The sequence below is a fragment of the Nipponia nippon genome, unplaced genomic scaffold (genome assembly GCF_047370975.1).
Source record: "Nipponia nippon isolate SJK-2023a ecotype South Korea unplaced genomic scaffold, ASM4737097v1 scaffold_34, whole genome shotgun sequence".
In the NCBI taxonomy this organism is placed as follows: Eukaryota; Metazoa; Chordata; class Aves; order Pelecaniformes; family Threskiornithidae; genus Nipponia; species Nipponia nippon.
This window is the reverse complement of record NW_028262352.1, coordinates 4979468-5225844: the sequence shown is the minus strand read 5'-3', so window position 1 is coordinate 5225844 and position 246377 is coordinate 4979468. Positions and strand designations below refer to the sequence as shown.

General features: G+C 40.4%; 2 protein-coding genes across 12 annotated transcripts; one reads left to right on the top strand and one right to left on the bottom strand.

Annotated features, from left to right (window-relative positions):
• Positions 1-57393: 57393 nt before the first annotated feature.
• On the bottom strand, positions 57394-241935 carry LOC148054125 (ADP-ribosylation factor-like protein 15). The gene is made up of 5 exons (XM_087770887.1): positions 241843-241935; positions 223506-223653; positions 220999-221058; positions 214767-214975; positions 57394-61333 (listed from the first exon to the last, which is right to left on the bottom strand). Exons 1-5 carry the CDS (start codon positions 241933-241935, stop codon positions 61181-61183), a joined length of 663 nt encoding a protein of 220 aa, XP_087627013.1. The 3' UTR covers positions 57394-61180.
• LOC148054126 (uncharacterized) lies at positions 74927-95145 on the top strand. Of its 11 annotated transcripts, none has more exons than XR_015707671.1 (10): positions 74927-76911; positions 76993-77113; positions 77565-85890; positions 86935-87032; positions 87197-87340; positions 87767-87864; positions 88913-89026; positions 89204-91729; positions 92177-92331; positions 93653-94891. XR_015707671.1 is itself a non-coding variant. In XM_087770903.1 (9 exons), exons 6-9 carry the CDS (start codon positions 87861-87863, stop codon positions 93680-93682), a joined length of 303 nt encoding a protein of 100 aa, XP_087627029.1. In that variant the 5' UTR covers positions 74927-76911; positions 76993-77113; positions 77565-85890; positions 86935-87032; positions 87197-87340; positions 87767-87860; the 3' UTR covers positions 93683-95145. The 11 variants fall into 11 exon arrangements, 1 of the variants encoding a protein (XP_087627029.1); XR_015707674.1 differs by having other exon boundaries at positions 91559-91729; positions 93653-94889; XR_015707680.1 differs by lacking the exon at positions 76993-77113.
• Positions 241936-246377: the final 4442 nt, after the last annotated feature.

Genomic DNA, 246377 nt, shown 5'->3' with positions numbered 1-246377 from the left:
ATATGAAGTTGCTGTATGTTAATCTATACTTCTTGTAACTAAAATCAGTTTCACATAGAGCACAGTTTGTTTTGTTTGTCCAGCTAAGATAATGGAAATATTCAAAGGAAAATTTGTTAAGTCCTATCCCTTCCCTTTCCTAAGAAAGCTTTTTTTTTCTTTAAATGTGTATGTTCATTATGATTCTGTAGCGTGCACCCCACCTTGAAGTCTTTAATTCATGTTTGAGCCCAGACCTTCTTTTCCTCCGACCACTTTCCTCAGACTTGGATTTTTTTTCTGCTGTTGGATGTAGAGCTTCTTGAGAATGAGCATGCTGACAGTGGAAGAGCTGATTATTGTCACTATAGTCTTCAAACCCTAGAAGTGAAATTGAGTGCAAGAGCTTGCAGAAGACAAAAGATCAGTGCCAATAGGAGTATATTTTAGAGATAAAATCTACTAGATATTAAACAGCATTCTCCTTACATTAACTTATCAGAATACTACAGCACTAGGCTTAAACTGAAATTGTGCAAGATGATCTGACCATCTTTAGTCAAGTTCCTTCAGAAGTGAATGCTTCATTGGTGAACTCCAGCTTTTATCTACACTACAGTGTGTTATGACAGGTAAAATTACTCCCAATTCTAAAATATGTCAAAACAAAAGACACAACAGATAAACTACCATAATTAGTTTTTTTAGTATCCTCAACCATTGATCTGAATATTGAAATCTAAAGTGATTTTTGAGGACTCAAGGTTAATATAAATGCTGAATGAGATTAGAGAGTCATCTTGGTGGTAGATGTAGCTGTGCTGCATCCAACTAATCAAAGCTTTTCCTGGCAGTAATATTTCAAACTTCTGAAAGTATCAAACTCCTTCATGGGGAAAAAATTTAAAGTTCTCAAACAAATAAAACATGTCATTTACCCAATGGGCTTTGCAAGCATCTGAGGTAGCTTATAACCTTATAAAATAATAACAAACAAAAGAGTAGAGTATTAAAGAATTAGAAGACAATTGCATGCCAGCACTGTAGAGCAGCCTTACATAGATATTATGGTTACATTCTCATATTGAGCTGTGTAGATTTGAGAGACTTTTCCTTGCAGTTCTGTAGCTTCCATTATCGTGGAAAGCCTTATGCAAAAAACTAACAGGGGCTGATCTGAAGTAGTTTACACTTGGACTTGTGTAATGTGTTGTGTGGAGTTCTGGAGGCAAAACTCTGCTACTTGACAAAGTCCTTTCCCAGTTTTAGCAAATTAGGCCATTGTATCACCAGTTTTCTGAAAAAGGCTTATTATCTGTCATTGCTGTCTCAGCAAGCAACATGTCACAATGACACCTGGATTATTCCTATCAAGTCTGGGTGAAAGTTCCTTCTTTTAAGAAAGTTTGGAATTCATTATTTTGTTTACATACACTGGTTGGACATGCACATTTGTGTAACTAGCCTGTCAGAGTAGCATGTGGCCTTACACGTGTTCGTATGTCTTATTTTGTGGGCATAGGGATACATGGAATTCCAGACTTCCCAAAGTTTTCCACATAATTCCTGGTGTCTGTCAGATAATCTCCACTGAACTGGAGCTGTCTGAGATATTAGTGGTCCCAAAGATATGTGTGGACACAAGCCAGCAATAATCTCTGAAGAAATTGAGCTATGTAGGAAGACATTATAATCTTTTTCCTCCCATACGCTACTACTTTTACTTCCATCAGCTCTACGAGGTATGTATCACTTTTTTTTTTTTGTGTCTCTTGACCATATGAAAATTTTGATACATGGGTTTTGGAAAGTTAGCCACTCTAGTACTATAATGTCTCTTTAAAAACAGGAATGTTTGGGTGAAATTTTTAACTTTACTGATAAACTCAATTTTTTTCTTTTACCCTGCATTTGCATTCCCCCCCTCTGCCACCGTTTCTCCAAGTTCCTTGCAATTAATTCTGTTCTGTTAAACATATGCCTGTTTACATCAATTCAGTGATGAGCCACAGAAAAACAAAACCAAAATCAACCCTGTTCAGCTGTCTTCTGAATGCTCAGAAGGGTCCTAATCTTTATATTTTATGGCATTTCTCTTACCTAAGCCAAATTGAAATGCTAGAAGTAAATGCTCCCCACCCTATTGCTTGACTACAAATAACAATATCTAATATACCCTTTGTAGTATTGGACTCCCTGCAAGATGTGGGTGCATACCTGCATATACTTTGATGTATGTTGCATAGTTCTGTGGTAATGAAATGTGCAAGATACTAAGTTATTTTGAAGATTGGTAGCATTCATAATTCCAACAAACAATTTTTTTATTATAACAAAGGCCCTGCAACTCTCAAAATCATGATGTTGTAATGGAACCTAAAGACTATCAGGAAGCTGAGTTTCAGATTTCTAGCAGTGTATTCCTTAACTGTGTAATTTGATGGATACTTTTAAACAAATCGGACTATTAAGTGATATTATGAAATTGAAAATTTAATTACCCTTATCTGCAAAGTTTTGTATAGTAAATTATGGTAGATCTGGTAAGGCAGCTTGCTTTGAAAAGTTCTTGTTCTTATTCTTACATTCTGAGAGGGATTTATTTTTAATTGGTACTTGATTAATGCTGGAGTATATCACCAACATCAGAAGATTTCCGAAATAAATGTGCCTACAGCAACTTAACACAACAACAACAACAACAAAGTAAATTATTTTGAAATTGTATTAAAATATGGATTTCAACTGGATTTAAAATACTGATTATTCACATCCATGTTAATCATGACGGATCATAGAAAGGTCACAGTCTTGAAAGCTTTCTGCACAGAAAATATGAATGAAAACCTTTTTGGACAAGTTGGTTAGAATATATATACACAAAGGCCAGACAGTAGTCTTGCAAAAGTCCTAAAGGAATTCAAATTTGAAATTGTGTAACTATTATCTGTGGCTTAATCATTTTGCTTAAAACTTTCTCTACCTGAATAACAGAAGGTGACAAACATAACGTCAGGTTTTTTGGGTTTGTGTTTTTTTTTTTTTTTTTTTTTGGGGGGTGTTGAAGTGTGAGTGTGTTTTGGTTTTGTTTTTTCAAAAGGTCTCTATAAATACTGCTGTGAACAGATAAGATGATACAAAAATGATGCATCAATTTGTCTATTTTAGAAGTAATTCACTTTACATATCTGTTCATGTTCTTCAGGGGAGTTGGTGAATATGGGGACAAGGTGGTTAAAGTAGTCCATTTGGATTTACAGAGGGCTTTCAAAAAGGTCCCTCATTAGGGTACAGAGAGACAGCATACTTGATAGACAGCATACTTAAAAGACATGAGTATCTTTTGTATGAGGAGCAAGTCTGTAGAGTAAAATTAGCTCTTTAGTCTGTAGAAGAGAGAACTGAGGATGAGTATGGTAGCGGCCTCTAAAAATCACAAGTGGTGCAGAGAATAGTGTATAATTATTCACTATTTTTCATACAGAGGCAGAGCAACAAACTAACGAGGATGCAGCTTCAAAATAAACAGGGAGTACATTTTCACATAGCAAATTTTGAAATTCATATTTTACTTTTCCTGTATTAGGTAGAGAAGATGAGAAAACTCCTTGCATGTTTATCAAGTAAAGCAGTTGTCTTTTAGCATGCCTTGGTTGCCTGTTACAGGAATAAGTATGCAAAGTCAGTCTATTGAGATGATTTTTCTAATCGAATGCAAGCTTGTCATTGTTGCCTTCTGCCTTAACCAGCTAAGGGAAGTAAAACATCAAACTGAGAAATACTATAAATTTAAAACCGGAACAAACCGCTTATTACAAGCGGTCCCTAATAAATTCTCTGCTTATTACAGCACCTTTTCTATTGGCTCTTGGATATTTCACCATTTTGGTTTACAGATGATCTGATATGTTGTTGCCAAATAGGTGTTTTGTCAAAATGACAAAGCTGCTCAGAAATGGAATTTATTTTTGCTTTCTTCCCCTTTGCCCCCACCTGACCACTTTTATTGCCTCATTTGGGATGTCTGCACAGTGCTTAAGAAAATGTTTTTGAGTGTTACACATGGCTGGGGAAAACACTGCAGTTAGAGTACCCTTTACATTACAGACTGTCTTATTCATCAATATATTGCATGACTCATGCAGTTTTTAGCTTTCTGATGGTGCATTTTTTCTCTGGCAAGATAGATTTCCAGTTTATTATCAGGGTACTGATAGCAAAGTTCCTTTACCAGTCCACATCCTAAAGTATAGCCTTTAAATATATAAAATGTCCAATAACTAGAAAATACATAAAATCTGATTTATAACAAATGAAGAAGCTTCACTGAAACACTGTAAAAGAAGCTACTAAATAATTTACCACTTCAACTAAATAAGTTTTCTTTAATTTCCACTTTCACAATCCTTAGTTTGCAACTGCTCTTTGCAGCTATACATAAAACAGAACTCAGGGGAGCAAAAGGTATGTTTGCCTCAACAGGGAGTACTGAGCCACAACACTGAAAACGTGCAATAACTAGTAACAAATTGCACTTGTGCAAGTATAATAACTATATAAGTAAAATGATTTAAACTTTAAACAAAATCACTTTAAATAACTAGGCTATAAAAAAGCAAAACCTGCCACTGTGAATATAATCCAAATTTTAAAAATAACAGTAAATTGGAAACAACTTTGCCGCAGCCTATCACTGTAACTTGGTGTAAAACTGCAAATACCAACATCTTACAGTATCTGCTTTAAAGTGATGTGAAAACTGTCCACAATGTGGATATCCACACTTAAACTGGATTCCTTTAACAGCTGATGGATTTTGATTCATTTAGCTAGTGTAGACATCTGAAGAGGTGAGATGCACCGAACGTTAGAAATACAGAGCTAGACAGCTGCCTACATTTTGCTCCCCATCAGAAACAGGACCTGGGCTAGATGGAGCTACTATAACTATCTTAATGTTCTTACAACCACTTATATAACTATAAACAGAGACTAGTTAGGCTGCTGCCATCTCCACTATGAACATCAAAAGTTCAGTCATCAATACTACTCTTCATGTCTAACATATGATTAATTTCTGATCAGTACAATATCATCATCTAACCAAGGGATGTTGAAACTGTTGAACTGATATCTCTAGATCTGAATCTCCATGCTTTGCACAGCTTAAAGTTTGAATTACAGACTACTTTTTTTTTGGTCATATTATCTCAAGTTCCTTCCAGGATTTTTTCTGCCTCCCTTAAAAAAAGATGGCTGAAGCAGCCATCTCTGCTACAAAGAATGGTTAAGAAATGCCTTTTATACTTTTTTTTCTCCAGACTAATAGTTTGGTGCAGTATGCACCAAGATCCTGCCTATGCTTCAAGATTCCATATGCTTTCTGAAGGAAGCAAAAAAACTACCACTGAGTATAATAGAGGAGTGGAGAGAATTAGGTATACTCACTTCTCTTGATGTGACCTCAAAAACAGCATCCTCACTTCCCATCAGTGCCTACCTTCAGATTTCAGAACGATTAAGCAGCACAGGAGAGAGAAATTGCAGAAACTGTATTTCAACTTAAGCCTTCATCTGAAGAAAGCCAAGAGAAGGCCATAGAAGACAACATAGGAATCCCATTTCAGGAAGAAGAGATAACTGACTATCTGAAATATTTTTAAAGAAAGAGCTGAGATAATTTTCAGTTCAGTTCAGTCCCGTCCTGTCCCATCCCAGCTGCTTTCTATCCACTGGAAGGCAGGTTATGAGGAAAAGCAGGTAACAATTAGCACTTTTTCTACTGACTTTTACATGTTAGAACAAGGTAGAAAATAATCAGCACCTGGCTCTGCCACTCACCAATCACAGAGTGCACCTGTTGTGGTTTAACCCAGCAGGCAGCTAAGCACCACACAGCCGTTCGCTCACTCCCCCCCCCAGTGGGATGGGGAGAGAATCGGAAAAAAGGTAACACTTGTGGGTTGAAATAAAGACAATTTAATAGGACAGAAAAGGAAGGGAAAATAATAATAATGATAAAAGAATATACAAAAAAAGTGATGCACAATGCAATTGCTCACCACTGATGCCCAGCCAGTTCCCAAGCAGCAGCTACACACCCCCCCAGCCAACTCCCCCTAGTTTTTTTGTTCAGCATAACGTCATATGGTATGGCATAGCCCTTTGGCCAGTCTGGGTCAGCTGTCCTGGCTGTGCCCCCTCCCAGCTTCTTGTGCACTGGGCAGAGCAGGGGAAGCTGAGAAGTCCTTGCCCAGTGTAAGCACTGCTCAGCAACAACTAACACATCAGTGTGTTCTCAACATTATTCTCATCCTAAATCCAAACCACAGCACTATGCCAGCTACTAGGAAGAAAAATCAACGCTATCCCAGCTGAAACCAGGACAATATCCACCCTTATTCCATACCATATATGTCATGCCCAGGTCTTACACTTTCCAATACATTCCAATTAGTCACCACCACCTTTCCTGTATTTTGATATATACACACAGATATCATTCCCTTAGTCTATGGGCCATCCCTCTAAAATGTCCATTGAGTTCATCCAGTCCATGACGTTGGGCTCCATCTGTCATAACAGTCCTTCAGGGCAGGAGAGATGGTGTGCGCTGTTGGATTGTTGCATGCTGAAGCCAGTCCTGGTTCCATCACCGCTGCACTTTGCTCGGTTTCATCAAAGTTCATTCTTTATTAATCTGGGTGATTCTTACTGTAATACCATTGATATGGCATATAGCCACCATAGAAGTGATGACATCCAGTATTATATAGCAATTAACATCATACCATTCAGTTCATTGGCTATTCTCACCCAAAATCAAACCCCCTTGAGGTACACATCAGACTTCCCCATCCTTTCGCATCACCCACCAAGTGCACCCAGGTCCTTGAGCAAAAGCAATCACACGAATGGGCTTGCCTTTGCCCGAGGCAGGAGTAACCCAGACCGTCTTCCCCAGCATATTTTTTACATGCACTACAGGGACTTTATCCCCCTCTACAGTACGTAAAAGCCCTGATGGGCCAGGGCCAGCTCGATTGGCAGATCCCCTAGTGTTGACTAACCAGGTGGCCTTTGCTAAATGTGTATCCCAGTGTTTGAATGTCCCACCACCCATTGCTCTCAGTGTAGTCTTTAACAGTCCATCGTATCGTGCGATTTTCCCGGAGGCTGGTGCATGATAGGGTGCTTGATTGCAGCGCACGTTTCGCGTTCATGGATAGCCTGTGCAATAGTGTGCATGGTCAAGTCCACCCCTCGATCACGAGCCCATCTGTATGTTGCATCTCTTCCTTGATGGCCTGAGGTGTCATGGGCCCACCAAGCTAGAAATAATCCACCCTTATGGTGCCAGTCCAGATCCACCTGAGCCACTTCAATCTTAGCAGCCTCATCCACCTGCTGATTGTTTTGATGTTCTTCAGTGGCCCCACTCTTGGGTACGTGAGCACCTACGTGATGTACTTTTACAGCCAGGTTCTCTATCCGGGCAGCAATATCTTGCCACAATGCAGCAGCCCAGATGGGTTTGCCTCTGCGCTGCCAGTTGCTCTGCTTCCATTGCTGCAACCACCCCCACAGGGCATTTGCCACCATCCATGAGTCAGTATAGAGATAGAGCACTGGCCACTTTTCTCGGTCAGCAATATCCAAAGCCAGCTGGATGGCTTTCACCTCTGCAAACTGACTTGATTCACCTTCTCCTTCAGCAGTTTCTGTGACTTGTCGTATAGGGCTCCATACAGCAGCTTTCCACCTCCGATGCTTCCCCACAAGACGACAGGACCCATCAGTGAACAGGGCATATTGCTTCTCATTTTCTGGCAGTTTATTATACGGTGGGGCCTCCTCAGCAGGCGTCACCTCCTCCTCTGGCGATATTCCGAAATCTTTGCCTTCTGGCCACTCCATGATCACTTCCAAGATTCCTGGGCGACTGGGGTTTCCTATTCGAGCCCGTTGTGTGATCAGTGCGACCCACTTACTCCACGTAGCATCAGTTGCATGATGTGTACAAGGGACCCTCCCTTTGAACATCCAGGCCAGCACCGGCAGTCACGGGAGGAGCTGTGCTTCAGTACCAACCACTTCCAAAGCGGCTTGAGACCCTTCATATGCTGCCAATAGCTCTTTCTCAGTGGGAGTATAGCAGGCCTCGGATCCTCTGTATCCCCGACTCCAAAACCCTAGGGGATGACCTTGAGTCTCCCCTGGTGCTTTCTGCCAGAGGCTCGAGGTAGGGCCGTTCTCCCTGGCTGTGAAGAAAATTAACTCTATCCCAGCCGAAACCAGGACAGCACCTTAGGAAATTGTCTCAATACCAGGTTTCACTTCTTGCCTCCTTTTCCTACATGGCATGATGGCTTATCTTCAAAGCATTCCCATTTCACTATCTTCAGACAATTCTGTTTTGCAGGTGGAAGGCAGCTGTTTGTTTTTCCTCCACTTTGATCATTACCATATATTCTTTCATATGTGCTCAGAGTCTCTTTCCAGGATCATGATTCATTTTTCTCTTCCCAGACAATTTTTCTGACCAGGTCTCTGTACAAAAAACCAACTGAAACACAAAGTGATGTGATTCTTAGGAGTATTTTGGATTCCAGACAGAAATAGTTGTATGGTGCCAGGGACATAGATCTGTGGCCTGGCCTGGGGATGAATGTTATCAGATATGAGGTCTTATCTCAGAGGAATGTTAACCTACGATGCAAATATCCGTAATAGAAAAAAAATAGTGTCACAGAAACAAAAATCCAGTTCTTACTTGGCACCTGTTTGGCCTTTTATTCTTTTCCATAGGCATTGCCTTAAAGACTCACAGTCAGTCCTTGAGTAATGTGGTTATGTGTGTTCCATCCTGGTGCTATGTTTTCTGGAGTTCGGAATTTCTTTTTTGGCCAATAGGCTCAGCATGCCACATCTGTGCACTTGAATGACCTTCACCATCTCCTGAGGGCATAAAATGTCAGAGTGTAGCCAACTGTCTCATCTGTGATTAGAATTGCTAGTTGTGTCTAGGTGCTTAAAATCTTTTTATCTGTGGCATATCATTAATCTAGTACTAGATTAGCTCAAAAAAGTTTTATTTTTAGGCTTCATTTTTGAATTATTTTTAACCTATTAGAGTCCTGCTGTTTGAGTTGTCAGCAACATAAAAAGTTCTCTGAATCTTGGCAGCTTGGAAAATATTCTATAAAAAATTAAGTAATATTGGGGAATGTTGATTTGTTGAAATCATTGTGATTTGTGGGAAAATTCTGGCTTAAGTAAACATTAGTTTTGAAATATTTTGCAGCCCAGGTATAACTTCAGATCAAAAATACTGAACTTGCATGAGACTAGCCAATAGCTGGAAAGTACAATATCTGGGATGGCACAGTCAAGGGACTGGCACTTGCTGCTGCTACATCCTGGGTGAATTCCCTAACTGTTAGGCTAAGGAATTCCTCTCCATTTTGCTGGCCCAACTAATACACAGCTATCTGCACAGAATAGGATTGCTCCAAATAAGTGACCGAAGCTGGCAATGACTCTAGATACTGTTAGGGTATTCGTCTTGTATGTGAATGAACCAGGCTCCAATGTCTGATTTGGAGCCAGCACTTCAGTCTATATCTCATGTCTCCTAGGTAGCTGCTGTGACTGTTATTTGCTCTAGTTTATTACTCTGTTGTTCTTTTTAATTTTTCTTTGCAAGGAACTTCAAAAGCTCCAGGTCTTATTTCCAGGAAAGATCCTCAGGGATAATATTTCCCCACCCACTTTAGTCAATTTAGAGTATCTTCTTTGCCAGATCACAGACAGAATATGCTGCCTTTCAAACTCTGCCAAATTTTGGTTTAGAATGAAAAAAGAAATATAATTTCCAATGCCATCCTGCAGAACAGAATTTGCAAACTCTGTATTTCAGAGCATCAATAGGAATCAGTAAAACTCACTTCAATTTTAGATAAATCCTGGGCAGTAATAAGCCTGGATCTAAGAATACTTAGTCATGTGCCATTAGGCTCCTCCATTTCTCTTGAAGCCAGATTTTGCCTTTGTTATATGCAAGAATTTCTGGCCTGACGTCCTGGTTCAGAGACTAAAACATTCTAGCACATCTGGTGCAAGGATCCTGTTAAAGTATATGTAAGGCTGTTCTCGCAACCTTCACCTGCAGTGATGCTAATAACAAAATTTGCAATCTTATGTTCATCCAAATAAGCTCTCCTCCTGTTTCCCTGAGACCTGGGGAGTCTAATCAAGTATCAACATTTCTTTGTATTTAACAGTGATCCATCCAGCTTCTTATAGTCTCAAAAAATTGCTGTGTGTGTACTCTACAGTTATTGAGCCCTTCCTTTCTAGCATCATAGGTGAAATGAATGGGGACTGTTTTACTCATTAATTTTGTTTCTTAAATTATCTTTGTGTGAATATAGGACGTTTTGTGAGCATTTTAATTTTGCTTCTTGAGAACCAATAGTAGTCCACCTTACCTTAATCCCCAAGCAAAATTTCTCCTTAAAATATTTGTAGCCTTCCATGTCAATCATTTAAATACTATTTAAAAAGTCTTCATATACTGTATATGTTAGAACACTTTTTGATGACTTACATCAGGAGGAAGGATGAGGAGAAGGCTGAGGTACTTAATGCCTTCTTTGCCTCAGTCTTTAATAGTCAGACTGGTCATCCTCGGGGTTTTCAGGCCCCTGAGCTGGGAGATGGAGATAGGATGCAGAATGAAGTCCCAGTTGTTGAAGAGGTGGCAGTCACCAACCTGCCTCTCCACCTGGATGCTCACAAGTCCATGGGGCCAGACGGGATCCACCCGAGGATACTGAGGGAGCTGGCAGAGGAGCTGGCCAAGCCACTCTCCATCATTTATCAGCAGTCCTGGTCAACCGGGGAGGTCCCAGATGACTGGAAGCTAGCAAATGTGACACCCCTCTACAAGAAGGTTCGGAAGGAGGATCCGGGGAACTACAGGCCTGTCAGCCTGACCTCGGTGCCGGGAAAGGTCATGGAGCAGATCATCTTGAGTACCATTACGCGGCACGTGCGGGACAACGGGGGGATCAGGCTCAGCCAGCATGGGTTTATGAAAGGGAGGTCCTGCTTCTCTAACCTGGTCTCCTTCTATGACAAGGTGACCCGCTTAGTGGATGAGGGGAAGGCTGTGGATGTTGTCTACTTGGACTTTAGGAAGGCCTTTGACACTGTCTCCCACAGCATTCTCCTGGAGAAGCTGGCTGCTCACGGCTTGGACGGGTGCACTCTGCGCTGGGTTAAAAACTGGCTGGACGGCCGAGCCCAGAGAGTGGTGGTGAATGGAGTCAAATCCAGTTGGCGGCCGGTCACGAGTGGTGTTCCCCAGGGCTCAGTGTTGGGGCCGGTCCTGTTCAACATCTTCATTGATGATCTGGATGAGGGGATTGAGTGCACCCTCAGTCAGTTTGCAGATGACACCAAGTTGGGTGGAAGTGTTGATCTGCTGGAGGGCAGGAAGGGACCCGGACAGGCTGGATCGATGGGCCGGGGCCAACTGTATGAGATTCAACAAGGCTCAGTGCTGGGTCCTGCACTTGGGGCACAACAACCCCAGGCAGCGCTACAGGCGTGGGGAGGAGTGGCTGGAGAGCTGCCCGACAGGAAAGGACCTGGGGGTGTTGGTTGACAGCCGCCTGAACATGAGCCAGCAGTGTGCCCAGGTGGCCAAGAAGGCCAATGGCATCCTGGCTTGTATCAGGAATAGTGTGGCCAGCAGGACCAGGGAGGTGATAGTGCCCCTGTACTCGGCATTGGTGAGGCCACACCTCGAGTACTGTGTTCAGTGTTGGGCCCCCACTCAAAGAAGGACATCGAGGTGCTGGAGCATGGCCAGAGAAGGGCAATGAAGTTGGTGAAGGGTCTGGAGCACAAGTCTTATGAGGAGCGGCTGAGGGAGCTGGGGTTGTTTAGTCTGGAGAAGAGGAGGCTGAGGGGAGACCTTATTGCTCTCTACAACTACCTGAAAGGAGGCTGTAGTGAGGTGGGGGTTGGTCTCTTCTCCCTTGTAACAAGCGATAGGACGAGAGGAAACAGCCTCAAGCTGCGCCAGGGGAGGTTTGGGTTGGATATTAGGAAAAACTTCTTCACCGAAAGGGTGGTCAAGCATTGGACCAGGCTGCCCAGGGAAGGGGTTGAGTCTCCATCCCTGGAGGTATTTAAAAGAAGGGTAGACGTGGTGCTTGAGGACATGGGTTAGTGGTGGACTTGGCAGTGATAGGTTAACGGTTGGACTTGATGATCTTAAGGGTCTTTTCCAACCTTAACAATTCTATGATTCTATGATCTTACTAAAACATTCACAAACTGATTGAAGTGACTGGCTTTGTTGAAAGAGTAAAAGAACAAGCCATTTTGCAAGCAATGCTGCACATTTTCTCCCAAAACTAATCCATATGGATTGCGAACTCAAATTCTCTACATTATCAAATAGCTAAATGAGAACCTTCTCCCCAGTCAGATAAAGATTTGCTCCATAAAAGCTTCTGCAGCTTCTTTTGGAAATACTCCCATCTTTGGAGTATGCGCTTTGCCACCTGTTTATGCATTTATGAAACACTGCTCCCTGTGGGACAAGTCTAGGATGTATGCTTATTTTGATAAAGTGGTACTTTAATCTGCAGTCAGACACTAAGTCATGTCCAAGAGTAAAATACATGATACCTTTTCTCTCTCCTTTGAATTATTTCCACAAATTAACTGTTCTTTGTATTGTATACAGTATCCTGCTATTATAAAGCTTTTAACAGATTTATAAGTGAAGGAAATACCTGGGACTCCAATGAAGAACAGCTCTGAATTAAGTATTCTGACTGTGCACCCAAAACATTCATTATAAAGACAAAAAATCATCAGGAAGGATAAAATGTGAGAGTAAAATAGGAATAATTAAATATGTCACCAATGTCCCAACCATGGCCTTAGCAATAGCAGGGCATTCGTTAAGAGAAAATGCCTAGGGAATCCTAGAAAGTAAGCACTGCCTGACACCAGATAGAAAGGCAGAAAACAGAAAAGACTCTGTCGACACACTGAATTTGGGGAGAGGAATCCACATTACTCCAAACCTGACAATCAGGGTCTTCCTAAACAATTGAGCAGGGCCAGGAAAGGTTTCTTTTCTTTTCAATATAACAAAAATACCAGTTAATTCTGCCCCAATATCCTGTCACTTTCTGTGGCCATTGTCTGATGCTTCAAAAGAAAGTAACCCTGCCTACTCTCATTCCCCAAAAGCCAAATTATACACTGAGGGCAAATGTAAATCTCTCTGGCCCCTGCAGGTAAACAGCTGGCAGGATTAAAGTATTTAATATACAGTGCAAAAAACATATATGGAAATGCAGTCTCCTTTCAGGCCTCTGTTATACAAATATAAGAAGTTAACCACCCAAAGATACAAATCACAAGTTTTAATTTTCAAGAGCAGGATGACTTCTATCACTTACACACTTGTGAGTTGCTAGCATGAAACATTATATTCCTTGTGGTCCTTATTGCATTTCAAAGACCAGTCCAGAATGGCTCATCGCTGAAATACTGATTTTTCTATTGCTATTTCCAGACTAGTTTTATTTATAACCAGTTCATACACCTTTCCACTTAGCCAAAATGTTACCCTCTCTGATAAGTGCTTTCTGAATTAAAATACTTAATCAGATTCCTTTTTAGCCTTTGATTACTAAACTAAACACATCAAATTTTGTTTAATCTCCTCTCATGCCATTGGTTTGCCATTTCCCAAATCATTTTAGTAGCCATTGCTGTGTTAAATTATTCTTTTTGTAAAATAAGTGGTAAGAACTGTACATATTCTGAACAAAGCGTTATCTTGCTTTGGATGCTGTTCACTTTCAGAGCACTAATAATCTCATAGCAGTGTATAGTTGTCTTCAATATTAATAAGACCAGCTAGTCTACTAGAGAGCAAGACAAGCACTGCCAAGTTGAGCATACACAATTTTAGCCACTGACATATTTTTCTTTTGACGAGCGTTTTCTCTATAGTTTTGTTTTCAGGCAATGTTAGAAGATAAATGTTTCTCTAAAGCATATTTTGGTTTGCCCGGCCATACATAAAGAATGAGCCAATGTACATTTCAGCATGAAGAGAAAAGGGAAGGCTTACCTGAAGGTTTCTATTCACCCAGTTTCCTTTCATCTGTAAATCCTGCCCAATGCACAGCCAAAAAGATTATTCAGAATGGGAGTAGAAATTGGTTTGTTGTCATTAGAGCTGATGATGCTCTGGAGATGGAAGAAACATGTTTCTGCCACAAAGTGCAGTTAAGCCAAACCAGTATTTTATAAGTATGAAACATCACAAACAAAGAATTTTCTCAGAAGTAGAAAATGTCTAAAAATTGACAGTGACTTACAAATCAGATTCTGAACTTGGGTTGTAAAGAATCTGGAATATCAGTCTGGTCAATCTATCAAATGGAGACACTGAAAATTTTCAGATAAGCACTGGGAAAAAGAAATTTCTGTTCTGATTTTTGTTGTTTTCAAGGAAATAACTTCTAACTCATTAACAAGTTGCAATCAAACATGGAATTGATTAAGCCACTAGTTTTTAACTGCCTTCAGATGGCACTGAAATACTTTGGTTTTATCAAATTTATTTCAATATGGGAGACATTTCCATGGACCTAGATTGGACTAACTACAAAAATAAGAAATTTATCTTAAAACAGAGAGAAATTTAGAGTATTAAAAGTACTGAGGATAGATCTCTGTTTTCAGTTTTTTTGTTGATTTGGTGTTTTTTTCCAAAGAAAACTTTATCATCAGTTGGCCTAAAAAAATGTTATCACCTCTCCCTACAAACTTTGTCTTATAAACTTTAAAACAACAAGAAATAAGTCAGTTGAATATAGTCAACAAATAACAAATGGGAGTTGTTTTCTTACTAGAACAATAGTGCCCATGGTGGTGATTGTTCTACTAGTATTTGCCTTCCATTTGCAACACAGCTTGCTAATCTGATGATTATTTGTGTGTAGTCACAAATAAGATGAAGGACAAAGGGAAGTTATTCATCAAGACTGCAGACGGCAATGTGACAGTGGTCAATGTATATCAAGATTGCAACTGTTGAAACAAATGCTGATTTGCTAAGCCCAAATTGTTTAGGAAAGGCAATGTGTCAAAATATTCCTTTGATAGCTTTACTATTCTGTTCCTTATTTAATGACTGAAGAAAGAAGTGTTTATTATAAAAAGTGCAAACTGTCATTGAAAGCATATTCCCTTAATCGTGCAGCTAAATAAAATATAACAACCTTAGAGCTAAAAAGAATATCATAGCTAAATTTGTAGGTTTGGATGAAATTAGTATTAACAACTCAGTTAAATCATCAAACTGCCCGTTTCCAGCAGATCAAGACTTTAGCTTCCTCCACAACAGTAATAACAACAGTTTCTTCTAAAAGAAGTAAATTTTCATCAAATTTTCATCAGAATTCAAGCAAAGTTCACTTTTGTCAGGGTGCCAAACAGAATATGAGCTTTAACTTGAAATTCCAAAGTTCTGTGGAAAAATTTATCCTTTGAACTTGCTGGTTCTCAGAAACTGACAACAGCAATATACTGAATAGCTTACTGTGTAGCAGATAGCTATTTTAATTAGACAGTTGCTTTACTGAAACAGCTTTCAGGAACAAGTCCTTTAAATACATTGCAGTGTAATAACTAGAGGTAGTTTTGTACAGAGGGTGATGCCAGATGAGATGTACACATATATATATTCTAGCTTGGATAAGGGAAGGGGAGAGGGAAGTGTGTGAAGAGCTGAAACTTGGCTATAGCCACAAGAAGTTCCATTCTGTTCTGGCATTAAAGTATTAGCAACACTTTTTTTTGTGTGTCCATGTTTTCAAAAAATTGTGTCCAAAAATTGATTGCTTATCACAGATGTAAAGTAGTAAACTTTGTTTCATGATACTGAAACTGAACACTCTGAAAAACAATGAAAAATAAATGCATGATGAAATATACATGTACACAAATCCGCCTTTTTTTTTTTTTTTACTGAAATGCAGTGGCTATTTTTTGCCACAATATGCTGTTTCTTAGGGTGTTCCAGTGAAGAGGAAACAACTGATCCTTGCACAGGAAGAGCTGTTGGAGGGAAATTAATATTCTGAGTTGTCAGAAGTAACAACCCTAGACTGTCATATAAAATAATAGCATGCAAACAATGGAAATAAAAATATAAGAATAAAGTATACTGTTGAAGCTAAACAATCCTCAAGGCTCTGCCAAAGTCACCATTGTCTTTAAGAGCAAGCTGAAGGATTCCAGAAGTGAGACAAAGTTTGTATAGATGAAATCACCAAAGTGGGCTGTGACTGGCTGGTTCATTGTTGAATGATGAAGTTGCTGCTGTATTTTTGAACATGCTATCTTGAAGACCATCCAGAACTGGTGGACTAGAAGGAGCAAGTTGTTGGTACTGTGAGCCCATGATAACTTCTCAGGAAGTTGGCTGTCCCAGAGCTTGCAGAGATGAGCATGCAGCAGTTTGCACTGCACATGGAAAGGGGCACACAGGAAAGAGTTACAAGATAATGGACATTTTTCCTATATTCCAATGTATAACAATAAATTATTCTCATCCTGTTAATATTATCTGTATAATGAATAATCTATACTATTCTTGTTTTGTAAAATATTGTTCTTTAAAACCTCCATTGCCTCACATACATACACACACTCTCTCTCTCTTACAAGTCTACTAGAAAATTTTCTGTTGAACTCCCTACCACTGCACAGCACCATTATAAGGAAGATCTTGTCACAGTTTCTGGTATTAAAATCCACTTTCTCAGTAATTAATCAACCTGCTGCTATAAAATTCTCCACAAATGCTCTTATTCTTTGGGCTGACTATATGTGAGTAACAATTAAAGCAGGCATGTGTGCTGATGAGGAAGGACAATGCCTAGAACACAAAATACCTTTGGGGAGGAGTCAGGCGCATTTCTTTGTCATACTCTGAAAAAAAAGTGATGTATAATTCAGGTCTACCATTTTAGTTACTATATTACTATGTTACTACTGTACTGTACATAAGTTATGATTTCTAAGTCAATTAGTCATTGAAACTTTTGCTATGTGTGCAGAATATGAATCCTGTGTGGATTCTTGAACACATCACATGTCCTCACTCTAGTGACATGGAGAATTCCACTTTACCAAGAGAGCAATGTCAATATACTCTTCTATTAGAAAATATGTGTAACATGAAAATTGAGGTTTTTGTCATAGCTCCTGGCTCCTGTAATGCAATATATAGCAGTTGCTCTGAAACCCCAGAGGCTGCAGCTTTGAGTTGTCTTTCTTTTATTACTTTGCACGAGCTCTCTTTTAGAACTGGGAGGGGAGGAGGGGTTAGAAATGTAAACATAAAACAAAGTGGTCAATGATACCTATATGGAAACATCCATTTTCAAACCCAGACTTCAGTTTTGTCTCCCAGAGTTAGACAGCTGCCAGACTCTGCTGATTTTTGTACATTCTGTGGTCCACAGTTCCTGTTTGCATCACTGTTCTAGTGGAATAACAGAAAATGTAACCATTTCTATATTGGCTAAGAAAGACTATTTTAAAACCTCTAAAATATAATTTAAAAAAAAGAATTACCAGCAATAAGTAGACTAGACCTAAGAACTCCAAACAGCCCATAGAAAAGTGTATGAAAAATAACAAATATTTTTAAAATCTAATAATAAAAGGTTGTTAAATTCCAGCTGAGTATAAGGTTGGAGAGATTTAGAAGTCTATTAGACATTCAACTACACTTTCTTACCTCTTTTGACTGCTTGTCTTCTTGGCCTTGAAACAACAGTCTTAATTCACTTTATAATCATCTATGTGAATTACAGGAAAACCATAAGGTTCATAAAGATAAAACAAACCACCCCCCCCCCCAAAAAAAGCCTCATTGGATATCAGAACAGTCTAATATTAAGTGCTTCGAAATGCTGAATCTGTTCGTAAATTGATCTACATTTTTCCAGCGAAATTACACTCACTTTCCCAGAGTTCATTCCTGACTTACTACCCAAGCAGAGGTAAAAGCTCCTCTAGAGTAGTTATTTAGTATGTTACTTTATGCCACACAGACAAAAAGTATCCTAATTTTTTTTCAACCTTTAAGCATTATAGGTGAGCTTTTCAGAGGAACAGACAGCACCTGAATAAATTTATTACTTGCTTAGGCAGACTCATGACTTCCATTTTTCTGTTTGATTTTGAGGTTGTAAAGTACGTTCAGATTCCCTTCCTTTACATTGTATGTGTATGAAAGTCAGGAATTAAACTTCCCTTGAGCTTTTCCATAAGAAATGAAATGTTCTTGGAACATGTTGCTCTAAGAATCATTGCAAGAACATAATGACCCCTGATAGAAATAAATATTAATGGTGTCGCAGTGCTCCTAAATATTTTCTTCTGCCAAAAGTTTACTTATGTTTTCCTGATAATGACAAGAGAAACATTGTTGAATTTAGTAGCTATATTAGATGTTAAACATACCATCATTTTCACTTATATTTATCTGTGAGTCGGTCTGGTCTAAGGACTGACTGCTGGCAATTATTTAGAACATCAATTATTTTAGTCATACACATTAGATAATAACTTCACATTATCAGGAAAACACATTTCTGAAACTGTTGATCCAGTGAAGGCTGATGATTGGAATTTATTTAAGAAAAACTAGAAAAGTAATCTAGTTCTTTCCAGGCCATTTTTGTGCTTCTGGAAAAAATAGTGCAGGTTTCAAAAGACCATTTTGGTAAAAGCAATGTCTTTTTCAGTTCACAGATTGCAGCTTTAGATTAAATATTTTTTTTTCTTTTTTTACGTACATGTGTCTGAAGTGTGCTGTAAAAAGAAAGATTAAAGAAGAAGGAAGTGAAAGAGGGGAAAAAAAGTAAAACAGAGGCAGGAATCTAATGAACTTTTTTTTCATGACCTTTGAAATTTCTAGTTGTTTTTCATTATGCAATGCTGAGCCCTATCCAGGATGATAAACTAGTGTAAATGGAACATATTACACTTGAAGGAAAGGAGCTGTTTCAAAGACAGCAACCACATGTGAGCACTAACACTTATGTGAAGATGATAGGGAAGAGAAAAGAGAAGAGAAGAGAAGAGAAGAGAAGAGAAGAGAAGAGAAGAGAAGAGAAGAGAAGAGAAGAGAGAAGAGGAGAGGAGAATTTCAGTTGGAAGGGACCTACAATGATCATCCAGTCCAACTGCCTGACCACTTCAGGGCTGACCAAAAGTTAAAGCATGTTATTAAGGACACTGTCCAAATGCCTCTTAAACACTGACAGGCTTGGGGCATTGACCACCTCTCTAGGAAGCCTCTTCCAGGGTTTGATCACCCTCTCAGTAAAGAAATGCTTCCTAATGTCCAGTCTAAACCTCCCCTGGCACAGCTTTGAACCATTCCCAGGTGTCCGGTCACTAGATACCAGGGAGAAGAGCTCAGCACCACCCTCTCCACTTCCCCTCCTCAGGAAGCGGTAGAGAGCAATGAGGTCACCCCGCAGCCTCCTTTTCTCCAAACTAGACAAGCCCAGAGTCCTCAGCCACTCCCCAGCTTTGTTGCCCTCCTCTGGATGCATTCAAGGACCTTCACATCCTTCTTAAATCACAGAATCATAGAATCATTAAGGTTGGAAAAGACCCTTAAGATCATCGAGTCCAACTGTTAACCTGTCACTGCCAAGTCCACCACTAAACCATGTCCTCAAGCACCACATCTACCCTTCTTTTAAATACCTCCAGGGATGGGGACTCAACCACTTCCCTGGGCAGCCTGTTCCAATGCCTGACTACCCTTTTGGTGAAGAAGTTTTTCCTAATATCCAACCTAAACCTCCCCTGGCACAGCTTGAGGCTGTTTCCTCTCGTCCTATCGCTTGTTACAAGGGAGAAGAGACCGACCCCCACCTCACTACAACCTCCTTTCAGGTAGTTGTAGAGAGCAATAAGGTCTCCCCTCAGCCTCCTCTTCTCCAGACTAAACAACCCCAGCTCCCTCAGCCGCTCCTCATAAGACTTGTGCTCCAGACCCTTCACCAGCTTCGTTGTGCTCCTCTGGACACACCCCAGCACCTCGATGTCCTTCTTTGAGTGGGGGCCCAACACTGAACACAGTACTCGAGGTGCGGCCTCATCAGTGCCGAGTACAGAGGCACTATCACCTCCCTGGTCCTGCTGGCCACACTATTCCTGATACAAGCCAGGATGCCATTGGCCTTCTTGGCCACCTGAGCACACTGCTGGCTCATGTTCAGCCAGCTGTCAACCAACACCCCCAGGTCCTTTCCTGTCGGGCAGCTCTCCAGCCACTCCTCCCCAAACCTGTAGCGCTGCCTGGGGTTGTTGTGCCCCAAGTGCAGGACCCAGCACTGAGCCTTGTTGAATCTCATACAGTTGGCCCCGGCCCATCGATCCAGCCTGGCCAGGGCCCTCTGCAGGGCCTTCCTGCCCTCCAGCAGATCAACACTTCCACCCAACTTGGTGTCATCTGCAAACTGACTGAGGGTGCACTCAATCCCCTCATCCAGATCATCAATGAAGATATTGAACAGGACCGGCCCCAACACTGAGCCCTGGGGAACACCACTCGTGACCGGCCGCCAACTGGATTTGACTCCATTCACCACCACTCTCTGGGCTCGGCCGTCCAGCCAGTTTTCAACCCAGCGCAGAGTGCACTTATCCAAGCCGTGAGCAGCCAGCTTCTCCAGGAGAATGCTGTGGGAGACAGTGTCAAAGGCCTTACTAAAGTCCAAGTAGACAACATCCACAGCCTTCCATTCATCCACTAAGCGGGTCACCTTGTCATAGAAGGAGACCAGGTTAGAGAAGCAGGACCTCCCTTTCATAAACCCATGCTGGCTGAGCCTGATCCCCCCGTTGTCCCGCACGTGCCGCGTAATGGTACTCAAGATGATCTGCTCCATGACCTTTCCCAGCACCGAGGTCAGGCTGACAGGCCTGTAGTTCCCTGGATCCTCCTTCCGAACCTTCTTGTAGAGGGGTGTCACATTTGCTAACCTCCAGTCATCTGGGACCTCCCCGGTTGACCAGGACTGCTGATAAATGATGGAGAGTGGCTTGGCCAGCTCCTCTGCCAGCTCCCTCAGTATCCTCGGGTGGATCCCATCTGGGCCCATGGACTTGTGAGCATCCAGGTGGAGAGGCAGGTCGGTGACTGCCACCTCTTCGACAACTGGGACTTCATTCTGCATCCTATCTCCATCTCCCAGCTCAGGGGCCTGAAAACCCCGAGGATGACCAGTCTGACTATTAAAGGCTGAGGCAAAGAAGGCATTAAGTACCTCAGCCTTCTCCTCATCCTTCGTGGCAAGGTTACCTTCTGTATCCAACAAAGGAGGGAGATTATCCCTGGCCCTCCTTTTGTCGATGATATATTTATAAAAACATTTTTTGTTATCTTTAACAGTGGTGGCCAGTTTAAGTTCTAGCTGGGCCTTCGCCTTTCTAATCTTCTCCCTGCATAACCTCACAACATCCTTGTAGTCCTCCTGAGTCACCTGCCCCTTCTTCCAAAGGTCATAAACTCTCTTTTTTTCCTGAGTTCCAGTCAAAGTTCTCTGTTCAGCCAGGCCGGTCTTCTCCCCTGCTGGCTCATCTTTCGGCACATGGGGACGGCCTGCTCCTGCGCCTTTGAGATTTCCTTCTTGAATAACATCCAGCCTTCCTGGACTCCTTTGCCCTTCAGGACTGCCTCCCAAGGGACTCTGTTAACCAGACTCCTAAACAATCCAAAGTCTGCCCTCCTAAATTTCAGGGTAGCGGTCTTGCTGACCCCCTTCCTTACTTCTCCAAGAATCAAAAACTCTATCATGTCATGGTCACTGAGCCCAAGACAGCCTCCGACCACCACATCGCCCACCAGGCCCTCTCTGTTCGTAAACAGCAGGTCCAGCGGGGCACCTCCCCTGGTTGGCTCGCTTACCAGCTGCGCCAGGAAGTTATCTATCTATCTCCCACACACTCCAGGAACCTCCGAGACTGCTTCCTCTCCGCTGTGTTGTATTTCCAGCAGATATCTGGTAAGTTGAAGTCTCCCACGAGAACAAGGCCTAGAGATTGTGAGACTTCAGCCAACCATTTGTAGAAAACTTCGTCTGTTTCCTCATCCTGGTTGGGTGGTCTATAACAGACTCCCACCAGGATATCTGCCTTCTTAGCCTTCCCTCTGATCTTTACCCATAAGCACTCAACCTTATCATTACCGTCGTTGAGTTCTAGACAGTCAAAACACTCTCTAACGTACAAGGCTACCCCACCACCTCTCCTTCCTCGCCTGTCCCTTCTAAAGAGCTTGTAGCCATCCATTGCAGCACTCCAGTTGTGTGAGTCATCCCACCATGTTTCCGTGATGGCGACCACATCATAGTTTTCCTGCCGCACAGTGGCTTCCAGCTCCTCCTGCTTATTGCCCATGCTGCGTGCATTGGTGTAAATGCACTTCAGTTGGGCTGTTGATCTCTTCTTCAACACAGGCATGCCACCCCTAGGCTCATCCCAAGCAAGCCAGGTTTTATCCCCTTCCCCCTTCACATCTAGTTTAAAGCTCTCTCAATGAGGCCTGCTAGCTCCTGAGCCAGAATCCTTTTCCCCCTTTGCGACAGGTGAACCCCGTCTGTCTCCAGCAGGCCTGGTGCCATGCAAACTGCCCCATGATTGAAAAACCCAAAATTCCACCGCTGGCACCAGCCTCTGAGCCACGTGTTAATGAGGTGGGTCTTCCTGTTCCTGTCCGTATGCCTCCCGGCTACTGAAGGGATGCAGGAAAACACTACCTGCGCTCCTGATCCTTCAAGTAATCGCCCCAGTTCTCTAAAGTCCCTTTTGATCATCTTTGTGCCTCTATCAGCTACCTCATCACTGCCAACCTGATGGGGCCCAGAAAATGGTGGGGCCCAGAACTGCACACTACTCCTGGTGAGGCCGCACCAACTGGGTTCCAAAATTAATTATATACTGCTCTCCCATAGGACTACCCAGAACTACCACTGAGGCTGCGAGTCAGGAAGGTCTTGTGGCCTTAACTAACATGGCCCAGCAGGCACAAACAAAATGTCCCAAACCCTGTGTTTAACTTATGCCTATAAAAAAAACATTAAGATGTGGAGAAATACAACTCAAATGACTGAAAGGAAAGGCATTAGAGCTTAAACCTCATGGCATATGATGAAAGGTCTGAATGGAAATGTAAATGAGAGCAGATTAGAGCAATTAGCAGTACAAAAGTAGTTATGACTATAGAAAGGTGCGTGGCATAGAGTGAGTATAGATGCTATAAGCGCTATAGAACAGATCAGTTATCCTTAACTGGGAACACAGAACCAGACAAGCAAAACAAGAAATAAATAGATACAGCAACAGGAGGGGGAAAAAAAAAAAGAGTAGGAAAAGGACATGAATAATGGAGGTAGAAAATGGAAAGAGGAAGGTGGAAGAACAATTTTGTTTTAGGAGAAAACTGATAACAGTTTATTTTTCAGTATGGGGTAGGGAGGCAGTTTGAAAGGGGGGGGAGTATGGTGGAGACTGTGCATGGGAAAAGAAACTGCAGAGAGATATTTAGGGAGACATTTTAAGGTCATTCATTTCTGTATATTGGCAGTAATCCATTGTGGAGAACAGACAGCTACTGTAGTTGTTAGTAAAGATAAATGTCATTGAATTATAGATGAACATAATGGGAAAACTTCATCTCTACCCATTGTGTAAAATTAGGAGTGGGACATACTGGCTGTGTGGGCCTGGTGAATGCCAGGTGCATGGGTGAGTAGTGAGCATTGGGAAAGGGTGTCCTATTCAAGTGGTCTATTCAGCTCTTACACCAGTACTGTAATGTCATTGTTTTTTCTTCTCTGACTTCTGAATATAAACCAAAGAATAGTAAACACTAAGTACATTGATGACTATCTCAGCATGTCCATATGTTTCTGCTTGCATGTTCAATGCAACAGCAGAGAGGAAAGGACTTACCTTTACTTTGATGGTCGTTCATAAAGGCCTCTGTGATCACACCACACCAGTTCACAATGCACAACAGGCTATCACAGCCCCAACCAGTCAGTCAGAGATTAAACCTGGTTAGATATTAAAGTCTTTATCTCTTCTGACATACAAAATTTTCATTACCAAAAATTTATTATTTTAATAGGTGAAAGTTTACTTGCCAGGTCATCACTCTGGAAGACTTCAGCCTTCCAGGTGGAAGTCTTAAGTCTCTAAGCCTGTCAGTGCTCTTAGATGTACAAAGCTCTCCATGTCTGCTTCTTTCCCTGGAATGACAGGTCTCCCTTTTGCTGTCATACTGAACAGTGGCATTTGGCTCTTGCAGCCAGCACAGTAGCTAAGGGATGTTTTATTGTTTTGTGAAGCATCTTTTCCTTTTACCCAGTGTAGTCTGAACAAAGTCACAGCGATGGTGTTGCTCCCACTATTCCCATGCTATACAGCTATTGCTTTCTAAGTATCTATTTTCTATCTTTTCTCAGCTTTGGCTGTTTTTTCCCTCCACTATTCTGTACATCATATACATTGTTTGTCCTTCTGCATACACATTGGATAATGACACAACTGCTTTTCCAATAACCTGCTTCCTCTGTCACAACCATCTTAATAGCCCATTTTCTGGAGATTGCACTGTCTGAATACAAAATTAACTGAGTTTATACAGACTACCATGCAGGTGGTGTTGTACAGTATTGAGAGAATGACCAATTACAGCCACTGGTATTCATTGGCCAGGAGACTGACAAACAGCAGGAGCAGAATGAACTACACACAGCTAGCCATTAAAGGCAACTTTCTAGAAAAATTATTAAGGCCTGTTATCTACAAGTATAGCCTAAGAAACCATATATATAGGAAACAGATTCACTAGTGGAATACTTAAGTAAAAAACTGAAGAATGTATTTTATAATGCAACTTCTGCATGTTTAAATAAAATACATCTGGTATGACGGTAGCTAGTAGGGAGAAACTAGGAGTGATCCAGATTGCATTAGTAAAAAACTCTTCTGAAATGCCTTTAAAAAAAAACAACAAACCAACCCTGCAAACTAAAACATATCCCTTTCCTTTTTCCTGGAGCAGCACAGAGAGAGAATAACAGAAGGTATTTGGGAGGTGGACATCTTATAGGTGAATCACTAAGAACACTGTCCCCTCTCTAACCTGCAGAGCAGATCTACCAGGTTAGGATGCAAGGAAACCTTCCTGGGGATTGACCATTGCCACCCTCTCCTGGTACTCAGTCACCCAGGGGCTAGAACAGTCACCTCAGGTGTTGGAGACTTGAGATCATTTTACTTTGCAGCCCCTGACCATTTCTGTTTGGCTTTGATTCTGCTTGAAAAGCAGTTACTGAATGCCTCCTCTGTGACAATTACATGATGTATCCTACACACTATTGGAACTACCCAGGGCAAGAATTATTTATATATCTGTGCTATGGTCAAATTCTGCTTCTTGCCTGATGCAGCCAACTCAACTATAAATGGCAAAAATTTAACCCTAAATGAAGGAAAGGGTAAATGCATCTCATTCTAATCTAGATTATGGAAAACACAGCTCACCCCCAAACCAGACCAACCAGGGAGAGAGTACCTCATTATATGGTCTATCTCTAGAAGATAAACGCACCTGTTATTTCCCTCCTTGTATAAGCATTCAAAACAGTTCCATCTTGGAAGAAATCCCTGCCCCCCCCCCCCCCCCCCCTTCAGCCACCTAAATATTGGCCTGCTGCTAAAACAAGGTCCACACTGGGCTTCATCCAGCTCTACATGCTGCCCCACCTACTGGGGATAACACAAAAGCTACTCCCAAAACGGAACCTGGCACGGCAGGGGTTAATGGGGGGCGATTGGGAGAGGAGGGTGAGATGAAAGAAAATAGCCCAACACTTTTCCCAGCTTGTTTGATGAAGATGCAACCTGGCAGCATTGAAATGCTTCAAGATTAATGGAGAAAAGGCGGAATCTGACAGCTTTTCTGCTGGTTTCACTCCTCCTGGGTGGGCCAATTGCTCTTGAATGTCACTTGCTACTTACTCTTGTGTGTCTGAAACAGACTGACCTGTTTGGGGAGCCCCACTTGCTCTGTATAGACATCAATTGGCAAGGCAGATAAAAGGAAACTGCATTGAATTACTCTCATGCCTTTTATAGAGCACTTTTTCTGACTACAAAATAATTAGTAACCCCATCCAATGAAATCTGTCGTGGTTAAGGTACTCTTTAAATACCAAAAGTGGAGAGAAGCAAGTATCCCTTACTCTCTTCCAGCTGCTTCCCAGAGCTACCATGAAACCAAGACATGTTTATACTCAGATGAAAACATCTCTAGATAATATTGTCCTTTAATATCACCTCACTGTCTGTGGGATGCTTGCATTGATTTTTGTTTTCTGAATGATTGATTTCTGTTTGCAAGATGAAGATTTGCTGTAGAGTTAACAATTTATGTGTTATATACTTTCCCTGCTGACCAGAAAAAACCCCTTATGTACTACTCCCTAAAAATGCAATGTCTCCCACTCAGTGAACATGATGCATTCACCCTTTCAGCATACAAAGGGGAGCATGGGAGACTAAAACTTAAGTTTTTGTTTTTTCTCCATTTGCAACAAAATCAGATGGTGACTGTCTTGCAAAAGACATCTGATTCTTTTTTTAAACCCAGAAGTTCAAGTCGAGTTCTTCCTTATCTTTCACCCATGTCATACCATTTACAGCAATCTAGAAATAGCAGCAAATAAAAATAGCAGTCCCCAATAGCTTGTGAAATTTGTTTCATATCCCAAACTGATTCTAGTGCTATAAATCTGAGTTTCTTCCTTTTTGTTAATAAAGATTAATTCGGAGTTATACTAGTGAATAGCAGACAGTTGATACAGCTGCTCAGTTTATAATCAGCAACACAAGCAAAACTCTGATAGTGTTTGAACTGGAGGTTAACATTTGAACTTTTGAAGCATCTGAAAATTTAGGTGTGCTTTGTTGCCAATTCACTTCTGCCTCATGTTAGACAATTGTCTAAAATAGTTTACACCGAGCCAATTTGACACAGGATGTATCTATCATAAAGTCTTCTAATTTTTTTCTTTTTCAAACAAAAAAAAAAAATCACAATTAATTTTGAAAAATTTAAGCTGTGTCACACCAGCTTTTAGTGAGGAAAAGCATCCCAGATTAAACACCAACACCATCACTGTGTTTCAACTGGCACCTAAAAACCAGCTAGTATGAGATGACTGCGCCTTCATCAATTATGTAGACCTATTCAGTTGGGAAAAAAAAATTGCTCTGTTCTGTGCATTTTTTTACGGCATTTTTCTTCAGATCTAAGTGGCACTTTATAGGAAGAAAATGTGATTTTACACAAAGACTTGTAACAAGCTAGGGGAATAGCAGCCACTTCACTGGGTTTTTTTCAGCCGACTAATTTCTATGCCCTTCGGAAGAAGACAGAAGATATAAACTGAATGATGAATCACTTCAGTGAAAGTGTCACAAAGCTCTGTTATTTTATTTATTTATTACTATTTTTAATAAGGAAATTCTCAGACACCTTACTGTTTTTAAATGAGCAGTTGTTATTTTCTGATTGTTTTTGTTTCAGCAAAGCTGCAGGGAAGTGCTAACATCTTAATCTCACTGTGAGTGTACAATTTCTGCCAATGTTTTTAAAAAATAATTTAAAGAATTAAAAAAATTAAAAGTTTCTTTAAAAATTTATAGTAGTAAAAACTTCATAAACTCCAACTGTTTAATTTTTATTTGTGTTGGGCTAAAGACTGTGTTTTAATAAATGAAGTGTAATTACATGTATCGACATCAAAATATATCAATATGAGTTTTCTTAAAGTTCAGATTGTTAATTCCCTCCTTGATCTTTAAGATTGTTTCATATATTTCTGTCCTGGTTTCAGCTGGGATAGAGTTGATTTTTTCTTCCTAGTAGCTGGCACAGTGCTGTGTTTTGGATTTAGGATGAGAATAATGTTGATAACACACTGATGGTTTAGTTGTTGCTAAGTAGTGCTTACACTGGGCAAGGACTTCTCAGCTTCCCAGGCTCTGCCCAGTGCACAAGAAGCTGGGAGGGGGCACAGCCAGGACGGCTGACCCAGACTGGCCAAAGGGCTATTCCATACCGTATGATGTCATGCCCAGTATATAAACTGGGGGAGTTGGCTGGGGGACGGTGATTGCTGCTCGGGGACGTGCTGGGCATCGGTCAGCAGGTAGTGAGCAATTGTATAGTGTATCACTTGCTTTGTATATTATTATTGTATTATTATTTATTATTATTATTATTACTACTATTCTATTTCATTTTACTTCAATTATTAAACTGTTCTTATCTCAACCCACGAGTTTTCTGACTTTCACCCTTCCAATTCTCTCCCCCATCCCACTGGGGTGGGGGGAGTGAGCGAGCGGCTGTGTGGTGCTTAGTTGCCAGCTGGGGTTAAACCACTACAATTTCTCAACATTAATCCTTTAACAAACTGCAGAGAAAGGTAAAGAGAGCAACCAAGCCTGGGTATGATGATTTATAGGAAATGGCTTCCTTTATCGAGTATATGTTCAGTTTATATGGATTCAGGAATGAACAAAGAAAGACTAACAAAAAGGAGGCTATTAGGACATTTTTTAAAATATTATGTATTATGAAAAACAAGCAGCACAACATCCAAAGGGTCCTCACATCATCTCCCTTCCCTCTCCCCCAGAAGGATGACATTTGCATTGTTAAAAAAATACATAGGGCTTTAAAGACATTTACTAAATTTTGTTGAAGACTCTCAAACAAAATTCTTTCTGTTGATGCAGTCCAGCCAAGTTTATATCATACTTGTCAGAATAGATCCTAATCTTTCTACATTTGGCTTTCTTTGCTAAACTTGCTTGAGGTTTTTAAGAGCAGTGGTCAAATTCTACATACATATTTAACTTCATCCATTAAGTTCCTGATACTTGGCAGAAATGAAGGTGAGCATGTGCACAACTGCTTACAGGACACAGACCTTACAAGTAAAACATCCTGAAACATGCTAGAGCTTCTATTCTTTTTAAGGATTAGGACTAGGCAATCTCTGTTAATTAAGTGCATATCCTTTCCCTGGTAAATTTATCATTCGTTAACATCATACCAGTGTTTTATCAAAGTAAGCGTAGGAGATGCAGCCAAACCTCAGGTAATTTATACAAAACAGCTCTACAGTTTGTTGTCACATTTGGCCACAAAAGGGAATTTCTTATCTGGGGATTCTTAGTGCAACATATTGCAACAACTCTGATTTGCGGTCTAGTTCAAAGTACTTGAAATCATGGGTCACTAACACAATACACCGCTATGTTCCCTGTGAGTCCTCTTTCCTGCTATTTAGGTGCAGCGTTTGTACCTACTTCCTAGCATGATCCAGGTGCAGTGTCTTGTAAGGAGGAGAGTCAATATCCAGATAATAGCCATTGATGTGTGCAAACATACACACAAACACATGTGCATAAAACAAAAACCAGAGGGAGTTTTGTTTTCCTTCATAGCGGGAAAGCTGCTTTTCCATATGAAGATGCAATCACAAACCAAGAATGCTTAGATGAACAACACTGGTGGTAAGTTATAAGGGCAGACAAAACAAAGTCTTATCTGTTCAGACTTTTATACTACTACAAAAAAACCCAAGAGCCTTTCAAGGTTGAGTTGGACTTCACAGCTACACAGCCAAAGGCAACAGAGTTGTTGACTGGAATTGCCATTGTCAAAGGGGAGGGAGCCTCTACGTGCACTTCACAGCCCCTGTGCAACCCCAGCCCACTGCCCAGAAGAGACATGACAATAGGGGTTTACTTACTGTAAAAAAAAAAAAATGTTCAGCCTCATAAGCCTATTAAGAAATTTATTTTGAAACCCATCTGTTAAAGCTGATTTCAGACTCCTAAAGGTTGATAAATCTAAAGGTAAAACTTGTACTACTGCAAACACCTTCTGCCATTATTCTGAGCTTGAAGCAGCAGAACTGAGATGACCCTCAGGATCCTGTCCTGTACCTTCAATTCCAATTTCATTATGTCACAGTGAAATGAGAAGGAGAGAAAGTGACTGTGGTGCAAGAACTATTTTTTTTTTCTGATATGAATGTGCAGTCATGAGCATAAAGGGCCTATTCATAGCATGGTGCTTCACAAAGCTAAGACAATGTAGCAGTCAATAATAATTTCTTTTTCAGAATTGCTTCATTGCAAGAATTCCACAAGAAAAAGCCTTCCCTTGGCAAAATGGGACTAAATTCCATTTTACGAAACTCCAGACATTTTTCATGACCCTGAAGTATTCTTTTTCCTCGTGCTCCATACTCACAAAAACTCACTAATATTTATATCAACTAAATAGTTTCAAACGTGCTAGTTTTTTTCAGGATTTCCAAAGCAGAATGCTGTTCCTTAATGTAAAAACAAAACTTAACATTACAAGACTAGGAGGAATGATGAAGCCACAGCTGAGGATGCGTGCTGGAGCCAAGACATGGCATCACATGGACCCAGGTGAGCAGCAGAGTTTCAGACAGGAGCTGAAGCTGAGGAAACCCCAAGCGGTGTCCTCTAGGGCTCCTCAGGTTCCCTGCCTGAGATAAGACAGCACGTTGCAAACACTGGAAGGGAACCAGTGGCTGTGGGAAAGTTTTTGGCACATTTGACCCCAGTTTAGTGGAAGAGAAGGTGACACTAATGCAACATCTCATATCTCCCAAGCAGGGGACTGACAGTCCTAGCGGGAGATCCAGCCTGCAGAAGTGGGACAGTCACACTGGAGGTGCTGGGGAGAACAGTTGCTGCAGCCCATTTTTGTAATCGTTAAGATGGAGGATGGGCAAGTGTGGGCCTGTCAGAGGAAAGAGAAGAAAATTGGAGGGGAGGGGGCTCAGGCAGAACTGGAGGCTGTGCATTACTAGGCAGCCCTTAAGTTTTTTGCAACACAAGCCAAAATATCATTTGGTTCCATAAACATGGGAGAGCTCTGAGACAATTAACAGGTTGCCACACACACAAATATCTATGTGGATATAAAAAAAAATAAAGAAACATGGAAAAAGACCCAAAGTAACTGTCCTAGAATAACATATTTTGTCAAGATTTGGGAGGAGGGGGAGGATGACCAGTGGTTTGTTTTAGGACTTGGCAACACTTGATTTTTTGCAAAACTGCACTCCCACCTCCATTACTCCCAAGGGTGGGATTTTTTTCTGTCATGTTTTTGAGGGCCCCAGCCTATACCCCAGGTCTCAGCTCCCATGGCATTGCCTTGGAAACCTAACTCAAACCTCCTTTCTCATGTGTGCCAGGGAAGCAGGGCTCTGCAGCCAGTTTCAGAATCCCTTGCCCAGCTCCCCACAGGTGCTCTGCTCCCTGTGAGGCCCAGCGTGTCATCCAATATGCTTGGCTCTCCACTCCCTGGCTGCAAGTTGGACTCTGACAACAGTTGCTTTCCAACCCCTGCTGCCTGGCTCCATGGAGGAGTGGAAGGAGCATGCGTTGTAATCCAATTGCCTCCTCCCCATGGGGAAAGCAGAGGAGGCAAGAAGCAGGTGAGGAGACAGAAAACAAAGGGTTGAGCAACTGCCTGCAGCAAAATAGGGAATTCCACGAGGGAATGCTGAATTTGGTGGCACCCTGATGAGATGCCAAATTATGTAGCCACTGCCTCGCTAAGCATAGGGGCCCTGAGCCTGGGGGACCAGGATTAAGATTAATTGGATCAGTTCACACAAGTTAGAGGTACTGTTTCAGATTCTCATTGGAGTCGAGCACATGACAGTGCAATGGATTACAACATGCATTTTTAAAGTTTTTCTTCAAAACTAAAAGGGTTGTTTGTTTGTTTACCCCTCTGAATGAAACTGTAAATTCCATTGCTATGAAATACATGGAGCTCTTTTAGCAAACTGTTGCTGCAGATAGATAAACTATTGCCACGCTTCTAATGGATTATTGATGATACAGTATAACACACTTAATTAGGCTGGCCACTTTACTGAGGCCATCTGCCAGTGAATCACATCTTGCCTAATTTTAAAATCCCTAACTCATTAACCTCTTTTTCTTCCTCTCTTTCTCTCTATCTAATATATATATATTTATTATGCCAGTGTATTTCTTTAGGATTAGATGAGCTTTGCTGGTAGATCATGCCACAGTCCAGCTGGAGCCAGCTGCAGTGCTTCTCATACTGGACCAGAAATGCCACACACTGCAAAGCTGTGATGCAGTGGAAACTCACTCTTCTGGGTCCAGTTTGTCTAAAAAGTGTTACTGTGTTAATGCTGTAACCACAGGCTTTGTGCCACATGCGGTATAGTCCCTTCTGCAGCCAGCGTGAACCCAGTGTGAGTTTCATATTGTGTGGCATGACTAATATGACAGAATGTTCTGATCCATATTGAATTAGGTGGATGAGCCAGGGATGACCCTGTTCTTACTTCAATGACTCCTGAGACAAACTGCTGCAACTGCTACGGGTTCTCAGATGCTCTGTGAGAAGTCACTTGTCTGTCTTATCCAGTGGAAAAAGAGCTTCCCACTGCTCAAGAGTACCTTCCCCAAGGTAGGAGGCAGCGTCATGTCAGAGGTTAGACTTCAGCGTCAGGTTGCAACTGGACAGCATGCTTTATAATGAGGCTCTTTTCAGTACTGTGAAAGCATGTGAGCTGCAGCCCTACCTGAGGGGAGATGTAGGGCAGAATGAACTTTATGAGTTTTATGCTTAATACCTGCTATTCAACACATCTGGAAGGATCAGTTCCCTAGTCTCACTTACAAACCTTGGTTGAAGAATCCTTAAGCTGAGGCAGGGAGAAGCCCATTGCTCAACTCTTTGCTATAGTAGTTTTGTGGTGTAATAAAAGGTATTGATTATTCTTTTCTCAATCCCTGAGTAATCCTAGAGCCACCTACCTGATGGAGGGCCTCTTTCCCTTTATCTCATTGCACAGTTTCCACAATCTGCTGTTAATTTTTCTTCATGGTTCATCTTCCAGGAGCAGAAGCAAGGCAGTTCTGGGATCCCCACTGATGAGACTGGTTCTTCTGGTAATCTGCCAAAGCCTGTGGTTATCAGATTTCAGAAGACAGCGAAAATGATGGTTGTTTATAGCAGCCTTTAATTAAATCTTACAGCAACCCCTAGAGTTTATTAATTTAAGGTAGCTGCCTAAGTTTGAGCCCTACTTTTATCGCTGTTCTAATTACTATTCAATATCTTAAAGGTGGTGTGAGATTACACTATTCCTCCTCTCATACCTACCCATCTTCCCCCACTAATGCTCACATTTTGTCCCTCCCAGCTTCCATTGTTTCAACAGCCCCACAATGACTTTTTAGTTTATAACTAGAGAAAATTTGCTACTCCCAGAACGTATGATTACAGCCAAGTTCTAAGTGCCTGAAAAGGTGCTCTGTAATGGCTTTGCTGGCAAAGGCATGACTCTAATTAGTGCTGACAAGATATTAAACCCCTATTACACTTACCTATTTTCAGGCTCAAGTATTTGGAATAACATCAGGTCATGCAGAATGCAATTTCTTTTCTTTCCCCTTTTCCCAAGTTTCTAGCACAGCCTGGAAAGGCAGCTGCGACTGCCTTGGTGTATTACAAGCACAGTGCTCAGCTGGCCATTCAGCAGGATTTGCTGGGCAAAGGCACTTAGGAGCAGTAGCATGGCACAGAAAGCATGGATGAGCACTGCGATAAAATAAGATAGAGACAGAATCTCATATGCTTGGAGTGTGCTGTTGGTATAAAGTATTCAAATATTCCTCCCTTTGTCCACTCATCTCCTGTTTCCTTGTTGATGTGCTTCCCCTGCTCTCACTGCCCTCCATCTTTCCTCTGCTGTCTTTCCTCCTCTTCTCTCCATTCCCTTTTCCTCTCTGTTCCACACCCTGTTCCCCCACCTGCATCCTCAGAGGATGTTTCAGACCCTATGTCCCTTTTCAACATCTCCTAGAGTTACCACATGTGGGGAGCAGCAAATGTTTGGATTTCACATGCCCCTCACCCCAAGCATCTGGTGCCATCACCATCCCGGTTCCAGGAAACAGAGCTAAAGCAAATGGTTGGTTAAAGAGCTAGGCTGGCTTTGGAGTGGTGAGTGCTAACAGACTACAAGGGTTAAGAGCTGCTGGATGTTTGATTGGGGCTTGTCAGCAGCACTTAGGACACCTCTGCCCTCCCCAGTCTACCACACCTTCCCCCTTTATTACTTCTGTCACATGGAGAGGTCAGGTTCTTACATTCCAGCCTGGGGACAGGCAGAGGTGCCAGCTTCTCTTCTCTTATGGGGCACCTTTGATTAATTGTTTGATAAAAAGCTATTTTGTCCAGATATTGTTGCCAATGTCTGCTCTTCAGACTGTTTATTCTTAATTAGCTTGAGATTCAGACAAATAAAATCAACAAACTGAAGTCTGACACACTGATTTATTTTCAGGAGCAAGGTCTCACTTTGTAATATCATTTGAGGAGACTGTATTCCTCAGTTTTATTTGCTGAGTTTCAGAAAGAGGTCATATAAAAATAGTCACGTATATTAAAAGATGCTTTTTCTTCAACCCATTATTCTTAATTACACACATCCTCGAATCATCCTTTTTCTCCTTAATATTTACACCAGTCTAATGTTTGTGCATTGTTATCATCTCTCTTAACAGTCTCCTAGCCCAGCTCCACATGACTAACTCCCCTAATCTTTGTGGCAGGGAGGAGTGGTGGAGATTGCAATTGTTGTGTATCCACTGGCAGCCTGACAGATGAAACAATCCCCACACAATGCTCCACTATCAGCCGGCTCCTCGCATTACCTGGCAGCAAACCGGCCGGCTCTGAGAGGTTGCTCAGGGTATGAGAAACTCTGCCATGGTAGCCCCAAATGGTCTCAGTCTGGATTGCTCTGCTCCCACCTTCCCTCCTGCTCCCAGTAAAGCAATTTTACAACTGTCTTGCACCGATTGCATGCATGCAATTGCAAACTGAGATGGGTCAGAGACCTCATCTGGCTGAAAACTAATGTGGAAAAAGGACACTGGTGCAAAGGTGGGAGAGGAAGGCAAAGTGCCTAGCAGCATAAGCTGGGGAGGAATGTGTGCTGGCCAGAGGGGCTCAGTCTTTGCTTAAAGCCGCCTGACGGCAGGCTGCCCTCCTCCTTCTGCGAGAAATGTTCCCCAGTGCCAGCCCATGTGGATGGGGCAGATTTCCCCATCCATTTAAGGAGTTTTAAAGTGGAAGGAGAATGGTGCTTCCACAGTAGGATATGTAATTACTTTTAAATTTCATGATAGACTTAACTCAGGTAAATACTGACTGTTTACTGTACAAGAACAGTTCTTTGAGACAAGGTCCACTCAGAAGCCAGATGCACAAGATCTCAGCTGCACCATTGGTCACATATGTCTGGCAGGACTGAATTTCTTCCACTGATCCATTCTTGCCATGTTCCCAAGTCCACTCGCATTGTGAGGAAAGAAAGGTCCAGCTTAGGTAAGAAGCAGCTCTTTTTTCCATGGAGCAACTATTCTGCATAGATCTTGGTCTATAGCAAGCAGCTATCTACTTGATTAGAGAGGGGATATTTAGGAGTTTCCATTCACTTATAGCAGGACAGACCTAGCAATCCAGCATCTGACCTGGATGTTCCTATCAAAATAATTGTCTTGAACAAAACACTGCATCACTGCTCTCCACATCTCAATAGGAGGGGGGCTTTCTTCACACATGAGATCTGTCTCAGTTTCGCCAGAATGGGTCTGTTGTGGCTGATAAGTAAAGAGGTCAAGTCCCCATTTCTCCAGCTTATATAATGACTACTAAAACCACTAACTTAATTTCTAATGGTTCAAAGTGAGCACGTATCGAGCCCATTAATAATACAAGGATGTCCAAGAAAAACTGGGAGAAAAGCATTAGGAAAAAACCCTACAAACTCCAAAGAAATCTAATCGTGATAGGGTGAGAAAAGAATGTGGCCGTGGATTGATGGATGTCCTGGTTTCAGCTGGGATAGAGTTAATTTTCGTCTTGGTAGCCGGTATGGGGCTGTGTTTTGGGTTTAGGATGAAAACAATGTCGATGATGCACTGATGCTTTGGCTCTTGCTAAGTAGCGCTAAGCTGTTGCTAAATAGGTGCTAAGTGGCGCTCACACTCGTCAAAGACTTTTCAGCTTCCCCTGCTCTGCCAGGGGCACAAGGAGCTGGGAGGGGGCACAGCCGGGGGGGTGCTGACCCAGACTGGCCCAAGGGCTATGCCAGACCATATGACGTCATGCTCAGTATATAAGCTGGGGGAAGAAGAAGGAAGGGGGGGGGGGAGGGGAGGGGGACGGGGACAGGGACAGGGACAGGGACAGGGACAGGGACGGGGACAGGGACAGGGACAGGGACATTGGGCGTGATGGCGTTTGTCTTCCCAAGTAACCGTTACGCGTGATGGAGCCCTGCTTTCCTGGAGATGGCTGAGCACCTGCCTGCCGATGGGAAGGAGTGAATGAATTCCTTGTTTTGCTTTGTTTGTGTGCACGGTTTTTGCTTTGCCTATTTAACTGTTCTAATTTATTTTACTTCAATTATTAAACTGTCTTTATCTCAACCCATGAGTTTTCTCCCTTTTACCCTTCTGATTCTCTCCCCCATCCCACTGGTGGGGAGTGAGCGAGCAGCTGTATGGTGCTTAGTTGCTGGCTGGGGTTAAACCACGACAATGGATGATGTGCAGATATTTTTTTTGTTAGAGACTTATGAAACAAGTAGAAAGTCCAGATGTTTCAGAGACACTAAATAGTTCAATATTTCTGAAATGGGTGTTGTCAAGGGAGCTAGTTAACACTGAGATGCTGAAATAGGATATGTCTTCCACTTGGCTTTATTAGTTGGTCTAGCTGAGGTTTTCTTCTATGAAGAAAAGCATTTTGAGCTTCAGCAGAACAACTCTTTTCAGTTCATTTCAACTAACTGCATCAGGTTGCCAGTTGTAACAAAATTGGATCTGAGTGTAGGACCTGATTGCTGTTCCACATGATTGGGGGAGTGGCGCAAACAGGGTGATTGCCTGTGTAATCTTCAGTTCGGTTTTATCCATACTGCAGAAACCTGGAGACTGGACATTTCACTCAAAGGCATTGAAATTGCTCTATATTCACACATTTCTAACTTAAAAGATCACTTTTTTTATTCCTCAGCTATTAGAGATTTGTACCTAGTCAATTCAGCTTGGAAGCTACAGATGTTCTGCACTTTTACCATCCTCATCTTTTGTTTTCCATTTTCAATAGCTCTGTTGCTCTTTCTATTGTTACACATCTTCAGCCTGGAAGAAGCTCTAAAAGATCACTCACCCTGTATCTACTTTAGGTACATCAGTGAGCTGCTTAAAAGACAAACTTAAAAAAATCCTTTAATTTGTGATTTTTTTCTGCTAACGCTTAAATCAATAACAGTTCAACACTGTGACAACGCCTAAGTCAGCCACAGCTTTGCAATAGATTTGCCTTGACATTTTATTTTGGTGAATTTTCAAAGGAAGATCAAATCTTGCTTCCAGGCTTTGTTCCAGTCAACCCAGTGGCTTTCCTAGTAGCAGCACACCTGGCAGAGTCTTCTGTAGTCTGCAGAAAGTTTTCTTCATCACCGCTGGAGCTTGGCTGCTGGTTTGCTGTTCCTCTCTGCAGGCTCTCCTTGAGCAGCGGTCTCACTGCTTGATGCCAGGATTTTCATCTGCAGTCTCTGGGCTGTCCTTCCACCAGCTCTGCAGGAATGGAGGAACAACGCTGCCTTCCAGAAAGTACTCTGTGTCCTTCACAGATGTTCATAAGGACATTTTTAAAACTTTCTATCACTTAATCCCTGGTGACTTCTTTTATTCTTGACCTAATGGGCATTGGGTATTTTCACCTTTTGTCCTTTCTGGAAGAAAGGTTTTCTGACCCAACAAACAATAATTACAAACTTTCATAACTGCATTAGTGAAAGCTCTCCCAGTGGCTTGGAAGATGCATTCCATATGTGTATATATATACTCCTTCCCTTGGGGAAAAAAAAAAAAAGTGAGAGCTGCTCATTCCTTCCTCCATCACTTTGCAGGCTTTGTGCTCTTACAGCTGGTGCTTTACTAGCGCCCACCTCTAGAGGCAGGCTAGTAAACCCCCAGTTTAACACAGCATTTTCCCTACCCACGTTGACATCCCAAAGAATCACAATTGCTTAAGGTAAAGACTTTGTATATTGCATGTCTGATGAGATACTACTTTCCCCCTAGTAACTGACTTTCTCCTAAGACTCAAGTTATTTATGAACAGAAAGCAACCCATTTTCACACCAGCTGAGGTAGATCAGCAGGTTTTGTTGCTTCTTGTCCTCTCTACAGGGAAAATATGCTCAGAAATATAACTTCATTTAAATTTTAGGATTTCTACCTATTTTACAAAATCTGATAACATTTCCTGATAGCAATTCTGAAAAAAATTGTATCATATAAAACATTTTCTTTGGACCCAAGGGGTGGTGTGTGCATATGTATAGGTGTGTGTGCATAAAGGCAGACACACACCTCTTTCTTTGTATATGGAAAATGTTTGTCCTCAGCACCTGAGTGCACCCAGAGCATTAGTAATATAGAGAGTAACAAAGAAAAATACATAGTTTCTAAGTGTGACCAGTGTATGCAAGATGTAATCATTGTTGGGACCACTAAAAATTGCATGACCAGCAATGATTTATTAGTAGTGCAGAATCCAGGGAAATACTCCCCTTTAAATTATTGTTTCTCTGACTCTAAGCATTCAATAAATTCCCAGCTTGAGCCAGGGAATGTATTTTCTCCTCTTCTCTATATTTGTCTGTGGTTTGCATTATCATTCACTAAATATATTTGGACATAGCGTTATTTTTCTTGATCTGCAGATTCAAAAGCTTTTGTGGATCCCTCTTTGACCCCTCCCTCCCTTTTAGGAATTTCACAAATACATCATTAACTAGCACTCAGATAATGAATTGCGCTCTTTTTTTTTTGATGTCATATAATAGCTATATACTTTTTAAATAAGAAGGGCAGAGTAACACAAATTGTCTTACTTAACTCATTAGGTTGAAAGGCTTGAAATGTGTTATTTAAATGTTTACACTGCACAATTTCTCCCTTTCTTTTAGAAAATATATAAAAGTATTATGGATAATTTGCCATCGTGGTACCTTAATGGTAGATCAGAAAAGCATCTTAAAAAAATAAATCTCTGGTTATTTGTCTGAAAAACCACCACACTCCTGCCACCGATTATTTTTATTAACAACTTAAATGCTTTATGGAAGTATCTTTTTGTATTATTTTCTGCAATTTTCAGGAAAAGGGAGGAGGAAGTATTTGTCGTCAGGTGCCAAAAAGAACAAGTAAAGTTACTTGGGTCTGAAATGAGCCAGACCAAAAAGTATCTCATGATCCCCAAGCAATAACTACACACTCAAGTTGATAAGCCATTGCTGCCAGGGTTAGTCAAAGTCAAGTTCATCTTGGCTGTGAATTTGCTGAAGATGTTACCAAATGCAGTGGGGGTTGGGGAATCTGCTGATTGCTATTTTGAAAAGAAAAGTGGACAGATTCAGCTTTCAGAGACTCAATCCACACAGGTAACCACTGGTGTTTCATGGTGGCCTTTGTGGAGTTTCTGCTAATTGAGATAAAGAGAGATGTGCCTCACTATTGCTGTAACACCAGTTAAGGAAGAGTAAATTTGTGTTTCACTGCTAAAGACAAAGAAGAAAGAAAAGCCACTGTATGCTGGGTCTAGAGATGGGTAGTTGTTGCTACCTAAGGAGGAAGAAGCAGAAAAGATCTGCCAGACTGCAGGTGGGATGGGCCATCTAAAACAACAAACAAAGATCATAGAATCATAGAATCGTCAAGGTTGGAAAAGACCCTTAAGATCATTGAGTCCAACCGTTAACCTAACACTGCCAAGTCCATCACTAAACCATGTCCTCAAGCACCACATCTATCTGTTCTTTAAATATCTCCAGGGATGGAGACTCAACCACTTCCCTGGGCATCCTATTCCAATGCTTGACCACCCTCTTGGTGAAGAAGTTTTTCCTAATATCCAACCTAAACCTCCCCTGGCGCAGCTTGAGGCAATTTCCTCTCGTCCTATCACTCGTTACTAGGGAGAAGAGACCGACCCCCACCTCGCTACAACCTCCTTTCAGGCAGTTGTAGAGAGCAATAAGGTCTCCCGTCAGCCTCCTCTTCTCCAGACTAAACAACCCCAGCTCCCTCAGCCGTTCCTCATAAGACTTGTGCTCTAGACCCTTCACCAACTTCATTGCCCTTCTCTGGACACGCTCCAGCACCTCCATGTCCTTCTTGGAGTGAGGGGCCCAACACTGAACACAGTACTCGAGGTGCGGCCTCACCAGTGCCCAGTACAGGGGCACTATCACCTCCCTGGTCCTGCTGGCCACACTATTCCTGATACAAGCCAGGATGCCATTGGCCCTCTTGGCCACCTGAGCACACTGCTGGCTCATGTTCAGCCAGCTGTCAACCAATACCCCCAGGTCCTTTCCCGCCGGGCAGCTCTCCAGCCACTCCTCCCCCAGCCTGTAGCGTTGCCTGGGGTTGTTGTGACCCAAGTGCAGGACCCGGCCCTGAGCCTTGTTGAACCTCATGCAGTTGGCCCCGGCCCATCGATCCAGCCTGGCCAGGGCCCTCTGCAGGGCCTTCCTGCCCTCCAGCAGATTGACACTTCCACCCAACTTGGTGTCATCTGCAAACTTACTGAGGGTGCACTCAATCCCCTCATCCAGATCATCAATGAAGATATTAAACAGGACCGGCCCCAACACTGAGCCCTGGGGAACACCACTCGTGACCGGCCGCCAACTGGATTTGACTCCATTCACCACCACTCTCTGGGCTCGGCCGTCCAGCCAGTTTTTAACCCAGCGCAGAGTGCACTTATCCAAGCCGTGTGCAGCCAGCTTCTCCAGGAGAATGCTGTGGGAGACAGTGTCAAAGGCCTTCCTAAAGTCCAGGTAGACAACATCCACAGCCTTTCCCTCATCCACTAAGCGGGTCACCTTGTCATAGAAGGAGACCAGGTTAGTGAAGCAGGACCTCCCTTTCATAAACCCATGCTGGCTGACCCTGATCCCCCCATTGTCCCGCACGTGCCGCGTAATGGCACTCAAGATGATCTGCTCCATGACCTTTCCCGGCACCGAGGTCAGGCTGACAGGCCTGTAGTTCCCCGTATCCTCCTTCCGAACCTTCTTGTAGAGGGGCGTCACGTTTGCTAACCTCTAGTCATCTGGGACCTCCCCGGTTGACCAGGACTGCTGATAAATGATGGAGAGTGGCTTGGCCAGCTCCTCTGCCAGCTCCCTCAGTATCCTCGGGTGGATCCCATCTGGGCCCATGGACTTGTGAGCATCCAGGTGGAGAGGCAGGTCGGTGACTGCCACCTCTTCGACAACTGGGACTTCATTCTGCATCCTATCTCCATCTCCCAGCTCAGGGGCCTGAAAACCCCGAGGATGACCAGTCTGACTATTAAAGACTGAGGCAAAGAAGGCATTAAGTACCTCAGCCTTCTCCTCATCCTTCGTGGCAAGGTTACCTTCTGTATCCAACAAAGGAGGGAGATTCTCCCTGGCCCTCCTTTTGTCACTAACATATTTATAAAAACTTTTTTTGTTGTCTTTATCGGCGGTGGCCAGTTTAAGTTCCAGCTGCACCTTTGCCTTTCTGATCTTCTCCCTGCATATCCTCACAACATCCTTGTAGTCCCCCTGAGTCGCCTCCCCCTTCTTCCAGAGGCGGTAGGCTCTCCTTTTTTTTCTTTCTAGCCAAAGCTCTCTGTTCAGCCAGGCCGGTCTTCTCCCCTGCCTGCTCGACTTACGGCACATGGGGACAGCCTGCTCCTGTGCCTTTAAGATTTCCTCCTTGAATAACGTCCAGCCTTCCTGGACTCCTTCGCCCTTCAGGAGTGCCTCCCAAGGGACTCTGTAAACCAGGCTCCTAAACAATCCAAAGTCTTCGCTCCTAAAGTTCAGGGTAGCGGTTTTGCTGACCCCCTTCCTTACTTCTCCAAGAATTTAAAAGTGTATTATTTCATGGTCACTGAGCCCAAGACAGCCTCCGACCACCACATCGCCCCCCAGGCCCTCTCTGTTCATAAACAGCAGGTCCAGCGGGGCACCTCCCCTGGTTGGCTCGCTTACCAGCTGTGTCAGGAAGTTATCATCTCCATCATTTGAGCCAAGAAATCATTAATTGGGCCTTCTGGTTTTGTTTTTAATTTTAAACTGTGCTGGTATGGGCATTGTTGGCTTTGTAGCCGTGATAAGGCTGGTGCTTGACTCTTTTTTTTTTTTTTTTTTTTGTTAAGATGCTAGACAAATTCATCTTTTGAAAATTAGCACATGTGACTAAATACACAATGATAAAAGCACTTACATTATTTCCATAAATTCCCCTGACAGCCATTTGAATGCAAATTGAGCAGAAAGAAACCGCGTTTAAATGAATTAACAAGGAAAAGCAGTAGGGGGTGGGGTGGGGTGGGGTGAGAAACAGGACTGAACACAGACATAGTAGATACAACCTCTTGTATCTTGTATCTTGTAAGTTGGTTCTTATTCAATATAATTGAAGAAGGCATTTTTAACACCATTATTTAGGGTCATAGGCCTCTTCAGTTCGTTTATCCAGCTTGAGTGCACTGACAGAGTCAAGATAGTGAGACATGCTTCATCTATTTCAATACTGCAAACCAGAGACTGCCCGTTATGTGTTGGCTTTCTTTCCTTTTGTCTCCATAAACAAAAGAAACAGCAATCTCTTAATTGAAGTGATAACAGCACAAAATTGAAATGATACAGCACAAAAATTGTGTCATATGTTTAGAATCTGCAGCAAACATATCTCCTTTTGGTGAGGCCAAGTGATTGTGCTTGCTGCCCTGGTGTGTGCAGGCTGTAGAAAAAAGATGACTGTTAGAAGATTTACAATAAAGCTACACTTAATCAGTCAATCAGTTTATTTTGGCTTGAAAACTAAGACAAAAGTTTATAAAACATCAGAGCATGATAGATTGGGTTTCTCTGAGAAAGGGATACACTGCTCAGTGCAAACGTTGCTTCCCAGTACTGTTTCTCAATGCCATAGTGGAAACTGAGGCTATGGCACTGGTGCTAACTCCAGGGTCTGAAGATGAAGAGCAAGGGGGGGGTAGGGGAGAAATACACTTCTCCCCATAAACCCACTGTCAAAGAAGCCAGGTGGAGCCTGCAGGTTCACCTGGGTATTAGTCATTCCAAAACATTGCATTGGAAAGGCTTAGGACAGGGAAAACAAGATGGATGGAAATTAATTTTGTATGAAGTAGTATGGAGAAAAGAGCTCCAGAAGGAAACCAGAAATAAACTAGGCATATACTCTCCCCAAGTATTCCTAAATCAAGCATCTGCTGCAATACATCTGTATGCAGTCCTTTCAGATCATGAAGACCAATAGGCAGATACAGACCTAATGAAAAATCAAGTAAGGTTTGCAAGAAGTGGCACTGCTGATTCACTGTGTGGTACTACCACTGCTCAATTGCTGTTCAGCTCTGGTGAGTCGGGGATAACTGTACAGATGGATATATCATGTTCAGAAGAAATATATTGTGGCACAGCTTATTTGCAAGTACATTTTAATTTAAAAATAAGTTATTTAATCTTAAATAACTTATTGTTTAAGAAACTTTTAATCCCTGTCACTATTTTTCCACTAAAACTGTAAAGAAATTTAACATAGTATAAAATATTTAAGGCTGAAATAGCCACATGAACCCCTTTTGGTTTTAAATAGAAACAGTTTGAACTTTGAGAACCACAGTACACTGTTCCATAACTGAGTTTATATGCAAATCTGAACTTCATATTGCCTGAAAATTAGAAACTAATTTATTTGAATTATAGTAAAGACATGAATAATAAATTTAAATAACATGAACTGTCCATAAATCTGAGATAGCTGGTAGCATAATATTGAATAATTGAAATATGTAATAGGACAGATTCTAAATTGCGAACAGATATCCTTTCTTTGTGGCTGACTGAATTTGAGTTCACATTTTTCAAAAGATACATGTGAATGTTTAGCTACAGCTGAAAGAAATGAACTACATCCAATAGATCCTTTCTTGTATAGAACACATCAAAAAGACAATGCCAAAATCTATGAACTGCTTAGACAAAAGACTTTAAAATTAGTCTTTCCTGAAAGCCATTGTTCAATCATCTTCTTAATATGAGCCAAGATGTAAGTATATAATTCCTGTATCAGGTGAAATTACACTATTGTACACACATTTTCTCCCTTTTTACTGCAATGCAAAACTTAGCTTTTATCCCAAAGGACTCTGACAAAACTAAAATCCAAGCCATGCTGGGACACTGCCTTGTCTCCTCTGAAACAGCTGCAGAAGAGAGTCATAAGCGTTCACAAGGTACAACAGGACTACATGCTAGTTGAGATTAGTGAAATCAAGCCTCTTGTTACCAAACAAATTTGTTTGGGTTACCAAAGTGAAAGTGCTTTGGGAAGCTTAACATAAAAGGATTACAACCTTGCTTTGATGGTCTCATCTTTGGAAGGCCCTAGTTGCATAGGGAAAACACTACAGTGAGAGCCTATATTCAAACACCAGCTTTGCTTCAGAGTCTGAACGATCTTCAAGTCAAAATCACTCTGCATTTGATCTCCCTTTCTGCAAAATGGAAGGAAAAATGTCCTCACTTTCATAGAGGATGTTGTGAGGCTTAATTCTGTGGGCTTGTAAAGCTATTTGGATAACAAAGGAGAAAGAGCTATAGGAGAATAATGATGATAAGTCAGGATGTTCCAACCACACAAAACTATGGTATTGATTAAATATTGATGTGAGGAGGAGAAGTGATAGAAATAGATTAACTACCATTATATCAGACAAAACATCTTCCCTAGAGAGCTAACAGCTAGTATTGCCCAGACAGCACATTTAAGGGCACTACATAAAAACCTAGATAAAAACGGGGAAATATTGAAATGTCTTCATCTGTTTTAACTGTTGTTCTATCTGGATGGCAAGATATTTTAGCTGCAGGTCATGTAGCAGTCACCCTCTAAAAACATGCATACTTCAAACTGTTACATACACATGTAAACAATTGTTCATGTGATGATGGCCTGATTGTCAGCAGCACGATGGGTCTTGACTCCTATCAGACAGACTAATGGAGCTTCTGTGGAAGCTCCAGACATAACTAGCAGCCTTGAAAGACAACACCACTTCCTTAATACTCCCAAAACTAAGTTGTACATCAAATTCTCAAAACTGCCCTTTTTCCCAGTGAGATGTCAGTTGCTTGAAAGGGGGAGAGGGAATCTGAGATAAGTAGCCAATTAAGAAAACATTTCCCAGAATGATTTTGAGATGTTCTCAGGCAATGGTCTGATCAGACCTACTGGCATTGTGCCATGCTGTTAAAGGAGCTAAACTGTGACATTAGTCAGCCTTTGTGCTGAACTATGCCACAGACACCACCTTTCATTGAGAAGATGCTGCCTGCAGCCACCCAGAGGTCGCTGCTCAAGGCATTCCCAGGCCTCGCAGCTACTAGGGCTATACAATAAGGAGGTATGGTCCTTTGGATGTTAGGGCCTTTTTTAGGGTCTTGAAGATCAAGAAGTGAAGCAGGAAATTAATGAAAGATTACTGGGTTTCTACATTTTTAGCTGAATAAATAAGATGAGGATCAATGTCCTGAACCAGTCAAAGTTTCTGGGTGGGCACTAGATCTACCTACTCAGAGAACTGCACAATGGCTTTGAGATGAAAAAAAAAACCAAACTGTCTGCCCTGGCATAAGGAGGCAAGCAGAGAGATCTGGCTGGCCAAAGCGAGAGAAAAAATTTATCTCTTCTACCTGAGTTCAAGACCCAAGTCCAGGATACCATAACCAAGGATCAGGGGGTTGTTTTACAAGTGCTAAAACAAGAAACTAATTATCTGTTTATGAAATACATTTGCTCTAAGTGAGGGAAGGTGATACCCATCATCCCCTGTATATCTGACACAAAAGCAATTCTGATAACAGAATCTCACATTTACATCCTCTGAAACGTCAATGTAATATTTTTTTATTGTTTTTCAACACAACTCTCTGAGTGCCATTTTGAGCATGCACATCGATCTTCCCTACAGCACTCTAATGAAGTTACTTCGGTAATATTTTTCTCTCTGAATTTCCTATATTTTTAGTTCAAGAAACTGAATACAATATAGTGTGGTGTTAAAGTAACCAGAGAATACAGATGTGCAGATCAGACACTGCTCAGTAAGAGCAGGTAATTTCCATAGATGAAGAAAAAACCCAACAATTCTGAAGGAGAAATAAATATTGCAACATTTTATTTATACCAGCTATAATGTCCCATAAATGATTAAATGAAAAAGCTATTTTATAAAATGCATATAGAAAAGATCTTTCCTTTGTTCTGTAACCACAGACAGGGCTAAATGACAAACTTTCCTCATAGGAAACTTTAAAATGGGGAAAAACATTATGGCATTTACCTTACCATATGGAGGCCTACATGTCTCAGTACAGCGGTGGTATCCAACATGTTTATCTGTACTCCCACTTGACTCTACATCTGTCTAGCTACTCAGGAGAATGATGCATCTGAAAAGGCTGAATAAGCCAAGGGAGTTCACATGTGTTTTGCAATGTTCTTGAGAAAACTTACTGGAGAGAGGTCAACATGGGTTTTTTTTTCTTGCATCTCTTTGCATTAAATAAAAACATATTGTATGCTATTTGAACGTCCTGAGATCTGTTTTTTTCATTAGGAACATAGAAACATATTTGAAAGAGTTTGCTTTGGAGAATCTTGCATGCAACAGGAATGCTTGAGCGAGCATAATATGAGGGTTAGTATTGGGCAACAGATGTAGATGAAAAGAAACAAAACAGGTTTCTGATGGAACGGATTGCAGCAGAAAATGCTTTCTGAACAAGATCGTACAGTTGCAATCCAAAAATTAGCATCTTTGCTAATTATGGGAGTTATCTATGAAAAAATTCTCATCAGGGCAAAATTAGCAATGAATATAGCGAGTAAAACATTTTAAAATATTGATTAAAAAAGAGAAAAAATATTTCTGTATTCTTTAAAGATCAAATACTGTATAAAGAAAAATATATTCACAAACATCGCTGAGTTTAAGAAGCCTGAGCTATTTTCTTTATTAATAGGTTACTGACCCATGGAGTGGTCAGAAGTAAAAGTTTGATTATTTGTTTTAAAAAGTCAGCAAAAATATGACATTAGAGAAATTTTATTACTTGCACTGTGACTAAGACCAGTTGGTGATGGCCTTCAAATCTTAATACCTCTAGTTTAATAACTGTGACAACTGAATAGATCTTTGTAAATAAATGAGTGTACCAGGATTTCTAGAGCAGGATGTTTTACCTGCCAAGTCGTTTACCTTCATTGCCTGGAAGAGGAAAGTTAACTTTCCTGCCTCATTATCCTTTCAATTGTTTTCTCAAATTTAAATAGCATAGTGCAAAAAAACTAAATTATTTTTTCTGCAGCTATGGCGGAAGATACCCCAGTAAAAAGCTGGTAACCACTTAACAGAAATCCTGTATTTGAATGCCCAGCCAGTAACTTCTATATCATTGGTTTACTTTAGCTATGGAAATAAATTATTATTTCTGGATCAATCTTGAACCACGACTACAAGGCAGAACAGTTGTCATGGTTAAGCAGTAGATACTCAGCAACAGCCACAACTCTGGTAGGGTAGCTCATACTCTAACCAGTTACTCTTTTACATTTGAAACAGATCTGACATTAAAACACAGAGAACTCTTCAGAATAGTTAAGGAGATGATCTGACAACACCTGCATGTTCTAATTTAGGATGCCTGCTACACTTGTTACAGTTAAAGACTTTTTAAAAAGTAATATGTACCTTCAAGCAGACAGACTTTTGCCAGTTTAATTTTAATGAACAATGCAACATACCTTTCTCGGTTTTGATATCCTAGGGTTGTAAATGTTAAGTCAGGAAAGAAACTTGGTTCTTGCCCTATAATATAGCTGAAAATGCTGATCCAGGAAGATATACCACTTCAGAACATTCTTCCACGTATAAAAACAACCGTAAACCCAATTTTTTTCCTAAAAAAGAAAAACAAAAAAGACTACATTTTTTTACATCTATAGGAATTCAAAGCAGGAGAGGTGGAGGGGTAGCCCTGTATGTTAGGGAGTGTTTTGACTGTCTAGAGCTCAACGACAGCTGGCCAAGCCACTCTCCATCATTTATCAGCAGTCCTGGTCAACCGGGGAGGTCCCAGATGACTGGAGGTTAGCAAATGTGACACCCCTCTACAAGAAGGTTCGGAAGGAGGATCCGGGGAACTACAGGCCTGTCAGCCTGACCTCGGTGCCGGGAAAGGTCATGGAGCAGATCATCTTGAGTGCCATTACGCGGCACGTGTGGGACAACCGAGGGATCAGGCTCAGCCAGCATGGGTTTATGAAAGGGAGGTCCTGCTTCTCTAACCTGGTCTCCTTCTATGACAAGGTGACCCGCTTAGTGGATGAGGGGAAGGCTGTGGATGTTGTCTACTTGGACTTTAGGAAGGCCTTTAACACTGTCTCCCACAGCATTCTCCTGGAGAAGCTGGCTGCTCACGGCTTGGATAAGTGCACTCTGCGCTGGGTTGAAAACTGGCTGGACGGCCGAGCCCAGAGAGTGGTGGTGAATGGAGTCAAATCCAGTTGGCGGCCGGTCACGAGTGGTGTTCCCCAGGGCTCAGTGTTAGGGCCAGTCCTGTTCAATATCTTCATTGATGATCTGGATGAGGGGATTGAGTGCACCCTCAGTCAGTTTGCAGATGACACCAAGTTGGGTGGAAGTGTCGATCTGCTGGAGGGCAGGAAGGGCCTACAGAGGGGCCTGGATAGTCTGGATCGATGGGCCCGGGGCCAACTGCATGAGATTCAACAAGGCTCAGGGCCGGGTCCTGCACTTGGGTCACAACAACCCCAGGCAGCGCTACAGGCTTGGGGAGGAGTGGCTGGAGAGCTGCCTGGCGGGAAAGGACCTGGGGGTGCTGGTTGACAGCTGGCTGAACATGAGCCAGCAGTGTGCCCAGGTGGCCAAGAAGGCCAATGGCATCCTGGCTTGTATCAGGAACAGTGTGGCCAGCAGGACCAGGGAGGTGATAGTGCCCCTGTACTGGGCACTGGTGAGGCCGCACCTCGAGTACTGTGTTCAGTGTTGAGCCCCTCACTCCAAGAAGGACATCGAGGTACTGGAGCGTGGCCAGAGAAGGGGAACGAAGTTGGTGAAGGGTCTGGAGCACAAGTCTTATGAGGAGCGGCTGAGGGAGCTGGGGTTGTTTAGTCTGGAGAAGAGGAGGCTGAGGGGAGACCTTATTGCTCTCTACAACTACCTGAAAGGAGGCTGTAGCGAGGTGGGAGTCGGTCTCTTCTCCCTAGTAACGAGTGATAGGATGAGTGGAAACGGCCTCAAGCTGCGCCAGGGCAGGTTTAGGTTGGATATTAGAAAAAACTTCTTCACCGAAAGGGTAGTCAGGCATTGGAACAGGCTGCCCAGGTAAGTGGCTGAGCCTCCATCCCTGGAGGTATTTAAAGAACGGGTAGACGTGGTGCTTGAGGACATGGTTTAGTGATGGACTTGGCAGTGTTAGGTTAACGGTTGGACTCGATGATCTTAATGGTCTTTTCCAACCTTGACGATTCTATGATTCTATGATTCCATGATTCCATGATTCCTTATTTAAACAGCATGGTCCAGAGCAGTATCAGTGAGGACAGCTTAGTGATCCAAAGGTTCATTTGCAAGTAATGTATTTTGCAGATACACTCTTCAGGTACTAGTGATATCAGAAATTAATTTACACATCAGTTATTCACTACCAGGCTTGCTGGGCTGAAACTAGTCCAAACCGAACAAAGGGGACAAATTGTAACATTTAAACCAGATCATAAACTTTCCCAAATTTGATTGCTTGAAGTGGCAAAACTTCTAGTTTCCATATTACCCAGCAGTTTCTCTTTTAAAGAGGCAGCTGTGGAATATCCAAAGTACTTAGAAACTTCTCTCTACATCTCTGGGTGGAAGGTGTCCAGCACAAAGTTTATAGTCTATATCTGTACATGCCAGTAAAGGCATGAGCCCCATAGCTATCAGAAAAAAAACACATTCTGGTGTATTTGAGCACTTCACAAGTTAATGTACCCCCAAAGCCCCATATCTATGTCTAAAGCAGCAGCAAAACAGTATCACATCTATGGAAAGGCTCAGAGAGTCGAGGAAGCAAGGGCCAGAAATAGGACTAATATTTAAGAATTCATTGTTCACATCTGTGTTCCCCCCTCCTTACCCGTGATCACTTTTGAAGTCAAAATGATGTATTGCTTCAGGATGATGGTGGGTAGGGACTTTCCAGCAATCACAAGGCTGTAGGTGACAACGTGTGTGTCACAGCTGTGAACTCATCAAGTCCTTGGAGAGGGCCACGTGCTCATGTTTCCTTCACTCCACTAATCTTCATGGGAGCACACTCTGAATAGCAGTAACTTGGGGCATAAAACTCAGACCCGGGGGAAAAATCAAAATGTTTCCTAAGTTTTTGATAGCATTTTTGTGAGCAATAAACACCCTCCCCCTGTCCCCAGACGGCAAGAGCAGGTTAACCATGGCAGTTAAAGAAACACAAGGGTAAGCACGGCAGGAAACCAGGACATTGCAAATGGCTTCCCATGCCCAAAAGCCAACTCCGCTGTCACTTAAAACAGCTTTGAAACCTATCGTCTGCATCACCTTGCACTTCTGAACTATAGACACCTGCACTGGCAATCTGATGACACTCGGCTCAGCCCCGCCGCAGCCGCCCAGGGCCCGGCTTGCCGGCTCTAAGAGGAACACTGCGTGCTCAGACGCAGGTGCTCCGATTACAGAGGCAAGCTGGTATGCCTGAAAGCGTAGGAGGGACAGTTGCTGTTACACGGAGGTACTTCTCTGAAAGAAGCAGTAGGGAGGTCTGAGTGGCACACTAGTGGAAAGGCCTTGCCCCGGGGAAGGGGAGGCCTTTCACATGTCTCCTCCTGTCGACCAAGGAGCGGGCTTTGATCTGCCTGGGATGACAGTGCACCAAACTGTCTCTCATTCAAATGAATCTGCCAGACATTTAGGAGACATTCCTCAAAGAGTCACCAGCAAAGGGCTGCAAAGGAGGGTGGCTCCTGCCCATGCTCCTTTATGTCTCCTCACTGCCTCATCTGTCTGCCAAACAGGCCTGCTGTGATTTCCCCCCACATCCAGGCTCAATTTGTATGCAAATCCTCCCTCATTTGTTCTTGCCCCCTTCAGAAAGGACAAATTTAGTATAACTGTAATTGCTTTAATAACATGAAAAAAACTGACACCTTTATGGGACCAACAATCAAAGACTGAAATTGCAACACAGCATGACAGGTGTGGAGGCATGCCACCATTACTGATTTTCACATTTCAGTATTTCTTTCATTGTCTTGAAAAGTGCTTATCTCAGTAAGCCAGGCATGGACAGCTTGTGGCTCTTGAACCCCATGCAGTTCATAACTAGAACTCCCACGCTAGAGCCATGCTGCTGGTGAGCAGGGGGCTCTGCTGGGACAGTGGCTGCTGGGCATTTGAACCCCTCTCTGGAGGAAGACGTGGGTTGGTATGACCTGGTGAGGTAGAGCTGCTATTAATATCTCCTCAAATTGGCATCTCCCCTCAGGCTCTGTGGCGCACATATTAAATATCTTATAGTCTACAGGTCATAGGTTCAGGCAGATGGTAATCCGTGCTTCCCATCAGAGAGCCGGAGGTCTCAGTACCATTCGCAACGGTGGCCTATATATCTCCAATTACATTGGACTAAACTTCTTGGCAACTTTTCTGGTTTAATTCCAAGATTAGCAAATGAGAATCTATTTTCAGCATCAGTCAGCTGGACCTGGGCATGGCTTGGCTTTTAGTTATACTCAAACCCATTGACTAACAGTTACATTTTCTAGTTATTATTTGCATTGTAACCTGTAATTTTAATTATAAAACTGAACCTCAGAGCTAGTTCTCCTGCAATAGCTCCTGCTTTACTAAAAGATAAACCCATTATTAAAGATCAGTTATTGCATGAACCAGAGTTCCAAACAAAAATATGCAAATATAGAAATGCAGAAAGATGGTGAGAAATGGGTCTTCATGCACACTCAGGTAGAGGGAGGCCACAATACTATGGCTCATCTGGAGACAGCTGGGAATGAACTGATCCTTTTGAGTGCAAGGCGGACTTTATGCCTGCCTCAACAACCACTCTGAGGGCACACTTGCATGATGCAGGAGGGAATTGTATAAACAGGTGTGAACACTGAGGGTTTTTTTTTAAAATCTTACATGCAGGCAGGAATTAAAGGATCAAATCAGTAACTGAAAGCATTGATTAGTAGAGACCACCTCCTTCAGGCCTTAATCAGGTTAGATGTGAAGTGGTTCTCATAGATGAGCTGCTTGAGAACACGCAAATCACCAGTATCCCGGTATTATAAAATGCCAAACTTAAAAGAGGAAACAGTTTCTCTTCCATTTGATTTGACCCAAGCCTAAAGGGAAATCTGCCTGCTGAATCTCTCACAAGCAATCAGAACAACAAGATTCACCATCCCAAAGCAGTTTTATGGTAGATTTCTCCTCAGCATTGAGAACGGAAAAATCAAATAAGGGATTTTTTTTTTTTTTCTCTACAAACACTGTATGCATTTTCTTTAATGTCCAGGTCACCAATATGTCAACATATGAAAACATCACACAACATTTGACCTTGATATTAAAATTCTTCAGAGATCAGAAGCAACCACTAAAAATAGGCAAGATATTTATATAGCCCATAATAGTAGACTCCTATATTACAGGCACCTCTCAGTGGAGACAGGCCTGAACCAAAACCTCAGGTCTGCACATTAGACCAAAAAAAAGAAAACAAATAAATAAAAAGCTAAAGTTCTGTCTCAGATCTCAGAGTCGGGGCTACCAGGAATGTTCCTGGTTCTGCTAAAGACTTTGGTGCTTGAGTGTTTGGTACTCTTCATGCTACAGAAAAAAAAAAAAAAAAAAAAAGCTCTTTAGTCTGACAGTGAGCACTACAGTCAGCTTGCCATGTGAATTAAGGAACCCAGAGGAACAAAATCTCAGCAACATACTGCTATCTTTGGGTAAACATTTGTTTGCAATATCTTTTTAAAATAATACTGTTGACTTCAGTGATTGACGATTTCATCCCATTTATCACTGACAACTAAAATTATTTTTTCAGCTGTGAATTATGTTAATTGTGGAAGCCAATAGGGAGGAATGTGAGGTAAATGGTCTCAATACCTTTAGTATATGTGATGACTTCACCAGACTTGCAGTACTGTATTTACTGTAACCAAAAGGTCATGCTCTGTATTTTAAAGGTAAACAGTGAACTTTCTGCATTAGTCACACTCCTGCAAATCAAAATATTTTTAGAAAAGGCAATTAGCTTTTTTTTTTTTAATTAACCTTAGTTTCAGATACTTGAAGGAAGGCTTTCAACTTTAACTGACACGTGTAAACCAGCAAGGATTACAACTATCTCATTGGCACACAAAGCAATTTAGTAAAGATGGACTAAGGCTGTTATAATTTACATTATTGTCAATGAGTGCTCATTTCCTTCTCTGTAGCAAGGTAAATATTGAGGCAATGATGAGATTGCATTATTCATTCCACTGGTAAATAAAAAAGGCAATTTCCCAGATACTGCAGTTTAATCAGTGTTAATTTTAAATGGTACAATCCCATTCACATCTTGAATCTCTACATCTTACAAAGACACCATACATGGGAATGCTATAATAATATAATTCTGATATAGTTTTGCTAATAGACATTTGTTGTTACAAGCATTAAAAATACATAATTTTGATACTGGCAGAAATGTGGTCTTTGAAAGGTACACAATAACACTATGTAGAAGTTCAAAAAAATGGAATCTACTTGTAATTTGGGGGCATAACCTTCTCTGAGGATATGCTATTAAACATGGTAGTACACAAAGCCTGCTATGAGATGTACATGAAGCTTTTGTTTCAAAAAATAGCAAGATGTGCATTAGTGGAAAATAGGTATGTGCTTTCAAGTAAATGAGATAAGGTGACACAGGAAAGGAAATGCTATTTTAGCATATGGTAACAGAACGCAGAATGGATTAAAAGACATTTTTAAAGTGCCAACCTTAACACACAGCAGGAATTTTTGCTTTAAAGGGACTGTGTCAAAGTTGACAGGCCCAAAATGTAACCTACCATAAAATTAAACTTTTTACGAAATGCCCTTTTGATACAGAAAAATCTATCATCAACCTTCCAAATCCAAGACTGTCACATTGTTAAAATACCAAGTACTTTGCTGTGTGATTGGCCATTAAACTTGGTTTCGAAACATGTATATGCAAGTCATGATTTTGCTCTCTCCTCCACACTGTCTTTGGGACTATGCAAGATATTCATAGTATTTAGACAGTACCAGATCTCTTGTTTGGGATTGCCATGATTTAGCATTTCAGTTAGTGGCAATTTATAAAAAAGCTATATGGGACTTCTGTACTCCAACAGTAAATGTCTCCTTAGAAAGAGGGCAGTTCTTCATATATGAAAGTTGCCAAACCACAAAAGGATTTATTTTTGTCTTGTTTTACTTAATACATGCAAATACTTTCCAATGCACACTGAAATGCAATAAATTATAGTTACATGGCATAGTGATAAAATTAAACAACAGCATTTCACTATTTCAAGGTGACAGGTAAAAAAGAAGTGCTGTGATTGATGGTTTTATTTTTTGTCAGTTTTAGCTCACAATCTAATAGTGAGAATTGAGAAAAATTGTGAATCACTTTCCTTATATTGCACACAAGCATAATAGAAAGCTACAATGCCTCTTACTTATTAGCATGTGGGCAGGTTCTTAAATATAGATATAGATTTTTCTATGAGAGGAAATGTTTCTGTGCTTAGAAATTAACTATATAAAAACCAGGCTATTTTCAGGCAATGAGTCACTCCATTCCCATAAAAACAGTATGGCTGGGCATGGATTATCTGTTATCCCTCCTCTTCACACCCTCAATTCTTAATTTTCCGTGATTATCCCAAACCAGCACAGGACCTTTTGCTAAACACTTTTGTTCGGTTTACTGTAAACCCGACAACCAGATGATTAAAATCTGTCCCTTCTGTTCTCCCCACCTTATTGCCATAGAAAACTGGAGCTGCACAGACTACTGTTAGCACCAATATTCACATTTGAACATATGCCTTTTCTAGACAGTTTCAGTGATTCAAAAATGAAGACATATTTAAGACATCATAAATGGAAGTGCTCAACATGCTTGATGCACAAACATATACTCCACAAACGAGGCTGTCCTGAATATATTCCATCAAAACCCACCAGAATACCACATATTACATTTTCCTATGAAATCTGGTGAATGAACAAGCAGTATATACAGCATACTTTGGCTTCTCTAAATACAGATGTGATAAAAGCTAAAATATATTATAAGCAGCTAGTATTAAGCATAAATGTCTCATAACTAGCTAAATTAGACCTGATCTTCAGTCCAACCCACACAATGAAGTTAGTCAGTTCACCCATGAGGGCTGAGGATTGAGAAGGGTAATGATCTTTTTCAGTCTCTTCACCTAACAGAATTGAGCAGCCCTACTTGATTTCAGGGGTCCTTTTCAACTGAATTGATACTGAAAAGGGCATGGTTTTTGTTTTCATGTAGGATATAGGACTCTCTCTCATCCTCGTGTTAACCTAGGCCCTGGATAACTAACCCTACAGCTACACAAACAGATGTTTTAATTTGTTTGAACTATTAGGTCAAAGGGCTAATGAGCTAATGAAAATTCTTTCAAGAGCTATCAAATGAGGCATGATTAGCAGATTTTTCAGTTCCTATTTATATGAAACAAAAGAATAAAGAAAATATTCCGAGTTTACAAATCTTTCATTTCCATCTTTCTCAATAAGAGGCAGCTTTAAAAATAATAAAATGAAAAAAGCATACCTCAGGAGCTGAATCAGCAACTCCAGTCTGGCTCAGCAGTGCTGTACTTCCATCAGCTGTTACAACTTGCGTTGTGAGCATCTCTTCTACTCAAATAGTGTTTGATAGGACAACATTAAGTTGTCTTAGCAAGCTTTTATTTTTCTCATAGTATTTGCCTTTGCTCAACTTCTGTAGCATTTTTTTGGTATATGTACTTTGCTGTGTCATTTAATTTAAAAATAATTTCTAGTCATATAAACATGTCCCCCAGTTTAACATTATGGAATAATTGTATAAAGATTATTCCAACCTCTGTTCCAGCAATAAACCTGCAATATCTTTCAGATATATTTCTGGAGTAATGACATCTTGCTGTGGAAATAAATCAGCCAATTTTTGGAAGTTTCTTTTTTTTTATATATATATATAAACGTGTAGCTATGTACAATTTAGCAATGCTTATACAGTAATATTTGTTTTCATCTAGGAGTAAATAATTTATTTTGAAGATTCCAAATCAAGGTAATACGCCATGCTCCCAAACTGGCTACTACTCAAGAAATCCAAACTTAGCAACTCAAGTCTACACAGTGTTTCTTTTCTTTTTTTTTTTTTTTTTTGATAGTGGAAATCATGTATAAATCACAAACAGTACAAGTTCCTCATGTCAGCAGTTGTCCACCTGAATGGGTCAACTTCTGTGTATAGACACCATATTTTTAGTATAAAGTCAAGATAATATGGCAGTTAGTTAACTAATACTTTCAACAGTAAAGATACAAACTTTTGTAATATAAATTAATTGCCATTACAAAAAGGCAACTGTATTAACTAATATGGTACAAAAATCTGCAACTTCTATAATGAAATGCAAGAAGTTAACTGAAATAATACATCACAGATTTTTGTATAGCGCATTTGAAGAGGCAAGCTAAGATACACATGGAGCATTATACAGCAAGAAAGAATATAAAAACCCACTAAGATTTAACTTTTTTCCATACAAATGCTAGAAGTACAAGTACAGGACACAACATGGAAGCAGTAAGATTACCAGCTCAGAGTGGGTAGACAAAGAAGTCTTATTGACAAGTTATAAAGCATTAGGCAGCAGACAGAAGCTTGTCAAAACCAGAAGTTGTTGGATACTGATTGATAATGTTTTCATTCTGACGGCTGAGACACCGCAGACAGTCACAGGTCCGAGAAGAAGCCCAATGTGGGCACATACACATACAAAGTAATTTAACAAATGTATAAAGAACGTTAAAGCACAATATCTTTTTTAAAAAGACAGTGTTCACTCCTTAATGAACTTGCATGGAAAGTAGAGCCTAGTGCCCAAGTCTATTTCATCTAAATGATGAACACATGTGAAAAGTTTTTAAAAAAAGAAAAAAGAAAAAAAGAAAAAAGAAAAAAAAGAAGCAATTGAGATTGGTCATCTGAATAAAAACTGCATGGTGCTTACATATTCTACCATGGCCAGAACATTCAAGGATACTTTAGACAAGGAAGTGTGACATGAGCTGCTATGAACATTTTTAATCCCTCCATAAAAAGGTGAAGGTGTTTATAGACATTAAAAAGGTACACATCCATTAAGCCCATCTGCAACACAAAACCACAGAAGAACTACATTCAAAGTAAAGTTAAGTGTTGGTCTTAGCCTTAAGCAGCAATGAAGTATTGTTTCAACCTGTGGTGAGGAATGATCACTATATTAGTAAGAAAAAGCATTTTCAAAATAGTTTTGGAAAAAAAAAAAGTCACTGCTCCTGTGCAGTTGGCATTTCCCTAAAGAAAAACCATTAAGCATCAAAAAGTCCTAGTCTAAGCAGACACTGGTGTATGCCAAAGCCATATTCTCATTGACTAGTTGGGCCTTTTGTATGTTAGTCATGTAGCAACTTCCAACAGTGCATAGTTGGGAAATCATGACCAAAATATAACTCAGAAACCCTAAAGTCTTTGGGCCAGACTCACTGATGGTACAAGTAAGTACAGTTCCAAGAATGCAATACAGTTGGGCTTATTTTCACTTGTACCTTTTGGTCCATAACATATGGGAAAGAAGGGGAAAACCACTGAAAAAAATTTCTCTCTCATCTTCTAACTAATGCTCAATTAAAAAGCAGTAAAAGCTCTGACTCCCTTTTTACCTCCCCAAACTGCCTGCCTTCTCTGGGAAATAATTCTCTCATTCCTTCCCACCATTTCTTATTTGTCATTGCCCCTAAACAGGATAGAAATCCAGGGACCTTTTGGAAATCTGGGGACTCTGTAACCTCTAAGCTCATAGAATCATAGAGTCATAGAATCGTTAAGGTTGGAAAAGACCCTTAAGATCATCGAGTCCAACCGTTAACCTATCACTGCCAAGTCCACCACTAACCCATGTCCTCAAGCACCACGTCTACCCTTCTTTTAAATACCTCCAGGGATGGGGACTCAACCACTTCCCTGGGCAGCTTGTTCCAATGCCTGACTACTCTTTCAGTGAAGAAGTTTTTCCTAATATCCAACCTAAACCTCCCCTGGCGCAGCCTGAGGCCGTTTCCTCTCGTCCTATCGCTTGTTACTAGGGAGAAGAGACCGACCCCCACCTCGCTACAACCTCCTTTCAGGCAGTTGTAGAGAGCAATAAGGTCTCCCCTCAGCCTCCTCTTCTCCAGACTAAACAACCCCAGTTCCCTCAGCCGTTCCTCATAAGACTTGTGCTCCAGACCCTTCACCAGCCTTGTTGTCCTTCTTTGGACACGCTCCAGTACCTCAATGTCCTTCTTTGAGTGAGGGGCCCAACACTGAACACAGTACTCGAGGTGCAGCCTCACCAGTGCCGAGTACAGGGGCACTATCGCCTCCCTGGTCCTGCTGGCCCCACTATTCCTGATACAAGCCAGGATGCCATTGGCCCTCTTGGCCACCTGGGCACACTGCTGGCTCATGTCAGCTAAGAGACAGAGAGTTTGGAACTGTAAATCAGATCCAGTTCCTCTTTAAATCCAGGGAATGGAGCTTCCTTAACCCATACAAGAGAAACTGATGGGCAGCTGGGCCCCATCTAAACTGTGCAGAGAGAACTGGAACCAACATAGGGCTCCTCTCTGTATTTTACAATGAACAGTTCCAGTTCTTGGGTATTTCCAAGAGTATGAGGAGTGAGGCGATTGACCTGGCAGGAAAGAGAAGAAAAACAAGGCAAGAAGAGATGCCCTTCAGGCTTTCTGCCTATTCTGTCACAAAATTAAACAAGGAGCTTACCAGTTTTCCAATCCATGGAAACTGAAAAGTAAACAAAAACACCTTATAAAACCATTTTTTTAACAAAGAGTAAAATTGCAAGTAATAGAGAAATGGCTTTTATAGGCCTTTAAAAGCTGATCCTTTCTATTTTCTTATTCCCAAATAAACTAATGAGAAACTACAATAAACTTTAAACTTAAAAAAGAAATGCTCAGAGTGGTAAGATATGTTGCTTAAAGCCCTGAAAAAGGAGTTACAAGTTTCAAAATACAAGCACAATCAACGAGGAACCACTGACACATCACTACAGTTTGTGTTTGCAGACACTCATGCACAAGGGTAGCTGAATGCACAAGGCACAACATTCAAGGTGTATACCAGTCTAGTGACTGATCTGTGCATACTCTGTTGTGACCGACAATGGTGAACCAGTGACCTGGCATGTTTCTTTAACAGACAAAATCAGTTTATAAGATTTTAAAAATCAACAAAAGGCAGCCAAAAATCTGCAAACCTACAATGGGGAAAACTTGGAAAGAGGAAATATGCACTGTGTTACTGGAACCAAATGGGATTTTTCCAAATGTATTACAAATGTTGTTTCCAATGAATACGTTTTTGTCTTTGTAACATTTAGCCCAGAGGAAGTTTGAAAGAACAAGTTATAATCCCTTGAAAAGAGAAGCTTATAGTACAAACACCGGAAGGCCCTTAATTGTGGTATAGATGCCTTGGCACTGTTACAATAACAGTAGTACTCTATGAGTGAGTGATACAGGAGGCAATCCTTATTTAATATCAGTCACACTTCTAACTAGCAATAAAGCTTCCACAGCTGAATTAACAGATATTTGTTTTGCTTCTCTTATGGAAAACTACTTTCAATGAAAATTATTACTTTATCCAATTTTTGTGTATTTTCTAAAAATATTGTTATTTAGACGACCAGCTTACATCACCTATTCTTCACAAATACTGTTACCTGCACACATCTGTGTGCTAATTTCCCTTTCAGGAAAATTTTAGCAAAATAACAGTTCTGCCTTTGACAAGGTTATGCAGTGACTTTAGAAGAGGAATCAACTAATGTCAACTGTGTTTCCATTTAGTAAAACTTCAGACTAACCTTTGCATTAACATGAAACTCCTTGCCTTTAAGGTATCCTATTAAGATTCTCAGTAGCTGTGCTTTCCAGACTGCAGGGTCTTTAAACAAGCTAATACAAATTAGTCTCACAAATCCTTAAGACATTAGTTAGTTTTTTTAAAAAACCAAGGTAGCAGGTAGAATTCCTCCTTTGCAGACTATGTTATTTTTGGGCATTCAAAATTTCCTATCAAGGATGATGGCAATGCAAGAAAGCAACATGTAGTGTGCAGAACTAGTGGTAAACCAAGAGGATCTCCCCGTTTCAGTAGTGTAGACAACTTTACTGGAAATAGTCATGTACCTGATTCACAGAATATTTTTTTAACAAAAGGACATCCTGCACTAACTGTGTATAAACAACATATCACAGCACAGTCTTAATACCACACCATAATTAAACTGTGAGCAGAATGAGCAGGTACAGTGATGCCTGGAGAACCACTCTTCTCTCGTTTCACATTCCTGAAGGTTCGAAGTCTCTCTCTTCTAACAAGTTTATAAGAAGGGAGAAGCTGTCTTTTACTGCCTCCATATCATCCAAGGAGCAGGGTTTAAGAATCCAGCGCTTTCCACGTGCAAGTGGCTCAAGTTCAAAATATTTTTTGATCTATTAAGAAAAATAAAGAGACACCAATGTATTAATATTATAATGACAACACACTGCCTCTCTCATCTAATTAAAAAAACCCCGCCACCCAAAACATCAAAAAACAACATGTAAAAGATCAGGATACTAATTTTTAGAATCTTACCCACAGCTGTTCTTATAATACAGGTTATATGACGTGACCTGAAAGTGTTTTCTTTAGGGGTGAGTGTCCTGCTTGGAAGCTACCATTCTACCCATACATTTAACAGCATGGGAGGTCTAGGGAAGAATTATACGAACTTAAGGCAAAGAGCAAAGCACATGAAGCAAGTGTTCAAAAACATAGCCAAACCAGCAAAAGTAACTAAGAAATTTTAGGTTACGTTTGTACCTTAATGTTAAAGCTGTATGTTTCATCATACTCTTATTGATAAACACTTAAGATGCAGAATTTGTTTCTTAAAATAATTTTGGTTTTTTTAATTAAGCATAGAAGACTAGCACACTAATGTGATTAGAATAGTAATAAGTATCATATGTGAGACATGATGGCTTTCTATGATGGTCATTGTTCAAAATCCAGCATGTTCCAGCAGACTTCAGCTGCTTATTAACAATACCTAATAATGCCTATAAAGAAGGAAGCCTTTTAATTAAACTAATTCCATTTTTATTTCTGCAGCAACCATGCAGCAAGGAGGCATAAGAATATGATGCAATATAGAATTGCAAGTTTTAAGGTGATTATAAACCTTTGACAAAATAACCAAGGAAGATGCAGTTTCTTGGAAAGACCAATCATCACTGATGCTAATTACACCAACTTTCAATGCAGAAACACAGACCCACAGAAAGACTGAGAAAGAAAAGATTTTCATTTAGTATACTCCAATCACTTTTCAAAATAGCAAGTACAATATAAAAACATATTTTTAATCCTATTAATGCCTCTTAGGATAAGACAGCAGTTTGCAGGTTATTTTGGTCCACAGATTACCATTTTCATAAAAATTTTAGTCTTTGATAGTATTTGATCCAATAGTATTTGATCCAAAAGTCTACTCATGTTTGACTTGTCAAAACAGACATTTAGTTTTTACATCCAAAATTATATCCATCAAAACTTGCTATTGTCAACATACCAACAGAAATATTTAGTGCTGACTTAGTTTGCACATTCTTGTTCCTTGTAATTATCGCCAAATATTCTTAATTTTCTTTTATCACAGACTGAGCTACAAATACGCAAAACAACAGGAACAGTTACTCGTATTGCGGTAGGCAGTAGAGGCCCCAGACAGACAACTGGAGCCACACTGTGTGAGGCTCCATGTGCAGGGGAGGAAAAAAGAAAAAAAAAAAAGGCTTCCAAAGCCCAGACAAGTTGCAACATCTCTATGCAGCTCTTATAGTGTCTATACAACTATACAACAGTTTTGTTTATCTAATAATGTATTCTAATCGAAGAAACCGACTGTACTTGTATCAGCTCACATAAATAAGAATTCAACTGTGACAATGTGTCAGGAAGGGTTTCTTATTTTTTAGAAAGGAATTTTGAGCAGAGCTTCTAGTAATAAATATCAGAAAAAAATGGTGGTTTTGATATGGGAACTTCCGCTTCCCACGGCTAAGATACAGGTGAAACCTTTTAAAATCTATTTCCAACAAAGCAGAACTGTATCAATAACAACCTGCAAACATTTGAAAATGAAGCGCGGTACTTGACATTCACTTCCCCTCAAACAAATTTCAGAAAACACACAAGTTGAAATAAATGGGACTTCAACAACCAGTATTTTAATATTAGCATACTTACTTTTTAGCATTGCTATCTCAGTGCCATATTAGTATCTGATATGTTAGCATGGTTATACGTGATCAGAACCTAAATACTAATCTCTGTAACGGATATACTGCAATGTCTCCTGCAGCTGAAGTGACACCAAATTGAATTTACCCCCATTAATATCTTGAATTAATAGCACTGATAATAGTATTGAGAGAAGCAGGGTAAGAAAGCTCTCTTGCGTGTTTCAGTAACAGCTTCCTTGACTGCTAAATAAGGGGAGGAAGTAAAAGCCGCACAGAAACATAATAAAGCAAGGTGTCAGTGCAGCTAGCTGATAGAGCAGTCTGCTGGTGTTAAGCTGACAAATATGGCTGAGTAATTTGAGATGTTTCGGACCCACAACCCAGAGGATGTCCACCACACCCCCTCTACTGGAAGACTATTGCCATCAGCCCCTTGAGCTCACTGAAGTCTGTCCGTAATCTTATTTACATAGCCTCTTGAATTAAGGCTATACTATATGAAGAAATGATTAGGAAAAGGTCATTACATTGTAAGGAGAGTATTTGGGTTTAAAAGCATTAAATATCTAAATTTCTATTTCAGCATCAATTGATTTAGTAAAACAAATTTTGCAGAGAAATTATTTAATTCAATGTCCAACATTGATTAAAATTTATTTTTTACTATTTCTCGGTGTGTAATCAAAATGTAACAAAATCAGAAATGTGCTGTCATCATTTTCCACACCTAAGGAACAGTTCAGAGTACCTGCATTAATAGGCCCTAAATGAATGATGAAATTGGTGATCATTAAGCAGTGGCTTTTGAAATGGGAAGTTTTGATAATGGCACGAAAGCACAACTGCTTGTATTCACATAAGTAACAGCTATTTTGTTCATACCTACAGAGAAAAAAAGATTTGCTAGATGACTTGTCTCTCATCCAAATATAGAAGAATAACACTAATCAGCTTACAAATAATAAATAACTAATCCAGAAGTAGCACAGAAGTGATGGATGCCAAAGCAAAATATAAAGACTCAAACATGCTTCAGATGTCTGACACATTAGACATGCATTTACATACTGGCTTTGCATTTTTAAGTGTTTACTTTGGGATTGCTAAATTTTTAAGATATAACCTTAGAAGAAAATACAAACAATTAAATCCACATAATTTTAAGACTTCTTTACTACTATTTTACAGGATCTCACTGTATGTTTCAACTCCACATGGGGGCCTTGTTTTATAGAGAAGCTGACATTATACTTATGCCACATTCTGAAGTCAATAAAATCTAACAATACACATATGCAATTATTCCCACTCTTCCCACACTCCATCTTCTAAGTCCTATTCTGCTAGCACAATACACTAAACATATGGTTATCGAATGTTGCTTAACCTACATGCTAGAAAAGTCAAGACATAATAAAAGGATTGATGCCCAGAACCTCAGCTGGTGTAAATTAGCAGAGCAGTGTGGAACTGATGTTACCAAATCGATCTATTTCAGCTGAGTAACCAGGCCCTGCTGAAAGCTTTTATATGTTCTATTACTGAATTTCATCTAGCCAGTTCACAACACACATGAGCATAAGACATATAGGAAAACTTAGATACTGTAATATATGAATACAGAGTCATTTCTATCTATTACTCAACATGAAAAAAGCTTCTTGAAAGTATTATTTTTCATTCAAATTCAAAATTTTAATACTGAATTTCACCAACACAAAAAGGCTTCCAACCCACTCATTAATCTGTTGTAAACAAATACAAAATGCAGGCAGTCACTTATATTACCAGGCTGTATTTAGAGAATTTAATGGATAAAATATTTTTTCATCCATTGCTGTTTTACTGAACAATTTTGCTGGGAATAAAAAAACGTGTATATCTAATCAAAAGCTGCACAGCCATGTCAGTGTCCTCACTAATCCAAACTTTTCAAAGACATTTACAGGATTAAGCAAGTACTACTGCAAGAGGGTGACTGGTGGAGGTATGAATTAAACTAAAATTACCTAATTTGTTGAATCTATATTTCATCCACAAGAAATAGTTCATTCATTCATCTCAAATCTGCATGGACAAGAAATGCAGTAATAACAGGAGATTGGGGTTCCCCGTATTCATACTGTAAATGTTTCATTGAGCTGTGATGCTGAGATTAGATTTTTGGACACCATAAAAATCTGCCTTTTGGAGCAATGGTTTAGAAGACCCAGGAGAGAAAGGCAATTCTGATTGCCGAGTCCATGAACAACAGAAGTGCTGCCTGTAACAGTGACCAAAGCACGCACAAATTCAATATCTTTGGAGAACAGAAAAAGGCAAAAGTCCATCACATAACATTAAGTTTTAAAAAGGGAAACTACATAAAATGAGTAACTTAAAGAAAATTAACTGTGCAGCTAAAAAGGTAAAATGCTTGCAGGTGGCATAGAAAAAAAATACCATAATTAGAGGCTCAGAGTAAATTTATATTGCTATAGAAGAATTTAAAAGAAACAAAAAAAGCTTTCAACAGTTGTAATAAGGAAAAGGATGGTATTAAAGGTAAAAGAAGTCATGTCTAAAAAAGGAAAACAGAAAACAAAAGAAAGGAAATTCTGGCAAATTAAATAGAAACCACAAATGTTGACCTACTAACCATAGAGTGGAACCCATTGCTTAAATCACCACTGACGATACTTCACATATGCCTGCTCATATGCTTCTTCATAACAGTGATCTCATCTATGTCTAGAAGGATCCCTGTAATGCACCTATGTCTAGTAAGCACTCCTCCTAAAACACCTGTACCTCATATTTATTGACTCCATATGGAATACCTCTTATGCAACAGGGAGGGGAATGGAAGTGCCTCAGCTGATGGGAAGGGACGGTGATATGCTGTGGTCTGGAGCAGACCTCCACAGCAACCTATGCACAGGGCTATTCCCAGGAACACTAGTTTGAGGTTAAACAACACTATCAACCATCAAAATGCTCTTAAATTCTAGTTCTTTGAAGTTAAATATTTATTGCCAGATTACTTTTATATGCCACTGAATCCAAAGTCTGTATGTGCAATGTTAAAAATTTGCAATGAATCAATTAAATACATAGTATGCTAATCAGAATTATGTAACTGAGCTGCTTTTTGGGGGGGGTTTAAAGTATGACCTGCTGAAGTAAAACCAAAAGAAAACCTAAGACTATCTTCTTCAGTATTTCTGTGTGATGGTAGGGTAAGCAATTTCTCCAGACAAGATTTCAAAACCATCAGAAGCCTTTTTATACAACTCCTCACAGGTAGCGGTGAATGCTTTACAAATTAGTATTTCTAGTTTGTACAGCTTTCCAATTTTTTTTTTAATTTTCCTTTTTACAAAAGATTATCTGAAACACTTCCAACTTAGTTTTGTACTTAGCTTTATAATAGACCTGGATGATATTTTTGGCTCATAAGTCTTTACGAAGAGGAATACAGCCACTTATACACATATTCCACAAAATAATTTACACAGTGGTCTGTGGAACAGATGCTATCTTCAGTGGCCACAAGACACTACCCTTTTCAGATTGCAAGTGACTGCTGAAAGAAATGTATTTTAAAGATGATTTCTAACTCTTCTGAATGAAGAAATAGGATGCCGGGCAAATCAGCGTAGACATGCTGTTCCAAACAGAGAGCACGCAGTAGTGTCAAATGCAAGTGTGAGACAAGAAAAAGGGAAGTGAGCTAGAGAGCTGGAAGAAGAATACAGAGGGGTGCTTACTGTAAAATATAAAATATTGCATAATCTGTCAGGATGGAGAGAGTGGAAGATTTTTTAAATGGATAAGTATTTTTTATACAGATACATACAATCATGTAATGATGGGTGTGGAACAAATAAGACTGATGAGAATGAGGACAGAAAACTGCTGAAGGTGCAAATATACTACTGAGATTTGCACGTATGTGGATGAAAGCAAAGATAGAATTTGAGGCGCTACTAGCATCTATCAGTTCTTTTCATGCAAGTCTTTACCATGCAACAATGTACTACAGCATATTAGATTTCTTTGGTTACATTCTGTTAATTTGTTCAAAAGAAATAGTAAGAATCAGGTAACTGCCAAAAACATACACCTGTACTTTGCCTTCCATGTCTCATTCACCCAGCATATTCTGTTCATATAAGCATGTGCTTTTCCTACAACTGGAAGACATACAGATAACATGAAAATGGCAGCAGCATATCTATATAGAGAAAACCAGAATTCCAGATGAAGATTCATAGAACCAGTGCTGGGCTGGACAACCAAGACAGGGGCTCACAATATCCAACCCCCAAAGTGAGTAAAACAGCATCCCTTCTTGAGTGATGAGTGAAAAAATGAGAACAGAGAAGGAGGCATTGTAAAAAAAGCATGCAATGAAAGCACAGTAAACCAACATTTTCCTTCAATATCTACAGCTTTAATTTTTTAATTTATTCCAAAGAATGAATCAGGAAAGAAGTGGAAATCAGACAACAGATTTTCAAATGTAGTATTAACCTGTAATTTCTCTGTAATGGACTGTACATTTTCACTCCACAACTAACCCTTTAAGTTACTGCTCCCATTCATAGAATCATAGAATCGTTAAGGTTGGAAAAGACCCTTAAGATCATTGAGTCCAACCGTTAACCCAGCACTGCCAAGTCCACCACTAAACCATGTCCTCGAGCACCACGTCTATCCGTTCTTTAAATACCTCCAGGGATGGAGACTCAGCCACTTCCCTGGGCAGCCTGTGCCAGGGCCTGACTACCCTTTCGGTGAAGAAGTTTTTTCTAATATCCAACCTAAACCTCCCCTGGCGCAGCTTGAGGCCGTTTCCTCTCATCCTATTGCTTGTTACTAGGGAGAAGAGACCGACCCCCACCTTGCTACAGCCTCCTTTCAGGTAGTTGTAGAGAGCAATAAGGTCTCCCCTCAGCCTCCTCTTCTCCAGACTAAACAACCCCAGCTCCCTCAGCCGCTCCTCATAAGACTTGTGCTCCAGACCCTTCACCAGCTTCATTGCCCTTCTCTGGACACGCTCCAGCACCTCCATGTCCTTCTTGGAGTGAGGGGCCCAACACTGAACACAGTACTCGAGGTGCAGCCTCACCAGTGCCGAGTACAGGGGCACTATCACCTCCCTGGTCCTGCTGGCCACACTATTCCTGATACAAGCCAGGATGCCATTGGCCCTCTTGGCCACCTGGGCACACTGCTGGTTCATGTTCAGGCGGCTGTCAACCAACACCGCCAGGTCCTTTCCCGCCGGGCAGCTCTCCAGCCACTCCTCCCCAAGCCTGTAGCGCTGCCTGGGGTTGTTGTGACCCAAGTGCAGGACCCGGCCCTGAGCCTTGTTGAATCTCATGCAGTTGGCCCCGGCCCATTGATCCAGCCTGGCCAGGGCCCTCTGCAGGGCCTTCCTGCCCTCCAGCAGATTGACACTCCCGCCCAACTTGGTGTCATCTGCAAACTGACTGAGGGTGCACTCAATCCCCTCATCCAGATCATCAATGAAGATGTTGAACAGGACCGGCCCCAACACTGAGCCCTGGGGAACACCACTCGTGACTGGCCACCAACTGGATTTGACTCCATTCACCACCACTCTCTGGGCTCGGCCGTCCAGCCAGTTTTTAACCCAGCGCAGAGTGCACTTATCCAAGCCATGAGCAGCCACCTTCTCCAGGAGAATGCTGTGGGAGACAGTGTCAAAGGCCTTCCTAAAGTCCAAGTAGACAACATCCACAGCCTTCCCATCATCCACTAAGCGGGTCACCTTGTCATAGAAGGAGACCAGGTTAGAGAAGCAGGACCTCCCTTTCATAAACCCATGCTGGCTGACCCTGATCCCCCCGTTGTCCCGCACGTGCCGCATAATGGCACTCAAGATGATCTGCTCCATGACCTTTCCCGGCACCGAGGTCAGGCTGACAGGCCTGTAGTTCCCCGGATCCTCCTTCCGAACCTTCTTGTAGAGGGGTGTCACATTTGCTAACCTCCAGTCATCTGGGACCTCCCCGGTTGACCAGGACTGCTGATAAATGATGGAGAGTGGCTTGGCCAGCTCCTCTGCCAGCTCCCTCAGTATCCTCGGGTGGATCCCATCTGGGCCCATGGACTTGTGAGCATCCAGGTGGAGAGGCAGGTCGGTGACTGCCACCTCTTTGACAACTGGGACTTCATTCTGCATCCTATCTCCATCTCCCAGCTCAGGGGCCTGAAAACCCCGAGGATGACCAGTCTGACTATTAAAGACTGAGGCAAAGAAGGCATTAAGTACCTCAGCCTTCTCCTCATCCTTCGTGGCAAAGTTTCCCTCTGCATCCAACAAAGGAGGGAGATTCTCCCTGGCACTCCTTTTGTCGCTGATATATTTATAAAAACATTTTTTGTTATCTTTAACAGTGGTGGCCAGTTTAAGTTCTAGCTGGGCCTTCGCCTTTCTAATTTTTTCCCTGCGTAACCTCACAACATCGTTGTAGTCCCCCTGAGTCACCTGCCCCTTCTTCCAAAGTTCATAAACTCTCTTTTTTTCCTGAGTTCCAGTCAAAGTTCTCTGTTCAGCCAGGCTGGTCTTCTCCCCTGCTGGCTCATCTTTCGGCACATGGGGACGGCCTGCTCCTGCGCCTTTGAGATTTCCTTCTTGAATAACATCCAGCCTTCCTGGACTCCTTCGCCCTTCAGGACTGCCTCCCAAGGGACTCTGTCAAGCAGGCTCCTGAACAATCCAAAGTCTTCGCTCCTAAAGTTCAGGGTAGCAGTTCTGCTGACCCCCTTCCTTACTTCTCCAAGAATCAAAAACTCTATCATGTCGTGGTTGCTGAGCCCAAGACAGCCTCCGACCACCACGTCGCCCACCAGGCCCTCTCTGTTCGTAAACAGCAGGTCCAGCGGGGCACCTCCCCTGGTTGGCTCGCTTACCAGCTGCATCAGGAAGTTATCTATCTCCCACACACTCCAGGAACCTCCGAGACTGCTTCCTCTCCGCTGTGTTGTATTTCCAGCAGATATCTGGTAAGTTGAAGTCTCCCACGAGAACAAGGGCTAGAGATTGTGAGACTTCAGCCAACCACTTGTAGAATACTTCGTCTGTTTCCTCATCCTGGTTGGGTGGTCTATAACAGACTCCCACCATGCTATCTGCCTTATTAGCCTTCCCTCTGATCTTTACCCATAAGCACTCAACCTTATCATTACCACCGTTGCTTCCTCTCTTACCCACTGTGTTTTCTGAAGTACTTTGGGTTGCAACAGATACCGTCTGACAGCTACATACTTACAGTTAAAGTGTTAGAATATAAAATCCTACAGAGTAATGCTGAAAATTAGCCCTCGTTAAAGTCAGATATTTGGAGGACATCTAAAAATCACATTTTTTTTCCCACATACTACAGATGCAAAAATGCCAATTTACTGCATTTAAGGACAATTTTCTACACAAGTTTATTCTTAGCATATCCAAATATATTCTTAAGATATCCTAAAATAACTGATTGAATTTAAGATCAATTTAAACAGAATAATTTGCTTAAATTGCTATCATTGCCCAAATATCTTAAAAAAAAGGAGCATATCCAAAGATAATTTTACAAGAAACCTATTAAAAGCTTTTACTATATCACCACTCCTCTCTACCTTCTCTCACTCAGGTTTGGTTTTTTGTTACATCTTCAATTAAATAACTTACGGAATACAAACTAGTAGAAATTCAACACTCGACCTTTAAGCAGATATCTTTCAGAGCCTTTCAGAGTTTTCTTAGCTTGCTTTTTTTTTTTTTTTTAAGTAGACTGCAGATATTCATGGTTTACTTCAGAATACAATACTAACAACAGAGTATACTGATTTCAGCAGCAAAACATGCTAGCTTTAAATACAGATTGTGGCTTCAACTAATAACAAAACCTGAGACATAGGTACACAAGTGCTGAGTTTTACCTCCCTCCCCCAAGTTTACCTGTTGAATGTCAAAATAACCTTTAGAATAATGAGATGTCCAAAGATCAGTCCTTATTATGACATCCCTTCTGCAAATGGCATGTTTTCTGTTCAGATAACAGTTAAACAGTATTTTCTGGAGAGGTGTATATGTGGTGATTCATCTGTGTTTGCCTGAACATGTATATAAATCTAGTACTTGAAAAAAATAACATCTGTATACCGTGCCCACATCTGCAAAGCACCAAAACACTGTATGGACATGTATTCTTGTATCAACAGAGAACAGGATTTCTAAGGGTTTTGTGGTTGGTTCCCCACATTTACACTGGTGAAACCGTTCCAAGCCAGTATGAGCACAAAAGAAAAGCCATTTATTCAGCAGTAGCTGTGGTTCTCCAAGATGTGTGCTCTCATGAACAGAAGATTAGACAGCAGTCATGCCTATTCCACTTGTTCCATATCAGGTACAGAGCAGAGTGTATAAATGTAGGATGGTTTCAACCTCCCTTCAGGTCCTTTGCTGATGGGAATATTCGTTATGCAGAGTCTGCACAGAGGCAATGGAAGCCCATAACTAGCTGCAATTAACCATTTCTGTTTCGAAAGCAGAAACTGTGAAATAAATCCATTTTGGAAAAAGCTAACGTACAATATTTCTGAAGCAAAAAGTGCCCCCAGAGACCCTTGCACTGCCAGCTTCTGTTCCTGACTCCCAGGACACCATGGGCTCTGTGACCCCCCCAGTTCCTCCAGTGCCAGGAACTTCTGCGGGAGCTGTTTCTGAGGATTTCCTCCTAGCCCTCCAGTTAGTGGAGGCAAATCTGTGCTTTGGATTTTCTAGGTCCAGGCCTCTGGAAGCGCCAATGCTTCCAAACTCACAATAAGCCACCACTCTAAACCAGGTATTCCAGGCAGCTCCAGACTCATCTCCATTTCTTGATATTAAATAACTCTCCACCTAGAAATATGGCAGAACCCTTTCATGCTCTCTGACTAAGACCTTGCTTGAGTAAGGCCCCTCACAGCTTCCAGATTCCTTCATAAAGCAGAGAAACAGAGAGTAAAATTGCACAGCTCAAGTCAGACAGAGTCCTGTACACAGGGATATAGAGAACACCCTTGTGTACAACCAATTTACCACTACCTCTAAAATTTTAGGAAATGCATGAAGAATCATAGATAAGGCAAAAAGGGAGCACTTTACACTGAGAGAAGATGTTTTTAACCAGGTAACTGAGCTATTTCCAGTGTTGGGAGGCAATGGCAGTGAACTACTGCAGAAGTTTGCAGTAATGATGCTGGAAAAGCCAGGGATGACCAGAAGGATTTTGAGAAGATGGGTGAACACAATGAGATGTTGAAGAACTGTATGGTTCTTTTGACTTAAAGGTAATGGGCTAGAATCTCTCTTTTTCCAGGCTCCAGCATTATTCCTTCCATTACCATAAGTTGTAGTAGGGAGTTCTACCTGTTTGAGAAGTCTTTTAGTAAAAGGTCCCATGGGAAGGGACAAGCAAAAGAGTAATGAATATTCTTCACTCACCGCACCAAGATACCACTTGCCCTATATTATCCTGACCCTCACTTCAAGGAAAAGATGAAATAATAGACAGTAGATCAAGAATTGCATACACGTAAAAGAAGAAAGATCACACTGATATCTCAGGATATCAACCTTCACATAAAACCCCCCCATACCCAAAGAAACCACACACCTCTGCAAAGAATGCCAAAATTATAGGACAGATAGCCAGCATCTATAAAACTTATGGCCTCCTTGAAGAAGAGCTACTGGTAATAATACTGAAGATGCTTAAAACAGGATCTGTAATAAAGCTATTGTTACTGTGATTAAGTGAATTAAGGATTGCCCTTGTATGCTTAGACTGTGGAGTGCCTTTACAGTGTCACTGAAAAGCCAAATTTCTTCTGAAGAAAAGAACCAGAAGGCAGGAAGATTGTGTCATGGTGATGCCCCAATTCTCATGGTTATATCAATGAAAAACAAAAGCAGGCATTTGTCAAGTGATTCCAACAGAAAGGGAAACCCAGATTCTGCAGGCTAACAGGCAGCTTCTTCCCTCTACCTCTAAATCTGACTTGCAGTTTTACCAACAGGTCCTAGTGTTACACCTTGGGTAAGCTTCTCACCGGAAAGGAAATTGTATATAGCAAATATATAGATGACATTAACTTTTTAAGCAGATGAGAAGATTAATACCAGTTGACTAAAATATCTTCGTGAAACAGATTTTTCTAAGCACTCTCCTCTCCACTCACCTTACAGAATAACCTACCTATTTAAAATTGTGGTCTAATGAAGGTATAATCACCTCTTTAAATTTTGGGGTTCAGTGCTCAAGATAAGTCTCAATTCTGCACATTTGCAATTACTAATTGAGTTTTCTTTACATTAGAAATCACCATATGATAAGTTTGCTGACCACTAGTGGCAAACTAAAAGGTTATAGTATATCACTAGCTTTTTGAGAACATACTTGAAATTTGCACCATTTTACCACTTCTTAATAATGAACTATTAAATATGACTACAGCTAAAAAGACCTTAACTAAGTACCAGGCCAGGAAAGGTTCTGTATGTTGAAGTTAATGAATTTAAGTCCCAAACTCACATATAAGAAATAACCAGTTATCCTGTCTGAAACACAGGTTTGTAAAACTCCCAGTTACTTGTAAAACGGTCTTCTACACACGAGTAAGATGTTGTTTAAATGACTTGTTTGACTAGATGCATTCACCATGAAATTGATTCTTTTAAACCATTATTTTTAAACTTGATAGAAGTTAACTGTGTAAACTGAAAATGCAAAAAAATTCTGGCATTATAAAGTGTAGGTTTCAGTATGAGTTTAGTATTTTATGAGGTTGAGGGTTACTTGAATGAGAAACTCATCAAGAACAAAGTCATTTGTAGGGCAGTAATTGAAAGGTTTGATACGATTAAACTATTCTGCCATTTCATAGAATCATAGAATCATAGAATCATAGAATACCAGGTTGGAAGGGACCTCAAGGATCATCTGGTCCAACCTTTCTAGCACAATCTAGACGAGATGGCCCAGCACCATGTCCAGCTGAGTCTTAAACGTGTTCAGCGTAGCGGAGTCAACCACTTCCCTGGGGAGATTATTCCAATGATTGACTGTTCTCATTGTGAAAAATTTACCTCTCGTGTCCAATCGGAATCTCCCTGGGAATAACTTGTACCCATTACCCCTTGTCCTCACCATGTGACTCCTTGTAAAAAGGGAGTCTCCATCTTCTTTGTAGCTCCCCTTTAAGCACTGGTACATGGTGATGAGATCACCTCTAAGCCTCCTTTTCTCAAGGCTGAACAAGCCCAGCTCTCTCAGCCTATCCTCATACAGCAGGCTTCCCAGACCCTTGATCATCTTGGTGGCCCTTCTCTGGACCCCCTCCAGCCTGTCCACATCTTTTTTGTATAACGGGGACCAGAACTGTACACAGTATTCCAGGTGTGGCCTGACAAGCGCTGAATAGAGTGGGATAATGACTTCTTTATCTCTGCTGGCAATGCCCTTTTTGATGCAGCCCAGCATCCTGTTGGCCTTCTTGGCGCAGCAGCACGCTGTTCACTCATGTTGAGCTTCCTGTCCACCCGAACCCCCAGGTCCCTTTCCACGGAGCTGCTCTCTAGCCAGGTGGATCCCAGCCTGTGCTGCACTCCTGTGTAGTAAAGATAAGGGCTGGCGACCGGAAGATCACGTGCTGTACGGAAAGAGTTAAGGGTCGACCCTCCCTTGTCTCCGCCCCTTATAACATGACACGCCTACTGCTGGGAGTATAAAGGTAAACTACTGCGCAGTAAACATTGAGGCTGAACACCCACACTGTGTGTGCTGACTGTTCCTTCCCCAGCCCGGGTCGGCTGGAGATCCGCCGGTATAACCTTGATATGTAACGAACGCTACATAGTGGTGACCCCGACGTGATCGGCTGCAGGTAGCAGCGATGGAGCTCGCGGAACTCGTAAAGGTACTAAAGTCGGTAGCAACGGAGGTGGGCGAGGATGGGGCGATAAGGAAAAGGCCCACGGGTGACTGCATCCAATGGATGCTATGCCGGAGAGTGCTCAGCGCTCCCACAGAAGTTTTTGGACACCCCAAATTGGGGGAAAATACGCAACGAGCTGACAGAAGTGATCATAAGCAATGTTGGAGGAGCCAGTGACCGGCTTCGCGCCTGGGGAACAGTAGAAAGGGTGCTCAAGAAGGGGTTTGCAGCAAAGCGGTGCTGGCTTGCCGCACGTAGCGCACTGATGGGGCATGAAGTTCCTGGGAACGAAAAGCCAACGGGTTTAGTCTCGGAGGGGACACAGGCTGGCTGGGAGGGAGCACAGCCGGGGGGGCTGACCCAGACTGGCCAAAGGGCTATGCCAGACCATATGACATCATGCTCAGCATATAAAGCTGGAGGAAGAAGAAGGAAGGGGGGGACGTTTGGAGTGATGGTGTTTGTCTTCCGAAGTAACCGTTACGCATGATGGAGCCCTGCTTTCCTGAGGATGGCTGAACACCTGCCTGCCTATGGGAAGTAGTGAATGAATTCCTTGCTTTGCTTTGCTTGCGCGCGCGGCTTCTGCTTTACCCATTAAACTGTCTTTATCTCAACCCATGAGTTTTCTCACTTTTACTCTTCCGATTCTCGCCCCCATCCCACTGGGGGGGAGTGAGCAAGTGGCTGTGTGGTGCTTAGTTGCTAGCTGGGGTTAAACCACGACAGTTTTTTTTGGCGCCCAATATAGGGTACAAAGGGTTCGAGATAACGACAGATTTAATTGGAATGTGCTAGATCGAAGTTATAGCTTTTATTGCTGTTTAGCTATTAATCGGCAGGTTTCTGTGCTTGCCACGGGGCTTGCTTGCCTTACTGTATATTAGAGTCTAGTGCTCGTTAGTGGCTGCTTTTTGCTTTTGCTGCTTGCTGTACTGCTGAACTGCTTATCATGTTACTCTGCTGTGCCTGGGAACATTTTGATAACAGCAATGGCTATGTGCCTGGGCTGGCAGATGGCCAGGGCATCTCTGCTGTTTTTCTGTACTGCTGTACTGGACAGGCTGGAACTCCAGTGTGAACTCGAGTTGAAGGGGTGGCCTGTGGGGCACAGATGGGGCCGTCGTTACTGGGGACTGAGCCAACGGAGGAAGGGGAGGCGCAGGGAGGCTATGGCGCAGCGGGAACAAAGGAGTCGGGAAAGGTGTTCCCGTTACGAGTGGGGAGTCTAGAGCAGCCGCCCACGGAACCTTCGGCACCTTCTGCACCGGCGGATCCGCCACCTCCTCAATACCCCTGGGGCGAGTTGCAACAATGTGTGGAAAGGGAGCTGACTGATAGGTTGCTGGATTGGGTCCTGGGGGCCAATGTGGGATCCCAGCGGTATTGCGAACTACATGAAGGAAGATGGCGGGAAGGAGAAAAGGAGGGCAAGACACCATCACCTTCTGAGGACGCCCCATTGCATCCCAGTGATTGACGGGTGCTGGACACACAGAAAGCAGAGCGCAGGAAAAGATCTGAGGAACAAGGAGAACCGGCGTCACGGCTGACGACATCTAGGGGGGGTGGTAGGGCTCCCCCGGCACTGCCAGTGATACCTGAGCTACCAGAGGGACCCCTTACCCCTGGGGCAGTGGGAAAGCGAACTGGTATTACTTTGCAAGATGCTCGCTCTGTGATTGTTGCTTATCCTGTGTGTTCCAAAGGTCCCCTCTGGGAAGCAGGGGTAAACCCTCGAGGGTTGCAGCCCAACCAAATATGGCAGTCTGATGTTACGATTTATGAACCCTTTAATCCACGTAAGTATCTGCATGTCACAGTTGATACCTGCAGTGGAGTTATTTTAGCCACTATGCATGCTAAACAAAATGCTCTCGCAGTTATTTTACATTGGCAGGACTGTATGGCGCAACTTGGCATCCCACAAAAAATTAAAACAGATAATGGAGCGGCATATGTCAGCAAGAAGACAAAGGACTTTTGCGCGCGCTGGGATATTCAGTTGAGTCATGGCATTCCCTACAACAGTACGGGCCAAAGCATTGTAGAACGCGTGCATCGCACATTAAAAGGGTTACTCGACTGACTTAGGGAGGGGGAAAAGATAAGCCCAGGAACAGGGGTTCCCCCTCCCCTTGACCCTCCCTTGTTTCGGGCACAGCGTCTGTTGACGACGGCACTAATTACCTTAAATCATACCATTTGAGGGAACATCTATAAAACCCAGACTGCAACCCAGGCACATTTCCGGCTCGATGAGAACGAAGGGCCTTACCCTTTGGTTCAAGTACGGGACCTGCAAACCCGTGAATGGAGGGGCCCGTATTCCCTCCGTTGCCTGGGACGTGGGTATGCGTGTGTGCAAACCGAGAAAGGGACGCTAGAATGGGTACCCAGTCGAAATATTCGACCGTATAAACATTAATCAATTTATTGAGTCTTATCTTGACAGGTTACCATTTCCCTATGCATCCTGATGGTGTGAGGGAGCAATGAGGGAGCCGCGATGAACTACTGGCTGGATCGGGCAAAATCCATGAACGTAACGGATGCGTGTCTGTATATGCCGGCTATTGGACAAGCCTCTACCTGTCTATTGTTCACCCCCTACTTCACTAGTGATAAGGAGGACAGTTGCTGCCACAAGTCAAACCAGAGCTCCACTATCCCAGGCTTAAAAAACTGGAATGTTAATAACGCCCAAACTTTTAATAACCGGGCTCATAGTCCTTACATCATACCTGAACAACCCTTTCTTGTTATTTTTGACATCTCTGGCCAGTTCCAAGTCAAGTTGAGCTTTTGCCTTTCTAACTGCATCTCTGCACACTCTGGCAATGCTCTTGTAGTTCTCAGTGGACAATCTTCCACTCCTTCATCTCTGGTATGCATCTCCTTTGGTTTTAAGCAGACCCAGGAGCTCGTGGTTGAGACAAGGGGGCCTCTTGCTCTGCTTACTTCCCTTTCTTCTATAGGGGTGCCCTGGTTTCAGCTGGGATAGCATTGATTTTTCTTCCTAGTAGCTGGTATAGTGCTGTGTTTTGGAATTAGGATGAGAATAATGTTGACAACACACTGATGTTTTAGTTGTTGCTAAGTAGTGCTTATACTGGTCAAGGACTGGCTGCTCACGGCTTGGATAAGTGCACTCTGCGCTGGGTTAAAAACTGGCTGGACGGCCGAGCCCAGAGAGTGGTGGTGAATGGAGTCAAATCCAGTTGGTGGCCGGTCACGAGTGGTGTTCCCCAGGGCTCAGTGTTAGGGCCGGTCCTGTTCAACATCTTCATTGATGATCTGGATGAGGGGATTGAGTGCACCCTCAGTCAGTTTGCAGATGACACCAAGTTGGGCGGGAGTGTCAATCTGCTGGAGGGCAGGAAGGGCCTACAGAGGGGCCTGGCCAGGCTGGATCGATGGGCCGGGGCCAACTGCATGAGATTCAACAAGGCTCAGGGCCGGGTCCTGCACTTGGGTCACAACAACCCCAGGAAATGCTACAGGCTTGGGGAGGAGTGGCTGGAGAGCTGCCCGGCGGGAAAGGACCTGGGGGTGTTGGTTGACAGCCGCCTGAACATGAACCAGCAGTGTGCCCAGGTGGCCAAGAGGGCCAATGGCATCCTGGCTTGTATCAGGAATAGTGTGGCCAGCAGGACCAGGGAGGTGATAGTGCCCCTGTACTTGGCACTGGTGAGGCCGCACCTCGAGTACTGTGTTCAGTGTTGGGCCCCTCACTCCAAGAAGGACAGTGAGGTGCTGTAGCGTGTCCAGAGAAGGGGAACGAAGTTGGTGAAGGGTCTGGAGCACAAGTCTTATGAGGAGCGGCTGAGGGAGCTGGGGTTGTTTAGTCTGGAGAAGAGGAGGCTGAGGGGAGACCTTATTGCTCTCTACAACTGCCTGAAAGGAGGTTGTAGCGAGGTGGGGGTCGGTCTCTTCTCCCTAGTAACAAGCGATAGGACGAGAGGAAACGGCCTCAAGCTGCGCCAGGGGAGGTTTAGGTTGGATATTAGGAAAAACTTCTTCACCGAAAGGGTAGTCAGGCATTGGAACAGGCTGCCCAGGGAAGTGGCTGAGTCTCCATCCCTGGAGGTATTTAAAGAACAGATAGACGTGGTGCTCGAGGACATGGTTTAGTGATGGACTTGGCAGTGCTGGGTTAACGGTTGGACTCAATGATCTTAAGGGTCTTTTCCAACCTTGACGATTCTATGATTCTATGACTTTTCAGCTTCCCATGCTCTGCCAGGTGCACAAGAAGCTGGGAGGGGGCACAGCCAGGACAGCTGACCCAGACTGGCCAAAGGGCTATTCCATACCATATGACGTCATACTCAGTATATAAACTGGAGAGAGTTGGCTGGGGTGCAGCGATCGCTGCTTGGGGATGTGCTGGGCATTGGTCAGCGGGCAGTGAGCCAATTGTATAGTGTATCAATTGCTTTGTATATTATTATTATATTATTATATTATTATTATTACTATTACTTCTATTCTATTTCATTTTGCTTCAGTTATTAAACTGTTCTTATCTCAACCCACGAGTTTTCTGACTTTCACCCTTCCAATTCTCTCCCCCATCCCACTGGGGTGGGGGGAGTGAGCGAGCGGCTGTGTGGTGCTTAGTTGTTGGCTGGGGTTAAACCACAACAAGGGGATAAACTGGTTTTGTGCTTCCAAGAGAGCATTCTTGAAGAACTCCCAGCACTCACTGGCTCCTTTATCCTCCATGGAAGCTTCCCACAGAATCCCTCCCAGCTGAGCTCTGAGCGAGCTGAAGTTTGCTCTTCTAAAATCTAGAACCCTTGTCTTGGTGCTAACCTTCAGCATGCTCAGCTGGATCCCGAACTCCACAATGAGGTTGGTGAGACACTGGAACGGGTTGCCCAGAGAGGTGGTAGATGCCCCATGCTTGGAAACATTCAAGGCCAGGCTGGATGGGGCTCTGAGCAACCTGATCTAGTTGTAGATGTCCCTGCCAATTGCAGGGGGGATGGACTAGATGACCTTTAAAGGTCCCTTCCATCCCAAAGCATTCTATGATTCTATGATTTATATATTGGTCCAGGAAAGCTGGAAAAGATACTGTGCTGCCTACTGCAAAACTTTTGGAGAAGAATCAAATTCTCAGACTTTGAATAAAGAAATATTTGCCCATTTTACAGCAGTTTACTCAACAGCCAGTGAAGAGTACCACCACCCATGCTGTTTTATAAGCCCAGCTGTAGATAGATTAATAGAAAGGACAGTGTCATCATCACGTCAGTCAGACCACACGCAGTGCAGCAGGAACTGGAGGGGGGAAGTAGAGAGAGGTGTGAAGAGATCAACCACATAAAATGACTTTAGATGACTTACAAGCAATAAAACATCCTGCTTCTAGAGATGTCTTATCCATCACAGCAGAAATGACATATTAAAAGAAAAAAATTCCAGCCCAGCTGGTAGTGTATCAGCTTGATGTTTGCCAACTAGAAAGTACAAATCTGCAAATGGACTTGAGGGTGCTTGAAGCAGAGTATACTGAAAAGTGGACAATGCTCAGAAAATCAAGGTGAACATTTGCCTCAGGAAACAAAAAATGATTCATTTGTTCCCTTGATAAGAGTTAAAATGCATCAACAGCAGCTATCAGTAAAAATAAGGTATAAATGCAATCAGTTGGATATAGATTGAAGACAAATACAGGACAAACAAGTACAACTGGATCCTATAAAAAAAATCCACTGGCTGGTGGTCTGATTGGATCTTCAGCTATTCTTGGGAGAGGGGAGACAGCAGTTCTGCTTATTTTATACAAAACACATGCAACACACCATAACGTTTTTACTAGGAGCTGTATATTCCATTTTGTATTTAAGGTTAACATATGCAAGTGTTATGAATTTTACCAGAAGTATTAGTTAAAACACTAAGTTCCTTCCCTTTTAGCCTTTTCTGTATTTATGGATAGAGTATATGAAGATAAAAAGCCAATGAAATTATTTTTGAAGATATATTGTTCTGCTAATATAGCCTGTACACTCACAGGTCACATATAAACCAATCCTTATTTCTGTGAACACACTCAGTCATTTACTTTGCACAATGAATTTTCTAACCTAAAGGGTAAACATGAACAGTTCAATTATTTGCTTTTCATTATTCACAGTATATGATTGATCAGTTGTTTGGTTTTCCTTCATTGGATGACATTTTAAAACATGGCAGTAACAGACAGATAACTCAATAAACAACACCACTTGTGTTTGTTTGTGCATAAATATCCTGGATGACACGCAACTTCTCATTCTCTATCTTATTTTCACTAACATTCAGAGATGACAGTAAGTTTATTATCAGTTATGTAATTTACTCATGCTTGATACAACAGTAAGAAAGGATACAGGATTGCACTTTAGCTATACTGGAGACATCAACTACACATTAGTCTAGAGGCAAGAAGAACATCTCAATTTGTATCTTATAAAAAGGAAAAGTGACATTATCATTAAAATGGCTGCACAAATATGTCTAACTGAAGCAAGAGGAGAAATACAGAGGTATGTCTTGTTAATGTCATATCTAATACTGTTTCACCTCATTAAGCACTCCCAACATCTTGATGGGCTATAAAGAAGTAAAAACACTTGGTTAAGTAATTTTTTTTTCATGAACAGTACATCTACTTATCACCAGACCCAATCAGTGGAGATATGTACACATCCAGTGCAACAGAAACCCATTTTATAGGAAGAAATGGTCTATGGTCTTATACTTCGATATTGGCACATACTTGTGCATAGTACATTTTTACCACTGCAAGTTAGACTCAAGTTCATTTGTAATCACACACCTGTGCTAACTGAACAATATATACAAGTGAATGATTGACTGCATGGAAAAGTGAGGAGAAGGGAGAGAGAGTAAAACAGTTGTCGTCTGCTAGAAATAACAACATTGTTTGGAACAGGCACAATTCAAAAAGCTTTTAGATTCCTTCTTATAAGTATTCTTTGTGAGGGAATAGTACTATTTAATTTAATTACTCATTGCCCATTCAAACATATTTTAAGGCTATTTCTTTCTACTGGTAGAAACAGCTACTGTTCAGACCTCTCCATAGTGCACTGGGCTTGGCCACACGATACTAACCTCACAGCAGCCACCCTTCCAAAACTAGAAGGGAGAGAAGAGGGCAACAACATCTCTCCCAGCTAACAGTGGTTTGTGGGATTTTTTAATTTTATTATTATTTTAAAAACACTGTGGATTGCAAGACACTGTGATACCGCAGTGATATAGACCATGCCTGTATCTGATACAGATAAATCTGGAACAAAACATCCTGGTTTGTACTTAAAGATGAGGATATTCAGAAGCAGAAAAATGCGATGAGAAAAATTAGTAGAGGGACATCAAACAGAAGAAAAAGAATCCCTTTCCGTACAATTACTAGCATTAATATATATTAGGACCGTGATCTAGGCCACCTTCCTGCAGAAGGAAGTTTGTGGAAAGAAGTGGACGTCAAGCCTAGAGTGACATGGTTCACTGACCAAATAGAGGTTTACATATTTCCTTTGTGGATGCTGGCACTGGTTTTGGCCTCTGATCCCTTCTGGAGCCATTCATATGTGATTAAGATCCAACAATACAGCACTTTGATCCACTGAGCTACAGAAGGATTGGATGTTTCCTGAAGGAGTCATTTCAGGTGAAAGGGGAGGAGAAGAAAAGAAGAAGGGAATTTTCCTGATCAGTTCAATCTTACTGAGACAGCACTCTTCTCACATCTAACATGCACTGTACTCTCTTGAGAGTTTTCAAGCTTTGGAAAGATGACAGATGACTGAGGTATGGAAAAGAGGAGTGAACTGTGGTAACAGTGTTTCAAGTACAAAGAATAAATTTATCTTTTCGAAGATGGAATAAGATTAATTTTCAAGAGAAGGAAATTGAGTTAGCTGTTGCAAGCCATATTGCAACAAAGGAGGACATATAAACGGACAATCATTACAGCAAATTGGATAGCATCTTTCAAAGATATGTTTGAAAAGCTTGCGATACCATAGTCACAAATACACACTTCCTCGCTCTGATGTAGCTGAAAACAGCAGGAGATGTATGGATAGGTCTATTAAGAAAAATCTCAGAGAATGAACACCTGGTTCCTTGAAAGCAATCTTTCTATCTTGACACCAACATACTTCACGTATACCAAGAGAATTAAAGGCCTGTTTGAAGTTTGAGCATGTACATGACACACCATTTGGAGGAGTATTTACTTTTTTCAACAGACATAAGTATTAAGCATAGGTGATGGATTCAGATCTGCAGGAATGAATGGAAGCTGGAATGTCTAGACAATCAGGAAAGCATAACACAGGTGTGACAACTCTGCTTGACTGTCACATTCCAATGTTTTCAGTATAAACTAAGTAACTTCCATCATCTGTTGATATAAAAGCAGAAGAGGGAAAACATATTTGGCTTTGTCTACTACAAATGTCTACTCCTAATAATTTATTTTGGAAGCTAACTCTCCTTTTCATATTTGGGTTGGATGCTTCCAAGTCCACCTGGGGATGGCTCAGCTCTCTGACTATCCAGTACAACCGTTTTCGGTTCAGAAAACACTTTAAATTCTCTGTCAATGGTTTAGCCAGATTGCTCATACTTGAATGCTTTTTATGTGGCTGTCCTACTGGACAGCAGGTTATTTTCTGCTCAGGAGAAAATCTTCATATTTGACGTTTAGACTCTAACTTCTTGAATCCCTTTCCAATGTGTACTATGATTCCTCACATCCAAATGAAGCAAAACACACTCTTTCCTCAGATGATTTTGAAAACCAACAACAATGTAGAGCTGCACTGACAGCCAACTACCAACAGCAGGAAAGTTGAGGTGAAAGCAAAGGGAATCAACAAGGTGGTAAACCCAAAACTAAAATCTATTGTCAGCATTTGCAATAAAAGGGAGTTTGTGACTAATCTTGCACCATAAAAGAGACTACCACCCACTATAAACTACTCAATTTTATAGCACTGTAATGTCAGATGTATATTAAATAAATCTTGAACTACTGTGCTTCTGTACACATGTAAGGCAATTAAAATGTATCTGCTCCTTAAAGCAGGACCACAGAAAAAATATATGGAACAATCATTTTGCATCAGTGTGTTAATTCAATGTTGATAAGGAGGTTTCCTCCAATTCTAAAAAACACGGTTCACAGGAGAAAGATGGGACTTGTTTTGGAAAGCTCACCTGCAGCTTATGCTTAGGGACTATATGGCAAGTGATCTAGGTACAGTTTACCTGGTTTGGAGTTGAAGTAACAGAAAGGGAAGTTTTATTTTCCCTATCACACATCTGCAGTATAACATGCTCAGCAGAAGGCTTCTCAGTAAAATCTTCTTCAATAATTAATGTTTGAGTATTCCGGTCCTGGTTTCATCTCTATCGCAAAAGATAATCTCAAACTGATCATTTAATTTTCATCAACTAATTAAAAATGTATTAGAGCATGTTTGCTATTACAAATCCATGAAATTGAGACAATTTAACAAATCCATTAACCTAATACAAATACATTTTTATTTGAAACTATAGAACTGTAGACAAGAAATCAGTCCTTTTGGAAAACTAAGAATGGGTTGTTCCCTAGGACTAACTTGCAGAGGGGCGGGAGTCTGAACAGCAGCACTCTCCCATGACATTCACAAAGTTGCAGTTCATTAAGGACTCTACACTATTACTGCTAAGATCAGACCATGGTCTGACAGACCAAAACAATGTTCTCAGGGGACTATGGTGATCAGCTGATCTGACACAGCCCTGCTTTTATTGACCCTATTTAGAATTAACAACAAAGGCATAGATTTTGATGGCAAGTAAGCAGTTAGGCCAGCTTCTAATTACTGCCAACCTGCAACAGGACCTCAGCACCTGAGCAACACCTGTGCTTTTGAAACTCGCCATACATCCCTACATAGCTGAGATGCTTGACAGTGCTAGTGTGACTCCTCTTCTTCACTTTTACGAGCGCTCCACTTTTCAGAGTTGTCTATACTGCAAAAGTACCCCACACATAATTGTGTGACAATTAATTTTCAATAATTCCATTATATTCTGAGTTCTGGAAACTCTGCTTTGTTCTGTTGCAGTGACGAAGAAACTGTTTTTTTGATGTTAACTTTCAAACAAAAAAAAAGCACTATCAGGGGTTGCTGCTACAGATTATGATAATTAAACTGTATGCAGAGTATTGCTGTATTGCAGCTGTACAGTTATGCCCAGCTTCTTCATCAGGCTTTCCCAGAAAGCCCTGTCACTTCCTTCCTAAGGTCAAGGTCAAAGTCATAGGAAACTTTTGACTGAATTTGTCTAAAATACATGTGCAGGGTAGAGCTTTCACTTGGGTAGCTGCCAGCCCGCCTTTGGCTCATAGTGACAACCAAATATCCAGCTGTAACTAGGATGAAGAATGAGAATTTGGCATATCTGCAGCAGTCAAACAGGAAAAAGTTTACTCCAGGCTCCAGGGGTAAAGGATCACCTTCTTTGCTTTGACTGGCTAGCTGGAGCAAGGGGGGCAAATTTTCCTTGCATTCACTAGCCATGAGATCAGTCTGCTTCATTTGCTAGTCAAATTTCACTGTACCAGTAGAATTGTCCACGTGACTCTTGGTCAAAGGTGAATGCTGCAGGAGTGAGGCCCTCCACAATGCATGGTGACTGGAGCTCCAGTTGTGGGCATACATCAAAATTAAGTCAAGTTTGGCCAGAAGAGATGGAAGGTAAAAAGAGCTAACTACACAGTTGGGGTGGGGTGTGTGTGTGTGTGTGCGTGTAACTTTTTCTCTCTTCCCCTAATTCAGCTCAAAAGAGCCCACAGGTGGTAGGAACAGGTGAAGAAATGGTGAAGGATAGGGGCAAGCAGCAGCAAAAGACAGATGTGCTCCATTAGGAACATGTCAAGACAGAGGGAAAGACATAGAACTCAATGCAGAAAGTTCAGATCATGATTAGTTGCAGATTATTTTTTTTTTATTGGAAACTGCAAGAGGCTGATATGAGGCATTGTTGTATGAGAACTCCACCTTCCATTACAGCTACTTGTTTATCTCATGTTTCCCGTTCATTTCAGAAGTCAGCTGAAAGCTCTCATTCTGTAAAGCCCATGTTTTGGGACACAATCCAGAGGTTAAAAAAAATTATATTTTGCAAATTGTACTGAAGTGTTAAAAGAATACCATACTACTCCATGTCTTTCAGACCCACCTTAATCTGCAAAACCTTCAATGTGAGCAGAGTTTTTATTATTCATGCTAGTTCAGCAAGTCCACTACCAATTGCAAACCATCATCATGACATTCCCTGAAAGCATGGCTAATATAACAATATGGTAACATTTACCATCCTCATACCCAGTTACAGGATCTACTATTCAGTTAACAGAATACCTAGAATCATATACCATAATTAGAAGGTAAAACATTCAAAGCATGTCTTCAATAAAATTAAAATTCAGATCATGGAATTTCTTTCTTTTTTTTTTTAAACACATAACCCATGAGCATTATGAGTTCAGCAAATTTGGTTTATTTACTGATACATTGCTTCCTTTCATATTTAAGTGCACATCTATTTTGGGCATCACTTATGCAGGCATAAATAAGCTCTAGATTGATACAAATTATGATAGGGACACCAGATCTCTATCTCAAAAAGAATTGTTGGATTCTATAAGGCTTTTGTGCAAGAATACCATATGACGTTAAAGATATTAATGAAGGAAACATCATATATCCCTGTGAGCTAAAGAAGTATTATTTTCCCAGTTTTACAGATAGAAAGCTGAAGACAGAGATTAAAATCCTCAAATTGGCAAGTTATTTCATCAAGTGTTTGATTATCAGTTGTGAGCAGTCCCACTCAGGTGAGTAAATACTTCACTTCTGACTTGCAAGCAACTTTTTCTAGTTCTTCCCACCCACCCCCATCCCAAGTATGTTGGAATGAGTGCAGCCAGTTAATGGCTAGCCAGAAGAAAAACACTTCTTTTTAGGAACTGACACCAGCTCAGGCTTGTTCTTTTCTCAGTCTGTGCCTTGGAGAAGTTCAGGAAACTTGTTTCCACACAGAAACTGTCTCCTAAAAACAGTCTAAAATAGATTTACTTACAAATGGACTCTGTCAGCACCTGTATCTGGCACATCTTGTGACCCCAGAAAGGGAATGAGACAGGTGAGTTGGTAAGGAGCCATGACATGTTTCTTGATTTTCCTTAGGCCCTTGTCTTTTTGGAAAACATGAGGAATTATTATGATCTAGCTATTCAGTAAATTCCTTGTAAAGGAGTGAATAAATCCAGGCTCTCAGTCAGTTAACACTGCCAAAAGTTAGACTGCCAGGAAGGTAACAACAGAAAAAGGTGTAGAGGGCTGGTTTGCTCCAAAGACAAAGATAACCTGTCTCTCCTTAGATCAAATATTAGGAAGCAGCAAATTATGGAAAATTTAGAATTTTTTGACTAATCTCTTCCTTAGTATATATTAGTATAATGAATTATACTAGTTGTAAATACAGTACTCTTTCTTATCCACATCTCTCAACTTTTTCACATCCCTGTGATATGACCATATAGAGTGCTAATTTTCTTTTCCCTTCCAGATAAGTTTGAATATGCAAATTCAAGAGGTTTAAAATAGAGTAAGACCAAGTTTATACAAACGATCTTTTGTTGGCATATGTATTTCTTATTCTTATGGGTAAGTTTATGTATAAACAACTGCAATATGTCAAACAAATTTTGTCCCATTACCCCACATTTACAGCTGTATTAGAAGTCCCAGTGCTATGTATTTGCGACACGTATAGCTATTCAAAAGATAGCTGAGACTTCTGCTTGGCATGGAGCCAAGACAACAAGATACTAAAGCCTATTAACAGTGCATCACGACTGTGAATTAAAGAATCTTGTGGAACTATAAACTGTCTAGAAAGAAAATGAGAAAAATAATAAAATTTGATCAGAGGGTTAATATCTTTTTATTAGTGCCTGGCAGCAGACTAGTAAGAGATCATTTAAATGTGTACAGCAATATAACTGACTTGTGTCAGATGCATAGTGGTGAAAAAGTCTGCAGACAGTCAAGTATTTATAGCTAATAAAAAAAACCCAAACAACCGAACCTGACTAGACTTAGCATAGATTTTATCTGTATTTCTCAAGCTGATATTCTCTGGAACTTGGAGATACTCTAAAGGAATCAAAATATTACCAAATGGTTCCAGGCTATTAATGTCAATAATTACATAGCAAGCACTGCTGGAAACTAGAATTCCCACTTTAAAATCACAAGCTACCTAAAAAGCTCAAAACACAACTCTCCCCCCACCAAACTCTGTCTAAACAAGGTAAAAATAGCTGTTCCTTGCACAGAAGTTTTGCCCAGTCTAGAAGATGCATGCTGCAAGCTAGAGCTATGTCTTTGACAGTGGCTGCAAAAAGTAATATTTCTAAGTATGTCTGGCCCATTAGTCAAGAATATTATAGCAAGTCTCACGAACAAAATTAATACTTTTTGCACAATAGATTATAAAATGAGTATAAAATATTTTGTAAGTTAGCTTTTATACTTCCTCAAACACTTAAGTCCTGAGAAGCCAGATTTTATGGATGTAGAAAGTCTTGCATTTAAATACTGAAAAGACTGTATTTAAAAGAACAAGGATGTTTAAGAAGTTCCAGGCTTTTTTTCTGGCTTTCCCATTTATGTTCTGTGACACTACAAAGCTAATATTAATTCATTTTAGCTACTAACACATTTGAGAAGTTTGTGGACAAAGAGTTTATTAACACAATTGAAGATTCTCCAAGTAAATACAAAAAGAATGTCAGAACATTAGCTGAGTATGGAAACATTAATGGTAAGTTTTTGTTGTCCTCCTCTCCCGCCAGAATGGTCTTACTGTTTACTTGTTAAGATATTTATATATATTTATACAGAATTTAAAGATAGAAAGGAAAAACATCAAAGAAAAAGGAGAAAATAAACATGGCCTGATTATCCCTTTTCATTCCTTCCCCTCTCCCCCTCAACCAAGTGCCTTTCCTGTGCTTTCCTTGTTCTGATCTGTCAAATCCACCCAACTGGACAAGAACCATCTGCTGCAGCACCACAGCCCCAAGACCAGGAACAGCATGGAGAACCATAGCATCACTTAGCCCACAGGCTGTTTTCTCACAACTGCTGAAAACATGTCCAAGAGCTAGGTCATACTGCCTTCCATCTCCCACAGAACAGATTGTGGTGACTCAGGATCCTTCTGGGTCAAAAGTAGTCTGCTAGGCCAACCTGCCGCTGCTGTACATAGAACTAATTCACCCCTCTTATGGCCACTCCGCAAATCCTGTTTTGAAATCATTTAAATGTGTTTTGGCAGACAGCTATGACAAATAAGTGCCTTTTAGCAGCAGACTGAAATGAAACTTTGGGAAATTCAATGAGAACAGATGTGCAATTCAGTTTAACACTGGACATCTCGGTTTTGTTAACATGTTTTTTTTACATGATGCTTCATCAAACTACACCAAATAACAAAATGGTATCGCATAAACACATTTTCTTTGCATTTCTTGAGGACCTCTTGAAACAAATATATATCCAAAACCTGGAGTCCTAATGCCATGCTGTGCTGAAGCAATGGTTATTTTAGTGATTTGATTAATTAGTTCTAGGTCAGTAAAGCATGCACACATTTACGTGAGTTGACTTCACAAACAGACTACAAAAATGATACAGAGAAGGGGAGAGGTTACTGCTAGAGACAGAACATCTTAATAAACTCCACAGCAGAAGAACTCAGATGGAATTATAACGTATGCTTCCTTTTTGGTTCCTGCTTACTATATAGCAGAAGTTATTCTGGCAATTAAATCATAGCAAGAAAGATGTTTATATACTGAGCTTCCCTTATGTTTCCCTCATCCTCTCCCTAAACACATACACAAAGACAACACAGAAATCAACCAAACTGCAAAAAAGTCCAAACAACTCCTCAAATATTTTCAAAACCATTTTCTTGAAAAAGATCCAGGTACCACATGAAGTCAACAGAGGGACTTTCCTATTGATATTTTATATGGAAGCAACTTAGATATGAAATCTTCTTACAGAAAGACAGCTATAATAAGCAAGTTAAATAGTATTGCCTTTCTTTGATGTTATTCTTCATGTTCTCTACTTAAGAGGTTCACCACAGTCTAATACTACTCTAAAGACAGCAGTATCAAAACTGCATCGAGAGCATCTGATATAAAGCAAAACCATGAGTACCTAATTAGTATCATAAACATTGTTTATTTTTCCAATTAAAAATATGACCAATAGTTCCATTAAAACTTTTGTATTATAATAAAACAAGTTGGAGATACATGAACTGAAGTACAGGAACAGCAAAATGCCTTGTTGCACTACTTTTAAAAATATTTTAACACCAGTATAAAATTCTGGAACATCAGAGCAAGGCAGCACAATCAAGCTTATTTCAATACAATATCACCACTAATGTTAGCTCAAGAATCAGTAAAGGAGCCAAAGAAAAAAAACAAGGAAACTATTTCCTTGTGTGTTTGTGATGTCTGTTAAGGGATAGAAGGAAGGTGACTGGTAGCAGCAAACATAAGCAATAAGTAAGAGTATGGGACGTCACCATGTGCACCTCCATTACAAATTACTTTCAGTGGTGCTTTTTTACTCTTGAAAGGGGTTCCGGCATTTCCAAACATGGAAATACTTACAAAAAACACTCATAACTTTGCTGGCTGCAAAGTCAGAGTATTTTGCTGTTGACAGGTGTTTCCTTAATAGCTATAAGCAATATAGTAATGTTGATTTGTAGACTAAAAAAAGATGAAGACTTGAAGCCTTGCTAGCTGACTTGAATACAAGTGTCAGGAAATAAGGGAAAAGCTCTTCATCCGGGACAAGCAAGGAGAAAAGCACAGTGGAGGTCATACCTCAGACAACAATGTTCTTGTTCCAACCCCGAGGTCTGTGGTCCTTTAACACTACAAGGTACATGGCTGTTGAATGACAGAAGCCTTACCCTTTCAAAGGTAAAAATAATTTGGTGCTAATGACAACAGAAGTTTAATGTCTGTGCTTATAAATCAACTAAATACGATGGGTCACAAAGTGAGAAACTTTTAGGCAGTGGGCTGCAAACCAGAAGGAAGTGCTACTAATCTGTTTGCTGCAGCTGGTGGCTCTTCCTACTTCACCTACTGGAGAATCAGGATGAGACCTTGTCCACCCCAGGACTACTGAATGCAGAAAGGGAGAGCGTAACATAGCTAGCAGACTGAAACCAGACCCAAGCAATTATTTCTGCATATTGGCTTTCTATATCTATAGGCAGATATCTCAAACTCAGAAGAGCTTATTTTCTGTTTTGAAGGCCCTGATGCTCCAAAGCAAAGACTCTGAAAAAGACTGCTGAGTCTCAGTAACTACCATAAATGCTGTGATAATGAAGGAAGAATTGTTCGTAGAGACCGCATCCTCCCCTGCTCCCTTTGAGGGCAACTACAAGTTCAACTGCAACCATTTCCATGGGAAGCTCTGCCAGGTTATGCTTGCTTAGAAACTGCTCATGCAACAGCAATATAACTGAGTGCAAAAGCTCCCAACTGAGAATAAAGAGCTCTTAGATGAAAAAAGAGGAATATCAACCTGAAGAGACTGGCCTTTTCTGATGGCAATCATAGAATGATAGAATGGTTTGGGTTGGAAGGGACCTTAAAGATCACCTGGTTCCAACCCCCCTGCCATGGGCAGGGACACCTTCCACTAGACCAGGTTGCTCAAAGCCCCATCCAACCTGGCCTTGAACACTTCCAGGGATGGGGCATCCACAGCTTCTCTGGGCAACCTGTGCCAGTGCCTCACCACCCTCATAATGAAGAATTTCTTCCTTATATCTAATCTAAATCTACCCTCTTTCAGTTTAAAGCCATTAGCCATTGTCCTATCACTACATGCCCTTGTAAAACGTCCATCTCCATCTTTCTTGTAGGCCCCCTTCAGGTACTGGAAGGCTGCTATAAGGTCTCCCCGGAGCCTTCTCTTCTCCAGGCTGAACAACCCCAACTCTCTCAGCCTCTCCTCATGGGAGAGGTGCTCCAGCCCTCTGATCATCTTCGTGGCCCTCCTCTGGACTCGCTCCAACAGGTCCATGTCCTTCTTATGTTGGGGGCCCCAGAGTTGGGTGCAGTACTCCAGATGGGGTCTCACGAGAGCGGAGTAGAGGGGCAGAATCCCCTCCCTCGACCTGCTGGCCACACTGCTTGTGACGCAGCCCAGGATACGGTTGGCCTTCTGGGCTGCAAGTGCACATTGCCAGGCCCACCTCTCCAGCCTGTCAAGGTCCCTCTGGATGGCATCCCTGCCCTCCAGTGTGCCAATCGCACCACACAGCTTGGTGCTTGCTGAGGGTGAACTCAGTCCCACTGTCCATGTCACCGACAAAGATGTTAAACAGTGCCGGTCCCAATACCAACCCCTGAGGAATGCCACTCGTCATTGATCTCCACTTGGAGATCCAGCCAATTCCTTATCCACCAAGTGGTCCATCCATCAAATCCATGTCTCTCCAATTTAGAGACAAGGATGTCGTGCGGGACAGTGTCAAATACTTATATCCCCATGGAAACTCTCCCAAATCTCATACTTGAGATCACATCTTTTCTTACTTTTCTTAAGAGTTCAGGAGGCTCATGTAAATTATTTGCATGGAAAAGAAACAGATAAACATACATAGAAACTGCATGAAAACAATACCAGCTGTGAAATGAACAAACCGACTATCTTTAAAAAACTGAGCTACAGAAATAAAGGCAAAAGTTTTCTATTTATTCCAAGCTCCAGACATTAACTGTCTGATTTGCCAAAGTTCTTAGCATTTTATAGCACTTTCTAGATTCAAACAAAGAGCCTACTGAATCTCTGATTGACAATATTTAATATAGAAAAGTACTCTCAAGTTGGGTATCGAGAAAAGAGAACTGGGAGAACATAGAATAAGAAACTCAAAAAGGCTAGGTTTCACTGATATATTGAGCATTAGACAAAAATTCTATGCCAAAGGCACTCAGATAGAGAAGCATTCAATTACTTCAACCATGTAATTCTTTGTGCGCTGCCTCGCACATCCTCCCCAAATTGATCCTATTCCTTTCTCCAAAGATCTTACATTTCCCATTACTCTAAGGAGCACCAGCAAAGACCAGGATTAAGTAAAACACTAAGCAAAATTCCCATATTCACTAAGGCTTTTAAGCACATGCTGAACTTCAGTTATTTAAACAGTCCCATTACTAGTTAAAAATACACTGAAGAGCTTTAAGGAACAGAGATGGGACCTTTATCATCTCTAAAAATAAGTCTTTGTTCAAGAGCTTTGCTGAATCAAGGCTTAAACACTAAGACGTATTACTATCTGCTGAGCCCCAAAAGAATCTTTGCTGAATCTTCCTCTTTTCCCTTACCACAGAAGTATCTGCATGCACTTCAGCCTGCCTGATGGCCTATTTTTGGCTCTCCACACTTGGTACTAAGCTCTGTGAAGAACATCTTTCACAAAGACACTGCAGAGGAAGCTGGAGAAGGAAGGTGACACCCAGGAATGTCAAGAGCACAATATCACATGACTGATATTAATATTTCACCAATATGTAATGCCAAAAATAATAAGGAATTAATTTAGGTCAGATTTTTCAAATGAGATACCTACAGTTAGATTCCTAACCCAGATTTGAATGCTGACTTGAGTACTGGCCAGTTTTCAGAGGTGTTGAGAACTTGTAAAGCTCAGGGTTTCAGAACTTCAACATCACTGAAATGTCAAGCCATTTGTTGAAGTGCCTAAATATAAATTATGTAACATAACTTCAGGTTGGACTGACCTGCTTTAAAATTTTTAGATGAGAAAATTAAAATTAGTCACTACTTTATTCCAATTAAATGACCAATGGGAGCATCAAAACCATGTGGTGAGTTTCCATTTTATAGCAGTACGCAGCCCCAGCATTGTAGCTACCTGAAACCAAATTTCAGTATCTAAGAAAGCTACTTTCTGTATCTTTTGTGACGGATGCACTCGACTCCTTGACCAAACTATTGGTAGTTTGGTTCAGGCTACAAAGGAAGTAAAGGTCTAGGCCGTAACCGGGCTAAGAACTTCTCTAGTTCCAACTTGTTCTCTGAAAACCCACACAAGAACAGGATGACATGGTGAGCATTGATGCATATGGGCTTGGAAACTGGAACACCGATAATGTGATTAACACATGAATAGCAGGTGGTTCTTCCAAAACTCATTTATCAAGGAACAAATTTGTGAGTACAAGGAGTCTCATGCTTACCTTTTCCATTGCATGTAATTTGACTACGAGCCAACCACTTCAGTCCATAAATATGACAGCCTAAGTGAGCTTTTTTTTGAGCGATCCCTGCTAAGCAACTGGTGGTGATATCCCCTTGACCTGGGATACCTCTCAAGGTTACTCCTCAAGGCTGCGAGACCCCTTACCAACCGCAGATCTTTGTTAAGTGACTGATATCGCGCATAACCTTGTATTATAGTGCACTAAGATTTTGTATTGGTAACTTTGAATCATTATTATATCCTCTGCAGTTATAGAGTGAACCTTGCCATTGAACTTTGTTAAGTCTCACTTTTACAACATCATACTTCAATAAAACCATTTTTGCTGCTATTTTTGGCAGTGGTTCTTTAAGTGGTCTAAATCTCCACCGGGCAACATCTCTACAGCTAATTTTCAACATGGAAATGGATAAAAAAGTACTGACATTCTTTGTCGTACACAATTTTGAATCATCTTTTCCTCTCTCAATTGAGGTTTTTGGGGAATATGATTGTAAATCATTCAGGTAAAGAAAACATTTCCATTGATGGCCAAATCACCCCACAGCTGAAATGCATCCACACAAAAACTAAAAATAAAACAGGAATTATGCATCCAACTAACCTAAGAGTTATCTATTACAAAGAGCAAAAAGAATGCAGCTTACACTGAACACAAACCATAGCATGCTTAAAAGGGAGAACACACCATCCTACATGTTACAAACCAATAACGTAAGAGCAACAATTAAAACTACAAAACATGATTATACAAAACCCACTTAGACAGAGATCCATGCAAGACTTGAGTAGAACTGGTCACTGCCATTTGCTGTTGATGCAAAAGGTGAGCAGAGAAACAGAACCCTACAGAGAGAAATGTGCCAGAAGTGTAAGCCCTCTCTCCCACATACCACCAAGATCCTATCTCACATACTCCTGGAAGCCACACACATGGGGCAGAACCTTAGTACAGGTTCCAAAAAAGCAAACGAATGTTTCTCAAAATAATCTGCCCAGCAGAAAAGGACCTGGGGGTGTTGGTTGACAGCCACCTGAACATGAGCCAGCAGTGGGCTCAGGTGGCCAAGAAGGCCAATGGCATCCTGGCTTGTATCAGGAATAGTGTGGCCAGCAGGACCAGGGAGTTGATAGTGCCCCTGTACTCGGCACTGGTGAGGCCGCACCTCGAGTACTGTGTTCAGTGTTGGGCCCCTCACTACAAGAAGGACAGTGAGGTGCTGGAGCGTGTCCAGAGAAGGGCAACGAAGCTGGTGAAGGGTCTGGAGCACAAGTCTTATGAGGAGCGGCTGAGGGAGCTGGGGTTGTTTAGTCTGGAGAAGAGGAGGCTGAGGGGAGACCTTATTGCTCTCTACAACTACCTGAAAGGAGGTTGTAGTGAGGTGGGGGGTCAGTCTCTTCTCCCAAGTAACAGGCAATAGGACAAGAGGAAATGGGCTCAAGTTGCGCCAGGGGAGGTTTAGGTTGGATATTAGGAAAAATTTCTTCACCAAAAAGGTAGTCAGGCACTGGCACAGGCTGCCCAGGGAAGTGGTTGAGTCCCCATCCCTGGAGGTATTTAAAGGACGGGTAGATGTGGTGCTTAGGGACATGGTTTAGTGGTGGACTTGGCAGTGCTGGGTTAACGGTTGGACTTTATGATCTTAAGGGTCTTTTCCAACCTTAACGATTCTATGATTCTATAATTCTAATTCATTGAGCAATCAGAAGCCAGAGAACTAATTTCTGTGGAAGAGAAAAACTCTTCTCTATGTGGCAATACTGACCACCAAAAATCACCCACCAACAATCATCTATGCCTGACACAATATCAGGATGATTCTGTAATCAGATTAAATTGCAGCAGGATGATAGGTATATAGAGGTGAGAAAATTTCCCCCTTAAAAACAATATTAATGTAGCTACTGTATGCATGCTCTCATATTTTTTTATACATTTATCTGTATATTACTCTCCCCAACCTATTACTTTACTTTAGGAAGGAGAGAATTTTTCTCCTTCGTACATAAATGCACATCTATCTACAGAAAAACAGCTTCTCATGGAGTTAAGAGGGAAAATTCTCTCCCTCCTACAGTTCCCTTTTTTACCCCCAAATGTCATATTATACATAATACCAACTTACACATATCTATAGAGGAATACGTGACTTCATATACTGTTGTATCAGAAGACATCTGGAATGATTGTAATATTCCTAAATTGCCAATTTTAGGATAGCCCACATATTTCCTTCTCTTCCATCTGCCAAAAAATGTAATACGATGACTGTTTGGTGCCTAGCATTATTTCTTGATTCTTATTTGTAACTGGAATTACTAAACATTTTATTAGGAGAAAATGCACTTTAAAAGATAAGTTATGGAGAGAAGCAACTTCTTCAGTGTTTTTCACCACATCTGTTTCCTCTTACACAAGCTTTATGCAATATGTCACAAATGGATGAAGCTCAATGAAGGAAAATTAGACATCCTAAAGCAAATACAACCACATCAGACTGATCTAGTTAAATAAGACTACATGTTGTAAACTTCTTTTTCCCCCAGCTAATATTCTCAGTGTCTACATTTCCCCCAGTGAAATTATCTACCTACTCATGAATATGGGTCATAGAATCATAGAATGCTTTGGGATGGAAGGGACCTTTAAAGGTCATCTAGTCCATCCCCCCTGCAATTGGCAGTGACATCTACAACTAAATCAGGTTGCTCAAAGCCCCATCCAGCCTGGCCTTGAATGTTTCCAAGGATGGGGCATCTACCACCTCTCTGGGCAACCTGTGCCAGCGTCTCACCACCCTCATCGTAAAAAATTTCTTCCTTATATCCAGTCTAAATCTACCCTCTTTTAGTTTAAAACCATCACCCCTTGTCCTATCGCTACAGGCCCTGCTAAAAAGTCTGTCCCCATCTTTCTTATAAGCCCCCTTTAAGTATTGAAAGGCTGCAATAAGGTCTCCCTGCAGCCTTCTCTTCTCCAGGCTGAACAACCCCAGCTCTTTCAGCCTTTCCTCATAGCAGAGGTGTTCCAGCCCTCTGATCATTTTTGTGGCCCTCCTCTGGCCCCGCTCCAACAGGTCCATGTCCTTCTTGTACTGAGGACCCCAGAGCTGGATGCAGTACTCCAGGTGGGGTCTCCCCAGAGCAGAGCAGAGGGGCAGAATCCCCTCCCTCGCCCTGCTGGCCACGCTTCTTTTGATGCAGCCCAGGATATGGTTGGCCTTCTGGGCTGCGAGAGCACATTGCTGGCTCATGTCCAGCTTTTCATCTATCAGTACCCCCAAGTCCTTCTCGGCAGGGCTGCTCTCAATCCCTTCATCCCCCAGCCTGTACTTCCCTCGTCCACTGATGTAGTTACTCCATCATAGAAGGCCACTAGATTGGTCAGGCAGGACTTGCCCTTGGTGAAGCCGTGCTGACTGTCCCGAAGAGGTCCTTTAAAGGAAGTATATTTCCCACACACAAAGTACAACCAAAGTGTGAAACTGACTGCCATGGAATGCTATGGATTCCAGAAGTATAAATACATTCACAAATTAATTTGACAAAAAGTCATGGAAGAAACAATCTATTAGGCAGAAAGGTGTGAATGCAACTTCCACACTTAGGAAATCCCTAAACTAAAGAGTGCTGGAAGCTGGGAGAAGATAACAGGTGAAACCGCTGTATACCTCACATGTTCTTACACTCGTACAATGGGAGTCCGAGCCAGCCATGGTCAGAAAGGGGAGCCAGGGAAAAATAAGCCTTTGGTGTGACCTAGTGCAGCAGCTCTTACACTCTTCATGTGAGTGGCATTTCTAGTCTTGCAGTTCCAAATTAAAGCTTTTATCTGAAACGCAATCTACTTTATGCCATTTTAACTTGTGCATCATATATATGTATTTTACATATTAACAGAAATGTAATGCTAATTAGAACGATGAACCAACTAGTGAAGCCAATGTACAGATGACTACGTGAACCTCACTGTCACTGTATACTCATGCTTCACCACTAGCAACTCTGTATACCTATGTTGCTCACCTATGGACCATACCTATATTAACACAGTATAGGAATAGAAACAAGGTGTGGGGGAAACGAAATAAGGATTAATGCAAATTGATTAGTAAGAATGTTACAAAATTAAGAAAGTTGCTCTAAATTTTGATCAATAAAAAAAACCTTAAAACATACCCCCTAATTAAATGTAAACCCCTTTGCATTGTCTTGCAAATCAAAACACCCATATTTGTACCCATATTCATAAAATGTGAGTGTTAATCAACTTCCAAAACAAATAATTTTTTAGAATTATTTTTAAAATCCTTTTAATAATCAGAAGTCATCTTTGCCACAATGCAAGTCCGTGATGAAATGTTTCTATAAATACAAAAAAACCCCACACTTTTTGAATACAGAAAGTGATGCTAAAATATCTAAGATCACAGGAAGGAGGGAAGTCATTGGATGTGGCAACATACGAAAACTCTCAGTCCAAGAACAGAACACCCTGGATATGGGCAATTCATGTTACTCAACTGCATCAGACATCAGCTCCCATAAACAAGAAAATACAACTATAATTTCCTTTGTAGTATTTGAATATAAATTAAGAGCAACCCTTATAAAATCAGATTCAAAAAATCCAATTATTTCTGAACAAGAAAATTATGCTAGATGGTAGGAGGGGAGTACAATTTTGATTAACATTAAAACATAATTCTTTCAAAAGAGCAAAAATGTAACCAAACCAACACCACATAGCAAATGTTCCTGTGGGGCTCCACTCCTCTCATGCTCTAATGTAAATAAGGACAAACATTATTATAATGAAACAGAGCTAGGAATCAGAATTTGTAACTTTGGTTTTCAAAATTTTAAGGGGAAAAATGAGGTAAAACCTGAAAGAATGGAACGGCATTAAAGGTCTGTCTTTTTAAACAAGGAAGCAAACCAACTACATGATGCAATGAAATAAAAATTAAATAGAGATTAAAAACCATTAGTGAAAATATTAATCCGTGGAAGCCAATTGCAGCTTTCTACCAACACAAATTAATTATAAAAATTCCAAAAAGACTGGTAGGCTAAAACATCGAGGTATAAATCCCTGCACTTCAGGAGAAGATTGCAAGGCTGAGCCAAAAGAAATGATATTGTGATAAAGTGCAGTTCATTTATGAGTGCTTTTGCAGGGAAGGAGGAAACATTCCTCAGGTATAAAACATTAGTAATTAGGCTTCTACCTGATTAGCATGGCAGCTTCTAGGTTTCTATCACATACCATTCTGCCTTATATTATTAATGTTATATTGGTTAAAACCAATAGTAGTATGTGTTTTATCCTTGTACTCTGGATAGCTGCCTGTTGGACTTGACTTTCAGAGGCTTTCTGAATGCAGGTTATTCAGCATAGTGTGAATGGCCATAAATAGTTTAAACATCACTCAGAGCTACCAAAAGATATCCACAGCTGAGCTAAAAAACAAAGTGGAGGAACTCATGTACACAGCACACCCTTTGCAGCCAACAAAGTTCAGACCTCCCAAACTTCCTGGTTGTTTTTCCTCTTGCTTTGGGTATATAAAAAAAGGAAAACAAAATAAAATGTTTTAAATTTACAGACTGCTATTAGGCTTCTTATCAGTCAGCCCTGGGTCAGTTATGGGAAGATTATTTTCACATGATGGATAACAGAAGTAAACTGAATTTATGTAAAGCATTATGTAAGAAACCAGAATAAATCTTACCTTGTTTTCACCAACAGCAAGCTTGTGATCAAACAGATTATAAGCATCAAGGTATAAAAAAAGCCCATGTGATCTTACTTAGGATCTCCGTAAGGAGTAACTGTAGGCCAAGAGGCTTGCTTTGCAGGAGGTATCATCGCAAGACCAAAGCACGGGATTGCTCACAGCATTCCTTGATCATATGTCCCTGGGTTCTAATTTTTTTCTAGTTTTAGTTGGTGCATGGGTGGAAAAACTTGAGGAGAGTGAAAAATCCATGGCTGACAGAGATGTTCAGGGATGGTGAGTGTGGCATGGGGGCAAGTATTGATGGATCTCTGATATTATTGAATTTTTTGTACATTAATCTTATGTACTGACAGAAGGAAACAAAAAGTCCCATTAACATTCCATAAAAATGCAAGAAACTAAATAAGAGCAACCAGGAATGTATGTCCTTTCTATTGCACAGAAGTGTTTCTACATCGGGATGATTTATCTCAAAACAAAATACACATTGACAGAAATATTAGCTCCAGTGGACACAAGCAGTTAAGCAAAACTCCTGTTCTTATCATACAGTCTTAAAATCGTGTTAAGAATCCATATGTTTTCCCTCGCATATTTCCATGCTTTTTAACCTGTTCTCATAATTTCCATATGGCCTTTTCAGCACAGTTTCACATCACAGATTTTGTGAATTACAAGCATTTTTTCCCTCCAGAATGACTTTTCCAAATCACACCATGAAGAGATACCTGTACAAAACAAGAGCCTACTATATTACAAAATACAATTTTGAATTAAAAGCCTCAGTTGGGAATCATTAGAAATTACCACCTTGATTTTTCAGGAGCACCCTTCAGCATATGGAATTAGTGAGTACTCCGTATTTTAAAAGATCACTTATTAGTTCTGTAGATCTAACCCTTGCTGTGCCACTGTGTTTTGGATGAGTTCCTTTTGCTTGGTTATCCTGTTCTCAGCAAAGGCAACTAGAAACTGTATTTCCCTGTCTGCAACATGTAGATAATACTTTTTTTTACCTGCATTTCAGAACTAGGGGTTATATACATTCATCAAATGATTTGAAAACTCAGAGCCCTATAAACAAACTTGTTATTAGAAATTGTGAAAAACACACCTTTGCCAAAAATAGTACGGTATAATAAAAAACTTAAATGTATAATCTTCAGCTAAACAGAACAGCTTTTCATGTACTGGAAAGAGACAGTGGCATGTTTCAACAATGTTCTTTCTAAAGCCTTTGTATCACCATGAAGCATATGGCTAAGAATCAATGCAATGAGATCAGACTGAAGTTTATTGAGTTACACAGTGATCTCATTTATCTTTGGTTTTGGAAGGCAAGGTTAGGTAGGCTATATTTTCACATTAACATCTGCAGAACATTCCAAAATCCTGGCATGGCCAATGACATGTAAGTTCCAGGTCCTGTGATTTATCCTCCTCCAGTACACATAAATTAGTGTGCGTAGATGGAATCCTTTCACTTCAACTGAAGTATATAATGTAAAATGATTTTAGCTGACAGATTTTTTCTTCACCTGTTTTTTTTTTTTAAATTAATTTACAAATTGTTATGATTTTATTCAGCATTAAATCCATGTATATATCCATAGACATTCTCCACTCATTTATTTGGCAGAAATTAAGATGGGAAACAGCTGAATAGGAACTATAGTGCATTTGCTTATTAAATCTCTGCATTCAACATCCAAAGCTATACCTAGTAATAAATGCTGAATGAGAATAGAATGAGTGCATGTGTAGATGGTGGGTTTGATAACAAAGCACATAGGCTTTACTGAAGCTCACAGTTATGTTCTTTCATTCCTCAGTTCCTTCTATATATGGGTAGGATCTGCCCTTTCCTTCAGACTGGCCAGCACTGTTCAAATTTGTCTGGTCAAATAATTTCACTGCAGCCTTTTCACGTGAAGTTGAAACTATTCATGAGTATACGTAACTTGCAATGACTTTTGTTCAATTATATTGTTAATGCAATGATTTTAATATTCAAATTGGGAAGAATAAAAGTTTGAACAAACACATTTGTCAAAAACAGAACTTTAACATGGTGTTCCATGCAATCCAGGGAAATAAGAAACAGCATATTATTCCACCATATTTCCCAGCAGAGTTAAACATCAAAATACCTTCCCCTGCAGTTTATACAAAGGCCAGACACAGAGGCGAATGCACAAAATATGACATTAGCCATACTGGAGCTATTAATGGAATAAATGCAGCAGTCAAAGACCATCTGAAGATAAAAGCATCACTCTCTCCTGTCTCTGGAACTTTGCCCAAATCAGAGTCATATTTCATATTTGTCAGCTTTTTTTCCTGTAATCAAAGGGTTTCCTTCATAATAGTAAATAAAAATTAAGTGTTCCTTCTGTGCTTCAAAGTAAAATGGTTTCAGTAATGATGCACACAGTACAGTGTGCATCTTTCTAAGGAAAGATTTACTGCTTCAATTTAAATTTAAAAATTTGTATTGCTTCAGGGTTAAAAACACTGGGACGTAATTATGCAGAAATGAATTTCTTACAAGTGAATTGGTTGCTTTTTCTAATATCTAGCTCTGTGTTTGAGAAGGGTGATAGTTACTAATTAATACTCAGAGAAAGAGGTTTTATAATGTAAACATATGTGAGTCTTGCATAGTCTACAATAAAATCATGTTAAAAACTTCAACTTAGAATGTTAACTAGACTTGGCCTTTAAATCCTTTCTGCGGAAAAAATAACTGAGCTAGAAAGGACAGTTATGTCAATCACTGATTTGACAGTTACATCAGTTATGACAATCATCTCAGGTCTTACAGACAATCCACAGAGTTTCTGCACAAACCTCAGCTATTATTATTTGAACTAGAACTAGTTTTAAAAATTGCAGAAGCTTCAACATGGGAACAAGTTACTGTGGAACAAAGAGTTACTATATATCAGAGCATCATGCCAACAATTTGTGCACTTACCCTGTCCCATGACAAATTCGGGATAGTTTACATCCTCTGAGAACTAAGCTCATTCAAATTACTTTGTGTTTGCTGAAAGCTAAGTGGGCATGGACTATCACCACAAATGACCTGACATGTAATAAGTTCCTATTCCATTGCAACTGTTGTTTTCCCCCGAGCCCTTACCGGATTACGGGAAATTATTTCTGTACTTAACATTCTCACCATCACATTGAAGATTCCCCTTCTATTCAAAATCTTCCATTATTTACTTACAGATGATAGTACAGACACTTCTGAATGTTTTATTTGATTAAGTAAGAGACATAGCTTCTTAACTAATAGCAAGGGATTTTGCTGTATCTCAAATCAGTAATTTAACACTTGATTATAAAAAGCTGGCTTAAGATCTGTTAGAAATGGGGACAAAACCCACTAGAAAGTATTTGGACCTATGAAGACAATGCTTTCTTTAGCTGAATTAGGAATGGCAGTTACAAGCTTTTGTATTCAAAGTAAGTCTTGCTGTCGTCATTGCCCAAGGAAGTCTGCTGTCTTAAGGCAAAGCTGAAGCATTGGAGAGAAAACAGAAATGCCAAAGTTACAAACCTCATCTCACTTTGTCTGTGCCATGTTTCATCTTACCATGATTGCACATCAAGTGAAATTATATGCTTAAGTGGTATTCTTAATTTTTTAACTAACCTCTCTGTTAAAAGAAAAAGGAAAAAAAAGAAAGTGTTGCTGGCATATAGCAGACCTTCAAATCTCTTTTGGATTCCTTTTCCACATACTGCAAAAGTGAGATATTTTCCATCCTCCCACTCTCACCCAGAAGCAATGTCTGCTTGTCACTTAGCTACTCACAAGAGATATAAGTAGTAACAAGTTGTTGATTGCAACATTTAATTTATTTCCAGAGTGGAAGCAATAAGCAAAATTCTATTTGACTATGAGCAGTCAGCAGATTAAATACCACCACAAAGAAGCCTGTACCCTTTAAGTGTACACCACACCTTCTAGCTCTTCTGCTTTATGCTGCAAGCCTTTACATAATGAATACCTAAAGAAGCTGCAATTTCTCTACACTGGCCTAGATATCTAGATCACTTGACATAATACAGTTGAACTGTTTCTTGTTTGCTAAATCTACAATTCTTTTTTATTATTAGCAAATTTGGAGTATACTTGGTGACACACCGTGACTGAGGCTATTCAAGTCAGCACACAGGCATGCTTTTCTCTAGCACGCACCTTTTTTTGGGCCTGCAGTCTGACTCTGAGCTACAAGGGTGAAAAGACTCTTCAGATCTCAGAAGACTTGCAGAACATACCCAGGTGCGTGGATAAAGGACTTGGAGGACACGTATTATGCATTTTGAAAGGATTTATCAATTGTTATGCACCTCTTTCAATCCCAGAGCTCCTGTGAAGGAAGTGCAATGTCAACTATCATAAATTGGGACTATTTACAGCTACAAATAATTATTTTTGATAATTTCTTTCAAAGTCTTAAGTGTGTCTCAGCTCTAACATAACAAAAGATTACATTTTTAAACTGTTAGCTTTTTCATGTTTTCCAAAAATTACATCAGGTAATACATGCATTATTTTTGATCTGAACTCAAGTGACATTTATTTGAAAATTCAAACACTTCTTATTAGGTATGTATTTAAATGCTAATTATACATTTTCTCACTACAAGAAGGACATTGAGGTGCTGGAGCATGTCCAAAGAAGGGCAATGAAGTTGGTGAAGGGTCTAGAGAACAAGTCTTAAGTTGTTTAAGTTGTTAACCCCAAGTCTGGGGTTGTTTAGTCTGGAGAAGAGGAGGCTGACGGGAGACCTTATTGCTCTCTACAACTACCTGAAAGGAGGTTGTAGCGAGGGGGGGGTCGGTCTCTTCTCCCTAGTAACAAGCGATAGGATGAGAGGAAACGGCCTCAAGCTGCGCCAGGGGAGGTTTAGGTTGGATATTAGGAAAAACTTCTTCACCAAAAGGGCAGTCAGGCACTGGAACAGGCTGCCCAGGGAAGTGGTTGAATCTCCATCCCTGGAGGTATTTAAAAGCAGAGTAGACGTGGTACTCGAGGACATGGTTTAGTGGTGGACTTGGCAGTGCTGGGTTAATGGTTGGACTCGATGATCTTAAGGGTCTTTTCCAACCTTAATGATTCTATGATTCTATGATTTTAGCAATAAGCATGAACCTCCTGAGCTGAGGTTACATTCAACCACAGTGCTCTCTCTGCAGTTCACAAAAATGCATTGAATAAAGACTTTTTTTTTACAGCTACCCGGACTAAAGCTAAGATCTTTAATTTTATTTGCAAAATAAATATGTGACAAACCATGAATATGAGCAAATATATATATGTATAAACACTGTTCAATCTGTAGAAATTTTCTGCAGATCTGATATGAAGGCAGATTCAGCATTGCTAATGGCATACACTTCTCAGTGTGGTTGTAGAAAAAAACCCCGAGGCCCACATAATCTCTACAAGCTCTTCTAATTCCAGCAATAAACTCAGTAAGATAAAAATAGGGGCAATGAGAAAACTGACGTGCAATAATGATGGAACATTGCCAGTAGCTCCTCTCCTTTAAATGGAGATCTTTTGTTCGAGCTCCCCCGTTGCTCACTTAATCATGAGTCTCAGGATATTTGTTGATTTTTTTTTCACACCCCAGATTCCAGAGTCATGCAATGACAAGAAAAACTCACCTGTTGTATTAAATGAAAAGGGTTGTTGGAGATACAGCCACTTAAGTCATCAAGCTACTATGTTCCTTACCAGCTTTGGGTTATGAAGGGGGGTTAAAATACAATGCATGATGCAAATATCTAATCACAAGCAGACAAGAGAGGTCTGCACTAAACAGTGCTCTACTCTCAGTCTCCTACAAAATACATATGGAAAAATGGGTTTTGGTCATTGCTGCTACTTGAACGTTGCCAACAGCTAGGAAACTAGGATTCTTAGCTCATGAATACTTCACCAAATTTTCTGGTAGTTTTCCTTAAACTAGAACCACTATTTTCTTTCTTTTCTTTTGACTGAGCTTCCGCCAGCCAACTTACTTTTGTGCATCAACCAGTCCTCAAAAATACAGTGACAGACTGCTCAGAACATCTTAAAAGAAAAAAGCTCATGTTGATAGGATTATGACAGCAACAAGCCTGTAGCTCTCTATTCCTGATGGATTTTGATGCCAGGAGAGTTCCCCTAAGAGAAAAGAAATTCTTCAAACTCCCTGGGGGAATGTTTTGCAGGAAAGGAACATTTGAAATCAGATTTGTCCACTGAATCAACAGTACTAAATGTCTGTTCGACCTCTATAACAAACACATGAAGTACAGCACAATCAAGTAACTTTACTTTATAAATCATATCAATTTAATTTCATGAATTCATAACCACAGTGATGCAATAATGGAAACTTTTGTATGTTTATGTTAGATGACCCACAATCGTTTCCTACAGTAAGCACTAGTAATTTCTGACTATTAAAATAGTTGTTATATTCTATTGCTATGGTTTGCTTAACATTGTAAGCAAGTTTTCATTTTAACAAACCATATTACATTGGCAACAAAATTTCTTACCCTAGCCAACTAGCCAATGGTATTGGATGCGATTAATTTCTAACATTCTTCTTGGAAGTCAAAATAAACATCTACTCAATTTTCTTTGTTTGCCATCTCAACATCCTAAGCAGGGTGGCCTTCTCAGAAATTCATGTTGGTTGTCCCTAATTAACTTTTTCCTTTTTAAAATGTTTGAATTACATCCAGTTAGATTCTTTCACTTCAAACTCTCATCTAATATTAATCCCCTATTGTTATATTTTATTTAAATGACAATCACACATTACATTTTAAATTAAACTTTCAATTAAAATAGACTGTTCAGACTTACAATAAAAGTCCTTGATGTGGCAAATAAAGACAGGAAAAATGAAGATACCCTTTATAAAACTCTATAGACAAAGTACTGTAACATAGGATCAGATCTTAAGACACTGCTACATCTGATCAAGAAAGCTAATATGTAAGGTTCTAGAATATTTAGAAGGATTGCTTTGGGATATTATTTTGTAATTCCTTGCTTCTTCTTAAGTTACTCTCATCTCAGTATTCTTGTGCCGGTTAGAAATAGAAGTCAATTTGCTCTCTCAGCTTCTGCCATAGATGCCTCACCTATGTAAGTAGCAAAACTGCTGAAAAGATACCTTGCAGATTTTCTCAGAGAGAGATCCTCTGAAGGAAAACAAACCTGTGCTTTTGTAGAATAATACACAAACTAGCTGTGCAAGGTTGGATTCTACTCTGTACATTGCTAACTAATATTCACGCATCTGCTTCACACCTTCAGTGTAGTAGCTGCTTTCTAGACACTTCAGACAGGCAGCCTGTTATCTTTCAGATGGCAGACCAAACTAGATGTGCCATTTAAGCAAAATAACCACAGAATGGCTTGCTGGAAGTAACAACCACACTATGAGACTCAACAGACGAGACACAATGAAGAAGTTCTGTCTATACAATCCGCTTCATCAATTTCTTTTCATAATTAACTTTAATCTTTGCATCCTATGTCTCATACTTAATTTAATTGACTGAAGTCTAGAATGACCTTCAGCTGTCTAGACCACTGAACTAAGAATGCAATCCTGAACTAGCTCAAAGTACGCTGCCCCAATTTTTGCTCCTGGAGATTTACATGAGCAGTTATTCACACTGCTTTCTAGTTTGTCTTGGTAAGGCATTTCCTGTTCTACTTGTTTTAATTGCCTACCTTTTATTCTCTCCAAGAATTACATGACTACCAGTGTATTTACCATAAATATACATCTGTTTTGCCAACAATTACAGGTTTTTTTTGGTGTGGATCTTCCACCATTTATTTCACTTACAAGGTATATTTTATGTCCTTCCATGATATTAATTATATTATTGTGTACATTTGCTCCAGTACAATGAAATATCTATGTCTGTCTTTTTCTCTTCCTCTCTCACATCATATTTTTTCTTTATTATGGGTGCATGACCCCATGGTATAAGAGTAGAAAATTTTTGCATGTTTCATCTTAACTTTCCCATGCACGATCTCTGCTGGAAATTTTACAATATGTAAGTTTATTTTCTAGAGTCAGTTCTCTGTAGCACTAAATAAATAATCATTTAACCTAGATATCTAAGAACCTGGTGATTTTATAACATCCACAGTCATAGATTTTTATTTTCTCAGTCAAAACACACCTTCTTATCATAGTTCCTAAATAGTTTCATATATTTTTCTACTTTCTAACATAGAAGATATACTTGGGCTATGTACCTGTGGCTTGGGGTGTATGAGCCAACATTCTCATGTCTTCATTTCACAATTTACATCAACCAATAGTTACTTTGAAATGCCAGTCCCTGAACACTTAAAAAAGGTTCTGTAATAAGGACCTAAGGCAAATTAGTTCTCTCTCTCTCTCCCCCTCTCTGTCTTTCCAGCAGAAAAGAGACTTGATGCACTAAGAAACTTCATCTGACTCTATCCCCCTAGTAATTTGGCAGAGGAGACATGTCTCCAATATATTAAACCTCTGAGTTTCATGAAAACGAACAAATGTGCAGAGGACTGTAATCCCATTAATAGACCCACTCTCTAAAAGAATGTAGCCCAGATCCAATCATTAGAAATTGGAGAATCCACAGAGGGATGTAATAAGCATACATACTTTAACTAAAGAAAAGCCCCAGATAATCCTCAGATCAACTGTAAGACTCAAGTCCATTAGAAGTCTGTACCTTATGGAACATTTCCTTCCAGCATTTTTCTCATCTTCTCATTTTTAATGTAGCATCTGCAGATTGATCATCTCCCTTCTTGTTTCCATCTTTTTTTGTCTGGTTATCTATATTGTTTAATAATTTGAAAGTTTATTTTCTTGGATTTGTATATCCATGAAGCCAATCACCCTTCTGTATGTCTCTCCTTCCATTATTAAGCAGTAAAACCTCAATCAACTTTTTATTCAGTTTTTCTTCCAATTGTTTTTTTCCTTTTGATGATATCTGCCAGATCTCTTTATATCCCTTTTCCCCCAACTCCCCACGAGTTAGGACTTCTGTTTTATCTACATTTTCATACTTCCCAATTACATTTACCAGATTTAAAATCTATCTTTACTTGTTCCAGGAAGACCATAATTTTTTCTTCCAGATTATTCTTTCTATTTGATCCTTCCCACTCTTCCATTATCTCCATATATTGTCAACATCTTTTGGACAGCCTGTAAAGGGATTACTCATTTTCATGACATTGTTATTTCTACTTACTTAAAAGTACAAGCTTACCACATGTTAATTGTGCAATCCTCCCCCCTTCAGTTTTAATCATCTCTTTCTTCTTTCTTGGGCCTTTACATAGTTATTTCCTCTTTACATTTTACATGTTCTCCTGACTATTTTTTTCAGCTAAAAAATTCACACACTACCAGTAAATAAAACTAACAAGACATGTCCCATGTCTGTTCAGGGAAAAAAGTTCAACCTCAGTCCAATACTGTATCCAAGATATTATTCTACTGAGGTGAACAGGGTGGAGAGACTATTTTAAAAAATAGTGAATGCAAACATCCTAGCCCCAATAATGAAGGCAGAGGTGTAAATCTAAGCACATTTCTGAACAAGATCAACTAAAATGCATAAGAAAACCTAGATCATTCACACTTGATCATTAATAACATCTGAGCATCTGTAGGAAAAGAGGCTCTTGAGCCTCACGTTATCCTCACACATAATTATCCTCAAATTTCCAGAAGTTTACCACATACTTTCAGAGTGTCAGTCTTTAGGTAAAATCAGTTTTGTTTTTTTTTAAAAAGCAAAATCCTTCCAATCAACATGACAGGGGACAAAGAAGTGGCATGCAAAAATCTAAGTTTCTACCTTTGTATAAAAACATCACACTTCATCAGATTTTAGAAAAATGAAAAGGTATTAGAACTGTCAAGAATTCAATGAGAAGAAACAATGGGAAAAGTTCAAAGTCCAGCCATGGCAGTATTGGTAAAGTAGTCAATAAAATACGGACTACAAAACTCAATGTGATTTGTTACTATGTTTTTGTGATAATTAGGAATACTGAAATAGAACTGAAAGTAGTAGTCAGTCACAATATTTATCTCAGACTATAATGAATTATCATTTAAATTAAAGCATTGCAAGAAAAGATATACCACTGTATCATATTAAAAAACAAGCCTATATTCAATAGTGATTCTGTTCGCAGTATTTGATGTGCTCATTAAATGTATCTGTAATAGCACAGTCCTTCCTAAGAATAGTTTCTTCCAAAGGAAAAGTAGGACTTTTAAAGCTGATGTCTCAAAGTGAAACTATAATAGTACTCCTAATTCCTGACTAAACATTAAGCCATTTAATACATGACAAATATAAAATTTGTTGCTTGACTCTAGAAAAAAAAAAAAGAAAAAAAAAGTGGTGGGATAGATTTATCTGGAAATTACTTAAGTGAGCAAGAAGTACAAAATATAAGATCCCTAGCCTGTAGCCCTACTAGGGCACTTAAGCAAGAATGGAGAAAGGAGACCTGCATTTTAAGAACACAGTTGGCAACGAAACATGAAGTTCCCAAGGTTTCAAGGGAACCAACTGGGAAAAGAGCGAAGGAAGCTGCAGAAACTAAAGTTAGCATACACAAGAGTGCTCACACACTGAAAGAGCTTGCCTGCCTGTAATATCAAATCAAAAGCAGTTTCAGGACATAAAACATTGCTGGCATACAAGTCCTTATAGCTCTGAATATTACTACCACACTTTGAATTTCTTTTGAATTAGAGGTTGACTCCCAGTGGCTGCTTTTCAAGATTCAAAGCTTTATTTAGTTTAAATAATTTTCATATATTTTTTTAAGGCATCCCCATTCCTGGGGAAAAATTGCCAAGTATACTAGTAAGTACATCATCTGGGCTCTCTACCATATGGAAATAGAGGTCAAATCTAAATGGAGAGCTGACTTTCTCCAGACATTTTTGGAGTCAGTCCTGAATGGTAAGTAACTGTTCTTGATTGAGATGTTGAATAGAATGGACAGAAGTAAATAAAAAAGAGCAAAAAATTATACCACCAAGCCTAGCACTAATAGAAAAGGTAAATAGTTCATAACTGTGTATGTTTTCAGGAACTGCAGAGTACTACATACCTATATTTTTTTGACATCTAATAGGTATTTTCCAATTTAACAACCTGGCAATTACTTTAGACCTTTGTAGGTTTTACTTAAGCTACTACACACTTTGACCCAACACAGTACTCTTCTCTTTCCCCTGAAGCCAATTTCTATTCAAAGCAACCAGAAAACAGTTTCCAAATATCAAAATGGAAGAAAATGATCTGCAATAATTATTAGTAGAATTACTTTAGTGCAGCTCAAGATAATTAATTGCTATCAGTTTGGGGTTTTTTTGAAGAGCTGAAAGTAGCTAGAAAAACAGTATGATGCATGTATTATGAACAGAAAGAACATAATCATCACTCTCCAGTCTTCACAGGGGACTGTTTTGCCAAGTCTCTTTCTATGGCTCTAATGTGGACATGAAAAGTAGAGACTAACCCTCTATTTGCTAGTACTGTATCTTGTTTGAAAAATATGCATGTCACAATAACTCGAGGTGGTGGTTGTAGATTTTTTTCTACAGACAGATAATGCCTATGGCCATCCTGAGAAGCTGGCATTTAGATCTAAATCCTAAATTCTATGACATATGTTTTTATTTTGAGTTTTTACCCCTCCCTGATTCAAAGCACTGGCAACAGAAATGGCATCAACAGATTTTTGGCATAGCCACGACAGATCCCACATTACAATGAAAAAAAGTCCCCCCAAAAATGTGGGTAACATTTTCTTTTTGAGACCAGTGAAAGTCCAGTGTGTCAAAGACATGACATATCAGACTTTCGATATTACTAAATTGAATACATAAAAACCCTAAAGTGTTGACATGCCTACTAAGACTGTAGTCCATAGATTTAAGGTTCAGAGAGATCATTAGATCACCTGATTTGATAATCTGCATAACATACATTAGGCATTTCAGGCAACATTTCATGTAATCACTACAGTGATCTGTAACTGGTAACTCATTCAGCCCATTCTAGGATTCAAAAAACTGGAGCTAAAAGATACGTGCAACACTCCTGTTTCTCAGAGGTACAATCAGATATGATCCAAAAGTAAGTGTTAGGCATGGGAAGGCTGGAAGAGAAACTGCAGGGAGGATGGAAGCAAAGTAATTATTTAACATATTTTCGCTAACATTAGCATCTCAAGTCAGCTTATAGTACAAACACACACAAAGCCATATTTTAGGTTGCCATGGTAGCAAGCACCAGATTAGAAAATTTTCACTAGATTTAGTTTTTTGTTTCAAAGGAAAAAAAATCATGACTGTCACAAATTCCATGATGTATTCTCTACATCACATAAACAGAAAGCTAGGTCAGAAAACACATTTAAAGTGTAGGCTGTGTATATGAATAATACGTATCTTTATCCCAAAGTACTTAGCCTGACCCATAAAAAAGAGCTGTTCAGTTTCACAAACAAACTGCTACTGTATCACAAGCACAGAAAAGAGAGAGATGAGCACATAGGGGCTTCTTTCAGTGCACACACATCAACTAGAAAATCTTAGAGCTGTAAGAAAAATGGACTAGAACAAAAGGCATATCTGAGAAAAGTGATCTGCATGTAGATGGCTCCTTCCATTAATTGAAATGATGGCTTTGATCAGCAGCAAACTGTTGACTATGAGCATGTCACTAAAAGACAAAAAGAAAAGGTGCTAAGGCCAATGTCCTCTACTGAGCATACAATTGCTTCACTGCCATGTTTCTCAAGCTTAGTGGAAGTGCGTGGCTTTTTAGCTCATCTGATCAAACGATCACCCGAGGAGCCAAATACTAGGTACACTTCCAGGGTCACAACATTAAAAATAGATGTGAAGAACAGTATTTGTCACACCACCCCAACTTACAGATTTACAACACCAAGAAAAAAAACATACTAGTTAAGTTTTAGCTTTTTTAGAATATCCTAAAATAAATTCTTAAGCCTTTTCTAACACTCTCCAGGCAATTTTGAATGCTTCTGTGATCCCATCAGGAGCTGTTACATCACATAAGTGTGTTTGCACTGCGCCAGACGATGTGTCAATGCCTACAGAATCTAAAACAGTTCAGAATTTTTTGTTTGTGAAAAAATACCCACAACAAAAGCCCCTAATTCACCTATCTTCATCTTGTTTACTCACTTCAAGCAACTCAAAATTCTTGGAACATCCAATTTCCTAATCAGAATTTAAAATAGCAATGTTGATACTCATGCAGTATTTTAACTTCAAGTTTTAAACTCGGAGCTTATCAAAGTGCTGTAATAACACTTTTGTCAGTTGTCCACCCTGAAATTCTTCATGTTTCTTTGTCATTTTTTATGCAATTGAGGACAGTTGTGGACATGCTTTTGTTTTGTTTCATATAGTTTAAAAGGGAAGCACTACCATACAAGGACAGATTGAAAAAATACAAGTAGCAAAAGAAACACAGGTTGACTGGAAGACAGGTAATCATATTTACAATTAACACTGATAATTAAATTTTAAGAGTGCTAACACAATTAGATACCTTTCATTTATTTGCACGTTTCAGTGCTACTTTACATCTAGTATAAGGGTAATAAACTTAAGTAAGCACCTAGACAGGTTAAGTAGATACACAAATGAATATCTGCACTATGGCAAGATCAGTTCAGGGATGTAAGTAGGTGATCAAGCATAATTATATTTTCAGCATGACAATGAAGTATCTATCATGATAAAAGGATACAAAAAAACTTACCTTGACAAAATGAATCCTGAAAAACTATAATTAGTAATAAAAACTCTTCTGAGCAACTTTACACTTAAGGCAAAAGGACAAGACTGAAAAACTTTCTTTCAATACTACATTATCAAACCTTTAAAAGAAAAATCAGCAATTATGTAATTTAAGCATGACCTGTACAAGTTGTACCTCAAAGTAGTTTCCTGATGTAGAAAGTAATTCTAGAAATAGCTGAGTGGCTCCTTCTTCCTATACCATGCTCTCTAGTTCCAGTTTATGTGATTTGCAGTCATGGACTTAAATTCCAAGAATTCGTTTTCTATGCTCTGTAATGAAATACTAGCCCACTGAAGCTAAAACTTCAATCTGGGCATTACTATCAAAGGAACTCGGACAACTTAAATTCAAAAAGGTTAAAAAGGTGACATGAAGTTTAAGGTACCAGTAATTCAAACTCAGGCTGGAATTTGACAGCTTAAGTATGATCTTTTTCTTGCTGTCCATCAGTCAGAGAACTTACATATTCCCTAAGATCCTTTGCAAACTGTCTCAGGTGATTGAGCTTTGGTAGTACAAATGTCAAAATGCAAGGTTTGTGTTGATACTGTAGAGTTAACAGGAAAAGCAATCGAAGAAAAAAAATACATATTTTATTACAAGGGCAAGCAGATGCAACACTGAGTACCATACAAGGAATAGATCTGTTGAGTAAGGTGACATTTTTACATAGTCACTTTTCAAAGTAGAATTACATTTTAAGGGCTTTTGCATATGTTTTACCTGGAGACCTCTGATGAAGTGCCAATATCAACTTCCCTTTCTCTTTAGTTGCCAGTTTTATTTGATTTCTTTCTTCAGATATGTGCCAACCAGTTTCAACTTGTTGAAACAATATTTTTTTAAAATCAGCTGCCTTGCTGGAATGTTGAACTGATGCGTGTGTGGGTATGTTTATAATACATGCAAAAAATACATTAAAGCAATATAAAGGGTCTGGTTTAAGTCTATAAAAGCAAAGAAATTAAGCATTAAGGCAAAATACTGGAGCAGACACCTCTTTACATATCATAATACCTCACAAAAACAACCGCCTATCTTGCATAGAAAGCGTTAAGTGGAAGTGCTCTGATCATTTAAGACAGCTGTGGTTTATATGGTTGATCTGCAAAACTAATGGAATATCACAAGCCATATTATTCTTTAATGGAAGGATTTAAATTTGTGAAATATTTCATCCTCAAATATCATAATATGTAATAAAATTATGCAATGCAATATATTTGATGATTACATATATTTGATTGTGTACTAAAGTGAAGTTCTTTCCAGCCAAATTATTTAATAAAATGTTAATGACATGAGTGTAATCAAGCAAAAGAAAAAGACCAGGATGTCAGATTTGGATATACTATTAAAGGAACCAAAGCAGCATCCTGATCTGCAGAAGCATTAAGGTTTCTTATTTCCTAATGAAGTCAGCTTCAGGCACAAAAGCTTGCCTGTTTCAGGCCCAGACCTCTAAGTTGTCATAAGTAGCAATTAGAAATCCCAGTCGCGTTAACCAACCTCTATGTTATATCATAACTAAAAAAACACTATAGGATGAGAATTGTTCATAGACCTTCACATAATCCTAATGACAGACACAGTTCCCCAACAGCACACACCTCCACCTAACACTGGTGTTCACACTAACTTTGAACTCTTGTACTTATGATATATACTACTTTGTAGCTCCCACAGGGATAAAACATGGAATTTGATATAACATTAAACAACAAATATTAAGGTGTTCCTTCTGAAAGCTTGTTTTCCAAGTAGGCCTTTCTTGCTTAATTGGATTTCAACTGATAAAATACAAAATTGCTGCTGCTGTTATCAGGAGAGAGTGAGAGAGAAGAGTTAATGGAAAGTTTTGGGGAAAACTTGTAAGATTTTACAGCTATAACAGTCACTTTAGGATAACTGGATGATGAGCATCACTTAGATTAAGAGCAGCTATTTGTCTAAGTCCTATATTTTGTTTGGGTGTGACTTCTAGTCCGCTAGCACAGTAACAAGCTGGTTTGCAAAAATAAGTTTTTTCCCCCCGTATAAAGAGAACTTTTCAGAAGAAACTTGTTCTTCTCTTCCAGGTCTCTCTGTGTCACATCTCTGAATATTTTCACTGCCTCTGAAGCATGGTCAGATGCTTGTGATCTTCTCTAGTGCCTCTGATTTCTACATTTTTCTCAATAACGTTTTCTGTAGCAGCTGTCTGAAAGAATCAATGCAAATTCTTTTGTTGCTTTAAGTGAATTGCCCCAGTTTTCACAGGAGAAGTAAAAAAAAAAGCCACCCACAGCACCTGCCTGGTCTTGACTTTTGGACAATCACCACTGATTTCACCTGCCTAAACTGTTTAATGATATGGGGTTTTTTTTGAGGGGTGGGGGGAAGCAGAAGGGTCCTGCTTTTTAGTCATTGCTTGACTTTTCCATTATGTGAAAGGAATTAATTTCTTTAAATTAAACTCTTTCTATAACTGGAGGATATCTTGCATCAAAGACATTTTAAGAGTCCTCCAACTCAATAATTCTGCTTGCCTCTGCCTGCCTCACTAGAAGAGTGAATTTGAGGGGAAATAAATGATGTTTAAGCTTGTCTAAACCTGATTGAAGACACATGGACAAAAGAAAATGGTAGTCTGTGGAATATTTTTTGTTTACTTTTCTCTTTTGGGCATTGTTTGCCTTTTCCTGTCAGTCACTCAATGATGGATCCAGAAAGTAGTAACTTGAGATTTCACTCATGCACTACAGCAAAAGTTCCTGCCACATGGAGTTCATAGGAAGGTCTCAGGGGATGTAAACCAACTAGTAGTTGGCCCAGATTGGCCCTTTATGTTTACATACTTTCCTTTTTGTAAAAAAATAGAAAGTTCCCTCAAACAGTCCTTAGCGATTGCAGACACTGACCTAGCAAGTTGAAAAGATAATGTGCCAACAAATGAAGTATTAGTCATAAAAAGTTGTCTATGCTTGTCTGTTAGAGTAGTAAGGGTCTGAATACTCCTGAATACTCAAAAAGTCATAGCATAGCTTAAAAATAAGAGGAATTCCTGTAATATTATATACCTATTCAGGTTCCATGTATTCTTTGTCATTGCTTGTCTTTATTAATCCAGGGTTGGTCTTTTATGGGCCTGTTTATATGCCTGTGGCAAACCGCAGTATTTGATGACTGTGGCTGCATAACCCACCGCTCTGGCATGGTGGATCTTGTACCCACCTGCAGGAACAACCAACCCATCAGGCACTCGCCCACCAGTGCACTCCCCAAAGAAGGATTCACAGGTGCCTGTTACCCACCGAACAAATGTCTGATGCCCGAGTTCAGCGTTGTACACTGATGGTAGCTAACTCTTGCCCCGACTTTTGCCTGATATTTGAAATTTTCCTGCCAATTTGACCACTTGAATCTCAGTTACTCGAGCACAATGCTTTCTGCATCCTTCCAGCATGCAAGGGCACATGCCCATGTGACCTAAAAGCACTCAAACGAAGCACTTTGTCATCACAGTTATAATTTAATTGAAATCAATTGCAAAGCCTCACAGAGAAACCCACTATTTTCTAATAGAGTTGACTAACACTAAAATGGTTTTAGTTCAGTCAGATGTATTGCCACAGGTATTAGAGGATAACACTGCCATTTCACAAAACAATCGCCCTTTATGTTAGTTTATTGTAATTTAATAAAAATACTTCACCATCCCAATTTAAGACTTATTCCTCTGATAATTATGCTGCTTTAACCAGCAATATGACCACTCACCAGTGTTAAGAGTAACTGAAGCCATGCTCAACCTCTCTGCTGTTGAAATACAATGTCATGTGCAGCTTGTAATGCATTTCTCCCCCCCCTCCAAAAAAAAGAGATCCCAGATGTAAGAATTAAAAAGCACATTTGATATAAGAGAAAGGAAGGTTTCATATACATTCCATTCCTGATAATGTCAGAGCTAAATTTATCACAGAGCTATCAAGACGTGAAGATGTTCATCATAAACAACTTTTAGTTTTGTTTGTTGGTGTTTTAATGCAATAATTATAATGAATGAAATGGTCAGCTTAGTTTTTCTTAACTTTTTTTTCTTCAGATTACTTCTCAAATTTACTTTTTTTTCAATAGTGTGAACTACTTATGTCAATCTATGCTTAATACTACATCACATAAAAATGATTTATAAAAATGATTTATTTAAATGATGGAATGCAAAAAGGAGGGAAATTAAAAACTCAAATGATTTTATGGCATGCAGATCATTTACTTTTTCTAATTTATATTTCTGCCTTCAAAATATGTAACTTATTTATTAAGTCAAATAAGCAAAGCTAGATGCATTAAGACCTCATTTTACATTTAGATATGTAGATCTCAAAAATGAGTTCAGGTATCAGTGACTTGCCTTTCGTTAATGAATACACAACACTTCCAACTTGCTTCCATGGACATTTTATTTTGATTCTTGAAAAACAAAACCACTTTCAGTTTCAGCAGAAGATATTAGGCACTCAGAAACTTTATATGTATTGGTCAGGTGTCTAAAGCAATATACTTATTTTTTAAAACTCTAGTCATTGTTATTCAAACTTTTTTTTATCCAAGTGGCAAATACATTGAACAACATACTGGATTCTTCAGGGTCACACAAAAAAGAGCTGCATGACGGATTTGCTAGAAAAGAAAATATTTGAGAGGGGTGGAGGGGAAGAACCTCCAAAAAGAACAGGAGTGAACAGATGGTAGATAAAGAAGGAGAGTCCTGAGGGAGATGGGTCAGGTGAAGATTAAAGTCAGGACCCTGAATTTTAGGAAAGCAAACTTCCAGCTGTTCAAGGAATTAGTCAATAGGACCCCCTGGGAAACTGCCCTCGGGGACAAGGGAGTAGAACAGAGCTGGCAGATCTTTAAGGACACTTTCCATAGAGTGCAAGAGCTCTCGATCCCCAGGTGTAAGAAATCAGGCAAGGACAGCAAGAGACCAGCATGGATGAATCAAGACCTGCTGGTCAAACTAAAGGGCAAGAAGGAAATGCACAGGCACTTGGAAGCAGGGACAGGAATCCTGGGAAGAGTATAGGGACCTTCCCCAGTTGTGTAGGGATGGGGTCAGGAAGGCCAAGGCGCAGCTGGAGCTGAACTTGGCAAGGGACACAAAGAATAATAAGAAGGGCTTCTATAGGTATGTCAGCCAGAAAAGGAAGGTCAAAGAAAGTGTACCCCCCGATGAACACAACTGGCAAACTGGTAACAGATGAGGAGAAGGCTGAAGCTGACTAGACACAACTCTGGGATGATGATATCAGTTCTGCAAATGTATTCCTGCAGGCAAGACCTTTAAAAGTTTACAGAAGGATTCCAGGTCTGTTTAAGGTTCCAACTAGGTCAAATCAAGGCTTATATAGAGAAAACATTTTTTTAAAAATCTTAGCTTTCTGCTGGCTTGGCCAACAGCTCCAGACTGTCATGCAGTAATAAATTTCCTGTCATCAAGATGATTGCTTCTGTAACTAAATGGATATTTTTTTTTCGCCCTCTGAATTAAAATGCCTTGCAAAAGTATATAAGTGGCAAGTAATGGATGTTCATGTAATTAAGAGCTCTGTTGTATAAAGTGAGATGGTGATTGTTTCCTGAAGACTCAGGTGAGCCCTGTTTATGTCTAGTACTGTACAAGATGTTTCATAGTTATGAGGAGCTCTATAAAATTAGTTGTTCTAAGTTGTTATCTTGATAGATAGATTTATTACCAATAAAACAACTTCACATTAGAAGTCCTTTACATTTAAACAACTTCTGGCATTTTTACAAATGTCTTACCAGAACCGTGGAACTGGGAACTGGGATTGTACAAGATGAAGACTCATGAGGGTTTTCCAGGCTAATAACTGACTATTATAAGGGGGTTTTGCTGCTGTTTTACCATGGAGATGCGTGAATTGTTCAGGGGAAGTGCAGATTTGCTGTACTTTCAGTAGTTCTTTCAATGGTAATGCTTTCTGGGTTGAAAAGCTCTTATTTACTTTCAGCTACTTCTAGTTACTTCCCTTCCTGCAAAAGAAAGATAGAAAGGAGAAGAGAGTCTTTTGCTGGCCCCTTGAAAAGTTTTGGAGTCTTGAGCAGCCTTTCAGTACTTAAAGAGGGCTTATAAGAAAGATGGGGACAAACTTTTTAGTAGGGCTTGTACGATAGGACAAGGGGTAATGGTTTTAAACTAAAAGAGGGTAGATGATTGAGACTAGATATAAGGAAGAAATTTTTTACAATGAGGGTGGCGAAACACTGGCACAGGTTGCCCAGAGAGGTGGTAGATGCCCCGTCCCTGGAAACATTCAAGGCCAGGTTGGACGGGGCTCTGAGCAACCTGATCTAGTTGAAGATGTCCCTGCTCGTTGCAGGGGGGTCGGACTAGCTGACCTCTAAAGGTCCCTTCCAACCCAAACTATTCTATGATTCTATGAAACAATCCATAAAACCTCTGTACCTAAATAAGATGTACTTTTCCATGCAGAAGCTCATAGCACTTTTCCTACTAGACAAAACATCTCAGCACAGGAAGGACATCTCAGCACAGGAAGGACATGGACCTGTTGGAGAGGGTCCAGAGGAGGGTCACAGAAATGATCCGAGGGCTGAAACACCTCTGCTATGAGGAAAGGCTGAAAGAGCTGGGGGTGTTCAGCCTGGAGAAGAGAAGGCTGCAGGGAGACCTTATTGCAGCCTTTGAATACTTAAAGGGGGCCTACAAGAAAGATGGGGACAGACTTTTTAGCAGGGCCAATAGCGACAGGACAAGGGGTAATGGTTTTAAACTGAAGGAGAGTAGATTTAGACTGAACACAAGAAAATTTTTTACAATGAGGGTGGTGAAACACTGGCACAGGTTGCCCAGAGAGGTGGTAGATGCCCCATGCTTGGAAACATTCAAGGCCAGGCTGGATGGGGCTCTGAGCAACCTGATCTAGTTGTAGATGTCCCTGCCCATTGCAGGGCAGTTGGACTGGATGACCTTTAAAGGTCCCTTCCATCCCAAAGCATTCTATGATTCTATGATTTTAGCTGTGATGGAAAATTAACAAAACCAAACCAAACAGAACAAGACTGAGATCAAGGCGCTAAGTACAGCCTTGATTCAGAGCCTGGCCTGCAAGCAGCACACATTTAAAAGAAAGAGTGTACTTTCCGCTGAACAACAGTATCTTGGAAACACATCCTCAAAGCTATATTCAAATAATAAAATTTTATTAGAAAGCGTTTACTCATCTCCTTATGACAGTAAATGATAACTCAAAAAGTTGTGAAAAATATTCGTGCCAGGTGATTACAAAGACGGTGTGCCTGGGGACACCAGGACCTGATGAGCCCTTTGCTTTACTGCAGATGTGAGTAATAAGAAAAAAATGTTCCCTAAACTCTCCTCACAGATAATTCTATTACCACTCTGTACTACTTCAATTTAAGAAATCAAAATAAAGGACTGAACACCTACTATTTGATAATTTGTTGAATAAAAATTTCAGGACACTTCTAAATGCAGTCTAAAAGTCCTACTCCTATTTTCCACTGACACACATTAGCAGTATAACAAATTATAAAGCTATATATTTTTAATTAAAGAAATATTCTTTGGTTTTCAAAGACAACATATTTTTGGGAAGGCTAAAATGTTAACTCCAAACTATCATTTATTTATATTTTAGGTAGCAGATTAAAATAGCACTCACATAATGATATGAGTTATTCCTTTTAAGGAAAGTCCATCAGCTGCGGCAAAGGCACAACAAAACATAGGTTATGAGGAGAGCGGGAGAGGCGGCGCAGTGTGGTGCGGTGCAAAGGCGCAGCCCCAGCGGGCAGCCTACCTGGCTGCCACTGGGCGTCCTGGAAGCCGCTGCAGAGCCTGCCTGGGAAGGCAAAGGCAAACGGAAAATATTACCCTTGTCGAGGTGGAAGACCAAATTGTCTGGGGTAAAGCCGTTACAAAAAGGAGACAAAACCAGCAAGTAACAATTATGTAGGACAACCAGAGAGTGGCAGAGCTCCCTTAGCTTCCCCAGGACCAAGGCGGGGGATATGCTGAACTGAAAAAAGGAAGGCAAACATAATTCAAAGGAGAAATGCGTTCAGCTTTCAGTTGAAGCTTAGAGGCAGGTGTGGCTGAATAACTGGGCTTGCAAGGATTGAAATGTCAATGGCTTGTTGCTGGAGACAACAGAGAATCATGCTCATGATATCAACTAACACATCCTGAAATAAATTACAGAAAATCTAAAATAATTTTTTAAAATCAAAAGAACCAAAGAATATGGTTCATTAACATCAGACAAGCATCCATGCTTTCATGCCACATTGTACATGAAAATTGGGATTAGCGATAATACAAAGTCTATATAAAAATGGGGCCAGATCTCCTTGCTTGCATGCTTGTATGAGAACTAAATCAGTCATCTGATTAGCTCCCCATCTAAACAACCCAGCCTGGAACAAGACAAAGTCATGCAAGAATCAGTTTAAAAAGAACTTCCCAACTTGGAAAAGAAACAAATTAAACCCATACGTTACATAAGAAACAAGTGGTTCCATAAGCAGCTGAACAAGTTAAACTTGGATTTCTGTAAAATACATATTTGTGTCCTGCACTGGTTCTTTGGTATCTAGCATGGGGTGAACTTGTTTTTGAGGAGAGCGCTCAGAGATGTTGAAATTGGACAAGATTCAAAAGTTATTGCTTGTAGGGCACACAGACAGGTGCACACATGCAGAAAGCACAATGACATGAGCTTTGTTTTCTTAGGACACCACGTTCAAAAACAATTCCTCAAAGGATATTTATTTTAAAGCCAAATCTTACCTGTGACATAATGATCATAATAAAGGAAGAAATATTACTTATGTACTACTTTAATAATGAGAGTTCTCACTATGTTACTGGGACAAAAATCTAAAAGCCTATTTCAGGGATTAGGAAATTTGATGTAAAAAAGCCTTGCTGTGATTTTCTAGGTCCTGACGAATTAAATACCAGGAACAGAGGAAGCATTAACATTCATAACTGTTTTAGTGCCCCAGTCTCTTAAATTAACTTATCTGAAACTCATAATCTCTTCTCCGTACTAAGTTTAAAAGGAGTATACAGAAAAAAAGAAAAAAAAAAAACCAACAAAAAATAGTTCTTCCTTGCTTTCAGTTGATCAATTGATTGTAATGACCTTCTGTCATGGTTTAACCCCAGCCAGCAACCAAGCACCACACAGCCGCTCGCTCACTCCCCCCACCCCAGTGGGATGGGGGAGAGAATTGGAAGGGTGAAAGTCAGAAAACTCACGGGTTGAGATAAGAACAGTTTAATAATTGAAGCAAAATGAAATAGAATGGTAGTAATAGTAATAATAATAATAATATAATAATAATATACAAAGCAAGTGATACACTATACAATTGGCTCACTGCCCGCTGACCAATGCCCAGCACATTCCCGAGCAGTGATCGCTGCACCCCAGTCAACTCCCCCCAGTTTATATACTGAGTATGACGTCATATGGTATGGAATAGCCCTTTGGCCAGTCTGGGTCAGCTGTCCTGGCTGTGCCCCCTCCCAGCTTCTTGTGCACCTGGCAGAGCATGGGAAGCTGAAAAGTCCTTGACCAGTGTAAGCACTGCTCAGCAGCAACTAACACATCAGTGTGTTATCAACATTATTCTCATCCTAAATCCAAAACACAGCACTATGTCAGCTACTAGGAAGAAAATTAACTCTAGCCCAGCTGAAACCAGGACACCTTCTGTACAGAACCTGAGAACTTCATTATCATACTTCCTGTAATTCTTCAGTCACATTAGGACATTCGGGTTTAGAGAGGAAAGCAAAACTATATCTAGCACTGAATATATTTTACTCCATAATGATCATGTCTTATTTATTATACAACTGTAGGAATATCAAAAAGCTCACAATAGTATCATCAGGAGCTAGATATTTTTTTTTTTAGTTATTTCCAATATTTGGAAATTTTATAATAGTTAATTCAAAAAACTGAGGAAGTCTCTGCCACAAAATTATCATTCCCAATGAAAAATTGCTAGCTTTAGTTTTTTAGGTTTCAAAATAAAACATTTCAACTATTATTTTAATACCTTTATTTCATCTTCAATATTACCTTACTGCAGAGAACATTAGAACAATCTTTTCAATATGAAATAAAATATTGAACTTTTTAATAGTTGTACCATTAAAACTGACAGGTTCCCACAACATATTTCAGTTTCAACAATTTTTTTTTCTTTTTTAAACAAAGAACTGTTTCAACATAATAATTTGGGGGATTTTTTCAACTTTATCCAAGACCAAAGCAGCTCAAGTTTCTTGACCACCATACCCTAATATGGTGGTCAAGACTGAAGAAGAAATAGCATGCAGTAGGTGCAATGTCCTAATTGAAAAGACATCTGGCAGTAGCATGTTTACAGCTACAATTAATCCAGAAGCTGTAGAGATGAAGTTCTTAAAGTACACAGTGACATGTTTAGGCAAGGTTCATTAGTTGCCCAATTAATCTATTAAAAAGTCTCATCAACAAAATAGTTGACACATGAAAGTATTATGTTAAGACTGGTAAAATATAGATTGCCATTGATTTTAATTATTAATAATCATCTAAGAGATATTTAATATTGTTTAAGGTTTAATCCATTTCCTTCTAGCTCATAAGAATTAAAATAAGTTTGTACTAGAAACATAGATTTATTTGTTTTTCATCTTAAAAAAACCTGTCAGCAGCTTTTAGCAAAGATAATAGCCATTAGCCAAGAGGATGCGCCTACATAAACATATGCAAGCTCAAGACTCTTCTGTAGTGATAAAGAACTCCAAAGCGCAGAAACAAAGATATGGAACTATCCAGTAGTTACAATCTGAAGTTTGAAGAGGGGGAAAAAAAAAAAGAAAAAAAAAGAAAACTATATTGATTCTTAGACAGCATCACCGTCCTCCTAACAGGAGGGGAGGCAATCACTGATTAATAAGAGCTAGAGTAACACCAACAATTTTGGTGGAGTTTTGACCATGTGGTCGTAGCTTCATTTCTTCCTGCTCCTCATGGCAAGTGCCATTAGTTATATCAGCAATTTCTTTCAGAATGTGCTTCGTGCATACACTCCATAGAACCAAGGAACACACAGCAAAAACATGAGAACACAGGTTTTTTATAAGATGTCACAAGAAACATAAATCAAGAAAAGTTCCTGGGCTGATTTTCTAAAGCAAGCAGTTTGCAACTTGAGACACAGCTTAGAAACATATACACAAGACAAAGGCTTAGTAAAGGTCAATGATTCAGATAAATTCTGCACTTTTGGCATAAGCATTAGGTGTATTAGAAAGTATTCAAAAGGACTTCAGTCATTCATGCTCAAGTAAGATCAATTTATAGTATTAAACACGTGTTCTAGTATCTTTATGTATCTTAGTAACTATGTTTACATAACAAGCACGCTCTGTCTGTCACAGAACATTATAAAACTATTACTTATTCATGGATTTGAATTCCCTAGGAAATTATATAGGGCCAAACAGTGTTATACAGTTTTTCATAAGCATTTATGGCAGAACTTCAACTGCTTTCCTGTTAATGAAGTGTCCAGAGTTTTTTCTTTCCAAGTTTATCTTAAAAACATTAATTTTCAGAAATTAGAAACGTGATAATAATGACGTCTGCATGCTAACAGAAGCTAAATCCAGTCTTTATAATGAGAAAGATTAATATTAACTTATGTCATGATTTAACCCCAGCCAGCAACTCAGCACCACACAGCCGCTCGCTCACTCCCCCCCGGTGGGATGGGGGAGAGAATCAGAAGAGTAAAAGTGAGAAAACTCATGGGTTGAGATAAAGACAGTTTAACAGGTAAAGCAAAAGCCACGCATGCAAGCAAAGCAAGGAATTCATTCACTCCTTCCCATCAGCAGGCAGGTGTTCAGCCATCCCCAGGAAAGCAGGGCTCCATCACACGTAACGGTTACTTGGGAAGACAAACGCCATCACTCCGAATGTCCTCCCCTTCCTTCTTCTCCCCCCAGCTTTATATTGCTGAGCATGATGTCATATGGTATGGAATAGCCCTTTGGTCAGTTGGGGTCAGCTGTCCCAGCTGTGTCCCCTCCCAACTTCCTGTGCACCCCCATCCTACTCACTGGTGGGGTGGCGTGAGGAGCAGAAAAGTCCTTGACTCCGTGTAAGCACTGCCCAGCAGTAACTAAAACATCCCTGTGTTATCAACACTGTTTCCAGCACAAATCCAAAGCATAGCCCCATACTAGCTACTATGAAGAAAATTAACTCTATGCCAGCCAAAACCAGCACATTCTCCACCCCTTATTCCATACCATTTATGACATGCTCAGGTCCCACACTATCCAATACATCCTCATTAACCACCCCCCCCTTCCCATCCTTTGATATATATACACAGGTATCATTCCCTTAGTCTATGGACCACCCCTGTGAAATGTCTGTAAAAGGTCCACAAATGTCCACCAAATGTCCATTGAGTTCATTTAGTCCATGACTTTGGGCTCCATCTCTTATGGTGGTCACTCAGGACAGGAGAGATGGTGTCTTGTGTGGAATTATTTGGCACCAAAGCAGCTCAGGTTGGGTCACTGCTGCACTTGCACTGCTTCTTGTAAGGCTTCTCCTCCATTGGTTCGGGTGGTTCATGCTATAGTAATTCCTATAACATGCAACTCAAATCATGGGTTATGACAATTTAAAGGTATATCCATTACAGTCTCCACCCCTAGTCTCTTTGGACCAGACCACAGGGTTTAACATTGCAATGGAATCCTCCCCTTGCCTCTGCTCCGGCTTAGACTTATCCATGGACCGCAGTCCCTTAGGGGTGTACTTGCTCCAAGTGGAGCCTTATCTATGAGCCACAGTCTCTCCAGGGGTATACCTGCTGCGGCATGGACTTTGCTGGAACGTGTCCAGAGAAGGGCAACGAAGCTGGTGAAGGGTCTGGAGCACAAGTCTTATGAGGAGCGGCTGAGGGAGCTGGGGCTGTTTAGTCTGGAGAAGAGGAGGCTGAGGGGAGACCTTATTGCTCTCTACAACTACCTGAAAGGAGGCTGTAGTGAGGTGGGAGTCAGTCTCTTCTCCCTAGTAACGAGTGATAGAACGAGAGGAAACAACCTCAAGCTGCGCCAGGGGAGGTTTAGGTTAGACATTAGGAAAAACTTCTTCACCGAGAGGGTGGTCAAGCATTGGAACAGGCTGCCCTGGGAAGTGGTTGAGTCTCCATCCCTGGAGGTATTTAAAGAACAGATAGATACGGTGCTTGAAGACATGGTATAGATGGACTTGGCAGTGCTAGGTTGACAGTTGGACTCGATGATCTTAAGGGTCTTTTCCAACCTTGACGATTCTATGATTCTATGACTTATCCACAGCCACAGTTGCTTTGAGGTGCACCTGTTCCAGCGTGGCCTTCTCCATGGGCCACAATCCCTTTAGAGGTATACTTGCTGCGGCACAGACATAACCATGGCCACAGACGTTTTGAGATGTACCTGCTCTGGCATGGGCTTATCCACGGCCACAGACGCTTTGGGGTGTCCTGCTCCTGCAGGGACTCATCCACAGGTCACAGTCCCTTCAACTCGAGTTCACACTGGAGTTCCAGCCTGTCCAGTACAGCAGCACAGAAACAGCAGCGATGCCCTGGCCATCTGCCAGCCCAGGTGCATGGCCGTTGCTGTTATCAAAACGTTCCCAGGCACAGCAGAGTAACATGATAAGCAGTTCAGCAGTACAGCAAGCAGCAAAAGCAAAAAGCAGCCACTAACGAGCACTAGACTCTAATATACAGTAAGGCAAGCAAGCCCCATGGCAAGCACAGAAGCCTGCCAATTAATAGTTAAACAGCAATAAAAGCTATAAATTCGATCTAGCACATTCCAATCAAATCTGTCGTTACCTCGAACCCTTCAAGCCACATGTTGGGCACCAAAAAAGACTGTCATGGTTTAACCCCAGCCAGCAACTAAGCACCACAGGATTGTTGTACTTCTTTGAAACACCACCAATGTAAGGCTATTTTTAAAAAATACCATAAATAATAGTAAAGCCTTAATCCCCAGATGAATAGCACTAAATAAAATTTTATTAGACCTCCTAAATTCAGAGCATGGTCACTGGCATAATTTAGGGTGTCTAGATTGACAATGAGGTTTAAATTTTCACTGTATGCAAAACCGATTATATATTACATTTCAGAAACACACACCCACTATATCAGATCAACACATAATTCTATATATGCTCAAATACTGTCATGAGGATAACTGCGCGTAACATTTTAGTAAAAGAAAAGTATTAATGTTCACAATGTTCAGGCCTTTCTGACTGTGCTCATCTCAGACTCCATAGCAAAGCAAAAAGCTCTCCCCAAAACAGCTTTTCTTTAGGAAAATGACCTTTTCTTTCATGTCTCCAACTCAAACTCATCTGGATGGTTCTTAAACTCATGGCCAAGTTTTGCTGAGTCACCTATAGACAATGCAAAAGCAAGCGTGCAGACAAGGGAGGCGAGGGAAAAGATTCATCACGGATTTTTTTCTGCAGAAGTTTTTATATTTTTTGTTTGTTTTTGTTGTTGTTGTTTTTGAGGCAAATACACAGGTGCCAACTCTTTAAACATGTCTGAAAGACAACGATCAAAAAATGGAAGCTGCTGAACTTCCAAGTGTGGCAAACTGTGGTTTAACATCGCAGCACACAGCTACAGAGCATCTTCCCCAGCTGGTGAGCGTGCGCTGGGGGCTGCAGAAGGCAGCCCGGTGCCACGCAGAGGGCGGTGACCACGTAGCCAGTGCTGCCTGCAGCTGAGCTCTGCGAGAAGACGACTGATTCCTTAACCTGGCTGTCATCGCCGCGTGTCAGCTCCTTCCCCCAGCATGCCGGAGATTTCCTCTCCCTGGCATATCTGCTGTCATAACTGCTCGAGTAATTGTTTGCTTACTTGGTTCAGTTAGAATGATCTGGGCTACAACATCAGTAGTATTTTTCATCATACAACATCAGTACATACATAGTTGTATGTATCAGTACATACACAGTTGCATCATACAACATCAGTAGTATTTTTCTTTTAATTTTTTTTTTTTTTTTTTTAGCCTACAGACAGAACAGGGCTGGTGAGCAATCACACAGGTTATGCCACAGGTGGTAACTTGCAGCAGCGGCAGTGGTGGGGAAGTTCAAGGCAGGGAGGCAAGCAGGGTGAGCAGAGGGGAGCTGGGGGTGCAGGGCAAGCTCCCCCTGCTCACCTGCAAGAGAAGGGGGCCAGCAGCCAGAGTCAGGGGAAGAGAAAGAGGGAAGGGGAAGGCTGAAGCTCATTGGCACATACCCACAGCAACCCAGCGCCAGCAGGATGGCTCGGGGTCTTGAGGGTTGGGCCAGGCATAGGACTGGGATCCTTGGTAGGGCTGCCAGGGGCCAGCAGAAGAGCATCGTGTCCTACAGCTACAAGCTGGCCTCCAGCTTGCTGAATGCTGGAGGAGTTTGTGGCCGATAACATCAAAGAGCCATTATTGTGTTAGTCCCCAGCTTCAGGAGAAACCAGCAGCTAACTTCCTTCATTGAGCACAAAAACACACAATTAGCACCTCCATTGAGAGAGACCTGGGCAACTCAAGTGACAAACACTTTCCTGATCACTGGTTATCATATTTAATAGAGCACTTTATTTTAAAAGTATGATCTAATATATTGTGAGATTTGGGACATAATGTTCCTATAGTTATAACCTCCTTTGCTTTCTTCCTTTTGCAGGCAACAAATGAAAAATAGAGTGGGAGAGATTTTATTGTTCACAGATATTAACTGGTCCAACTCTGGATTCTCTTAACATAATTCTCTTTCTCTATAGTCAATGAAGGTTTATTAAAGGTTAGAAGAAAATAAATGGTCCTGCGTAGACAGGCTGGGGGATAAGCTAATTCTTGCTAATTGAGATGGAAAACTTTTGAGACCAAATTCCCACCTTAGGCTGCTTACTAAGTAACTTGCCAATCTTTGAAGCTGTTACAACTATATTTATACTACCTTGCCAGACAAAATACACAAGGAATTAACTGGAATGATCACAAATGCTTTTTTTTTTTTTTTAAAAGTAACTTACTCAGTTGCCAGAACTATATTTAAAATAGAACATCTACCAAGATTTTTATATGGCCCCCATAATTGCTGTGCACCTATCTGAAACCAATTAAAACAAGTAGAAGTCTACTTAGGAATATGGTTGGGAGATATTTTAATCCATAATATATGAAACTGCCTAGGGAGGATTTTAAAAAGGGGGTTTGTTGACATGGGTAAGAAATTTCACACACTAGTGAAACAGAAATAGTTGAAAACAATGCAATCTTCTTTGGATAATAGATAATTTTATTGTCTAGTGTAAGTATTGTAAAGAAAACAAAGAGAATCAAATTATTGGCTCAGTTTAGGAATTATAACATTGAACAAATCAAAGTAAAAAAATAAAAACCCAAAACAATACTAGGAGATGAGAGGTCTGGTCAGGTTTTAGACAGACTATCCAAACAGCTGGAAAAGATGTTGATTCTCTGAGGGAAATTTGTAATGTAGTTGACTCATGTTTTTGTGGAGCTGTGGATTATCCTGAGGGGTTTGAAAGAAGGAACATATGCCAAGAAGTTAAGAACATTACCTGGAAAATGACAGTATTTTACTAGTTTTCCAATATAGCCAGCAATAGAATCTAAAGTTAAAAAAAAAGAAAGAAAAAGTAAAACAAGAACTGATGAGGCGGTCAAAATGAGAGATTATCTATTGATGAAGGGGATTCTTTTGCATTGTTTTCAAAGTCCAAGTAGGCCCATGTTTTAAAAAAACTAGGTTTTCTTTTCAAAAAATGTTTTCAGAATTAAATTAAATTTTAAAAAAGATTATCCATTCCTTCCTAGTTTTCATAATTGGTCCATTTAGATCCATTAAAATGACAGAAGAAAATAAAATTCATCATTAATACAGCTCACACTGACTTATTTTTTCAAGTCACATATGTACTACACGTGACAGACTACCCTTAACATGTAATACTGTCTTTGCAAGTAAGTTTGTTTTATAATGATTATGACTTTACAAACTATTTATTTTTAGAGATTGGCAATATGCTCCCTCTCACCATTTTCAAGTACTTTATGAAACTGGTAATTATGGAGATATTTTGTGTCTTTCTGCAATTACATCTTCTTGTCTTCAAAGCCAGCGTCATATAATTAAAGATGGGGCTGGAATGTCTCACAATGTCACTTTTCCAGACAAAGGTTGTCTTCCCTTAAAAATGGTAGCTGAAATTTGTGAGGTGTCAAACCAAGATGACTGGTGTGCGTCATCTTACTAATTACTAAATTACTAATAAAGGTAAATATTCAGAAACTAGTCCAAATTACTGATTCTTGTTCCAGTGATAAGGTTTGAAGTTTTTACTTCTATTTAAGTGATCCATCATTTAATATTTGGGGGAAGAAAAAAAAATATATATATACACACCAGGTATTTGTGGAAGGAACACACAGAATTTGCAAACACCCCTTGACTGACAGGAGTCAGTGACAGATGGGCCCATGTGAGAAGATATATGCCTGGTGGACCCAACCAATCACAAGGCATGGAGGGATGTGATGGGTGCTCAGGGCTTGGTACAGGGCACTGTGCCCCAACAGGGTCCCCAAACACAGGACCCTGGGGGTCACACACACCTCCCCCAACTGCATGGGTATCATCATAGCCTCACATGCCAATGCGGCTGACAAGGAAATTAAATGATTGCTCAAACAACTGCATTCAGCCCAATGGGAGCTACAGAGAACAAGCGAGACCATGATGTTCAGACAGCAAGTGGCACTGAGATCGAATGCATTAGGAGTGATTAATATGCAAGGACTCACAATTTCATGATTCTCAGACCAAGAAACTTGAAAAATCTCAGTATGTTGGAGCAAGATGTATGTTCTTTCCAAGACGGGCAAGTAATGAGAGTTCAAGTCACTGATCAAGCTGAAGCTAGCTTTGTACGCAAGAAATTTTGATCCCCTTCTAGCACGAGAAGCCTCCAGCTGTGCCTCCCGAGCATCCATGCTGCCACATGGGGGGCTCCCGGCACAGCTGGGACCCTCATGGGTAGGCAGCTAAACCTGCTCTTTGCTGGTAGGGCCATACTGGTGGACTAATTGGCCATTTGAACCAAAGGCCAAAGAATCAGTGCAAATACACTGGCAAAACCAATTCTGAGAAAATTCTGGAAAGATGAGCACATTGAACAAGGTTGTAAGAGCCTGATTTTGTTCCCAGAAAAATTCAAAAGCGTTTTTGCCATTAATTTTGTTTGGAGCAGGACATAGCTCTGCAGAAAAGTAATCAAGTTCAAATTGTTTGCAAGCTTAACAGTTTTAAGGCTGAATGATGAACACATCCAAATCTTCAGGGAAAAATTTTTCTTGCTCTTTTAGTCCAAAAATTACAATTAGAGTTTAAGCAGCACAGTTAATCAGATCCAAACACCAGTTTAAAATTAAGTCAAGAATCCAGAACATAGGAGCCAACTCAGAAGTATCTGGGGACGTCCAGATCAGTCTAAAGAATTTATAACACGAAACCAGCATTTACTCAATAATCATAATAAATTTACAAAAGCATGTTAATATAAAGGCCAAAAAAGTCATTGTATTTACCAAGATATGGAATTCTGACCGAATTCTACAGCAAACCAGTTAAATTTGAAGAAGTCTGGAATTGGGTTTTCACTGCACTTGAAAAATTACCAATTGAACAGCAGAATTTTAATCCTGAGTAGAAATCAAGTATCAAACATGTAATGAGAAGACTTCCAGTAGAGTGGAAGACCTCAATCTATTTGAAAGTCACTATTTGTTTTTTTTCCCCAACACCAAAATAAAGGAACACTGATTCAGAAACAAAATCTTTAAAACTGAAACATTTTTCTTATGTGCTTAATTTAAACTGTATCTCAATTTTGGATCTACTACAGAGGCAGAGGCAGTCTTTTTCAGAAGAGTTTAAATCCTTATGCACAAATATTTCTCCATTTCAGTAATCAGATAGGGTTTTTTTAAGACAATATGATGTGACAGATAGCACATTTGCGGGAGGTGAGTGAGTCTCTTGGTTGCTCTGCAAGATGCAGATCTAAGGGCAGAGTGACATCAACCAGCTGAGAAGTGCAGTAATCCACTGGGACTATCTGTCATGTCTCATTGTCATTATGAAAGAAAAATGGTAAACAAAGAAGCCAGTCTGCAATTATGAATTTATGGATGTTTGTTAATGAGTATCTCAGACCTACTCAGACGGCTCCTTTTGGAGTATTTTTCATATTTCACAGGCTATTTCAGAATGGTCCTTTAAAATTGATTAAAAATGCCACCATCATTAGATTATAAGAGGAAAAAACATTAATATGTTAACACAAATACACTCTGAAAGTCTGGGGAACACACATTCCCTGTAAGTTTCAGATATCAGCTCTTTCCAGTGGACAAATAATCCAGGGATGGAAAAAAAAGGGAGAGGGGGAAAGGGATTTAATTCATAAAGGCACAAAAAAGAATGACCCAAGAGGACTCTAAGGACCAAATTTAATATATTTCTGGTTTAAGCCACACAGACAAAAATGAGGTATCAGAAATCATACGTTGTGATTTATGCTAAAGGAATCCTTCAGAAAAATCCCCAATTGCACAAAAAGATAATGAGGATAAGATGATACAATTCAAATACAGATCACCCAAACAAACACCCTCTCGGTCATTTAGTAAGTCCAGACAGATGGTTCTTGCAACAATTCTCTTACCTTGACTATCCTTAAAATCAAGGCAATAACTCAGATGAAGCATAACCTAAAGGCAAAAACCAGCAAACCTCCTCTTTTTTAAAAAAATCTTTTTCTTAATATTAATTTAAGGATTATAAAAAAAATAGAATGCAACTAGAGCAGGAAGAGATTAAGAGAGAAACACTGATGATTTATAATGAGTGCTGGTACTAGACAGGGGAGTAGGGTTGGGATGGCAGTGGATAAGCAGTTCATAAAAGTGTCTTGGGCTACAGGTCATATACAATATAACACAATATCTTTTTTATGGGAGAGATTTACTTGCATGTCTGTTTAATCCTTTGCTGCATGTCTTGGTATACATACTATCCTTAAGAGATACAGTACAGCATTGTTTCATATATGGTGTTTAACAGTATCCAGAAACCAGTCCACAGTTGGAGTTTTATAATTGGTTAGAACATATTTCCCTCAAACAAAAGTAATTTTTCCATGATTTCTTGAACAACAAAGGCAAACATCCACTGAACTACCTGACAAAGATTTAAGAGCATTCTGTCCATGAAACAAAGAGGAGCAGGTCACAGGAACAGCACTTATCGCCATCAGCTAAGATCCAATTAAGTAAAAAAAATTTGTCTGAAAGTACATTTCATTTGAGTTATGGGGAAACCTGTTATTACTCACCTGTTTGATACGTTTGCCTCCTTGCAGATTAACCCAGGCGCTGCACATTGCACAACTCAAACCAATTTCAGAGCAGTGTGCCAGTGAGCTCGTAGACTTGAAGCCATTCTGGTTTAAGGGCACAAGAGGCCCCATTTCCTCCTCTCTGTTCACTATTTCACTTTGAAAAATTGTAATAGGGAGGGAGAGCATGACATTGCAGCTGCAATTTCTAGTCACCGGAGAATCCCCTCCCCCCAGTATCATCTCTGCAGACCCTCAATCTAACAGACTTCCTAACTGTACTCATGCATTCACAAGCTGAGCAGAGCTTAATTGGAGGGCTGTTTTCCTGGCTCAATCAATTGAAGTGACTCTGACAGAGGCAATGAAGTGCTGAGTGAAAATAAGAGGCTGAACTTCATGTAGCAGCGCTCCAAATCTCTGCTACACATTATTTTACACATTCAGTTCACCAAAGCAGCCATCACTCCAGCTCAGTGTGTCGCAAAACTTTGTCACCGTCTGCTTAGGAAGCAATATTGCCCATCCAGTTCAAAGACATGGGGCACAGTGTTGTTCCACATCGATTTACATTTAGATATTTCTATGACAACATGAAAATAATCTGATTCAAATATAAATATTTCTATGTGGTACTAATATAAGTGACCCAAAGAGAAGACCGATTAAATTTCAAAAATCATCTTTAGTTATATAATCACAGTAAACACATAGTGCACAGCAAGAAAAAAAAATCTGAAGTATTTCAGGTGAAATTACATGAATTATCAAAATATATGAAGGAATTCAAACATACTTAAAGTAATAATATTCCTTTTAGAATTAAATAAGAAAATTACTATGAATGATCCAAAACAGGACCAGGGATCCCATATTTGTACAAGTGATTTTATTTTATACAGATCAACATATCACAGCCAGATTAACAAAATATTTGAAGAATGCAACATTATAATGCTTGAACATGGCATATCCCAACTCTTATACAGCATCTGATGTAGGTACAAGTGCCTGCCTTTTTCAAATCTCAGATATAAATGGATCCAAGAGGAATCAGATATCTTCTTGATTAACAGCTGTAGTAGTATATAAAGTTACCGTACTGCAGATGTTTCTACTGTCATTCCCCACACACACTCACTTGAGCAAGATAAAGTAGTTAACTGTATAAGCTCCAGTACATTTCAGCTCAAAGGTTAGTTTAAACCATCTTCATCAGTAGATTATACCAGCACTTTTTACTTTGCTCAGAAAATAATGAGGAGCACTCACACTGTTGGTTACATCATCACAGTTCAGGGCCAGTAATCAATGTTTTGTGGAGTCACTTCTGAAATAGCTTGTGGCTGTTCCACACAAAACCTAATTTGGCTTCATTTTCATTTTGGTTGCTGCAATTATATTTTCAAGTTGAAGACAATAAAAACAATGGGCAATTTTTGCTACAACAAACCTACTATTTTCTTCTCTTGGTACCATTAAACAAAGCTATGAAGATATATCTGCTGTTGTCAAAAACTCAGTCTTTTAAAGGAAAATTAATAGTATCATTCCTAAAGGTAGTTATAATCAGCATCCATATCAAGTCTTATGAGTCCAGGATTTTAGAAAAATGAAGTTAAGAGTCTGTAGCAGCTAAAGCAAAAAAACTTTGTATTACAAGGCATCAATATTTCACCATTTTCTCCTGTCTCCAATACAGAATTATATTTTCTTGAACTTCTGGTATTCACTTTATTAACAGCTTCCAGAGATATCTGCTAAGGATCATTCATATTGTGTGGGGTTTGGTTTTTTTTGGGGGGGTTGTTTTTTGTTTGGTTTTGTTGTTTTTGGTTTTTTTAATAGTCACCATAAATCAGGCTCTGCAATGGTAAACGTACACATAGTGGACACACTTAAGTTCTGCTGGCTTGAGAAATAATACAGTTAAAGAGGTTCCAGCACTGGCATTTTTTCCTCTCAGAACAGGTAAAATTATTGCAGAATGGTAGGAGCTGTGCATTGTCTGACCTTCTTTAAATCAAAGCCTTTATTCCTAACTTCAAGAATGATGAACAACTTTGTGAAGGCATATGACTAAGGACTTGAGACAAACCTTATAGGGAAAACCTGCCTCTACAGTTTTTGATCACTTTGACTTAATCAAGCCACAGAGAATGTTCTTGTCAGAGATGAGCATGGTCCTTGCAGACACAAAGCATCATAAGAAACAAAAGCAGAGCTACCGAATGGAAACTGTCTAGACAGCAGAAACTTGAGCATTAGCAGGAGGCATCAGCATGCCTCTGACCCATGACAAGAGAGGATTTTGCTCTTTCCCTAGATAGACTCCTCTCTTGAGCAGAGTTCCCACCTATGAACAAAATGCATAATCACTCCACAACCTTCTAAAGTGCTCTTGTCACGTCGTACCTACTGTGCGAGCTCAGGCCCTGTGTGCAAATGATCAAATCCCCGTTTTGAGGACACAGTCACAGCATTTAACTACTCATGCCACGTCGCTTGGCTGCTGCTACAGCAGCATGCACAGAGTAAAAGAAGAGGAAGCAAAGGGCTCTAGTTTCACATCCTACCTTTGCTCTTGTTTGGAATAAGAGGATGATAATACAATGATTCCTGAATGTCCTAAAGAAGGAAATCTAACAGTGTCCTAAATTTCCTAATAACTCAAACATCAGATTACTTCAACTCTAATGGTCATTTTTGCTTTATAACAAAGTCTGTAACTTAACAGCAGTGGAATCACATGGAAAATAAAGTGAGAAGAATGTTGATCTTTAAAATCTTTAAGCAAATAAGTATAACTTGATTCTGGTTTTATTTTTGTTTCTCCTCTTTTTTTAAAAAGGCCAGTTGGGTTTCCATGAATATAATTCTTTTTGTGATTCTACAGATGTTTATAATTTTAGAAAAGTAAGAGTGTTAAAAATCAGGCTTGGGAAAAATCTTCATAGAGTGTTTTCACCAACTGCATCACAGAAACATTTTAATATTGACCCTTCAACTATAAACTATGGGAAGTATTGAGTGCATTAGCTAATTCCTGCTGGTACCTAAAGTTTAAACATCTGTGCACAGAATGAGTAACCTGACAGTCAGCTGAGTCTACAAAAATTGGTTTTGGGTAGATTGTTCTGGTTACAGGAACCTTATTCAATATATTAGTGTTTATGTACTTTAGCATAATATTTAAATATATTCAAACTGGTTTTCTTTTAATTTGAAAAACACAGCAGCTCATTACCACTGGCAGTTAAAATGATCCTAGACTCAGTGGCAGCATGCCTAACCTCAAAATCATTGAGGTTCATTGCAGCAAGTAAGCTAAATCTCCACAGTGTCCAGTGGGGACAATCATAATTGTGCTGATTGAGAGGAAACTACAACAAGGATACAAAAGGGTCACCACACTTAAACAAACATTGCAGCTGAAGGCAATTTCAAACTTTCAATGTTTTGCAAACTACAGATTTCTTTTTCCAAGGAAAAGCAAGATGAGATTCAAGTCTTTCCATTTATTTTCTCTTAAATCATCTGTTTTTCTAGTATTGATTCTTTATGCTTTGCAAAGCAATATTATAATTTACAGAAGTTTTTGCTGATAGAAAAAAATCTGGAAGCCCTCTCCGATGCCAAGTGACAGCAGTTTAGAGAGTTTAACTGGTGAGTAATGTACTGATTCAATACCACAATGCAAATTTTTTTTCAACTTAAAGATTACTTTTGGAAATGGTAATGTTTCCTAACAAATAGAGTGTTTCAAGAACAGACCACCCAAATGTATTATCATAAAAAGATGTCAGTTAATTACAAGACAGAATAACACATTTCTACTTTTTAAAAAAAAAAAACAAAAAAACAAAATGTACCCTCTCTAGAGAGTAAAAGGTTTACAGCAGGATGCGGGTTGAATTAACTTTGCTAGTAACCAACTTCCTCATGTTCCAATTATTTTGGAAATAGTTTAACTTGAACTATGATAATGTACATATAACACAAGGGAATGAAAACACTACCCCTTTTCTGCATCTGAAATGGCTTTACTGAGACCACCTACAGTGACTTAAACTGTATGTACTTCCAGCTAAACATAAAAATACTTGTATTTGTTCAACTTATTTTATATCATTTCAACTTCCCCACACAAATTGGTCAAGAACTACTGTATTTCTGCAGTCTGTGCAAAAAGTGAGACATTTCTTGGGATATTTCAAAGATTTTAGAACAGACTGCTTAAATATCAGATATCTCAGATTCTCAACCAGTCTACTTTGAGAAAACATACAACAAAACATTAATTAACCAGTAAAATGTGAACTAGAAATAATTTACATAAAAATTAATCTGCATCATGATGTGCTATCCTTTATTTATGCCAGTCTAACTCCCAGAAGTCAGCCATTCAGACCAGGTCTCTTTCTTACCTTTTAATGCAAATAAACACAGTTCTTATTAAGACTTTATAAGGTCTTCACAAATGCTGCCTTAATTTACACAAATATTACTAAACCTTTCCCCCATATCTTGTCTTTTAAAATGAGTAAACATATTTCACTAAAATGTATGCAGTAATAACATGTCTGAATGTTTAGAGAGGTATCTACCAGCAACATGCCTTAAACACCAGGATAGCCTAGTGAATATTAGACAGACATGGACTGTATTTTTCTATTCAAGAGCAAAGTGCTGAAACAACTACTTTATACTTCATTATCTATAAGCCATATTGTGTGTTCATCAACATTTTACAGAATAGTAAATTCTACTAAAGAGAGTATCAGCCTCTGATGTGAAAGCAATGTGTATTGGCAATCCATTAGAAAAGGGTAACAAAAGGACAAAGTATTTAAGCAACTGAATTTCACAGCAGATAACTTTAGTGGGTGTCATAAAATGTGCTATATCTGTAAAAACATAAACATACTGAAGGGGAATGTGGAACAAAACTGGATCAGAGGTGCTCTGGCAGAGAAAGCAGGGAAAAAAAATAGGGATTTTGTAAAAGAATTCAGCCCTGGTCATCCTCCTCTTCTGGGTGATTACCCTATATTTCCTTCTGGGACTGTGACAAGTTCTTTGGTTTTTCTTTCTTTTTTTTTTTTTTGTGCTGTAGGCCTACCATTTATTTTCACATATTCAGTGGATGACTATGCACTTTTCATGGATGGCTGTGCCATTGGTGCACTTTTTATGTGAACCTGAATTTGAGGGGATCCTATACCTCATCTGAAACTAATCTACTGTGCAAAGAAACTTCGATTTATCTCCTCTCTGCACTAAAACTGTTTAAACCAGATGTTTCAAAGTTATTCTGCAAAAAGGGGCTGAATTCCATGTTTAATTATGCCCCATGGAACAGGTCATAAACCTCGTGCTATCACTGACAAACTGTTTTTGATCCCACTTGAAGAGAAGCTTCTTTGGCCCAATAACTACAGAAAACAGGCCTATACAAATGAAGAAAATGTTTTAGCCTTGCTTTCTAAACACAGGGAAAATAATCAGGGGGGGAAACCGGTATTAGATGTTAACGTAGTATCGACTGGCAAACAGTTGGGTAGTATAATGGGATAGAAAACAGCTAACAATGCAGAAGCAGAATTAGCCCAATTTTTCGCTTCTTGGGAGGTATCCCATTTGCCAGTTTCTGCAACAGAGTGACTGAAAGAAGTTCCCACCCTTCCTGCATGACAACACAGTGTGGCTGCACCGTAAAACGGATCATAGAGCCACACTAGAACAAACATCTCTCTCCGAAAAGAGAGGAGGATGCATCAAAGGATGCAGAATTTCAGTGATTCTGCTTACAGCAAAGACATCTCCATCCGGCACCTCCAACAGCAGTATTAGTGCTATCGGGAATGCAAATTTGCAGCTTGGGAAAGAGTAAAAAGTGGCCAAGGACAGGGTGGTGGTGGGGGGGAAATCAAGATGCCTTTTTAAATCCAGTATGTAACAAACTTTCTTCATCAACCTTTTCAACCCATGCATCACTTGAATTGTTTGAGAATTTTTCATGCCTCACTGTAGTACATAGCTCCCAGTTGATCAGCACTACTTCATACCTTATTTGCTGTTGACAGCCTCCCCTAAAATGTGCTTATTCTTGAATTATTGGCTGGTTCACAAAACACAAAGATATTTATGCAGTGAATATGACCATTTCTATTATCTGTACTACAGTATCACATGAACATACGAACAAAAGACAGTCAATAAGGTTGAATAAGTTGGACAAAGTTTACATTGTTAAGATATAAAGTTTAGTAACCCAAATGCTGCCTATTCTGGTCATAAGGTCTACCTGCAACACAACTTCAGGTAACAATTCCACTCAACTAGTATTAAAGACAACAAATTGACACACGTAAAAAGAGCTGGCATGTAGCATTAGCTTTAACAGCATCCATTCTTGAGAGAGTCTCTAAAATCAGGTGGGAACCTAAAGAACAAGAGTTAAGAGGAAGAAAGATGGCTGTACAAATGCTATGATTAGATAAGCTTGTATGTTGAGGTATCTTTGAAAGAACTAGTTTGGATTATAAAACAGACAGAGACTGAGGTCATTACATTAGTCCTTTTTCTACAAGTTACTTGGGAGAACATCATTTTTGCTAATACAGGTGGTTTGCGAGACCTTGAATCTTAAAACACTGCTTTTTGAACACTTACTACAACAAATCCTGTGACTTGGGCTGGTACAATTTAAACATCTCCTGTGTTTTGAAAGCTTTCTATAGACCTTTCAGAGGCAATGCTGGCTATCTAAATCCGTACTTGGCACCTAAATAAAAGCCTTTTGATTTTCACCAACTGGGACACAGTCATGCCATCCCACTGTCTCTCTAGTTTCAGTGTTTGATCCACAAGCTACTCCCTGAGACATTCTGCTAACGGCAGAAAACTATATGCTACAACACTGAGACAGAAAAGACTAGGTAAAAATGACCTTAGGAACAGCAGAAAGAACAGAGAGAGAAGCACAAAGTATTGCCGAGGGTTACCCTAAGACTTCATGCAAGCACTATTGCCTAATGTACATCTGTGTAAGAGAACTTTTCACCCAAGCTCAGGAGAACCTTCAACCTGAACTCAAATTGATAGCTTCAGCTAGGCATCCCTCAGGCAGCATACCCCTTTTGCCTGCAATTTGCCACAGCTAAACTGTATCATTCAGGTATTTGCTATATACTATAGCAAGGCATGAAAAATTCTCAGTTTAAGTGATGCATGGGTTGAAAAGGTTGAGGGAGAAAGTTTCAGTTATGTACTGGCTTTTTACCAAGACTGAAACCTGTGGCCTGGCAGAGCACCTGCCTCAAGCAAAAAATTTTGCCTATAATTCACTGGTAGGAATCACAGATCCCACAGAGGTTCTGCTCACAGGGGTCAGAAAGCCCCAGTAAGGAGAAACAGGATCTCTGGAGCTCACACAGCCCATGCTCCTGCCTGAAGTTATGCTAACAGCATCACCAGGCAGGCCAGCTGTGGCTTTATTTCCATGAGTCTTGAAAACCTCTGAAGAGAGACTCCAGAAACCCTCTGTCCCAGTGCAGCCATGCTCTCCTGGGGGAGATTTCCCTCCTGATGCCCAGCCTGAGCCATCCAAACAACAACTTCTGGCTATTACTCCTTACATCACGTCACCTGGCTCCACTCAGAAGAGTTTGACTTCATTATCTTTCTAACTGCTTCTCAAGGAAGCACCTATTTTGATCGCATTTTAGCCTTCTCTTTGCCAGACTAGAGAAGCCCAGCTCCCTTGCAGACTCTCTTGGTAAGAAGGTGGCTACAGGCCACTGGCCACCTTGGCAGCTCGCCACTGGACCCTCCCCATCCCTGCTGAACTGGGGACAGTCCCCCTGACTGGAACACAGTATCCACAGAGGAAGACAAAGGGCACAGCAACTTGTATATGGCTCTGAAGAGCTGCTACTGACACCCAGAACAAAATTTGGACAACCCACTCATGGTGGTAATCACTCGTGTGCAATTTGTGCAATGAAAATGTAACCAGAGAGAGATCCAGATGGTAGTGGCTAGAACTGAAATGTAATTAGTTCAGTCAATACAGTAGTGTATTTTTAGATCTTCCACTAGTCAAAACAAGAGATGTTGGTCAAGCAAATTTAACATTGCTTAAAAAAAGAGTGCAAAAACTGTATGCATGTTAATTCTGTAGAGACTTTTTTCTTACAACTTAGGCAAGAGGTGGAAAGCATATTAATTCATACACCAACTAAAAGTAAGAGCAGTGCCAGAAAATATGATTTGGAACAATTTTTGGAATACAGAGGTTCATCTGTTTTGCAAAAGAAAGAATCAGAAGCACATAATTATAAGCAATTATTTTAAACTTGCCTATTAAGCAAGAACACCAATACCTAACAGATGTGGTTATTTGCAAATGATTTTAGCAAAACATACATACTACACATGACAAGACTCTTCCTCCCCCAAACCCTAATTGAAACATGTGTCCTGGTAGAGACATGATGAAAATACAAACCTGCCTATAAAACTCAGTATTTGTCTGAGGAGTATTACACTACATATTGAATTAGTATTGCGGTAACAGTATCTTTCAGAGTATTTCACAGCAAAGTTGGAATATAAAAAAGTTTAATCTAGATTGTAATTTCCCAGTACTATTTAAACCACTCAATAGAAAACTTGCTTTTGTTTGAATTTTTCAGTCTGGAATAAGAAAAACTTTTCAGACTCTGATGGATCTCTTTTCTAAAAACAGACCTAATTGTTTCCAAAGACACCTCAGAATACTAAGGGAACCCAAACCTTTGCAAAGTGGTTTAAGCACCATGGCTTTGATTATCATTGACACATAACATCCATTACATTGTTTGGGTCTGTTTTGATAAGTGCTACACAAACATATTAAGAGTGAAAACACAGGAGGAAAACATAACATCTGGAAGGAAAAGAGAGGCAGGAGACACCAACCAAGTAACAAATGTTTCTAGCTACATAACTGCCAAATTTCAAGAAGCAGAAGTCAGGGAGCAGGGTATGAACTTCCAGAAGAAGGGCAGCTAAACTGAAGATCTCTATCAGCAGTCCATCACAAGAAAAAGGTAGTGTAAGGAGAGGCAGTAAGGCTCATACAGGAGAGCAAGCAATCTGGTTAAAAGCTAGGTGAGCGCTTCCTAATTATAAAACAATACAGTTCTTAACCTTGACCTTTCTAGTTAACAAAAATATGTGCAGTGCTTGGTTTTGGTTTTTTTTTTTTGCTGATGTGTGGGGTTTTTTTTCCACTTTGCTGTATTTAGGGTACCATAGGAATAACACCAGGAGAAAAAACCAAACTACCCCATGGCCCTAGAAAAACAGACAAGGCAGTAAGGACCTGGGTTCTCCATTTTAAGAACTGCATAGGGTAAGCTACAGATGTTTGGTTAGGTTTTGTGTTATGTTGCATTTCAGTGGTTCGAAAACTTCAGTGGAGTGGTGAAGAGTTCCACTGGCTCAACACAGAATAGCGGTGGTAGCCAAAGATAACAGTGATAAACCACTTTAAGATGTCCGGTGCACCACAAGAGAGTTGTGTTTCAATGACATCAAAAAGACATGGCAAACTGACCATTAAAATCATTCATTCAAAACACATTTGACAGTTTTTCATTGGGCCAGTCTTAAGATCATGGATTTTTATTTATTTATTTAAGCATTTTTGAGAAGTTACAAGCCCTTTTGTATGTAGGCTGAACATATGATTGCTTTCTAAATTACTGCAAGCATGGTTCAACTTTTGTTTTGTTTTTTCATCATTTGCTTTCACTTTTTGCCTAAACAATTTTATGAAATATTCTTAGCTTCTGCCACCTTCTACCCATATCGAGCAACCTAGGATTTTAAACCAGGGTAGAGTTTTCAAGCTGAACACAGCATATTCTCCACTCCCTAATCCTGCAGAACCTCCTCTGCCTCACATTTGCAGGGCTGGAGAGTTGCCAGTGGCAGGTCTGTTCTTCACGCACCATTCCTTCAAAGCCTGTAGGGATTTCACTGTAGAAGATAATTCTGACCATATCTTACTAAAAGTTGATGCCATTTGATGATAGTTTGATAGCCTGTGCAAATTTAATCAAAGGTATTGCTTAATTTCTGGAATAGCTGGCATTCTCAGTAATAAAGAAACAAAAACCCTGATTCACACTGACATGATTACTAGCAATTTTTGCAGCTTTGCAGTTCAGACCCAAGGCTGAAGTGGCACAGGAATAAAAACAGTGTTTCTCTCTCCTGCAAACTGGCTTTCAAAGTTACAGCTGTATTGGGCAGCCAACAGAAGGAAGGCTGTACTGAACACCGCCTGCACTGGATGACTTCTGGGCATAAACACGGTACAGTTTTTAGGACTAACCACCATGCACTCTCCACAGACTCTAAACTAAGTTTAAAATAATATTTGCATCAAGAGAGACTGTAGCCATAAAGAGAGCTAATTTTATGCTGGTATGGTTGGAATATCATACCTGAACTTGCTCAGAAATTATGTACCTTCCTTTAATACAAAATTATCTTTAGGTGTAACTATTATTTGTATTTCAGCTGAACCTACAAACTATTTCTATTTGCTAGTACCTAAGCATAGCAAAAAGATTTTTTCCACATCCATTTTAGGAACCAGAGGCAGGCGAGCCAACAGCTGACTCTCATCTTCCTCCAACCACAAATGAAAAGGTGGAAAGTCCTAAAGAAGGAAGAGCCCTAACCTTGTTACGCCTGCTTCTCTGCATTTCTTTTCCCTTTCTTCCACTCCATGCCAACCGCCTCAAATCCAGTTACATTCACTGTCTCCCTCTTGAGGGATTAGCAGCCCCTTTCCTTGTTACTACAAGAAGGTAGTCTTCATCAGGAAACTTCCTTCACTGTAGCTACTGTCTCAGATCTGTCTGAGATGATTACCGATTTGTTTGTTTGTTTGTTTTTTGATTTCTGGCAGAACTATACAAGAAGAGAGCCTACATTGTAAAACTTAAAATTGACTTGCTAGATACTGTATGTGGTTATTCATTTCTTCTGCAAGATTATCATATTCCAGGCTTCAGCTGCTGCTCCATTTCTACCAGATGCTGCAAATATTATTAGGGAATATTCTGATTAATATTTTTTTGTCATATGAATAAGAGAAATACACTTTTTTTTAATCAGTTCCCATGGTTCATCTTTGCTTTTCACTTTTTGTAAATTAAATTTGGAGTATTTTTCTCAATTTGAACATTTTCTCTATTTTAAATGAGGAATTACTGGTTCTGTAGGTATTAAAATAAAAATTTTGGCTTTACTACTAATAACTGAATAGCTGAGTGTGTGTTTATATATATATATATATATGCACAAAAAGGCAACACCCTGAGGCTAAGTTATCTTTTCAAGAAGATTCTCCTTTATTATTTTTATCATGATAGAATTTACAAACCCCACTAGAGAATAGGGCTCCACTGTATGATATGCTGTACAGACATCTATTAAGAACTCAGCTCTAGCCCAAGAGAGTTCACAAATCTTTATTTCTCCTACGATGCACATAAAAACAGTGTGGCCATTCAGTTCTTCAGAACTAGCCTGGATAACACCCTTGAGAGCACAGACTATCGAGCAATGACTATACTTTTGAGTTTGACTATCCACATATTTTTTAAAAAGACCAGGTAGCATTTCGGCTTAAAATTTTTTTTGAGGAGCACTGTATTAAAAGACAAACATCAAATGGACTTTGACACTTTATAAAACCAAGCTTGACTAAAAATCAAGCAAGTTTCTAACTGCTGAATAGAAGCAGTCAAAAAATCAGTGCTTTTGCAATGGCAAACTTTTTTCCATATGGAAAGAGGTGGCATAAATGTTTCAGTCTGCTTTAAACCAAAGAAATAAAATTGTTCTCTCATATTATCAAGAAGAGCACCAAATAAAATAACTTGGTGGGTCTCTTCTATTTCACTCATCCCACGATGTTTCTCAGTGCTGCACATTTACATAGTGGCTTGTCTGACACACACACTCATTCATTATTTTGTTTTACTGCATTGCCTGATGCACAGTTGTTAACTTGTACCCATTGCAATAGATGCTGCACATAGAAAACAGAAGCTCAGCCCCAGAGCTTACAATGCATGTGTAACAACAGAAACAACAGATGGATGCAGACAATATCTAAAAAGGAGGTAAAGCTGGTCAGAGTATTCTCAGCACATTGGCAGATGACTGTTTTTTATATATATATATATAAAAATAAAAACAAAAAAATATATATGGCAAGTTTGAATATTAGGTGAGCAATGGAATTTAGCATCATAGTTAGATGAGTTAGATGAATACTACACTTCACATAGACCTGCAAATGTTCCTATTTAAACATTTCTTTTCATCAGAAATGGAGTCATGAATAAATAGCTCGCTCTCTTTATATGCAATTTGATTCTACTAGCAACTCCTGAGCAGTCATTCTTCTTTTTTCCAAAGTGTAAAAAAATCCAAAAAAACAATACATCAACAGCATTTATCAATCAAATGGGTGCTGTGTATTTCTAAATATTGCAGTGGCAGTGACACAAATATAAAAAAATAATTTTAGGAGCACATGAACAGATTTGCCACAGTCCTATCATGATTATTGTTTATGATGAAGTTACAGATTCCATCTGATCTGATTTCAGACTTGTATCAGTAAGCTACTGAGTAGGTAACCTCTAAGTATGAATCCTTAGTAAACTGGGAACAGTGTCTAAGGTAAATGCAACACCACTATTCTCAAAACTACCAGCTGAACCATTGTTCAAACTCTTGCCATTTCCCAACCAGAAGCAGTACCTCCCATTAAGTTACTGACAAAAAGTGCTACGGTGCAAAATTAAGTCAATGGCAAGGATACTAAAATGTAAAGTGTTTGTCATTGAAGAATATAAATATTAAAAGTATTAAATAAATTAGGGGATCAAGGCCACTGAAATTGGAGAGGAAAGGTCTGTCACCTTGCTTTTTCATCTGTATACTTCCTCCTCCCTTCTCTTTTCCACTCATCTCACTCTCCAGAACTCAAGAGGAGATCAAAGGATGCTCCACCATTGTAAATCAAGCCAGAGGCTCCCAGGCCATAGAATCATAGAATCGTAGAATCATAGAATCGTTAAGGTTGGAAAAGACCTTTAAGATCATTGAGTCCAACCGTTAACCTAGCACTGCCAAGTCCACCACTAAACCATGTCCTCGAGCACCATGTCTACCCGTCTTTTAAATACCTCCAGGGATGGGGACTCAACCACTTCCTTGGGCAGCCTGTTCCAATGCCTGACTGACCTTTCAGTGAAGAAGTTTTTTCTAATATCCAACCTAAACCTCCCCTGGCGCAGCTTGAGGCCGTTTCCTCTCGTCCTATCACTCGTTACTAGGGAGAAGAGACCAACCCCCACCTCACTACAGCCTCCTTTCAGGCAGTTGTAGAGAGCAATAAGGTCTCCCCTCAGCCTCCTCTTCTCCAGGCTAAACAACCCCAGCTCCCTCAGCTGCTCCTCATAAGACTTGTGCTCCAGACCCTTCACCAGCTTCATTGCTCTTCTCTGGCCATGCTCCAGCACCTCGATGTCCTTCTTGGAGTGAGGGGCCCAAAACTGAACACAGTACTCGAGGTGCGGCCTCACCAGTGCTGAGTACAGGGGCACTATCACCTCCCTGGTCCTGCTGGCCACACTATTCCTGATACAGGCCAGGATGCCATTGGCCCTCTTGGCCACCTGGGCACACTGATGGCTCATGTTCAGGCGGCTGTCAACCAGCACCCCCAGGTCCTTTCCCGCCAGGCAGCTCTCCAGCCACTCCTCCCCCAGCCTGTAGTGTTGCCTGGGGTTGTTGTGACCCAAGTGCAGGACCCAGCCCTGAGCCTTGTTGAATAGCACACAGAAAGGGTTCAACTGCAGGGAAAGTGAACACAACTGCATTTGCATCAGCAAGAGAGGTTAACCATTTCTAAAGAGCAGAAGTCACACATTCACTGGTTTCACAATTACAAAAATGGAGTCGGTGGTTTAGTCACCAATAACAACAAGGTTAAAACATATCACCGTATTCACTTTTCTTTGTTTAACTCAGAAGCCTGTTTTCATTGTTCTAGAAAATTACTATTTTTTTGAAACCCATTAGTTTTTTTAAAATGCTTAAATTTATATTCAGCATGATTCAGTCTAATTTCTATTAGCATGTCTGCAAGTGTAACAATATCCTTATCCTTTTCAAGCTGTTTGAACGTGGGTTTTTTTCCCAGCATTTTCTTTAAAAGTTTAGCTGGTTGTTTTATAATTTGTCACCTTTTGTCTTCTTTCAGCAGTATGTCATTAAGTCTTTAATTTGGCATTTCCTGTTGTCTGCAGTAGGATATATGCTGTTTTAAATCCAAAGGATTGCAGACATAGATGGTGGGTAAAATCTGTGAACCATAAGTAAATTCTTATAAGGGAACATCATGCAAACAAAGATTGTTCTTCAGTCAGACTTAAGCCATTACTTTCTTCAAAAGAAGAAAAGACACAAGTTAAGAAAAAGGCACCGGCAAAGACCTGCCCAAATGTGCATCTCCATGAAGTTTCCTGCTGAGTGCATATGAATGCACTGTGATCCGGGAAAAGGATCCAAATAGGATTTCAAACACCCAAACATTTTAACTCATTTCGGTATTTCACCATGCTGCTATTCATTCATTCACTGTTTTTTTTTTTTCTTAGTTTAAAGAGATACTTAACAAAAGGAGAAGAGCTCTATATGTGTTTACATTCCAAAACTAAGCTCCCCTAACCATCCCCCTAGTCTGTCATCCCTTCATAGCTAAACAAACCCGTAAAGTCTAGCCCTATGTTCTTGAAGCAAAGTCACAAACACAGTAAGAGAAAAGTTTGGTCTTTCAAGAAGAAAAAGATGAAAAGCAGTTTTAATCTATTATAGCTGCCCATGTTGTTTTGACTATGAACAGCATCACATTCAGATAATAACGTGCAGACTGAACTGGCATTAGAGTGGGATCAATTTCTTTACTGTTTTGGCTCTACTAAGCTTTGGTCTTTGACAATTTCCCAGTCATTAATAGCTTTTCCTGTCCTATTGCTATGACTGGCTCTTATATACAAGCATACATTTTGCAGAATTATTTTGCAAACAAACCCAGAGGATAAATATTTTACCATGTAAAAAGTAGGCAAGAACAACTGTCAGCTCTCTACAGCAGAGGGGTTTCCATCGGGGGGGGGGGGGGGGGGGGGGAGGAACCTGACAGACCCTGCTGCCTGCATCGCATTCAGCACGCTGCAGGGCCCTCTCAGGAGCTAGAGCACTTCAGCCAGGGCAGGTCACACACTGCAAACACCAAAACCTGCAAGTTTGAAACCAGGGGCCTAGGAGGCTGCTGTGGGTGTTGCTTCTGCACCAAAGGTTTTGTAATTTGCCAGCGTAAGAGTAACAGTTGTCAACATTCTTCCAGGTTTCAGAGCCTCGTCCCTCGTCCATCTGTACTTTAAAGAGCATTTTCCCCATTTCTGAATCTGTGACACCAATATTTTTCACACAGTACACAGTGTGTTTAGAATTTCAGAAACACTTATATGAACTTTAGGTCTTGACTTTAAATTGTTCTTTTTCCTCACCTTCATAAGAGGTTAGTTACGTTGCTAATCCAAACCTTAACACTGTGCATTAAATCTATTTTATGATGATAGAAAACATGTGCAACTGTGCAGATACATCCATCAGGAGAGAGGCACCCAATAATTTTAAGACAGAGAACAGCAAACACCCGACTCGGGGACGACCAAACAAAAAAACCAAACAAACTGTAATTTTGCACTTTATCAAATGAAGAACTGGAGAATAGGCAAGCAAGATGTCTCTCCCTTTTCAAAAGCAGAAGAAATTCTGCCAGGCAACCAACTCAAGCCAAAGTAACAGAACATATCACTAAATAACCCTCATTTGTCATATAATACCCTGCATTATCAACATTACATAAAAATGACTTTATTTCACTTAATTACAAGTTTGAAACTGTTAACATGGAATTGCAATGGTTACTTGTGTTTCAGATATACCATTGAATATATTACCACATACATTTAAAAAAGCAACACAATCGGTGTTTCCCTTTCTCCATAAACAAATTCAAGACATTGGCACATCATTGTTATTTTGGCACATGCTAGCCTAAGTTTGAGCACACAAAAAGCAGGTCTGCTGGAAATGAATTATTCAGTCTCAGAGGATAGTAAGGCCAAAAACCCAAACCATTTATTAGAAAAATCTTCCCAACATGACAAGAAATGGGGCACTGCAGAAAACAAAAGTAGTGTTCTGGACATCATTACAAAGCTCTTCATGACCTGGTTAGAGAAGATGCTAAAAGGCATGACGTGGGGAGTCTTGAAAAAATACATGGAGTCATATTCAATGACAGTTATTATTTTCCTGACCTGCTCCAGTCTGCGTGATTTCCATCTGCTGTTTATTCATTCTCTTCACCTTCATTCACTCATCTACATTTTGTGAGAAATAGACACATTTCATGCCTAGATGTTTTACACTCCAGCTTCAGTCTCCTGCTTCCCTCATTCAACCCTGAACTCTTAAAAAGGCTTCTAAATTTTTCTAATGGCTGTTTTCTACAAGATACAATCTGGTTGCTAAAATGCAGAAGACTGCTATAGCAGTCCTAACTCTCAGACCTGATCATTGAAGCTTTCTCTTCTAAAGAAGGTATGTCAAGCATCCAGCCTGTTGGCCACATCCATCCCACTAAACCATTTCATCTGGCCTATAGGATTTTCATGAATTTGTAGACATAAGAAAAAATAAACCACAATGCAAGAACGCAAACCCAAACTAGCCAACTGGCATGTGCTTTGTGAAAGAACACACCCATGCAACACATGTCAGCAGACATGATGCTTGATCTCATGCTTTTCCAATTACCTGCCCCAGGACATCTTTGTCTGGGCCAAAGGGTATTTAGAGGGAGAAAAGCAGCTGCAGCCATAGTAACCACTATTTTATCTGTGTCCTGTCTGGAGTTTAAATTGTGTGTGTCATACTGATGCAAGACACTAAGATGGTTCAAGTGTTGTGCTAATAATGCTTAGTGATTTTGGCAGTAAGCCAGGAACACATTCCATAAAGCAAAAGCTAGACAGACTATGACTATTTTCAATGGTTTATCATAGAATCATAGAATAGTTTGGGTTGGAAGGGACCTTTAGAGGTCAGCTAGTCCGACCCCCCTGCAACGAGCAGGGACATCTTCAACCAGATCAGGTTGCTCAGAGCCCCGTCCAACCTGGCCTTGAATGTTTCCAGGGACGGGGCATCTACCACCTCTCTGGGCAACCTGTGCCAGTGTTTCGCCACCCTCATTGTAAAAAATTTCTTCCTTATATCTAGTCTCAATCATCTACCCTCTTTTAGTTTAAAACCATTACCCCTTGTCCTATCGTACAAGCCCTACTAAAAAGTTTGTCCCCATCTTTCTTATAAGCCCTCTTTAAGTACTGAAAGGCTGCTCAAGACTCCAAAACTTTTCAAGGGGCCAGCAAAAGACTCTCTTCTCCTTTCTATCTTTCTTTTGCAGGAAGGGAAGTAACTAGAAGTAGCTGAAAGTAAATAAGAGCTTTTCAACCCAGAAAGCATTACCATTGAAAGAACTACTGAAAGTACAGCAAATCTGCACTTCCCCTGAACAATTCACGCATCTCCATGGTAAAACAGCAGCAAAACCCCCTTATAATAGTCAGTTATTAGCCTGGAAAACCCTCATGAGTCTTCATCTTGTACAATCCCAGTTCCCAGTTCCACGGTTCTGGTAAGACATTTGTAAAAATGCCAGAAGTTGTTTAAATGTAAAGGACTTCTAATGTGAAGTTGTTTTATTGGTAATAAATCTATCTATCAAGATAACAACTTAGAACAACTAATTTTATAGAGCTCCTCATAACTATGAAACATCTTGTACAGTACTAGACATAAACAGGGCTCACCTGAGTCTTCAGGAAACAATCACCATCTCACTTTATACAACAGAGCTCTTAATTACATGAACATCCATTACTTGCCACTTATATACTTTTGCAAGGCATTTTAATTCAGAGGGCGAAAAAAAAATATCCATTTAGTTACAGAAGCAATCATCTTGATGACAGGAAATTTATTACTGCATGACAGTCTGGAGCTGTTGGCCAAGCCAGCAGAAAGCTAAGATTTTTAAAAAAATGTTTTCTCTATATAAGCCTTGATTTGACCTAGTTGGAACCTTAAACAGACCTGGAATCCTTCTGTAAACTTTTAAAGGTCTTGCCTGCAGGAATACATTTGCAGAACTGATATCATCATCCCAGAGTTGTGTCTAGTCCAAGCTATAACAAATTGACAAACACCAAGAGTAAGTGTTCCCAGAAAAGAAACTTGGTTAGAAGTTTCAAATCCAGGTAGTTTAATGCCTGGTGAGCGAGCTTAAGCAGTTTCAGAATTAAATTCTCAAGAGGAAACTGTGATAAAGATGAACGTTTTCTATAGTGTGCAAAAATGGGTTGTGAGTAAAGAAGCATCAAGAGAATTCAAGCTTTGGACTGATCTCCAACAGGGTCCAACAGACTGATCTATTGGTCTTCAACAGCTCTCCAAATTTAAAACATAAAATCCCAGGACAGAGATTGTGTATGGCACAAAGCAAAAAGGCAGCACTTAAGATTAATAACAAATACCTCAAAGTCCGTGTCAAGCATTTAGTTTCAGATAAGATGAAAATTTCCTCTCATGTTTCTAATTTGGCAGAACATTAAGCACAGGCAATACTCTTCACATCTATCATACATAATGAAGTTACTGAAGTGGGCTCTGTTATGCACAGCAGCAGGTAAGTTAGTTTTTCCTTTTTTGTTAAGAAGACCATAACTAGAGCTCCCTAAATATAAAAAGCAAAACAAAACATAGAATAGAAGCCTTAAGCATTTTCACATCTTTCCCCTATTCATTTTTCTATACAGAAACAGATGATGAAAGAAGCAAGGACCTATCCTGGGAATAAATAAATAGTAAACAAATAATCTATGGGGAAGAGCCTATAATATCAAAGTTTTTCTCTGGGAGATAAATGGACCATAATATGATCACTGAATAAAGCTCCTGAATTTTCATTCACTTACGCAGACTGAGCTTTAACTGGTGTTCTTATAATTAATCTATTTCCCATCATCCTGTATTGTACATCAACTCTTTGTATTCGTTTAAAATTTGACAATTTTATTTTAAACAAATGCTTATAAAACATATCATGCCTTGAAAATGTGACTCCAGCACAATAGATCTGTCTTCACTCTCTGAATTATTCACAGACAATATCCTGTTCATCTCAATACAATTTTATTCTTACAAAAAGCAAACAATACAACTGGTTCGGGAAGGGGGGGGAGCTGCATCCCATCTTGTCCTAACCAGTCCGAAGCAATTCTACATGAGGAGATTCCTCTGGATATTACTTAGTCTTCCTTAATGAAATTCAGGTGTAATCCCTAAGGCTCTATAGCAAAGAATATCTAGCTCAACTACAGAATACTGAACTTGCCAAAAGGGGATTAATTATGTTTAGATGTGCCTACTATGAATACCAACAAGTCTAGAGCCACTATTTAAAACACATTTCAAAAATTCACTCAACTTAAAATTCAGTAAGGAACAAAATATAAACAGTTTATAAAATACACTGGGAAATACTCTAAGATTAGAAAGACTTCATTTTCATTAGTTTTAATTTTATTAAGGTCAATTACAATATGAACTCCTGCTCTTGCCCTCTTACAAACATTAATGTAACAGAAGTTTTCTAGGATGACCTATAGCAAATGCCAAGCATAGTCCTCTATGATCAACTCACAGGTACAGAAACAGATTCTAAACTTAAATAGCAAAATGCTTTTCCAGATGATAGAAAATACTTATGGGGAGCAAAAGGTTTGATTCTACTCCCAGACTGACACAATGCAGTCTGCGGCATGACCCACAGAGGTTTTCTACCAGCACACAATGGGGCCCAACAAACATTTGTCTCTTTATTTGCTCTCCCTCATGCTTTTCCTGAAGAGAAAACTTTATTCACTGATATTATTTTGTTAAGGTTTTATGTTTCTTCAATAGTTTTCATGCAGTCTAGATTAGGTGCAAAACAGAGATACAGTCATGTCCTATATCTCTTTTGAGCAACACATTTCCCAGCAGCTTCAGTCTTCACATTTTTTAAATTATTTTATTTTTTTAATACTTTCAGCCTGTCAATCCATCCTGGGATCATAATGTACTCAGTACTCAGAGCATTCCAGTAGTCCATGGGGTCTGAGACTGCTATTTTTTGCCAGACAGAGCATGAGTATAAGTAAGAAAAGTAAAAATATTGACTAAAGGAAAACAGAGGAATAGCTCTAAATGTAAAACTGTGAATGGACATCAACCTAAACAGCAGCCCTTCCCTTCTTTTGTTTCAGCAAGATGTTGTATCTGTGCTGTGCATTTCAGACAAATATTCTCAAAGCCAGCTGATACTTTCAGACTTCTGAAATCCTAAAAATATTGAGATATTGAACTTTGGAAGTATAACAGTCATTCTTCAGAGAGAAAGTTATCAAGCCACTGACAAAAAGTGCAAATGAGACATCTATAGAATCAGTTAATGCATGTGTTTTTGCATGGAAACTTAGTGCCAAGAAAAAAGGTACATCATCTCTAAATACCAGCAATCTAGAGCTTTTCCAAGGTTGCTAAATCAACTTGCTGTTTTCTTACACAGGCACTGTAAAAGTTAACGCAAGTTTCGAAGCCCAGCTAACTAGTAATATAACTGCCTGAGATAAAGAAATCCTAACACTGACTGTAGTCCCTATCTGTATCCAGATTTTAAAACATTTAAAATCATGGGGGGGGGGAACCACAGAAGAATCAGTGCTGACAGTCTTTGATTATCTTAGCACAAACTATACATTCTTAAACTATTTACTGTCAAAATGAAACAGTGTCTTCAATTCCTTCATCACCTTCTTTTGTAAACACTTCAGATTAAAGCCTCTTCCCTGACTGTAAGATGCACCTCTGTGAATGGGGTGGTGGTGGGGAGCGCTCTCAAACAAATAGAGCAGAAAAAGCCTCAAACGAATACAGCAGATCAAATACTTGTCTAGACATCGAAAATGTCATTTAACATTGAAACGTAATTTAAACAAGCTTTGGACGCAAATCATTCAGGTAAAGCGAAGTTGCAAGTTGTGTGTTACATCTACATTTATAATTGTATTAAAAGTCCATATTTTGAATATTTTCTATTACACAGACTACTAATGTAGGGAAGTCTGACTAAAGTGATAATTGCTATATTTTAAAATTTACAATATTGTTAACATGGAGAAAAGCCTCTGTATTCCTGGCCCACTTAATTTTTCAGCTTTAACAGTTGATCTTGGGGGTACTGCTGGATGAAAAGCTGGACATGAGCCAGCAATGTGTGCTTGCAGTCCAGAAAGCCAATTATATCCTGGGCTGCATCCAAAGAAGCGTGGCCAGCAGGGCGAGGGAGGGGATTCTGCCCCTCTGCTCTGCTCTGGGGAGACCCCACCTGGAGTACTGCATCCAGCTCGGGGGTCCTCAGCACGGGAAGGACATGGACCTGTTGGAGCGGGGCCAGAGGAGGCCACAAAAATGATCAGAGGGCTGGAACACCTCTGCTATGAGGACAGGCTGAGAGAGCTGGGGGTGTTCAGCCTGGAGAAGAGAAGGCTGCGGGGAGACCTGATTGCGGCCTTTCACTACTTCAAGGGGGCCTACAGGAAAGATGGGGAGGGCCTCTTTATCAGGGAGTGTAGTGGTAGGACGAGGGGTAATGGCTTTAAACTGAAAGAGGGTAGATTCAGACTAGATATAAGGAAGAAATTTTTTACAGTGAGGGTGGCGAAACACTGGCACAGGTTGCCCAGAGAGGTGGTAGATGCCCCATCCTTGGAAACATTCAAGGCCAGGCTGGATGGGGCTCTGAGCAACCTGATCTAGTTGTAGATGCCCCTGCCCATGGCAGGGGGGATGGACTAGATGACCTCTAAAGATCCCTTCCATCCCAAAGCATTCTATGATTCTATGATTGTAGCAAAAAGGGATAGAGGTATTTCCAAACTGGAAGTAACAGACACCAACTAACCAACCCAGTCCAAGCAGTACAGCCAGTAAAAGTAATTACACAATAATGTAATATGTTAAATCCAAAATCAACTAGTTTTCACTGGATGACCTTCAAACTTCTAAAAGCAGCCTGCAAAGGAAGAAAGATTGTACACAGTCTTATACAAAGAGTAAAAGAGTAAATACATTACTCCTTTACTATTATTACTCCTTATTTATTTAAAGAAGTAATGTACTTACATCATTACTATTTACACTGCAAGACTGGGAAGTTTTTATAGACTCTTTGCACCCTTTTCCAGTTCATTTTAATTACAGTACATAAGTTTTCATTTTTGGTTGTTTTGTTTTTCTGAAGAAACCTCCCCACATTTGCCAGGATTCAGCTTGGATTTTCACAAGGTGTTTTTGATCCAGGCTTGTACTGCAATAAATAAGGAGTATTTGGGATTAATTCGTGTAGCATGCTATGGTTTATTAAAACTGTGAAGACATCAACAGAGCAGGAGACATTTGAAAAAGGCAGGCAAGCCCGAAAATGAGAGGGAGTGACGAAGTCAGGCAGCTGACCTGCTGACCTGCCCTCCCCTTGCCCAAATGGGGCATCTGAGAACATAGTGTCCTCCTCCTGTTATGCAGATTGTCACCTTTTCTTCTTTCCTACCTCCCTAGTACCTGGTATGTCACAGGCTTCGTCTGGAAACACATTTAAGAAAGTTAATGAAAAAAATCCTCCTCTTGCTAAGTTTCAAAGCATCTTCTTTTTGCCAAGGTCAGAGCAACATTCCAGGCTTTTAAAGAGTCTACCTTGTTTTTTACATTTTTAACTAAAAGCACAGGCCAAATATGCTTGATGGGAGAATAAACACAAGAAAACAAGCTGGAACAAGCTAATTTTTAGGGGATGATGGGGGGGGGAGAAGAAAAGTTTCATTCTTAAACAAATATGTCAATAGGGTATTTGTGTGCATGGTATTTAAGAAAAAAATCCAACCCAAACTGTTCTAGTAACACTTACAAGGTGAGTTTCCTGCAGCATCTCCCACGTGCACAAAGCAAGGCTTTCCGTACAACTCTGACCACTGGCATCACGTGCTGCAGCCCTCTCCTTGTCAAGGGCGTCTGTGGGATTGACTCTTCTCCACCCAGCTGCCTATTTCTACAACATGTGCAGGAGCTTAATTGTCTCTGAGATATTGCCATCAGGATCTTCAGCATAAACCAGCCAGACAGTTTTAAAAGTCCAGGTTCAAATAAAACTAAACTGAGGTAAGAGGGATGTATATTCACAAGTGATTATGCCCCATGGCAACAGTAGCCTGTGCACAGACTGCACAAACCTCTTGTCAATCCATTTTCTCTTACCTGGATAACTACAGCATTGTACTATCTTTATCTACCCATCCTGACACTACACAGTCTTCTCATGCAAACATCCCGCAGCCAAAATACTACTCCCAGACCAAAGGCATAAAAATCTAAGATCTGTTATCGCCAGTTTTCCTCAACTTTGCCTCTTCTTATCAATTTGTATTTATCTTACAATAGACACTACTTTGGCAGTAAAGATGCTAGCTGTCATCTTGCATACCTTTCACAAAAAGAGAAGGAAAAAAAAAAGCGGGGAGGGGGGGCTGCATGTTCTTCCAAGTAGATTTTCCTGGAAGGATGACTGAACATGGAGAAGAATGGTAGCTTCCTCTGCAAACTCCAAACACGATCCCAGAATACCACTACTGGATATTTCTGTGGAAGAGCTAAAAACCTAAAAGTCATCATGGTTATACTTCTTTAAAAGCTACTGTTTATCAGCATATTCAGAAAGGCTTTGCCCCCATTGTGCAATGTGTGGGGCTGGGCAAAGCTGTAACAGTGTAGTGCCCAGCCAGGCTGTCACACATTTGGTTCTGCATACATAAAAAGAAACAAATTACAATGCAATAGAAAAACTTGAAATCCTCTAAATTAGTAATGAAAAACAGTGAAATAATCAACCGTGACAGATCTTTCAGTACTATTCAGGAACTTGTATTTTAACAGCACTCGAAAACAACACATATGCTGTGAAGACACATCTTTAGACACACTGAAAGTTCTCTCACCAACCAGTACAGGCCAGAAATATTGTTATTTGACTGTATTTTGCAGACACCTTATAGAGTTTCTCAAGATACTGTGGAATGTGTCATATGATCAATTATTCTCAAGTATGATCGCTGTAGAACACAGATACAGGAGCAAATATACTCCCCGACTTGGGACCTTGAAATCTATAAACTCCACCAAGTTTCATATAAGAGCTGTTTTACTCTGGGAGAATAGCTTTATGGATTTTTAAACTGAAATGTTTCATTCTCTGAAGGATTCAGTCCTGAACATGGACTGTTCTAGTTCAATTTGTCCTGTAATTTATTTAAATCATCACGTTCTTATTCAAAGCTTTTTTTTCCCCCCACTGACAATTTTGCTGAAGTGTGCAGGACTTTACATTTTACACCAAGCATTTTTAAAATGCACTTTACAACTTACTTTTAAAAAGCACTTTACAGTTTTTATAATGTATACAAATACATCTTAATAACTGAAATTGAGAACTGAAACCTCACCTCAATGCTGAAAAAAAAAAAAGTTTCAGTCATTATATAGTTTGTTCTGTTTCTGGATGCTGAAACATACTGATCGCTAAATTCCCAAAACAACAGCTGAATGCATTCATCATGATTTTAAAAGGACTCCACCCTAATAATTATGCCAAGTGTAAAATACTTTCAAGTTGCCTGTAAAATAGGGAGGGGGGGAGGCTTGAGAATTTGTGTAGCAGATCCTGTAAAAACTGAGGAATTTTCCAAACATTATTTCATGCTATTATATAGTATGAATTTATTTTTTGTAATAACACTAGAACTGCTTTTCTTATTTAAATGGTAGCCTGAAACAGTAAATATGTTGGAAAAAAGGTCAGCAATTGAAATGTTATCTTAGCAACCCTGTTGATGCCCTAGTGTGATTTCTCAACAGCCTAAAAACAGGACAGCTACTGGAACAAGCTAATATACATCTAAAAGAGGGTATCAGCATTTGTGAGGAAACAAGGGTATTAAAACAGGTATCCATACAACTTTTAGATGTACTTTTCTTGTTTGGAAAGACGCTGAACTATCCAACCTACTTCATAAAGCTTGGCGTAACCTAAATATACCCATCACACTATGCGCCTATTTATTTAGCTGTTATGAAACCTGTCTACCATCATCTCCTTGCTTTCCTTTTTTAAGGACAACTGAATGCAGTTCAATGACACTTTTATAATCTTTAGTAAGAAACACATAATTTGATACAGAAGTATTTATTAATCTTTGCTTCAAGCTAAAGCTCGAAGTCTGGGTTTTTATCACAAAGTTACATACAAAACATTGACTTCATTAAAATGACAGAATAATGATGGAAAGTAGCCGAAATACATCACCAGCATCTCGAAAATTATATGTTAAATGATTATGAAGGACAGTACTTGACAAGGCTAATAGACTGATGTAATTAATTTCATTGCAAGTCCATGCTGATGGCCTTAGAACTATGATTTTTAAAAAATCATTTAAATATTATATATACATATAATAATATGTGTATATAAACACATTTTTTCCAGCTGAGTCAATTGAGAGTTCATTTTCTATGACAGAAATATACAGCCTCATTAGAAATTTTGGTTAAACAGAAATAATAACTACATAGAGATGAGTCATTTCTAAATTGCCAGTTTCCTAATATCTTTCTCAGACACTGGGGAAGAAACTGTTATCCAGTACAATGTTTAGTTCTTTACTAAGTTGTGGTCAAACTGTAGATAAAAATATTCTCCCAGTTCATCAGACAGCATGAGATGCAAAAGTGAAACAACAACAAAAAAAAAGATGGTCCAAATCTGACAGGATAAGGAAGCCATCCTCTGTTTTTCCTCTTCCCAGAGAGCTGAGGTGTCAGAGAAAACACTAGCACGACTGGAAGATAGAACCCATTCCTTTTATGGCTTCAAAACAATAATTATATGATAGATCAGAGTCGTATCTGTTTGCTGCAAAATATCTTGAGCCACAGTGACAGAATTTAGCAACCTTTGTAAAATTATCAGAATGATACAGCATGTGCCTGTCATTCAGAAAACCGAGAATAGCAGGCAGTTAAATCTTTACCTCATCTGAAATTAGTATGAGATTTAAAGGAAAAATATGGAACTCTGATTTGGATATATTTAAAAAGGATAATCCCTGGGAAAAAAATCAGAATGGGATTCATTCACATTGACTAAACTTTTTTGATTATATGGGATATCTGGCTATAGAATCATAGAATCGTCAAGGTTGGAAAAGACCCTTAAGATCATCAAGTCCAACTGTTAACCTAACACTGCCAAGTCCATCTATATCATGTCCTCGAGCACCACATCTATCCGTTCTTTAAATACCTCCAGGGATGGAGACTCAACCACTTCCCTGGGCAGCCTGTTCCAATGCCTGACTACCCTTTCGGTGAAGAAGTTTTTCCTAATGTCTAACCTAAACCTCCCCTGGCACAGCTTGAGGCCGTTTCCTCTCATCCTATCACTTGTTACTAGGGAGAAGAGACTGACTCCCACCTCACTACAGCCTCCTTTCAGGCAGCTGTAGAGAGCAATAAGGTCTCCCCTCAGCCTCCTCTTCTCCAGACTAAACAACCCCAGCTCCCTCAGCCGCTCCTCATAAGACTTGTGCTCCAGACCCTTCACCAGCTTCATTGCCCTTCTCTGGACACGCTCCAGCACCTCGATGTCCTTCTTGGAGTGAGGGGCCCAAAAGTGAACACAGTACTCGAGGTGCGGCCTCACCAGTGCCGAGTACAGGGGCACTATCACCTCCCTGGTCCTGCTGGCCACACTATTCCTGATACAAGCCAGGATGCCATTGGCCCTCTTGGCCACCTGAGCACACTGCTGGCTCATGTTCAGCTAGCTGTCAACCAACACCCCCAGGTCCTTTTCAGCCAGGCAGCTCTCCAGCCACTCCTCCCTAAGCCTGTAGCGTTGCCTGGGGTTGTTGTGACCCAAGTGCAGGACCCGGCACTGAGCCTTGTTGAACCTCATACAGTTGGCCCCGGCCCATTGATCCAGCTTGTCCAGGTCCCTCTGCAGGGCCTTCCTACCCTCCAGCAGTTCGACACTTCCACCCAACTTGGTGTCGTCTGCAAACTTACTGAGGGTGCACTCAATCCCCTTATCCAGATCATCAATGAAGATATTGAACAGGACTGGCCCCAGTACTGAGCCCTGGGGAACATCACTCGTGACTGGCCACCAACTGGATTTGACTCCATTCACCACCACTCTCTGGGCTCGGCCATTCAGCCAGTTTTTAACCCAGCGTAGAGTGCACCCATCCAAGCCATGAGCAGCCAGCTTCTCCAGGAGAATGCTCTGGGAGACAGTGTCAAAGGCCTTACTAAAGTCCAAGTAGACAACATCCACAGCCTATCATACTTAAGACAGAAATTATGACAAAAAGGTTATGCCCAAGTTATATCATTAAATGGTAATTACTGGTAAAATTTGATGAGGGAGAATTGGAGAACTGGGATATCTCTTAATATTCCATGCAACTAAGGAGAAAAATTAAGCCTCTACACAAAAGATAGTTCCAACTGGCTTTTTTTTCTAACCATTTTGATTGATTGAAAACTGAGTATATGCTAAGATGACCACCAAATATATTTCAAAACTAAAGTACAGGGATTATCTTGTTAATTCAGAGAAAAAAAAACATTTAGACATATATTCTGCGGTACTCAGCACATCCCTTGTCATAAAGTAACATTCTTCCTGTTCTAATTTTGAAAGACTTCAAAATGCACACCCTATGATTTCCCTCATTATAGAAGATGTAGTTTTATATGATGGTACAATTACAACTGAAAAGTGTTTGTCGAGGATGCTGATAGGCATATTTATCTATTTAGCTATTTTTGTTCAAGCAAGATTTTCTGCAGATTTTTCTTTTGCTCTGGTTTTAACACCAGTTCCCCAAACAGAATGAATTTGTTCAGTCCAGTTCCCTTAAATTCAACAAAATATTCTGTTAAAAAAATAAAAATCTATCTATCTATCAGCCTTGAAGAATTCAGAGACAAAAATCTACTTTTTAGGAAAATATTCTCATTGGTGATATTAAGGAGGTTGTCTGGTAAAACAAAAAGCAAGCACTTTAGGGTGATGGAATGAACTATGGTAATCTACATATTTACCTCCTTTTATTGCTCTTAATGAAAGGAGCAGAAGTTTTTCCAGTGTGATTTTACCACAACTACCTGGGACTGGGGAGCTGTGGCACTGAGAAGAATGCCAGCTTCAGGCAGCGGTTACCACAGATCCTGAACAACTTGTTTTTTTTAAGAAAGCCCATGTTTCCATGTTGAAATGAAATTTCAGAAGTTTGTCATTGTACCTCTTCTTCTCCTTACCCCAGGCAGCTTCTTGGTTTTCCACCCCAGTTTGAAGGGAAGAGTTTTCAGTTCCCTTGCAGAACTACTGGGATTCATTTCTATCTGTATTTCAGAAACATTGAAGAAAAGGCAATAAAAAGTCTAAACAGCTATAGCAAAGTATCTTAAAGAACACATTTTTTTGTGTCACCTTCCCAATGAAAGACAACTACTTACAGTGAAATTCTAGTACTTTTACTGCTCTAATTTTAAAGGTTGTTATTCTTGGGCTTTATACCATTTCTCTTCCTTTAGTATTATTTGAGAGAAGAATCCATCAAAATAATGACAGTATTCCATACACAAGTTTCTTTCCGTTGTTTAACATCATCAATACTAATTTCAATCACTATATATATCAGAACAATCCCTTCCCTTCCTTAATATTCTTCAGTAATGTATAGACTGCTGTTTCCTTCTCAGTCTACATGTACCTAAGCTGTATATGTTAAGCCCTGCTACTCACTCCTCACAAATTGGTCCCAGTATCCTCTCTAAAGTGGGGTCAATTTGTATGCAAGAATGCAGGCAGTTATCATCCTGGCACTAAGATGTTTGAAAGTATCTGGGCAAGATATGCAAGGTGATCTTGAATACTGTTGCATACAATTATGTTTCATTCTTGAGTAGGTCAGAGATGTTTCACTTCCTGAGTGAGATTTATTGGCAGCTATTACTAGGATTTTTTGATACTTTCTGAAGGCTTCAATTACACATGTCTTGTGCTAATACCTCCCAGGCTTTTTAGAACTTGTTATGGATATGTTCCCAGAAGTTCATTAGCCATTCACTCATTCATTAGCATTAGTAGCACTATATTTAAAAGAGCCTGTTAATCACATATCTCCAACTTACAAATTTAGGACTAAAAAACCCTGACTCTTTTGGAGAAACACACAATGACAGGTGATGTTTACATATTTTCATATGCTACTATAAACAAGCCTTTTTCAACTTTGCTAATTCCAGGAATTTTCTTCAAAACTTGAGACAACTATCGTTGTACATTAAAAGCCATACCTATTATTAAAATATGCATTTTTAACAGGGTGAAGTGCACTTCCATCAGTCAGATGATAACCAGCTCCATGATTGATTATTAAAACATTTCATCAGCATTTAACCCTTTAAGTGTTTGATAACTGCAGATGTTAGAAGCATTTTATTCTTGGGAGTCAATACTTTCACTAAGAATGAACAGATACATAGAAGCAAGCTGCAAGTAATACAAATGACTCTTAAGTATATATGCTATTCCTCACTCCTATATCCTTCATAAACTGGTCATTTTCTTCCCTTGCCAGTTTATACTTCTTCCTCTCCTGGATAGCTTTCAACTATGTGACAATGAAGAAATCAAACACCAAAATAGCAGCAGCTCCATATCCTCTGCATGGCAGTGTAATTTCTTCTGCCTTAAGGCAGTGTCTAGCACTGAAATCATAGCCTGTTTACTTCTAACTGATGCTATATTACACCAAAGACTTAACTCTTGCTTATATAAAACTTGCACAAAGACCATTTTACTCACAATGGTCCTATTTAGAGTTGAGAGTCCAGTCCAAGCCAGCAGTTCCTTTTACAGCCAAGCCAGTGACAGTAGTTGGACAGAACCCTAGTTCTCATGCAAAAGTACAGAGGAGCTTGAGCCCTAGTGCTACTTGTATTCCTATAAATAAGAAAGCAAACGTCTATGCACATTCATTCTTTTTACTTTAGAAGCTGTTTAGAATGATCACAAGTTTAATATTTTAAAAGAAATCATCTTAAAGATTTTTTAAAATAGTTTTTATACCTAAAGTCAAATGTATCTAAAAAAGATCTTTCATAGGTTAATTAAAAGGTAAACAATTGTATGAAGGGGTCTCAGAAATCAGTACTTCTATGCTCATCTGAATTGGGATGCATGAATTCTGATAACCATATGAGAACCAAGGGGGAAAAAAATTGAACTAAAATGAGCAAATGAAAATGCAACAATAGATATTGTGACTTCCAAAAGAGGAAGAAAATAAAATGATTAGCTGCATATATTTTATGAGCATTTGCAGAATCACAAGGTATTAGCAGAGAGAATCAGAGAGCTGAGAGGACAACAGCATTAATGCAAGAGTCATGTAGGTTAGAAGAGCAGCACTCTATATGCACTGCTGCCTATATAATTCAGCATACATGAGCAGTTTCACCCATGCCCATGAAGCTGTCTGTCGCATAACCAGATGAAGTCACTAGTGACTGTCACCAAGCATGGAAGTGTTTCACATCATAATTCTTTAGTCAAAATGGTTCCTTTACAACAAACTTTTCAGATATGTCTGTAATAGCAAATTAAACATGTCCATGGGTATTCCAGGGAACTGAGGCCAACTAGTACAAAATGACATGTGTCTAGGGTGGTAAACTCCCCTAATCTGCAAAACAGAGTGGCCTCACAGACACTGCCTTTTGGGAATGATCCCTGGAACACTGACTAACAGTGTTCAGGAATTAGCTCACTGGTTTTGGCATCAATTTAATCAGGACATTTTTCCGTAAAAATTTTAGTTTGGACATAGGTAAGGAAATGCAAAATGTTCCCACGTCCAGTCTGCATCCACACAGAGAGAAACTGCAACCCATCAAACCATCTTCAGCTGGTACAGGGGAAACAGTTCAACATCATGTTAATTAAAACCAGGCAAAAATTGGAGCCCAAAGCTGAGGAAACAGATACTACTTTGTTACTGCAATGAGAAGGCAGGGGAGGAAAAACATATTAAAAACTGTTCATATCTCCAAGGAGAGGGTCTGGTTGAAAACTTAGTTTTCCATCCATGCAATGCAGAGGGGCAGAGAAATGACCCTATCCCTGTGTTCATAATCTACATGGTTATTGTACTTAACGTGGTTACTCTACTCTCCCACATCAGATGACACAGTTATCCTACTTCAGGGAAGTTGTTCCATCCTCCCCCGTTTCCTCAGCCTGGCAAAGAGGTCTCAGGAACAAGTTGGGGACAAACAATGCTCGAGTCACCAGCCAGGAACAATTAGGAAATAATCACGACTTTCACACCGCGAGCTCCTAGATCCAATGAAGCCACAGCTTCAGCAAAGGGTGCATCTCACATCTCGGCTTCTTGTGCATGGAACAAAAGGAAACACTCACAACCATGGCTGAGTTACATAAAGCATGCATTTCATAAAACTGCATTTTTGCTGGGCGCATTTCCCTGTTCTTCTGTATACGATTAAAGAATGTAACTTGGGCCATATTCCATGATATTCCTTAAGGCTGCACTATTTTCATATATAATCCAGTTTATGACAAAGCAGAACAAAGCAGGAATTTTCTCATCTCTGCACTGTACAAGATTGTCCACTATACTAGGAAATTCCACTGCCATATTTTGGCAGATCCCTGTTTTGTCATTGGTTATAATCTATCTTACACAAACTAGCTTAATTAACTTATATAAACTCAGTTTTCTTTAGCATATTTTGCATGCTTGTAAGGCAAATTTCTCTAGCATTTTTTAACAATAATCTCCTACAGTGACACTCTTTATCTGTAATAATTGATAGAAATTATAAGTAGCGTGCAAAAAAAAATCATTCAAATTACCTCCTAGTACTGAAAATGCCTCCTAGTACTGAAAATGCCTCCTAGTACTGAAGTAATGAACATAAAAATATAATTTTTTTACATATTACAGTAAAGATTATTTTTATGTAGTTATTTTGAAAATAAAGCCCTCATCTTCTGTAGGTGTAAGATTAATAAACAACTTCTGTATATTGAAGTTATCTTGAAGCTAGCACTGATTTTATGGCATATTTCCAATTCCCAGACTAACAAAATACATAATTCATCTTTTATTATACCTGAAAATTAGGACCAATTCCATAGCTAGCAATTGGGTCCTTTAGCATGCAACTTCTATCAATGAGCGTTGAGAACTTAGGTTCAGAGGTCATTTCTACACAGTAATGTGCCTTCATAAATTACATCATGACATTACTCTAAATAGATTTAAAAATAAATGCTTTAAAAAAAAAAAAAGAAAATCGGAGTCCATTAAAATTGTTCTTACTCTAACTCTTCTGGAACAACTTTCTCCTTTGACATCTGCAGTGAATATAAAAATCCTGAAAAAAAATTAAACTCCAAAAGTATCTCATGTGGCCATCTCTAATTTAGCAAAGTCAGTCTATTTTAGTGAAAGAATGCAAAAAGCCTGATCAGGCAGTCACTATCAAAAAGTGTTTAACTTCAGAGCTGCAAGCCTAATCTTTTGCTGTCTAGCATGCACCAATTAAACCCCTATAAAGAAGACACAGCTAGATTGACAAAAAATTTCAGTTTCAAATTACCAGGTCACAGCGAGCAAACACCATGTATCGTCAGGAGTTTCCAGTAAAGATGACCTACAATCTTTCCCGTTCATATTATAACACACAGTCTTTCACATCCTCATTAGTTTATATATCTGGGAAATATCTAAACCCTTGAAATTAAAAGCCTATAAATGTTTTCCATCACAATGTCTGTTTGGGATTGAGAGTGTTCCAGTTTTCATTTTAGTCTTTCTGATCATTGAAATGTGACACCTGAACAGTTTATAGCAATTTTTTTAACATTGTTACTCATCTATAAAACTTGGATTGTATAATTTTATAGAATAAGCAAATTATACAGAATAAAACCATAACAATTAACTGAGACCTTAGCTTACAAAGTATTACTCCCTACACCTAGAAGGTTAGGCTGATAAAATGTAAGTATGATCAATCTACTATCTGACATTGTTAGAGATTCACCTAAAATTTCAGGGGGGGAGAAAAAAGTCAAGGGCTTTTTCAGTAAAAGAAGATTAATTTCTGTGTTCAAAAAATTCTATTTTAATATAAATATGTTATTCTAAGATTTTATTTTTTCTTTATATTACAAAAGCTAATTTCTGTATTTAAACTGTCTTAAGCATAAAACAGGGGTACTATTCCTCAGGTTTTGGTTTAGTTATTTTAAGTTCGCTTGCTAAAGTACAGCAATAGTGAAACAGAGGTGATGATACAATTCATGCAAATTGCAAAATAGAAGCTCCTGTATTAAGACCACTTTATCAGTGAGTCTTCCTATTGCTGGGTCACAGGACTCAATAATTAGCATCAAGGCCCTGACACTGAGTAAAGCCTCAGCTTTCATCTACTTCAGATGATCTCTTCAAAGCTTCATTATAAGATTTACTTGCACTAATTAACAGAGGTCAGAGCCAATTAGTTATTTGCAGGCTGCCCATCACATCACAAGGCACCTATGTTTGCAGTGACGCTGCATGACAGTAAACTAGATCAATATAACGCAACACTCATTTTCTTCCCTAAATGTGCATCTCCAGATTTTGGTCACCTATGTGCAAATATTGTCAAGGCTGCTAAACCCAGCACAAGCCAAGTAACTTTAAAACTCTTTACAAATAAGAATTACTGTTTTTTTCTAACTGTAACGACAACTTCCAAAAAGCACCAAGAAAAATAGTAATAAGAAAAAACCCCAGACTTAGCAGTGTTCTTTTAACATTCCAAAACGAAGGATCAAGCTTCCTGCACAACTACTTTTTTAACTCCAGAAGGCATTTAGGAGAAGTAAATAATAACATAATTAATGTTTTCACACTGCAATTACCCCACAGTCTCTCTGTAAAATGCATCTTCATCTTGAAGCTAGGCTGGACTGCAATAGCAGGCACAGTATCAAGCCTTGCATTCAGACCACGGAAGAGTTTCACTTAGCAAGTGACTGCACTGAGTGCTGAAGCAGCATTGCCATTCATCTGCCAGTTCTGTACTTTGCATAACATTTGTTTCTTTGAATACAGAGTAATCTTCTGTTCTCTATTAATTACAGGCTCAGCAACCAGTAGTAGAAAGTCTCTATATAGTATGTATGAAACTAAAGACGTTAATGAATACAGTGGCTCCATCTTTCAGTTGAGCCAGGACATGCCTAAATTAATGTGATCTTAATTCTGCTCTATGAGAATATGCACTGAAGTATAATCCCAAATTATTTGTTATTAATACATACTTTGTGCTAGTATGTCACAATGACCATTATATAGGTATCTCCAAATCTGTCCTGAAGGCAGACCTGAGCTTCCTTTGATATAGAGCTGAGTCAAGACTTCAGACCAAGAGGAGAGTACCTGCAGTGGTGTGCCGAGTGCCAGGTGTCCTGGTTTCAGCCGGGATAGAGTTAATTTTCTTCGTAGTAGCTGGTATAGTGCTGTGTTTTGGGTTTAGGATGAGAATAATGTTGATAACACACTGATGTTTTGGTTCTTGCTTGTAGTAAAGATAAGGGCTGGCGACCGGAAGATCACGTGCTGTACGGAAAGAGTTAAGGGTTGACCCTCCCTTGTCTCCGCCCCTTATAACATGACACACCTACTGCTGGGGGTATAAAGCCCGGGTCGGCTGGTGATCTGGTGGTATAACCTTGATGTGTAGTGTTTGCTACATGGTGGTGACCCTGATGTGATCAGGCAACAGCAATGGAGCTCGCGGAACTTATAAAGGTACTAAAGTCGGTAACGACAAGGGTGCTCAAGAGGGGGTTTGCGGCAAGGCGGCGCCGGCCTGCTGCATGTGGTGTGCTGATGGGGCATGAATCTCCTGGGAACGAAAAGCCAACAAGTTTAGTTTTGGAGGGGACACAGGCCGGCTGGGAAGGAGTGGCCTGTGGGACACAGATGGAACTGTTGTTACTGGGGGCTGAGCCAATGGAGGAAGGAGAGGTGCAGGGAGACTATGGCGCAGCGGGAACAAAGGAGTCGGGAAAGGTGTTCCCGATACAAGTGGGGAGTTTAGAGCGGCCGCCCACGGAACCTTCGGCACCTCCTGCACCGGCGGATCTGCCACTTCCTCAGTACCCCTGGGGCGAGTTGCAACAATGTGTGGAAAGGGAGCTGACTGATAGGTTGCTGGATTGGGTCCCGGGGGCCGATGTGGTATCCCAGCGGTATCGCGAACTACGTGAAGGAAGATGGTGGGAAGGAGAAAAGGAAGGCAAAACACCTGAGGATGCCCCATTGTATCCCAGTGATCGATGAGTGCTGGACACACAGAGAGCGGAGCGCAGGACATCGAGGGGGGGTGGTAGGGCTCCCCCGGCACTGCCAGTGATACCTGAGCTACCAGAGGGAACCCCTATCCCTGGGGCAATGGGAAATCAAACTGGTATTCCCTCACAGTGGAGGGAGCCTGTACACGATTACCCCATGAGCTCTGATAGCAGTGAGGGTGAAGGGGGTGACGAGGGATCCTCGATTGTTGCTCATCCACCCCCGCTTCCGAGACGGACTAACGAGGTTTCAAGGGAACTCGAGGCATTGATCAGCCGTTTGAGAGGGGTGGTGGCAAATGCGGAAAGTCTTATGCCGGGGGGAATGCCGAAAGAGAGGGCAAACGGGACGGATTGGCAGATGATTGCAAAAAATTGTGTCTTGGAAGGAGTGCGATTCCAGGCCCCTCCGATTCAAGCATTTCCTATCCGAGCAGCCCCAGGTGGAGGATATGAGTGGCAACCGTTAGATGCAAAGTTGGTGAAAGAATTGGTCACAACGGTGAAAAGTCATGGATTAAATTCCCCAGAAACCCAAGTCCTACTAGACTGTGTTTTTGCAACGCCGCTTGCACCTTTTGATATCATTCAGTTGATGCGGGCCGTATTGACCCCCTCGAAGATGGTATTGTTTAGGGAGGAGTGGAGGAATCGGTGCACCCAAGTTGTTATCGAGGCGCAACAGGCCAACCATCCCATGGCAGGAGTGACTTTAGAGCAGTTGATGGGTGAAGGGCAGTTCGCAACTCCTCAGGCACAGGCTCAGCGAATGCGGGGGCGCGATTTTGCTGCATCTTCGAAAGCTGCCCAGGAAGCGATAAGCATCATCGCGGCTCTTGATAAAAGGGAGCCTCCATGGGTCCAAATACGGCAATCGTTAAGTGAGCCCTTCACAAAGTTTTTTAGACCGGCTGCAAGCGGCGCTCCAGGTTGCTCGACTTCCTGAGCAGGCTAAGGAGGCGATATTGCTTGACTGTGCACGTACGCAAGCAAACCCACAAACTGCAGTGTTGCTAAGACAGTTACCCATAGGGACCACGCTTTCACAGATAATTCGTTACGTGCTGGAACAGGAACAGGCGCAAAGTATGCAACCGGTAGTGGCTGCGGTCCATGCGGCCTGCCGCGGCGCACGACTTACGTGCCCTAAGTGTGGGGGGCAAGGACACATGGCGCGACAATGCCCTTCAAAAATAAACACCCCCGGAACAGGGGAAGGAGAGAGAGACCTACGATGCTGGCGCTGCGGGCGACTAGGCCACAGAGCTCGACAGTGCAAATCGGGGAGTCAGCAAAGGAGACCGGGCTGGGGAAACGAGAAGAGGGGATGGCTGAGGGCCGTGCCATCCCCACCTGCCCCAGTGATCAGCTCAACAGGCCCGACGACAGCAGCGCAATGTATGGCACAGGGAGTCTCTCCTTCCCCGGGACCAGCACAGTCGCCTGCGGTCCCAATGATGCAATATCCAACTCAGCTGCCTTGGGGAGATGGGAGCGCGCAATAGAGGAGGTTGGGGATAGAGCCTCGCCGTATGTGGAACTCACCCTAAACATGACCACACGACCAGAAGTAGATATTATAGTTACCCCATGGCTCCCAGCGTTGGGGGGAACACCACGCCTCGTATTAAGAGCCCTTTTAGATACAGGAGCGGATGTTACAGTAATCCCATCACATCTATGGCCAGATGATTGGCCACTCGAACCGAGAGGTTCGCTGCAAGGCGTGGGAGGCATGCAGACCTCGCATCAAAGCAGGAACCCAATGCAAATTATGTTGAAGGATCCGGAATCCGGACAAGCTAGGGTAGCATGGTGTAACCCAGTCACTGCTGAGTTACCCATTGTCATCTTGGGACGATGTTGCTTGCAGAAGATGAATATAGTGCTGCGTACAAATTTATCATAATGGCCACTGCCTGTGTCCGCCCATTAAAACTCACCTGGTTGACAGATAAACCAGTGTGGGTAGAGCAGTGGCCATTGACAGAGGAAAAGAGGGCGGCTGTTCGACAATTGGTACAACGAGAACTTGACACAGGACACATCGAACCCTCTACAAGTCCCTGGAACACCCCCATTTTCGCGATAAAGAAAAAATCGGGAGCGTGGCGACTGCTACATGATCTACGCGCAGTTAATGCATGTATACAAGACATGGGTCCGCTACAAGCGGGCCTCCCTTCTCCGGCCATGATTCCACCTGACTATCAAATAGTGGTTATAGATATTAGAGATGATTGCTTTTTTAGTGTTCCCTTGCATGAAGAAGATAGAGTACGCTTTGCCTTTACTGTTCCTGAGCCTAACAATCAACACCCGTGCGCCAGATATCAATGGAAGGTGTTACCCCAGGGCATGAAAAACTCACCAGTCTTGTGTCAAATTGCTGTAGCTGCTGCGATACGCCCTATTCGAGAAAATTTCCCTACGGTCATCATTTTCCATTACATGGATGACGTGTTATTGGCGTCCAACCAAGAGGAGTTACTGGAAAAGGCACGCGTGCAGCTGATAGTCAGTTTGGAGCGACATGGGTTACACATTGAGCCTCGGAAAACACAGGTAGGGCGTGCAGTAAAGTATTTAGGTACTCAACTGAGGCCACGAAGCGTGACAGCACAATCATTTGAAATTCGGACTACAGTGACAACACTTCATGAGGCACAAAAATTAATTGGACAACTATTGTGGCTTAGAAACTTTATTCCAATATCTGAGGCAGAAATGACTACCTTATATCAACTCCTGAAAGGAGGAGATTCCCCCCTAGCTCCAAGGACTCTTTCAAGAAACCATCAGGAGATTCTTAGGACAATTATGGAGCGGGCCCAGCATTGGGGTCTCGCTCGATTTACACCTGAACAACCGGTCACTGCCCTGATTTACATGACCGATACCGCTGGCCATGGTTTACTAATTCAAAATAATGGTGAAAAAGGCTGGCCTTTTGCTTGGTTGTATCAAGGCAAACCAAAGACGGCTTTAATTTCTTGGCCAACATTATTATCCCAGCTTATTCTCCGCTGTCGGAGGCAAACTCAACATTTAACAGGGAAGGACCCGGAGGTCATCGCATTGCCCTGTTCTTTGGCACAGTGGGAGTTGGTACTTCCACAAGTGGGGCTCCTGCAAGCGGCGATAGCTGAATTTACGGGTCGTATTGAAGGTCTAAGACCACACCCCTGTGGGGAGATAATCCAGGTACTCCATTTTTTGCCAGCTAGTGCCATAGTTGAACAACCCACCGGAGGCCGCACAGTTTTTACCGACGCGTCATCGATTACTGGGAAAGCTGTCGTTACATGGCAGGAGGATGGTCAGTGGACCCACATTAGTTATCAAGATCAAGGGCAATCCGTGCAGTATCTTGAGGCCAAAGCGGTATGGATGGCTCTCACTCAATGGCCCGAAGAGGCCTTGGATCTAATCACAGACTCTTGCTATGTATATAAGTTACTGAAGAAGTGCCGATGGGCACTTGGGGCAACGTCAGAGATTGCCGGAATGTTGCTCACCGCACTGCAAATGAGAACCGCTCCTGTCTGTCCTATCCATGTTAATAGTCATAGTTCCATACTGAGTTTTCTTTCTGCTGGGAATGAAATAGCGGACAGCTTAGCAAAGAGCGTACTGGCGGTTGAAGAAACTTCTAACCTAAGGCGAGCTTTCCGCCTGCATGAGCTCCTCCACTGTGGAGCTCGCGGTTTAGCTAGGCTCGCTGGCATTACGTTGCAAGATGCTCGCTCTGTGATTGCTGCTTGTCCTGTGTGTTCCAAAGGTCCCCTCTGGGAGGCAGGGGTAAACCCTCGAGGGTTGCAGCCCAACCAAATATGGCAGTCTGATGTTACGATTTATGAACCCTTTAATCCACGTAAGTATCTGCATGTCACAGTTGATACCTGCAGTGGAGTTATTTTAGCCACTATGCATGCTAAACAAAATGCTCTCGCAGTTATTTTACATTGGCAGGACTGTATGGCGCAACTTGGCATCCCACAAAAAATTAAAACGGATAATGGAGCGGCATATGTCAGCAAGAAGACAAAGGACTTTTGCGCGCGCTGGGATATTCAGTTGAGTCATGGCATTCCCTATAACAGTACGGGCCAAAGCATTGTAGAACGCGCGCACCGCGCATTAAAAGGGTTACTCGACCGACTTAGGGAGGGGGAAAAGATAAGCCCAGGAACAGGGGTTCCCCCTCCCCTTGGCCCTCCCTTATTTCGGGCACAGCGTCTGTTGACGACGGCACTAATTACCTTAAATCATACCATTCGAGGGAACACCTATAAAACCCAGACTGCAACCCAGGCACATTTCCGGCTCGATGAGAACGAAGGGCCTTACCCTTTGGTTCAAGTACAGGACCTGCAAACCCGTGAATGGGGGGGGCCTTATTCCCTCCGTTGCCTGGGACGTGGGTATGCGTGTGTGCAAACCGAGAAAGGGACGCTAGAATGGGTACCCAGTTGAAATATTCGACCGTATAGACATTAATCAATCTATTGAGTCTTATCTTGACAGGTTACCATTTCCCTATGCATCCTGATGGTGTGGGGGAGTAATGCGGGAGCCGCGACGAACTACTGGCTGGACTGGGCAAAATCCATGAACGTAACGGATGCGTGTCTGTATAAGTCTTACCATATATCGATTATTTTACACGCAGCTTCCCCAGCAAGATCCAGAACTATTGGAGCTAAGGGAGGGGGAAATGTAGTAAAGATAAGGGCTGGCGACGGGAAGATCACGTGCTGTACGGAAAGAGTTAAGGGTCGACCCTCCCTTGTCTCCGCCCCTTATAACATGACATGCCTACTGCTGGGGGTATAAAGCCCGGGTTGGCTGGAGATCTGGCGGGATAACCTTGATGTGTAGTGTTTGCTACACTTGCTAAGTAGTATTAAGCTGTTGCTAAATAGTTGCTGAGTAGTGTTTACACTGGTCAAGGACTTCTCAGCTTCCCATGCTCTGCTGGGTGCACGGGGGGCTGGGAGGGGGCACAGCCAGGACAGCTGACCCAGACTGGCCAAAGGGCTATTCCATACCGTATGATGTCATGCTCAGTATATAAGCTGGGGGAAGAAGAAGGAAGGGGGGGATGTTTGGCATGATGGCATTTGTCTTCCCAAGGAACCATTACGTGTGATGGAGCCCTGCTTTCCTGGGGATGGCTGAACATCTGCCTGCCGATGGGAAGTGGTGAATGAATTCCTTGCTTTGCTTTGCTTGCGCATGCGGCTTTTGCTTTACCCATTAAACTGTTCTATTTTATTTTACTTCAATTATTAAACTGTTCTTATCTCAACCCACGAGTTTTCTCCCTTTTAGCCTTCCAATTCTCTCCCCCATCCCACCAAGGGGGGAGTGAGCAAGCGGCTGTGTGGTGCTTAGTTGCTGGCTGGAGTTAAACCATGACACCAGGACATCCCAAGCTCAGTGCCACACTAACATGACTGCGTGACTTCTGGTCTGCTCAGAGTACAGTCAGAGTCTGCCTGCAGCTGCCTGGAAAATACTGCGTAGAGATACTTTTTAATCTTTGGCTGATTTTATGCATCTCTTCAGAGCAAATATGTATTTCTTATTTGACATATTGAGCTAGTGATATTTTAACTTTTCTTTGGTGGAAGACTGAAAACTGTTTATTGCATGGGAATTCTGAGTGCTTTTTATTTTTTTAGTTTTACATCATTGAAATGAAGCGAACTCACATTCTGCATTTTAAACACAGTCTCAAGTTCTCTTTATAAGTGGGGGACACTGCAATTTTGTAACACCAGAAAAACTTTGAGATGTCACAACACCACTCCTTTATCCAATGAGATGGCATTTACAGAACTATTACTCAACATGCCATGGATGTGAAAATCACTTGTATGTTGTTTTAACCAATAGATTAAAGCAAACTTAAAATGATTTTTCTGCTATCTGGTTTTAAAATACATGCATGTCTGAATAATTATGTTAAATATGAATATTGCATTAGCATATATACACTTATATATAAAAAAAAAATAAATGAAGCAATATTGATCATGATGCAGATGGAGTAAGGGATCAGAGGGATCTAACCAAAGCAAGTGAAGGGCTACATGAGGTGAGATGCCTCCAGTCACAATAACTGCACATGAATGGCTTCTGAAAGGAGTAAGATGAATTACACATATACCTTACCAAGCTCTAAACTGCCCACCAGTTTCACAACTACGACAGGGGTGGATGACTGTGGAGCCTGCAAGGCTGATCAAGTGCATTCATTCTCTCCTGCAGGCAATGGCAATCTCTGTCCCAGCTTGGACAACTGATGAAATTACCTCTTTAAAAGCAGTTTGCTCTCTTGACCTGATTATGCTTGTAGGTTTATTAGTCCAAGACACTTGGGAAACATTGCATTCATATACAAACGTTTCCATTTTTGCCTTACTAACCAATTCTTGTTCCAAGGCTGGATCAGGCATTTTTTTTCTCACTAATCCAGAACTGACAGTAATGCAGACCATGCCTACATCTCTGTCTCTCCATATATTAGAATTAAACTCAAAAGAAGCAGACAGCTCAAATATTTCTGTCCTAGGAAGCAAGATTAAAGACATCCTAATTGAGAGAAATAAAAATTTTAGCTCTGATTTGTTCAAAAGTAAAAAGATTGAGGCTGAGAGGATAAAGAGTGTTGTGCCCACCAAGTCGCTCTATCACTCCCTTCCTCAGCTGGACAGGGGGAGAGAAAATATAACGAAAGGCTCGTGGGTCGAGATAAGGGCAGGGAGAGATCACTCACCAGTTACCATCATGGGCAAAACAGTCTCAACTCGGGGAAATTCGTTTAATTTTATTGTCAAAATCAGAGTAGGGTAATGAGAAATAAAACCAAATCTTAAAACACCTTCATCCCACCCCTCCCTTCTTCCCGGGCTCAACTTCACTCCCGATTTCTCTACCTCCTCCCCTGAGCGGCGCAGGGGGACGGGGAATGGGGGTTGGGGTCAGTTCATCACACGTTGCCTCTGCTGCTCCTTCCTCCTCAGGGGGAGGACTCCTCACACCCTTCCCCTGCTCCAGCGTGGGGTCCCTCCCACGGCAGACAGTGGGAACGAACTTCTCCAGCGTGAGTCCTTCCCCCGGGCTGCAGTTCTTCACAAACTGCTCCACCGTGGGTCCCCCGCGGGGTCACAGTCCTGCCAGCAAACCTGCTCCAGCCCGGGCTCCTCTCTCCACGGGCCCACAGGCCCTGCCAGGAGCCTGCTCCAGCGCGGGCTTCCCACGGGGTCACAGCCTCCTTCGGGCGCATCCCCCTGCTCCGGCGTGGGGTCCTCCACGGGCTGCAGGTGGATATATCTGCTCCAGCGTGGACCTCCACGGGCTGCAGGGCACAGCCTGCCTCACCATGGGCTTCCCCACGGGCTGCAGGGGAATCTCTGCTCCGGTGCCTGGAGCACCTCCTCCCCCTCCTTCTTCACTGACCTTGGTGCCTGCAGGGTTGTGCCTCTCACATATTCGCACTCCTCTCTCTGGCTGCTTTTGCTGTTGCACAGCAACTTTTTCCCCTTCTTAAATCTGTTATCCCAGAGGCGCTATCACCATCGCTGATGGGGTCAGCCTTGGCCAGGGGCAGGTCCGTCTTGGAGTGGGCTGGCATTGGCTCTATCGGACACAGGGGAAGCTTCTAGCAGCTTCTCACAGAAGCCACCCCTGCAGCCCCCCCACCAAAACCTTGCCACACAAACCCAATACAAGCATCTTAAAAAGAGGGAACATTTTATTTTTGAAAAAAGGCTAAATCCATAAAAATAAAGCTTTTTCACCCCTCAGCTTATTAAGGATTTCAAAAACTTAACATATCTTATTAATTGCCTCTAAACCTGGTCAAGTCCTTTTCTTCAGAAAAATGAAATCTCAAAGTCCACCCTTGCACAGAAGATTCTGGGCTAGGGGCTATTTCTTAAACATTTGTATTTGGGTTAGCTGATTGGCTTAGTCACGCGTGCACTTGAGCACTGTCTCCCTTTTATGTCTACATAAGAGCCAAGAACCCAAGAAATCACTCCCAGAACAAGCCCAGGCCGTGTGAAGACCACCATCATGTAGCAGAACAGACATCCAAAATACTTCTGTTTCCAAGATTTTGCAACTCTCCTGGATAGCAAACAGCTGTACTGCTTTGTCTTGTACTTTCTGTTTTAATAAATCTAAATGTGAGGGTGTTTAAGTATATTTTATCCTATTTAATGGAAGTAACTGTGATGCCAGGTATTAGTTATAAAACTAGACTACTTCTTAATACTCTTAAGTAAAGCTTAGTAGCTTTCAGTAGCGTTTTCTTCACAGACCACTTTTACACCTTACTTTTCAGTGATACAGCTGAAGCAAGAAAATGCCAATGCATTGTAAAAATGCTTTTTACAATACTGAAGATAAAGCATTAGGTTTGCAAAGTTTTTTTAGAAATCTGAAGAATTTGTAAAACATTCTCTAAAAGATTTTGTATTTAGAGCCTGACAAGCCTGCTCTCTGTACCTCAGAAACATCTGCCCACTCCCCGCTTTGACACACTGCATCTCCACAAAATCAGCAGTGCTGTAACAGGCTCTCATGCAAGGAGACAGCTAGAAGAAAATAGCCAAGCAACTAAGTGAAACTTCTCCTTGGAAAAGTGGTACTACCTTGATGTTGATATTGACCTTCACTGAGCACAGAGCACTCCTTCTGCAAACAAATAATATTCAGTAAAAAAAAAATGAGATGAGGGTATGATAAAAAAGATGAGGGAGAGAAGAAAGGACATAGGAACTGGAGAAAGAACCACAGGGTCAGAAACAACACCAAAAAATCCTGCCTCACACACATAAAACTAAATGAAAGTCAGAAGAACAAACTATTTTAAAATGTTTTGTTTGTTTGTTTGTTTTTTCCTCAGTTCAGCTGCACTGTGAAAGAAGTCAAAGATAATACAGCAATTAACCTAACTATAGTTTCTTGAAACATTTACTCTGGGCTTTGATCATTGAACCCAAATTCCTCAAGTCCAGCTTTGTATCCCATGCTCATTCTTGCAAAGGAGCCTAAGCAGAGTTGCCTTCTCACACCCAGTCAGGTGCTGCTTCTCTTCTCCTCATCAGAGCTAGGCAGAGCAGAAGATCCAAACAGCTGCACAACTGCAACAAATGTGATTGACTGACCCCTTCAGAAAACTGCAACTTTTCTCCCCATCATATTCTAAATCCTGAGGCAAAGACTTGTGTATTTCACTTCACTTTCAGAATCCTTAAAAATGGTTCTGAGAACCTTTCTTAGAAGAAGAGATTTCCATTATGAGTAATGTTAAGAGAAGCTAATACTATTGAAATTCAGGAGAAATGTATACTTAAAGATATACTTAATCTTACTCTAAAAAATTCTTGAATGGACTGGTTTACATTCACAACTCTAGAACTCATGATTCAGCTTCCACCATTCATGTCTGTCATTTCTGCCTTAGTGCAAAATCTTGCTCAATTTGCCCAAATGAAGGCTGCAGTACTCCACATTTTACTGAGGGTAAGAGGACTCCGAGGTTTTGGGGTTAGAGAGATGGAAGAATAGGAGGCCTGTAAACTGGTCTTTCTTTTCCTGGATATTTTGATAACATTAAGTTCTTCTAGGTGATCAAAGGGAAATGGATAGTGGATTTTTTAAAATTTTTTTTTACTGTATTTAAAAATAAAAATCACTATAGATTACCAAATCATTAGAAATCTCTGAGAGAGAACGTGAACACAGGATTTCTTCTCAGAGTTAATTTGTGACCAACCACTTAAAGTATCTCTGTGTATCATTCACTTCCTGCCACATCTTGAAGACGAAGATGCTTTCAGAAAAGCGTACTCTTTCCAGTATAGCAGTAGAGGATGTCAATGTCAAAGGTGATCAAGGTCTCCATATCTTAAACCACAGGTTTCCTTGTGTAAAGTGAGAATTCCATAAGACCAGCATAAAGACCAGACCTGAAGACCAGCACGAACATGTACATCGCAGTGAGACAACTCATTCTTTATGAAAGCACAGATCTTTTCAAGGCATAAAAATTCATGCTGGACCTAACAAACTTAGGTCTCTGTTATCATCTCTGTCTCCTTTACCTCTAGGTATATGAGGCCAGATTTTTCATGCAATATTATTTGTATATATTTCAATCCTTCTGCCACTTTTTTACTTCTCTAGAAGGATGTTATTATCCAAACATCTGGATCTGTTCTTTTCTCTATAATCTAATGAGCAATATTTTATGGGCTGTATAATAATCTAGAAATATTGTATGTCTGCAGTTACATACATTGTATTGAAGGTAAGAGAGAAAAAGATACTGTTTATATTCTTTATACCTGATTGTGTTTTGTTTCTCACGAGGAAGAAAAGGACCAGCAAATCTACACACATTGTAAAGGCCATTTTAAAAACTACTCACCTCATGATCTAAACTACTTGCAACAACAGATTATCTGATTAAAGGCTCCTCTAACATAAGTAGATAAATGTATCTTGCCTACAGGCATAAATGAGAGTGCATCTGCAAACTTACAGTAATGTTTATCTATTGGTCCCTTTCACAGCTCAATAACATACACTAAAGAAGAATTTTAATAAATTCATCTGCCTTTTGTACTTCAGGGGAGGGGGGGAAGAGAAGGAAAAAATGCAGACATCTCCAGTTTTCGTGTAAGCCAACAGTTTAAAAGGGGTTTATTACACTACACTTGGCTCCTGACAGAACTACTCGAGAACCTGTCATATGGCATGCCAAGTTCTTTTAAACACTCTGAACAGGTTTATTATTACTGCTCTACAAAGTCTGCAACAAGTCTTGGCAAACCTGCCACTCAACAAGAGGAACACTAGACCAGATGTGTTTAGAATCTAAAAGAGCAAAAAGTTGCCTATTTCCATTTACAAGTCACCTTTAATCTTTTCAACTAACCTTTCAATTTATAGTCAGTTCAGGGTCTTTTCTACTTTAGCGAGACAGATATACAGAAATGTAACGAGAGAACTCAGTTGTCATACTAGCTGCTCTTTGGCCAAAACCACTTTTCTATTACATTAATTAGGTAAATGTAACTGAAGACAAACTAAAATAACTAAATGCTGCTGGGCAGTAAAAGTACAGTGCACAGATATACAATATTTTAGTTGATGTTCACTGCAGCACTGTCTGGAGGATATATGTAAACATACATGCACACAACCAGGTTAATTTTGAATGATCTTTCCTCTCCTCCCCACTCCCCATTTTCATCTATCTACCAGAAAACATTTGGAATGACAAAACTATCATGTTAGAAGTGGCCAAGATGTCACTGATACTGATTAAATGATCAGCAATAGAGTTTCAAAATGCTACAATCCTTTATTTTCAGATGGTCATGTAATATAATAACATAGTAACATTTATTAAACTCTGTATGTTTTGCTGGGTTTTTTTTGTTGTTGTTTTGGGGTTTTTTTTTAAGAGTTTCTGGCTCCCAAAATTGAGACAGAAACAGTTTAAGAAAAAAAATTAAAAATGAAGATTCTAGAGCATAATTCTTCAGCAAACAATGTCAGCTCTAGCAAATTCAGGATATAAGTAATCAGAGCAAAAAAGTTTTTTTCATAAAAGCCATGTATGTTGTTTAAAATTTAAGATTTCAACTTATCTCCCTGACCAACACGTGATCTAAATGGTGTGGAAATACTAATTCAGTATTTTGAGATGTTATATTGCTGTAGTTACCAAAGTTACAGGCTGTGTGGATATGGTATGGCAGAGTACCCTCATGCAAACGCTGGCAGTATGCAGGAAAGTTGAGATGTTTCTTCAGGAAAGTGGGTTGAATGTTGGTGAACAGTTCAAAATCTTCTGAAGTTGTTTTAAACAACAAAGTCTACAAACTAGGAGCATGCAGCATCTTTCTATCATTTCAGCAATGATGGATTCTAACAGGATGGTAGCAAGAACTGTTTGCTGCATTACTGTGTCTAGCATGGTAACCTAATTTCAGCACATTATGTAGGCATTCTTCTACTTCCTTTGTACAAACCAAGATGAGTTGCTCAAATCTGGATGACCTTATGGAAATAAGCATCATACAGTTGTTGCTCTCAACAGCTTATGTACACCTATTCTCATCTTAATGATGAAGATCAGCAGTTGGAAAGGTCATGACTGAGACCTCCCAGGATGATGAAGAGCAGCTGCTAATCATGCCACAAGTTATGCAACTGCTGGGAGGGGGGGGGAAACGTTCAAAAACCAAAGCAGATTGCTACAAAGACAGGCCTATGTACAACAGATAGATATCTATATAACTGTAGGGGTAAATACTTACCTGTATGCACAGGAACATCAGATAGAGCCAGACACCTTTCTCTTCAGGGGAAACTCAGAACCATGAGACATTTTTCTCTACATGACCACCACACACCTTCCTATATACCTCCAAGGTGAACCCTGGGATCTGACTCAGAGATTGATGAAAGTCAGATTATCCATGTTAATATTCTGATGACATTATGCCAATGGGGTGAAAGGACAAGCATATAGGAAGCAAAGGGGGAATATTTCTATGGATCAGTGCTTCCTTTGCAAACAAAAATTTGGGATAGCAAACTCCTTGGACAGAAAACTTTTTTGCATAGGAATTTTTCCATTCAGGTCATGTAATACTAACAAAAATAAATAACTTTCTGAGGACAGTTGAAGAACAAACACCCATCGCAAAACATGCCATAAAATGGGAGTTGTTTCTTCTGATGATATGATGAAATATTCCAAATGATACAAGTGTCCTCCTACAACTGTTTCTGAACATAATGCCAGGACATGTTTGGTTACTGCTTGTCAAATTAAGATAATTTTCTCCTTTCAACAAGTAACTCTTACAAAAAAAAAATCCTTATTAATTAGTGTTATTATTCCATAGCAACTTCCTTTACAGTGTCACAAAAAAAAAATCTGTCCCATCATAACAAAATTATGTAAAATACGAACCCTCCTTTGTTGCATAACACCATCTAAAATGGTCTTTACATAAGCTTCTTTTACCGATGAATTTTTTTCTGAATGTGTATGCTTTTTGAACAATCAAAAGTCTGAAGATGCTTTCTTCAGCTTAAGAAAGCTGTTTTTATGGTCTTGCTGCTCCTTAACTCCTTAAAGGATTTATTAGCATTATTCAAAAAGATAGTTGATAAAGAACATTTAACTGTTTAACAATACTCAACAGACTGTTGATTATAGAAAGACATGTTGGTGCATGTATGGCAGGCAGATAAATTATGCACATCTGGATTACTTTTGGCAAGAAAAACAGCTAAGTGTCTAAAGCCAAGTTAAGCAATCTGTCACTATCAATATGTGCATTTATTTAAAAGATGTCAAGAATTCAAAGTCATATTTTCTATTTCTTCATAAATGTTCCAGTGCTTCATGAGACTGCAAAGCAGGTGACAAAACACATCATTGCTTAAATTGCCAAAGGCTGTATAAACAGGGATAATTTTGAACTCGCCATACATATAGGAGTAGCCAAATTTTCAAGTCAACTCTATTCTTCATTAGTTTATACTAAAAATATAAGTACACAGACAAGGCATATAATCAAGTTCTGAATAGCCAGCCTCAAAACTTAGCTGAAAATGGTTAAAATAATTTGGTAAATTCAAAGAAAATTAAACAAGATTAAATTATCAGAAAAGTTGCAATTACAAAATCATTTGTAACAGTAATTGTTTATTTTTAGTGATAGTTTAATGAGAAAATATGCTACCCCATATCTAACTTTCTTGGCCAAAACAAAATAACAGATTAGTGGTAGATAGAGCTTACACCATCTTGAAAGGCAAGCAGAAAACTGAAGGTTGAGAAGTCATGCTTATTGTTAATTTAAATCTAATACAAGCAAACAAAACAGAAAAACTCCAATAGATATGGATTAATATTTGCCATGGACACCAACAGCTATATAAAAACAAATTAGGTGATTAAAAAGCCAGAGCTATTTTTATCAAAACAACAGTGAGTATGACCAACAAGGCCTTTATAAATCTAGAAGTATTACAAAATATAAAAATCAAAATCAGATTTTGTCAAAAAATGCCTACTTGTTTTCTTAGGCATTAAAATCATTCAACTCATACTAAACACAGGAGGGAAAGGAAAGAAGGGGGGCAGTATTAACATTGCCTATCATTTGTCATCTAAAAAAAGCTACAAAAACATTTTGTAAGAATTCCAAGACTGCCCATCGCTTAAGAGAAGGTGAAAACCCCTTTGGCTGATGGTGCTGTTTCTTTGCTATATACAAATCCATTCAGCTTTAGCTGAACGATCATATTAGACTCATCCACACTCCTCTTATGATTTATATTTCTGAAGGGAACAAAACCTCATTCTGTCTCATTTACAGTAGCTAGATGTACAGAGAGACAACATTAAGCCTGCAGAAGTAAATTTCACATTCAAATGCTTGACTTAATTTTAAAAAGTTAATTTGTGTGTTTTGTATGCAACAGAGTAACTTGTTTTCATACTCTTATTAGTGTATGAATACATGAACTATAGAAAGGTTTTGATTTATAGTTGTAATAGATCACTAATTATATTCAAAAGAAATGCAAATTACTTGAGATAGAATAATAGTATTTATTCCAAGTACTTGACTGAAGTTACTTTAATATTTGCCATACCAAAATTAAACAATTTTGGAATACATTTCAGAACCTAAAACCTTGGCATGCCTTCTATAAAAGTGGTCACCGCTATGTCACACATTTTATTTCACACGCACACAGAGGTAAATAACCAGCCACAACACGCGTTACATTTTAAAGTAAAAGGAATTGATTCACCATATTACTGAACACTAAATCTGCAGCTAAGAGCAAGTTTTAACCTAGCTAAACATGAAAAAGAAAAGCTGGAAGAAGCCAGCAAAGAGGCAGTAGAATTATTTCTCTTCCTGATGGGCAATCTCTTCTCTGGTAGAGGAAAAAGTATCGCACTGCTGGGGCTATTGGGACAACAGATTTCATACCAGTCTCAGGACAAACACACTAGGCAGCAGGAATTCACACGTGTCCTTGAGAGATTCACTTAACATACCTTTTTGTTTGCTTGTTTGTTTGTATTTTCCTGCTGGTTCACTTAGTGGATCACTGTATCTGTTTCTCACCTTGAATAATCTACTTGTCTCCAATACCCCTATAATTTTCACTCTTCATGAGTACTCAAAGTAAACATGCAAAATTTGGTACAAGCGTTTCCCACCAAAAAAAGGACTTGAGAAATTCTCCTAACAGGCATGCATATTAATGCAATTAACATTTTAAGATTATTAATTAAACTGAATTGAAAAAATCTCTTAAGGATAAGTGCAAAGGGTTGGTTACCAGGACAAAATTCTTAAACAGCATTGAAATGGGTAAAGAACAAGCTGCACAGTGACACAGGTTAGGTATAATACAAATTGACAATATGGTGTACACTCTCTAATTGGGCACTTGACATGAATTACTTATGTGCCAGCTAAAATGAACAGACAGGGAACTTGATAACTTCAGTTGTACTGTATTTCACTTTAAAATGCTTTCAGTAGATTTGCAATAGTTTATACTCTAACATTGGCTTTTTTATTGCATAAACATGTTCAGACTCAATTGGCTTTACGTCAGTGTCTAGATATGTTGCAATGTCTTGAACATTAAATTCTCTACCAGCAGAGGGGGACCTCTATTATGATTTCTTTCTTTCAACACACTCCAAAGGCAGTCTTATAAATCCATTGCTTAGCTTCTAATGCATTCTTCTTACAAATCTCATATATAGGACTAGGCTAATACTCCTGTTTCCCATGGGCATTCAAGACAGAAAACTTAAATATGCCGATTGCTCATGTAGCTTTGATCACACCATGAGACAGCATTTCTGAAGCTACTTCTAAAATACCAGCATGACTGTATGTTAAGGGAATTGTATACACAGAGATTTTTCTTGACCCTTGTTTTAAATGACTTTTTATCAGTTTACATAATTCATTTCACAATCACAGTCTTTGGAGCTTTGTTTTTCTATCACAGAAATCAACATGTTTCTTTCACCTGTACTTGGGTCTCCAAGTTATTCAAAGCTACACATTGTCATTATAATCCTAGAGCATTTATAAGACTTTTCTATATGGACATAAGGTGGAGTGTAGAAATAACCTACTTTCACAAAGTCAACTGTAGACTTGTGCAGCAAGTCCACAGCAAAGACAGGAAATGAAGCTGTATTTCCTAACATCTCAATAATTGTTATGACTTCTTCCACTGTAAGTAACAGTTATTTCTAATCTTAATTTCTCTCCTCCAAAAGCCCCCCTTGGATTAAAGCAAACTGTATGTGTTGTCAAATGAAGCAACTGGTAATTAGCTTGCATAACGAAAAAGAATTATATTATGGTATATTAATTGTCAAAAATATAACTTCTTTCTGATGATAATTAAAAAATTGGACAGTAGACATTCAATAATTTTGCTGGAGTCATCAAGTTGGAAACTTTATGCATAGAAGCATCTTAGAGCTAAAATATTTTAAATATACAGTTTTCTTTCATTTACTTTGTGAGATGCTACCCATAAAAGATGCTCTAAATTGGTGTTTATCATGAAATAGTAGGAGCAGATATAAAACAAGAAACACAGATCTAATATAATTCAAGAAAAAGGCCTTGAACAGGTTCTTCCACTTTTTTTTTTTTTTAAAAAAAAGGAGCTAAGATTAAAAGTAGCCTTAAAAATCCATCCCAGGTAAAGTTCTGTTTTAAGAGGTAAACATTTTAAGGGGTAAAATGCTTTTCTCACTGCAGGATGAGTGCCACATAAAAAAAAAAAGACGACCCAAATCCCTGGCTAACTTTGCCAAAATCTAATCTGAGTGCTTAACTGTGCCATTACATTGTGCTCAAAGAAAACTTTGATCATAAATTCCTTTTCAGACACCAAAATGAATGACAATAGGAAAGCAGATTTCTATGGCAGGGCAGCTCTGTTAAAGCCATATCAGCTCCCAGGAGCTTTAATTTGCTTCTATGGTGGCCTTTGTTTTTATCTTTAAAAAATCAAGTAACTACGACACACACATACCTAATTTTTTTCAGTATTCTTTGGCAAAATTTTAATTGCTCTCAGACACACATTTGTGAGGGGCGATGGTCACTGGAGCAGATTTGCAGAGCACCACAAACAGGTGAGGCTCTGAGCCTCTGACAAGTCCCAAACATCCACAATTTCAATTCTTTTTGAAAGGCAAACAGGCAAGCATAGCTCTCATTTTCTGCTTTTTAGCATTCTTCTTCTCATTCAATGCTTGGTGACATTAGCTGGCACACCCTGTCTGTAAATATTCTTTCACTGCAGAACTAGTTTCATGGAGAAAAAAAAGAAAAGGAATTTTCTAGGACTCTAGTTTGCTTTTCTCCTCTTCATCTCTCCTCCCTTGTTTGCCTGTTAAATTTAAGATTACATACTCGGGTCTGAAAAGACAAGCAGGAGATTATTACTGCATGACAAAAAACAAACCCTGCCTCAGAGACAGACTACAAGAGACATGTGGCTTGCCCCTTCCAAGACAAAACTTTACATACTATGTGTAAATAAATAACATTTCCCTAGTGCTATGAAATACAAAAAAGCTGATATGGTCCTAAAATCTAGTACCATAGCACAGTAAAACCTTGCAGGATCCAGTACCTGCTTGCAGCACACAATTTAAAGGAGAAGTAGCAGGGGGTTGTTGGAAGGTTTCTGGTATTGATAAACGTCTGGCATAGAAAATTATGACGATAAACAAAGTTTTATTTTGGAAAGTACCCTCAGCACCTCAAAGCTCATGAACAGGAAGACTATGATGGTGGTATCTATAACTCTTCCTCTGTAGGAACAGCAAGCATTCTACTAAAAGGGTAGATATATAGAAACCCAACTCAAAATCAGAGAGGTTTTTAATAAGAAGGTGACAAACCCAAACTCTTTTTGAAAGACAACTATTTTCAATAGCCATGAAGTAGAAATTTGCTCAATAAGAATAGACTTCAATTTTCCTCTTATCAACAGAAATTAAGACTTTCAGAGTGCTTTCAAGACAATTAAAACATGGTGATGAATAACTGTTCACATCTGTCCCAGCAACAAAAGCTGCAGATACGAAAACATTTTTCTATTTCTGAGCACTGCACAAAGCAGCCATCTAAGCAAAGTCTGAAGATGCAACAGAGACAAATTTGATAGAGGCTGTGAGACTGATGGCCCCACTCAGATCTATTGCTGTTGTACAGGGAGGGCAGTTGTCCAGAGTGCAGTCAGCTGAAAAATACTAAATTTGTGGAATCCTGTGGTACTTTGCAGGATTTCTGGTAGAGTTTTCCTGCACTTTTATAGAACTACATTCGTTTCTTGCTGAGTCTTTTGTGGAGCTCAAGCTGCAAATTCCTTTAATAGGTACACAATTGCCACACTTTTCAAGCAGTAATACTTTATACCAATCTTCACAAAACTCCCATAAACTTGACTCCTGAAGAGCCTCATCAGTCTAAATTGAGAACAAAGTAACTGATGAAGCAACAATTACGGTCCAAAAAAAGAGAACTGGGAATCAGATTTAAAGCTTTTTCTTTTTCATCTCTGGAAAAATGCAGAATTTTATCAAAGCTTGCAAACAACTCCACAACACAAACTAGCTGAGACTACTTTTTGCCTATTAATACAAAAGCAAAGAATCGTTATCTATTAGCACTTACATTCTGTATATTAACACTTATATTCTGAATATTAGCACCTACATTCTAACTTATTAATTCTGAAATACCTCTAAATAGGAACAATTTTTTTTTTGCATACAAAAGATGAATTAAAACTCCATTAAGAACATACAATCAAGCAAAAGAAATGGAAACAACTGAAACAATCTAAACAGTAACAGAGAATTTTAGTTCTGCAGGAAAGAGAAAATTATGGTCTTCAATGGGTATACTAGCAAAATGACCACTTCAGTATGGACATTTCACATATCTAAAAAATATTTTATAAAATACTATTTCTGCATTATTTAACACCAAACGTGACTGAACAAGTAAGATCTCAACCTAAAATGTGATGAATTTAAAATAATCGTAGTAGTATATTACCTTGACATCCCACTGCAAGCTTTTTGTGGGCTTAAATCTTTTTTTTAAAGAATGTTTATATCAACTCACTGAATTATAGGGGGAAAATGATCACACAAATAGAGAATATTAAGTCACCATAGATCTCAAGAAACATTCAACTCTGAGAAAGATTCGACTGTTTCTGGATCAGACACCCTTAATAAGAAGATGGTGAAACTGACCATACATATTTAACAGTCTCGGAGGTTCCTGGAGTGTGTGGAAGATAAGTTCCTGACAGAGCTGGTGAAGGAGCCAACTAGGGAAGGCGCCCCACTGGACCTCTTGTTTGTGAACAGAGAGGGCCTGGTGGGTGATGTGACAGTTGGAGGCCATCTTGGGCACAGTGATCACGAAATGACAGAGTTTTTGATCCTTGGAGAAGTAAGGAAGGGGGGTCAGCAGAACTGCTGCCTTGGACTTTTGGAGGGCAAACTTTGGCCTGTTCAGGAGCCTGGTTGAGAGAGTCCCTTGGGAGGCAGTCCTGAAGGGCAAAGGAGTCCAGGAAGGCTGGACAGTCTTCAAGAAGGAAATCTCAAAGGTGCAGGAGCAGGCCATCCCCATGTGCCGAAAGATGAGCCAGCAGGGGAGAAGACCGGCCTGGCTGAACAGGGAGCTTTGGCTGGAACTCAGGAATAAAAGGAGAGTTTACAACCTGTGGAAGAAGGGGCAGGCGACTCAGGAGGACGACAAGGATGTCATGAGGTTATGCAGGGAGAGGATTAGAAGGGCCAAAGCCCAGCTGGAACTTAACCTGGCTACTGCTGTAAAAGACAACAAAAAAATGTTTCTACAAATACATTAGCAACAAAGGGAGAGCTAAGGCGAATCTCCATCCTTCATTGGATGCGGGGGGAAACATAGTGACAGAGGACAAGGAGAAGGCTGAGGTACTTAATGCCTTCTTTGCCTCAGTCTTTAACAGTCAGACCAGTTGTTCTCGGGGTACCCAGCCCCCTGAGCTGGAAGGCAGGGACGGGGAGCAGAATGAAGCCCCCATAATCCAAGGGGCAATGGTTAGCGACCTGCTACACCACTTAGATACACGCAAGTCTATGGGGCCAGATGGGATCCACCCAAGGGTACTGAGGGAGCTGGCGGAGGAGCTCACCAAGCCACTCTCCATCATTTATCAGCAGTCCTGGTCAACCGGAGAGGTCCCAGATGACTGGAAGTTAGCAAATGTGACACCCATCTACAAGAAGGGTCGGAAGGAGGATCCGGGGAACTACAGGCCTGTCAGCCTGACCTCGGTGCCGGGAAAGGTCATGGAGCAGATCATCCTGAGTGCCATTACGCTGCACGTGCGGGACAACCGGGGGATCAGGCCCAGCCAGCATGGGTTCATGAAGGGCAGGTCCTGTTTGACCAACCTGATCTCCTTCTATGACAAGGTGACCCGCTTGGTGGATGAGGGAAAGGCTGTGGATGTTGTCTACTTGGACTTTAGTAAGGCTTTTGACACTGTCTCCCACAGCATTCTCCTGGAGAAGCTGGCTGCTCATGGCTTGGATAAGTGCACTCAGTGCTGGGTAATAAACTGGCTGGACGGCCGAGCCCAGAGAGTGGTGGTGAATGGAGTCAAATGCAGTTGGTGGGCGGTCACGAGTGGTGTTCCCCAGGGCTCAGTGTTGGGGCCAGTCCTGTTCAATATCTTCATTGATGATCTGGATGAGGGGATTGAGTGCACCCTCAGTCAGTTTGCAGACGACACCAAGTTGGGTAGAAGTGTCGATCTGCTGGAGGGCAGGAAGGCCCTACAGAGGGACCTGGACAGGCTGGATCAATGGGCCGGGGCCAACTGTATGAGATTCAACAAGGCTATGTGCCGAGTCCTGCACTTGGGTCACAACAACCCCGTGCAAAGCTACAGGCTTGGGGAAGAGTGGCTGGAGAGCTGCCTGGCTGAAAAGGACCTGGGGGTGCTGGTTGACAGCTAGCTGAACATGAGCCAGCAGTGTGCTCAGGTGGCCAAGGCGGCCAATGGCATCCTGGCTTGTATCAGGAATAGTGTGGCCAACAGGACCAGGGAGGTGATAGTGCCCCTGTACTCGGCACTGGTGAGGCCGCACCTCGAGTACTGTGTTCACTTTTGGGCCCCTCACTACAGGAAGGACATTGAGGTGCTGGAGCGTGTCCAAAGAAGGGCAGCGAAGCTGGTGAAGGGTCTAGAGAACCAGTCTTATGAGGAGCGGCTGAGGGAGCTGGGGTTGTTTAGTCTGGAGAAGAGGAGGCTGAGGGGAGACCTTATTGCTCTCTACATCTACTTGAAAGCAGGTTGCAGCAAGGTGGGGGTCGGTCTCTTTTCCTAAGGAACAAGTGATAGGACGAGAGGAAATGGCCTCAAGCTGCACCATGGGAACTTTAGGTTGGATATTATGAAAAATTTCTTCACGGAGAGAGTGGTTAGGCATTGGAACAGACTGCCCAGGGAAGTCGTGCAATCACAGTCCCTGGAAGCATTCAAAAAACATGTGGATGTGGTGCTTAGGGACATGGTTTAGAGGTGGACCAGGCAGTTAGGTTAACGGTTGGACTCGATGATCTCAGAGGTCTTTTCCAACCTTAATGATTCTATGAATGAAGTATGCAGAAAAATTTCTTTATAACAGATAACTAATCAGGACATACTGTATATCATCTATTTCTTGGGTAACTCAGGAATGCCATTTCAGAACGTGACAGCGCTATATTTATTTCCAATTATCACAGTAAATGAGAATCCAGACTGATATCAAACATATCAAAATCTTTTTCAAAGGGTCAGAAAAGGTTTTGAATGACACAATGCTCAAGTGTCAAAGCAAAATCACTATCTCTTTCAATGAATTTGCAGCTATTGCTGCCAAACAGGTTACAAACTGACAGGTTATGCAAGTACACTAAAAATTGTATTTTGAATATAAATTCAAATTTTAAATCCAATCAATTAAAAAATCAAAATTAATTTTCAATCATACTAAAATAACCTAATGATTTTCACAGACAACTTTGGCACATTTTTCCAGCATTTGACGTATTTTAGTCAATTGACTCTAACATAGTTAATCCTTGATTGATAATCCTGAGCAGGGTAAGTCAACTCTTCCTTTGTTGCTTGATCATAATACCCAGACAATATATATAATATCCTCAAGCATTTTCAGTTACTCATTGCAGGTCTCAGAATACTTAAAAATGTACTTTTCAGAATACAGAAGTTGAAATAACTGTAAAGCCCCCAGGACTAGAAAACTGGCGTACTAGTTTATTGCTTAAATGATTTTGCATAACAATTTATAACTGAAGTATCTCTTTAATTCAGTTTTTGTGTGTCTGAGAACAAAATGGAGTGGAAAGAACAGAAACATAATTATGAATCTAACTTTCCTAAGAAGGACAGTTTTGCAAAATATTTTGCATCCAAAAAGCTAGATTTCTAGTCTCCCCTCAGCCATGGTTCTACCTAGGACATTAGTCAAGTTCGTCCTCTTTCATTATATCTTTGTTTTCTCCTTCGAAACCCTCTCTGCCTGAACTGTCTTCTACAACAGTGTTTTAGGGCACTGTCCTTAGCTATTAGGTCTCCTCCCCAGCAGAGTGTTGGTTACAGCTGCAGACTCTAAACAACGTTTTTATCAAGTGATACTTAACATATGCTACTCATCTCATCTTCAAATGCCTTATGGAGATTCAGACCCATGCACATCCTGATCAATAGTACACAGGAGAGGATTCAAATACCAGGCCATGACTGAACCAAACTAACACAAAGAGGCTCCACGTGCCCCACTGCCAGACATACTAGATTTTTAAATTATCTCACAGCAAGGTTCTACCAAAAATGGAGATACTGCTTTGCTGACCTACCCTTTGAAGACAGCTCACTTCTGGAGCATCCATCCCCCTGCACACGGGTCAGAGACTTGATGATCTGCTCCCTTCTACATGCACAAAAACCATCAGCCAAATCCTGCCCCTTATTACCCGCAAGAGCAGACCCTTTAAGCTTTTACCCTGTTTGGACACTAGCAGCCATCTTCCTAACTGAAGTAAATGTCAACAAACTAACATGTAACAAACCAAAAACATAATTGAATGTCCCTGATTTCAAAACAGAGAGTCAATAAACATTCCTTCTACATTACAAGTAAGTGAAAGGTGACTAACAGGCAAAAGACTTTTTAAATGCCTGGAGAGTTTGGAGAGGGTTTGGAAGGAATAAGTTTGCCAGAAACTGCTGGCAAGCACACTCCCTACAACAGCCAGCAATGGGATATCCAAGCATGCATTTTTGCTTCCTTTCCCAGACATAGTATTACCACCCCTACCTTCTTATTTATGCAGGGGAAGGGTGGCATTATTGAATTCATTTTCTTAGTTAAGCAAGATTTTTTCCTATTGCACAGAAGGAATGACTTCCAAAAGGAGAGGTAGCCAAATACATCTGGGGAGCATTTTAAGCCCATTTTACAGTTACTAAAAACTGAATTGTCAGAGTCCATAGGCATAGCATAACACTTCATTTTTATGCAACATATTAGCTACTGCATTCCCAGTTTAGAACATTTTTAGAGGTATATTTCTCAAATATAGCCTGGAGACACAAATAATGACTTAAGAGAAATGTAAGAAGGCACATCCATTTTCTTTAGTAAAAAAGCACCTGCAACTACTTTTATATTTTGTTTCTCCTGTTTTGCAACCTTAGTGGTTGCATCCCATTCATAATGTGGACTAAATCATAACCACTTCACCCCATTAAGATTTTATGGTGAATAACCTGCAGGAACTGTATCTTAACTTGCAGGAAGGTATAATGTTTTGCTGCAGGTTATATATCACAACATATAGATAAACAGCAAACATTTCTATGTTGCATTTTAGTACCTATATCAAAAGTTAACATCTCTGTCTTACAAGAAATACTTTCTTAAAAGGCAATTATGAATTGTAAGAAAAATTTTCCAAAAGCTTGCATTTGGCTCTGTCCCCTCTTCTTTTGTGAGCAGTCTTCCTGAACTAAGCCACAGTATTACTGTCAAAAAAGATCTTAATCTTTTCGTATAATACTTGGCAAGTTTATGTAAAAGCAATTTACATGGCAGCAAACTTTTTGTGTTTTTTTTAAAAGAATTTCCAGACATCAAGCTGCAAAAACTATTCATGTCTTTAGGAAAGCCAACAAGAATATACGAAAATTTATCATGTTCTTCAGATGGGTAAGTAATACTTACTCTTTCACTGCTTGTGATTGGCAGTATCAGTACATTAATCTATTCTTAGATTGACTTTTGTTTATAAGCCAATTCTGAAATACTGTTCCAGTGTTTTGATTCCTAAACAAACACCCTGAAAAAATAGTCCAGTGAGATGACATTAGTCTCTTCTCACTGACCAAACGCTTTGTAATAAGCAGATTGGCAGAGATTACTTAATTCAGACACACTGAGTAACTGAATAATTAAATCAAATAGAAGAGCTAATAAAGAGTGCATAGACACTGCACAGACAATGTTATTTAGGGAATGGAGAAAGTAAATGGAAAGAGTAGTAGTAAAGTGTGTTTTGATTCAGTATTCTGATTTGTTAAACATTTTCCCATCATTTTATGCCCTAATAAGTTTCCATTGACTAACATGACCTAAAGCTACAGAGAAAGCTAGTCAAGTGCAGTTTCCTAGACTGTATCTCCACCAAGTTGCTGCAACTAAACATCAGTTAAAATAATCCAGAAAATGGAAATGTACCCTGGCAAAATTCTTTGAGGCTAGTTTGTGATAACCACTAAGCTACTTTGGATACTACACTGTTTCAACATAAATTAATTCTATATAAAAATATAAAAATTAATTCCATAAAACAATATTTCCATATAAAAAATATAATCATAAGCCAATTTTACAATGTGGTAAAACCGAGACTGACACACTGAGAAAATCATTGAGAAATGCAGCACTGTATATTGAAAATGTACTTTGTTTCCCACATTAAACTGCCATGGAAACTTCAGTTTATCAGGAGGTAAAACTACAACAAAGAATCATAGAATAATTTAGGTTGGAAAAGACCCTTAAGATGACCGAGTCCAACTGTTAACCTAGCACTGCCAAGCCCACCACTAAACCATGTCCCTAAGCACCACATCTACACGGCTTTTAAATACATCCAGGGATGGGGACTCAACCACTTCCCTGGGCAGCCTGTTCCAGTGCCTGACAACTCTTTCGGTGAAGAAGCTTTTCCTAATATCCAACCTAAACCTCCCCTGGCGCAGCTTGAGGCCGTTTCCTCTCGTCCTATCGCTTGTTACTAGGGAGAAGAGAGCGACCCCCACCTCCTTTCAGGCAGTTGTAGAGAGCAATAAGGTCTCCCCTCAGCCTTCTCTTCTCCAGACTAAACAACCCCAGCTCCCTCAGCTGCTCCTCATAAGACTTGTGCTCCAGACCCTTCACCAGCTTCACTGCCCTTCTCTGGCCATGCTCCAGCACCTCCATGTCCTTCTTCTAGTGAGGGGCCCAAAAGTGAACACAGTACTTGAGGTGCAGCCTCACCAGTGCCGAGTACAGGGGCACTATCACCTCCCTGGTCCTGCTGGCCACACTATTCCTGATACAAGCCAGGATGCCATTGGCCCTCTTGGCCACCTGAGCACACTGCTGGCTCATGTTCAGGTGGCTGTCGACCAGCACCCCCAGGTCCTTATCCGCCAGGCAGCTCTCCAGCCACTCCTCCCCCAGCCTGTAGCATTGCCTGGGGTTGTTGTGACCCAAGTGCAGGACCTGGCACTTAGCCTTGTTGAATCTCATACAGTTGGCCTTGGCCCATTGATCCAGCCTGTCCAGGTCCCTCTGCAGGGCCTTCCTACCCTCCAGCAGATTGACACTTCCACCCAACTTGGTGTCGTCTGCAAACTTACTGAGGGTGCACTCAATCCCCTTATCCAGATCATTGATAAATATAGTAGACAGGACTGGCCCCAGTACTGAGCCCTGGGGAACACCACTCGTGACTGGCCACCAACTGCATTTGACTCCATTCACCACCACTCTCTGGGCTCGGCCGTCCAGCCAGTTTATTACCCAGCACTGAGTGCACTTATCCAAGCCATGAGCAGCCAGCTTCTCCAGGAGAATGCTGTGGGAGACAGTGTCAAAAGCCTTACTAAAGTCCAAGTAGACAACATCCACAGCCTTTCCCTCATCCACTAAGCGGGTCACCTTGTCATAGAAGGAGATCAGGTTGGTCAAACAGGACCTGCCCTTCATGAACCCATGCTGGCTGGGCCTGATCCCCCGGTTGTCCCGCACGTGCAGCGTAATGGCACTCAGGATGATCTGTTCCATAACCTTCCCCAGCACCGAGGTCAGGCTGACAGGCCTGTAGTTCCCCGGATCCTCCTTCCGACCCTTCTTGTAGATGGGTGTCACATTTGCTAACTTCCAGTCATCTGGGACCTCTCCGGTTGACCAGGACTGCTGATAAATGATGGAGAGTGGCTTGGTGAGCTCCTCCGCCAGCTCCCTCAGTACCCTTGGGTGGATCCCATCTGGCCCCATAGACTTGCGTGTATCTAAGTGGTGTAGCAGGTCGCTAACCATTGCCCCTTGGATTATGGGGGCTTCATTCTGCTCCCCGTCCCTGCCTTCCAGCTCAGGGGGCTGGGTACCCCGAGAACAACTGGTCTGACTGTTAAAGACTGAGGCAAAGAAGGCATTAAGTACCTCAGCCTTCTCCTTGTCCTCTGTCACTATGTTTCCCCCGCATCCAATGAAGGATGGAGATTCGCCTTAGCTCTCCCTTTGTTGCTAATGTATTTGTAGAAACATTTTTTTGTTGTCTTTTACAGCAGTAGCCAGGTTAAGTTCCAGCTGGGCTTTGGCCCTTCTAATCCTCTCCCTGCATAACCTCATGACATCCTTGTCGTCCTCCTGAGTCGCCTGCCCCTTCTTCCACAGGTTGTAAACTCTCCTTTTATTCCTGAGTTCCAGCCAAAGCTCCCTGTTCAGCCAGGCCGGTCTTCTCCCCTGCTGGCTCATCTTTCGGCACATGGGGATGGCCTGCTCCTGCACCTTTGAGATTTCCTTCTTGAAGACTGTCCAGCCTTCCTGGACTCCTTTGCCCTTCAGGACTGCCTCCCAAGGGACTCTCTCAACCAGGCTCCTGAACAAGCCAAAGTTTGCCCTCCAAAAGTCCAAGGCAGCAGTTCTGCTGACCCCCCTTCCTTACTTCTCCAAGGATCAAAAACTCTGTCATTTCGTGATCACTGTGCCCAAGATGGCCTCCAACTGTCACAACACCCACCAGGCCCTCTCTGTTCACAAACAAGAGGTCCAGCGGGGCGCCTTCCCTAGTTGGCTCCCTCACCAGCTCTGTCAGGAACTTATCTCCCACACACTCCAGGAACCTCCGAGACTGTCTCCTCTCTGCTCTATTCTATTTCCAGCAGGCATCTGGTAAGTTGAAGTCCCCCACGAGAACAAGGGCTAGCGATCGTGAGACTTCTCCCAGCTGCTTACAGAATACTTTGTCCGCCTCTTCATCCTGGTTGGGTGGTCTATAACAGACTCCCACCGTGCTATCTGCCTTGTTGGCCTTTCCCCTGATTCTTACCCATAAACACTCGACCCTTTCATCACCATCGTCAAGCTCTAGACAATCAAAACACTCCCTAACATACAGGGCTACCCCACCGCCTCTCCTTCCTTGCCTATCCCTTCTGAAGAGCTTAGAGCCATTCGTTGCAGCACTCCAGTTGTGCGAGTCATCCCACCATGTTTCTGTGATGGCAACTATATCATAGTTTTCCAGCTGCACAATGGCTTCCAGTTCCTCCTGTTTGTTGCCCATGCTGTGTGCATTGGCATAGATGCACTTCAGTTGGGCTATTGCTCCTGCCGCCTTTTTGGGGGGAGAAGCCCTAGTTCCTACGTGACCATTCTCAGGCGCTTCCGTGGTTTCCAACACATGCATAGCCCTTGCGGCTTTGCTGCTGCATGGCTCTCCGTCCCCTACCTCCACTGAGAGGGCAGACCGAAGGACCTCGCTAGCACACCGTCCCTCAAATGTTGGTGTGCTGCCCCCAGGCTTATCTCTAGCAAGCCTGGTTTTACCCCTTTCCCCCTTCCAATCTAGTTTAAAGCTCTTTCAATGAGCCCTGCTAACTCCTGTGCTAGGATCCTTTTCCCCCTTTGAGACAGGTGTACCCCGTATGTCGTCAGCAGGCCTGGTGTCGTGTAAACCGACCCGTGATCAACGTGTGATCAACATATGATCAACACTGCAAACGAAAGAGGATCAAGAGAAACCAAAAATAATCTGGCACCACATATTAATACATAATCCAACGCAAGTAAAAACCAAAAGCTAATGTTCAACATGATTAGCCTGACATCCCGTTGTCCTCTGTTCCTTTTAACCAAGACAGTCCCTTAATGTCAATGAAATCATTTGAATGATCAAGGGGAGTACAGTTCCTGAAGTCAGATAATAAAAATTTTCTTAATTATGGTCAGCTGTTCTCAAACACTTAAGTTTGTATATTTACTAGTCACAATGAGACACAGAAAGATCAAGACAACAAACTCTGTCCCTGTAACACAATCTAAAAGTTAACACAGTTGTATGTCAGTTGTGGAAAACTGATTTTTGACAGGCAGCAGGAGTAAGAATCAATTAGCAAAACTTCTGGTAGCAGACAGAAAATAGTACCTTACCCCAAGACCACCCATTTGTTTTATTACCTACTGCTTCAATTCACAATGATGATATAGCTAAAAGGCTGCACTTTGATATTTACTAAAAAGCCAGCCAGATCAGAAATAGCAATGACAAGAGTTTGCTATGAGTTAAAGGCTATCAATGCAACAGCTTAAAAGGATATTCTACGTGGTAGTTGTACTCTTCAAATCATGGAGATTCAGGCCACTGCCAAGTAAACAAATGAAATAAAAGAGCAAATATAAATTCAGAAATAGGTAACTCCAGCTTTTTCTTTTTGCAATTGCAAAGTGGCCGTAAAATATTTGCAAATATTAACCAAAGACGGCAAAGTATATTAGTCTGTCTTAAAGACAGGCTGTCAAGTCCAATTCAAGTGTCAGGAAGCAACATTTACTATTAGGAAGAATTATTCTTCAGAACATGAAGACAATGGGTTTTTTTGGTCTCTGCATTTATAAGTATAAATTTAGATAAATCTGTATTCATTTCATGACCAATGGCATGAAGATTAGTGTTTAACGCTCGCTCCAAGAGAAACAATAAAGGATATGCGGAAAAAAAAACATAATATGCTGCAGAAGACTAGAAATCAACATTCCTGGGCAACTGCCACTAGATTTTTATTTTTACATATATATGCATGTATACATATATATATGTGTGCATATTTAATAAACACAAATAAAAATTATGTATTATACAAACACGCACACACATACTCTCTACAGATCTCAAAATAAGCAGCACGGGCACATAATTAAGGGAACCCCAGGGCTTATAAAGTGCAGCAACCTTGTTAGTGTTTGGCCTTTCTTTTGCACCCAGTCTCATTGTAAAACAGTCAACCATGAAAGTACTTTAAAAAGCTGGTTTTCTTTTTATATTTACAGCATGATTTTATAATGTACCTTTCATGTTTTACAGAAGCTGGTACTTCTGTATATACTCCTGGCAAATTCAACATGAACCACAAACTTTCTAATTTACACCTTTCAGAAATCTGAATGCTTTTGAATACCGGGATTTTCAACTTTGCAATTTAATGACAACCTTGCCTTTGGCCTTTCCTGACCTGTTGTGAAGTAAATCAGGCACACTAATGTGGGCTAACAAGTCTTTTTCACACTGTTCGATCACCCTGCATCTTTTTTCTCCACAGACACTGCCTCTCTCCCACTCTCTGTCTAGCCATCCTCCCTCAAAGCAAACAAAATGGTCACTGTAACCCTGCATTACTGCTCATTAGATCATCACAGGTTAGTCAAGTGGAACTGCCTGAGGTTCCCAAAGGAGAGCTATACTTCAAAAATCTGTCCATGTCAAATGAAGAAAAAAACCCTGAGCATGGGGTCACCCAGATCAATGATCAAAAGAGACTGAGAATAGTGGAGGAAAAAAAGAAAAAGCAGCCCTTTTTTGTTAAAAAACAGCCTTCTGTATAATAAATCAGAATACAAAGATACTAAGCTTTTTCTCCCCCTTAACAACACTCCATTTTCACTTTAAAATAGAATACCTTGTTTCTCAGAAGATTTTCTAAAAGTAGGATTATTTTTTAACTTCTAAGAGTGAGGTTTCAATAAACCCCAAAATTACCTTAAGAAAATCAGCAAGAGAAATAATAATGGAAAATACTGGGGATTTTCTCTCCATCATATAAATATTTAATTATTCAAAAATTTAATTAAAATAAATTTTCATTAAAATTATTATTTTAATTTAAACAAATGATGCATTCGGAACTTCATGAGAAATTATACAGGTAGTATTTCCACAGAAAAATAGTCAACCAAAATTACATAGTTTGCACTCTTCTGATACATGATAGATGTGCAGTCATGTGCAATATCTGAAGAATGTGCAGCACCATTTCTGTAGCCTCTGTTCATCTTTTAAGAACATATAGCAATTTAATAAAGACAACTAAGAAAACCACAGAAAAGTCCAAAACAACAAAAAATATTTTTAAATAAAGCAACAACTTTATCTATAAGTAATGAATTTTGATACACAGAACAGACCAAATTACTCAATGAAGAGTACTGGCTGTATAACAAAGTTCTGTGCAAACATGTGCTTTTGAAAGCAACACTGGATAGTCTCTTCTTACCCAGAATGAATGAAATATGTAAAAAATGAACCTACATAATGCATTTTAAAAATCGCATAGATAACTCTGCTTATTCAAAATGAGTTATATATTTTTTTAAACAAATTTTTTAAATAAATTTTTTTTTAAACAACAAACATACATTGTGCCACCAATGAAGACAGTGCTGCAGCTAAAAGGACCCAAATGTTTCCTGCAATATTGGTGATAGGGCGTCTTTTAATTTATAACTCTGAAGAGCTTTATTTTTCTGCCCTAGAGAGTAAATCAAATTTCATTCTCTTATTTCCTTTATCCTCAAGCCATGAGTAAAGGCTTAATTAAGAGACAGGAACAAAGGTATCTAATTTGGAACAGAATATTTGATAGTAGATTTGTAGTTAATATATGGTCTGTTCCAAAGGTATTACTGCAATAGAACAAAGCTATAGGAAAGCAAAAGAAATAAATCCTTAAAATACTCAAATATTTCATACAACTTCAGTAAAATAATTTCTTAGCCTTTATTACCACAGTAACATAAAAAACAAAACAAGAATGCAAATGGTGTGATAATACATTATGAAAAAATATAGGAAAAAATTACAGAACAAATATGTATTGACAGAGAGACCAATGGGACAACTTAATTTAAAAAAAATAATGCAATTGTAGCAAATATATAACAATATATGCAGTAATCCCAATTATCCTCTTCTATACATAAGCGTGGAAGAGATGAACAGCCTTTTAAGAAAAGCTCATTCACTAATGCAGGTTGGGGGTTTTGTTGTTTTTTTTAAACAGTTTGTTAGATGCCTAGCAATGCATATTAATACTTGAACAAAGAACTTCAGCATGCATTAACTTTAAAAAGGCTTACACACAGATATTGAGGTTTTAGTTTTAAGACAATATTTCTGACCCTTGCAACTCTGCATCTGAGTGGAATTTGAACAACCAAAGATAACAGAGAATATCAGAAAAGTAAAGATGTTAAGAAATTGTGTGTGCATATCGCCATGGATTATTCCATGTATTGTTAATACTCTTATTCTTCCAAACAGTAGAAAAAATAATTTTAAGAATGACCTGGGTAAATATGAATACTACATTAAAACATTTAAAAAAATTATTTCCTCAAGTTTTGTTTTTGTTTTGTTTTAAATAAGTTTTCTAGTTTATTTGTATAATCCTTCACTAATAATTCTTTCCTAGACTAACTCAAAATTTCGGGCTGTTCGGATTGCAGCAGAACTAGTTACTGTTTCATGTCAGACTGCTGTAATAGATTTTTCTAAACATTTAAACTGTTTTGAGAAAACATTTACGCTTGTAAAGATTCTAGCATGACTAATGATATGCTGCAATATCAACAAATCATCATTAGAATAATGTCATTATATTCAGAACTCTGCTTCTAGTCTTATGAATAAGATTGTTCCCAGATGGTAGAGAGTGGATAATTCATGTTTCTTCAGGGGTATGTCTGCATCTGCTGCTGAATCACTGCAAGAAGGGGATGGGAGAATGGTTTCCTCTTTTTGAGCCAAATGTCATTATGCACCAGACAGAAGAGATTTCTGAAAAAATAATGGACACTGTTCTCAGCATACATCCCTACAGAAGAAGGCCTCCAATGGACTGCTTTAAGCAAAAACTCCCTGAACTGTGGGACCCTTCACCACTTCTGAACTTGCTGAATGCCCTTCCATTCTTCATTTTTGTTTCAATCCCAGATTGCTCTCTACTCATCTCTTCTGCTTTACTGCCAGTAAAGTTCTGGGGAGTGGCAGGGAGAGGTGCGCACAAGATTTGTCACTAGTCCCCTTCTATTCCTCCCATTATTCCTTATCTCTGGATTATCCCATTTTCAAAAACCACAATGTCCTGTCCAACACTCAAGCTCATAACCTGGGAACAGTCTTTGATTTTTGGCTTCCCTCACACCCACACAGTATCCAAGATTTTTCCAGAAGCATAATGGTATGAAGGCTGGTATGGTATGGTTCAGCACTGAGAATGGATAGGAAAAGATTTAATCTCACCTTATAATGCTAGGTCATTCTTTCTTGGTCCTTGGCAACTGCAGTGTTGTCCCAGTAACATGCATCCAGAATGCTGATGCAAACACAATCCTTTCCCTATCCTGTCACTCGAAATACATCCTTGTTGTATAAAGTCTCACATGTATGCCATCATCTCCACATCCAGAGCTGCATGATTCTTTCCCTCTCATAATCATAGGACTTTTATGCTCACCCATCTCAAAGCAGTTTCAACCTCTGAGAGGCCAATGATGCATCAATTTTCAGTTTTGCTTTCCCTCATGCTACCACTCATTCCCAAGAGAAATTCCTCTCAAGCATGTTCAGAAATGCTGAGTCTGAAGAGGCACTAAAAGCATCCCATATCCAAGCTGAAGTTTGAGCACCTTCTAATTTGATGCAGGTTTAAAGAAACCCTGCATACACATGTTCCCAGCAAGCTCTTTGAGTTGTTGGTAATTATAAACAATATTAATCTATGTTACTTTACAGTGCAGGTAGTGCTGATGTAGCTGAAAATTTTCTATTTTTCAGGCATATAATTAAATTCCAAATTTAACTACCTATATGGATATGAAATGGATAGCTTTTCTCCTGTTCAGTTATTCTTGAACCTCCCTTCTGGTATGACCAATAAAGATGGTCATCATGATCTCCCATGCAGTGTGAGAATCTAATTCCCACAGAACGGACTGAGACCAGAAATTCATTTCATACGCTGCATACCTACTCTAATGTAATGATGATTATGTAATCATAATCAACTTGAACATTTTTTTTTAAAAATTTACTTCTGTTATATTGAATACCAAATATAAATGATATAGAAAAAGTACGCAAAATTATCAGAGAGCCTCTTGCCTTGGTAAATAAAAGGTTCACAATATAGTTAACTTCCCTTCAATCAGTAAACTTATTTTAATACTAAAGATATTCTGATACTTTCTCTTTAAAAAAAAGGATATGTCCTCATCTTTAAAATAGCAGCAGCTTGTATTCTTGCACTCAAGAATTCATTCTAACAAATATAAGAAGGATGTCTGAAAGGAAAACAAATTCTAAATCACTTATACAATAGCAGAGTTTTCACAAACTTGATCCAATGCATTACTAAATACTTTTCCATTCTTTTTCATCTGATCCCGAGACCTTTTTTATAAAAGTTGTAGAGTTGTATTTGGAAAGCAGTTATATAGCCACTAGCTTGTTCCATTTGAAATAGTTATTTATTCTGAAAGAAATCTTCTCTTGCTCATGCAAAATGTCTCAAACAATAATTAATTTTTTGAGCACTCAGGAATTCCTCTGAACAGCAGTTTCACAGACACAGAGGCCCAAAAGGATCATTATGTTCATGTAGTCAGATTTGTATCCAACAGGCCTTAGAATTTCATTTAATTATCTACTACAGCCAAGCAACTTTTGACCAAGCAAAAAAGGTTTCAGAAAGAATTCTAAAAAGCTGCCCTCTTCTCAGCTCCAGAAGTCTTTAATGAATACTACATAAGCATTTGTAAGTATAAAATATTTATGAAAAACATTACTAAAAGATGAATACAGCTTTTTTTATCTGAAAGCATTTGAAAGTTTCTCTAATCACTTCGCTTTTTATTTATACAGACTATGCTCTAACTTCACAGTCACTATGTTTAGTTCTGCAAGCGCAACTCATAGAATCATAGAATCATTAAGGTTGGAAAAGACCGTTAAGATCATTGAGTCCAACCGTTAACCTAGCACTGCCAAGTCCACCACTAAACCATGTCCCTAAGCACCACATCTACACGGCTTTTAAATACATCCAGGAATGGGGACTCAACCACTTCCCTGGGCAGCCTGGTCCAATGCCTGACAACTCTTTCGGTGAAGAAGTTTTTCCTAATATCCAACCTAAACCTCCCCTGGCGCAGCTTGAGCCCATTTCCTCTCGTCCTATCGCTTGTTCCTTGGGAGAAGAGACCAACCCCCACCTCGCTACAACCTCCTTTCAGGTAGTTGTAGAGAGCAATAAGGTCTTCCCTCAGCCTTCTCTTCTCCAGACTAAACAACCCCAGCTCCCTCAGCTGCTCCTCATAAGACTTGTGCTCTAGACCCTTCACCAGCTTCATTGCCCTTCTCTGGACACGCTACAGCACCTCACTGTCCTTCTTGGAGTGAGGGGCCCAAAAGTGAACACAGGATTCGAGGGGCGGCCTCACCAGTGCCGAGTACAGGGGCACTATCACCTCCCTGGTCCTGCTGGCCACACTATTCCTGATACAAGCCAGGATGCCATTGGCCCTCTTGGCCACCTGAGCACACTGCTGGCTCATGTTCAGGTGGCTGTCGACCAACACCCCCAGGTCCTTTTCCACCAGGCAGCTCTCCAGCCACTCCTCCCCAAGCCTGTAGCATTGCATGGGGTTGTTGTGACCCAAGTGAAGGACTCGGCACATAGCCTTGTTGAATCTCATACAGTTGGCCCCGGCCCATTGATCCAGCCTGTCCAGGTCCCTCTGTAGGGCCTTCCTGCCCTCCAGCAGATCGACACTTCCACCCAACTTGGTGTCATCTGCAAACTGACTGAGGGTGCACTCAATCCCCTCATCCAGATCATCAATGAAGATATTGAACAGGACTGGCCCCAACACTGAGCCCTGGGGAACACCACTTGTGACCGGCCACCAACTGGATTTGACTCCATTCACCACCACTCTCTGGGCTCGGCCGTCCAGCCAGTTTTTAACCCAGTGCAGAGTGCACTTATCCAAGCCATGAGCAGCCAGCTTCTCCAGGAGAATGCTGTGGGAGACAGTGTCAAAAGCCTTACTAAAGTCCAAGTAGACAACATCCACAGCCTTTCCCTCATCCACTAAGCGGGTCACCTTAGTCATAGAAGGAGACCAGGTTAGTGAAGCAGGACCTCCCTTTCATAAACCCATGCTGGCTGAACCTGATCCCCCCCGTTGTCCCGCACGTGCCGTGTAATGGCGCTCAAGATGATCTGCTCCATGACCTTTCCCGGCACCGAGGTCAGGCTGACAGGCCTGTAGTTCCCCGGATCCTCCTTCTGACCCTTCTTGTAGAGGGGTGTCACATTTGCTAACTTCCAGTCATCTGGGACCTCCCCGGTTGACCAGGACTGCTGATAAATGATGGAGAGTGGCTTGGCCAGCTCCTCTGCCAGCTCCCTCAGTATCCTCAGGTACTCTTTGAACTCCTTCTCTTTGAACAACTTTTTCTTTTGTCCTGGCTAGGAAGACTATGAGGACATTTACTTTTCAAAGCACATAGTGAAAATAAATGCTTCTTTCATACCTCTGTCTCAACCCCAGAAAAAGTACTTCAACATCTACTCCAGAACCTTCATTGTTAAGGAATAGGGGAAAATTGTTTCCTAGGTTTTCCTGCATAACTTTCTTCTACTGAGGTTCACTCTAGTGGGATAAGCAAAAAAGGTGAATGAGAAAGGTGGCAGGGGGAAAGGTCCAAGTCCCACTGGGTTTATATATGATGGGTCTTAGAGTTCCACATCACTCTTTTTCTGCACCGATACCACTTCCACTCTCACCTTCCTCCCGTCCCTTGTTTGTGCCTGTACACTAACTAATCCAATCGTCTTGTGAGCTGAGTCTGTTTGAAAATAAGACAAGGAAGGAGAGGAGCAGTAAGTAATTTCTGTGCCCAAACCAGCTCATCATATGGCCACACAAACAGTCGGACTGTCCCACCTGAAGGATGGGATAGGCAAAGAGGCCAGCATGCAAGTCAATATTACTGACAAAAGAAACAAAGTACATCCATCTATACATATATAAAACAACCATTTACAGGCACAAACAGTGCTTTACAAATCAAGTTACTGATGTTGAAAAGCTATACACAGCAACACCCTTCAAAATCTACTCCAAAACATGCAACTTTTTTGGCAGACCTGTACCTTGCACCATTAGTTGCAAGCACTACCCAAGAGATTTACTTTTCTAGGGACAGTTTGATGTCATGAAACTGATATATGCAGACAGTACTTCCAACTCCTGTGTCTTAGCTACTCTACTCCTGTTCTTCAGCTCCCTGTACATTGTGCAATAAGTGCACATTTGCAGGTGTGCTCAAGCATTTTTGTATCTTTAGGAGGGTCATTCCAATTCAAAGTTTCTAGGGGCACTCTTTCAACTCAGTTCCTTGCAGACTTATTTCTTTGTCAAGAGCAGGACTAGGAATTTACTTTTCAGAGATTTATATTTCTTTGTTAACTTGGACACATAAATTGCTACAGCACAGTTATTTGCAAGCTGTATTATTCACCTAAAAATTATCAACAATTCCAACTCATCTTTTTATCTAATGAAAATATATTGGGGATTTTATCTGTCATGGCTTTGTTTATTTTAAAACAGTAATTGAAACAGAAATCCATGTAAAGAAAAGAGTATCCTTACTGTTTGGATTTTTCATGTCACTTTTTTATAAAGGGATTTTCAAAAAAAAGTAGAGCCATTCTAGATAGATTTATTTATAAATCCTTAAAAAGTCTTTACAATTCCTTTTCAGACCATCTTAATTTCTTTTTTGCTCACCATTATTTCCTCCCATGCCAGTGACTCAAAGAGAACAGACAAATCCAGCTTCTTCCAAGATTTGCAGTTTCTCATTTTAATTTCTTTATATGGTCACTTGCATTTTGCAGCAATAAGTATTTACTACCCAACTTGCTATTAGTATGATCATTCTAACTATGCAATGATTAAAGCAAACACTACCTGCTAAATATTTACATTGAACACAGACTTGCAATTGTATGAAATTGTTTCGCTCTTCACATCCAGCTAGGATCTGGATCTACTTACAATATAAAGAAAAAAAAACAATTTAAATAAAAATAATCTGTATTTACATTATTTTATTTTAGGATCTTTTTATATCTAAATCATCTCCCTAACAGCTCTGAAGAAATTCTTTAATCAGAAAGGGATTTCCTATGAGACATGTAAATAGGAGTTATTTCTGCATTGTTCTACACATGGCAAAACTAATATTTCCTAATCATCAGTTTAACAACGTCCTCCTCTCCTGCAAATGTGTTCATAACTGAAGTCTGACAAATAACTTCTCTGTTCCCACAGTTGTTAAGGAAGCAGCCAATACTCAAAATAGCAGAGTCCAGTTCCAAAACAATCTTCAAATATCAGGGGATACACCTTGGACGAGAAGTATTTGTGGTGAGAGGACTGCAAATATTAAGGTCATTAAGGTCACTATGATCTCAAAACAGGGTAGGAATCCATATTTTGGCTATTTGCTGAAGTAATTTGAAGATAAATCATTTCAGAAACAGTTTCTTGAGGAACCAAAAAATCTGCCCCCAATTTAACTTTGCTATAGATGTCCCTGTCAAAGTACACAGATTTGCAACAGCTGATCTTTAAGAATTCAGATTGGTTAACTAATTTGACCGGGGTGAGAACGAGGTAGTCTGCAAAGAGCACTTCCATTTTCACTCTCTGCTTCAGGCTGTTTTTGTAGTACCTGGTGCTGGAGGCATCATCTGTTCAAAGCTGTTAGCTGAGATAGTGCACACTCTCTGAAGCTAAGCCTCCTCATGTGTCACTGTTCAACACAGTTTTTCAGATTGTTAGTAATGACATATACAGTAATACACACTGATAAGTTGAAAGGATTTCAATAAAGAAACTGTTTTCCCCTAAACTAGCAGAAGCTACAAAAGGCATGAACTATGGCAAAATAGTATGAAGACACTGACCACCCTAACACAAAATACAAAGAAGTAATTAAGTCCTGGAATTAAGCCTGTCATATATGCAGCCAACTCAGACCATAAAGCATCAGCAGGCTCAGAAAGTGCAGTTTCTATAGCGCTCCAGCTCCCTTGCATGAGTAAGGGCCTCCGCAGATGCTGACAAACCGGGACATTCTCCCGTGATGGTTATTTAGCTTTAAGACACTTAAGGCATCAAGACGACATTGTTTATCTACAAAATTATTTCCAGACATAAAAAAAAACAGAGAAGAAACTGGCAGGGTAACAGATATTAGCCCTCACATCACTCAAGTGGCTCTTTTCATAAGGAGAGTTACCCTCCACTTTTCTGCTAGCAGAAAACCACAATTCAAAACCCAGACATCTTTAAAATACTCTCAAATAGATAAATACATCACAATCTATGTAAACATGGGATCAACCTTTCACATTTGCTTTTGAAAATATTGTTTGTAATTCAAAGATATTTTTAATCTTGCTCTATCAAAGAAAAAAGGAAAGTGGGAAAGACTTTCCTCTGGAGTTTCACACACTGCAACTTTAAAGTAAGATCTTGTATGCAAAAGGAAAAAAAAGCACTTGTGATCAGCTCACTACATAATCTTTTCACCTTTTTTTTCCCCTGACAATAATATTCAAAAAGATAATATAATCTTAAAATAGACTGAGAAGTCTTTGATTCACTGTCTACTAGTAAGCCTATGTTAAAAAGTTCTAGCATTTTTTAAAAAGGGAATTTAGAATATATCTTCAATGATTTCCCCTGGTACTAGTGGTCAACAATTTATATATATGAAAGAAATGTATTAATTGCCTGCACTTTTGAATAACTAAAAGAAAACCCACCAAAAGGTTATACTCTATGAATGTCTTCACATATATGATCTTAGAATAGAATAGTTCAGTTGGAAGGGACCTACAATGATCATCTAGTCCAACTGCAATCTTGAAAACAGCCTTAAATATAAAAAAAAGAAAAAACAAAAACCAAACAACCAAAGAAATTCCCCAAATCCAACACCCCACCACCCAAACATGTAGCTGCTTCACCATCGAACTGGCAAAGCTCCATGGTTCAATTGGGTTTCTACTTTGGCCAGTCCTACATGGCTTCCAGAAGTCCTCAACAGATTCAGATGAGTGTTTGCTCAGCGCAGCCTGTTCCTCAAGTACAGTGGCTATGAACAACTTCCAACCCATCTTACCTGCGACTCCTAAATATTGCTCTGACTCAGGAGGAAAGCAACTCTCAGTTTGCATACTGGTTCAAATCACAGGAATCCACTGCAACATCCAGTTTCCGATATTATTACACAAAGTAGCAGAGATTCCAAAATAAAAATCAACAAATTGGTAATCATAGTCATGCTGCTGTTCCCTTGCAAAGCAATTTACAGTGCTCTTATCACCATGTAATGTTTTAAGCCTGTAACAGAAATCTGACTAATCAAAAACACTTGTTATAATCAAAAGCACCTTTGTGATGGAAAACCAGCAGCACACTCCATCAGTAAGATGCTTATTAAAAAAATATAATTAGGTACACTGTTCCAGAATTGCACCCTGTATTTTGGAAACAGTGGCCAAACAAACTGATATGCCATTACTAAACCATCTTCCCATCTGCTGAGTAACTAAATTTATTTTTCACTTGTAACTATATTTACTAATTCAGGAGGTTTCCAAAACAGCAGTAAGAACTGACTTAAATATGATTGATTCTTCATTATTGTAATTTTAATCTAAAATAAGGTTATTTTACAACATACCTATTGACTCAGATATGATTGTCTGAGTTTTACAGTCTGGTTAATGTATGCAGTCTTTATTTCAACATGGCTCAGTTGAAATAATTTAGTGGCTATTTGAAAACACTTAAATATATGCTACTGTCACAAGAACATCAAAACAACTTACAGATATCTTTGACATGGGAAGGTGGAATAAATGCCATACAACTTGACATAACAGAAATAAGAGGCACAATATTTAAAATGACATCTTAATTTATAGTTTCTAGAATGAAGTGTCAAATGTACTTTCTTGGTTTCATTTTAAAATTAAAAAAATAGGAAACAGCCAACCAGCAACTGAACAAAGGAAAAAAGGATTACATTTACTGATTAGTATTTCAACTTAGCTTCTCCTGTAATTTTTCCTAATCACTTCAATAATATTAAGTATTTTCTCCAATTATGCCTGCAAAATGAAATAGCTTAAATTACATTTCATAAATTAAACAAATTAATTGGATATTCTTAAAAATAGTCATCGTTTTGAATTGAACTATTCATGACATTGCTTAATAGTTACAGCATACAGCTTCTACAATACTGTTTCTACCAATGCATGGAGAAAACACATTAAAAATAAAATACAAAATTTTGAAAAACTGAAGCAACTGCACTTCCCAACAATAAATATAACTAACATCTGTTGCAGAAACTGCTTGGCACTTCTACAGTTTTGTGAAGGATTTCTGTTGTAGATAAATATTTTTTTACAATTCCTAGTACGCACCACTCAGACATTTTCTTTAAGGGGTCCTTCCTTATCCCCATTAAAGAAAGGCAACTTGTTGTCTAAAAGAATGCATACATACTTCTAAATTTCAACTGTGATTCATTTGTCTTAATGACACACACAAAAGTAAGACAATACCTATATTTAATGGACTTAGTTCTGCAAAAATGTCTAATAAAACTCAATGCTCAACACACTATTTTTCTTAAAGCTTATAAAAATGCTCTTTTTGAACTAAGAAATGGTTCTATGATGCTTCAGAATTTTATTTTCTTTCATTTCACACCTCAGTAATGAGGACAAAAAAACAGCAAAGCCTTTAGGAAAGCAAGAAATTTCTATTTCAACATCGGAAAAATTTGACTAAGGCTCCTGCTTTGCATTCACAGCAAACATAGAACATAATTTTTTCAGGGACAAAATACCAGTAACAACTGGTATTTTATTTAACAACCCATTCTTAAGGGTCTTTTCCAACCTTAACGATTCTCTGATTCTATGGCAATGAAGTTGGTGAAGGGTCTAGAGCACAAGTCTTATGAGGAGCGGCTGAGGGAGCTGGGGTTGTTTAGTCTGGAGAAGAGGAGGCTGAGGGGAGACCTTATTGCTCTCTACGACTACCTGAAAGGAGGTTGTAGCGAGGTGGGAGGGTTGGTCTCTTCTCCCTAGTAAGGAGTGATAGGACGAGAGGAAACAGCCTCAAGCTGTGCCAGGGGAAGTTTAGGTTGGATATTAGGAAAAACTTCTGAAACCCACTGAAATGGTTGTCAGGCACTGGAACAGGCTGCCCAGGGAAGTGGTTGAGTCCCCATCCCTGGAGGTATTTAAAAGAAGGGTAGACGTGGTGCTCGAGGACATGGGTTAGTGGTGGACTTGGCAGTGCTGGGTTAACGGTTGGACTCGATGATCTTAAGGGTCTTTTCCAACCTTAACGATTCTATGATTCTATAATTCTAACTTTGCGACATTCTCCTTCATTTCTTTTTTGTAATTTTGTTTTCCACTATTCTTAAGTAAAGAATTTCAAAGACATACACTGAGCTCCTGCTACAAGGGTGGTTTTTTTTTCTGAAAATATGCATAAGCTACATGCATTTAACAAAATTCTTGTATTCAGCATTTCATACAGACTCAAAGTAGCAAGACTTGTTTACTATGAAAATACACTGAAAGATTTTTTTTTTTTTATGAAGAGCATGCAGTATAAACATATTTAAATGCTACTGTAAGCACATAAAGATCTATTCCTCTACTGAGATATCAAGCAATTGGTAATGATGCAGAGGGATAAGGAGAAAATGAGGGTACTGTCAATAAAAGAGAAGAAATGCTAACTCTAAATACACAAAAGATTCAGTACAGGCCCAAAAGTCCATCCACAGGGGCTCAACTGCAAAATGGAGAGTTAAGTCTATAACTTGCTGTAAAGCAAACTAACCGGCATATGTCACGTGGCATAAAGACATTGTTCCTCTCCTGTATTCACTATTCTCATGAAACCGGAGGAAGAACATTTCTTAAATGAGATTTATAATCAAAATCTTCAGTTAACTGTAAACCCAATTTGGAGGTTTTAAAAAGGAAAAAAGTAGTAAAATAATAAAGGCTTAAAAATACTTAAATCATGTGAAAAAAGCATTTCCGTTGATGGAAATCGTAATCTGCATAGCTCTCTGAAAAAAGTAAAACCAAAACACCGTGGGATTCTCACTCTCTTCCTCTGATATTAAAACCATCACTATACCCCAGTCACATTTACATTTCTCCTTCTTAACACATAATAAGCTTAACATTTTATCCTCTATTTCTTTTTGCTAACTAAAGAGGCATAAATAGCAATAAAACAATACAGAACGTACAAAAAACTATACCGTACAAATAGCAGTTTTCCTACAGATCAATAATTTTTGCATTGAATTTGAATTGGAATTCTTCAGAAAGATCATATTTTAGACAAAAGAGCATCTAAGAAAGCAACAATTTTAAATACAAAGCAGCACAGTAAGGTGATGAAACAGTTTTGACTCTGCCGTAGTAAAAACCACCACTCACGGAACAAACAGGAGATTTCACATACAATCTTTAATGGGAAGAGTCCTTTAAATGACATTTATGAACAGAATGACACAAAGTTTAATTTCTTCCTACAACTTCAGAAGAATAAGTGGAGCTTCTCATAAAGAATCAGTAACTTTCAGCATTTCCTCAAAGGTATGTGACACAACAGGAATGTAGGTAATAAGAATTTTTCAGAAACTTAAGAGCAAAAGGTACACTGAATAGAACAATTATATAATTTACTATGTGATAGCTACAAATTAGACAAAGACATTACTCCTTAAAATAAGAAAATCAGAACAGGTTGAGGACTTCAGAACAGGAGTTGCAACTCTGCCCTCGCATCAGTACATAACAGTTAAGAAAAAAGCTTTTACATAAAAGACTACCCATGACCGCAATCTATTGGTTTAAGCAGTTGCAAAGAATGGAGTAATGGGATAGTGCAAGATTAAAACTAATAGCAAATAAAAACCCAAACAAAACAAAAAATCACTGTCCCAGCAGCTTTTGATAAGAGTAGTTTAAAAACATCTTTTCTTCCTTAAGCAAAATATGGTGAAAGCAGGAGAACTGTGTTTGTATCCAAGTATTACTTGTCTGTTTTCCAGAACAACTAAGCCTGTATAGAGTGCATAGGACTAAGTTCTTAGGGGCTGGGACTGTTCTTGGTCTGTGTACTTACAGAGAAGAGTAAATGAGGCCAGTCCTTAACTAGGATGTCAGGGTAATATGTAATACTGGGTCAGTGGTGTGCAGACAGTAAATACAAACAGGCAAGATGCTGCCACGTTAACATACCTCTTGTACGGAGCGAGCTGCTGGCTTGTCTTGATGATTGGCCAGTATTAAAAACGGCAAAGTACATAACTGTGGGTGCTGGAGAGCAGAATGCAGTTCATTCCTAGCAGTTTCTAGATCATCTTCAGAGGAGGCACTGTCTAATACAAATATTACCCCTTGGGATCCTTGGTAGTAACGACTCCAATATTTCCTGATATTGTCAGTCCCTTTCAAGACAATAATAAGAACTAATTAAAACAAGTATAGTTAAACAGATTTAACACTTGTATCTGAAAATAACCCTTCTACTTCGAACAATAAAAGCAATGGACTAGATTTTCTCTCCTAAATATACATCATTGAAAGAATAAAAAGTAAAAAAGCAACCATAAATCCAACACACACACAAACATCAAACTAACATTGCTTAAATAAGGAAGGAATTTGACTCAATGCAGTTCTTTATCCCTGAAAATTTCTGCTCCATTAATGAGTACTGGCAGAACTACCATGCTTCCAGTGCCACCTAGCCTAACCCTATACCTTCTCACTGAAATATCTTGGTATTAATATATAAACCTTTGCCCATTCTTTTTTCCTTAGCCCTGCAGCTCCTTGCCATAACCTGTAGCTTCTGTCATGGCAGTTGCTCATTTCTGAGCATGGTAAGGTCTTCCAGTTCATCTCCAAACTATCAGGCAAACACTTCATAACTGGAAAAAAGGTGTCAGGAAAGCCTATTAAAGTTGTAATTAGACACTTAATGAGGAGAATGGTGATACAGTAGTGAGTTGAACAGTGACAACATGCAAAGGCATTCATTTCAACTACTTTTGTTCTGTCAACCACACTAAGGATTCTGGAAGAGCCCAACAGTAGACACATGAGTGACTATACAGGCTTATGTGCCACAGTAATTTTTAGGACACAGTTCAGCAGCACTCAGCCATCTCAACAGAAGCTAAGCAATAAGGTTATCTATAGAAAGCTTTTGTCTCCCCTGGAGAGCAGCATATGTTTGTAACATTGAGGTAGGGGAAAAAAAAATTAAAAGATTGTATTGGACAGCTATCAAACTATCTACACTATGATTTGGATATGGGCTATTCTTTGTATGTCTGAATCTGGCACTACACTCACAGGGACTAACACTAAAAAGTGAACAGCAGCAGTAATACTCTAGTAGAAAGCTTGACATGTCTGCAAGACAGTGATTTGCAGAAATGTGCTGCAAGTATCCTTTACAGACACTATTCTTACTTTGAGATAGAGGATATTCTTACTAGAGATAGACAAATGTCACACAGCCCTTGCTTTAAGATAGTCTACCCTCTTATTCACCTCAAAACAGGAGGAGGAATACATCACAGCTCCAGAGAAGTTATATTCTCAATCCAGGGAAGAACTATTTTTCCTTCCCACCAAAAATAGTTAACCTGGGGCCATGAAAGCATGCAGGCTGCAACCAGTTTTTCTGCCACTTCAAATATAACATCCACTCACCTGAAATAAAGACACCTACCTATTTTGAAGTTTATATAGTTGATAAAAAGTTACATAGTTAATTCCTCTACTGATATTAAATAGACAGTTTATAACTAGCAAAAAGATTAAAAGATGACAAGGAATATGTCAACTGCACCACAAAAATCTTCTTGCCTGAAAGACTGCCCCATTGGTGGGGGAGTAAGAAGGAAGGGAAAGGAAAAAAAAAACAAACAACTCTTGTATGTTCTTGCAAAATTTTAAAATATACCCTACCCCCTCCCTGAAAAACCTTATGAAAAGGCTTTTGAAATAACTGTTTCTAAATCTACATAGGATTTATAACTTCACTTTCCATCACTTCCTCACAAGGAAAACTGTCATGTTTTCTTAGGTAATCAGGAAGATGCTTGAAATCTTAGAAATCTTAACACATTTTTAAGAGATCTGGCTGCTTCTTATCTATCTCGGGCATACTTTCTGTTTAGATATCCCAGTAATCCCCTTGAAGAAATACAGCATATAGATTTTTGGGTTTTTTTCATGAGCTATTTTTCAACCTGTTTTCTCCTTTTTATTACAAATAAAGTTATAAATCCTTTCTAAGATACCCACTTTGTATGTACATGCAATTTGTCCACATTGACAGACACATCCACACACAGATACAGAAGTTTCCCGTGGGTGTAATGTCAGTCACCCTTCGATGTCTATTTTGTATTGCTACTGCTTATTGCTAAGCAGCAATACAGCTGCTAAGCCAAAACCTTCCTCAAGGTTAAAAATTTCCAGGACTTTTGCTTCCTAGGGTTTAAGACCAAGAGATCATAGCCTGCTTTCTCCAGCTTTTCAGGGACTGTACTCCTGCAAACATACACAAAGCATGGCAGCAGGGAATTGGCAGGTATTTTTCCCTCAAGGAGGAACATTTTGAGATTGCTAGATCACCTATATTCATTGCAGAAATTCAACAACACTCTGAACAAACAGCATAAAAGAAAATCCCAAAAACGCTGAGGAATAAATATTCTCCCTTTATCCTCAATATATACAAAAAACAGAAATACGCATAAAATATTGTGCTTATTTCTACTTTTCTTATCAAACTGAAGTTTATGGAAACCATCTCTGTCATCTCCTGTCTGCCTTCCAGGCTTCCTCAATGAGATTAATCTGGAAGTCAAGCCTTCAGTATTTTCCCTATTAGATAACTTAGGTGATGTCTCCAACTTTGAATCTTCACCTATTAAGATATTTAAAACTGTTAGAACAACATTTAGGTTGCAAGCACTTGGAAGATTTAAAAACACCATATTTACACTTGCTTGCAAAAAGTCAGTTTGATCTACTTCAGCATGTGTATTACATTACCATCTTAAAATAAAACATGCAATTTGAAACAAAAATCTCCTGTTCTAGTCAGGACCATGAAGTCAATTAAAAGATCATAAAAGTTTATAAAAAATCTTACAGATTATTATAAAAGGAAGATAAAATATGTGCCCTGCAATATGCTCGCAGATTTATTGAAGTCTGAAGCTTTAATAGTTTGCAGTAGGTGGCAGACTACATTAACTGGACTTTATGTATGACAGCCATTCTCAAAATCACCTCTGTTTTTTGTTTTTTTGTTGTTTTTTTTAATTTTTAAAGGCACAAACACACAGTAAGTCCTCTAGGGCAAGCAAAGTGAATGGCTGGCAACAAGAAAATCACTTACCAGTTTCCTTTCTACCTATTACCCCATCTCTGCCCTCCCTCCACCTCTGCTGAAGAATTCAATAACAGCCAGGATCTCAGAAGCAGCACCACAACTCCCCAAGCTGACAACTGCTGTCAATACCCAGCAAGGCTCAGATGTACCCTCCTCTGAGCTGCAGTCACACCTTTGGTAACAGTGCAGGTAATCTCAAATAAATCTCAAAATGATCTTTATGCATCTATCTCTATGGCACTTAAGATTAGTAGACATACCACAGCTGTGTTAGTTCTGTCTGTCTAGCCCTTCTGCTGACTGGCTCACAAAGTTTGAATCTGCTTTAGCCTTTGAAAGGATCAAAGCCATTTCTGGCTAGAATGAAAAATATTTTTTTGGGGGGTGTGTGTGTCATAAAACGTAGGTATCTTTTTATTAATTTTTAGCAAACTAAAGTTTCTACTTTTCTTTCCACAAAGCATCCCATCAACAAAAAGCAGCCCCCCACCCCACAAAAAATGTAACTAGGAAATTTTGTGTTTTGCTTATCTTATTGTACATAGCTTTGATAGGTGTTGCTTACATGGCTCCTACTTGCGTTGAGTAAGAAAGGCAACAGGTTATCTATTCACACTGTAAAAAGCTAATTGTAGAAAAAGAATGTTTTCAAAGAACAGTGGAAAGATGGCTACCGCTGAATCCTTATCTGTTTTTCCTCAGGACTCAAGTTAAGATCCATAAGCAGGTGCAAATGATCTCTCTTATCTACGAAATGAGGAAATTATGTGACAGAGACTGGGCTTAGGCACCATTTGAACAGCAGGCTGAGTATGATTGATAGCAAACAGATCTAGCTTTAATGCTTTTGGAAGCTGAATATCTCTCTGCGACTCACAGCTTGGACAGCTCATCAGGGTCATCTAAAAATTTCATCTGCTAAGACTTTCTGTAAACTGTTAGATGCAGCTATGTCGCAGATGGCATTGCATGCACTCCACAACTAGATTTTGTAGAGGTGTCAACTGTCTTTTAGTCAAATACAGTATGGAGATTTTATTGCTTTGTGTTAGTACATCCCTGTCAGGATGACTTAGGCTGACATTTACTTGTGGGATCAGTTTTCTGATGACTAACTAGATGAAATTTTAGCTGCTCTGCCAGGCTATGTTGCTAAAAGGGTGTTCAGTACTCCCCTCCTTCTTCACAGAACAAAGGAAGATGGTGGTTTTCCCATAACTATTAAAATATTAAATTTAATTAATAGCTCAACATAATTTTCTCCCTCCTCCCTCATTTTTTCACAAGGCAGATACTACCTGATAACTGTTGCCATCTTCTCCAAGGATTCATATTTTCCATTCAATTTGGATCGCACGACAGTGTGACTCCCCCTCCTACTCTCTCTTCTTTTGCCCTTTACTTCCAAATTAAGACAAAATACACATGCTTTGTTTAACCAATCCTATTTAAAGTTATTTTTTCTCAAGCTCTCACCTAGACAATTAATTTAGCTGGCCTAAGAGTGTGAATTCATTACTTTGGTAAAGAAGCCTAAGGAGGAACAGCAGTGGGGAGGACAGTTCTCATCTCTCTTTTCCTGGGCATGCTCAACCAGCTGCAAACTCAAGCATCCCCAATATTTACCACTCTGCTCTTGCTAAGCACTTAACACATTTTGTCTTAAATGAAATTTCAAAGATGTCTACACAACATTTTGATTCTCTAGGTTTGTGAAAAAGGCCTTTGGGTGGATTACAAAAACGTAACACAAACATATGACAATATCTTTTAGTATGTAAACCAGAGAAAGTTACTAAACCCTATAACATGTTGTTAGTATTTTTACTGGCATCTCACCAGTAGTTTCTAAGTCTGCATTTACAAGATAGCAAACTAAAATATAAAATAGACTTATTCTAAAAAAAACAACTGTAAATTATTAGTTGGCCTCTAGAATGGGCCTACAATCTTGATTTAGGCCTGAATAAGTATCCACATCACAACTGACACCATGACTTTGCATTCTGTTTTGACAGCATTACAACAGTGAATAACTGAATAAACATACTAAATAAATGGTGATTTCAGGCACTGTGTCTCCAGGCTGGAAAGATGCCTGTTAGAACCAGAGAAGCAGCTTCCTATTGCCTTTGCACCTTCATTATCTGTCTTGAGATTAAACCTCAGCATCCCAAACTCCTATCAGCAAAACGCTGTTAGAAACTCCTGAACAACAAATGTTATCATCTGCCTTATTTTTCCAGTCTTTCCCCATTCTCCTGTATGTTCATCGTACACAATTTCACCCTTAGTTCCCCACTAGGGATTGCTGCACCATAACAGGAAATCATCAAATCTGTAATTTCTTTCTATACCATTACTCAACCAAGTTGCATAATATAGAGAGATATTTCAAGTTATCCTGGTAAGAGTACATTCTGAAAGAATGTGGACTAGGGCACGGCACATCTTCACAGTAATCTAAATTACATGCATTATTTTATAGACTAAATTTTTGGAGGAAAATGTGTGGGTTTTTTAGTTTCTCATGGAGCAGGAAGGGATTCTTAGTATATCAAAATAGAAACTTAGAGAACAGGCAGTTCAACTTGATCAGTAAATAAAGCAAGAGCTCCTTTTCAAGTAATTCAAGCAGGCTTATGTTTGATTTGAAAGCTATATATAGCTTACCTGAGCTAGTGCTCATAAGTAAAAGTTTATACGTACAATAAACACAAGGAACACACTTCCCTGAGCTGCCACATGAGCCATACTAAAATTATAGCCCAGTTTGTATTTCTGTATGACTTAACCTCTGCAATCTGAGGAATGACATGAAGGAGATACACCAGATACTTATCAGCCTTCTGCTTTTTACTTTTTGTTCTTTCTAGTCAGCATTTGTTCAATTTCTCTCAACTTTATCTGCTGTGGTGAAACATGGGTTTTAAATGCCAGCCACACTGGAATTTTTAAATTTATCATTTCTAAATTTAAAACAACTAACAGTTTGGTATGATGAGATTTAGACACTGTATGTTTTTATAATTAAATGAATAAACGCTATACCTCCAAGTTCTTTTACGTTCAAGATGGCATTCTGGAATGGCACCGCTTTTATGCTAAAACCTAAAAAGAGAAATAAAGAGTATTAGTAAGTTATTTGTTAAAGAGGCCATTTAAAATCAGTTGCATACATTCAGAAAAGACTACTTTTTTCACCAAGAACCAGGATTTTGCATGGGAAATTCTGTTTCAATATGATGTTTAAAAATATCAGTTATAAGATGGGGGAAAAAAAATATCAGTATGAGCAATGAAATTTGCAAAGATACTATTCAATAGCTGGCATACATTAAATGCAGCACAAAACTTCCATCCAGGCCATCTACCACTTGGTAAGGAGTTAGTACGGAATATACCTTTATAAAATGATCTTTTAATGCATCTGGAATTAAAGTTTAGATTTCAGATTACCAGTAATATGAAGTGATCCTTCTGCAATTTTTAGGAGATGTGGAAGACAACGTGCAATTCAAATCACTGTTTTCTTACATTTAAACTTCACAGGTTTTGGTTACACCTAGAATATTAATCCTGTCTATAAATGTTATTAACAGAAAGATCCTTTTACAGACCTGAGCGGTATGTATTAAAATGGTTACAAGCACACTAGAAGCATCTATGAATCCTCTATTAGCCTATTATATGCTTAAAACTAAAAATCTTTATTAAAGTTTGATGTTTTCCCTTAACTGGAAATTCAGACAGCCAAGAGAAAGGGAATATGAAAGGCTTCCAGCAGTCCTTCAATATACTACATACTAGATTCTGCATGTTTAGTGCATGCATACATGTAAGTGTATATAATACTTTATATAGGAAAAATTACATCTACTCTTTCTCTTCCTAGAAAGGAGTAAAAACTGGAATGGACCTGAGTGGTGTTGATGAGAAAAGCAAAAATACAGGTTATAATTTGAAAACTGAGTGGAGAAGTTGTCACACTATATTCTTGGATTCTCAACCATATTATCTAATATAGCACAGATATGGTACATATGGGTAGATTTATTATAAGCTGAATAGCCTAGATATGCATCATTTTGATTTGGATGCTGCCTAGAATCCATTTTCATTCCTCAAGTTGCCTAACTAAATGATGGTATTTTGTTGCAACTATCTAGAAACATATAAGAAATTTAATTTTAAAATAAATCATATTTTCATTATTTCCTTTGATAGATCTATACTGATATATTACATTGCTGTTACTATTGCTTTCAGAGTCCAGGTGAACTTGCACTAATTTCAGGTGAACTCTAAAGATAAAGGGGGGCAGAAAAAAAAAAAAAAGACTGAGTTACTCAACAATTTCCTTCTAACCTTTTGAGTTATGCATTGACATCTTCTCCACACAATGAAGTGTCAGATCACGTTAACATTCCTAATAACACCACTATGAAGGCAATGGGTTAATTATTCATCGCAGAAAAAACCCACTATTTTATTGTACCTGTTTTACTTTGTTTACTTACAGTTGTATTAAATAACCTTATGTTCTTGTATTTATAAAAGGATACACTGAAAACCAGTTAGGGTTGCTAAGGGACAATCATAAAATTCAAGCCCATGAACCACAGCTACAATATAAAGCCATATAACTATATACACAAGTTACTCGCACAACACTCACTATCTGTTCCCTCACCCAATCAACCTTACTAAATTGTTGTAGCCACAGAACCAGATTTCTTCCATCTCTATGACCTAATCTGTCCTCTTTCTGAACTCTGCAGCCAGGTATTCCTTTTTCCTCACACTACAAGTATGTTTTTGGTTTTTTTCTGGTGGTTTTTATTTTTAATCAAAATACCCTTTTCAATATTAGGCATTCTGGTTCATCTATATCAGCATGCATATTCAAATTTTTTGAACTTAAGAAACCTTTTAGCTGTGGTTGTTGTGTCTGGTTTTGTGTATCTTCTCAATGCCACTGGAGCTTTTTGTAAATTGATTCTCTGATCTCAATCTGCCCTTACTACATAAACATGTCTCTTTGCTGATCTAAAAGAAAGGATTATCACCAGAAATAAACATTTCCATTACATTTATTCTTTTGGTTGCTAGCATATACCACAAGGCAGTACTGACCAAGTATGAGAAGAAATAAACCCCAATGTAAATTTCAGAGCATCACTGTCCCATTCTATTTTATATGACATTCTTCTTTTTTTCTATCTGTATAAGACAACTGCTTAAAAAACAAAAGAGAAGAAACAAACCTTTTAAGGTCTGTCTACAGTAAGCTGTGAATGTCCGTTTCCAAAGAGTCTACTTACACCACAATGTATGTTCTGACTTTTGACATATTCCAAATTGTATGTTTTCATGGATATTCCCCAGTGCATGACCAAACACTGAAAGACTAAGTAGTGGTAACTTCAAAGCAATCCATTAGGTACTTTCAAAAGCAAGATAACCAAGCTGAAGTTCTCTACTGCCTTTGCTATGTGTTTCAGAAGTTACCTTTGGGCAACGTTACAGCACACCATGGAATAAAGGCAGCATCCTACCTGTGGTAGACACTATATTCTCCGGGCTTTCACTGCAAAGCTGTGACAGAAGACTTGTCTTGCCAGAACCAGTGAGGCCTATGCAAACCAAGTCATATTCAGGTCGTGGTGGTGGCGGTCCCCTGCAGCAAAGTGCTCTAAAACACTGCTGGGGGGGAGAAAAGGAAGAAGTTACTTTTTTGCAAATGTTTCTTCAACGAGGTACTAAAATTCAAGTTTATAAATTTAAAGGTGCTAGAGAGAAGCAGATTATTGTTCCAACTTACTATTTTGGCAAAACCAGTAATTAATAGACTACGATCAGCTCAACTAAAATCTATAAGAGCTTTATAAGAAAACATAAATATACCCATTAACTTTTCACCTAAACCTCATAGAGCTGGATTGAGGAAAGTGACTTCCATTTCCTGAATAGCATGAACAGTGCGCATACATTGAGATAGGCACGTGCTCTACTCAACTCCGCAGTTGGGTATGCATGAGTTTGCTTCCTGTGCTAATTTCATGCAATACCTGGTGTGAACATCATTGCAGCTCCTGAGCAGCTGCTGGCCAGGCTCTCCCTGTTGTCACAGGAAAGAATCAAAGAACTTTGCTCCGTTGATGTCCTTCCTGGGCTTGCTTTGGCACGTGTTTTGAAGGAGGACGGCACTCATCCTACCTTACAATATCAACTGTTAAAGAGTACAGCTCGTAAAGAAATACATTTTGCTGGACATAGCTCTAGTCATAAAAATGCAGATCTCTCCCTGGAGAAGTATGAATTAATGACAATATAAAGAATAAAAATCACTTACATAAAGCCTACTTCAGAGTTCTGCTCATGTCTCTTAAACAGTATTGCCAAATTAGGCCAAACCCATTGAAAAGGTCCCTTAAGCCCTTAGTAAGGTTCATCAGACCCTTCTTTGTATGTAATATGGAAAACTTTTATGTAAACAAATGTAAAAATATGTCATTCTGGGAAAGCTAGGAAGTTTATATTTAAGGTATGGGGTATAATTACCCACTAATGTCCAAGATAGGTCCCCCCACCCCAATACATATAAATATCTTTTTCCCCAATATCTGCTACCTTCACAGCAGAGGAATACATCTGCAATAGCAAGGAAGGAAAAACATGTTTGTGCAACCACTCCTCTCTCACACGTTCTGTTTTTACATAGTCCCAGCTCTTGACCCTTCAGCAATAGAAACCTGAGTCTCCACACCTGAACTGGAGCTCATTGCTAATTTAATTGACTTTTTTCCATCTTAACCACAAGCCAATCACTACATTGGATAAAGAAACACAGTCTTTACAACTCTAACCTAGTTGGTCTACATGACTACCCAGGCTCTCTCATTGAGGACTACTGGAAGAGCAGAAAAACTGAGCAGACATCAGCAAGGCACTATTGCAAATAGCAAGTTGTCCAAAGAAAACGTGATTATAAAAAGATAGCTCACTGACTGCAGAACTTTTATTGGGTTCTTTCTGTACAGATGATAAATTATTATACATGCTGCCAAAACAGTCTTCGTTGGTTTAAAGAAGCAAAAGATATGTTAAGGGAAAGTTAAGAAATTCCTTCAACACCTTATAAAAACACGAAAGGAAATATTTTAGGAATAAAAACATTTACTGTAGTAGTTAAGCTGAACAAAGGCAACAGATTTTAAAAATAATTTTTTTCAAGAAGGTTTGCCCTTATATGTGTGTCTATAGCTAAAAGGAGTAAACATGCCTTCTAGCTTTATTCACTGATGTCAGTTTATACGTATCCCACAGACTCTACAAAGCCACAGCAAATATTCTACTCTGGTACTTAAGTGAGAAAGGCCAATTGAGTTCATGGTACAACATAAACTCCTTCAAACAGAGTTTCCACTTAAAGGATATCAGGCTGAAGGCCACGTAAAATTCTTTGAAGCTCACCAGAGCTCCTGAGGCTGTGTGTCAGGCCCATTGCAGCCAGTCTTTAAAAGGGATTCAATTTGTCCCCATCAGCAAGGCATCTTTGCGACAACTTCTTGATGTCATATTGAAAAATATAAAGGAATAGATGAGCTGATGAAAGTCTCTGCTTCTCACTTTCCAGACACTGTGGCAGTTCTTGTGCAACCAGACACAATTCTTATGGGCCCCAATGACATTTATTAACCTGCAGTTCTGTCAAAGATAATTATTGCCCTTTGTAGGACACATACAGAGGCTCTGTGGGTGACAGAGGGGCTCCGCAGGCTGTTTTTGTGAACTTCAGTCTCTCTTTAGTGCAGGTTCCTTAAGTCTAACTTAGGAACCTTAAGTCTAACTAATCACGCACATCTCCACCAGTTATAAAGATACTGCTGTAAAAGTTATTCCATATCTTCTGCATTGGATCATAACCAAAAAGTGATGGCTGATTATGTGTTAAACTGGGCTAAGTTTACTAATAGATGCATCTGTCAAAGGGGAGGTGAGATTATTTTTTTTTTAAATCCTGGGTTTTTTTCTAGGGCAGAACCTTCAGGAGAGAGTAGAAAAATGCTAAACAGGGCTGAGTAAGTATACATAGACTGCAACTTCACAAAAGCTCATTGCTTTTAGGGATAGATGTTTAGGGACTTTGTTTTAATAGAAAGAGCAAAAAAGTAATTTCCATATAAGTTTGTAATGTCTCATGGTGGCTGCCAAGAGAAAATGTACAAAGGAGAGTTTAATTATACATGTATAGGACTATGAAATAGTGTTTGTAGGTTATATTGTTAAAACCTGAGGTTTAATATCTTCTCTAAAAGTGTTAGTTGTTCAGTGCAAATATGATTTAAAAACCCATATAAATGTTTAATCTTTCAAATGCTATTAAATTCTTAACTCCAGAACTATCTTGTAGCATAATGTCCCATTATGTACTATGAAAAAATGTGCAACATTTGTTAAAGAGAAGAAGATATCTGAAAGGTCATCCAGGAGCATCTGATTTATCACCTCTACACAAATTATTTCTTGTCCTCTTTCATGTCACTCTTCCAAGAAAAGAGCCCCAAATTCTGTAGTGGTCTCTGAAACCAGATATTCAGAGAGATTTAAAAGTTGTCAGGGTTTTTTGTTTGTTTGTTTGTTTTTAAAGAGAGAACCAGAAGTATTATTTCAATAGCATTTTTAGAGGAGAGATGGGAAAAGACCTCTGTTATGCTATAGATAAATAACGGCTGTTCCTTTATCTATCTAACTGCATCACTATCACATTTTTGGCATCCATGTTTGCTTTTTTGCTAAAGAAAAGAAAGGGCTAGTAAGCTTTACCCAGTGATAGCAGTCTGCTTTCCTGAACAGTCATAGCTTTGTCACTTCTCAGTTTGCATGTCAAGCTAACATCCTTGAAATATTGTGTTGAGTTACACACACAGACATACTCACAACACCCCATGGTTCCAGACTTCACTTGTTATTTCATTCAGCATGCATTCATGCTGCACTGGTCATTTATTTAAAATTCACTAAAACCCAAAGCATTTAATTTCCAAGGGGATACAGATTTCTCCTTTAGAACCCAGCTAATCTGTTCTCTTTTTAATTGCAACATACCCAATTTCTGGGTTTCATTAACTTCCTGCATTGAACTGGCATCTAGGAAATCTCTTTGTGTACAAGCTTAAACAACTAAATTGGTTTACATATCCAGAGCACATCAAACCATGTTTTTAACGCTCAATTTAATGTTATCTGCAAGAGCCCACTTCCTGTACTGAATTACAGCTTTCAAATACTGTATTGATATCATAACTTATGCCAGTCTGTTAAACTTCTGTATTCCCACTCATTTAGCATCTGATAAGAGACAAAATAGCATTTTAATATTATTTATGCCCAGAGTCCATCAGTCAGACACAACAATATCAAGCAAGATTTAAACACACATAAATCACAATAGCTAGTGAAGTACACTTACATTATCCAGGGAACAATTATCTACCTTTTGCTGGCAACAGCTCAGCCACTTTAGGACAAGGTAGTGAACTTTTACACCTACATTCAGAAATCACAGCTGTTTCTCACTCTCCTGACCTGGAGGAAACAAGCTGCTACTAGCAGTTAAAGATAAGCTAACCATTGGTAACGGTCTCGCTAGACAGCGCTGGGGAACAGAAAGGACTATTTGAAAACAGACACATACAGAAGACCAACTGAATCTGCAAATTTTTTTGAGAAACACCAGTATAAGTTTAAGAAGAACAGGTAATCTTTGCTTCTTTTAAATTCTCCATGAATTTCTGGAAAAGGCTTGGAGAGATTAGTAAAAAGAAAGTGACAACATATTTAATAGCCGAATGTCCACTTGAAAACTAAGGGCAGAGAAGGACCACATAGACTCCCAGTATCCAACCCACACTCCTGGAAGGGAGAGTGCAATCACCAGCATTTCTCATAGGAAATTAGTGGTTTATAATCACTCTCCCAAACTTAGCAGGATTTTTCTTAGTAATTTTACACGAAACCACACATACTGTCAGTGGCACTCTCTTCTGAGTTTTAATAAGCAAAGACTGCTTTGTAACCATACTGTGTCACACAGCAATCAGTCAACATCTGTGTCTTAAAGCGGCATGCAATCTTCACGGAATAGCTCTGTAGGATGTGGGGTTTTTGTGACCACTCGTGCAGCACACACAGCAAGCAGCAAGACAACTGAAGCAGACAGTGGATTTCATAATACGTGGTACGAAATAGTCAAATTAGCAATGCATAAGCATTAGCCAAAATAATGACTGGAGCTCAGGCAGAAAAAATGGATCACATTCAGCTGAGTAATTTGCTTATAACAAGTATCATCACTGCTTCTGGTACTAATTTTCCAAAGTGCAGTTACGCCACAGCTAAAAGATGGAAATGATCACCAGAATATTCAATGCATTAACCTGTATGCCATTAATTTTACCCAAATATTGCTATAAAACAGACCAGAAACTTCAGTTACACTAAAATACTTCAGCCATCAGGAGACTAGATCAAATGTCACAAACAGAATGGCAATATGAGGGTATCATCAATGCCCAAGCTCCACAGTCAGGTAGCTGAGCAGGTGAAATATACTGCCCAGTGGGCAAACCACCTCCCAGCACACTGGAAATGGAAGAAGCAACATGCCCCTGACAGTCTGACCTCAGGGGAAAGAAAAGAACAAAACAAAACAAAACAAAACAACAAAAAACAACACAAGAAAACGCACACACACCCCACAGCCAAATAAAAACAAAGCCAACACACGCCCCCCAACACCATCTTGATCTCAAATCTACCAGTCAAGTTGACTCCAGTCACGTGAACCAGAGACCAGGCAAGCATCTTAGAAGACAGAGACCACCATCCACCATTCTCCACGTTCCTTCCCCAATGTCCCCAATGCTTCAGAAAAGGCTACCATAAAACTAACCAATTGCTCAGCAGAAGAACAAGCATCTTCCCCAAATCCCACAGATGACTGGATAAGCTGCTGAAACACAAAATTCTCCCCCCCCCCCCCTTTTTAAACTAAACCTACAGTCATTATCAGCATTCATGAAAAGTTTCCCTGAAGATACAAGTTATCAGTTTCTGAGAGCCACAGCCCTTCATTTAGGGAAAGTTTTTACTCACTATAGATTGAAGAAAACTGTTGAGTACACATCTGAAAAGCTGTGAATAAGGGCTCACTGAAACTTCAGAGACAGGCACGAGAGGTATTCAGCACAATTTAAGTATGAGGTAGAAAGCACTGTTGGTAAATTCAATTCAATTCCCACTTTCAGTGGGAACACAGGACTAGATAAGATCACTGCGAGTCACTAATTTCCACCTTCCGCAATAGCAGCTATCCACATAAATATTTGAGATGGACTATCGTGAACATTCACTTCATCCTATTCTCTCATCCCTTGCACACATTGTGAGCTGCAAGTCATCTCCAAGCTCCCCACAGTAAATTAAAGATTGCCAGGATTAAAACTTCAAAGCCAGAAAGTCAACATTTCTCCAGAAAATAAAAAGGAGAAATTGCCAATGTTTTGAGCTCGCCAACACCAGAACAAGTCTTTGAGGAACAACTTCTTTCTCAAGACAATCAGGAAATATGGTAGAACAAACAGATAATCAACTAAAGAGGCACAGAAAACTTTTAGCAGTCAGTAGCTTACAGAAGACAGAGCCTCACAACTCAGGGCTTGGACAAGCAATTGGCTTAAAATGAGGACCATTAAAAAAAGAAAAAAAGGAGGGGACAGAAGGAACCTCGATAGAAATTGTTGCTAACATCTTGCAGACCCTGCACTTGAGGGAGTAAGCATTAAATTTGTAACAATTAAAAGAAATCACCGTAGAACAGGCATATACACAATAGAGGTGCAGTAACGCAGAATGATTTTGGTCCACAGACAAAACAGCTTAGCTTGAGTATCACAAGAGACCTTCCATTTACGCACAGTTCAAGAAGTAGAAGGCCGAAATATGTTAGGTCACCAAAGCAAGAGACTAAGCGAAGCAGAAGCTGAGCCATGGACATGTGATACAAAAATTCACGGATGCTTCTCCTCACAGTCCGAATCTCCCCAAGGGAGAAACGGAGTATTCAGAGAGTCCCTGAAATGAAACTCAATAGCGACGAAGTTACTATTAAGCAGGTATCCTTTATTGCAGCGCTGGGCAGCACTGGGGATTCTCCACCATAAGTGCTCCAACGAGTTAATGAATTTTTAGAGAATATATACTATACAATCATACATATTCATAGGATTTCCGGGAATTCGTTTACATAAACATGAGGTTTCCAGGAACTTATTAGCATATGTAAATATCCAATTCGCATGCGCAGTCATCTCTCGTGGTGGTCTTCAGGTGGTCTTTGGGGGTCTTCAGATGAAGGCTCCCAGTCTTCTTCACTGTGCTCGCTGATTGACCCTTGCTTCTGCGCAAACTCAGTCCTAGGATCACGCAGACATTGTCCTTCAAGGCTATTGTTGCCATTCTTCTGTGTCTTCCTATCTTCATGGTTCCGTGCATCTGTTCTCCCAAGGCCGAGTTGTCAGTAACGAGATTATCCCGGAGCCCCCCTTATCTTATAACTGTTCTTCTAGCTACTCCCTAAATCACATCAAACCGTAAGGTATTCACAACATCCTTAAATCACACCAGGGTGTCTTCTGATCTAATTAAGTGACTAAGGTATTTAGAACATCTTTCTTGCTCTTGTGGTTTTTAACCCTTTCACATGCAAAAATAAAAACATAAATCCATAACCCCAAGCAAAGCAAATGTAGAAGGCAAAGCACACAGCCCTTACCAGCACTGACAGACAAGGTGATCCTGGCTCCCCTCAGCAATTCAAATATTCACGTGAAAGAGGCAGGCATTATAAACTAGTCCTGACTAGATGGAGAAACCACTTCCGCTGAGACAACGTGGTCCATGGGAGAAGGAATTAGACAGAAAATTAGCAAACCTATATGGTTAGCCAAGCGTAATATTGCTGTGAGAATGATCTCAAATAGGAAAGACAAAAGGGTGGAAAAAAACATTTCAAAGAAAAACTAGTTAACAGAATAAGAGAATATAAAGCTCATAGAAGAATACAAAAGAATAGAGATATACAAAGCCTGTTATGTGGTAACACCACTCAAAGTGAGAAACAGCTCGATACAAACTATTCTGCTGTCCAAAAAAAAAAAAAAAAAAATTACAAAGGCTCACACTTGAGACTGAATTGATAAAATAGCAGAATGAGACAATCAGTTCTCAAAGAAATTTCTATACCAATGCAGCTAAAACCAAGATCTTAACTAGAAAGGCTATTTAAAACAAAAACAAACAAAAAACCCCATCCCACCACCCCAAAAAAACCAAAACATAAAAAAGCATCCAAATTCACCCCCAGTGTCTTTTAAGTCTAAAGACACCCCGGTGATTCAAAACTAGCGTCACAGTTTAACCCCAACCAGCAACTAAGCACCACACAGCCATTTGCTCACTCCCCCTCCTCCCCCCGCCGAGTCAGATGGAGGAGAGAATCGAAGGAAAAAAAAAAAAAAAAACAAACACCAAAAGCACGTGCTGTTGATTATACGTACGATTAAAAATCCAGGTCAACTCGCATGTCCAAAGCGGCATACGCAGACTCGCCACCCACCCACTCATCCTTCACCAGTAAGCACAGTTAGGTATCAAAGTTTCTGAGATGCAGCAGACACCGAACCCCAGAAGACAGGGAAATAACTCGCTCCAGACTACTCTCGTATTTTATTTGATTTGATATGATTCCCCTATCTTTGTTATGTTCATGACTGTCCTTCTGCAAGGCTAATTTCCTTCAGTAGATTTTTTTTTCATTCCAGCCAAACAAAAATTACTTTAAACATTCTAGCTTTAAAAAGTTGCTGAAATTTAAGCTACTGTGTATAGTACTTGAGAAATTCTACAGTTCTATTACTACCAGCGCATTTTAGGAGATACTTGTAATAACATATTTAAATTTTATGAACTTGTTTCACAATCCTCCTTACTCAGGCTCAACGAACATCTCTTGCATTGGAAATATCACTATAACAAACAGTCCGATCACTGCCTTCCTGTTCTCTCAGCAGCCTAAAGTTACTCGGCCCCTAACAAAGTCAGGGCTATTTAAGCATCCATTACAGAGACTAAACCTCTGTTGTCGCTGCTTTGGCAGCTGCATCTAGTAGCTACACAAGACTTGTGTGAGAGTAGAAAATTCAGAGGTCATTGACCACGCAAATAAAATTACATCCTATATTCTGCTTTTGATTACGGACAGGAAACGCATGCCAAGATATTTTATAAAGCATGGACTAGAGCTACACCATTATTTCCGATGTCGTCACGTATTACAGTGCAGTCTGAAATGCACAGAACTGCAAGAAACGTGTGTATAAGTAGTAACTAAAGAAGCCGTTCCTGAAATCCAAACCACAAATATCAAAAACATTGAGATAGTTTTTTAATCCACAATTAGCTCTCATTCTTTTCCAAAACCAGAGTACTTTCCACTCCAATTGGACAAACCAAAGGGCGTAAGAGAAACTTAACAGCCTGAAAAAAAGGCTGCCTTTTAGATATTATAAAACAAACTCAGAACCCAAATGAGGCCAGTTGGAGGGAGTGTTGGAGAGGATGGAAATAAAACATTTGACTACTGCAAATGTAGGGTCAGAGGTAGCTGGCATAGTCACTGAAATGCTGTTTGGGAGAGGGTTGTGCATTTCAGCCCCACCGCTAGCAACAAAATAGGAACAATATTTTTTGGAGCCCTTTCATCCAAATAGGGCAAGACCTTATTTATAGATATAACTTTAAAGGGAGAGACATGTCGAACAAAGTGTCAGTTTTCATGATTTTTGAGAACATCACACTCAAAACTCTCTTTGTAGCCATTGGATGGGGAGAAGCAGCAGGCAGGGAGAGGCAGGGGTTAATTTTTATTTTTTTTTTAAATGAATGAGCAGATTTGAAAGTACTGAAAATAATGCAATACAGTATCTTGAAAAAAATGTATGCATTTAGCCAGTCTTGGAAAAAAGGATGTATTTACCCAGGAAACTGGGAGTAATTAGGTGCTGCAGTCTGCAGAAAACTGCAATGTTCAGCACCACTGTTACTTTCATTTTGCTTGTGTGCATGCGTGCATGCACGCATAATCATATGCAAAAGCTAAGGGAAGAAGTTAACCAGTCCTACTCTTGCTTAGGGATTTCTATCCCAACCAGATGGTTCCAGTTTTAGGTGGATCAGCATTTGAGTTGACACTCCTAGACAGTGGCCCTTTAAAACCCTATGGAGGTTTCTTCTAGGAAAACCATTAAATTTTGTGTCTATAGCGGGGGTGGCCAAACACTTCTGACATATGTGCTGCTCGGAGATCACAGATTGAAGCTCTGGGCAGCAAACGTCCCTGAATTACTGCTCTCTCCAACACATCATGCTGCCTCTGGCCATTGAGTCTGCCTTTGCCTACTCATTGTACTTCTCTTTTCACTCTCCTTTTTGGGGTGAAATACTCCATTATTTCTGCTTTGTTCTGGACCCATCTCCTGTCCGTTTCTTTTGTTGCTACTATTTAATAGGGACAAGCAGAAGCAAAGGATTTCATGCTTAGTTGATTAAACACACACAAAATGCAAAATGCGCAAAAATACCCTAAGTTAGTGCAACATTAATGCTGACAAACCAAGCATTCAGAGCTCTTGAAATCCAGAATTAAGGCTGAAAGCTCAACCATAACTCTGCTCTCCTCCCCCTCTTGCTTATACTTATGAATATGGTCTCACTTTACATTTTATTTTTCAATTGGGAAATCACTGAACAAACAGACTTCTAGTACCCAGCACACATTTATATCCAGAGGACTGGTTAATCATCTGAAACTGTTGATGAAATCTCAAGGAGATTAATTTTAAAAAGTCAAATTTACACACAGCAGGCTCCGAAGTTCTGATGTTGTATCAGATCACACAAGTGCAAAGAAATCTCAAACCTTGAAGAGAATGGGGGGGGGGGGGAAGACCAAGGTAGACTGTTATAATCCTAAAGATAGGAAACAACTGGGGACAGCAGTGGAGTAAATGAATGCAAATAATAAAACACTCAAGGCGCCTGAATGAAATGATGCACAGCTACAAGAGAGAGGAGGAAAAAGGAAATATAAATAAATTAAATTGTCGCTATATGAATACCTTAATGTTAAATTGCTACAATAGAATCTATGCATTTGACCATGTGAGTTACAGCTGCAGACACTTCAGTTTCCATACTGCTGCACAGGTGGTATCACCACTACAAAAAAAAGGGGGAAGATGAAATGTGGTTTAACCCAGCAGGTAGCTAAACACCACACAGCTGTTTGCTCACTCCCCCCCCATTCCCCCTGCTGAGTTGGATGGGGGGAGAGAATCAGGGAAAAAAAAACCAAACTAAAATTCATGGGTTGAGATAAAGACAGTTTAATAGGACAGAAAAGGAAGAGAAAATAATAACGATAAAAGAATATACAAAGCAAGTGATGCACAATGCAATTGCTCACCACCTGATGACCAATACCCAGCCAGTGCCCGAGCAGTGATCACTGCCCCCTGGCCAACTCCCCCAGTTTATATACTGGGCATGACATCATACGGTATGGAATAGCCCTTTGGCCAGTCTGGGTCAGCTGTCCTGGCTGTGCCCCCTCCCAGCTCCTTGTGCACTGGGCAGAGCCTGGGAAGCTGAGAAGTCCTTGACCAGTGTGAGCGCCACTTAGCAACAACTAACACATCAGTGTGTTATCAACATTATTCTCATCCTAAATCCAAACCACAGCACTATGCCAGCTACTAGGAAGAAAAATCAACGCTATCCCAGCTGAAACCAGGACAATATCCACGCTTATTCCATACCATATATGTCATGCCCAGGTCTTACACTTTCCAATACATTCCAATTAGTCACCACCACCTTTCCTGTATTTTGATATATACACACAGATATCATTCCCTTAGTCTATGGGCCATCCCTCTAAAATGTCCGTTGAGTTCATCCAGTCCATGACATTGGGCTCCATCTGTCATAACAGTCCTTCAGGGCAGGAGAGATGGTGTGCGCTGTTGGATTGTTGCATGCTGAAGCCAGTCCTGGTTCCATCACCGCTGCACTTTGCTCGGTTTCATCAAAGTTCATTCTTTATTAATCTGGGTGATTCTTACTGTAATACCATTGATATGGCATATAGCCACCATAGAAGTGATGACATCCAGTATTATATAGCAATTAACATCATACCATTCAGTTCATTGGCTATTCTCACCCAAAATCAAACCCCCTTGAGGTACACATCAGACTTCCCCATCCTTTCGCATCACCCACCAAGTGCACCCAGGTCCTTGAGCAAAAGCAATCACACGAATGGGCTTGCCTTTGCCCGAGGCAGGAGTAACCCAGACCGTCTTCCCCAGCATATTTTTTACATGCACTACAGGGACTTTATCCCCCTCTACAGTACGTAAAAGCCCTGATGGGCCAGGGCCAGCTCGATTGGCAGATCCCCTAGTGTTGACTAACCAGGTGGCCTTTGCTAAATGTGTATCCCAGTGTTTGAATGTCCCACCACCCATTGCTCTCAGTGTAGTCTTTAACAGTCCATCGTATCGTGCGATTTTCCCGGAGGCTGGTGCATGATAGGGTGCTTGATTGCAGCGCACGTTTCGCGTTCATGGATAGCCTGTGCAATAGTGTGCATGGTCAAGTCCACCCCTCGATCACGAGCCCATCTGTATGTTGCATCTCTTCCTTGATGGCCTGAGGTGTCATGGGCCCACCAAGCTAGAAATAATCCACCCTTATGGTGCCAGTCCAGATCCACCTGAGCCACTTCAATCTTAGCAGCCTCATCCACCTGCTGATTGTTTTGATGTTCTTCAGTGGCCCCACTCTTGGGTACGTGAGCACCTACGTGATGTACTTTTACAGCCAGGTTCTCTATCCGGGCAGCAATATCTTGCCACAATGCAGCAGCCCAGATGGGTTTGCCTCTGCGCTGCCAGTTGCTCTGCTTCCATTGCTGCAACCACCCCCACAGGGCATTTGCCACCATCCATGAGTCAGTATAGAGATAGAGCACTGGCCACTTTTCTCGGTCAGCAATATCCAAAGCCATGCTGGACGGCTTTCACCTCTGCAAACTGACTTGATTCACCTTCTCCTTCAGCAGTTTCTGTGACTTGTCGTATAGGGCTCCATACAGCAGCTTTCCACCTCCGATGCTTCCCCACAAGACGACAGGACCCATCAGTGAACAGGGCATATTGCTTCTCATTTTCTGGCAGTTTATTATACCGTGGGGCCTCCTCAGCAGGCGTCACCTCCTCCTCTGGCGATATTCCGAAATCTTTGCCTTCTGGCCACTCCATGATCACTTCCAAGATTCCTGGGCGACTGGGGTTTCCTATTCGAGCCCGTTGTGTGATCAGTGCGACCCACTTACTCCACGTAGCATCAGTTGCATGATGTGTACAAGGGACCCTCCCTTTGAACATCCAGGCCAGCACCGGCAGTCACGGGAGGAGCTGTGCTTCAGTACCAACCACTTCCAAAGCGGCTTGAGACCCTTCATATGCTGCCAATAGCTCTTTCTCAGTGGGAGTATAGCAGGCCTCGGATCCTCTGTATCCCCGACTCCAAAACCCTAGGGGTCGACCTCGAGTCTCCCCTGGTGCTTTCTGCCAGAGGCTCCAGGTAGGGCCGTTCTCCCCAGCTGCGGTGTAGAGCACATTTTTGACATCTTGCCCTGCCCGGACTGGCCCAAGGGCTACTGCACGAACTATCTCCCGTTTAATTTGTTCAAAGGCTTGTTGTTGCTCAGGGCCCCATTTGAAATCGTTCTTCTTCTGGGTCACTTCACAGAGAGGGCTTACGATCAGACTGTAATTTGGAATATGCATTCTCCAAAAACCCACAATGCCCAAGAAAGCCTGTGTTTCCTCTTTGCTGGTTGGTGGAGACACGGCTGTTATTTTGTTGATCACATCCATTGGGATCTGACGATGTCCATCTTGCCATTTTATTCCTAAGAACTGGATCTCCTGTGCAGGTCCCTTGACCTTACTTTGTTTATGGCAAAGCCGGCCTCCAGAAGGATTTGGACTATGTTCTTCCCTTTCTCAAAAACCTCTTCTGCTGTATTGCCCCGTATGATGATGTCATCAATGTATTGCAGGTGTTCCGGAGCCCCACCCTGTTCCAGTGCAGTCTGGATCAGTCCATGGCAAATGGTGTGGCTGTGTTTCCACCCCTGGGGCAGTCGATTCCAGGTGTACTGGAGGCCCCTCCAAGTGAAAGCAAACTGTGGCCTGCACTCTGCTGCCAAAGGGGTTGAGAAAAACGCATTAGCGAAATCAGTCGTGGCATACCACTTGGCTGCCTTTGACTCCAGTTCATATTGAAGTTCTAGCATGTCCGGCACGGCAGCGCTCAGCGGCGGCGTGACTTCATTCAGGCCCCGGTAGTGTACTGTTAGTCTCCACTCTCCATTAGCCTTTCGCACTGGCCATATGGGACTGTGAAAAGGTGAGCGAATCTTGCGGATCACTCCTTGGCTCTCCAGTCGATGAATCAGCTTACGGATGGGAATCAGGGAGTCTCGGTTGGTGCGATATTGCCGCCGGTGCACTGTTGTGGTAGCAATTGGCACCTGTTGTTCTTTGACCCTCAGCAACCCCACAACAGAAGGGTCCTTCGAGAGACCGGGCAGGGTCTGTTTAATTATTTCCTCCGTCTCCAAGGCAGCTATACCAAAAGCCCACCAGTACCCTTTTGGGTCCTTGAAATACCCTCTCCTGAGGTAGTCTATGCCAAGGATGCACGGGGCCTCTGGGCCAGTCACAATGGGGTGCTTCTGCCACTCCTTCCCGGTTAAGCTCAGTTCAGCCTCCAATACAGTCAGCTCTTGGGATGCCCCTGTCACTCCAGAAATACAGATGGGTTCTGCCCCTTTACCGCTTGATGGCATGAGGGTACACTGTGCATCGGTGTCCACTAGAGCCTTATACTCCTGTGGGGCTGATGTGCCAGGCCATTGAATCCACACAGTCCAGTAAACCCGGTTGTCCCCTTCCTCCACCTGGCTGGAGGCAGGGCCCCTCTAGTCCTGGTCATAGCATTCGTTACTCGCTTCTTGTAAATGCGAATCAGAAGTCCCTTTATTAAGATCAGGAGTAAGATCAGCCCTTCTGCTCTGCCTGGGGAACTGCTCACTGGAAACTGGAGCAGCAACTTTCCTGGAAGATCCCCCTTTTGTCACTGTTTTTCATAGAACCATAAAATAATTAGGGTTGGAAAAGACCCTTAAGATCATCGAGTCCAACCGTTAATCTAGCACTGCCAAGTCCACCACTAAACCATGTCCTCGAGCACCACGTCTACCCTTCTTTTAAATACCTCCAGGGATGGGGACTCAACCACTTCCCTGAACAGCCTGTTCCAATGCCTGACTACCCTTTCGGTGAAGAAGTTTTTCCTAATATCCAACCTAAACCTCCCCTGGCGCAGCTTGAGCCCATTTCCTCTCGTCCTATCGCTTGTTACTAGGGAGAAGAGACCGACCCCCACCTCACTACAGCCTCCTTTCAGGCAGCTGTAGAGAGCAATAAGGTCTCCCCTCAGCCTCCTCTTCTCCAGACTAAACAACCCCAGCTCCCTCTGCCGCTCCTCACCAGACTTGTGCTCTAGACCCTTCACCAGCTTCATTGCCCTTCTCTGGACACGCTCCAGCACCTCCATGTCCTTCTTGGAGTGAGGGGCCCAAAAGTGAACACAGGATTCAAGGTGCGGCCTCACCAATGCCGAGTACAGGGGCACTATCACCTCCCTGGTCCTGCTGGCCACACTATTCCTGATACAAGCCAGGATGCCATTGGTCCTCTTGGCCACCTGAGCACACTGCTGGCTCATGTTCAGCTAGCTGTCAACCAACACCCCCAGGTCCATTTCCGCCAGGCAGCTCTCCAGCCACTCCTCCCCCAGCCTGTAGCATTGCATGGGGTTGTTGTGACCCAAGTGCAGGACCCGGCACTGAGCCTTGTTGAACCTCATACAGTTGGCTTCAGCCCAAAGATCCAGCCTGTCCAAGTCCCTCTGTAGGCCCTTCCTGCCCTCCAGCAGATCGACACTTCCACCCAACTTGGTGTCGTCTGCAAACTGACTGAGGGTGCACTCAATCCCCTCATCCAGATCATCAATGAAGATATTGAACAGAACTGGCCCCAACACTGAGCCCTGGGGAACACCACTCATGACTGGCCACCAACTGGATTTGACTCCATTCACCACCACTCTCTGGGCTTGGCCGTCCAGCCAGTTTTTAACCCAGCACAGAGTGCACTTATCCAAGCCGTGAGCAGCCAGCTTCTCCAGGAGAATGCTGTGGGAGACAGTGTCAAAAGCCTTACTAAAGTCCAAGTAGACAACATCCACAGCCTTCCCCTCATCCACTAAGCGGGTCTCCTTGTCATAGAAGGAGACCAGGTTAGAGAAGCAGGACCTCCCTTTCATAAACCCATGCTGGCTGAGCCCGATCCCCCCATTGTCCCGCACGTGCCGCGTAATGGTACTCAAGATGATCTGCTCCATGACCTTTCCCGGCACCGAGGTCAGGCTGACAGGCCTGTAGTTCTCTGGATCCTCCTTCCGAACCTTCTTGTAGAGGGGTGTCACATTTGCTAGCTTCCAGTCATCTGGGACCTCCCCGGTTGACCAGGACTGCTGATAAATGATGGAGAGTGGCTTGGCCAGCTCCTCTGCCAGCTCCCTCAGTATCCTCGGGTGGATCCCATCTGGCCCCATGGACTTGTGAGCATCCAGGTGGAGGAGCAGGTCGGTGACTGCCAGCTCTTTGACAACTGAGGCTTCATTCTGCATCCTATCTCCATCTCCCAGCTCAGGGGCCTGAAAACCCCGAGGATGACCAGTCTGACTATTAAAGACTGAGGCAAAGAAGGCATTAAGTACCTCTGCCTTCTCCTCATCCTTCGTGGCAAGGTTACCTTCTGTATCCAACAAAGGAGGGAGATTCTCCCTGGCCCTCCTTTTGTCACTGATATAATTGTAAAAACATTTTTTGTTATCTTTAATGGCGGTGGCCAGTTTAAGTTCTAGCTGGGCCTTCGCCTTTCTAATTTTCTCCCTGCGTAACCTCACAGCATCCTTGTAGTCCTCCTGAGTCACCTGCCCCTTCTTCAAAAGGTGGTAGGCTCTCCTTTTTTCCCCTGAGTTCTAGCCAAAGCTCTCTGTTCAGCCAGGCCGGTCTTCTCCCCTGCCTGCTCGACTTACGGCACATGGGGACGGCCTGCTCCTGCGCCTTTGAGATTTCCTTCTTGAATAACATCCAGCCTTCCTGGACTCCTTCGCCCTTCAGGACTGCCTCCCAAGGGACTCTGTTAACCAGACTCCTAAACAATCCAAAGTCTGCCCTCCTAAAGTTCAGGGTAGCGGTTTTGCTGACCCCCTTCCTTACTTCTCCAAGAATCAAAAACTCTGTCATGTCATGGTCACTGAGCCCAAGACAGCCTCCGACCACCACATCGCCCACCAGGCCCTCTCTGTTCGTAAACAGCAGGTCCAGCGGGGCACCTCCCCTGGTTGGCTCACTTACCAGCTGCATCAGGAAGTTATCTATCTATCTCCCCCACACTCCAGGAACCTCCGAGACTGCTTTCTCTCTGCTGTGTTGTATTTCCAGCAGAGATCTGGTAAGTTGAAGTCTCCCACGAGAACAAGGGCTAGAGATTGTGAGACTTCAGCCAACCATTTGTAGAATGCTTCATCTGTTTCCTCATCCTGGTTGGGTGGTCTATAACAGACTCCCACCAGGATATCTGCCTTCTTAGCCTTCCCCCTGATCTTTACCCATAAGCACTCAACCTTACCATTACCGTCGTTGAGTTCTAGACAGTCAAAACACTCTCTAACGTACAAGGCTACCCCACCACCTCTCCTTCCTCGCCTGTCCCTTCTAAAGAGCTTGTAGCCATCCATTGCAGCACTCCAGTTGTGTGAGTCATCCCACCATGTTTCCGTGATGGCGACCACATCATAGTTTTCCTGCCGCACAGTGGCTTCCAGCTCCTCCTGCTTATTGCCCATGCTGCGTGCATTGGTGTAAATGCACTTCAGTTGGGCTGTTGATCTCTTCTTCAACACAGGCATGCCACCCCTAGGCTCATCCCAAGCAAGCCAGGTTTTATCCCCTTCCCCCTTCACATCTAGTTTAAAGCTCTCTCAATGAGGCCTGCTAGCTCCTGAGCCAGAATCCTTTTCCCCCTTTGCGACAGGTGAACCCCGTCTGTCTCCAGCAGGCCTGGTGCCATGCAAACTGCCCCATGATTGAAAAACCCAAAATTCCACCGCTGGCACCAGCCTCTGAGCCACGTGTTAATGAGGTGGGTCTTCCTGTTCCTGTCCGTATGCCTCCCGGCTACTTCCTTGCAACTCACGTACCCGTGCCTCTAGGGTCGAGGTAGACTTTCCATCCCACTTCCTCATGTCCTCTCCGTGGTCACGCAGGTAAAACCACAGGGTGGCCGGTGACGTGTATCCACTATATCCTCTCTCTTGAGGAGAGGGACGCTTACTCCTAATAGCTGAGATGATACTGGTCTGTACAGGTGGGGAGCAGGACATATCCTCTTTGAGTTGCTGGACCTCCTGGGACAGTTTCTCCACAGCCGAGACGAGGGAGGAAGAGAGACTTCCTTTGTATTGCTAGAGTTGGCCAGCCAATTCATCTACCGTTTGTCCCTCTCCGTCTTTCCAGGTCATTACTGCCAATGAGTTGGCATGTGACGCTGGTGCGCTCTGTACCAACTTCCGCCACATAGGCTGTGTGCACCGGACTTCACCTGGATCTTTGGATAACTGCTTGTTGTCCAAGTCACCATAAGTCACCTCCAGCATGGCTAATTCCCTCAGGTACTGGATACCTCTCTCCATGGTGGTCCACTTGCCTGGGTGACATATAACATCTTCCTTGAAGGGATACCTTTCCTTCACGCCTGACAGGAGTCACCTCCAGAGGCTGAGGGCTTGTGCCCCTTTTCCAATCGCTTTGTCAATGCCCCCTTCCCTAGAAAGGGATCCCAGCTGCTTGGCTTCCCTACCCCCCAATTCCAGGCTACTGGCCCCGTTATCCCAGCATCGGAGCAGCCAGGTGACAATGTGCTCGCCTGGAGGACGGCTGAAATCTTCTCGCGTGTCTCGCAGCTCACTCAGGGACAGGGATCGGGTGGTTACTGCCTCGTTTATGAATTCTGCCACTTCCTCCTCCTGTTCTTGTGATGGCCCTGCTTCAGAGTAGTCTGCCTCGTCCACTTCTTCCCTTAGTAGGGGAAGAGTTTCTTCCCTTACTAAACGAGCTGACTTTCGCTTCCAACATTTCTTCTTGTGTATAGAGGCGACTGATACTGGCACGGGTTGGTTCTCTGGTTCAGCCGCAGTGCCTGTTGTGGGGGGTCAGAGTAGCCGCAGTGCCCGTCGCTTTGTCGTCAGATCCAGAGACCTTCTCCTCCCCTTGAGGGTTCTGAATACTGTTGAATAGGGCTCGGTAGGCATGGGCCAGGCCCCAGCACGTTGCAGTGATTTGTCTCTCTCTGGAGTTGCCAGGGTGACGGCATCCTTTTTCCAAATACTTTACTAGCTTTTCAGGATTCTGCACTTGTTCGGGGGTGAAGTTCCAGAACATTGGAGGTGCCTGCTGTCCTAGGCATTTGCCCATGCTATCCCACACACCCTGCCACTCATATCTGTCCAGCCTTGGGGCAGATCTCTGGATGATATTCTTAAATTGCTTATTAACCTTAGACAAAACCGAAACAATATTCCCAAGAAATACCAATAGAAGTATCTTAACTATCCAAGGATGCTCAAGATACCGAAAAGTTACTGTAATGAAGGAGGAAACATCATAGAAGAAGGTAGCGAAGGTGCCATTCTGTATTTCCTCCATAAAAAACCCCTCAGAGGAAGAGGTATAATTGCTAATTGTCTCCACGAGGTGGTACCTGAAGTACAGTAATGGCTTCACTACAGAACCCAAATACCAGATAATGCTCAAGGCCAGTGTTTTAATAACAAATCTCCCAGGCAAAACATCACTAATCACGGCAGAGCACAGCAACCTGCAAAACCCAACACCAGTCTTTAACACGTACTGCAAAAACAAGAGCATGGTGCAGATCAAGTAGACTAATACCGAGAACAGATGAATCAAAATTATGACCAGCAACTGTTAACAGATATAAATTCCTTAATGCGCTCTGGTTAATCTGTTTTTATCTCAAACCCTTTGTGCCCCATGTTGGGTGCCAAAAAGGACTGTCGTGGTTTAACCCCAGCCAGCAACCAAGCACCACACAGCTGCTCGCTCACCCTCCCCCCCCCCCCCCCCGGTGGGATGGGGGAGAGAATCGGAAGAGTAAAAGTGAGAAAACTCATGGGTTGAGATAAGAACAGTTTAATAATTGAAATAAAGTAAAATAGTAGTAGTAGTAGTAATTAATAATGATATACAAAGCAAGTGATGCACGATGCAATTGCTCACCACCCGCTGAACGATGCCCAGCACGTCCCCAAGCAGCTATCACCGCCCCCCAGCCAACTCCCCCCAGCTTATATACTGAGCATGACATCATATGGTACGGAATAGCCCTTTGGCCAGTCTGGGTCAGCTGTCCTGGCTGTGCCCCCTCCCAGCTTCTTGTGCACCCGGCAGAGCCTGGGAAGCTGAGAAGTCCTTGACCAGTGTAAGCACTACTTAGCAACAACTAAACCATCAGTGTGTTATCAACATTATTCTCATCCTAAATCCAAACCACAGCACTATGCCAGCTACTAGGAAGAAAATTAACTCTGTCCCAGCTGAAACCAGGACACACCTGTTGATTTATCATGTTTCTTCTACCTTTCTTTTAGTTGCTGGCTGTCCCAGAAACAGAGGAAAAGTAAAATGCCAATAGTGGAATAGTGTAACTCAGTGAAGTTTTGATGCTAGAGCTAAATTGATCTAAAGATTTAAGCCCAGAAAACTGATCACTTTTGTTAGTAGAGTTATTTTTCTGCTCATACGATTCCTGAATTGCTTATGTGAGCGGTAGTGCTAGCAAAAGGGAAGCATTGGTTTTGCTCATCTTACAGATTTGGGATGTTTCAGATCTTGCTGTTCTTTCACACCTCGTTGGCTGAGCTACAGGACTCTGTAATCTCTTCTGTATCCATTCTGGCCCTGTGTTTTTCTGATAATCTTTATTTAACTGCTATAACTTCTAATAACAGAAGCCCTTCCCCATAAAATTATTCTCAGTATCCATAGGAGTTTCTTAGAACTGTTTGTACTCTTACTCTTGTACGAAAGTGGATCAATCTTCATGAGGCTTCCATGAGTGCTCTTGTATTTCTGGTGCTTTCCCAGTACTTCTTGCCTGCATGTTAAAGGCTTTTTTCCTTGTTCATATGAAGTTGATGCACTTTAGGTATTAGACCTAGAAGCATCTGGTCCAAATCAGGATGTTAACCAAGGCAGTATTCCAGTGCCAACTTTGCATCACCTGGTTCAGTATAAATTGCTGAGAATTTCTTATAAGCTTTTCTTTCTTTCATTTTGGTTTCACTCTCAAAGGAGGAATCTTGTCTCAGACTGGGCTGTTGTGTCTAAGAGTCCTTTATCATCAGTCATCAAGGCACAAATTTTGTAAGGAATATGTGCCAAATTTTGTTCTCAGATGTCCATTATCATACTTCTGGGTGTTACTGTGTGGGTTTTTCCAGATCATGAATTAGTCTCGGCCTTTTCAGATGAGTTTGGCATCTGTCACTTACTACGGACTGGAATTGTTTGCTACACATGCGAACTGAAGAATGTTCCGTGGCATTAATGTGTGCTAAATAATCCCTAAATAACGAAATAAAACAGTGCAAGGTAGAAGCATGCATCTTCTGTCTGCAAACTGCTATCTTAAATATGATAACTTTATTTCAACCTGATGATAAATTGCTTCAGATAACATATTTAAGCTTTGTGATGGAAAAAGTGTGGTTTATACAATTTTTATATGCAAGTTATTAAATGTAAACTGATTTTTTAGGGGGAATTTTCTTAGAATACTGTATTGTCTGTCTAGCCCCATCTTTTTCATTTTACTTCATGGAGAGGTGTGGTGGTTTAACCCCAGCTAGCAACTAAGTACCACACAGCTGCTCGCTCACTCCCCCACAATGGGATGGGGGAGAGAATTGGAAGAGTAAAAGTGAGAAAACTCATGGGTTGAGATAAAGACAGTTTAATAGGGAAAGCAAAAGCTGCGCGCGCAAGCAAAGCAAAGCAGGGAATTCATTCACTACTTCCCATCGGCAGGCAGGTGTTCAGCCATCCCCAGGAAAGCAGGGCTCCATCATGCGTAACGGTTACTTGGGAAGACAAACACCATCACACCAAACGTCCCCCCTTCCTTCTTCTTCCCCCAGTTTATATACTGAGCATGACATCATACGGTACGGAATAGCCCTTTGGCCAGTCTGGGTCAGCCGTCCTGGCTGTGCCCCCTCCCAGCTTCTTGTGCACCTGGCAGAGCCTGGGAAGCTGAGAAGTCCTTGACCAGTGTAAGCACTACTTAGCAACATTATTCTCATCCTAAATCCAATGTGCTCGCCTGGACAACGGCTGAAATCTTTTTGTATATCTCACAGCTCAATCAAGGATAGGGATTGGGTGGATAGCATCTCAGTTATGGGTTCTGCCTCTTCCCCCTGTTCTTGTGATGGCCCTGGTTCATCTTCATCCCTTACTAAACGAGCTGATTTTCTTATGTATTTCTTCTTGTGTATAGGGGCAACTGATTCCGGCACAGGTTGGTTCTCTGGTTTAGCGGTGCCTGTCGCGGGGGTTGGATTAGGCGCAGTGCCTGTCGTGGGGGTAGATCTCTGGGTGGTATTCTCTAAATAGTTGTTTAACTGTAAACAAGACCTGATGCATATTCAGGAGACATAGCAATAGGAACACGCTGGTTTGAACATCCCAAGGATATTTAAAATTCTGAAGAGCTGTTGTAACTAGCCTGAAGGAAAAAGGGAAGGTGAAGTAGCGGGGGAAAGTGTTCCCCCCTGTCTCCCCCATAGAGGGGTTCTTTGAGGAGAAAAGGTAAAGAGTGTAATTATTAATAGTTTCCAAGAGATGGCTCCCGAAGTACAGAGGTGACAGCAATGCTGAGTACAAATCCCAGATTGGTCTCACGACCAATAATTTTATCATACCATAAGCCAGTGTTACACAGTACAGCACAGTGATAGCCTTAATCCAACTCCCAGAGGTGATAAACAGCACATAAATACTGATAAACAGTATATAC

Coding starts and splice junctions, on each gene's coding strand:
- LOC148054126 (XM_087770903.1), top strand. Junction 89,027..92,176: donor TGAGTATGGAAACATTAATG/GTAAGTTTTTGT, acceptor TCTTTCTTGTAG/GCCCCCTTCAGGTACTGGAA. Junction 92,332..93,652: donor CTCTGGACTCGCTCCAACAG/GTCCATGTCCTT, acceptor CCCTTACCACAG/AAGTATCTGCATGCACTTCA.
- LOC148054125 (XM_087770887.1), bottom strand. CDS start 241,935: ATGCTGGAGGTGACTTATGGTGACTTGGACAACAAGCAGTTATCCAAA. Junction 223,654..241,842: donor AGCCTATGTGGCGGAAGTTG/GTACAGAGCGCA, acceptor TCTCCCCCCCAG/CAGTGTTTTAGAGCACTTTG. Junction 61,334..214,766: donor CAGCTCGCTCCGTACAAGAG/GTATGTTAACGT, acceptor TTTTCTTAATAG/ATCAAAAAATATTTTGAACT.